The sequence below is a fragment of the Pseudopipra pipra genome, chromosome 3, assembly GCF_036250125.1.
Source record: "Pseudopipra pipra isolate bDixPip1 chromosome 3, bDixPip1.hap1, whole genome shotgun sequence".
Lineage (NCBI taxonomy): Eukaryota > Metazoa > Chordata > Aves > Passeriformes > Pipridae > Pseudopipra > Pseudopipra pipra.
The window spans coordinates 59716299-60004656 of NC_087551.1; the positions used below are offsets into that span (position 1 = coordinate 59716299).

The 288358-nt window shown below is 39.6% G+C and overlaps 8 protein-coding genes, 1 long non-coding RNA gene, 3 other non-coding genes and 1 pseudogene across 20 annotated transcripts; 9 read left to right on the plus strand and 4 right to left on the minus strand.

The window, feature by feature from the left end:
- Nucleotides 1–58921: 58921 nt before the first annotated feature.
- On the minus strand, nucleotides 58922–62844 carry RPS12 (ribosomal protein S12). 2 transcript variants are annotated; one of them, XM_064649456.1, is made up of 6 exons: nucleotides 62751–62832; nucleotides 62560–62611; nucleotides 62057–62173; nucleotides 60290–60392; nucleotides 59768–59869; nucleotides 58922–59008 (listed from the first exon to the last, which is right to left on the minus strand). In XM_064649456.1, exons 2-6 carry the CDS (start codon nucleotides 62571–62573, stop codon nucleotides 58946–58948), a joined length of 399 nt encoding a protein of 132 aa, XP_064505526.1. In that variant the 5' UTR covers nucleotides 62574–62611; nucleotides 62751–62832; the 3' UTR covers nucleotides 58922–58945. The 2 variants fall into 2 exon arrangements, with proteins under 2 accessions (XP_064505526.1, XP_064505527.1); XM_064649457.1 differs by lacking the exon at nucleotides 62560–62611 and having other exon boundaries at nucleotides 62751–62844.
- On the minus strand, nucleotides 59331–59465 carry LOC135412540 (small nucleolar RNA SNORA33). Its single transcript, XR_010429736.1, has one exon. It is a non-coding gene; the product is annotated as a small nucleolar RNA SNORA33 (small nucleolar RNA).
- LOC135412541 (small nucleolar RNA SNORD100) lies at nucleotides 59940–60026 on the minus strand. Its single transcript, XR_010429737.1, has one exon. It is a non-coding gene; the product is annotated as a small nucleolar RNA SNORD100 (small nucleolar RNA).
- Nucleotides 61254–61328, minus strand: LOC135412532 (small nucleolar RNA SNORD101). Its single transcript, XR_010429728.1, has one exon. It is a non-coding gene; the product is annotated as a small nucleolar RNA SNORD101 (small nucleolar RNA).
- Nucleotides 62845–68446: 5602 nt separating the features above from the next.
- SLC18B1 (solute carrier family 18 member B1) lies at nucleotides 68447–87143 on the plus strand. 3 transcript variants are annotated; one of them, XM_064649451.1, is made up of 14 exons: nucleotides 68447–68606; nucleotides 69081–69220; nucleotides 70273–70368; nucleotides 72035–72108; nucleotides 72879–73026; nucleotides 75865–76021; nucleotides 77460–77596; nucleotides 79374–79475; nucleotides 80462–80553; nucleotides 81517–81612; nucleotides 83316–83390; nucleotides 84829–84922; nucleotides 85023–85069; nucleotides 86304–87143. In XM_064649451.1, exons 1-14 carry the CDS (start codon nucleotides 68561–68563, stop codon nucleotides 86368–86370), a joined length of 1371 nt encoding a protein of 456 aa, XP_064505521.1. In that variant the 5' UTR covers nucleotides 68447–68560; the 3' UTR covers nucleotides 86371–87143. The 3 variants fall into 3 exon arrangements, with proteins under 3 accessions (XP_064505521.1, XP_064505522.1, XP_064505523.1); XM_064649453.1 differs by lacking the exon at nucleotides 68447–68606 and adding an exon at nucleotides 70768–70793 and having other exon boundaries at nucleotides 69087–69220; XM_064649452.1 differs by lacking the exon at nucleotides 85023–85069.
- A 131-nt stretch (nucleotides 87144–87274) lies between these two features.
- On the plus strand, nucleotides 87275–92103 carry LOC135411637 (pantetheinase-like; annotated as a pseudogene).
- A 3583-nt stretch (nucleotides 92104–95686) lies between these two features.
- LOC135411633 (pantetheinase-like) lies at nucleotides 95687–107291 on the plus strand. The gene is made up of 8 exons (XM_064649450.1): nucleotides 95687–95903; nucleotides 97537–97778; nucleotides 97883–98013; nucleotides 100208–100400; nucleotides 101844–102135; nucleotides 103307–103680; nucleotides 105925–106095; nucleotides 106353–107291. Exons 2-8 carry the CDS (start codon nucleotides 97566–97568, stop codon nucleotides 106479–106481), a joined length of 1503 nt encoding a protein of 500 aa, XP_064505520.1. The 5' UTR covers nucleotides 95687–95903; nucleotides 97537–97565; the 3' UTR covers nucleotides 106482–107291.
- Nucleotides 107292–107401: 110 nt separating this feature from the next.
- LOC135411636 (pantetheine hydrolase VNN2-like) lies at nucleotides 107402–120520 on the plus strand. Of its 2 annotated transcripts, none has more exons than XM_064649454.1 (8): nucleotides 107402–108071; nucleotides 109997–110228; nucleotides 110333–110463; nucleotides 111533–111725; nucleotides 112317–112608; nucleotides 113489–113862; nucleotides 114016–114186; nucleotides 115380–120515. In XM_064649454.1, exons 2-8 carry the CDS (start codon nucleotides 110016–110018, stop codon nucleotides 115497–115499), a joined length of 1494 nt encoding a protein of 497 aa, XP_064505524.1. In that variant the 5' UTR covers nucleotides 107402–108071; nucleotides 109997–110015; the 3' UTR covers nucleotides 115500–120515. The 2 variants fall into 2 exon arrangements, with proteins under 2 accessions (XP_064505524.1, XP_064505525.1); XM_064649455.1 differs by lacking the exon at nucleotides 107402–108071 and adding an exon at nucleotides 108835–108906 and having other exon boundaries at nucleotides 110073–110228; nucleotides 115380–120520.
- A 9429-nt stretch (nucleotides 120521–129949) lies between these two features.
- On the plus strand, nucleotides 129950–132211 carry LOC135410586 (trace amine-associated receptor 1-like). The gene has a single exon (XM_064647352.1). The coding sequence runs from the start codon at nucleotides 130029–130031 to the stop codon at nucleotides 131028–131030; it is 1002 nt and encodes a 333-aa protein (XP_064503422.1). The 5' UTR covers nucleotides 129950–130028; the 3' UTR covers nucleotides 131031–132211.
- A 1343-nt stretch (nucleotides 132212–133554) lies between these two features.
- LOC135410677 (trace amine-associated receptor 2-like) lies at nucleotides 133555–150558 on the plus strand (the record flags this gene model as incomplete). Its single annotated transcript, XM_064647387.1, is given in 6 exon segments — nucleotides 133555–133681; nucleotides 133684–134127; nucleotides 143642–143834; nucleotides 143836–143878; nucleotides 143881–143934; nucleotides 150310–150558. Coding segments are annotated over 6 exon segments (1110 nt in total), but the record flags the coding sequence as incomplete, so codon positions are not given.
- On the plus strand, nucleotides 150415–186885 carry STX7 (syntaxin 7). Of its 5 annotated transcripts, none has more exons than XM_064649459.1 (10): nucleotides 150415–150554; nucleotides 158520–158660; nucleotides 171134–171203; nucleotides 172478–172568; nucleotides 174177–174314; nucleotides 174968–175020; nucleotides 175808–175898; nucleotides 176694–176766; nucleotides 177737–177819; nucleotides 186730–186885. In XM_064649459.1, the coding sequence occupies exons 2-10, from the start codon at nucleotides 158579–158581 to the stop codon at nucleotides 186868–186870; spliced, it is 822 nt and encodes a 273-aa protein (XP_064505529.1). In that variant the 5' UTR covers nucleotides 150415–150554; nucleotides 158520–158578; the 3' UTR covers nucleotides 186871–186885. The 5 variants fall into 5 exon arrangements, with proteins under 5 accessions (XP_064505529.1, XP_064505532.1, XP_064505531.1 ...); XM_064649462.1 differs by lacking the exon at nucleotides 186730–186885 and adding an exon at nucleotides 180449–181864 and having other exon boundaries at nucleotides 150428–150554; XM_064649461.1 differs by lacking the exon at nucleotides 150415–150554 and adding an exon at nucleotides 150879–151046.
- Nucleotides 186886–201987: 15102 nt separating this feature from the next.
- Nucleotides 201988–252415, plus strand: MOXD1 (monooxygenase DBH like 1). Its single transcript, XM_064649458.1, has 12 exons — nucleotides 201988–202391; nucleotides 213433–213579; nucleotides 215018–215182; nucleotides 215540–215623; nucleotides 233605–233784; nucleotides 236049–236151; nucleotides 239213–239379; nucleotides 240791–240982; nucleotides 243694–243753; nucleotides 245493–245635; nucleotides 249032–249200; nucleotides 251926–252415. The coding sequence occupies exons 1-12, from the start codon at nucleotides 202119–202121 to the stop codon at nucleotides 252088–252090; spliced, it is 1848 nt and encodes a 615-aa protein (XP_064505528.1). The 5' UTR covers nucleotides 201988–202118; the 3' UTR covers nucleotides 252091–252415.
- Nucleotides 252416–266242: 13827 nt separating this feature from the next.
- On the plus strand, nucleotides 266243–270266 carry LOC135410587 (uncharacterized). The gene is made up of 2 exons (XR_010428755.1): nucleotides 266243–266474; nucleotides 269549–270266. It is a non-coding gene; the product is annotated as an uncharacterized LOC135410587 (long non-coding RNA).
- Nucleotides 270267–288358: the final 18092 nt, after the last annotated feature.

The window sequence follows — 288358 nt, forward strand, 5'->3', positions numbered from 1 at the left end:
GTGGAGCACTGAGCCAGCATTGGATGCCAATGTAGTAATAATAATTCAGTTTTAAAAAACCTCTGAATACCAAATATTTACTACAAAACATTATCCAAAGCAAGCAAATACACGACATGTCCCGTTTTATATGGAAATCTATTAAAACTGAATCTGTGTCTCTAGAATATCCAAGGCATTTCTTCATCAGCATAAGTTCAAAAGGTAAAGAGAGAAAAGACATGCTTAATGGCCAAATGTTGAAGTTCATTCAAACCTGTGAGCCATTACGAACTCCAGTAAGACTGGTTATGTGTATGTAACTGCTCACCAATACCAATGTGTGTCCAATAGATCCCAAGTCTTTCAATAAAGCTGCAGTAGAGGCAGTCATTCAGATGTGAAGCTGTAGTGAGTGAGATCAAAATTTGGCTTCGGGCAGTATGTTAGCGAGAGTTGTAACAGAAGTATTGACTGCAGCATGCAGTTGGATATAATGAACAAAGGAAATAAAGCACATCTGATTTCTGCCTAGCATCAGCCAGACAGCTCTGAGATGGGAGGAAATTTAACTTTTTAAAAGGATTGAGGTTTGAAATGTTTCTTCTCTCTTGGGCAGCAAGGACTGATTCAGCTTCCCAGTATTCTTGTGAAAATTGCTTAAATGGTACTTGATGAGGCCTCCCATGCAGGAACTCAGGAAGCTACATAATTCTCTGGTAGTGCTCAGGAACAAGCAACATCACCAAGCAAGGGCAAGGGTTTAAGCAAAGGGGTTTATACAGACATGATTTTGCAGGAGCGAAAGGGGAGGTGGGGGACACAATAAAATAGGAGCTGGGAAGAGGTGAACTCTCAATAGAAGAGACCACCACCTCCTGGGCAGCTCTTGGCTCAGTGCTCTTGTGGCTGGCTGGGGCAGTCACTGTCACAGGCTTTTCTTGCTCCTGTTGATGTCCCAAGCAACGGCAGTGTTGAGTGGCCATGGCTGGGAAAAGAAACCTTGCTCAGATTCTCAGGACAGTAATCAGCAGTCTGCACCAAGGAAGGGGCTTAGTCCTGCCCAAATGCCTCTGAGGTGGCCCAGCCACCACTCTTTATCACCACTGCTCATTTGAGTGTGTTTGGATGCCCAGCCAGGTTGATCATCTCTTGAGAGCTGCCCTGAGTGTGCTTTGGCTTTCTGCAGAGGAATGGGTGACCCTCAGCACTCTCAGAGGACCTTCACATTCCCAAAGGAAGGTCATCCCTCATTGATTCCTTTTTTCCACCTTTCTCCATTTCTTCTATGTCTTCCAGTTCAGATTTGGTACTCCAGTCCCAAAAGCTGCACATCCTGTCTAGAGGCACCATCCATCCCATGCATGGGTGAAACAGATGGTGGACACAGATGGTAATTTCACCCCATTATTTAGCAGCCGTAAAAGGAAAAATTACCTCAGCCAACTGGCTGCATACAAATGGCCCCAGCTTACCCACGCAGTTCCTTCTATTTACTAAAGATATTGGCAAAGAGCCTCTTCCCCAGCAAGTCTCCATCCATCTGGAGGTCTGGGCTGTCTGTACACCTGGTGTCGACAGCAAGCGTCTCAGTCTTTCACTATTTCAGGCCATAAGGAGTCCAAAGAAGTAGAAACTACTTTCAGGGCAGGCTCAGTTGTATCTGTCCAAGAACAACACAAATGAGGTGTGGATCTGATCAGCTACATACATTCCTGCCATGATGGTGTCATACGTAAACAGCCTGTCCAAATCTACTCGCTGACTGCAGTCTTCTTCCGTCATGTTTGTGGAGGAGGCCATGGAGGACTTGGACAAATGTCTTGCAGCAGTGCCTTGTGGAATAGGATAGCTGAGACACCATCCCACTTGGATCCCTGTGTAGAAAGCCTTTTGTCAAGAGCCAACATCTCTCATTTTACTTCAGACTCAAATTTAGCATGCAGACATTAAACTCAGAGGAAACCTTTTAACAACAGCTGGCCATTTCAATTATAGAAAGAATATAAACAATAAATTTCTAATATTAGATACATTTCTCACTGTCCTTGTTTCTGAAAATAATGTCTTAGGACCATATCCAAGCCCCACTGAATTAGTGGAAAGCGTCCCACTGACCTCATTGTGATTGGATCAGGGCCTTAGTTTCTTAAAATAAAATTTTACAAGGTACAGGCTAATTCTATTTCACATATTTTTAGTAAAATGGCTGAAAGGTTTTTTTTCCCTACATTAAGATCCATAGGAAACCAAGACACAGCCACTATCTTGGCACCAAATATTCTGTAAGGAATTTAAATATAAATAAGGCAAGGATTGAGACTGTTTTACATTTGGACTTCAAAATGGTGGGCTGTAGTGGGTTGACCCTGGTCGGATGCCAGGTACCCACTAAAGCCACTCTCTCACTCTCCCTCTGCAATTGGACAGAAGAGAGAAAAAAAAAACAGCTCAGGATTCATGAGTTGAGATAAGAGCTGGGAGAGGTCACTTACTGAACACCATCATGGGCAAAACAGACTCTAAGTGGATATTACTTACATTTATTACTAAGGGGATCAGAGCAAAAGACTGAGAAGTAAAATAATCTTAAAAACACCTTCCCCCCCACCTCTCCTTTCTTCCATGTTCTCCCTCATTCCCCCCAGCGGTGCGGGGGGACAGGAAATGGGGGTTACAGTCAGTTGTTGTTTCTGCCACTGCTCAGAGAGAGGAGTCCTTACCCTGCTCCCGTGGGGTCCCTCCCATGTGAGACAGTCCTTGATGGACCTCTCCAACGTGAGTCCATCCCTCGGGCAGCAGTTCTTCCCAAACTGCTGTCCCGTGGGTCACTCCTCCATGGGGTGCAGTCCTTCATGCATGACCTGTGCCAATGTGGGTCCCCCACAGGGGCCACAAGTCCTACCCGGGAAAAACCTGCTCCAGTGTGGGCTCCTCTCTCCAAGGCTGCAAATCCCTGGCAGGACCCTGCTCCATCTTGGGCCTCCCATGGGGTCACAGCTTCCTTTGGATATCCACCTGCTACAGTATGGGCTCCTGCATGGGCTGCAGGTGGGTCTCTGCACCCCGATGGTCCTCCATGGGCTGCAGGGGCACAGCTGCTCCACCATGGTCTGCACCACGGGCTGCAGGGGCCACAGCTCTGGCGCCTGGAGCACCTCCTGCCCCTCCTTCTGCACTGACCTTGGTGTCTGCATTGTTGTTCCCAGGTTCTCACTCCTCTCTTCCCTGGCTGGAATTCTTTCTGTGCAATATCTTTCTGTCCTTAAACATGTTATCACAGAGGCGTTACCATTACTCCTGATTGGCTTGGCCTTGGCCAGCAGCAGGAAGCCCGTCCTGGAGCTGGCTGGCATTGGCTCCACCTGACAGGGAAGGCTTCTAGCAGCTTCTAAAAGAAGCCACCCCCTTAGCTCTCCCCCACCCTGCTACCAAAACCCAGCCACTGAAACCCACTACATGGGCTCAGAGCACAGGTCCTAGGAGCAGCAACGAGGGCCCATGATGACTGGCAAGGGGTGGTCAGCCTTCTTCCAGAAAAGATTCAGTGACCCAAACACAAAGTTGCAGGCTGTACTCCAGAGCACTTACCAAATTCCACCATTAATTTAATTTATTTATATATCCAGCCTCTAGGTGGCTGTAAGGAGCTAGAGCTACCAAAACACTGTGTGACAAGCTGTGTCTGTGGTATGTCAAGCCTAGAAAACAGTAAAGCACTCCCAAGAACATCTGATTTTGTGACTTTCCAGCCCATAAAGTTTCAGATAAGCTTTAGATAAGCAAATGGGTGTGGGGGGAAGAACTTATCCAAACAAAACTATCAACATGCTCTCTTTATTCTATCCCCAGCCACTGGTCCAAACTGAAAAGGAAATGTCTTGAAAAGAGCAATCACATGCAAACAGAGGGTACCTCTCATGCACCCAGAGGAAGTCCCCATCTTCAGCACTGCAGTAGCAGCCAGGCCAGCAGTCAGAGACCCCCTGCATTAATACCTACAGTATGGCAAAAGGTGTAATTTTTAGAAGATGTAAAAACCATAAAGGAAAAAGGAGAGAAAGCAGACCGAATGAAAGTAAAAGAATATAGGTGATACGAATGGAAAGGTAATGTTCCCAAAACACAGTTATTCCTGGGTTTGCTCTTAGTTTTAACTCTATGAGCTGCATGTTACCTCTTGTGAAGTTTAAGGACCCTGATTCTGGCTTTATGAAAAAATCCTGTACCACTTTCCTGGCCACTCTGGTTAGCCCTTCACACACCAAAGCGGTGTAAAAGCTGAGGCACCAATGTCATCATGCCGCAATCAATGCCATCTTTAGAATGCCTGCTACAAAATCCTATGAAATTCATAGATTTTAATGGGAACTGAATGTGGAGTTCAGATAAAACACATGCAGCTTGGATTGCAATTAAAGTGCACTCACAACCTGACACATTCAAAGAGCACTTTGACACATTGGCGTGCAGATATGAATGCCATGGGTCAGATGAAAGAGAAGGGGCAAGAAAAACACCAGGAAGACAAAATGAATCCATGACAGCACCATTCAATTTCACCACCAGGAATAATGTATTTATTTTATGCCTGAGCCAAGATTTAAATTGCCAACAGCTTTGTCATCATACCCTTTCACCCCTGGCTCACTTTTGCATACAGCATATCACAAGACACAACAATTCATTTTCTCCTGTCTCACTTCCTGTCAAACCCTCCTGCATGTTGCGTGGGGATTTCTTGCCCCATAACTGGGAATTAAACAGCCAAGTGATCCAACAGTGCACTCTAATGCACACTTTGTTTGATATTTCCATCTTGTGTTAGCCTCGTCTTGTTTCCACTCCCTAGGCCCTCTGAGAACATGTTCATATTTTAAAATTAATTTTGAGATTAAAAACTATTTTTCTCTAAGCTGAAGAACATCTGAATGGCTGGTCCTAAGCTGGGGGCCTCTTCAAAAAGTAGGCAATTCTACCTGGGGAGCCCTCCAAGCACGGGATGCTCATGAGCTTTCTCCTCTGCAATATCTGCAGAGTTTCCTAGACCCACTAAGCCTAACAGAGGTGGGAAGAGCCACTTTTGCATCTTGGCCCCCCAGACCCTCTGAGGCAGCACTGAATGAGCCCCTGGACCTCACCCTGAGATCTGCCTCTGCAAAGCAACTTAGGAAAGGAGCCGTATAAACAAGGGCTAAAAAAAATATACTTTAAAATAAGATACACAAAGAACATTAAGGGCGACTCTTGTAAACTGAGCACTGATGTGCCAACATAAGGATTCACGGTATTGAAGATAGAACAGATTTTTAGATGATCTTGCCTGGTAACCCTAAGATTAGCTCAGTTGGTTAGAGCATGGTGCTAATAATTACAAAGTTTGTGGGTTCAATACCCTATACCAGCCATTCACTTAGGAGTTAGACTCAGTGATCCTTGTGGGTCCCTTCCAACTCAGAATATTCTGTGATTTTTCTATGATAATCTCCTGAATTCAGTTACCTCTCAAATTAATCCTGGCTTTGTGTAGATCAAATGTTACTATTTCCAAGCTTATTTGTGTGATTGGTATTGAACAAATTGCCCAACAAATTTAATAAGATTTATTCTTGGCGTATATTCAAAGGTTTATTCAATGATCATGAGTTTCAGCAGACCAACTGGTCTCTCCAGTTCCACTGTGTTGCCCCAGTTCTTGGACTAGATGACTTAACCATTCTCAATCTTTTTTTCCATGTATCTGAAATATTTAGTTGATAAATACATGTCATTATGCATAAGAAACCTGTCTGCTACTCTGTTAGAGCTACTCTCCAAAAGATTTGTGCAACTACAGGTTACATCTGCAGAAAAGTGCACAATAAGCAAATGAAGATGCTTGGAAATGCAGCCATGAGAAAAGGTTTCTAGATGCCATTGAAATGTCTACAAATAGGTTTTCTCACTACTTACCCTAGTGGTTTAGCAATCCAGACTCCGGGTAACATTTTATGTCAGTGTAAACTATACCATTTCCATTGGCTTTCACAGGGAATGTGACACTGAACCCAATGATAAATTTTGCATATTTGTATTTGGAACTTGCAGCCAGGAGAACAGACAGCTATTTGTAGTTGTACTCTAGTCATTTCTAACAATGTGCAGAAAATTAATCCATCTATATTCATCAACAAGAGGAAATGCCTCATAAAATGAAAATGCTACAATAAGGACTCTTTCAGTTTTACTTCTCTCTTTATTTCCTTAAGGTATGCTTTGTTTCCACTGCTGTTTTGTTACCATTCAACTCTGAGAAATACAACCTGTGCACTTCACCAGTCTCTCCACTCCCAGATATGCTTACTGCCAGATATTGCTTCCCTTTCACTTTTCAAAACCAACATTCTCTCACTGATCCTTCTTTGCTACTTGAAAGACCCTACAGAAGCGGGCAGGATACTTTGCAGATATTTGACAGCCAGCACAGCAGCAGAGCAGCAGCATGTTTTTCTCAAAGGAGAAACTACAGAAGGCTGAAATGTGCTTGACACTCAGGCACCTGACAGGATAGGGCCCTCCACCAGTCCCAAAGCTCACCCCTGGAGTAGGGTCTCCTGCAGCCAGAGACCCCAGAGCTCTCTTGAGCCCTCTTCTGACTGGCCATGAGGGGAGCAGCAAGCATTGGGGAAGGACAGTGATTCCCAGGACACTTTGATGCTGTGGCTGGTAGCAGTTTCTGCTGGGAAGGGGTGAGACAAAGAGGACTAACAGACACCAGGCTGTTTGGTTTAGGCCTTTTCCTGGCAGCCAGGTCGAAACTAAGGAAGTACCCATATGCCAATATTCCATTCTATTCTTTATGTAAGCAGAAATATAAATAGAAGGGGGGGAGGAATTTAGAAAGTAGATCTCTTCCAGCAGAGTTGGACAAAGCAAACCCATCTGTGGATGGGTTTCTCATGTGGGAGTGTAGGTCTGTAAGTTTTTGAGAGGCTGTTGCTTCTTCCCGATTTGAGAGGAGTGATCCAGTGCTGTGGACTCTGCTTTCTTAAAGAAAGTATTAAGATTTTTTTTTTTGCTAGTTCTTTATCGGCCGCATATATCTGTTTTTCTGAGGTTTTTTTGGGGGGTGTTGGGGTTCTCTTTCTTATATGTATATAGTTTTTGTAACTGTATATAAGTGTAAATATATATATACTGCTTTGGTTCTGTTATTTCTGTCTTTTAGGGTTTTTTTTCCTTCCCTTTCCTTCCCCTGCGTTCATAAAAAGGGGGGGTGGAAGCCCTTTTGCTGTGGTCTTGGGCTCTTGGTGGGGAGCGAAGTCGAAACTAGCACACTGGGTCACCAGGGTTAGGCTCATGACAAACTCATGACCTTCCTCCCTCCCTTAAAAATAACTTTGTCCTACGCTGTTTACTTTCCATGACCACACAAGCTTCTAGTTCTATGAAATAAGGACTTGACACCCTTTTGTACAGAGCAGCAAGCAAGAGCAGCAGGCAGTCCACTAGTCACATGCTCATCAAAACCATTTCCTTGGGTTTTATGCTTCTTCAGGTATTTCAGGTTTCCACGTAGCAATTGCCATCCATCTTTTACATACCAAGATGCCATTTTTCAGCCCAAGAACTGAGTTGCTCACTTGTCCATTTATTATCAGCCTTAAAAGTGCTTTAAAATGTGAAGACTAAGTATAGAAACAGTAAACATTAAACCAAACTGTGGGTGACCTCTCCATGAGAGGTGAGAAAACCCTGCCTATTGTCAATCCAGGTTCAGCTCCTGAGCTACCCACCAGAAGTGCCCCACACAGAGTGCATTCCTGAAGTCACAAGTTACAATCAAAGGGTACCCAAAGGTCAGCGTTTAGCCAAAACAGGCCACCAGAGCTTATAAAGGCCATACTTTTATTCAAATGATGGGATGTCTACTCTCTGAGGTCTTGTAGCTAAACTTTTCACAAGGACTTCCTTCTCTGAAGTCCCATCTTTGACAACAGCTAAAAAATTGACTGTGAAGATATGCAAGGGGCAAAGCTGTATGAGTACTGAAATTGAAAAAGCAACAGTACAGGCTTGATTATATGGCTTTCGACACAGTCTTGAGCTCCTGAGACTTTGCTCTTGAAAAGGCTATCCAAAAAATTCTTTGTCCTAAATTTCATAACTAAAATACATTTTTCTGTCAGTCCTACAGAGAGAGCTGAGTGGGTTCTCCTTGTCCAGGACACCTAAATCATTCAGTTTGATGGCATCACTGATGTAAGTGTTAAGCTGTTATTTTCTAATTTGCCTCCAGGTTTCCATAACCACCACTCCAGATGACAGGAGGAGCAAGAATGCCAAGCACCTGACACTATTGGAAACCCCCGTACATATCAGATCTCACAGGGCACGGTACCACTTAACAGTGTAAATACAACCATTACCCAGGGTCACACAGCTTAAGAGAAGTGACTAAGTACATGTGATAGCTAGCACTAAATACTCCCTTGTAAATGATGCCTGTTATATGTAAAACTGGATATGTACAGTATTTTTTCTTCCTTTCAAACTAAGCAGAAACCTTTTTCTTCATAAATAGTTATTGAAATACTACTTACAGCTGACACATTCTCTGATCTATCTCTAAAGAATCATAGAATGGTTTGGGTTGGAAGGGACCTAAAGACCATCTAGTTCCAACTCCCCTGCTGTGGGTAGGGACACCTTCCACTAGACCAGGTTGCTCCAAGCCCCATCCAGCCTGGCTTTGAACACTTCCAGTGGGGGGGACCACCATTTCTTTGGGCAACCTATTCCATGTCTCACCACCCTCATAGTGAAGAGAACAGAGCAATTAAAAAGAATTCCCTTAAAAATATGAGAATTTGTTTAGGGAAATACCCACTAGGTCTTTAACAGACTAGCTGATGCCTACCTTAATGAGATTTAGCAGTGCATTTTCAAAAACTGTCTGCACTGATGTTTATAAAATGCATACCCATAAGGAAAATTTAGTCAGAGGTATTCAAAATTTTCAGCAGCAGTCAAATACCAGACATTCACTTGCATCTGCAATTCAAGAGGTTCAAAAAGCAGACCAATGTTTGGCAAATACATAGCACCTCTTCAATAAATTTAGGCTATGATATTGGAGAGGATCCCATTGGATAGGGCATTTTGGGTAGGCTTACAAAATTTGACACCAATTAATGCAATGAAATATTATCTTCGTATCCCATACACTCAATTGAAGATATCCTTTAAGTACAGGTATGATTCCAATTATAATGAGTTTGGGAGACTCATTTTGTTTATTTTTCCTGTCTGATTAGGAACAAGATATTTGTTCCTGGGCTGTTAAATGAAGAGGTACTTTACTTAAGTTTCTCTATCGTTGGCATTTATATTTTCTAAAGTTGATTTAAACTTAAGAATTTTGTTTGGTTTTGCTTTATAACTTGAGAGGATAAGGGATGAACACCACTAATTAGAAGAAACTATCTACCCTGACCTCTTTGCTGACCCCCTCTGACACCAGGAAGCACTGTCCAGGTTAAACACCTGACCTGTGTGTAGCAGACTACCTAGCTACAGGAATGACCCGCAGATCCATAAAACACATAAGTCTTGAGTTTCCTTCCTGGGGAAATTGGTACACAGCCTAATACATTGTGTCCTCTGTAGGGATGCTACAGAGTGTTCACACCCAATCTCTAAGCAAAGAAATTTAGATATCAGCAATAGTCCTTCCACTGAGAAAGTCACACTAGCATAGCCTACAGTGGAGTCCTGTGTCCAGCCATGGGCTCCCAAGTACAAGAAAGACATTGACATACTTTAGCAAGACAGTGGATGGTCAGGGCTGGAGCCCCGGAGGCAGGAGGAAGTCCAGAGAGCTGGGCTTGTTCAGCCTGGAGATGGCCATGGGGCATTTACTGCTGGCTTCAGCTACCTAATGGGAGGGTGCAGAGAGGACAGAGCCAGGCTCTCCTTGGAGTTGCTCAGTAGTAAGGCAGGGGACAAACAGCACTTGTTATAATATGAAAAAAATCTGATTAGATATTAGGAAAATAGTTTTACCATGAGAGCAGTCAGACACTGAAACAGGGACCCAGAGAATGTATGAGATTTCTGATCCTGGAGCTACCATTTCTTGACTGGACAAAGCCCTGAGCAACACGACCTAAACTGGCCCTGCTTTGAGACAAGGGTCTGGACAGGAGATCTCCGGAGGTCCCTTCCAAGCTAAATTATTCGGTGATCCAATAAGAATGAGTCTAAGCTATACCAGCAGAGCTGTGCCTCCTCTCTTAATTGTCAGGAATTTTCACTGTTACATGAGAGTTTGGAATTAACTGGATATATAATCAGCACAGGAAATTAGATTTTCTCCTTTAAATTAAATTGTCATGGTAGGACGAAACATAAGCAGGGATTGATAGTGCTGTGCAGTATGTTGTATAATAGCAATTACTATTGTTGCTTTTTCATTTTTGGGTAGAACTTTACCTTCTCAAGAACAATAAAAAAATTATTTTAAAGCAACATAAAAACAGACAGGTAAGCACTCGCTCTTCTTTCCTTTTATGCCTCATAGTTCTGCCTTCTTCTATACATTATTTTGTTTTGGATCACATGGACATAAGAGCTGTCATCATTGCTCCATGCCCTCAACCTCAACATGCTATATCTTCTCTTTACCTTTTCCTTCACTGCCCTGGTTCTTGCACCTTCCTTTCCAATCTTTTGCAAATGATAATAGCTGCCTTCAGCTGTACCTGATCTACAGATAGCAGAAGAGCCAGAGGCTAGTCTAACTTCCTTCATGTCTAAGGAATTAAACTCATTTTCTATATGAGTAGCTGGAAATAATGGCAGTCTATTTGAGACAAGATCATCAGGACATGTCCAAAACCAAAGCTATATGCAGCTGGAGAGGACTGGGACTTGGACTCAAACTTGGACTCAGACTTGGAATCAAATCAGAATTTGGGAACCAGGAGAATAGTTTTCAGCAAAGTGGCTGTTTTGAGAGGCAGAAAAGCATTTGTGGCAGTCAAATGTTTAGGATCCAGTATCAAGCCAGCCTATGAGCTATTTGCAAGGAAACTGTTGCAATTTATTTTTCTTGTACTCCTCAAAACAGGATTTGCATGCATTCCTTGCTAGTATGCTGAATTGCCACATTAGTTTCTCTTCCTAATGGAAATGTCCTGAGAAGCCCATGGGTGTTAGATAAAACTCTGCAGCAGCATGATGACAGAAAAAATAACCAACACAGTAAGCATGTTTGACCTCTGAGAGACACCTCTCCAGCAGCCAATGATAAAAATAGCAAAACATCACTGTTTATTATTTAGCAGGTGTAAATGGGGTAAATCTGGATCTCAGTGTGATAAATCTATCCTCAGAGTCTTCTCTATATGCTCTTAAACTTCAGCACTGCTCTGGTTCTTAGACAATTACATTAAGCTCAGTGTAAAATTCAAAGAACGTAGGCATACACTGGAATTAAAATTTTCAATTTTTTTTTGTAAAACCAGTAACTACAGCATCGCATTTGGACTCAAAAGGCATCCCTATTTTTAAAGATATGGAAATCATCAAACAACAGAATTAAAAAATGAAAATTCGTCTGTGAGGAACGATTGCATTACCTCTGATAGCCCAGTGAAATCACTTATTATTGACATGACCTAACTGTAATACTAACTAAAACAAGGTCACTAATAACCTCTAGCTAAAACCAGTTTCATGCAAGGTTCACGCATATGTGATTTCACCTGCATGTATAGGTACATTCAGAATAAATCTATGCAGCTTAATTTTTTGAACTATTTGTGTTTAAGTGAAACCAAGATAAATTTTGCATTTCTTAAGGGACTCACTCATTAACCTTAATCAATGAGCTAATCTGAGATTTACCTTTAAAATCTCACATTATTAAATGATGCATACAAAGGAAAAGATTCTGAGCACTAAAGTGAAAAGATTTGTGTACAACATATGAAGGAAAAATTCAAATCAGCTTTCATTGCAGTGTATTTTGCAGCAGTTGTAACAGACCTCAGGTAAGAGTTAAGGTCAAATTGCTTCACAGAGCTTTGCACTACAAACAGGCAATTCTCATTTGATAGCATGTATAGGAATAAGGATTTTTTTAAAGTGGAATTTCTATGATTTCCCATCACAAACATGAAGTTTGTGTTCACCAGAACTTGGGTGGGGGGAAGTTGAAGAAGAGAAAAGTTATCTTTCGCTATTGTAAAGCAGTGGGGTTTATAAGACATACAAAGCTGGCACTCCTCATCTGAGATACTAAATCAGTATTTAAAGCCCCCAAGCTATTGCAATGCCGATTAAACATGTTAGCTGGAGCTGTCAATGCTGGGCAGGCTGATGGGAATGCTCTCTTTCCTTGGAGCTGCAAGGGAGAAGTAGCAGAGTTGTGGGAACTGCAGCACCTCAGCTAGACACAGGACATTTATAAAATGCACTATCATTTGGAGTTGAATGATCGGAGCTTAAATTCAGAAAGCTTTCAAAGAAAAATGAGTGGCAAATAAATCTGAAGCAAAACTTTTCAAGGAAGCTCAATAAGCAAGATATGCTTGCTTCTATAAAACTCACCCTGCATGCACATGTGCCTGCATGCATGCATGTGTGTGGTTCCTGTGGTTATGGTATAGAAGGCCATTGAATTATCAAACCAGTAATTCTGCCACTAGTTTTTCAGTTTGCTTCTTGCATGCATATTCTGTGGTCAAATCCATTAGTAAATTATAGTGATAAACACCTGGAGTCTATCAAAAACAAAGAGAGTCTTATTCTGTACGTACAACCAGTCTGGTGAACATAACAAGCAAAGACTAACTGCACAATATAGAACTCAAACAGGAATATGTTTTTTATGATGTGCCAGCATAAGGGAGATCAAAGACTAAAGCCAAATAAATAGCAAGTGGGTACCAGCAAAAGAAACATATTTAGAACTTAAAGTAATCAGAAACAAACCTAGTATATGCCAACACCCTCTGAATTCAAAAGTAACATTTTCCTCCTTTTCATAAAAAGTTCAAGAGCTGGTAGATTTTCTTTTGGTTTTCAATCTACTGTTGTTATGACTGGGAGGGAAGTTTCATTTCTCACAGACAACAGAATATGAAGAATTATCTCCTCACCCTATCATCCACTTCCTTCTGGTAGTTTTAGGGAGTTATCCCCCTCCCTGCTGACGTCTGATTGAATTTTTCTTGGCTGCTCTGTGGAATTTGTCAGGTTCCATTAAGCATTTATTGAGCTCAACTCACTATCTGGAACACCTGGAACATCACCTGGCAAACTGCAACAATCTGTCTGGCACCTGGGGACTGGCAGAGCAAATTTTTCCAGGTGATACAAGCAGACACCCAGAATTATTTTGCACTCAGTGCTATTTTGTGAGACAGTTTCACCTAAAGGGAAAAGCCCGAATGACTAATGTTCACTGTCCTGTTTAGTACCTGCAATGTATCTACATAAACAATTCTGAATGACTACTGGTAATAAAAAAAACATTTGCAGGATGGGGGGGATAGTGGAGGGATTAGAGGAAGGAGCAGAGAGAAGATACAAGGGTGGCAGTGAATTGACAGGCTGAGCCTAGAGGCAAACAGTTACATCTGTGCTTGATTTGTCAGGGATTTACATTAGTGAAACTTTAACTCTGCAGATGATAAGTAAGATTACACTTACAGAACAAGTTTATGCAAAAAAAGCTTAGTCTACAGAGCGTATGAGCCCAGACACAGTGGATTTGGCAGGTTTCAGTGAGTCTGGTGACTCAGTTTAATAAGTGCATTTACATAAAGGATTAGGACATCTGGAAAAGTAGCATGGTAATTTACTGGGATATAAATAATGTTAATTGGGAGGTCACAGTATGCAAAACACTCCATACATGCAAAAGAAAATGATGAAAAATGAAGGGGCAGAGAGCACCATGCTTTTGGTTACATCAAACTAAGCTGAAACTACTAGCTGCCCATGCCTTTCTAAGGGTCACTTATGATTTTAGTTCCCACTACAGAACTTTACTTCATAACAGGTATGGATATAAGCGGTGTCTTTTTCTTAAAATCCCAAACCAAAATCAGTGGTTCACACAAACTAGCATCAGGAGACATCCAGAATTCAAAGGATCTGTGGGAAATTACTTAAAAGGTGTGACCTAAATAAGCAGTGGGCTAGGTAATTCAGTTTTACCCAATAACCTGCTCCCATGGCAACATCATCAATCTCTTTTCAGCTACAGAAGTAACACTGAAAAGTATGTTTACACCTAATTCCAACTTGCTTTAAAAGTTCTGTAATACATACTAGAATTTTGGCTTTGCAAACATCCTAGTGAACTGGTAAGAATGAGATAACAAACAATTTGCAAGAACTATAGTGTACCTCTGGATTAAATTATAGCTTGGTAAGCAATTTTACTTCCTTTTCATTTTTCTTAAATGTATAAAATGACTGTTTCTCTGCTTATCCAACAGTTCAGTGGAGCACAAGGAGACCTTTTGCAATGTCCATATGTTTATAATTCAAGCTCTTTCCAATAAATATTGTTTTAAAACAATTGAAATGTTGCTTATACAGAGCTAAAAATAGCTTGTTTTGAGGGTTTTTTTCCCAGTTTTTTTTTGATAAGTTTTGCTTAGTTCTGTCCCTTTCCCAAGCTATTGGTTACAGGAAAAGATTTGTCCGCATGCATACTCACTGAGACATAGCAGTGTACATACACTACATTGATATGTACAGGGGAACAACAGTGTAAATTCATCTGTGGCAATGTACTGCTCTCTGATCTGGTTGAGTGAAAGTTCTCTGTGAAGTGACTTGGCTTTAAGTCTTGCCTGATATCTGTTTAGAATTGCTGCCAAATACACTGAAGAAATAAATGTGCACAAAGCAAACTATTTCTACTACCTGGCCTCAAAATGGTCAATTTTGCTCCCGTGCAATCCAATTATATCATTACTATATTCAGACAGAGTGGGAAGCTGTTTGAAATATGGAGCAGGAGCAGCTGGGCTTTTGTAGTCAGAGAGAATGTTGTTGCTGTACGTATTGACCTTATCCAAGCAATTCAATATGTAAAACTAAAGGCCAAGATATATAAGCATGAGGTATGAACATACGAGCAACCATGTTTGAAAGGGATTAGGTTTTGGAAGGGCCAGTTCAGCTGTATGCTGCTGCTGGCATCTGTTAAGAGCATGGGAAAACACTGTTCATGTTTTGGTCCCCGAGCCAGATGTATCACTTCATTCATCCTTGCAGTGGGATGTTGATAACATCTGAAAGCAAACAAAGGTGATGATTTGGAGTGGCTGCTAGTAGGCAGGCAGTTCTCTTTCCACCCATCATGCTCTGTTTTGGTTGGATCATTTCCCCAACAGACAAGATTATAACTTGCCTTAGAAAAGTGGCCATGTTCACTAACAATTACAAATTGTGATCACAGTCCAAGAAATGCAGCATAGCTTGGTTCTGTTTGTGAACTTCTCACCTGAGGAAATACATGCCTAAGCAAATTGTTTTCCTCCAGTGTTTATTATAAGAGAAATGCTAGCAACCTTTAGCTATTCGGTTCTCTCTGTGGCTGGACTAGTTGGTTCCAGCCAATCACTGCCACAATAGCCTGAGGGGAGAGCTTCTATCCTCTGCTGCTCCTCTTTGGCATTCAAGCCATGACCCACTCCTGAGTCAGCTAGCTTTGTAAACTCAATTTCATGATCCTTGACAAACATTATAAAAATAATCTGCAATTTACTGTAAACCTCTGCATGAAATTCCAGTTACTGTCAATGTATTGTATATTTTTAGTCCTTATTGCAGAATGTTTATATCCAAAAAATTATTTAAATAAACTGCACACTAACTACCCAGTAGGTTACAGGTAAAGGTGCCCTAGAACAGCCACAGGTCTGAGCTAGAGAGGTCTTGTTGCAGAGGGCAGAGTATCCTACACCACTGTGATTCATTTTGGTTAGAGCTGCCCGCTGTGCAAACTTTCTCTTTTCAGATCTCATACCGTTTGTTCCTAAGGACACTTGGTGAAAACTGCCTCATTTTCCTTGAAGTGATGATACAGCATTTTTATAACACAGTATAAAATGTACAGAAAAGCAGCTTATTCTTCCCTGTCTCTGACCAAGTTAATTGGATATTAGAATTAGAATCATGTTAAGTAATCTCTGTCAAATCCTATTAGCTCCCTTGCTCTTTTCCAGAGTATCTGCTGAATGATACAAAGCTTGTAGAAAAGCTAATCCCTATATACCTTATTAGTGCAGCTGAAGTATTTTGTTTGTCGAAGTAAATGAGACCTTCAGGCTTCCCATCGCCCACATCACAGGGAGAGTTTACCATTCTCCCATGGCACCCTCTGCAGTAACCAAGAACAGCAAACTAGAGATACTAACCTCTACTGCAACGATAACTTTTACAGTTTTCATGACCTGTGTTGAGAATTTAAATGCAAAAATATACTAAAATCCAAAGCTATAGTTCCCACAGCAGCTATAACTCAGTCACAGTATTTGGACATACGTTGTGGAGTATAGACATAGTAATGCAAAACACTAAAGCTACCTCTGGTTATGGTTGGCTGAGGGAACCATAACTCTGAGTTTCCTGACTTTTGTGTTAAGATCTCAACCATAAATATTGCTCTAATGTAGCTTTGTGCAGTGGGTTTACATTGGCATTGGGAGACGCTCATATGGAAACAGTAGAGAATTAGTATGGTATGCTTATTAAATGAGTAATGCTTTTAGAATAATTGCAGGGGTGAAATTGTGTCTCCAGTGAAGTCAAAAGAGACAGGGTTTTAACTCAGAAACATTTTATTTATTCAGGGAAGAAAACAACAAATCTCCAAGTGGGTTTCCTCTTTATTAAAAAGGAAAGAAATTCATATCAGTTCCCTCTTTCCAAATCAGGACTCTAAAGCAATAATCAGTTTATTCTAAAGGAATGATCAGCACCTTGACTAGTAAATGGTTGGGGGGCACATTGCCTCCACAGAAAAACTTAGATGTTATTTGGTTTGTTCTGTTTTCCTTTGCTCTTTTCCATATTAAATACACCAAAGTGACTATTTTGCACAGTTATTTGCTAACTAAAAGAATTTCTTACTTACTCTAACTTTTCCCTGTTTATCAGTTGATGACAGTAGATTAATGATCTCATAGAGTATGGAGCAACTGGAAAAGGGTCACCATTGAAAAGCTTTCAGCAGAAACGTTTCAGCCAAACTTTGTAATTCAGGTAATTTCTGCATGCTTATTTTGAAGGAGGAAGTGCAATATCATTATTTTGCTTGGAACTTTTCTCCTAGAGGATTGGTTTTTAGCTTTTGATTTAGATTGCACAAACCAGCCTACTTCATTATGAAAAAAAAAAACCCAAAATAAAGAGAGACAGGTTGGTCACAAGAGGAAAAAAATTTGTGTCTTGCAGTGTGTGACCAGCCAGAGGAATGCTCTGTTTGTGCCAATCTGCCTTGTGTTTTCAGCTGGGAAAGACACTGTGCAAACTGATAGCAGATGGTAGAGCTGAAAATAGGTGCTTTATATGTTTGATTCAGAGCCAACATTTTGTCGTTTAGTTGTCTCACGTCTTTACACTGCGTTATGTTGTGTAATCATGTGTGACATACTGAAATCAGCCTCACCAACACAGTATTTTCTGAAACAGGACTCTTGATGCAGTGGGCAAAAACTCGGTGTGTTTACTGTTCTTGGAAAGACTTCCTCTGTCGTAAGCCACCCTTTGAGGAACATTTCAGCTAGCTTATCCTTATGGGAAGGGCCAGTGGTGCCACTTGGAGAAATCTCTGTTCAAAGACTCTTTGGGGAAGAAATCCAGATTCCTTGGCTGGTGCAGGGAGAATGTTTGTGGAGAGAAAAAGAGGGTGGTCTCTGCAGAGTGGTTGTGAGCCATACAAATACAGTGCCACTGGCCTGCCTTGCAAAATGAATACGTTCCAGCTCCCTGCCAAAAAATGTCATATGGCAGCACAGTATTTTTAGCTGCAAAGGGAGCTATGAGCTCAGTTCTTTCTCTCTTTGCTGAAGCAAGGTTCTTAGATTGCTCTGCCATGAGCATGAAATGGTATGTGTTGGTGAAGACCGAAGTCCAATTATTCAGGGGCCAAATCTCAGACTTAGTGCATAATAGCCCTATTTAAAGATGAGTGGTTTTATTCATGAATCTCAGATCTACCCATTTCCATGCTGGTGAGGCAATAGCTCCATTACAATTCCTCATCTGAGCAAGAAAAAGGAGGGAAAAAACTGATAGAAGACAAAGATCACTGCGTGTCAATCTGTGACAATCTTCTTTCATGAGACTGTTTCCACGATGCTGCATTTGCCTCTTTCTAGACTTTTTAGAATGTTCTTAGCATGACAAAAAAAAACTCTAATAAAGCTAAGAAGAGGAAAACAAGCCTCCAAAATTTCCAGATAGAAACTAATTAATACAGGTCATTAGCTTCATGATATTTTCTAGCTTGGGCTTTCTGAGCTGGTCTTGCCTGGTAGACTTTTTCCTTATAGATGGTTTAGCAAAGTGTGATCTTTCCTTGTTCTGCATTCCAAACTTTCTGCAGTCAGTGGAAGCCATTCCCATAATTTCCACATTTAATGGAACTCCCAAACCACATTAAACGTTGTCTCCCTCTTATTGCTGAAATCAGTGTTAGAAATCAAGTATGAAGTTGAGCCTATAACACAAATGAGGATAACAAGCCTGACCACAGTGCTTCAAATGTCTTCCATGAGTTTCTCTTGTAAGTACACTTGCACCCTCTAAAGTAAAAGTCAGTGGAATAAACTTCTATCGCCTCCAAGGGTGTCAGGTGTTGGGAAAACACAACCCAAAAAAGTCAAAAAAATTCTTATATTCAGTCCATCAGACTTAGTAATCAGTGCCACTACTCATGGAACTCCTCACTGAACTCCTTCCTTCCTCCTAGCTGCTTAATACATCTGGAATGAGTTAGAGGAGGAGCTGGCTGTTATGTCTGTTTTGCTGTCCCCTTTACATAAATAAATGTAAATATTTTGTTGTAATTAAGTATTTTCAATGAAATAATTTGACCTCTTTTGACAAAAATATCTCAGGAAATTATGGTAACTCAAAGCAACTAAGGATGTTTCCCCCAAAATGGTCAGTAGGAGCCCATATATACAGGCACACATGCTCATGAGGATAAATAAAGCATATTTGATAGGCTTTGCTTTGAAGAACAAATATATTCATGGCCATTTTACTCCCAAAATAAGGGAGGGTATGCCTGCTGCACTGCATTATAATATTCTCTAGAAACAAAGACTTGCTATGTTTTAACTGTATATTAAAATAGAAAAAAGTCTGTGCAACAAGATACGGTGATTTAAATTTCCCAATTGAAAGTTGTTGAATGCATATCTTTAGTAGATGTTTCAGCTAATTAAAGTAATAGAATCAAATGAACCTTAACATAAACTCTTAAGAATATTACCATTCCAAAAAATGTCAGGAAAAGAAGACACTGCAGTCTTCTGTGAGGCATTTTTAGAGAAGTTTTTACTTTGCATTTGACACGGCTTTACATTTATAATTTGCTACATGGTTTTATTTCTGTTTTTTGTAGTACTTCAGGTATGGGTATGTTTTTTGTTTAATTTTTGAAGTACACTGTTTATTTATTGATCTCTGATAGAACCTAGAAGAAAAATAAAAAAAAGATTAGGGAAGTTCTAAAGACTTGTTTAAAATATTTTTCAGATTTTTAGGTTAGAAAATTAAAAACACATTGCACAAATGTTAAATATAACATACAAATTACCTATGACACAGAAACAGAAATCCTTCTATATAGTTCCAAATGGATTTTCCTCGAGATTTGCATCCACAGAGTCCATCAGCTTCTCCTGCTAGCAATTTCTGCAGGCCATGCTCTCATCTGAGAAGCAGGGCCAGTTCAGCCCCTCATGGCCTCAGCTTACAGGTAGCTCACCCTCCACACTTGGAAGGAAGCTCAGAGTCCCTACTGGAGATGGGGCCTTTTTGACACTCTTCTTCTGAAAGCTTTTCAGGCATAGTCTGTTGGACTCCAAAGACCTTAAATTAAGGGCCAAGAAATGCAAAATTGTTGAATAGGTTAAAAGCTAGGTCTCCCAAGGAGATGTGCAAGCAGACCTTTCTCACAGCTTAAATACTTTTACAGTCACCAGTTCCACTTTAAAGGGAGCATATTTAGCCATTTGCTATTTAATCCTTTTCTATCCTTTTGCAATGACATGTACTAAGAATTTGTCCAATATCTGTAACTCCCATAGGACAAAGAACTGGTACAGGTCTGTGGAAACTACTGAAATCAATAGAGCTACTTCCAAACCTGGACAGGTTTATATGGAAAAGAAATCTTGCCCATACTTCATACAAGGAATCTTTGTTGCTGAAATCTGTGCCATAATTGTGGGTTTGTTTGGTTGTTTCAGCTTTCTTACTGGGGCAAGTGCAGCAGCCTGACCTCGCTCTTTCTTTCTTTTGGAGGCTTTTTGCATAACAGAGAAGTATTTGGCATAAGTCTGCTTGCTTTCTTTTTTTTTTTTTTTTTTTTTAGAGAACAATGATCTTTCTCTAGTGTATATTTGGATGCTGAAGCTGTAATACTGAAAAATAATTCTGTTTTTTTTTTTTTTAAGATAGTCACAGGTTCTATCAAAGACAGGTTTTTAATTAAGAGGATAATTATTTAATGCTGGTCTGAAATGGCAAATGCATTATTTACTAGGAGGTACCCTATTCTGTACAGAAAAGGGAATTTGCTCTCTGTAAAACTGCAGCATAAAACACCATGCTGCTTCAAGCAAAAAACCCCCAATATCATACATCTGAAGAAGAAAAAAATACAGCTTGCATGTTGACAGAGTAGTATTTTTATCTCAGCACAGAGCTAGTGGTATTCACCGACCTGCCTTCTCTCCTGTTTTTCGGTAGTAAAGAATGGGAGATTTCAATAATATTTCGAAGGTCATCCACAATTTGAATGCCAAACCATTGCTGCAAAGGAATGTGAACTATACCATTGTCTTAGTGATGTGGTGGTTGAGCTACATTTGATGATACTGTTCAGCTATACTGTGCATGGAAAAAACCTTTCAAGGAAATTATTTTTATTTCTTTGTCATGCCCACAGTCAGTAAACTCACAAAGTAGAGTCTGAAGAATGAGTGAAAAGGATTCAGACTGCTTCCTACCATGTGCAAATCAGGACAGGTTTTAATCTCTCCAAAATCTGAGGGAATGTTTCAACAGACTCAACCCTCCAGGACAAGTGGTACCTACACTAAGTAGATGAAGCTCATTTTGGAACACACAGTTTCTGGTGGTTGTGATCAAGCTCCCAGGCATGCACAGAAGCACTTCTCAATGGACAACATAGAAAGCCTGGCTTCTGTGCAAGCAACATCACTGTTTGAAACTGTGCAGTCTGGGATCTCAACTCAGCCTTACCCTGGCTATCTGGTAGGTGGCCTTGGGCACAGCTCATGCATTTGAACAGCAAGAAACACGGTACAAAGCAAAGCAGGCGTTGTTCCTTTTGTTCAAAATCACAAAAAAAATATGTCAACAGTGCTAATCCATTCCTGGAATTTTTAAGTATTTTAGAAATTGTCATTTCAAAGCACCTGTAGGTTCCAGTCAGTGCTCAGCATCAGTGGGGAATATCAGGCCAAGATAAACACTGGCAAAAAAAAAAGGGTTCTCGAAACCAGGACACTCAGAGAGAAGAACCAGATCTGCACCTTCTTCTTGTGCCCAGAACAGCCTCAAACAAAAAAGGATTCAGGAGAGAGCAACAGGCAAGTTCCATCTTCCTCATCAGGTGTATGGGGGATATGTAGTCACATCTCACTCCTTGCCCTGGAAGAGTGGAAGTGACCTTCAGCAGCCACCTCCAGTGGTCATAATAGCAGCAAATATGAAGCTGTGACATAAAAATTCAAATAGTTATTTTCTATTATTTGAGATATCTCTTCAAAAAACTCTCATACCCTCTGGTGTGAAATTCTAAAATGAATTTCTGGTGGAGCAGTTCTAAATCCAGGAAGGAGGCTAGGGTGAGCACCAATTCTGACCAAAGCAGACAAAACAACTTGTTTTCACCCAATCATCTTCCTCTGGTATATGTGATTTTCTAACTCACTCATCATATTTACAGTTGTATTCACTTGCCTCCTTCACAGAGTACATCAAGTAATGTATCTGTTTCTCTAAAATGTGAAGAAGATGAGAAAGCAAAGGCATTGATTCAGATTAATATCTACCATTTGACTCATATGTAAAAGGAACATCATTTGCTCCCTGCTAGGTCACATTATCATAACACAGTGACAAATTCTGGAAATGGCACAGAATCAAGCATTCATAATGTAACAGCTTTCTATCACAGTAAGATAAAAAAACTGGCAAAGTAGCAAAACACAGCTTGATGAAGTCTGGTTTGCAACATTCAAACTAGTGTTCATGGCTCTTGGGAATGAAAGAAAACTTTGCTTTTGACATTTTGGAAAGGGAGCAATCTTAAATCAACTCTGCTAGTTTTGTCTGAGAGCTGGCATGGATTTATTCAGATAACTTCATCCAAATTGTTGGTCGGCCAAGGAGATCTTAAAGTTAAAAACCAGATAATCTAGTAAAACAAAATAAAAGGCCTAATTAGTGATGGTAGCTCTGGCCTCATAAGAAAATAATGTGATGGATTTGGAACACAGATGAGAGCACTAGCTCCACAGAAGTGTTATTCCAGCCACAGAAGGTCTTAAATACACCTTTTAAATTGTATAATATAATGCCAGATGGTTGAGCCACATCTGAGATTTTCAGGGCGTTCAGTATGAGATCAAAGTTAAGTAACCACTGAAAGAGAGTAAAATTGCTAAGAACCTACCATTATAGTTAATGTGAGCACTGAAAAATTGATTCTTGATCTTGTTCAGAAAAACTCTTGGTGGGTGGCATTTCTGTGAAATAGGTGTTAACTGGATTAGCTCAGTTTCAGGTCATGTTTTTCAACTGAAAATGTAGTCCTTTCCAGTATTTTAATAAAATAAAATTAGTATAAAACAATAGTTTTTCTAACTAATAGCCAAACTGCTGAATTCTCTTATTATAGTCAAAATGATATTCATCTCTGAATAAAAGTCTGGGTAGTTTCATTCCTGAACATGACCAATCTCTGGCTGGACAGCTTGGCTGCATCTACACTCTCTTTTCAAATCCATCTGTGGGTGGTGGCAAAACTGTTCAAGGTCTCTGATCTAGCACCTATAAATATTGCTGTCTTCAATCAAACTATCATTTACAGGGCGAGATTCAACTTTACATTAAGACACATAATCTTCAGATAATCACATGTAGGTGTTGAAACTGGCCCTGCAGCTAAGGGAAACCTTCTCAATGTCACAAACAGTGTCTGAATGGCAATTCACCTCAGTCCAGACTATACACTTAGGGCATGGTTGATTGTGTTTACGTGTTCATGCTATTTGAGATGCCCTAAGGTATCTGAAACACACCCACAGAGGAGGTAAAGGTGGCACATGCCCCATAGAAGAGCTGTGATTTCCTAAATTGGCAGCTAGGAGGTCAGGCAGGACACCCTGGAGCATCTTAAATGGCATGGTTATACAACACTTGTGTATGGACAGATGAATTCAGTGGCCAGTCAACCAAATCTCTCTTTAGATTCCATAGACCAGACTGGGATTCAGATACCTAGCTCATGTATAGAGAGGTATCTAAATGTAGCAGCTTTGATCCCGTAGAAGCCTTAGTCCTACCCAAGTTATTAGTTTGCAACGTATATAGACACATTCAATTCTGGCTACCTAAAAGCTCATGATCCTCTACAAGGGCTACATGGGTCCTTCATAGGTAGTCTCCTAGGTTGTGTTGTACACTGTATCAGTTCCCCAACAAACAAATCCCACAAACATAGTTTGTGATAAACACAGAGGTAGCAGAGCCAGGTGACAAAGAGCTGTCCATCCCAAGTAAACATCAGGCCTGCACTAGATACAGTATCTAAGCTAAACTATGGGCTAAAATCAAGGCCAAAAGCCCAGATTCTTCCCCTTCCCATGGGCCTTGAAGATAGCCTTAGTCCATGTCTGAACATCAAAGCACACTCATATGGTGTAAAGAGTGTTCACATGGACTCAAGCCCAAGCCTACTCTTATTTCTCAAGTTTATTTATCCTTCTATCCCAGAAAGCCACTGGTTATATGCAACACTGTGGAGCCATGAAAAAGTCATGAAAAACAATCAGGACTATGATGGTATGAGAGTGACCATGGGCCATGTCTTTGTTCACCACATCAGTAGTATAAAGGAGGAAGAGAGAGGAGTTGTCTGGAAGAAAAAAATCACCTAAAGCAGGGACATCATGAAGACCTTACCAAGTGTTTTGATGTTGTCCAAGTTAAAACTGACAAAACAGTTACCCCGGTGTAACACTCATGTAAATAACAGGAAATAGCACCTACATTTTGCAAGTAAGAGTGAAAGGTAACAGGTGTAATAACTACTAGGGACACAGGTATGGATATACCTTTTACAACAGTAGTAGAATTTTCCAACTCACCAACTTAAAACTAAAAAAAGCAGAAGAATGAACTGTTTATCTTCAGGCCTTCATCCTTCCTTGATCATGGATAAGGAAGGAAATAATGAGAAGCCATTATTAGACAAGGAAACATCTTGACAGTAGGTAATTTATTTAGTGTCTCTGCCTCCCCGCTGTTTAGCTTGTAAACAATTGCAAACACAGGCTGATTGGCAGAGCAGGCAACAAATGTCGACTCTGCAGCCCAGAGGCTGGGTAAAAATATTTTTAAAAAAGATGTCCAACTAGATCCTCAGCAGGTGTCCTTTGTAGTAGCTCCATTAAGGGACTCACTAATGCTTAATTAAGCCTTGCTATGTGCCTAATCCCAATGTGGACTTCATTGACATGACACATTGACATGAGATGTTTATACAAGCCCTTAATGATAATTTTCCCCTGACTTCAGGTTTTTAGTGATGTAAATGTGTCAAATATGTCACTAAGACCTTTTATTTATTTATTCCCTGAATACAAAACCTATTTTTCAAGTAAATACTAAGGTACAGTATTCTTAGACTCTATTTTTCCCCCTAAATGGCATTTCAACTTTTCACTAGCAAATAAATAAATAAATAAATAAATATTTTAAAATCATGCTTTCAACATTTGAAAATATCTTTAAACTTTTAGTGAGGAGGAGAGAAAAATAGGATTTCCTCCCACACTTGAATATAAAGCTAAGTTGCTTTATTATTAAAGGCTTGAAGTGGCTATGCTTGCCACTCCCAGCAAGAGGAGGACAGACAGGAACGACCATAACCCTGGATACTATGGAACCTGAGGAGCGTAGAAATTCCCCATCGCTCCCTCTTCTGGCCTCAGCCAGAGCATGGTAATGGCCTGGAGTGCTGGGACCTACCTTGGTGGCAGTTCCTTCAGCAGATTAAATTTAGAACACAGTGATGCTTTCTTGAAACTTATTGAAATGGCTCTCTTTCCTTAAGACCTGTTCAGCAAAATGGAACCCAACTGTGTTTGGGGAGTCCCGGAAAAGGCAATAAACACAGATACAGCACCTGAACCACAACTCCCCAGTAAGTATGGGAGTAATGTAGAGCTGTTTCCTGCTTATCAAACTGAGCGTCTCCACTAGTCCCAAGGAAATTAGCAATACCTTGCCAGTCATCATTTGAGTATCACCTTTACCATGCTACTAAGCTGCAGTATGACTAACAAGATTTTCCAATTGTATTTTAAACTCAACCAAAACAGTAGTCTCAGGGGAAACAAACAAACAAAACTCCACAAACGTTTATCACTTTTCTCAAACATAAACAAAAAAATAATCTTCAGATGACTCAGTTTTACACCTGTGAAACAACTTTAAAATCAGAAGGTACTGGGACACGGCTTACATTAATTTGGGGGTGAAGAAATATACCCCAACCACATTTTGAGAGACAGATAAGATTGGAACTGCAAGGAACATGACACTTACTACTACACTCTAATGAACAACCAGCCAAGCCAATTTAGTTATGCAACAATACTTGGTTTCTCTCCTCTGCAGCACCTCATGTCAAGGAAAGATTATACCAGCACCAATTTGTTTCAGATTTACTCTGTCAGATCAGATACTGATAGCTTCAGACCACCCTAATCTGGGAGAGAAAATGAAGCTCTCTGTTGACAGAAGAGCCACTGGTGATTTTCCTGAGGCACTTCATTGTTTATGTAAAACTATTAAGGAGGCTGGGAGGGATATGAGTTCAAACTTTTTTTCAAAAACATAACCAAAACCACTTCAGTTTTATGACTTTGTCTTGGTTCTTCTCATGAGATATGGCATTCTTCTTAACTTGGACTAAATGCAAATCTAAACACCAGTTGTGGCTACTGAAAAATATTTGGTTTCTTTTCACAGAACACTAACCAGTGGCTTAGCTTTGGGAGCTGTAAATAAATGAACTGCATTTTGAAACAAACTCCAGAGTTTACATCATCTTAACTATAAACTGTAAATTAGGTGCAATGGAAGTATTACATCTTTATATGCTACTTAGAGATAAAGCTTTCAGAGACAGCTAAGGAATTTAAATTTTCTATTTCTATTCATTTTAATAGAAAACTACACTCAGCTCCCTCAGGTAGTTTCAAAAACTTCATCTTAACAGACTGTGTTATAAACCCTAAACCTATTAGATCCTTGGATTCATTCCCACCAAGTTTAGGAGAATTGGATCATGCTCTTGTTGCCTTTCCAAGCCATGGCTCTCCTCCATGGGCAGGCATCAGGGTCTGCAACACAGTGGCAGGGCCCCAAATGCCTCCCTACCTTCAACCCCCTAATCAGTCACTGGAACTTTTTCTCCCTAGAAACAGGGTGAAAAAGGCCACTGTAGTGCACAAAGAAACTAAGGAAGACCACGTGCAACTCCAGCACCGACCTAAGGAGTGGGTTAATTTGCAGATTTTCTTAGTTGAGGAAGCCAGCAGATGCTGTAACTTCTTCACATGAACAGAGAGAGAAAAACAGGAGAATTTGCCAGGTAAGTTCAATGCTGGGAGAGAGACCCAGGGGAAGGTATTACATTATTTTATAGCAAGGTCAGCAAGACTGTCAGACCACTTACATCAACAGCAAAACGCCCACTGCCTGCCGTGGTGCCAGATTGCCCTGGGCCACAGTGTCTGAGCGCTGGAGGGAATTGCAAACCCTCGGGTACCAAAGGTGTTCTCACAGCTCAGACCCACCATAAACTTTGACCAGCACAGGAAGAGCACATCCTCGGGTCTGAGCTGTGCTGACACACTGTAGATGCATCAACTCAGGACCTTCAGCCCAGGACCAAGCCCTGGCTGAGCAGTGTGTCAACTACCTACAGCGTCAACTTGTTAATTCTCCATCTTTAAAGGAGTGGGCTCTTTTTCCATAACACTCATTGGAAGCATAAGTTAAACTGAAGTTTCATTCATACACAAGGTTTAAGTTTGCTTTTTCATCATAGGAACAATGCTGTTTGAGAGTTCAGATGACATAATGCTGAATATTGCAAAAATTATAAAATAACCACAGGTAGATTTAAACCAAACACAAAATTATATTAGTTGCATTTGAATTTAAAGCCAAATTTTTGATCAGGGCTCCATTTATTGGCAATTCTGGGAAAAAGTTTCAGTATAATCCCCAGTTAATGAAACCTTTGCTAGTGAATTTTCTTTGTCAACACTGCATTTAATGTGAGAAGTGCTTATACCTGCTAGATCATCAAAACCTGCAAAGCTAATAGGCTCAACTGGAATGTAAAAAACAGGGAGGATTTTCATAAAACTTTAATAAAAGGGTTTGGCCTAGAATGGTGTACGGTGATTCCTTTAAAAACAACTCTACTATTACTATTCTCCAGTTTCCAAATGCTTTTTTGCCATGAAAATTGACAGGCAGCTATGTAAAAATATATACATATTGTAAAGTATTTCTTGGAAATGTTGTACAAGTTAAACAAAAAAAAAATCAATTGTAAAATCCCTGGAAACCTAACCAAGCTGAGCCTCAGCTTTAGATCCTTTTTGTCTAATTCATCACTTGCAGAGTTGGATGGATGGCAAGACCCAAATAAACTGGCCTGAGAGAAAGGCAGTCTTGACCACTGCTAACAAGCAGCCAGAGGAGAAGCTAGTTTAGTTCACTGAAATGGTAGGCTCCCCTGCTGCAGCACCAGTTTTTTTTTGATGTCAGGACACACAGTGACTGACAGAGAATCGGTCTAATCTGATCTCTGTCCAACACATCCATCCCACTCCACCACAGAGGCAGTTCAGATTTAGCTGGGTGGGGATATCTGTGCTGGAGCCATTTTAGAAAAACTATCTATAATGAAAGAGCTGTAGGGTGGCATTTTCCTGCATATTTTTGTGAGACTTCTGTGCCAAAGGTGAAGTTGTTGTTCCCATTTGCATGTCATTCAGAAGTGCTCAGGGGCTATCTCTTGCTGGTAGCATTATTTATCGTATAGGAAAGGTGTTTCCTCTTTTAGAAATTTGACAACCACTACATTGTTCTTCTTCCCATAACTCAAAAAACTGCAATGTTGTAGTCAGCTCTGACATTGCTCTGGTTCCTCTAGTCCAATGAAATTACTCTTGCACTATTGTGTCATTTCCATAACTGCTTATCCACCTGAACTTTAGGTATTCCCTTCCTCCTTCTCCTACATGAAGCCATCTGCCACAAAGACTGAGGATCCAACAGTGAGGGAGACTTTTAAAGAATTCTTCCCACTGCATGCAGTATGTGCTGAGACAGGACTTTGGAAATTCAGTTAATGCTTCCACGAACACAAGTAATGTGTGAACGTGCCTGTGGCTGTGTACTTCCCTATGAAACCTTAGAACTAGGATTAAAGTGACTTTCAGGTCAAGCTGGATGATTGCACTGAAAAAGAAGCACTTTATTTTTCCTTTAAAATTTAAAACTCTTCATTTCAACCATGTTGACTTTGTGTTCACAGAAACAGGAATGCTCATGGAAACAGTATTAAAAATATTTTTAAATACTCAGGAAAAGCAAATTTTGAAGCTCTACAGAAAATATTTGCAGTGGAAATCTTATTCCCCTCATCCAGTCAGGAAACAGAAATACACCATATACACTGCACAGCCATTACAGCTGTTTGAAGTGTGCCAAGAACTACTCATAAATTAACTACAGACATAGAATACTGTAAATAACTTTGATGAATAGCTAATCAAAATCTTCTCAATGGCAACTCAACTGAAAAAAAAGTGGAAACATTTGTTAGAAAATAAGGTATTACAGACTGCATCTCTAGCTTGACTGTCCAGTTTATTGAACAACTGTATTACATTCTGTCAAATGTACCCAGGCTGATGGGTAAGAAAACCTTTCACTTTATTTTTCTTCCTTTTTGCTTGCCCTATTGCTAGTTGAATTTCTCATGACACTGCTGCCTGAGTGGGATCCATAGGGCTGCACAGTGAAAATCCTAGGAAAACAAGGGAACTGCCCTTCACCAAAGACATGTCCTGGGTACACTCCTACACCAGCACACGGATCTTTTCATGATTTCTTGCAAAATCCCCATCTCATGTTTATGCTTGAACTCTCAGTTTTTAAAAACACCTATGCTCACCTATTTGAAATGTGCCTTAATGTGGTACAGACCTGTGACTGACATTAAGCATGCTGTAAGCTTGCTTTTTCACAGAAATGCTTTCCTGAATTAAAGCTTAAGCACCCAGTTACCAGACAGAAAAATAGATTCACACCCTCTTCTGTTTCTAGTTTATTACAGTTATAATCACCACAGTGCTGTATTGTCTAATACTGTACAACTAATCATATCCTGAAAAAAAATCATATCATTAGGTTGGTATCAAACATTAGGAGAGTAGAAGCCAAAGGCAGGATATCTGCAGTTGGGATTTGACTTGAGCATAACAACACTCTTGCCTTCATGCTTCTAGCCATGGGTAGAAGAAATGCAAGCAAAACTATGGATTTCAGTGACAGATGATGTGCATATCAAACTTCATATGTACTCCTGGAAGTAGGCCCTCCTCCAAATCCATACCAAAGCCTGTTTAATTTCAGTGAATTAAATTAATTCCTTTCCAGAAGTATCACTTTCTTTATTGGTGAGGAGAAAGAACCATACACCTGCTAACAGACAGCAAGCAAGGTTAAAGGACAGTCATTATCTATTTAAAATATTCTGGAATCCCAAAATGCAAAAGTTTTCTCTCTTTCCCATGTAAACAAAGTTTTCTATGATGCAGTAGGGTTATTTTAAAGTTTTTCTACAGGCTGAAAGTTCAGTAATAGTGTAAACCTCAATCTTAAATTCTGTTCTCGTGAATAAAGGTAAATTGGTTACTGAACTAAAAATGGGAAGTTGTCTCACAATCAGATTACATTTCACAAATAGGACTGGTCTATCAGAAAAAATTCGTTTTCAAAAGTAAGGAATGCTGTAAGAAAAATCATAAGGAAAAGATTAGGTGGTAAAACCTGGAAGTGCTTCTTAAAAGTAATTTATTACATTATGAGAAAAAGGCCCAAGAACACTATTGCAGCAATCAAAGGGGACAACAACAAGGCTGCAAATGAATTTTTGATTCAGTAGCAAAGAAGAGGAAAAAACAAGAAATAGAATCACAAGTAATAAATCCAAGACAGAGGTACAGCAAGCAATACACACTACAAAGAGTGGAAAATTGATAGAGAAAACTAAAGATGTTCACCTGATCAGGCTAGCAATAAAAAAAATATCATAATAAGCACAGAAGCAAACATAATGTAGAATAAGATGGCAGAGCTTAGAATATGAAAAGAAAAAGTGCTGAAAAAGCCAAATAAATAATTTACTTCTGTATTTTAAAGACCCAGAAAGATGTGATTCTTTCCAACACAATTGTAACTTTGAACATCTCCTACGGAGGAATGTTTTATATCTAGATGGATTGTATCCCTTTTCTTAAAGGAGAAATTTTGAATAGCCACATGCAAATGGGTACCTCTGGAAATGGGGGGGGGAGGGGGGGAAGAGTGGGTTTCAGACTGAACTGTGGAAGTTGCTGTCCTGGAAGGAATCAATGCTTGTAGGGAAAAAGGGTTCAGTATGGCTGGCTCTGTGTGGCTCGGTGTGGCTCTGTGTGGCTCAGTGACACAGCACAAGCCCTCAGGCTGCTTTTATATCAAAAGGGGTGAATATGGGGGCGAAGTATGACAAGGTAATTAAAAGGAAAAGAGGGTGCGAAGCCACCAAAGCAGGAGGTACAAGGGGATAGAGAGCAGGAAAGAGTCCCAAGCTCTCTCCAAAGGTGACCATGTACCACCAGGATGGTAAGATGATGTGGGCTTATGTGCTGATGTGCCCTCAGCACCTGAAATGTTCATGACATTTTAAAATATTAAGAAATATAATAGTCACAAGTATAATATAAATACATTTAAATATAATAAATTCCTCTTGCTTCCAGCCAACACAAACTCAGGGACTGTCTTCCTGAGGAAAAAGAGACTATAGACACTTAGGTTAACATGGAAGGCAAGGGATTTCCCCATCTGGGAAATGCCTTGAGGCTTAACCCCTTACACCAAGGGGTTAAGAAAAGCTTTTTGTTAGTGGTTCAAAGCAATATTCCTTAGGGCCCTAATTCAGAAGTCCATTGCAGATGACCCAGCTGAAGGAAATCACACCCTTAAGACAACCCAGAAAACTGCTGCACAAAGCTTGGCCCAGGAGGGGCCTCAGTTTTTAAGTCCTGAGGGCTGACCAATATTTCCACTGCTCTTTGGCTATTCCACCCATTAGTGTCTGTCTCACCATTTTGTGCTCTGTCTGCAAAGTCTCCACAGCAGTTATGGCACCTTGGTTTTTGTTGGCATCACGGTAACGCTGCGGGACCATGACCTGTGACCACACTCTCCAAATGGTGTCATCAGACTGGAAAGTAAAGCCTACAAGTGTAGTACTGCTATCACCATGTGTAGGCAAAGAACATAAAGAATAAAATCAGTATAACTTGGATGCTGGCTATTTCAGAGGCAAACATAAATTATAGGTATTTAAAATATCTGCCGTGTCTCCAATAGAGAAAAATTGTACAAAAAGATACACAGCATTGTACCAGTGGATCAGAAAGAGGAACACCGAGCGCTACAATTGAGAAAAAATACTTCTCAAGATGCTGGGATATTAGTGCACAAAACAATTTCCTAGGGATGTAATATTGCCTCAAGTAGATTTGTTTTCTTCTTTGGCAGAGAGAAGAAAAAAATAATTCTTGCATCCCTTTCTACCAGTGCATAAAAGTGTGTAAATAAGTTCTCATCACTTTATTTTGCAGAAGTACAAATGATTCTTCATAGGTGAGTTTCCCATTTATATTCAGAATTGTATAGCAGCCTGTACTGGTTCTGGCCAGGACAACGTTAATTTTTGCAGTAGCCAGGAGAGGGCATGGCTACAACCTGGAGGTCGTTCTCTACCACCTCATGTCATTGCCTGGGGCAGTGGAAGGGCTCTTTTCCAAGTCAGCTGGAGTGCTGGAGGGAGCAGTCAGGTATTGTTGGGGGTTTTCCCTTGTGAATCACTTGCCTCTTTCTTGTAACTGCTGTCATTAGTATTGTTGCTGTTACTGTTCATTTTCTTATCTCATTGCTGTTTCAAGTAAATCATTCTTATTTCAACCTTCAATCTTTAGGTTTTGTGTGTCCAGTTCTCCTCTCCATCCCACTGCAGGAGGAGGGACAACTGAACAAGTGGCACATGATTTGGAGAGCCTCAGAGGGAGCACTCAGTTGGGGAGTACCATTCCTAAACCACAACATGACCCTATTCTATTTCATGCAGCTGTTACAATACCGAATCAAGTCATTGATTTATATTTATCAGTTCAGAAAGACCATGAAGTACTGCCCAGTTCTCCTAAATCAAACTATTTGGTCTGATAAAGGAAAAAAAAAAAAAAAAGAGAAATACTAACAAACCCTGAAAAATATGTTTGTGAAACTTGCAGAATTTCAAGGAGATTGTGAAATTTTTTTCTTTCTCCTACTGCAGATTTTTTTGAAAATAAAAAACTAGGGAGTTTCTGATCTCACATCCTCAACAATGATGATTTCACATTACAATAGATATGTTAAAATATTGATTAAAATTACAGAATGTATTAACAATTGCTACATAAAATTTCATCTCTGTGAAGAAGGGATTTTCAAAAGAAAACAACTTGCATATAAGGTATTTTTACCTAGCTAAAAGGTGAAAATGGAGACATTGCACTACAGGTGCTGTGTTTATTAAGAGCCAGCCTCTCTGCCACTTTGGTCCCATCAGGTAGTATCTGAATTCCTTAAGTAATCCCACTGAATCCAATGGGAAAGGTTACAGAGCGAGGTACAATTTTGTGATTAACAGTGGCAGAATCTGACCTCAAGGTCATTTTAATAAGCATACTGGTGACTCACTATTTCTTAAGGACCCCTCCTCATAATCCATTCCATAAAAATAAGCTCTAGAAAGATATGGTTTCTCCTGCTCCAATATTCCAGACAATTGGAAATCCTGATGAGAACAAAACATTTCCTGTTTGTTCCAGAGATGGAAATGCCCAGCAGAACATCTGTACAGCAAGAGACACATAAATGATAGTGTCAAACTGTCCCTTGTGGGTCAGTCATGGAGCTGCCCTGGCTTTTCTCTACTGACAAACCAAGACCCCAGGTCAGACATTGTCCTCCTGGTCTGCACATCAATTACCTTACTGCGTGGAAAGACACATCTGAGGATGCTGTTGGCTTTGCCAAGGCAAAAAAGTTCCCAAGTCCCTAACTTCAGGACTGCTACAGGTAAAGAACCTTATGATCTGGAGTAACTTCTTCCCTTGCAGCTTCCCATTGATGATGGATGACTCCTGCAGCCAGCAGGCTCTTCTGGATCAGGTACCCACAATGGAGTATGGGACTTGCATTTAACACCTACAGGGAATTAGATACAAGTTCCAAACACAACCACTCCCCTCCAGTATCTTTGCTGATGTGTTTAAGCCTAGATGTTGAAGTTTGAACTTGCTCCCGGTTATCAAGCTACTTGTGTCACGAGTAAGTTTATATTCTGAGATAAACACACAAAAATATCAAACTACTTCTTAAGTACCAGTTTAAAATTCTGCCATATCAACAAATAGCATCTTCCAAAGTGTAGAAATATCTTATGCAAACAGAATTTATTGATAGTATTTGAATGGTAGAAAATAAAAATGCGGTTTATTCTGTATCTCCATTATCTTCTAGCCATTGTCTCTGTGCAATACAAAAATAGCACATGGTTTATGTAGTCACCTGTCCAGCTTAGAAGAAATGGAAAAGATACAAGCCAACTGGTGCTGTCACTGAAAAAGTACTTCAGGTCTTGAGTGCAAACTGTAATATCCTACAGAGATTAATATAAGCATGCCAGGTTTATGGTTATTCATTATTATCCTTCTGGGAAAATAGACCAATATATCTTGATAGTTTTAAATACATATTAGATCCTCTGAATCACTACTGATTATTCAGCCCATATTTCTGTCACTGTATTTCAAATGACCTGAGAGGGAGCATTCTGAATTTGTAGTGTTACTAGAAAAAATGGCAAAAATAACTTTTTTAGCCTTTCAAAGGACACTTAAATGATGACTGAAGCAGATTCCCATCAAGAGACCAGCTAGAAAACAAAAAGCAGGAGCAGGAGACAGTTAACAATAACTTTGAACTGACCCTCAAGCATCAGCTACCAAATGATGCTCTTAGGATCTCGCAGATTGTATTTCCCATAATGGAAATAAAAGTCCATTGTATTCTGCTCAAGTACACAATTTGCTTTGTCACAAGACTCAGAAGCTAAATATTTCTAGCAAAAATAGGTACTCACAAAGTCCTCTTTTAAAGTCTGCTCTTATGTTGGCCTTGGAAGGGCAAGAGCAACTTGGCCCACCCCATTTAAAGTGTAAACAGATCTCTCTCTAGGTAGAAAAGAAAGGGTAAATTAATTAGCCAGCTTTTCTTTTGTCTTACAGAGATAGAGAGGAGGGGAGGGGGCTGGAGAAACAGAACAGCCCTTGCGTAAGATTCTTTAGCAAAACACCTGGGTAAGAAGAGATGCCAGATGAATTCAGAGAAGTAATCCATGCACAAATGCTGAACAGAGTTACAGGGCAATTCATATTAACTGAGATAACTTTTAATGTATTTCAGAGCAGCATGTCACTGCCTGGCTTAGAACAGGGCACTATGCTGCTAGACATGGAAAACACTGTGGAGGAGTTCAGTTTCAGAAGCAAGACAGAGCATGAGGGAAGGAAAGGAGTGTATAAGATGAATTTTGCAATGAAAAAAGAGGATTAGGCAGACCACGGATGAGTGGTCACAGAGGATGATAAGGACACCCTCACTGGCACAGGTGGCTTCCCAGCACACTCTCCTCTTGCACTGTTTGGGCACAATGGGGTCAGCTGGGGTACCCAAGAGTTAGTCCCCTCTACAGACCCTGGTCTTGCCACTGGTGAAATCCTTTGGGCATGTAACCACCTCTGAAAATCTGAGACTGTGCTGTCTGCAGACATGGCTGTGGAGAAAAGTGAGGTACAGCCTGGTAACATAAGCAGTGAAAAGGTAAAAATTTCTTAATCTATTGCCTTCATTTAGAACTCGTCCCAGCTCACCTCTCTTCCCTTCTTCTTGGGGAAGATTCACATGTGATTGTTAAAGACCTAATGATTATTTCATTTACTACATACAGCAGCTCTCATTGCAAGGATATACCAGCAGCCCTTGGCTCCAGTTCTTTGGCATTTTGTGCAGCTTTTGTAGTCCTGAACCTCTCCTCTTTCTGAAAGCAGGACTTCCCAAGAACTGCGTGTTTTATACAAAACATCAACATTGATAAAACAACTGATTTTCTCCTCAATGCATGAAGCTCATTAGCCACAACAGCATTATGTTTATAATTTAGCAATTCTACTGAAAACAAACAAACAAACAAACAAACAAAATCTTCATTAGAAAGTCACACTCTGAACTCAGCTGGTGAAGCATATCCAATTTTACATAGCTGCATCCAGGATCAAGTTTGGATTCCAGCATTACCATGATCTTCAACAAAACCTTGAGGTGGGACCTGCCAATAAGAATGCAGGCTGAGAGGAGTAGACCTCACTGAGAGGTCTGCTGGAAGTCTCCCTGCAGTATGCCCAGCATTCTTGGTAGCTCCTACAGGTAACCCTGTATTCAGACAGGGTTACCTGTAGGTAGGTTCAAACACTCAAATCTTCTGAACTGTTGGTATGTTGCCCCCCCCCCTAAAAAAGAAGAAGAGGAAGAAGAAGAGGAAGAGAAAAAAAAGAGGTAGAGGAAAAGGAGAAGGAGAAGGAGAAGGAGAAGGAGAAGGAGAAGGAGAAGGAGAAGGAGAAGGAGAAGGAGAAGGAGAAGGAGAAGGAGAAGGAGAAGGAGAAGGAGAAGGAGAAGGAGAAGGAGAAGGAGAAGGAGAAGGAGAAGGAGAAGGAGAAGGAGAAGGAGAAGGAGAAGGAGAAGGAGAAGGAGAAGGAGAAGGAGAAGGAGAAGGAGAAGGAGAAGGAGAAGGAGAAGGAGAAGAAAAGCAATACTGGGTTTAAAGTTTCTCAACATTTCAGCCTGGAAATTGCACAGGGGCTAATGAATCAGCCCAGGCCCCCCTCCACCCTCAGCTAGATCTGCATCCAGCATTCCTGTCTATGTTTACAGCTGGGGAGAAATTGAATTACCTACACAGTATTATTTTAGCATAAGTGAACAGGAAGACTGCACCAAAATTGATGACCCAGTGGGTGTTACCCCTCCCTGACTGTACTGTATATGCAGAGCTTCCTAGACTCAAATTTATTGGTTTGTCAGAAACTTTGGTTACTTTCATCAAGTTGAGTTTTACATTAAACATTCCTCCACTTAATTGGAACCATGCGGACACATTTGGGCAGCATCCATATTCCTGCTCAAATAAAAGGGGTACTTTGTTACAAATTCAGCATACTTTGCTGTTAAATTATATTTTGCTAGCAATTACAATTAAATATCAAGTTCACACTTAATAGCAGACCTTGTAATCATGTGGGAGTAGTTCTCCTTCCCTGAACATCATGTGTGGGTGGGAGAAGGGAGAGCCCTGCAGCCTCATTTAAATAATGAAATAAACAGTTCTACTGGTGAGTAATTCAGGGATTTTAAAACAGAGCAGTAGCAGGATGGAAATAGTTTAAGAAGCTTATTTAACCCTCTCACCTGCTACTTCTAGCTCACTCAGGAATTTCCAACACCCAATTGCAGACAGAGAGAAACAGCACCAAGAGATTTGGGATGAGGTCACGGGGTTGTGTCATGCCTGGTTTTTTCTTTTAGTCCCTTTGTGAAAATTGTTGAGGATAGAAAAGCCAAGTTTGCAGAAAGCTTTTGAAATTCTCTTTTTCCACCAACTGAATTCTGAATTTGAATAACAATAATTTTCTAAAACTTTTCTGCTTTTCTGACATTTGCCTGGAAAAACAGGTAATGTTGCTCTGCAAATTGAGATTTCATTTTAAATTTCATTTGTGGTTTTATATTTTTATGCTTGTTTCTGCTCGCCTGTTATGGAAGGGTGCAAAATGGTATCATTAGAAGATGAAGAGGAGAAATATTGCTATGGAAAAACAGATTTGATACAACGGTCAGTATAAAGCAGGCTCTTTCAATTATAAAAACAGAATGTAAAATATTTCAACTATTACATGTTATGGTGGTATTTCTACTATCCTAGAACATGTTTCTATGGACATCTCATGGAATTATAGAATGCAAATGACAATGAAAAATAAAAAATATAAACCTTACAGGAAAATTTTCTTATTCTAATTTTTTTTTTTTTTTGTGAAAACAAAGTTTTAAATTTGTATTTGTACATGAGGAAAACTTATGAAAGTTCTAGAGGTCTAGGCCTGAGGAGATACTGGGATGAAATGTACTTTTACTAAAACAAAGAAAATGCAAGATTAATGTGATAAAAATATTTCTGCTCAGCTCAAGATAATTTCTAAGTCTTTGCTCTTAAGATCTCTTGCTGTCTTGCAAATGAATCTAATTTCCACGCTTGCCCATTTATAAGCAACTGGAGCTTGTCCTTCATGTACATTTGATTCTGCCCAGCTACTGCCATCCAGCATTCAACCCAAGGCATTCCGTGCTTTCCCTCTGCTAAGCCAGGGTCAGTATGTTTGAAAGACATCTGCAGGCATACTCAACTCAGAAGAAAAGCAAATTATGCCGTGTTAACAATTCAAAGAAGCTGCCCTTGCCGATGATGGCAGCTCCTTGCATTTGTGGGCATCACTTCCCTTGGGTGGGGAAATTAAATAACTGTGAGAGCTACAGAAAGCACCATCCTACAGTGCCATCACCCTACTTCTAATATTGCACCAGGGAATTAAACCTACAACAGCACACTGTTCTCACTGCAGAGCCTGCCTTAATGCTTTCCTGAGTGAACTGCTGAATTCTTCCGGTCACGCCCAGAGCTGCCATCTCTCTTTGGGGGTGGTCATCCACAGAGCTAACATCTCTCCTGAGAGTCTTGGGGGATAGCAAACCACTTCCACAGGTTTAGCCTTTTCTGCTTTTACTCTTCTCTTTGCCTGTGCAGCCATTATGCTGGTAAATACTGGAGAGTCCCTCTATTTCAATTACAGGTGAGTGACCCTTGTGGTGTTTGAAGCACTGAACATGCCTTGAAATATTTCGGGGGTTCCAAGTCAGAAAACACTTTTACTTGGTACATGCTGGCCTCATTGCACTACTTTTGACTTGCAATTCCATTTCAATTGGGAAAAATATTTTTTTTATACCGGGACTTTTCTAAAAAGATGACAAATATGATTGCACAATAGCACACTGAACTTCGGAATCTGTGCTGTTTTACTGCTTTTGAAATTTTCAAAATAATGATCCTTAAAACGTTCAAGGACTGCCCCACTCTGTTATGAAGTTCCAATGGGTCCCAAAGGACTTCCAAGGCCAGCACCTCATGGTTTATTTCCCAAAGATTCTCAGTGCCATGGTCAGCTCATGCTTTCTCCAGAGGTGGCCAGATTTCACCAAAGGCAGACAGAACAAGAAAAGTGCATCTGAAAAGACAAAACTAGAAATATTCTATTGAGCCTGAAGCATTATATTTCTTTTAGAGCTTGAACCTAAAGTCCCTGTCATCCTGCAAATATGCCTGAAAAAGTATTGCACAGAAAATGAGGCTTCATTGCAGCAAAAGATGCCTTCTGCTCTTTAAACAAGTCCCCTTCAACAACACATTTTCATCTGTGCATTTTTAATAGAAGCATAATTTTTGTCATATGTTATAATGAATAGCATACAACCTAATGGTGCGTACAAGATTGTAATTCCATCTAGGAGTTTGTTGACATTGATAAACCACTTGGGTTTTGCTTTTGTGGTTCATGCCATTACAGCAGCTCAACAGGATTACAATTCTGTTAGGTGTAGCTGGTTGTTGGCGTTATACCATATGATAATGATTGTATGTTTTATTAAAGAAAATATTTAAAAATGTAATTGAAAATTCCCATCAGTGGTCTGATAGTATAGTATTAAAAATTATCTTTATGTTATTACCTGAGTGGCTTGTTTAGTTTATTTAAGATTCCTCATCTTGGGCAATGAATATACTTTAGTTGGATTTAATTATATCTATGCTGAGGGGCCAAAGCATTTCCCTTGTCATTTTGTGGCATCACTACTTTTATAGGATATGAAAACCAGAACATTGCACTGCCCGTGAAGGAAAGTGAACCAGACAAGTCTAGTAATTTCATAGTCTAAACTGAGTGAAACAGATACAAACAGTGAAAACCGTGGTTTTATTTTTTTTTCTTTAATTTCCAGTCACTAACAGTGATAGCAGTGGCACTGCTAGGAATGGTTTAAAATCTACAGTAACATTTTCCTTTAATTCAATTATAATTAATACATCAGCCAATCCATTTGCATTTCCCTCAAAATGAAGCTTTTGTAAAACACCTTTCTCTCTTGTCTGCAAGTAAAGGTGTGAAATCTGTGTGAACAGGAGTTTTCATTCTTCTGCACTTCACTCCCAGTTTGTCTGGATCACCATAATTTTTAAAAATTTCAGTCATGCAGCTTGTTTCTAGCATGGCCTCACTCTGCTAATTGCCATTTAGTTCACAGTGAAATAACTGCACTAGGGACTTCAGCAAAGCACAAATGTGAACTTTTCTACTTATACAAACTACTGGAAATGGCCAACACTGCCTGACAGATGACTGGAGGCACTAAGTCTGATGTCCCGCTGTTTGGCTCTGCCCATTGTGCTCTGTGGAAAGGTTATTACCTGTAACACTCCCTGTACTAGAGTTCCAGATTTCACTTTTTACATCAAGCACCACTGGCAGGAAAATCACTGGGATGGGTAACAGTAGCCCACAGGCACAGGGCACATGGGACAGAATGAAGCTACATTTATTGGACTAGATAAACTTTAAAGGTCCCTTCCAACCCAAAGTATTCTATGATTCTTCCGCTTCCCTCTGATGGCTTTACCAAGCTGCTGCTCACCCGGCACCCACATACCAGTCTCAGGTGCCTTGCCACTGCTCCAAGATATTTGCTCAGTTCAAATACAGGAACTCTTGAACGCTGTGAGAGAGCAGAGGTAGTCACATCATCTTCAATCAGCAAAATTAGAGAAATAAACTAGAGGGAAAGACTGCCCAAAGAGTCAGTGGAAGCTATACTGCTGAAGCCTACATGCTCTGGATCATTGGTTGGAGCCTCCAGATGAGAAGCTCCAGACAGAGGCAACTTTCACAAATGACACTTTAAGGCATCTGCTTTAAAGGCCAAGCTACTGTTTAAAGTTTTAGGAGATACTGGGGTATATTTGCCTGTTTATCTCAGTTTCATGCAGTTTCAGACTCCACTCTACACTAGAAAAACTGAAATTTCTCTTTCAACATAATGCCACTTCCACCCTGTGGCTAGGACCCTCTCTGCAGTACAAAATCTTTGCAGACGTAGCTTTCACAACAAACTCTCTGAGTGGAGATGTGGTGTATACTGGCAAGAGATTTTTGCTAGCAGTGTTTATACCAGCTACCCACATAACATAAGTTATACCTCTAAATAGAACTTTTTGCTGGTATAAGAACATTTACCAGAACTGACAGTTTAATTAGTGGTATGTTTCTCTTCTTCTCTTCTGATGCTTTTAGCTGACAAAGCTGTATATGCAAAATGTCTTGAATGCAGACAGACCTACTACTTCTGGGGAAGCTGCACAATGGCCAGCCAGTGATTCCAGCATTGATGGGGGAGTGCAGGGGACTGAAGCAACACAGCCACGACATGCAGTGAAGCAGACTTCTCATGGATCCTGGGCAACATCCAACAGTAAAACACAGAAATCTGGGGTGGGATTTAGGGTTGCAGGTTGCTCCTACAGAAGTTCTTTGGAGCCAAGGTGGAAGGAAATAGAAGACAACCAACAATGAAGCTAGTTTTGCAGTGATTTAAGATGCCTAAATCCTTTCACTCAACATGTGTACTAAACTCTCATTAGCCTTAAAATATTGCAAAGATCACAAAACATTCAGTATTGCACCTTCCCACCAGACTATGCCTTTCTCATCCAGATATGCTCCTCATTTGACCAAACAATACACATTTTTTCCTCTCTTAACACCCTACAATTACCAGAATTCCTGAGAGGGCAAGATAGAAAGGCTTGGAGGACCAGGCTCTAAACTCTCTTGCACATCATTAATAACATTACCAGCTAAATAATGAAATCATCCTCATTATAAATGCAACACAAAAAGATCAAGGCTTCATTCAAGGTGGAATCTGTGGGCAACACCATCAGTTTTTAAAAATAATGTTTACAGTAGGCAACTTTGATCTGAATTGTTGAAAGAACAAATTTGGAAGACCACTGGGTCATTTTTACAGAATCATTTTTGTAAATGTAATGGCACTTTGTCCTGGGTTAGTCTGGGATAGAGTTAATTTTCTTCTGAGTATCTGGTACAGTGCTGTGTTTTGGATTTAGGATGAGAACAATGTTGATAATGCACTGATATTTTAGTTGTTGCTGTGCAGTGCTCACTCTAAGTCAAGGACTTTTCAGTTTTCCACGCTCTGACAGTGAGCAGCTGCACGGTACTTAGTTGCTGGCTGGGGTTAAACCACGACACATTGTAATGAAAGTTACAGCACATACACACAGAAAAGAGAAGATTAGCATATATAAGCTATGATAACATTTTCTGGTGAGTATTGAAAAATTCCTGGAAAAACACTTATTAACTATGTAATGTTTTATAATACTGTTAGGTGAGTGATTTCCAGCTCCAAGGGGAAACACATCCCTGAAGTTAATTTCTCTGGGTTGCACTCAGGGATTGTTCCTATGCATACACATGCTCTTAGTAGTTACCTTGTGTGTGATGATGTAAAAGGAGGTACAGCACCTCTGCTCTGTCAAAACCAAGAGACATTACATAGTTTTGGTATTATAGGTAGGTGAGAGAAAAGGTCATAGAGAAGATTTCTGGTGTTTGCTTTTGAAGTTTTAGTTTTATCCAAGGATGAGGGACCCTGAGTGTCTCTACCATAGTTGAACCAGGAATGTTCCAATCTTTATTGACAGCATCATGGTAGTGCAGCAAGGATTTAATGTTGCATTAGATGTTTTCATCCCAAATAATTTTATTTCTAGGGCTAAATAATCTCCAGACTGATTTAAGAGTGTCCATATCGCCCTCCACTGAAGCCAGTGAGAACAAAGTCCCCAACTGCGTACATCTACTTGCTAGTTGCAGTGTGCTTACATTTACTGAGATTTATTTAACTGATTTTCAGCAGAGCTGACTGGTCATGTGGATTTGCAGTCTCATGGATTGCAATTTGAGCTTTGGGATATATCTAGCTTGCACACTGAGACCAAAACTGCAACTTTGTACAGCTTTTAGGTGCTTGTGGTTAGGGTAAAGCAGCCACTTGGTACCATGTACACACTATTTTTAAGCACTGACCTTGCTTTGATTGCTTTCTCATGCCTTCCCCCACATACAGCTCACTAACCCAGCACAATCCACTTCTTTCTCTATGGCAGTTCCTGAGGTTTTGTTGTTGGTTTGTTGTTTTGTGGGTTTTTTTAAGGAGGGAGATTCTCCTTACTCTTAACAAATTTGGAGAACAACAAATACTAGTGGCTGCTAGTCAGGCTCCAGCAGAAAAAAAACATGGAATAAGGAAACTAAAGGTTATTCAACTCAGGCTTTTTCTGTAACATATTGAGTCGGGCCTACTTCAATGACCCAGCACTCATCTGAGTTGTCTTTGCTCACAGTACCACAGGAGCCCATGCATCCGAGGTATGTAGGCATCTGGATCTGCTCTCTTTGCAGTTCTGCAGGAGTAGGTGCTTCATTTCACTCATAATTTTAAATATCTGCTTTGAGATAAGGTTAAGTGACCCCCATTGGTGTTTTCCATTGATCATAAGGAGAGTTAGGGGTGCTAACTGTACCTTGTAGATTCAAAGGTTTGATAAACCAGTCTTGAAGTCATAAATGGAGACACCAAGGCAGAGATGAGGGACCTTACCAGAAGAAACTCAATAGCCTTCCTGCTATTTTGTCCAATGGACTGGTTTTGCATTTTACTTTAGAGAGTTATTGAAGAAAAAAAGAGAACAAAATCCCAAGAAATTTCTTGGACATGAAGGACCAGATTTCTTTCTCCCCATTCCCAGTTCAGGACTGTGACACTGAACTACAGATCAGGCTCTCTTCTGCTTCTTCTCCTTTTTGCTCCAAGACTTTAGCATTTATACTGCACAGGTCCAACTTCAGCAGGGTAAGGGAGTCACTACCTACACAGGCAGACTGAGAAGGCTGGATTAGTTCAGAAGATAAACCAGTAAAAATTGCTATTACAGAAACTTCCTAACACAGTATACAGATAATAAAATGGACATTTGTTTTCTAGAATAAAAATACACCAAATTAAAGTATTGTACATTTAAAAATTCTTAAGGACCTCTTATTTTTAAGCACAAATGAGTGTGAAACTGACATCATTATTATTAAAGTCAAGAAAGAAATGGGTAGAGATAATATACTTGGAGATAGTCATGTTACCTCCTTCAGGGAGGGAAACGTGTATGCACATGTGCACTTGTATGTGTGCAAACATCAAGCAGTGAGGGAGTCAGGAAGGGAAACAATTTTAATTTCCTAGACTCACTAGGAGAAAAGAAATATAGATTATGGTGTATTTTTCCTTAAATAAACAAATTAAAGCTTGCAAAATAACAATGTAGAAATTTCTTCATTGTATCAGCCCAGATTTCTGAAGTAATAGACTATGATATACTTTATAACATGATGAATTTGTAAATGTTTAACGAGTAAAACAAAGCATATTATCTTAATCTAATGGAATAACTTTTTAAAACACACCTGAAAGAAAACATTAACTGCTTGATGCAAATGGTAGCTGCTGTCTTGACTTTAAGCATACAGCAAAGTAGCTCATGTTTAAAGCTTTAAGGATTTGTTTGGGCTTCTTATAGTTTTCCTGTTTGCCTTACTGTTATCCTACCATACTATCTTCTAAGCATGGGAAGTTTACTTGGAAACTTTTATTTATTTTTTTCAGTTGACCACAATTCCTTGAGATAACTGTTTTAACAGTGCCTTTATGGTTGGGCTGTTTCAAGTCAATGTGGAACACCAAAATTATCTTGAGTCAACCAGTTGAATTTCTTTGTGATTCTTCTCTCAGGACTCAGAACTTTAAAAATGCTATTCTTTTCTTCCCTGAGGTCATTTTCCAACAAAAAATCGCTACTGGGCTTATAAGCAATCTATTCAAAGCTTCTTTAAGGCATTTTCTTTTCATTGTGTTCTTGGTTTTATGAGTTTTTTCATGGCTATCCAAATAATTTTCAGCAAGTTGCAGCACAAAGTTTCACTAATGACTCCTCAACAACTATCAGTGAGTGGACTCCAGGTTTTCCAGGCCATTCAGATGCTGCAGACTGCCTTCAGACCCAGGAACCGCTGCAGCCAGAAAAAGCTAGCTCCTCAGAGATGGAGAATGTGAGCAACCACCAGGGCTTCCTACAGGAACCAAGCAGACATTACATGGATAAACTTGGTACGTCTGAAGTAAAATAATTCATGATCCAGTTATAAGCCAGCTCACCACCTACATAAATCTGTTTTAGGAAACGGAAGCCAGAATTGGTACACACTGACACTCTCCCAAACCCAAACATTGCAGTAGTCACATCACAACCATGAATCACTTGCTGGCACATCATATGACTATCAAGTACAGATGATGTATTTTGGGGACTCTATCGAATATTATGTAGAATAAACTTCTGTTCTATTATTACTAGTAGACTGTGACTTTGTGTAGTAAGTTTAAGATCCAAGATACATATATCGAACACAATGTAGTCTATGTCCTAAGCCATGTAGAAGAAACACACAGCAGAAATAAAAAGCCACACTACCCTCACTCTTTGTAGCTGGTGAATTGAGGGACAGATTTGCTCTAGATTTCACAGCAATCACTGGCAAAGCTGAAAAATTACTCAAGACCTGTGTCCTAACCATAAAACCATGCTTACTCTCCTGGCTTATAGAGAAATGGGAACATGCCAGGGATGCAAAGCAAATGCCAAGTTGTAGAATGGGCCTCTGGAGTATTTTGCTCCCTAGAGAGAGATTAAAGTCTTGCAGTACATATAAACACCTGCCTAATGATGACAGAATTGAATTTATTGCTTCTTGCAGCAAAAATGCCTCAGAAATAAGATACTAGATGCCCTATTGAGATCATCCAAAACAGCATGTGTTGCAGTCATCACAAACTTCAGGTGATAGCCTAAAACATCTGCAGCACATGTACTGTGTGAACACCAAGGCGCAGCTCATAGAAACTCCGCCTGGGACCCTCCAGAGATTGTAAAGTAGCTGAGATGTGATAAGACTTGAAAGAACACCTCACTTCATGATCTTCTACCACTACCCTCACACAGCAGCTCCAGTGGAAGCACTGCCAAGTGCCTAAGCTGTGCACCCTCTCCTTCAACTCTTAGGTTAGTGAAAACACATTTCTGAGGCTGGGATAATAAGCTTGAACAGAGACCTTAACACAGAACTGCTGCACCTTTTCCTTTGGGAAGCAACTGTCTTCTATAAGCACTCACACCACAAAGTATTTCTAAAAAGTATTTTCTTCTAAAAGAAGAAAACTGGGCTCAAAAAATGTTAATCAAATGCAACATTTTAAACAAATCTTTTTAATCCTCTTGACGCATTTACATGGTCAAAAAACAAAACTACATCATAACCAGCAGCCATTGGAACAAGTAGTATCATTCCTATACAAAAAGCTTTCCAGCTCTGCTGTGTTTAAAGTTAGTATGGATAAAGGCAATGTCTTTCAACTAAATCTATCAGTGGTGTTAAAGGTGAGGGACTATAATTTATATATTGCTTGTAACATGGTTAAATTATTGGTAGAAATGGCAAAGCAATCTACACTGCAGTTATTTGATATTGTTGGATTTTGTTTATGAAAAAAAGTTTTCATGAGTTTTTATTGATAGAAGATGTAATCAAAATGGTCAGTTTTGGCTGGAGAGAGTTAATCATGCAGGCTAAGGAGGAACCATATTTGCAGATCATAAATTTGGCAAAAAGGATCCATGTTTATTTATTTTCATTTCTTATCCTCTCGACAAAAATCCCTATTTTATTATCTGGAACCACTGGCAAATATTTTAAAATATGGCCCTTAGAAACTACAAATTTAACTTTGTTCCTCAGAGCCCAGGCCAACAACAGCTAAAAGAAAGAAAACAACAAACAAATCCCTGCCCCGGTTCACCCTTTCACCACCTTCATGATTCTGTTAGTCTCAGAAAAACATAAGAACGTTGCAGTGTGCCAGAGAAGCCAGTGTACATGGGTTATTTTAGACCAAAGGGAGAAATGCCTTCTGAAATGCCAAAAGCTTCCATGCTGTTATACCAGAAAAGTGCCAACTCACCTTTTCTGCTGGATCAAATATTATGGAGAGAGAAGAGTTGGTGTCTAATAAGGGCAGACCTTGGTCATTAAAGACATTATGTACTGGACAAATACAACTTTCAACTCCTTTTGGAAACAGTCCATCTTAGTGCACAAAGGCAATATACTTGCAGGACAATAGACAGCATGTGCCAGCTTCAGCTCTGGACTGACTTCAGTTTCTAAGCTGGCTTGGAAAGTAGATCCAAGTGAAGAGGTTCACAGTAATGTAATTCCCAAGATGACAATGGCACAGAAGCTATGTTCACTGCAAAACCAGAGCAACCTCAGAAAGAAAAACTCAAGAGCTTTTTGATAAAATTTCCTACGAGTACCTAGAAAATTAACTGGATTAGGCAGCCATCTGAGCTCTCTTAGCACTCTTGAGAGTATGCCCATCTTTTCCTATCAGAAACGCCCCACATTGTGGCATTAGGGAGAGCATGTGAAATAAGCCACTACCTAAAATCCAATCCTCATGCTCCTTCTGCATCCTGCTATTAGATTTCAGATGTTAGAATATCACTGCCTTCCCAGTAGGATCTGATTTGCACTTTTTATCCATTAATTTGTCTAATCCATTTTGAAATTCTTGATGTGTTCTGACTTCACGCTTTCTTGCAACAGCCAGATGTAGAAGTTTATTACAGGCTTTAAAGAAAGGCACTTTTAAAAACCTGTTTTTAATTAAATCCGATCAGTTTCAATACATGTACTCTGATCTAGTACTGCAGGATTCAGTAAATAAGTTTAGCACTCATCTTAGACCTTCTTGATGCTGGAAATCAGCTTCATAGAATTATAGAATCAGCTGGCTTGGAAGGGACCTCTGAGATCATCAACTCCAACCTTGATCCACTACCACCATGGTTGCTAGACCATGGCACTAAGTGCCGCATCCAGTCTCATCTTAAAAACCTCCAGGGACGGAGAATCCACCACCTCCCTGGGCAGCCCATTCCAATCCTTAATTACCCTCTCTGTAAAGAATTTCTTCCTAATATCTAACCTAAACCTCCCCTGGCACAGCTTAAGACCATGCTCTCTTGTCTTACTGACAGCTACCCGGGAGAAGAGACCAACTCCCACCTGGCTACAACCTCCTTTCAGGTAGTCATAAAGAGTGATGAGGTCTCCCCTGAGCCTCCTCTCCTCCAGGCTAAACAACCCCAGCTCCCTCAGCCTCTCCTCATAGGACTTGTGCTCGAGTTCCTTCGCCAGTCTCGCTGCTCTTCTCTGGACCTGCTCCAGCACCTCAATATCCTTCCTGAACTGAGGGGCCCAGAACTGGACACAGTACTCCAGGTGTGGCCTCACCAGTGCTCAGCACAGGGGAAGAATCACTTTCCTGGTCCTGCTGGCCACACTTTTCCTGATACAGGCCAGGATGCCATTGGCTTTCTTGGCCGCCCGGGCACACTGCTGGCTCATGTTCAGCTTCCTGTCAATCCAAACTCCCAGGTCTCTTTCTGCCTGGCTGCTCTCCAGCCACTCTGTCCCCAGTCTGTAGTGCTGCATGGGGTTGTTGTGGCCAAAGTGGAGAACCTGGGACTTCGAATTCTTGAACCTCATCTCACTGGAATCATCCCAACTCTCCAGCCTGCCCAGGTCCCTCTGCAGAGCCCTCCTGCCTTCCAGCTGATCGACGCTCCCTCCCAACTTAGTGTCATCTGCAAATTTGCTGATGGTGGACTCAATCCCCTCATCTAAATCATTGATAAAGATATTAAACAGAACTGGACCCAACACTGATCCCTGGGGGACACCACTGGTGACCAGCTGCCAACTGGATGCAGCACCGTTCACCAGCACTCTCTGGGCCCGGCCCTCCAGCCAGTTCCTAACCCAGCACAAAGTGCCCCTGTCCAAGCCTTAGGCTGCCAGCTTTTTCATCCCTCCTCAGCTTTCCCTCTAAACTGAAGTAAAATCCTAAGCTGCTATTACTTCCTTGTAACAAATTTAATGTCCTTTTCCATAACTTTTTTTTTTTTAAGAAAAAAAAAATATGCTCTTCTTGAGATGTGGAGTTCAATTGATGCAATACTCAAGATACGGAGGCATGAAGATTTTCTACAGTGGCAAAACATCATTTTTGGTCATGTTCTCAGTACCATTCCTGAAATAGGCAATTTTGGCTGCAGCTGCACCCTGAGTCAATGATGACAAAGAACTACCAACTCAGTGCGGCTTGGACTATTCTAAAGCACCACCGAGTTGTTTTGGAGATGCTTAAATTAACTCTGGACGAGAGACTAGATCGCACAACAGCCAGATAATACCATGCAGAGATGCTTGCTTAAGCCCTAGAAGATTTATGAAGGCAGTATGCAAACTCCTCCTAGATTTGGCAGGAGCTTGTCCGTCTAGGATGCCTTCAGTGACAGTGTATTGGCTAAAGGCAGGCAGGACAACAGTCCTCCTGCGCATTTGAAATGTCTTCAGAACAATAACTCTTTTGGGGAGCCCTTTCCTCTCTCCCCAAGGCATGTGGAGCTCTGTATCCGATGTGAACAGCATCTGCAGCCTATCTACTATAGAATTAAGAATTATCAGAAAAAAATCAGTGACTAACAAATTCTCCACAATTTAAAACTTGTTTTCATTCACTGAGAAAATTTATCAGTACGCCATCTGAAGGGGAAGGCATAGCTGTTACGTGACAGCAGAGGATGGAAAGTATGAACTACTTCCTCTTCACCCAGTGCTGCATGTCTTCTGCCTCCCTAAGTACACCACCGATGCACCTCAGAAAATATTTATGAGTTCTCATTCAAATACTTCAGCTGATAAATTTAATATCACATTCCCTGGGGTAAGCAAAAAATAAAATATTGCATTGCCCTTCGCACATGTGGAGATTATATTACTTTACAATGAAACCCAGCAAGCTGCACATTACAGTTTTTACCACAATCTCCTTGGTAGGAATGTTTCAAATACGTTGCATATGTGTGAATCGAATATAAGAATATCGAAACCCTTTGAACACTGTAATAGATCAGACACTTGAGGCAGCGAGTAAAAGAAAAAAAAAAAAAAGGAAAAAAGAGCCTTCACCTATCTTGGCTCTTATCTGGTCTGTGCTGTCCTTCATACGTTTGACGCTGGTGTTCTCTGGTCTCATGGATGGTGCTAGTTACAGCGTATGAAGAGAATTTCCAAACAACCGGCTCCTTGACCACACCCCCCTAACCTGTTCACTCTTTCATTATATCTGCGAAGGAAAGCAGACAAGAGCATTTGCCCCGTATAGTACAGCTCCCAGAAAGGCAGATTAAAGGCATTGCAGCTGTACAACAAAGTCTATGGGTCTATGCAAACACATTTCCTACACACCGTAAAAGCTCCAACATCTGACGTGCTGGCGTTTTACAAGACTGCAGTACTGGAAAGTGGGCATAGAAACCGACAACATTCAAAGGCACCGAAGAGTCACATTCCACTTTGTTTCCTGCGCTGCCGGCCCGTCGGGATCACCCCGGCACCTGCTCCAGCCGCCATCCCGGTGCCTTGGCCGGGTCTCGGCTGCCATCTCCTGCCTCGCCGGGGAAGCGCCGGCGGGAGCCAACCCCAGCACGGGGCCCCGGGAACGTGCCCGAAACTAGCACGCCAGCCAGCCCCAGCACGGATGCCCGGGGAGCGAGTGAACGACAAGCAGAAGGGGGCTTGTGTTCCCCGTCCTTCCATAGGGCACCATTTCCCCAATTTGCGAAATTATAATTCACAAGCTACAGGCACCCGTCCACATGAACACGGAAACCTGAGATCCTGCTAAACTATTTTTCATGAATAAAGCATGCATGGTAGCTTTCTATGCTTAAACCAAAATGTCCACGTGTGAGCATCCATCATTCCTAAAAAACAAAGCATCAGCAAGTTGGTGCATCCAGGAAATGAAAACACACCATCACCTCCCATGTGAACATTTCCATACCAACCTTCACATGGCAACTTGGTGGCAGAGACAAAGCTTCATCAACATTTTTAACCACAAAACCAGTCTTCTCCTTTTTTGGTGAGTTTATTGCCTTTTTCTTTTTTAATACATTGCAGCCTTTGTCCCAGTAGAGCCCTAGAACTTTCCTAGGATCCGCTGGTTTGCCTTTGAATGTCATAAGAAGACTGTAGAAATAACAGCACATGACTGCATGCTTAAAGAATATTTATATGCCAAGAGACTTGAACGGGATGGCATATGCAGCCTTTTTTTCCTGGCTAATATTATCTTGAGCTTTGTAATCTGCCTTAAAATGGCACATGCATGCATGCATCTTCATTCTTCCACTCAATTCTGTCTCTTGACAGTTCTCCTTATAGTTTGCCAATCATTTTATGGGTGATTATTGGCAAGAAATCAATGGTGAGACAGTGTCATCTCCAGGCTCACTAGCAGATTCTCCTGTGTTTCATTGACTCAGCTTCTTGCTATTCCTTGCTAATTTTGCTCTGTCCCCACATACTATTAACTGTGTTGATCAGTCTGTCTTTTCTTTCTCACATATCCAATCCTCTCCCTTCACCCATCATCTGGAAGTGCTTTTTCTCTCCCACTACCTTCCTATTACATCTCAGTCCACGAATGGAAGTACTCAAACTTCCCCATCAAACACCTTACATTCAAAAGTTTTAGAAATAACTATGTTGCTTTAACTAAATAAAAAAAAAATAAAAAATTGAGACCTTCTATAAGAAACAATTTCAGGTCACAGCAAGTAAGCTTATCAAAATTCTCAACAATGTAATTAGGGTATTATGGGAAGGTCTAGCTAATATTACCTACATTCACAACCATACTAGCTCGGTCAATAATGGTATGATGGATTTTATCATAACATTATGGAGATAGACCTACAAAGGGCACTGCAATTCCATCCCTGTTTCTTGGTTGCAGGTCACTTTGACTAGAAGTTTTTCTTCTCATTATAAGCACTCATATCTCATGTCCAAACAGCAGGTTTAGGGATGTTTTCACACAATTCCAAGTAGAAGAGGCACGTATATTTCAATTAACTTTCATTTAAAAAGGACGTGTAAGTGGGCTTGAGGGTCAGACAGAATGATGTTCCTGTTCACAGGGATCAAAAAAAAAAAAAAAATCAAGATATGATCGTTTTAAGAGAAAATGTTAAAAGCTGTCATGCTGAGCGTAAAACAACTGGTTAGACAGCCATGAGGGAAGAGTCAGAACCAGCTGAGATTTTATTTGGAGGGGTCAGCCTCTTGCAGAAACAGGAGTTGAGTTTATATGATGTTTAAAATACAGTAGCTTGCTAAATCCCATGCATGTAAAGGCATTTCTTGTACATGTACTGACAAACAGTGTATTTCGCTGCTCTGAAAAAAGCAAAGCTGAAGGGTGTTACTTAAATTTTGTCCATTCAAATAAATGGATGAAAAAGAGAATATATACCATAGCACGTACTGACATACAAACACTTTTATATATATGGATATCTGAGGGTGTTTCATTTTTTTGTGGAGGGGTTCTATAGAATATGACCTCCGTCCCCTTAAACACATACTTTTAAAACTAGAAACATTTGGTTTTTTTCCCCACCCATTTGCCTTCCTAAACCTGTCCCAAGCATCTGTATTATGTTATTCAACACACTGGCTGCTAACAATACAATCAATATAAAAGGTTACTTAGGGGTCATGGCTTTTTTCTGTCCTCAAAATATAAAGCTTATTTTAACAGGGACTTGAACTCTTTCACTGTGGAAAATGTCTCAGAACCATTTGGGTGAGAAGAAAAAAAAGCATACCAGAATTACATTTTTTTTGAGTATGAAAATAGGAAATTGCTTTAATAAGCATACTTTGTGCATCCATATAAAATAAGTTTTTTCAGCTTTGTAACTTGGTGGTAGGGTTTTACAGGGCAGGAACTTGGCAGGCCAGGCACTAAGCTAAATGCCTATTATTTCATCACTTTTGACAAATAATATCTGGCTAATTACACATTCTTTTTTTTCTTTTTTAGAACATTGACATAGAAACTCTACCTATCTACTCCAAAGATTAAAACTTACCTTACAGACACTTGCCTTAGTCAGACTATAGCAAAGATGAATGGATTCCTGACACTGACTGAGTTAAAGGACTACTTGAAGGTAAACAAGTAATCAGATAAGCAAAATAATAGCTAGGTTGATTTGTACATAAACATTTTACCCCTTGTAGATATATTTTTTTACATAACTCTGCTTTGTAATAACTCTTTGTACATAACTCTGCCTAATAATCTGTCAGCAATATGAAATATTAAATATCAATAAATGGATTTTTTAAACACAAATCAGATATAAACAAAATTGTATCAGTTTGTAAATTTTTTCAGAAAGAATAGTTGTTACTTCCAGAAAGCACCCACATTTCATGTAATGCTGTGTTGCTCAGAGTTCTCAGTGAAAATATTTTAAATACTTTTGCATACATACTATAAAAAAACCCCAATAGCTTTTGAATTGGAAGAGGGGAAAAAAGCTCCTAAGGACAAAGTGATTTTCAAATTAGTTTCCGTTAGTTCATATAATATATTATAAGTGTCATATATCATAATGACACTTTTAGAATGATGAGGAGGAAGTATGATAACCAATGGCTGAAAGTTCAGATATTTGTATAGTAATTTACTTCCATAAGAGATTATATCATAATTTAGAACAGATCAGAATACATGAAGCAACTGATGTGTGTTTAGGGCTTCTTGTAGGTGGACTTGCATTCAAAATCAATGCCAATGCATCAAAAATTATTCAGGCATGGGGGATCGTTATACACAACAGCATAGCAACCACTCCATCTGCTCAATTTATTGCAGACTCAAAACAAACATTTGCTTGCTGACCAACGGCTGAAAAATTTTCTGTATATTTACTTAATTCTCTAAAATCCCTGAAAAAATAATTTGCCATTACTTCCGTTTTCCTTAAGGCTAAAAAAACAAGCCAGTCACATCTGTGCTCACCTAACATCCACTATCTGGTTCAATGGCACAACATACAAATCCTAGTGAGGCTTCACATCACGAACACATGATCTCCAAAGGAGACAAGGCTGACAACTGGATGTGTGTTCAGAGTTCCTTCACATTACAAGATGAGATACCTTTGCGAGATCTCCAGGGAAGGAAGCAAATTTCAGCGAAAATGTTTGCACCAACTTCAGTAACATGGACACATGAGGAGCAGTGGCTCACAGCTAGGATATCCAGGTTTTCCAAAACAAACAAGGAACAAAACCAGACAGAGGCAATTCTAAATATGAAACATTATTAAATATATTTTTTCTTCATGTGGTATTAGTTCTCACCCTCCATAAGATACTAAATGTGTTAAATAAGACATGAAGATAATACTCTTCTCTTGGTAAAGCAGACAAAATAAACACCCACAGAAGTGCCTGTGTGGTGCAGCTATTTGTTGCTGACAAGCCCCGATTCCCTGATGTTTGTGCAACTGCAAAACATATCAGCATTACAATGGGACCCGGATATGAATGAGCTGTCCTAGTAAGCAATTGCCTTCAAGTGGAGCTTGTTTTCAGAATGTATTTTTTTTAAACATCACATGGTATGTTCTTCCAATGCTCTCTAGAAGTCTGTGCTTGACACCTTCACAATGACTTACCAGCATTTCTTTAAAGCACTTCATTAGCTTTCTACTTCAAGTTGAAATATAATAATTTAGACCTGAAAACAACAACCATTCCATGCAAAACCACCAAAACCTGGTATTTTAGTTCACAAAAAACATTAATTCTGCTGCTTTTGCCAACCAAAAGTCACGAAACATCCATCATTGATCAAACCATTTTGTATTTCCCCTGTTTCACAAGGAAAACCTGCAAGTGACATTAAATATGATCAGCAAGAGAAAAAGTCAGGGCCAGTCTTGGACTCTTAACTCTAATTTCCAGTCACATGTTTAATACTGTCTAATCAGGTCCTTTCAGGGGACGGGTGATGAGTACCTTTAGGATGATGACTACAGATGGCTGTAACTTCAAGTGTAATCCAAAGCCTACTCCTCGAAAAATCCTGCAGGACATACCAATGCATTAATAAAGTAAACTGAGTCTTAATCAGTTCTCCAGTCCTGCATAGGTTCCAAGGTCACTTGCAGGAAACTAAACACTACACGAAAAACTCTTAGCTTGATACCTAAGCATTTTGATTAGAAAATTTGGATCTCAACACAGCAAAAAATATTTAGGAAGTGTTGATTCTATTCCAACAGAATTCAAAAAACTTTGCCATGAAAAGTTGTCATTCCCTGGTATTTTCATTGCTATGTAAAATCATGACATTAAAAAAAACCCCAACCAACCCATAAACATATTCCTGAACTTTTATTAAAGTATCATTCCATTGTAGCAAAAGAAATGCTGCCTAACCAACTTGCTCATGACTACAGCTCTCCTTACTTGAATTCCTTTTCCTAAGGGCTAACTAGTCATACTTCACAGTAATTCAGAGCAAATGCATAACCCAGCTATTGCTAAAGCTGCCAATTCCAACAGTATAAAGGCATTATATAAATCAAGCACAAAAACCATTTTGATAAAGATGTTATTTTTCTCACACCACAAGTTAAAATCCATTAATTATTTTGTAAACTTAAATAGAGTGCTGGACTCTTCTCAACCTGCTTGCAGGTTTAACATGTATGAATTCAATCATGGAATAATTTAGGTTGGAAAAGATCATAGAGTTCAACTGCAAACCAGACACTGCCAAGCCCACCACTAAACCATATCTAAGTATCACATCATGTGTCTTTTAGCTATCTCCAGGACTGGTGATTCCACCACTTCTCTGGGCACTGTTCCAATGCCTGAACATTTTTCCTAATACCCAATCTCTTGATGTCCTAATAATCTCTTCTGCCTCCTTTTCTCCAGGCTTAAGAGTGCCAGCTCCCTTAGTGGCTCCTCCTAAGACTTGTGCTACAGACCTTTCACCAGATTTTGCCATCCCCCTTCTGACACACTCAAATACCTCAATGTCTTCCTTGTGGGGGCCCACAAACTGAACCTTAGTAGGTTGTGAATGCTCACAGAACATCATTTCATTTACCCAGCATACGCTATTTCCTCTAGTGTTATAGTTGGACAGGAAATCTAGTGATGATACAATATTTTTAAACAACTTTCCCCATAAATATTGGGGGAAATGCAAAGGGAAACTACTTCAGGTATTAAATACACTGTATTTACAGCCTTCCACATCCTCCAGGTACTACCAGTCAGACACTTTCAGAATTTTTACTCAAGGTTATCAACTTTTTTTACTCACTCTTTTCAGTGATAGTTCCTTTTCCTTTCACTCCAAGATCATAATCTCAGAACTACATCTAAACATAAACATTTTTTACTTCTTCCATCAATATCCTTCCTATTTTTCCAATAGCAAATCATAAAATAGTCTCCTCTGAAATGTTAATATGTGTTGGTATTAGTGCTTTACATCACAAGACATCATTACTAGATGTGGAAGGAGGTGTCTTCTCCATTCTCCTAGGTCATTTTGTGTCAAAAAATAACAAAATGAAAAGCTGTGTTTTAACCAAAAAGCTAAACATCTGGAAAAGCTGTTTGCTAAGTTACTTCCTCAAATTTGAATGTCTATGAATTTCATCTTTTTAAAAATCTTCACCCACTACCCTGGAGAGGCTTACTGAATTGCACATTTGTTACACTGCATCCAGAGACGAAAGGAATTCAGACTACTCCCAACCGATAAAAAAAAAAGTTCTAGTTCAGTGGCATATTCAGTTAAACAATTTTCAACAACAGCAACACAGAGGCCATTGAACCTAAGTACTGAAATCCACCTTTGTATCCCAATTCCCTTTGTCAATTTAACCCTGATAAACAGCCAGCCAAGGAAAGGCAAACCACAAAGCCAAACCACAAAGCCCGTTAGACTGCCACCATCATCAGTTGCAAACAACTCTTTTCTTTATAATGTAGCTACAAATGTTATAAAAATTAGAACGAAGTTTATAACTATTTTATCCAAAACTCTTGCAAGATGCACCTTAAGATAGGACAAAAGATGAAGCATGTTTTAGTGTGCTTCTGTATGCAAGTCACATACTCAAAATTATTAGCTAAACTCAACTGACAAAGTTTATCAATATTTAAGCCTCTCAACTCCATTCAAGAAATACTCCCTCATTCTCAATATTGAGAAACCTTCAGTAATTTAATGAAATGAGATCTGCAACTAAGGCTCCTATCTACCAATGACCTCTGTAATTTCAACTACATATTGAACAAATCCAAGTGGAAAATTTAACATTTGTATATTTGCGTTAACTTCCCTTAATTTGCAATACTAGCTTGACATTAACTGAAAAACCACTTCATCTCCTTCATGGACAATTTCAGAGAGAAGACTGAAAGTACATCAAGTTCAACAAAAGGATATAGACCTTGCCATGAAGCAGCCTTGAACAGATGACTCCATCATCAAGTACACCTGAAACTATTACTACAGAAACCTCTCAAACAATCAAAAGTCACCCAGATCTAGCTACTAAAAAGCTGTGATGGGGCCAAAACTAAGGGACACATCAAGAGCTTAAATGAGAGCAACAAGCCCATCTGAACAGAGCTGGAGAAGATGCTTGCCTCCACACTACATGAACAACTGGGGATAACAAAAGTGGAGTTACCAACCATAACAAAAATTGAAGTTGAAGAGCCTGAGAATAGGTAAACATTCCTATCTTCTCAGCCTGCAGGTGCCAACCCCACATATTCACATTCATATCTTACAGTTTATCAGCATAATGGAGCAATTCCTTATGACTCCACTTAGACCTCTTCTGCAGGAAAGGTGAGACACATAAAACAACTCACAGCAGAGATAAAAGCAATTAAATTCCAGTCTCAATCCCACACATCTAAAAAAAAACCAACCAACAAAAAACTGGCAACACCACAAGTTCTGTACATCACTGAACTACTAAGGAAACCAAGACTCTGGGCAAGTTGGGAGTGAAACACTGCCTCATCTGAGCAAGTGAGAGCTCTACATGGCTACCTTGCCTACCAAGAACTACAGAATCAGATCAAGAAGTACATGACAGTACTTGCTATAAGATGCCAAAACCCTCAATCTGCCTCCACTGAGGCAGGGGAACCAGTAAAACATCTTGTGCCAACTGAGATCCCTCAATAAATTAAGATAGCATTTATGAAATTCCTGCAACATTGCAGAAGACCTGGGTAACAGTTAAGGCCGCTCTCCTCATGTTTCAGCAGAGGGAGCCAAATTTTCATCACAGATGCAGCTATACTTCAGGTTTTCCTTAACAAATTAATCAGAATCCCTGCAGAAGTACAGACCTAAGCACTACCAACGCAAAGCTAGAAATTAGCTGCCTGCATTTTTACAACTAAAGCTGTGCAAAGTTATCCCAGCTGGTAATCTCTGGGGTAGGAAGAGGAAACAGAAGCACCAGAGAATAGGAACAGAAGGGCTCGCCGTGATCTTTTTAGCCAACTGAGAGTTAACATACTAGTAAACTACACCAACACTCGCAAAGTGCTTTCATCTTCTGATGTTATCCTTTGTAACTCAAAGAACTATTCCACAGACACCCAGCCATTAATCACACATACACTAGTCAGGTTTAAAATTTATTTTTCATTCATTTCTTGCACTTGAAGTACTCTTCAATGACATCTTTGGCCTGAGATTCCTTGCCATAGTCCTGTAACACAAGATAACCCATTATTAACATACAGACCCATTCAAAATTTTACAACCTATTTTCAAAAGGACAAATGGGATTCTGACACTTTTTCTCAAAGCATTCCAAAAATTCCACATAAGTAACCTGAAGCGATCTGTCAGCTGTTTTTCCTTTTTTCTCTAATAAAAAGACTTATTTCATTCAAATGTAACAACCATTGATAGGGAACTAAAAAGTCATCTTATCTGCTTAAAAGAAGTAAAATGTGTGAAACAGTTGCAAGAAAACAGTTGCAAGAAAAAGTACGAAAACATACAGAAGGCATTAGTCCTTATTGTGAAGCTGTAGCCATCTCATGGGACCTCAGAGACAACAAAGTCTTCAAGGCTCGTACTGTGGCTTTACTTTACCAGTGTCATTGTAAAATATGCTCCGCAAAACATTTTTAAGTTGAGCGGACACATTGAACTGGCATTTTTTTCCTTAAGCAAAGCTTCCTGTCTTCTAGTCAGGTCTTTTCTTTTAATGCTTACTGGCAAGTGGGCATAAAGACTTTAAGGACAAAACCATTAACTCACAAAACATATGAGTGTTTTAAATAAAAATGAAAGGGAATATAAAACACGGGAGCAGTTTATGTTCACTATCAACAATATAAAGTAACCATTTATAAAAATTAATATGAGTTCCATTTAACAGTTCCTTATCTAAAGCAACCTTGTGTTTACTGTCTGTTTTCACAAGTCAAGAAATAATCTATAATTAACATAATCTTACTTTGACAACCACACAACTGCAGCCCACTACTTTGCGAGGTTTTCCTTCTCTGTCGATCTTGCAGAGACCTACCCATTCGCCCAGCTTCTTGTTGTCATCAACCTGAGGTGCAGAGCATTGCATCACGTTAGAACTTGCCATTTCTAACATAACTGGGTTCAGCCCAAAAGCTGCTGTACTGTCAGAAGCTTTGGGTAACGGATGGCTGATTTCCTCACAGGCATCAGCAGAGGGAGCCAAAGTATCATCATCGTACAGCTTGTGCCCTCACGGCAGGACTCCTGTGCTCCACCCACTCGCGGCAATAATTCTATGCCTTGTTATACAGGACACAAGAAGTCACTTTTAACTTTGTACTGCTTGTATGCCAATCACACAGAACTAAACAACCTCTGCAAAGAGAAATTTTGCTTAGATAAGCCATACACAGAATTACAGAACAGTGTTTTAAAGATTCAGCTCTCTAAATGCTGAAACAAGAAGCACAACTGTTATAAACTTGTGTCTTAAGTTGACACTTACCTTTATTAAGTTGATCTGATGTTCTGCACAGAGTGCTTCAACTAATTTTACATATGTGGGTTCATCACAATTTGAAGCCAGAACACAGAGATGGGCTTGGCGTCTAAAAAAGAATGAAAACTGACACATGTAACTTCAGACAATACTTGAAAATTCTTTATAATAAAAATCATAAGTGAAAGAATTCAGCACATGCTTTTCTAGAGAATCACTTCCTAAGCTTCATTTTTGGTTATGCTTTTGAAATACTAAATATACTTTTGACATCATGTATCACTTCTGTTTTTAATATACATAACAGGCTATTCATAGTTACCTTTATGATCAGATTCTATTCCAGTTTTCAAAGCTTTTAAAAATCCCACTAAATAAATTCTCAGCCATTGGAAAAATGTCTAATGACTGGATAAACACAAGGTCCCATAAAGAACTGGTGTCATTGTCAGAAAGCAACCAAGTTACAAGTTGCTTTTTCTTGTTTACCACAGATTACAGTAATTTAACATTAGAATTGTAATAACTAAAAGCTTGAATTTCCACATCAAGGTGTTATAAGCTCTTCAGAACAATCTTTTCTACTTACGTTCAAAGAAGCTGTTTTGACAGGGCCCCAATTCTAATTAGGATCTTTGTATACTGTGGTACAATGTTAAGACACCAAAGGGATACCTGACAACAGAGAGAGCTGAGTAGGTCTTCTATGCTTAACCTAGTGCAATGTGACCTCTACAGACAACATCGGTTTTCTCTGTGACCTTCTTCATTATGAGTGTCACCAGAATGTCAGAAACATTTCAAAGCAAGAACCATCACACCCAAACGTGTATAAACATTATCCTTTGAACACACAGCATATGAAGCTGCAGGTGAACTCATAAGAATTCTTACAAACTAGTTGTCAGTCACCTAAATTTTATTTTTCTTCCATTATTTAGCACCTTATCTTAGAGGTTTTTGCATACAGGTTTGTCAGACAGCAGTTATCACTCATAAAATGAGTGAAGGGGTATCCGACAAACTGTGAAGTCATCACCCAAACACTGTAGCATTACCCTAAAGCACCTTCTGTTCTTAGAAGTGTGCTTCTGCATTTAAACACACATAGGTGTGTATGTATGTGTATATATATGCATATATACAGTGCTTCACCCTACAAAAGACCATAACTGATTACCATGGTTCGCACATGAAACAAGTTTATTATTGCTTTGATATTGTACCAAAGCAGTTATCTACAGCTGCAACACACACAAGAAATGAAGACAGCAAAAAAACCCAAACAAGCTATGATTTAAGTTTTTTTCAAATGCTAAACCAACTCTTCTAGGTTAAGTCTGACACATATTTAACCCAATTAAAATCTCAGAAAGTTTCGAGAAGACTTTATCACTTCTGAAAACACAAGGTTCTTGAGCCCCAGGTTTTAACAGCTACATGCTGCAAGCACCATTCCATTTTCTTCACAAAACCCACACACCCACATGAACAGTTGGTGGCACTGGGGTCACAGACAGAACCTAATACACCAGATGATGCTATTCTCAAAATATAGATGCTAAACTCGATAATTCAAGATCACAGTTAAAGACCTCAAAACAGAGATTACAAAAGACAAAGATTACTGGCAGAAAACTGTGGTCTTGTTAAAGTTTTAGACTGAACACCTGGACAAAGTGACCATTGTATGTGTTCAATGTACCTCATCACAACGTACTTCACCCAGTTTTGCTATTCATCACAGAAATAAACTGGTGACACAACACTTACTTGTCCAAGGCTTTGGCTGCTTCACGGATACCGCGAGCAAGGCCATCATGGATAAGTGCGGTCTTCAGCACTTCTTGCAGGGCGGTGTTAACATCCATTACACCTCCAGCAGTAATGCTAAAGAGAAGACAGACAATGTTCTGATCGTGCCAACCTCTTACAGCTATAAGCAAAAACTTCCCGTTCACCAGCAAGCATCCCACAATTAAAAAAACACAGAAGAAACACAAGTTGAAGAACCAAGTCAAAAGGGTAACTGAGAAACGATGAGCTTGAAAGAGACCAAGGCGCTAACTCCTGGCGAGCAGCGAGCCGCGCTCTCTCCCGCAGCAGGGCCGCCACGCGTTACGGGCCCTGTCGGGCGGCTCCGCGTCCATCGCCCGGCCCCGGCCTGCAGGGAACTCGCCGCAGCCCCGCGCCGGGGCCCGCGCAGCCCCGACGCGCCGCAGAGCGAGACCCGGCGAGACGTGGCCCCTCCGCCCGCCGCCCCCGGCCCCGCTCACCCTTCCTCGGCCATGGCGCTCTCGGTGGGTGTGGTCCCCGCCCGGGTTCCTGCTGCAAATACAGACACAGGCCGCCCCGGTGAGCGGCGCCGGCCGCCCCGGGGCCCCCGCCCCGCCCGCTCCCGCCGCGATGCCCCGCGGCCCGGAGGGATCCCGCCCGGACGGGCCCCGGCGCCACCGCGAACACTCACCCGGCACCGCCGCGCGCCGCCGCACAAAGAGAGAGGGACGTTGCCGCAGCACGTTCTTATAGCGCCACAGGACCCCGGCCCGCGCGCGCACGCGTGCGCGCCGGGGCTGTCCATCGCGGTGCCTGATCGGCCGCGCACCACCCACCCCCCCGTACCTGTCCACATGGAGATATGGGGAGGTTTGAAACTAAGGACTGGGGACATGGTTTGAAACAGGAATTAAAGGATGAACGTAAACAGCTATAGGAAACAGCTGCAAATTGGCTTTGTGAATATATTTTATGGGCGATATCTGTACTGTTATCAATACCTGACCCCAGCCTGCAGCCACAGCAAAGGCACCTCTTCACTGAGGATTAAATAAAGTTTCACAAGAAAGTCGGTTGGCTATTTTCTAGGGAAAGAATAGTGCAAATTGAGTCTCTGAAGGCATATTATCACCCAGCAGGTTCCTTAAGAAGGTAAATTGTTCTTTTAATGGAAAAAAAACCACTCGGTGCTTAAAGTATCCATTTGATTTGGGGAAGCAGCTTCCGGGGGAAAGCCAATTGCAGCAGCCGGACAGGGGCGCCTGGGCTGGGTCACATCGGCTGCCTTGGGGCAGCAAGTGCTTCTGGTGCTGCCATAGTGGTCTGGCCTCACCTGGCACTGTCCTTCTATTGCTGGCAGCCAAGAGATGGGGAGCACGGGGAACAGGCCTTAATTCTCTGTCAGCGGGGCACAGCACTGAGCTGCAGCTCAGAAACCTCACAAATGTGACTGTGCATCCCCACTCCTGTCAGGTGATCCAGCTGATGGCAAGCACAGCACGGCCACTGCATTGCAAACGTGTTCCCTGCTCGGGTGCTGTCAGTCTGACACGAGGCTTTGTCCATACCAGCTGCTTCTGACCAGACAACATGACTGTTGGTTGCTCTACCTTTGTGAAAAATACATAGTGGCAAAATAGAAGAGAAATAGATAACGAATATTGACAGCCATGATTTGTGGCTAAAGCAATCAAACACATTTGTCACCATCGTTGTCAGTCACCTTTTCCACAATATGTTCTTCTTTGATATTCCTGGTGTTGCCAAGCAGCAGGATGTAGGCTAAATCCGGGTAGGGAAAAGAGAGTGCAAAGCAATCCACTGGAGCAGGTCAGGGCAGGGGAGGACAGAGATGGAAAATGGAAACTCCTCAGCTGGCTCATACCTGCCCTACATGCCCTCAGCTTGGGCAGCACCACCTTTTGTAGCCTGCCCGGGGGAAAGGCCTTGCTGGGCGCTGCAGCTGCAGCACTCACAGGCTCCAGCTGTGAGATATAGCTAATGTCAACTCTGACGCAGGCACTTACGTACCTTTTATGTTACTGAGATCTGGAAAGGGCAGAGGCTAACCTCTAAAAAAGTAAGGGAGACAGAAGTATAGTGTGGGGGCTCCTATCTCCCTGCACTCTGAGCTACTGAGGAGGAACGGCACTGCCCACTTCTCACACTGATAGCCTCTGAGGTGCGATTGGCACCTCCAACTACTGCCGGATGTTGTTTGAAACTCTGAACTGCAATCCCGGTTGCAACACACTAGTGGGTTTGTAACCACTGGAATCACAACACAGGTATTCTAATTTAGCAGCTCCTGTGGGACATTTGTCCATGACTTCTTCCCTCCTTCCTCCACAAGAAATGGGAATGTGTAGTTTCATTTATAGTGCTTGGAACCATTTTCCCTATATTCACCTATCACTTAATCTTCTTGTGCCCTTGAAAATCCCCGAAGACAGCTAATCTACAGAGTAGTTTTTGTACTGAGTGGAACAATAGACCATTATCTCCCCTAAGGGTCTTCAAAGGATAACAAGAAGTCCATATCCAGCCATAAGACACATCAGTATTGCCAGAAAGTGCAATATACATTCAGTCCAGGAGATGGAAGTATGCACATATGAACAATTTTATGTTACAGCAAAAGTGATAATAACAAAGTATAATCTAATATTCTAGAAGCAGGATATTAAAAACCAGTTTTCCTAAAGCAGTTGCAAGAAAATAAAGCTCTGCTGAGATAAAAGACGGTTAAAAGTGTAGAGAGGAGGTTTGCACTGGCACTGAACTCTGTGTGGAAATGTTGGTATAGCATAGTAGGAGTGTATATTCTGTGTAATAATTAATGGAAGTGTGTGATCTTGATGGAAAAAGTCCACTCTGCTGCACAGTGTGTTAATGTGAGCTCAGCATTCATGTCGGTGCTCTGCACACTATTGGCACTACTCCACCTGCTGCACTTTTCAGTCCATATTCCCACAAGGAATAGCTAGTTCCTTAAGCTCTGCATTTTCCCTTAGAGTTATGTCCATTCATCACCCTGCAGTTTAAATGCTGGCATACAGCCACAGGGAGGGAATGACATGTTTAAGCCAAGGATTGCAGTCCTGTGTTAAAAGTACTTTTAGTCCATTTGAGGGTGAGTGGGGTAACAAGCAGTGTTAGAAAATGAGGAGCTGCCAGATGCAATGCAAGAGCCTGTCTAGGTTCTAGAGGGCTGAGGTGGTGTTGGTGCAGACACTGATCTGCTGTTTCACTGAGCAGCCAGCCCCAGCACAGGAACTCAGTCCCCTCATTATAAACAGCGTCACATGCTGTCTATAAACTTGGATTTGGGGAGAGGAAGACGAGCTGCTGTCACATGACATTCAAGAATTTGGATTCTCTCCAGCCTGCTGTTCCGGGTGATCCATTTGGACTTACCATCTTTCCACATATATTTAAAAATTCTTTGGTTATTGCTACTGCCCTCTGTGTTCTCCATTCAATTCCTTGACTCCCCTTGACTATCCCCCCTATCCAGGCTGGCAGCCTTCCTCTTTTTTTCCACTATGATCAAAATAGGAGCTGAACTTGGGGACTTTTTCGGAAGACCAGTACTGCAGTGAGGATATAATGGTTCACTCTGTCTCAGTCATCCTCTTCCTGCTCCTTTTTCCTTCCTCCATTTCTCTTCTTGTCTCTTGCTGGTAACCTTTACCTTCTCCTAACAACCACAACCCATATTTTAACCTTTACCTTCTCCTAACAACCACAACCCATATTTTAACCTTTACCTTCTCCTAACAACCACAACCCATATTTTAACCTTTACCTTCTCCTAACAACCACAACCCATATTTTCTTCAAAATGTCAGACTTCAGTGATAATTTAAGTCCCATATTGTAAACTGTGGAGACTCAGGAACCGAGTTCCGAGCCATACAGCAGCACAGTACAGTGAGGCAGCCAGGGAGGCAGATGAAAGTATCAGGTATTGCAGACTCCCAAGAGAAGTCTATGACACTGCTAAACTCTAAACATTCTGAATTTCAGTTCAGAACAAACCTTGTGAAACTTACTCCCCTCTGACATCTTTTTCTAGAAATACAAAGCACAGGCATGTGCTATAATGAAATTTCCAATGTCACGGGATAGAATTACCTCATTTTCCTTGCAGAACAAGATGTGATTTCTCAGTCTTGTGGAACATCAAGCTAGAAGCCTTCTTGCAAATAACACCAGTACGCATTTCACCTTACTCTTCTTAAACAATGATCTTACTTATTTCCTGGTATTTCCTGGTCGTACAACAACGACAACAACAAAAGGTTCTGCATTATAAAGCTGGGAGGCCAGGCTATTTTTACCACATTTCTTGCCCTATATCCACAGAAGTTTTGCTAACCAGCCCAGAGGTTTCCAAGTGCCTCCACACATAGAAAAGAACAGGCAACCATCTGCTGTTACTGAGGAGCACAAAAAGATGTCTGTGGTCTGTGTCAAGTTTCAAGCACTTAGAGATTGTCCTGGAGTCTCAGAGAGAGGACAAGCTACGGTATTTCAATACCAATTTGAAATCAAGAAAGATTCATGATAACTGAACAAAACAATTTGTTGATTCCATTGCCTTAGACAGATTTTGCACTAGTGGTTATCATGTCATCACATTAGAGTAATTTTCAACTACTTCCAAATAGCAGTGTGCAGCTGCTGTGATTTCTGAAAAAAAGAAATATTAGCATGATGCAAATACGCACTAAGTATTTTCTTGACTGCAATGCAAAAGACCTCTAATCTAAGATCTCTTCAAGGAATATCTACAAAGAATATGTATTCCCACATTGCTAAGCATTTCAGAATGTCCTGGATGTCCATGAAGGAAGCTACCTTTAAAGCAATTGTTCTTAATATGTTTTTATGTTGTGGACACAAGCAATGGATATGACTCCATGTCTAGTATTTATAGAGAGCTAGTACTCCAAGCCTTGAAGTCTACATATGATTTGGGATCTGAAAGAAAAGATACATTTCATTAAAGTTGCTGCAGATGTGACTCAACCAGTTTCTTGTGGCAATAATGAGTAGTGCATAAGTAAACTCCATGCACACATGGCAAGTTCATAGCCCTGTTTCATTATTGGAGCCATGCTGATCACAGTACATCACAGTAGTCTTCTACTGTACACACTGACTTTGTGGAAATCTGACTCTATAGGCTTTGTTGGATTACTCATACATAATTATTAATGAGAGGACTGAGTTTTGAAAGGAGTTGGAATCTGTGAAGTGAGAGTCTAGACTGGAAAGAGCAAGTAGTTGGAGTGAAAACTATTTCGCCTCCTGAACAGAACTGCCTGTTGATCTCTAGCCACAAAAATTAAGGCTTTATTGCCTTGCCACGATTTTAATATCTCTCTCCAATTTTCTATTATTTGCTTTATTTGTATGCCATACTTTGCATATATCATGCTTTTGTTATTGTCCTTTTGTGAACTCAGGATGACTTGCAAGTGCTCTTCCTTTTTTTTTTTTATTTTTTGAGAGGGGGTAAGGCTGCTCAAGAGGTAATATATATGAGAAGGATTTATGTTTATGCCTTTTTCTGGAGGTAGACAGAAAAAGATGAAGGTAGTTCTTACGGATTTTTCAACTTCACAGCCATTAATATATGCCACACAAAATATATTGTCCAAATAGGCTTCAGCAAAGGAACATGTTGTTGTTGTTCTTTCAGGCTGCTAAATAGCTTTTAGGTTTCCTAATCTTGTGATAAGAAAGTAGTTCTGCTTTTTTCCTGTCATGTGGGGTGTGGGATTCTAAAGTTAGGTACATGGCAACATTTGCTCTGAAATGTCTTTTTTATGCATCTTAATATTATAACTGGTGACTAGATGGAGTACTGGCCTAGTTAAAATAGCACTTTTAAAATGTAATTACTGTTTTTTCTCTTCAAGCAACAGGTGGTCTTTTACCACATTTGGAAGAGATCCTGAGCTCACACCCCATCTCTCTCCTCATTTTCCTGCCCTGTGGATAGAAACTCGGGCCAAGTGCATTGATTATACCACCTCTCCCTCATCTCTAGCTTGAACTTACTCCTGGCCAGTTATAGCTATTAATTCTTGTGACAACTTTGTCGTTATGCTCTTGCACTTCTCTTTTATGGATCCTGTAACTTGCTAGAGGCCGTGTACGTCTCTAGATCGGCGATCTTTCTTGGTCTACCCAGTCTTAAGAACGTATCGTGACTTCCCTGAGCCAGATGTGCAGCGTACCCCGCCAGCCGGCACGTTACTCTCAATCTGCCCAAAGCCCGGCGCTGTCCCGGCCCGGGCGGGCTCTCCCCGCCGGGCTCACGCCGCTGCGGGCGCGCTCTGGGCGGGCCGCTCCCGCGGGCCGGGCATGCTCAGTGCCGGCGGCCGGGCTGGCGCTGGCCCAGGTGCCCGGTCAGCCCGCGGCCGCTGTCAGGCGGGGCGGCGGGAGGTGCCGCACGGTGTGGCTGTGGCAGGCGGCCGCTCCGTCCCCATGGGCAGCCGGGCGGCGGACGGCGCGGGCGGCGAGCGGCCCCCAGGTGGGAGGCGGGGGCGCCCCGCGCTTGTCCGCCCGCACGGCCGGGCCGGGGGCCGCTGCTGCCCCGCGGGCTCCGCACGCTGCGGCCGGGACGGGAAAGGGAACGGGAGCGCAGGGGAGCGGAGCGGGTCCCTGCAGGGGCTGAACGCCGCCGTGCCGCGCTCCGCGGCCGTCCCGGTGGGGCAGAGCGCGCACCGCGTGGGGCCGGGCGCGTCCGGGATGGGCTGACGGGCGGGGGCCGGCCCGCACCGCACGGGATCGCACCGCACCGCACCGCAGCGGGCGGGTCTCGCCCGCACGGCGAAGTCCGCGCTTCCTGCACGAGGGAATTAAGCAGCACGGCTTGATTTAATTCTCAGAGCAGGAAGGGTAGAAGTTTTTTTTGTGCGGCGTTTAATTTTCCAACCCGATTTGTAATTTGTTCCCCTCTATCAGGGAGATGATACTTTGTTGTTGTTTTATTTTATATTTCTAGATGGTGGTGTGTCAGAAGCACTTGGTGAGGAATCAAGAGGGTTTACCAGAGAACAGCTATTTACACTGGCTGCGACAGCTTCTATAAACTTCAGTTCAATGATATGCTACTCAATCCTGGGACCCTTTTTCCCTTCAGAGGTAAACAAACAACTTAGTCAGCTACTCTTTACACTACTTTTTTTCCTTGTCGACACTTTTAGAAGTATCTTGAACTCCATGGGACCTTTATGGTTGGCTGTAAGCTCTGAGTTAAGACTTTTCAATTGGGGGAACTCAGTGATAGCCTGATGCTGGTGTAGTTTGTGTGTGTATGATGGTGACCTGGATCCTGTCCATGGACTAATTTTCCCTGTGACTACAGAGGTGACAGCAAAGTAATGATATGAGATAGAAGGTGGATTCTTGGAGAACTTGAAGTAGTTCTTTGCTCAGTGTTGCGTAGAGCCGAGATTAAATTCTGCCAATGTCCTGACTTGCATTTCGGTGCTCTAACCACTCAATGACTTTATTTATATCTGCCTCTCTGTTAACTCAGGCTGGGCCATCCTTAACTGTGTTAACTTCCTGATCTAGCAACTTTAGGGGAAAAAAAAAATCTCTGCTTATGTGGAGTGAATACAATGTATAAATATAGGATGAAAAAACTGGTCACGGTGCCTTCGCAGCAGAAGTCCATTTCTCTCATGACCAAATTGTTCCCAAGTATTTACAACAAAATGTTTTTTTGGTTTAAATATTCCTATGTACTGCTTGTGCCCAAGTAAATATACTTTGCCAACTGAAGTAAGTAAAGAAATTGGTGCTTGTTATAAGAAGGCATGTTACAGTGAAGGTAACAGATATCTCCGTTTACTGTCCTCTCACCATGCAAAGGATCAAAGTTTTGTAGCTAGCACTGTCGCACACCAGTGCGCACTGTATAAAGTCTCTCCGCTTGTTCAGCAAATAACACATTTTTCCATTCACTGAGGAATGAACATGGTTTTTCTCTTAGTTACATATTAGAAGTGCAATATGTCTTTAAATTGCTGTGTTGTTTTACCTTATGAACCCCTGCTGCCTTTGAAAAAGGAAATTGCTTTCTAACTGCATTAATAGACAATTAAAAAAAATTAAATGTACAAAGCATGAATGTTTTTCACCTCAAGAATTTGACTACATCTTTACGTGGTTGTGATCTTTTTTTCCAGGCAGAAAAAAAAGGTGCCAGTAACACCATTGTTGGCCTGATTTTTGGATGTTTTGCTTTGTTCAATTTCTTGTCTTCTTTAATCTTGGGAAATTATGTAAGTATAATTGGAGCTGTAACTTATTTCTATTCTGACACAGGTTGATACATGAAGGCAGTTCTTTAAGGCTGAGGAAAAAGATGTCTCTTCAGTAGCGTTCCTGCAGACTTATGTATGCACTAATTGGAGTCTGGCCAGTTAGTCTGAATCTGATCTAAGTCTTGTCAGTGCTTCTTCTGTAGTTCTTGAGGTAGCGCAGGGCAATGGACATGTAGCTGTTTTGTTTCTCTGGTTAACTGTTCTGTTTGCTTTGTAATCTGAGTAATTTGGTGGTCAGTTCTGCTTTCTGTTACCTCCTTTCCCCTATCCCCCATTTTATTTGTTGCACTTGTATATTCTGTTTGCCTTTGGAAACATTCTTAAGGTGTTTTGTTTTTGTTTTTTTTTTTTCTTTAGTTAACTACGCCCCTTCTTCTTTTCTGGTATGTTGTCTTTTTTTTTCCTCTGCTGCTTAACTCAGTTTCCCCTTCAACTTCATTATGTAGTAATACAAGATAAATATCTCCAGTTCTTGCAACTTGAGTTTTCCCACAGATTCAGGATTTTTCTCATGTTGGAGAAATTACAAATAAATTATATAACTGTTTGTTTATGTGCTGGAGCACTGCTGTCTATGCATTATTGGCTAGGGCTGCTCAGGATCATACCCTAAGCTGGGGCTGCTGCAGAGTCAAAATCTTTTCTGTCTTTGGCTGGGCTGCCTCTTTGCTGACCCTATGGTGAGTGCTTTTCTCTGGTGGTGAGGTGGCTCATCAAAGTGTCACCCAAGTGCCATTTGTAAGTCCAAGTCTTGGTGCCTGTGACGGCATTCAGCTATGGCACAACCCCTCACTAAGTACTTTACAGGGGAGAGAGCGAGCGTGCCATCCTCACTGCAGACAGCTGAAGTGAGCATCAATAGACATGGACAGTGGAGCAATCAGACATCCTGAGGGTTGTAATGAAACTCAGCAAAATATGGGCTTTAGTAATAACGGCTGAAAGGCAGGGACTTTGTCCAGGTCTGGAAAAAAAAGGAGTCTGAAGTACCTGCTGCCCTTAGGGGAAGTTGCAGCATGTAATTAGAAGTTCAAATGTACTTTGTTATGGAAGTGAGTTAGCTTTATGACATACCTCCCATCGTCCTTCACTCTACTGGATAGAGTGTGAAATGAAGGAAGGTGGGGTCCTTTCCCTGATAGTGAATGGGGAGGCCTGAAGCTACTGTGCTTCCCATGCCAAAGCTTTGTGGTATTAAAAGTAGTGATAAATTTGCTTTAAAATCAGCTTCCATTGACTCCTCAGCTCTATACGTGACAGGTATTGCTGGCCTTCCCTCAGTGATGGTGCTGAAGCAGGAATGTGTTACTTTGTGTTTGTTTACAGTGAGTACTGCTGCTGTAATCTGCTGCTCTGCAGAAGCTGCAGCATGCTGCTGCGACATAGTTAATTGCAGCATTGTCTTACCATTCTGAAAACTGGATTAAGTCACTTAACCCTTCAGAGTACTTTTAGGTTCAGTATTGCATAAAGGTACACCAGCAGAAGCAGTATCTCCAGATCTTTTAGTTACATGTGCTATAAAGTGCCCATAGTGTTTGATTTCTTAATAGTAACTTACGTTGGAAGATTTTTGATCTTTCCTTGAAATACTAATATGTAAAAAATGGTACTTAATTTACAGCTTACACACATTGGAGCAAAATTCATGTTTGTGGCAGGGATATTTGTTTCAGGATGTGTGACCATTCTGTTTGGGTGAGTAATTTTTGTTGCATTTGTCTTCTGATCATTTTCATCCATATGAAAAGATGAACACAAAACCAAACTAGAAAATCTTGGGCATCTTTTGTGTGTTGGTTAGGTCACCTAACTTTTTACATCTTTAGTTTTTATCTTCCCCTTGTAAAGCAGAATGAACACTTCTCCCTTTCAGTAGGTTTCAAAGTCTGTTTACTACTTTGAAAACAGAGGAGGAAGGTTCATATATTTAAATAACTACTGTAGTTCATGAATAGTGAGAAGCCTGTCAAAATGCAGCAAAAAGGGAACTATTTCTACATAACGTTTTAATTTTTTTTCCTGAAAATATTGAGTGCAAATGGGAAGTTTTACCTGGCAAGTGAAGAGGCTAAGTCACTCATTTTAGCAAAATAAATGTTTTATTAGCAAGGTAAGAACCTTTTCTTAGGTAGCTGTAACACATTGCATCAGACTGCTTGCACAGGTGGTTGGAAAAGCTGTGAAATACAACAGAAGATGGCATTGGAGTTTTTCACAAGTTAGGTTTTCCATGTTTTTTCCACTGCCAAAACAAGGGGAAAAGGAGAAAGCTGCCAGAAAGAAGTTGGTAGAGTTTCAATGACTTTAGCAATGCGATTCAAAAATATGTCACAATAGAAAACATTAACTGTCTTGTAGCTGTGACCTTTAATGAGTAAGAAATGATGCTTCAGGGCCCTTAGTAGATGACTCCTTGCATCCTGAGAGAGCTCCCATTTACTGTTGGGAATTTTTTTTTTTTCCAGAATGCTGGACAAGGTGCCAAGTGGACCAATGTTCATTGGTTTTTGCTTTTTAGTAAGATCAATTGATGCAATAAGTTTTGCAGCAGCAATGACAGCATCGTTTTCAATCCTTGCAAAGGCGTTTCCCACTAACATAGCTACTGTCCTGGTAAGTGCAAAAAGCAGTGTTAGAGCTGAGTACCTGCAATATGATAAATTGCCAGTGGGCAGCCTAAAACCAGGAGAAAATCTGTTGTCTCATGTGCAGGTTTATTTGAAGTCACCACGTACTTTGTTTGCAATCTAGAATCACAGTCCTAGAACAAGTATAGACTTTAGCATAACTCCAGTTAGATGTAAATTAGGCGGTATATATTAGTTGCTTGTGCTTTGAAGACAGCTGACCACTGATGTCAGTATTTACCTCTTCAGTTGAAATCAGACTAATAAAATGCTAATACAGCTTTTAGTGACTACTTCTACATGGATAGTAAGGATCCATGTGGATTGATTACAAAAATTGATAAATTCATTCAAATAGTGTTGATTTAAATGCCTGAAAGATGCAAAACTGGAAACAATTTTGGCTTCATTTTTCTAGGCTATTGATAAAAGTTATGTATGAGAAAATGAGAGGTAGAACTTCTTGAACTCCAGAGGGGAGTATTTCTGCTCATCAATGATTCATTTCAACCTGAGATATTACCCTTATTTAGTTAGGTTTTTATGGTGTTAGGAAGAAAAATTTTGTATTTAATAAAATGCTGCTTTCTCTTTTTCAATAAATTCTGGTTTCAGTTCAAATATAGACTGACAGAAATAACTAGATTAAATTTTAATGAGTAAACAAATGTTGAGAATTTACTTAAGAGCATTAAATAAAATTGGAAAAGTTGATGCTTTTATTAAAACTGTTGTTAAGCTGTATAGTTACTTCTATAAGTAAATATCTATAAGAATATGTCCTCCTAACTAAAAAAAACCCTGCTAAATTGTATCAGCAGTAATCAGCTAGCATTTTCTTTGGAAAGCAGTTTGTATATTCTAATCATGTTTTGGATTTATTCAGTCAATAAGGTTAAGGTTTCCTGTTTGCAAATTTTAAGATGTAATTTAAATAGGTAAGTAATGTTGACTTAAAGGGACTTAGCTATTCATCTTATAATCAGAATTAAAAAGTAGTGAAATTCTGTTGTGGCAGCACAGTAACCGTGATATGTGGCTGAAAACAGTATGTGGTGATGAAGGTCATCTCAAGACCCCAATCAGAAATGCTACACAGCTCTCATTTGGCAGCTACCTTTGTTTAAAATCTAGGAAGGGTTCTGTAAGAAGACAGATGACTTCTAAATGTTGGTCTGTTTACTATATTTTGTGGTCCAATGTCTTGTTCTGCATGAGAATGAAATATCTTCAAATTCATTTGTTTAGACGTACTGTCCTTAAATGGACATGATGGAGAGTTCTTGTAACTCTGAGCTCTGAGGCAGGAGGCAGAAGAAAGAGCTAATGGTTTGAAGCAAGACACATCTTAGAGTAAAATTGTAAAGCCTGGGGGAGTGGATGAGATATTTTTAGCCTTGCTTTTCATTGCCCTTCTTGATAGTGGTAGATACTGAAAAGCACTTCCTCTCCTTACTATTTTGGTATCAGTTTTCAGCCTACCTTTACTCCTTTGGTACCCTAGAGAATGTATGGGGAAGTTATTAAATGTAGGCACATCAGCCTTGTTGAAGTGGGAAGTTGAGCATGTGTCAACATGATCCCTCTGTTGGAGGAGGTATGGACTTCAGAACATAAGCAGTCTCACTTTTCTTATGGAATAAGGTTTGTCTTGTCCTCTAATCTGTACTAATGCAATGTCTCAGCTTCCCCTCCATCCCCACCTCATTAATTTAGAATGTCTAAATGATGTACATCCTGATAAGAACTAAAATCTCAAAAATCAAATCAACCATTTTTTATGGTTGATGAGCAACACAAGTGAAAGCATTATTTGGTTACAGTTGTGTTAACTCAACAGCTATTCCACATGTCAGAATTTACCAAAATGTCTCAAATCTATCTGGAAATTTTGAAACTTACTAGTCATAGGTTGTTACTAGTTATTTCCTTTGCTGGGAAAACAAAAGGCTGCAACCCTAGGCTGACCTAGGGTAAAGAGCTTGGCTGTTGCTGACTGTGCCTGGTTTTGGGCCATTTGACCACTCTGACTTGTATCAGTAAAATTAAAGATGAGGATGAGTGCCTATACTATGTTTCTGGGTTCTAGAGGTTATCAAAACTTTAGCTGTAAGCAATTATTACCACTAGCTGTTAGTGGTGGTCTAAGTGTTGATTAATCAAGTGTTGAGGCAGATGTTAACAGTGATGACTTGTAACACGAGGTAAGTATAATTGTATTATTGTCCTTTTACAAATTAGTATCTTAATAAAAGGTACCAGATTATTAAATTATAGCCAAAACAAATCTGAATTTCCCCATTGCAATTTCATTATTATTTCCTACCCCTAAGGAGTGAATCAAAACAATTATGAAGAGAAAGCTTTAACTTGGCACATGCACTTCATCCCATGAGATAATGACCCATCTGAATAGGTTTGTTTGGATCCTTCCCTTCACACTGGAGTGTAATGGCAGGTGGGAGAGATATTTCATTTAGCTTAAGTTTTCCTGCAGATACTCTCTGCCACTAGAGCATTCGCCTTGCCTCAGGACTGGGATCTGTTAGGTAACAGCGGGGTGGTGAATGCTGCAGTTCAGGTGGTTCTCTGTAGTGAACCAAAAGAGGTCATGGCTGTCACACAGATAACTGTGAAATCCCTTTCACTGTTCCACCTTGTGAAGGTCACTACTAGCTGTTGTCCTTAGTGATGTAGTGTCTTTTTACTTTTCACTAGCCTACCTAGGTTGTGCTGCCCCTCAGACAGATGGCTTGCTTTTTATCATTGCATCATATTTGCTCCACATACTGACTGCCTTTTTGCTTGCCTTTTCATCCTTTAGGGCAGCCTTGAAATTTTTTCAGGACTCGGAATGGTGCTGGGCCCACCTTTAGGTGGTTTTTTATATCAATCATTTGGTTATGAGGTCCCTTTCATTACTCTGGGATGTATAGTGTTGGTTTTCGTGCCTATGAATATGTGCATATTGCCAAAATACGGTAAGCATCCTTCTAACCTGCCTCCTTCACTCACCTTTATTTTTCACATATTTAAGTATCTTTAAAGCGTATCAGCTTCTGGAGTCTGATCCAAGTCAGAGGGCGAAGCTCCAGTTGAATTAGCTGATCATCTTCATCAGGCCCATGTTTTAATGCTAACCTAAATGCATGTGTACAGATGGCCTGGAATGAATGCAACTCCTCATCCCTACTTCTGCAAACACTAAGAACTCTATGGAAGTGAACTGAGATATACTTTTGTTTTCTTTTGACTTCTTGGCTTAAGGGCTCATAAAGGACCAATTGTGTCTGCTTCATATAGGTTTGTCATTGGAGCTAGTTGAAGAAAACCTGGAGATAGATTTTGCCTAAAACAAGAGAACTTGACAGTGTGTTTGGGGAAACTAATTACAGGGAGAAAAAAGATGTTATTTGTACCGAATTATACAAGATCTGATTAACATGAAAGACTATTAAAGTTAATAAATGAGGTGTTTAATGAAGTGCTGGAGGTCATATAAATTTGACTAAATTTTATGTGGTCCTGCTCGGACAGAAAACTAACTTAAAGATGTCTTCATACAAGATTGTAATTGCAAGGTTACAGTTCCATTATTCTTTTCTAGAGAAAAGAAAATGTAACTTTAAAATGCTTCTTTAAAAAATTGCGTATATTGGGTTTTAGAAGTAACTTGCAGTGATAAACCATATGCTGCTACTGCTGGCTTTCCCCCTGACCTCCCCAAGCTCTGAAGTTGTCTGGAGTCATGATATTACTGGCCAATTTGAAACGATGTTAAATAAATGTTAGCTCTGAAGTGGTGGATGCCCGTATTTGAACTTTTAGTTCTAATGTTTATTTTGAGACCCCATTCAACTATTAAAGGAGAAACAGCATCAGGAAAGAAGCCTGATGTAGAAGTACCATGTAACGATGACATCTGAAAGAAGTTTCCTGGAGTACAAACTGAACATATAGGAGACCCGAACACCTAGTTGCTTAAAAAGTCTGGCAGATCTCAACTGATAAATAACAATCCTTTTGTCTTACTTTTAAACCATGTTTCTTTGTTTGGATATGAATTGTTCATGTATGTGTGCATGTTGAGACATACCCGTAAGAATTTCATTGTGTAAGTACTAGCAGAGAAGTAACTGTTTTTACACATAATTGGCGTAGTACATGCTTTTGTTCTTTTCAAGTTGGGGATTTGCAGTGTTGGAATCTAAATTGTGCACTTTTCTTCTTCATCTACGAAATTAGGTTTTTTACTATAAAAATAGTATAGTGCATAGTAATCTACTATTGACTTTCATTTGTTATGTAAACAGGAGTAATAGGACTAGAAAAAGAGAAATACTGATTTCTTTTCTATAGCAAGAAGATCAGTCATGAGCTTATGATAATGCAATTTTCCCCCCTTTTCTATTGAAACAGATTCAATCCCTAGCAAGGAATCCTTTTGGAAGCTTATACATCTACCAAAAGTCTTAGTACTCTGTCTCACTATATTTTCTCTAAGTGCATGTTTGAGCTTTTTGGATCCCACAATGTCTCTATTTATTCTAAAGAAGGTAAGTCCTGCTAACATGCAGTGAACTCTCGAGTTGCTAAACAGTAAGTAACTGTTATAAATGTGGCTTAAATATCCAAAACAAAATTGAGCTTTATCCAATTACACTGCTTTAATTAACTGTTAATAGTATGATTTCCAAATAACTTGATTTCCACAGTACTGACAAGTCAATTTCCATTGACAGTATCTCATCCTGCTGGATCTTGGTAACTTTGAGAACAAGGAAATGTAAGGCCTTTAAAAATGTGCTTTTCCCATGTAATTGGCTTTCAACAGCAAAGTACCTTCTCTGAATAGGGCACAGCAGCTGGTTTTGTAAGCAAGGGACTTTTTCTTCCTTCCTGAAATAAAATTCTTGAAAATTGCCACAGTCACTGACAGTGTTACATCTCTTGATGTGAACACTTGTTTTCCACAAAGTGGTGTCGCAGCTCTGCATTCTCTTACAGCAATCCTAAAATTAAACTGTTTACAACTATGTAGTTGCCAGCTGACTTAAATCATTCATTAAAAAGGCAAATGACATTTTATTTATTTATTTATTATTTATTTTAATACTTATTTGTTTCCTACTTGATTTATTTATTTTTCCCTGTGGCGTTTAAGGTAATGGATTTGAAGTAAATAGTTCCTCTGTGAAATTAAGCAATGCTCTTTGAGTGCTTTATTTATTGTTTTTCTAAGGGATAGTGTTTCACAGGTGGTTGTGCTCCTACTTTTTTTCTGTCTAGTACTGTACTTAGAGCACTCGTCTGGGGTGAAGGGGACTTGATGCTAACTGCTAACTGCTAACTGCTTTCATCAGTGGAGATGTGAATGTACATCTTCCATTACCCAGGAGGGGTCTGTAATTATCCCACTGTAGAATACTGTGTGCTTCTGTGGCTCTTCTGCTTTCCTTCTCTACTGTGCTAACAGATACTTGCTGTGAAAGGGCTATAGCCTTCTTGGCAGATGTTCTAACCACGAAATTAGAGTTATTATCATGTAGTTGCATATGGCAAGGAAATAATGAATATTTATTTAGTCAATGCCACATGAAACATCTTGGAATACCTTCTAACTGTTAGTCAAGGCACTCATTTGAGAGACTGGCATGCTTTTGGTTCATTACACATTTTGTTTCAGTACAGAAATGTGTCTCTGCATTAGGAAAATGTAAACCTCAGGGTGTTTGCAAAAGAATTCTTATTCATTCTCATAAAAATCATCCTCTGGTGGAAAAGTTGGAGTTGAGTTTTATAGCACTATTTACTTTTAAGATGCGCTGATTAACAGTGGATGGCTACAGTATTATGCTTTTCTAAATGCAAATCAAACTGAAGATTGGAGAAGTAAAGACTAAATCCATCTAAATTTTAGTGTCTGAAGTGTCTGTTTCAAATGTGTCAGATAGTAATGTTAGAAACCAGCGTGCTGTTGTAGGGGGCATAGCACAGTGTTTCCTCCTGTATATATATAAAGCATTATATTATATATATATATATAATATACATATTTATATATATATATAAAGCATTATTTAGGCTTTATATGAGTACGGTTCTGTCAGGTGTTTCTACCACTCCATGCTTAAAAGTGTTGCTGAAAGCAATGAAACTGAAGCTCTGTTGATGACTTCAAATATTTGAAAAACCTCTGTATGATATCAGTAAAATGCTTAAAATCATGCATTTCAGTATTTTGAACTAAAATATAATTCTTGAATTGTCCTCTAATAAATGTAGCATATATGGTTTGTTTTGGTTTTTTGTTTTATTTATTCCTTTCCATAGTTCAAGCTCCCAGCTGGTTATGTGGGCTTGGTGTTCCTTGGTTTGGCACTCTCATACTCCTTGTCTTCTCCTCTCCTTGGACTTGTAAGCGACAAACTGCCAGTGAGTACTGTTAGGTAAAGATGGAGGACTTCCCATATTGAAGCAATGGATGTAGGTCTGGTCCTGTGAAGGGATCTGCCTTTCAAGATCTTGCACATGGACCATTACTGCCAAGTGGAAGGTCTCTTTTGCAAGGCCCAGGTAATTTAGGAATGTCCAATGCAGTAAAGGACATTGGACAAGCGGTTGAAGTGTGCTGAGCTTTTCTGGTGGACTGAGCACAAACTGTTTCCAGACAATATGGAATAGAGAGTGGGAAAATATGTCGCAGTTACCCCTGCTTTTGACCACATCTAATTGTATTAGCTTTTGAGAAGAGGACTAAAGGTGTTCTGGTTATCTCTATTGATTTTATCTCTTAAAAAGTTTAATATCCAAATTAGATCAGCACACTGGCTGGCTATAGTCCTTTAACTCTTGACAGCACCATAGAAAGAGACTTTGACAGTGATACGCCTAAAACTGCATAGTTGAGAGGCACCGCAAATGGATCAAGAAAACCTACACTTTGAATGCTGTGCGTGAAGCACAGTGACAGTTTTCTGACACTGTGTTTTCCGACACTTTGTTTTCCTGACACAAAGTAATAATGGCCTTTCTACATGAGAATTACACAGAATCATAGAATGTCCTGGGTTGGAAGGAACCTTTAGGAGCAATCCTACATGATATTTCTTGTATTAAAGAAGAGTGAGACCTAAAATACTTTGCTAACAGAGAAGCACTATTGGTCAGTATCATAAAGAAATCTCTGTATTAAGCAGCTGCTGCCAGTGATTGCATTGGCAGTGAGGAAACATGGATTCACTATTTCTTGATGGTGTTCGGAATTGGCAGAGAAACTTGAATTCCCATTTTGTCTGTAGTGGTGGTCTCTACAGGAGTTGTACTTTTCAGGTGAAGATTTAGAACAGGAATATTAGGAAAGACAAAATAGCTACATTAGGAATTCACAAATTTTAAATTGCATACCTCGTCTTTCACAGTACATCAGGAAGTGGCTGCTGATAGCTGGAGGCTTACTGACAGCACTGTCCTTTTTCATGTTAGGACCTGCTCCAGTGTTGCACATTGAAAGGTAATAACTGCCTCTTCTCGAGCCTGCCCCCTTATGTGATGTTTTCAGCCATGTCATGTATGTCCTCAAGTTTATAATTAGCACCTCTGACCATGAAACAGTTTTATTTTAATGTCTAACATAAGACTGAGTGTAAAGCAGTGAAAACATCTGAAAATGGAGATTTTACAGCTTCATAAATAGATCATTTTCCTTTGTTTTTTACTGTTACTGTGCTCATAATGATTTTTTCTCTCTATGTATAGCTTACTGAGGAAAGTGCCAGATTATAGTTTTGTCTTCAGCTAGCTAAGTAAAGACAATGTCCATTGCACCTGAATGCTGTATTGCCATATCTCTCTGAGTTAATTCACAACAAAGCACGCTGCTACATTTACAAAACAACTGTACAGTCTTTTTGTCCTAGGTCAGATACTGTGTTAAAGATGATAGGCTTGTTAATGTGTAGAATTCCTCCTAGGTTTCTAATATTTAAAGAAGATTATATATTGAAACTGGTGAGGTGACATGTTTGAGCTGGTGAGAAAAAGAAATTAGTGATGTCTTCAATATTCTTTAGCTAAGTCTATTTGCTTATAATATACTAGGCTACAAAATTTTAGCTTCAAAATCCTTCACTTCTGCAACAAACCAAGTCTGGAGCTTGGACAGATGCATTATTGCGTTAAGCTCATCTGTCGACCTCTTCTCTATGTGCTTCTCGTTAAATCAACTTAAGATTTTTAACTTATCAACAAAACTCCGTTTGATAAGAAAATATGTAATTTGAGCACAGGTTCTTCACATTCTTTTAAAAAGTCCTTTTTTAAAGTAAAGAACTGTGTTTTTCAAGTCTTAGTATTGGCTTCAAGAAACATAGTTTGCTGATCAATTGTGGAGTGCTGACATAACAACCTTCAGTCAAATGGAGTCCTTTGAAAAGAGTTTTAAGCAGCTAACTTCTTTTAAATGCTTCTTTTTCAGTCAGCTGTGGATGTTTGTGCTAGTGCTGGTTTTGATTGGCTTTTCCATTGGCATGAGTGCTATTCCAGTGTTTCCAGAGATCCTGCAATGTGCATAGTAAGTAACTTGGTCCAACCCATCTTTCATGCTACTGGCAGTAGGAAACTGCAACTATTTTTCAGGGGTGTTACACTCTGGATTTTAAGCCATAAGCTGCCCAGAGTGGCTACATATTATTTAAGACTTTTTAAGCCTTTTGGTTCGTTATAACCTTGAACTTGTGTCTGGAGAAAGAGCCACGCCCACTTGTCTAAGAGAAATTTTTTTTAATTTGGTGAGAAAAATAAGACATTTTGACAAAGGGTTTTACATATAACGGGTAACATATAACTGAAGAAAAACATTTTACTAAAACACCCAGCACAAAGACCCATTCAACAGAAAACACCCCCTATAAATAAGCAATATACCAGCTTTAGTAAACCACAATTCATTTGTTTTAAGTTACCCACAAGAGAAGGAAAAGAGTAAAAGAAGAAGAACGATGAAAAGCATAAAGAAAGAGAGAAGAAAGAAGGAAGGAGAGAGAGGAAAGGAAAAATGGTTACCAACAAGATTCGATGATTCACATGGTGCAGGCAGCAGGAGAGAAGAGAGAGAGAGAGCTCACAAGGAGTCTCATGTATTTATAGAGTTCAGTTTTCTCTCCCAGGTGGGATATCCAGTCAGTGCCTTCCAGGCCAGGGTGAGGTGTGCTATAGCCAGTCACAGGCTCCAGGGGCATGGTGTCAATGGGCTACCGGGCAGGTCTGCCTTGACTGACAGCCCAGCTACAGGGCCTTCGGTGATGCCGTGTGCTCTGCATAGGCTCAGCCATGTTGGCTGCAGCCTTCTGGCTCTGCCATGTGCTCTCAGGGACCTGACCCTCTTAGCTGCAGGCCGTGTGCTCTCAGCAGGCTTTATGTGATAAGACAGGCCTTACCTTGTACCTGCAGGTCTAAGCCCAGCCCTTCCCACAGACACGCACACACACACAGTGAGATGGTTCTGACCCATATCAATAATTCAGTGAGATTTGGATCCTGTATCTCACAAGGGGTGAATATGAAGTGTGGCTTTTTTACCCCTCTTTGAGACAAAGGCAGCTAGTAACACTTAAATGCTTCCACTACTCCCTTATCTTAGTTTTTTCTGAATATCCTAGTCATTATACTCCCAATATAGCTTTGTAAATGTGTACCTCAGTACTAGGAACACACTGAAGTCCATCAGACTTTGGGTCTTACAGCATCTGGTGAACCTGTGTGTGATTTCATATACATTAGATTATTTCATCTTCTGAGGACTACTAATAGCAAGCAGCTTTCACTAGATTTTCAAACTGTATTGGCTCTTACAGCTGCACCTGCAAGAGTCATATGTGCTCAAAGTACAAGGTCCGTGTTGTGGCTTGGCAGTAATGACCTAGAAGGGTCTTGATTTACTCTTATTACTATGTTCCTTTTGGAACAAGGTATTTTCTTCTTAAAAGCCAGCTGTCACTGTTTACACTTGCCGTATGAAACATGGGGAATGAGTGTGATGTGATGTTAGTGATCTTACTTGGAAGAAACTAGAGAGGAGGAGTAGCACTGCAATCCTCCAGAGAGGCAGCAAGGAAGAAAGTACTGGGTAAACAGACATTCTACTATGCACTTTGGATTGTTAACTAGTTATGTAGTGCGCAAATTAAAAGGAGGGGAAAAACTCCATAAGGAAAGGCTATAGACTGAGTCACAGTAATGTGTTGTACTACTCTTAACTGGTCTGTCTTTCTGCAGTGAGAATGGATTTGAAGAAGGTCTTAGTCTGCTGGGACTGGTGTCTGGACTCTTCAATGCCATGTGGTCCCTTGGGTATGTATACACCTTTTTGTAACCTAGGAGAGTTTGGTTGTTCTACACTGTTGCCACACAAAACCTGGCTACATTATAACCGGAAGTCTTGCCTTGTAGCCATTATGTTGACCTTGATTCAAAAGTTTCTTGCTAGACAGGTGCCTAGTGGGCATGTTAAAACAAAGCTTTTTACCCAACAAAGGGTAAAACTGGTTTTGACAAGATCCTGAACTTGTCTTCCTTGAAATGTATTGTCCTGCATATCAAAAAACTGCAGTGATTAAGTGGATGTTTGCTTGCACTCCTGTGTGATCATTTTTCTTGTCATTTAATGCTCAGTACAGAGAGATCTGGACCCTAATTTTTCACAAAGCTATGTCCACCCACATGAGGTGAGCTAGAAGGTCCCTGCTCCTGACTAATTCTGCTTTCCATTTTCCACATTTCCTCCTTTTGTATGTGATAGGGTAGAATCTTCTCTTTTTTTTCAGCCTCAGCAATTATTTAAGGTCTGTGTTTTTGTAACTTAGCAGAATGTGTCGGTATTTATTAGTCAGTGGTCATCAACACAGAAATGAATGAAAGGTGCTGCTGGCTGAGTGACCCTTCAGAGTTGCAACTCAGTGGGAAGTGATAGAGTGCCCCTATTGACAGCCACTTCCAGGATATTTTCATCTGTCCTGGTAGTCCTCAGTGGCTGCGGGTTTGTTTCAGTGGCACAAATTTACACCATTTTTTACAAGCTGTCCAGATGTCATGTTTATTTGGCATAGGATTCAGTACAGACATAGGTACTATAAAGTTACAAAACCTCAGTTTTATGCTGTTATAAAGCCCAGTTTTATAATGTAACTTTCTTCCAGGAAATCTCTCCAGTTTTACACAGTTTTGTCCCTTTTGTAGTGAGAGACCGTATCACTTAAGACCTTTCATAAAGGGACAGCAGCTGCATAACCTTTCATGGCATTTTTAGACAGGCATTAAAGGTGCAGGGCAGTTGAGATACAGCTCAACCTTGCAGTGATCATGTCTGTCACAATGTGCCTCCCCACCTGCCTATATTCACTAGTCCTTTGTCTTGAAGTTTGGAAGCTTTTTGTTTTGAGGGATCAGACTTTTAATTTCTCTTATGATAGAATTGATCAGTGTAGATGTTCTGTTAGAACATGGTCTTCAATGGGTTCTCTCTGCTGAAGAAGGCTGCATTCAACTTTCTGATGTGGATCCTTTTTCCAGGTGAGGAGGTGACTAGACAGATTTACTGGGGCCTTGGAAAACAAAGAATTAATACTTACTGTGGGTAATAGGGAAGTTAGATCTGTGGAAGACAATTTCTTTGTTGACAAAAGTGAGAGAGTCTATAAAGGCCACAAAACACAATAAAACAGTTCTCTGAGAATATGAGATGTTATCTTTTTTGTTTGGGATGCAAATACCTGATTTTTGTTTGTTACAGAGCATTTGCAGGTCCCATTCTGGGAGGATTTCTAAATGAAAAGCTGGGTTTTGAATGGGCCGCAGCCATCCAGGGAGGATGGGCACTGTTAAGTGTAAGTAGTAACACATTTTTTGTTTTATATCTATTGCAGTACAAGCTATTGGATAAGGTTGTTATTATTATTACAATTATAACTGACTGTTTCCTCAAAGGGCCTTGCTACTGGAATATTCTATATCATTGAGGCAAGAAGGAAAAGGTATGCTGAGATATTTATTCTTTATTTTACTTGCAGTCATATAAAACAAACCTTTGAAAGCTGTGCTTCCATTTTTTCCTCACTACCAACCTGATAGTGAATGATGAGTAGTAAAAATACTGCTTAAATTATTTGTCTGTATGGTTTCCTAAATCCCTGCCGACTTAAACAGACACATAAACAGGGCAATGCCTATTCAATACAAGCAGCAGGACCATGACATTAATGAGCAAACCCTACTGATGTTTCCTCCAGAAGGGTGTCTGTGAGCTGGAATTGGTTGGATGGTCATGTGCAGAGAATAGTGGTCAGTGGCTCAGTGTCCTGGTGGAGATCAGTGAAGAGTGGTGTCCCTCAGGGGTCTGCCTTGGGACCAGTGCTATTTAGTATCTTAAACAACAATGTAGATAATAGGATTGAGTGCACCTTTAGCAGATTTTCAGATGACTCCAAGCTGAGTGCTGCAGCTGACATACCTGAAGGATGGGGTGCCATCCAGAGGGACCTGTACAATCACAAGGGTGATTTTTCCCCTCCACCCAGCTTTTCTGAGACCCCAGTTAGAGTACTACATCCAGCTCTGGGGCCCTCAGCATGGGAAAGACATGGACCTGTTGTAGCAGGTCCAGAGGAGAGCCAGAAAAAGGATCAAAGGGCTGGAACATCTCTTCTGTGAGGAAAGGCTGAGGGATTTGGAGTTGTTCAGCCTGCAAAAGAAGGAGCTCTGGGGAGAACATACTGCAGCCTTTCAGTACTTAAAGGGAGCTTACAAGAAAGATGGGGACAAACTTTTTAGTAGGCCTGTAGTGATAGGACAAATGGTTTTAAACTTAAAGTAGATTCAGACTAGGTATGAGGAAAAAATTTTTACAGTGAGGGTAGTAAAACTCTGAACCAGGTTGTCCAGAGAGGTAGTGGATGCCTTATCCCTGGAAACATTCAAGACCAAGTTGGACATGGCTCTGAGCAACCTGATCTAGTTGAAGATATTACTGCCTATAGCAGGATGGTTAGACTAGCTGACCTTTAAAGGTCACTTTCAGTACAAACCATTATATGATAGTATGAATGAATAGTACATGGTTGGGTGCAATAGCAGGGAATCAAATCCAGTGATTCACATAGCTCTTTGCATGTAATATGCTTTTTTGCTTTTAATGCTGATATTGCATAGAAGTGTCTAGAGAATATGCAACCTGTGTTTTCTCTCCTGTTCTTTTCCTTATGCAAACAGTTCCAGCCTGCAAAATTCTCCTGGTAATAATGAAGAAAGAACTCATCTCATGGGCAGTGAAACATAGCCAGACATACTTTTAATTCTCTGTTTACTATTGTGGTTTAACCTAGTATTGAGGTGACTGGACTTAAGAGTGCTTCATTATTCTGGAGCTGTGACATGATCCCTTATTGAACAACCAGTTGTGGTTTAGTTGTAGCTGCATTACTGTTTTGAAACACTAAACACTGACTGCCTTTCTTTTGGAAGTTCTTATAAGTGATGACTAACCCTCAGCTGTCAGCCTGTTTAATTGTGTTCCATGTACAGTGCACCACTGTATGTGAAGAGACATGTTTTCAAATGTCTGGTTTCTATACTTGTGTGTGCTGTGCATTATTCTTCGATAAAGGTCCTATTTTGCTACCATGATTTTCTGTACCTTTTTAAGGGAAGTTCATTATCTTGTAATACTGTGACTGATAACATAAAACATTGAGACAGAATTTGAAATTACAAAGCATTACAAAGCACAATATTATTTTCAATAAAGCAACTTTTTTCCTAAGTTTTGTAAATTTTCTTAGAAAACTAAAGTCCAAAAGACTTTTTGTCTACCAGTATGTGTATTATCTTGAGAGTGCCTGAAGATAGGAGGCAAAAGAAATGAAGAGAAGAGTTGCCATGTCTACACAGAACCAACTGATCTTCAATCCTGGAGGAGATTTGGCATCTTCTGTATATGTGTGTATACACACATGCACAGATATATGTATGTTTGTATTATATATGAAGACTCAGCTTGGTGTGTGTGAGATTTATATTGCTAATAAATCCTGCCTGGAATGTTTGTACTAATTGCTTCTGCAACAGCAAATTTATCAAGAGTCTAGGGCTACTAAGGGAAAAAAAAATCTTCACCTCCTCCAGATGCTTGGCAAAAGAAACTCAAGGGGAACTGAGACAAGGACGTGCCTGGTAAACTCTCACTAGACTTCTTGACTTTGGTTGTGGCAAAAGTCTTTTAATTTGTCCTTGAGCTCATAACTCACTGGAAAGGGTACTGGAAGGGATTCTCTGTGGTACCCTTTTTCCATGAATAAGAAAAGTGGTCTGTCTCACAATCTCCAATCAGTTTCTCTTATAAGTAGTTACTGGATTTTACATGAGAAATAATTCTTTCTCTGCCTGCGCTCTTTGGGACTAGCAAGAACAACTGCTCTAGTAGCCAGCTGTGAAACATCAGGGTATGAAAGGGCAGGCTTCCCCTAGGAACACCCTGTCAATATCTTTCTTTCCTTTTTGTATCAGGTGTTAGACTTTACTGAAATGAGGAGTGTACACCTCAAGTTTTTATGAAATGCTGACCATGCCAGTACTGATGATAAGCCAGGTGAGAAGGAGCTGAGAGAACTAGAGTTAGGCACAAGGGGCACAAGATACAGATCTATAGACATGAGACTTAATTAGCTTGTTTTGTGCAATGACTTGTTCACTTACCTCATGTGTAGTGTTAGGACTTCAGGGTGCCCAGGATTACCAGAAAAAGCACAAATGTCATTGAAAGTAATGAGTTGTCCTGCTGCGTGTGAAAACTTCACCAGAGCACCAGTAGAAACTAGGCAGGCTTAACTAACTCCTCTAACTTCCTGGCAACATATCTTCTCCCTTGTTCATTCTTTCATGAGCACAATGGAGACAAAAGAAACATGAAAGGGAATCCTGATTTCCAAGTTTTTTGCCTTGTGAAATAATTCATAAACATGTTCTCTTACTATGATTACCCAAAGGTCCTGGAACAATAGTTAAAGTAGGGCAGTCGGGTCTTCTATAGGAAGCTAAGCCACTCTCTGACTAGTGCTGTGCTTGTCTCATTCAGTGGCAGGTCTAAATACCCACCTGTCATTACCCACACAGTTGTACAAGCTGTGAAGCTGTGATGAGTGGGAACTGTGCCAGGTATAGCCAAACTACAACCAGCTAGACCAGAGCAGCCCTGAGCAGGAGTGGCACAGGCAGTGCCTATGTGGTGGTGCTGAGCTTGGAGTTATCTGCTTGCCTCTCACAGCCCTGCCTGCCCCCTACGCCCTTCAGTTTCTATAGGAAAGTATGCGTGCTGGTCTCTGCTGAGATTTCCCAAACTGTTTTCCTGCGGTGACCTAGGCTTGCCTTGAGCTGTGTTACTGCAGCAATGCCACACCTGACTCATTCAAAGATGTGGCAGGTGATATTTCTTCGGCTGCCACACAGTGGTGACTTCTCTGTGGTGGTGTAAGGCAGAATTGCTCAATGCTGGTGGCCCTCTTGCCTTTGATGCTGTGAGTTTTTCCAGGCAGGGTGATTGTATCTCCTGGTGTCAGCTTTCTGTCACCCTGGGAAACTTCCAGATATTGTGCAAGACTTCCTCTTTTTAAAGCCCTCTGCTTTTGCCTGCCTGTGGCCTCCTCTTGGATGATTTCCGGGCTCCAGACATGGGGCTTCCTAAAGCCCTTTGGTGCTATCTGCTCTTGAGGCCTGTGCCCTGGGAACCTGTGTTGCAGCAGACTGTGAGCACAACAGAGGACACTGAAGTGCCAGTTTCTCCTGAGGAACCCTTGATACTGATGGACAAAAATATGGCAATTTTGGAAGTGGCCATCAAAGAAGCAGCCAGACAGCTATTATGATCTCATTGAAGACATTTGTTTGAGTAAACACTGACTGTCTTTTCCTATCTTAATGGTGTTTTTGGTGACTCTTGTGACTCTTGAAGATGGCATTTGTGGCTGGGTCTTCACAAGGGAAACAATATACCCTTGTCTTGAGGATATCCCAGATTCACAGGTGGACTGGATTCCATGTGCTGATCCTGGAAGATATTGTCCCTATTGTAAATGGGGGAACAGTGACAAGAAAGATGGCTACCTTTAGGAGCCGTGATTGATAGTTTTAAGTGTCTTGGAGCAACTGCTGTGAAATGAAGCCGGGTTAGTCATCATGTAGTTGCCATAAATAGCTTCAGACAACTTTCTTTGTAGTTTTTCTCTGTCATTTTTCTTCACTGTAACTCTCTTTATTTGTACACCAGAAAGGTTGAGATTTATTTAAAAGAAGAAACTTATAGAATCTACATTTCAGTAAGTTATTCTATGCATGTTGTAGAAAATGTTTACATTATGAGAATATTAGGGATATTTCTGAATGAAATAACATCTACAACTGAAAGAATATACTGCACAATTCCAAACTTACATTTTTGAATCATGATTTGGTAGCCTTTTTATTCTGTTATTTTTCTTAATAAATTGCTCTATTTTTTGAAGCTGCAATAGGCAAGTAACAATACATACCATAGAAGAAACAAATCAGAAGCTACCTCAGCACATCAGCCAAATGGAGAGCTGCATCAGAATGGCTGAGATTAGCCCATGTGTTGGTGTAATATCGATGCTGTGCCACATGCCGGCAGCAGAAGGGAGACTTGAAGGTGCAAAGATTTGCTTTCACTGCAAGGAAACCCTTGTGTTCCTCAGTTAATGTGAGGTGGTGCAAGAGTTTCAGCATGCTACGCTTTGAAGCACAAATCTGCTGCCTTCTGTCAAATAACAGAAAATAACAGTCTCCGATTAGATATGGCTAACCTAGACCTATCACTCTTGTGATCTGTAATCTTAGCGTTAGAATTTTTATGGATCGAATAGTTTTGATCGTTTACTTCTTTCTTCCTTCCCTGCTGATTAGGTTTGCTTCCTCACCCATGCTGGAAAGACCGAGCTGTCTGGCAAGGAATAACTCCATCTGTGTGGTTGCAAATATGGGAGACAGGAAACCATGCAATTCCAGTGGTCCAAGGTGACCAAGTGATGGCCACTATCAGTACAATACCAATATTATCTTTGACTCAGAAGGGAAACCTGATGGCTTGTTATCACAAGGTGAGAGGATTTTACAATGTTCAGGAAGCGATTATGATTCTCAGGTGATTAAAGATGAGAAACAGAAGCTGCTTCCCAGGCTTAAATGTGTTTCTACATAGAGTCGTTATAGAGCAAGTGTCAGAGGGCAGGTGGAAGCCACTGCCTTACAATATCTTTGTTCCTGCTATTCTGAATTTAATAGCAAGTAGTTAAATGAAATTAATTAGAGCTCAATAAGCCCTCTGTTTTTACTGCATCTCAGTAGGAAGTGACACTTAAGATATTTAAACATTAATGTCCTAAATAAACTCTTGCTAACTAAATACAAATCCCCTACACTGGTATAAATCAGAACCACAGTTATTTGTGCTTGACTTCTCTTGCAGTGGTATGATTCTCCTCTTTGAAACTGAGGTATAGCATGTTCACAAAACATGTTCTCCATTACCTGTATTTAAGTGAATGAGTATTCAATGTTTTTTAACTTAAATGGTTGGATTTCTTTTCTAATATTTTATTTCCTCCATTCTCTTTTCCATGAACAGTACAACCTTTTTATGACAGAGAAACAGTTTAATTACCCTGAGGATCCAGGATTTGTGACTTTCAATACATCCTTTGGCTACTTTGGCATTTTCACTTGCACAGGCATACTCTATCATGTGGTAGAGTATGCTCTAGACCACTCCAGCTGGGGTCTTGGCAAGCAGATTTCAGGTTGACACCATTCTGTTCCCAACTGCTTGGATTAGCACTCTTCCACTGTTGTCAGCAGTCCAGTTTCACTCAGCGTGGGCCATGGGAACAGGCATCAACTTTCTTCAGCAAATACGCACAACTCCACTTTAGGTGTGATAGGTAATGTGATATTGCTCTAATTGGTCTTGTTCACATGGGCAACATTTATATCTGTGTAGTGCAGTTGACCTGAGTAGAAATTCCTATCAGCAGGCATACACACATGTCAACAGGATTAGGACAGGAGTACCTGTAAAGATATAAAGGATTTAAAAATGTGCTATGTCAGAACTCAGAAATGCTTAAGTTGACTATAACACTTTTAGTTATTTGTTAAATAATGAGTTCTGAGAGTTTATGAGTGTTATTCTTCATCGTCTGACCCTGGTGTTTATCATTGTTTTGGTCACGTGAAAGCCCAAACTTTGTTTTCTCCACTAGGTGGAAACCTGACTCTGAGAAATGTTCTTGTGAGTCCTGTAAATAGTACCTCTGGGCTGGAGACATTGTGTCACGTTTTCTTTGCAGGCTTTGTTTTCATTATTTTTCCTAAGCAGATGCTAGACTTCAAGCACAAATTTTGTGTGCATGTGCTTGCAGAATTGAGAGAAACTTCCTGCTACAATGTAGCTCTAAACTTTGCCGTCCAAGTAAAAGCAGATCCGGGCCATTCAGTTAATTATGTTGTTGATAACCCAATGTCACACGACTCTTATTCCTTATGGATAGGTTTTCCTCTGGGCATTAAAGATTTCTGTATTTATGTAAAGCACTTGAATAAGGATGTGAATTTTGGTAATATCTTTTACATACAGAACTTTTTAATTTGACAGTGTTACCACTTATTTTAGTCAGAATTAGTGATTTCTAATGCAGTTAAACTCAAGGAAGAATGTATAGCTTCAGCCACTCAATTCGTATATAATCAGCACACTAATTTTGTCACTTAAAATACTTGAAACATCAGAGGTTGGTCTACTTTCTGTTGATTGCAAAAAAACATTAGGTTACAATTGTAGTCTGTGAAGGCTTAATTTAGTTTCAAAACATTCTGGTAAACATTAGAATAAAATTTTGCACGCATATAATTAGTGAATACTGCTTACCTGTCCCATGCACTTGCTTTCAGATTAGAAGCTTTCTGGTGTTATGTGTTTGCAGAGAGTGGTATTTATGCCCCAGACAATCCAAAAGCATATTATTACAATGCTGTAATGGATAATGGTCACCTTTTGGTGACAGAACTGACTTTATGCTCACATCTCTCTCCTGACTATGCTGGTGCTGTTAACTGGAAATTTTATACCAGCAAGATCAAACAGCTTCCATCAAACAGACACTATTTCAGTAGGGTCATTTACCATGATTTCATCTCCTTCATAGAACTCACTGAGTCTGAAGGAAATCATGCCATTTGTCAGCAGGGCCTCTGTTGCTATCTGAGTTACAAGGTGGTAGAGAAGCAGCAAGATGAAATTTATGTTCTGGGTGCCTTTGATGGGCTACATGTCATTGAAGGAGAGTATTATTTGCAGGTAAGAGTTTTCTGCTCTTGTTTCAGCAGTGGGAAGGCTGCAATACTCTCTTTACAGTCCATTTCCATTTGTTCCATTTTTTATTTGAGAGCATTTAAGACAAGGCATTTTTTAGGCCCCCTGGAAAAGGTTTGTTTTCTTCATGATACATTTTGTCTTCATTAAGGGTGTTGATTTTCTATGTTAGAAATGATGGAAGTGAAGACCTTGGGTTGACCATATGCTGCCACACTTCAACAATGTGAGATCACTCAGCAATTTTGTCAAGGACAGAACAAGATAGATACATATCCATGCTGGTTGTAATTTCTGGAACACATCTTGCGTAAGTTACTCTTCAGGTTTTGCAGGTTGTAGGTTTGGGAGGATTTATTGCTGAGGGGAGACCTTTTTGCTCTCTGCAACTACCTGAAAGGAGGTTGTGGCAAGGTGTGGGTTGGTTTCTCCTCCCAAGTGACAAGTGACAAGACAAGAGGAAATGACCTCAAGTTGTGCCAGGGCAAGTTTAGATTGGGTATCAGGAAAAATGTATTCCCTGAAAGGGTTGTCAAGCATTGGAACAGGCTGCCCAGGGACATGGTTGAGTCACCATCCCTGAATGTGTTTAAAGGATATGTAGATGTGATCCTTAGGGGTATGATTTAGTGGTGGGCTTGGCAGTGCTGGGTTAATGATTGGACTTGATCAGTTTAAAGGTCTTTTCCAACCTAAATGACTCTGTGATTCTAAGGAGATTTCTGTATATGTGTAAAAAAGGGAGAGAAGACTGTAGAGTTCTGCCTGTCTTCATAGGGGTGGTCTTGTCACTCTTTCTGCTTAGTAGTTTGTACCATTGTGCTGATGTGATTCTCTACCATGTGGTTATTTAAAAGAATTAAGAAGCTAAATACGGATATAACATTTGTATTTACATTGCCAGTGTATTGATTCTTTAAAATTTTTCTGTTAAGCTTTTTTTAGCATGCTATATATCTTTTCTATATATATAAAAATATATAGAGATATATAGAGTATGGCTTCAGTTTTTTTGGAAACTCAGTAACTCCTCTAGGTCACATCTGTGACTAAATACATACATATTATGCATTAATGCACACACTTATAAACACGTGCAAATAAAGACACAAGGCTTTGCTGCAGTGTTGGCAAAGAACTGTCTTTTTACAAAGTTTCAAGTGCCATCCTTGGATATTCTTGACCTAAATAAATGAGCAGATATGTTGGATCATTTTTTTCTCATAACAGCTTTTCTTGCTGTCAAATCCAGCTCTTGATTGTTGAAAGCTTAATGGTATTTTGCCTTCCTGTATCCTCCTCACTGCAGATATACGCACTGCTCAAGTGCAAGAGCACAAACCTGGACACATGTGGGCAGCCAGTGGAGACAGCTCAGACCAAATTTGAGGTGTTCTCCCTCAGCGGCACATTTGGCACCCACTACACCTTTCCAGAAGAGCGGTACAGTTGGGGTGCAGCTGGCACCTGGGGAGTTCAAGGTAATGGGACACCCTTGTGATATGTCAGACTTGTAACACAAATGGTCAAAAAGCTACTTGTAGTTATCAGTGTCCTCTGTTTCATTAACTGCCTTGAGTTCAAGGCAGTTTTATTTCTGTCTGATTTTCCTGGTTGTATTCATACAGAGGGTCCATCTTGCCAATACCCTTCTTCCCTGCCCCCCCCAAAATCCCCTAGAACAAGATCTCCCTCAAGACAAAGTGTAGTTTTTTTCAAACTTCATGGTAGCTCCATTTGAGATTGGAGCTCTCTCACCTAGATCGACATTATTAAATATTTTTTTGTGTGTTTGCCATGCAATAGTACTGCTGTTATGATGTTCCTGCTTATTTTACTTTTCCATAACTAAGTGCTATCTGATGGATGTCTGATAAGTTGGACTACTACATCTAAGCCAGTGTAACACTCTTTGGGAGGTGGTATGATAAGGACCCTCCACACACACAGCAAGTTTCACCATGATTTCACTACAGATCCTTAAATATTTAATCTCCTTTTTCTGTAATGCTAATTAATCATAATGTTAATTAATGTTAAATAATACTAATACTCATAATTATAATGGCATTCTATTTCTAAAGTTCCTTTATCTAACAGTATAGTCGTTCCACATTGATTTATTGACTTGATTTTGCAGCAAAAATAAATTGCTCTGCTGGTCAGTTGTGTTTGTGTTTTTATGCAGTCGCTTTGGTTGTCATGGGCTTGGGATAGGCACTGGGGACAATAGAAAATAAATTCCTCTGACTTAATTGGTGTAGGATTTAGGCACATAAGAGTGGGTTGTGGCCCAACAAAAACCAATTTTTAATTATTTGAAATTTTTGATGGGGTAACAGAAGCCATTTCTACAATACTGTTCTGCCCCATCTCTGGACATGCACTGTTCTAAAACAGAACATCTAAAGGTTCTCATTTAATTTGAAAAAGAAAACAAGCCTCCAATCACCATTGATTCAAAAAACAATTATTCAAGTCAGCACACGATGTAATGTGTTATCACACCGTGCCCTAACTCACAACTAGAGGAGTCTACTTTGGATCTTTTTTGGCCACATTTTTAGGGTGTGGAAAATTTCCTTTCCACAAAACTTGTTGATAACCTTTTCCAAGCAGGCAAGTGGGTGTGTTTCAAAAATTCTCAAAATGAGCAATTTTTCAAGAGTATATCTGTGTTCCTATTAAATGGTTGCTCATGCTGGTGTGAGAGAGAGTCAAGACTGTGCCAGCAGGTGTTGGTAAGGGGCAGTGAACAGCTTGAACAGATGGAATGCACTGGCATGTGTGAGGGTGCAGGCCCTGAAGACTGTACTTTTTAGGCAAGTGGACTGGATTACTTTGTGTGGTGCTGCTAAGGTTTCTATGTGTGGCTAATTCTGTTGTTTGTTCTGCAGGTTTGTTTGGAATTAAGAACATTGTTTACATTTATTCTGACCAACATAATAAAAAAAACCAGACTTCCAGGGTGCAAGATACATTGTTTTTTTAACAAAATGAATGTTTTAAAAACAAGATTTTTGTCTGTAAAAGTATCAAATTAGAATCTTCCACACTTCATATAGTAGAAATAATGTACTCTACATGTTTGTGGAAGGCAAGTACTGTATCTTTAAGTTTATATCTGTGCCCTAGGATATGGTGTCCTGTTACAGCTAAGTAAAATGACTATGTGCTGTTGCAAAAAATAAACTGCTTCTCATTTCCTCATCCCTGCCCACATGTACTCACTGCTGTGTAGTGATTGCATGGTTGCAGGTCTGACGTTTCACACAGGCTTCTCCACAGCAAGATTAACCCTTCAAATGCACAGTAGTCTTTTATACACTCTGTCTTAGCACAAGAAAAGAAGCAGGACCAGTCTGAAGACAGACTCCCTCTATAGCTATGCCGATTTAGCACCAAATTGTCTCCTGTTTCACAGAAGTTCTCAGGTAACCGTCATCATCAGGCAGTAGCAGAGATGGGGGCGGGTACGGTACAGGAAGAGTGGATTGGGAGGATAGAGGTTTGGAAAGCAGACAGACTTCTAGATAAGTTTCCCCTTACGTTGTCCACAGCAACATATAGCCTGGACTACTGCAGTTTTGTTAAGTTTATTCGGTGTGTTTGTTTGTTAACTTGTGTGAGTTCCTTGTTCCTGGGTGAGCTCCCAGCCCTGCAGGCAGTAGGCAGATAGAGGCTCACTGTACTACGGAAACCCCCTTGTCCCGGCAGTGTGACTTGAACTTTGCAGGGCAGTAAATTTTTCTATTTAGCCCTGCCAGGTCAGTCACTTTTCTGGCTGACGTCCTCTCTACTGCTAAAGAAGGGAGCATTTACTACTTCCTCCTTTAGGCTGGTGTCTAATTGTGGTTAATATGATTCAACACATATTTGATTTGGTAAGAAAAATGGGGTGGAGAGGAGGGGAAGGCTTCCAAGCTACATTAGTTCAAGTATCACCGAAATCTCTATTGCAACCTTTAAAAGGCTCACATTTAGTAATGTGTGGAGAAGTAATTAGGGGTGAATGTTACCAAATAGAAATCAATGTTCCCAATGGTTGAAATCCTCAGTCAGCACTACTCTTGCAGAGAACTTTGTGGTATCTACATTCATCCACAAGTCTGTAATTTCTGACCCAGCTCTACAGTGGCAGTCTGTTGTAGCTGAAAGCAGACAGCCTATTCTGCTTTCCACTGTTCAGACAGCTTTTCTCAAGTGAGAATACTGCAACTACTAGAAAGACAAAAAATTGAAAATGTCATAGCAACAAATGCATTTGAACTGAGTTGAAGATTAAAAGTGAAGGTCTCTCAATACACAGCATGTTCCTGGGGACAAGAAAGGTGTGCAGAGGAGCAGGCATGCTTACTGCTCCTCTGCTTCAGGTTAGTGAGAGCCAGGCAATGAGTTACTTACCTGCCTGATTTCAGAGGAAAACATTCCCTCCAGATTTGTATTTTCTGATGGAATGCTGTTGGAAAGTGATGTACAGCTAAAGTGACTGGGAGAGAAACTTGGATGAACTCAAGGAACAGTTCTGTTGCTGGCATTTGAAGTATATGACATCAAGTACAGTGAGATGCTAATGCAATTACTTTGGTCTGAAGAAACTCACTGCACATACTAACACAACCTAGGAATTGAGGAATATGAAGATACTAGCATAAAGCAGTTTTTAAGACCCTCAGTTTTGCCACTCAGACTTCACAGAACACTAGCTCCATGGGTGACACATCCACCTTTCACCTGGGTGAAGAGCGAGCCAACAGAGATAGCAAAAATCTATTGAATCAGTGACAGAGAAAAGTATACAAAAAAAATTGGACTGTTAGTTCTAGACATGTTTTTAATGACTTACTTTTTTATTGGCACAATTAGTCTTGGCATTGTCCAGTATTTTAGTTATGTTCAGTTGCAACATCCTTAGTGTGTGCTGTTATACCTTCCTGTATGTCATGTCACGCTTGGTTCCAAGATAATGTTTTAACAGACCAGCAGTTCCTCCCTCTTTCAAAGTTGAACTTTGTCCCTCTTTTCTTTTCTATGCATCTTCCTTTTGCACTGTTTTCCATGACTCAGAGTACTCCAGGAGCTGCAAGGCACCAGCCATGCTCCCTTCCCAGCCTCTCCTGCATGCTGGGGTATTCGCACTCGCAGTCCTTCAGGCCCTTGCCTCCAACACCTTCATTGCAGCCGTCTACGAGCACGCAGTCATCCTGCCAGATCCCACTGACAAGCCTGTTTCTCCCGATGATGCTTTGGCCCTGATGAACAAAAACATGGATGTCTTGGAAGGGGCCATAAAGGAAGCTGCCCAGCAGGTACCAGATATATCATGAGGGTTGTCAATTAGTGTTTTCTGCTCTGTCTGACCCCCCTGGTTATATGTTGATGGGTGAGCTTCTAACAGAGCTTGTTGTGACAGGGTGCCCGCATCATTGTGACTCCTGAAGATGGCATCTATGGCTGGCAATTCACAAGAGAATCCATCTACCCGTACCTGGAGGATATCCCTGCTCCAGTGGTGAACTGGATTCCCTGCACTGACCCCTCAAGGTGATTCCTTCTGCAGTGATTTATGTAGTTTCAAACTAATATCTCATGGAGTCATGAGCAGCTCCCACTAAATGCATAGGAACTGCTAATGCTTTTGACATAAGTTTCAATTAAATTTGAGTTTGAAGGTAAGTTACATGATAAAATATATAGTGTGTCCATGACTAATTGGTGAGGGAAACATTAAAAACTTTTTTTTTATTTAATTAGACTCTTCAAGGAGAAATTCAAACAACATACAGAATTTGAGTTATGAAAAGTAGAGGAAATGTCTTTTTTTTTGGAAAAGCTTTGATGCCAGAATATGCTACTTCTCATTCTACTTTCAATTTTTTCACATTATTTTGAATAGAACTGACTGTAAGTTATTAACACCGGGTTTTCTTCGTTTTTTGTTTGTCTTTTACAAATGCCATGTTCAAAAAATGCACACACACCATTTTTCTGGACAGCTAAGAACTAGTTTCTGAGCAGCTAATAATAGAGGTGATGAGATCAGTAGTCAAAGTTCAAACCTTCTAGTCGTAGTTTTCCACAATTAAGGTAAGATAAAGTCTGAATTGCTAGAGTCTCTTGTGATGTAGAACATGATCTGTCATTCAAGCAGCATATTCCAGCAGTGACAAACTAACCTGTAGTTGAGTGCTGGACTTCAGAGTCTTACAGCTTACACTGTAAGTGCTCAGCTGTGGAACTACAACCATGGTCTACCTTCTTCACCACAGCTTTCTGCACCTGCTTAATGAGGAGGAGCTTGTTATTATATCTGTGAGGATATAATTCTTCAATGGTTCTGAGAAGTGTCATAATGGGGAACAGTGCAGGATGTGCAACTTTTTACTGAGATATAAGTAACTAAAATATACAGCCTTTCAGTGAATCACAGAATCACAAAATATGCCAAGTTGGAAGGGACCCACAAAGATCATTAATTTCAACTCCTGGCCCTGCACAGGACCATCCCCAAGAGACACACCGTGTGCCCAAGAGTATTGTCCAAATGCTTCTTGAACTCTGTCAGGCTTAGTGCTGTGATCACTTCCCTGGAGAGCCTGTTCCACCACCCAACCACCCTGTGGGTGAAGAACCTTTTTCTAATATCCAACCTAAACCTCCCCTGACACAACTGCAGACCATTCCCTTGGGTTCTGTCACTGGTCACCAGAGAGGAGATCAGTGTCTTCCCCTCCTCTTCCCCTCACGAGGACGTTGTAGACTGCAATGAGGTTTCCTCTCAGTCTCCTCCAGACTGAACAAGTCAAGTGAGCTCAGCCACTCCTCATACAGCTTCCCCTCAAGGCCTTTTAGCATCTTTGTTGTCCTCCTTTAGATGCTTTCCAAAAGCTTAATGTCTTTGTGGAGTGTGGGGTGGCAGTGTGTCTAAGCAAGTCTTATTCCAGTTCTTCACACAGTTTTTGCAGAGGTGATCTCATTGTTCTAAATCAGGGGTTTCATTAGCAGCTTTTGGTAATATAACACCTACCATCACTGTCTGGCATACCTCATTCCTTGCTGCTATATGTGTATCTTGCATGATGGTCCTCCTTGTGTGGCCCATGCACACCTTGCAAAGCCATGTGCATTGCCACATTGCAGAGGGGGATTGCTGCTCTCTTTATGGCCTGGTATGAGTGTTTCAGATGTGGTGCCAGTTTCTGGCACATGGCCTGTCACATCTTTAAATTAATAGCCCACTGCTCTTCATGCCATGGCTAGAGGTCTAAGTGCTCCTGCCCATGGGAGGAGGTGAATTACCTTGACCCTTTCCTTTGCACTATTCCACAGCTCAACTCTCTTAGTGTGCTAAGGGCCCAGAGCTACGGTCATAGGTGTCACTATGCCAGATGCTAAAATATTTTCCAGTGTGACATCAAGTTAGTGTCTTCCTCTGGAAGAGAGTCCTCTCCTAGCCTTCCCAACCCGAGGATTATCTGCTTGCTGCAGAGCACATTCCAGGTGCTGAAGGTGACTGGCAGGCATGTCCCTGCATATGCCAATGGGAAGGGTCCAGGACCCACCCCAAGGTGCAGGAGGCAATCTGAGGCAGCACTGCAGCAACTCTGTGTATCTGCCTGCCCTGCATGGCTACAGGTTTGAAGGTGCAGCTCATGTGCCCTCAAGCACTCCAGTGATAGACATAACTGATAGCACAGGTTTTGTTAATGTCTTTTTTTCCTTCCCTAAAATACATTAGATTTGGTCCAGCACCAGTGCAGGAACGACTCAGCTGCATGGCCAGGAATAACTCCATCTATGTGGTTGCAAACATTGGGGACAAGAAACCATGTAACTCCAGTGATCCCGGCTGCCCCAGTGACGGTCGCTACCAGTACAATACGGATGTCGTCTTTGATCCAGAGGGGAAACTGGTGGCTCGTTACCATAAGGTAAAGTGGCCTTGGAAAGGCAGGAACTAATTTTCCACTACTTCCAAAATGTCTCATTTGGAAAGAGAATTAGATGCCAGTCATCGTCCCATGTCAGAGTTCTGCTTCTGTTTATAATTTAAAAGAATCTCTCTCTTGCTATGAAGTATTGATGCCAAATTTGCATTTCCTGTCATGTTTCTCAAAACAGACTGGTATGAAAAATAATTGCTCTGGTGCAATTTAGTGGCGTATGATTTTGGTTGACTTCCTCAGATCATTAAATCCCTACTACTGGAAATCCTGCTGCTTAAGCAGCTTCAGTTTTCAGTGCCAGGTTTTCACCAGACTACCCCTTCATGTTCCAGGATTTGAAAACATTCATCTGTATCTCATTATAGATGAGTACTCTGCTTTGAGAAAGACAGGCCCCTTCCTGTAAATTTTTTTCTGATGCTGTTTCAGCACTGTTTTTGTACAATGGGAATTATTTGGACAAAACCATGGACCTAAGATGGGTGTTAAAAGAGATGAGGGCTTTGAAACATTTGCACCCAATGAAAGTTCTTTCAGTATTATGTTCTTTCCTGCAAGTTCCATCAAAGTTGTTTATGAATTGTGTGCCAGATATCATGCCAATGTGGCTAGAGTAAAGTCAGTTGTTTATTTAATGCACTTTGGGCCCAGTGTTTCACCTTGTTGTTCAGAGATGATGCCAAGATATTTATTTGTGAGCAAACTGGGTGATAATGCTAGTCTGGTCCCCCCCTCATTCCAACCTAGCATGACCCAGGTGCTGAATTACAAGTTCAGTAAATTTGGACCTCTTTTCTGGCTTGGTGTCCATGTTTATTTTCCAGGCCACTTGGACAGTAATAAAGAGTTGTTAAAAAACATGTATGTGAAGGAAAAAGGAAAATGTTGGAAACCAAGAATGTTTGCAAACTTGGATTTTTCTGTTGGCTGAGATCATCTGCCTTTCCCCCATCAGCCCATCCTTTGTTTTCTTCTCTGTTCTACAGTCTTCCAGTACTGTCTCATGCTTCATGCTGGTGTTGTGTACTTACAGTACTTCTGGGCATCTCCACACCAAGGTCACCAATTCTGTCTCTTGGCACCAGAACCTCCCTGCTCCTACTAAATTATTATTATTCTTCTGTGGGCGTTTTGGTCACCAGAAGTATGAACCAGGTAGGGAGAGTGGAGAGATTATTTTTATGATGACATCAGCAGACCTGAAGACAGCCAGGTGCTTTCCTAGCTAGATGCCAGGGCAATATGTGTCTCCCCGTATCCATCTTTTGGGTACTACGATCACACAATTTTAGCCTGACTTCCTGCATGTGAGGGGTTCCAACACAGGTCAAAAATTTTCACAAGTCATTCTGAACAGTTTTAGGGAATGACTCCAGAATCTCACAGTAGGTGCCTCTAACTGATTTCTCTTTTTTCCTTCCCCTGCAGTATAATCTTTTTACAACAGAAACTCAGTTTAATTACCCAAAAGAGCCTGAAGCTGTCACCTTTGAGACTCCCTTTGGGAAGTTCGGCATTTTCACTTGCTTTGACATCCTTTTCCATGAGCCTGCAGTGGTCCTGGTGAGCAAGATGCAGGTGGACACTGTGCTCTTCCCGACGGCTTGGATGAATGTCCTGCCATTTCTGACTGCAGTTGAGTTTCACTCTGCCTGGGCTATGGGTATGCGTGTCAACCTGTTAGCTGCCAATACTCACAAAACCAGCTTGGCAATGACAGGTAATTTCACTCTGTCCGAAAAATCTTTATAACCATGAGTCTTGTTCTACAAGGTGATTTTGCAGAGGAATATAATGTGTTTATCTGGAAGTCTAGTCACCATATTTTAAACCTGACAGATTCCATCTGTTGCCATACAAGGCACAGCAAAACTTGTAGTGTTTTCTTTGCCCTAGCTTCTTAGGATTTTCCTTTGTTCTCTAATGTCTCTAAACAATTAGTAAGTTACTTACTACTTACTGTTCCTTATACCTGAATAGAAATTTTGCCACTTAGGCTCTTTTCCTCTCCACTTCTAAGTCTGTGATTGAATGCCAAACTGTAAATATACTTGTAAACCATGTACATGGCTACATTTATTCTGGCCAAATTAAAGACTTATTTGTAGCCGTATTTAACATGGTTATGGAAGAGCTTTAAAAACAAACTTTCAAATCTGTTGCAGTAACACTGCTAAGAAGTCTACATTTTCACTTTACAATGTAGGACTGATTTTTTAGAGCTTAGTTTATGGGCCAGTATATTTCAGTTAGACCAGTATCTTCACTGAGTTGTGAAACCACAGTATTGTCTTTGGGCTTCTCATTTGACATGCCTGAGAGGTTTCTGCTTGTTGTCCGTTTTATGCGGCTCTTTGGCAGTGATGGGTATGACAGATCTACTTTGATTTCCCTCAGTTGCTTGGTACTGGTCAGATGTGAATTCCCCACACTGGGAGGAGTTCTCAGCCAGTTTAAAGGGGGCTGGACAACTGTTTCCTCCTTATGTTTTCACCAGGACCGGCCTGTGATACTTGACTATGTTGTGCTTTGGATTGTCTCAATCATGGGTGGTCCTTTCACTTCAATTAGCTGAGAATAAAGGAATTACCAAGTGACTTAATTGCATACAGGAGAAAAGAGAACTGAGGAGGCTATAAACAGAATCAGAACAGAACAGAACAGAAATAACATCCTCTGCCTTTGGCTACACTGAGCAGACCTCATCCAGGGGAATAAATGCTATTCTTTGCCAAAGCACGAGCTCTATGTACTGAGTTGTTAATGGTCACCTTTAGTGAGACTAAAATTTCTGTAATCTTTATGGAATAGTTGATGAGCTAGCAGTAGGGACACTTAAAAGGACAATATGATTTTTTTAATTCTTGAACTGACTGTTGTGCTCTCCTCAGGGAGTGGTATTTATGCACCAGATGGAGCCAGGACATACTCCTACAATATGAAAACTGAAGATGGTCACCTCCTCATTGCCGAACTAGATGCACACCCTTGTCTTTCTCCTGCCTCCCCACCTGCTGTCAGCTGGAACTCATATGCTTTGAGTGTCAAAAGATTGTCACAAGATGACCGTGATTTCACAGGAATCATCTTTCATGACCAGTTCACTTTCACTGAGCTCACTAAGCCTGGGGGAAATCTCACTGTCTGCCAAAAAGACCTCTGCTGTCACTTGAGCTACAATATGGCAGGGAAACGAGATGATGAAGTTTACGTGCTGGGTGCTTTTGATGGGCTTCATGTTGTTGAAGGACAGTACTATCTGCAGGTAATTCTTTGGAGGGGGTTACTTGCTTTAGGAAGCTTTTTTACAGGGAGAAACTTTCAGCTCCATGGTGGAAAAAGACAATGATTCTCTTGTATGCTGGAGTCCTGGTGTTGTTTTTGTTAGCAATGGAAAGGAGTTGCTAAAACATCCAAGTCTACTTACTTTTAAAACCAACAAAGGCAGTGGAGAGGTGTCTAAGCTTCTTTTAAATTCCCAGAGTGCACTCACTATTTTTTTGGGTGTGCAGTATTGGCTAAATTTAGATCTTCTTCTGTGACTATCTGCAGTAATTATTCTGAATCTCCTCTGCATCACAGAATCACAGAATAGTTAGGATTGAATGGAGTTCTCTGGGGATCATATAGTCCAACACCCTGCCAAGGCAGGGTCACCTAGAGCAGGTTACACGGGAATGCATCTGGGTGGGTTTTGAATGTCTCCAGAGAGGGAGAATCCACGAATATCCTGGGCAGCCTGTTCCAGTGCTCTGCCACCGTGAATGCAAAGAATTTCTTCCTCATGTTGAGGTGAACTTTCTTGTGTTTTAGTTTATGGCCATTGCTCCTCATCCTGTCACTGAGCACCACTGAAGAAAGTCTGGGACCATCCTCTTGGCACTTTGAGATATTTATATGCATTGATAAAATCCCCTCTCAGTCTTTTCTAGACTAAACAGACTCAGCTCCTGCAGTTTCTTCTCATAAAAGAGATGTTCCAGACCCCTAATCATCTTTTTGACCCTCCCCTGGACCCTCTCCAGTATCCCCTTGTCTTTCTTGTACTGAGGAGCCCAGAACTGGACACAGTACTCCAGATGGGGCCTCACTGTATCTTCCTCAAAGAGTTGCTGTTAAAAATCAGTTGATCATAGCTATCTTTATAAGACAGTTTAAAGTCACAGAGATGTTAATTTTTTTTCATTACCCACATCATAGCAATGAAGTTTACTGAAATGGCATATGACTTTTACTGGAAATATCCTGTCTTCCTCTCTTTTAATCAAATGTTTGGGAAGACAGTGAGTTACATCCTGGCTGAATTTGCTTAAAGCCATATCTGAAAATATTCTTTGCCTTCATAATTAAGTTATTGTGCCACCAGACTAGACTTTTTTTTTAGTTACTTCTGTCTGTCAGCACAGCCTCTGCATACCAGCTGGTACAGACTCCAGGATATGAGGGAAGGTCTTAAACAGAAAACAGCTCATCTAATGCATTTATGAAGGTAGCTTGAACAAATTCAGTTCTTGGTGAGCTTGGTTGTAAAATTTATTTCAGTGGTGGTGGAAGCTGCCAGGTAGTCTCTACGAGTACTGAAAGTTCTAGAGAAGACAGGAATTTCTACTCTTCCTTTTTCCCTCAGTATTTTTTCATTTCTTCAGAACATATTCTTTATTTCTCTGCTTATTTGCATTTTAACACAAAACTATATTCATTGAAGAATAATAACTTCTGATTTTTGCAAATATGCTTCTGTTCCTCAATATCTGACAAAATAGAAAAACTCCATGATTATGAGCAAAACCAGCCAACATCTTCGAATCACTCCTGAATAATAGGAGTGCTAGCACCCTATTTCATATTTCCTCTTGAAGACCATAAATATTTATCAGCTGGATAATTAAGGACAATGGGGAAACACTGATTCCTACTTTCCTCTATGTGCTACAATTGCTAACACTAAATTCTAACAGAAGATGCTAACTTCATCACCTTGGCCTGTATTCACCAGGATTTGGATAGGAAATATCAAATTCAGGTTTCCCATGGACTACCAGGCCATCTAATGAGGTGTCATTACCAACATGTACAAATACTAGTAGGCAGACCTGGGTGTATACTTGCACAATGTACCCATGAGAAGGACTTTGTTTCATTTGCCTAAAATTTCCATTCACAAACTTATCTTACATATGGGAAAGGAACCTTCAAATAAGAGAACTGGCAATAGGAAGAATTAGTGGAAGTGACAAGACTGGGCTTCAGAGGTGAAATAAGGTGCTCTGGCAGCACTTACATCAGAGGCAGTCTATTTGTAGCTACTAAGGCAATGCAGGTCTTGAATACTGCCAGTCAGATCAAGGGGTGAAAAATAAGGTACAACTAAAAAGGAGTTGCCTGAAGATTATGAAAAGATCCTGTGACTCTCATCTGCTCTGACACATACCGGCTTTGATGACACAAGACTTTCCTATCAGAGTGTTTCTATCTTGCTAAATACGTTGTTGTCTTCTCCTCCCTGCAGATATGCACACTGCTCAAGTGCAAGAGCACAGACCTGGACACATGTGGGCAGCCAGTGGAGACAGCTCAGACCGAGTTTGAGATGTTCTCCCTCAGCGGCACATTTGGCACCAACTATGTCTTTCCAGAAGTGTTGTACAGTGGGGTGCAACTGGCCCCTGGGGAGTTTGAGGTAATGGAATACCCTGGAGCTGTGTCATGCCAGGTCCTCTGCAGGATAGTCATGGAATTAACTGTGTCAAAGCAGCCAAAGTGAACTTGCTCATAGTGAATAATTGATCTATTAAATACCTTTTAATGAAATCACTAGTTTCAGTAAGAGTTAGGGTCTGACGTTCCTTCTTCCTGTTTGTCACATTTTTCTGAGCTCTTAGTGTGTTCATATAGGTACTTCTCTAATCACATTCTTCTTTTACCTTTTTCAATCAGGTACTGAATGATGGGCGCTTGATAAATAAGACAAAACCGACAAAACCAGTCGTTACTGTGACACTTTTTGGACGGTGGTATGAAAATGATCATCTGAAACAAGACCCACAGCCAGCAGCCTTTCTGTGATTGAAGCTGAACACTGTTTCCAAATGAGATACAGCATCCTCTACTACAACAAAACCTGCCACCACTTCTTGGTCAGAACACAGCATGAATCATCATTTCTTGGAAATCTCCGTTGAACCAAAACCTGGAATCAAAACCTCAAGTTATTCTGCTTATCAGTTCTGAAAAACAGCTTGGCAACACCTCCTGTCTGCACTGGATGCTATTCAGTGATGGAACTGTTTGCAGCCAGTAAACAAGTCACTGAGTTACCTGGTATCACATAGCAGCTCCTCCCTCACATCTTCTCTATGTCTTTCTAGTCGTATAACACCAACATATTTGAAATAAGCCTTGTCCTTTACTCCTTCCTGTTAATGCTGAATAGTGCTGCCCTGTAGATGAATTTGCTCTAGGGATTAGAGGATTTAGAATTCTACTTCAGACCAACTACTCCTGGTGAGAAGGCACTGTTCACATCTTTGGTTCCTCTTCTCCCCCAGTGACCTGTGTTTTGTTGCTGCTGCTGGACCCTAGTGACCTTCTTTCAGCACGTGAGTTTCAGCACATGTGCATGATTTGTGCCTGTGTCCTTAACAGTGGTCAGAGACCTCTATTAATCTTCTTTCTCCTTCCTTTTCTCCACACTGGCACCATTACTTGCCTCACCGTGATGCTCTCAAGGTCCTCAATCCCGTGTATTTCTGTTATGGAGCTGGTGAGACACTGGGAGTGCAAATACTTTCCAAACACCAGCACTGATTACCACTGCTGTGTGCCATATGACCTTTTTTGTTTTCAAATGTAAATAAATACTCACATGTGACATAACATAGTCTCATGTCTAATAAACATAATGACATGTTTATCAAAAACCCCAGACAATGTTCTCTGACTCATGAAAGCTCAGCATCATTGCTGCTAGAGCCACGCTGTCTTAAAACCTAGTTCACTGTTGGAGTCGGTTACTGTCTGACCACAGACTGATCGCAGTCCAGCAAGGGATTTTCCAGTGTGGTCCTCTTCCTGTGGGTACAAATTCACTGCAGATACTGTACTTGTGCCCTGGGAACCTAGTGGGTGATACACAACTTTCTCCCAGGGAAAGGATCTGGATTTACTGGAAGCACCCAGGAAAGTCTCAGCAGGAGTTGTGTGGCCACTATCAGAACTGAGAGGCAGCTTCTTCAGATTTGCTCACTGCTCTTGCCAGTCCTCTGGATAAGGGAACGCGTGCGCTTGTAGTATATAGCTTAACCCTGAATCTGGTGAGTATCTTGAATCCAGGATTTGATTCCAGGCCATTGTTTTTTGGTTAAGGTATATTTGTATGTTGAGTATTTTCCTGTACAAGACTGGCATAAGCCATGATGGCACTAAATTCTTTTTGCTACAAAGATTGCATAACACTTATTATGAAATGTATTATTGTGTAAAATGAGTCAAGCATACAGAAAGTAATCTTATACAAGTCCACCCATTACCCACATACCAACTTACTCTGTATAAAGACAAGGCTGTGTGTAGCCACAGATGGCAATAAACACTTCTTCGAGGGCAGTGCAGAAAAAACCATTTTGGTACCTGACAGCTGAGTCAGAACCAAAGAAGGTAAGAAACTTGGGTAACCAGATACAAGTGATTTTTGTGCACATGCAGCTTTAGCTTCAAGATTTCTTCTGGAGTGATCCGTAGGCATAAGAAAGCAGGTTGCAATAGGCAAAATTTAGAAACTGTGGCTCCTATTCGTGATGCTCTTCAAACAGAGACCTTTGGGCACCAGAGATCTTCAGAGCTCAGTTATTGAGTGGTGGGTGTGCTAATGGATTTGCTCAGACAATCAGCCTGTCTGGCACCACGCTGAGATGTGCAGCAGCCCCCAAAGACCCTGAAACTCTGAGCTGGTGCTGTGCTGAGCTGGGGTGGCACAGGTAGTGCCCATGCTGGGGCCCGGCCACCTGCCTCCTGCAACCATGCCGACACCCCTCACTGCCAGGTTGGGGCAGGAATGTGTCCATGCTTGTCTCTGCCAAGATTTCCTGAACTTATTTTCTTATTGTGACTCAGGTTTGCCTTGAGCTGTGTTACTGCAGCAATGCTATCCCTGAACTTTTTGTAAATCTGTCAAGTGATATGTTTCTTCAGCTGCAGCACAGTGGTGACTTCTCAGTGTCTTCCTGCCGGGGATGTAAGGCAGAATTGCTCAATGCTGGTGGCTCTCTTGCCTTTGATATTGTGAGACTTTCCAGGCGGGGTGATTGCATTTCCCAGTGTCTGTTGGCTTTCTGCCACCCTGGGGAATTCCCAGGTTTCATGCAAGACTTCCTCCTTTAAATCCCAGTCTTTGCTTGCCCACAGCCTCCTCTTGGGTGACTTCCAGGCTCCAGACATGGGGCTTCCTAAAGCTTGTGCCTCTGCCATGTTTTTGTTGCTGTCTGCTCTGGAAGCCTGTCACCTGCAAACCTATGTCAAAGCTGTCTATGAGCACAACATAGTCTTAGAATCACAGAATTACTGAAGTGTTGGTTTCTCCTGAGGAAGCCTTGGTGCTGATGGAGGAAAAATCAGTCTTTTGGGTGACAAAACATAGTGAAGAGGAAGGTTTTTTCAGGATGAAGAATATTTTCTTTGACTTCCTGCTAAGTGGTAAATTATGAACCAGGTTATGTTCTCTCATCCTCACAGATATACCACGAGTTCTAACTAAGGTTTTTTCTAGGCCTCACCTGAAACTATAGTAGTAATATTCTATTTACGAAATACTGTGCTAAAAATTACCTTCCATGAGAAAAAAAAAAAACAAACCTGCTTTCTAAGGGTAATTTCAAATTGCTTTTGGTGCAAAAACTTCCTTTTGAAAGGACAATAGTAAGAAAAAAATCTGTGTTGTTTAATTCTTTCTCACAAAACAAGCAAGTATGTTAGCTCTAGGCAGAGAGGTCAGCATAGTTCAAGGGATAGTTTGCAGTGTGAGCCCAGCAAGGAGGACACTCTCAAGGCACCCACTACAACTATAGTAAGCCACTGGCCAAAAGCAAGAAGTATGGCAGGACTACATGTCTCATAAGCGCCAATAAATCATCTGCACTCTGAAACATGACAGTTGTAGTTCATGCAGGTGGTCTGCCTTCAGCACTGGCTGAAGCTGTAACTAATGGCACCATGTGCAGTAAGGTTATATGTAGTAGTGTGTCCAAACCAAGGGAGTCTGGGCTCGCACCAAGATGGGTTTAAAAGCCTGGATAGGGATGTGCAAATGGAGTGTTCAAGTGCTCCTTCTAATGGAGCCCCTTGTAGATTAGCATTGCTTCTGACAAGCTCTGTTAGCCTTTTGTTCTCCTTTTATTTTAAACATTTCTTATTGGAAACAAGATCCCATTCTTAGAAATGTTCCTTTGACTTTTTATTGTAAATAAATGTCCTGAGTGTTGGCAGAAATATTCTCAGATTACTCAACAGGAGATTATTTCCAAAGCAAATTTATTAGTCTTTACTCCTCCTCTTTCTATCTGCTTTATATTCCCCATATGATCCAGGAGCTGCAAGGCACCAGCCATGCTCCCTTCCCAGCCTCTCCTGCATGCTGGGGTATTCGCACTCGCAGTCCTTCAGGCCCTTGCCTCCGACACCTTCATTGCAGCCGTCTACGAGCACGCAGTCATCCTGCCAGATCCCACTGACAAGCCTGTTTCTCCCGATGACGCTTTGGCCCTGATGAACAAAAACATGGATGTCTTGGAAGGGGCCATAAAGGAAGCTGCCCAGCAGGTACCAGATGTATCATGAGGGTTGTCAATTAGTGTTTTCTGCTCTGTCTGACCTCCCTGGTTATATGTTGATGGGTGAGCTTCTAACAGAGCTTGTTGTGACAGGGTGCCCGCATCATTGTGACTCCTGAAGATGGCATCTATGGCTGGCAATTCACAAGAGAATCCATCTACCCGTACCTGGAGGATATCCCTGCTCCAGTGGTGAACTGGATTCCCTGCACTGACCCCTCAAGGTGATTCCTTCTGCAGTGATTTGTGTGGTTTCAAACTAGTATCTCATGGAGTCATGAGCAGCTCCCACTAAATGCATAGGAACTGCTAATTTTTTAATCTGTTAAAAATCACAAGTACTGTAGACATGAGATACACCAAAAAGAAGTCTTAATTAAATGGTAATTGGAATATGCCAAGTAAAAAGCATTGAGACAGTTTTACTTTAAAACTTACAAAAGGATGAAAATGAGGAAATTTTAGGCAAAATAATTATTTTAAAAACATGTAAAATTTTATCAATTCAGATCACTTGTGAAAATCCTCTAAGTATAAGCTAGTTTATTATCATATCAGATGCATAGATCAGACTAAGTGATAGAGTCCTCAGCTCATGTGGCTGAGCTATTTATAAAGCAAATTGCACAAGATATTTATCTAGATCTGAAAGAAGTGTCTTCTGGAAATCCAGCCACTTCCACAATTTGCTGTGTTACACAGAACTCCTCTGAATCTGTGTCAGCAGGGGACACCAAGAGGACCAAGTTCGTGTCTAAGCTAAGCTTTTATATTCTTTTCTGAGGCTTTACAAAGCTAGATTTCAGGAGTCCTCAGCTCTGTAAATGCTGTGTCCACTTTTTGCTAAAGGCTTACAGACAGCTGCCTAAAACAGAGTGAAGATTATTAAAAAAAGACTAAAATTGTCTTTTGAAATCAAAGCTTAGAGATGCTTGAAAATTTATTTTTAAGTTATTTTACATTTATGTCTGTATATGATTTATTCTCCCCTTTGTTTTTTGAAGCTCTTCATATCTTGTGCATGTTAGCTGGGAATTCTCTCCACACAGAAAATAACATCGTTAAGGGTACAGGAAAGAAGAACACAGGGACACCATTTTTTTTAAAGATGAAAGACACTGTCAATGTAAAATGATGCTACGAACAGAGAAGAAGATGAACAGAAACTATGATTTGATCAATTTCTTTTGCATATGGGAATGTGCAGACAATAAAAATATTTTGAATGCATTTCTTCTACAGATGCACTTAAACTTCTAGAAGTTTTTTCTTCTTTCACTGAAAATACATTAGATTTGGTCCAGCACCAGTGCAGGAACGACTCAGCTGCATGGCCAGGAATAACTCCATCTATGTGGTTGCAAACATTGGGGACAAGAAACCATGTAACTCCAGTGATCCCGGCTGCCCCAGTGACGGTCGCTACCAGTACAATACAGATGTCGTCTTTGATCCAGAGGGGAAACTGGTGGCTCGTTATCACAAGGTAAGGAGGTGCTTCAGCATCATCCTGTAATTTATTATCAATATATTTTTCATCTCTCTATCACCAATTTCAGCTTGTTCTTACAATAATTTAACATTATTATAAATTGTCAACCAACTCAGGATGATTTGATGCAAGGATCTTGTGGCCAGAAGGAAAAATAAGCAAGTGCTTGACCAATCAGACATTATTCCCAGGCGCATCACAAATGCAGAGAGCTTACCAGCTGCCAAATACATAAAGGCTACATTTATGATAGTAAATGGTAAAGAAACAGTGACAGAGTTTTCCATACTCCATAAATGTTAGCTCATCCTTGATACATTCTTAGCCAAGTTAGTCTGCCAAGTCTTGGCAGAGTTTAGCATCTAATATTGGCTGGGCTTTGCTTCCAGGAGGCAGATGGGGCACAGCTACCCCATTTTGTAGGTGGATAGGGTCAGCTGGATGGTTTTAAACCAGCTGTGCAGGCCGGCTCAGGTACCTCAACTCCCAGCTTTGCTTTAAAGCCTATCTCAGATGCAAAATAGGTGTTCATAATCTTCAGGCGTTTTTTTTAAGTTTCTAATATGCCTTTTTTTTCACCTGCAGTACAACCTGTTTAGAGGTGAAACTCAGTTTAATTACCCAAAAGAGCCAGAAGTTGTCACCTTTGAGACTCCCTTTGGGAAGTTCGGCATTTTCACTTGCTTTGACGTCCTTTTCCATGAGCCTGCAGTGGTCCTGGTGAGCAAGATGCAGGTGGACACTGTGCTCTTCCCGACGGCTTGGATGAATGTTCTGCCATTTCTGACTGCAGTTGAGTTTCATTCTGCCTGGGCCATGGGCATGGGTGTCAATTTACTTTCAGCAAATACTCACAACATCAGCTTTGCAATGACAGGTGAGTTACATTCAGGAATTGTCCTCAGATTCAGAAGCAGGCAGAAATGTTTTAGACATAGTGAAGTCTCAGGAAAATAGTGTTTTAATCAGACTAAAGATCTTTGTGGTACCATCCTAAATGTAATAAACACCTTCAGGCATTAAAATGTTGAATGTACTGGAAAAGGTAAAATTAGAAAGCCCATGACATTAAATTTTGATAAGTTGAAAGTGGAATTTTATTTCAAAAACAGCACAAAGTTTCACTTAAATTTTCATTCTTTTGTTTAGAAGCAGCATTTTTTTAAAAAAATTGAATCAACAGTTAAGTAGAGAAAAAATGTTTCAATTGAAACTTAATAATGTAAAACCAAAAGGAGGATTCCTATTGTATATTGAATAAAATATTTTCAGATTTTGGGGCTGCTAAGGAATTAGAGATATATATGTTTTGTTTTGCTCTGAATAGATATTTTCTGTCTTTATTTTCCTGTAAACTGAGAAAATGTTGTTGTAGCTGCATCTGTAACTCTTCTCTGAAGCCTGAGTGAAAACCACAAAGGAACATTTTTGCCTGCCCTAAATAAACTGAATTGAGTTTAAGCCACAACCCTGTGTTTCATCCAGTTAAACATAACTACCCCCATGGTTTCCTTATTTGTCAAATATGCCCCTCTTAGAGCTCTGATCTATATTAACATGAACCTAAGTTTTAACACTATGATGGATATTTTAGCAGTTCTGTGTTTTAAAATTCTTCCAAAACTCTCCATAAGGTATTAACAGAAAATACTGTAACTGACAAACAGTACCAGTGTGGCATGGGGAGCGACTGGTCCCCCTGCCAAGCCATGCTCTGGGGTGCTGGCTAACAGAGGGCTGCTGGTTATCCTTGACAGGCAGTGGGCTGTTCACTCCAGAAGGACCTGCCACCTACCATTATGACACTGGAACTGAGGAGGGATGTCTCCTGCTAGCAGAGTTGAGCGCATACCCCTGTCTTTCCCCCACTTACCCTCCTGCCATCAACTGGAGTTTGTATGCCACAAGTATCAAGAAATTTCCAGGAGAAAATGACACTTTTTCGGGATCTGTCCGGCAGGATATATTCACTTTCACTGAACTCAGGCGCAAAACTGGAAATTACACCATTTGCCAAGGAGACCTCTGCTGTCATCTGGTCTATCAGATGTCAAACAAGAGGAAAACCGAAGTTTATGTCCTGGGTGCATTTGATGGGCTTCACGGTTCTCTCATAAAATACCATTGGCAGGTAATTGTTTTTTTAGGGGTGAATGTGGCTACCCCAACCACCCCAAACCACTTGTCCGCTACTTCATACTGAGAAATTTTCTTGATATCAAATCCAGCTCTTGATTTTGAAAGTTTAGTGATGCTTTACCTTTCTTTATCCTCCTCCCCGCAGATATGCACACTGCTCAAGTGCAAGAGCACAGACCTGGACACATGTGGGCAGCCAGTGGAGACGGCTCAGACCAAGTTTGAGATGTTCTCCCTCAGCGGCACATTTGGCACCAACTACGTCTTTCCAGAAGTGTTGTACAGTGGAGTGCAGCTGGCACCTGGGGAGTTTGAGGTAAGGGGGCACGCTGGAGCTGTTTGATGCAAAGTTTTCCAGGCTGTGGTGCTGAAAACTGGCATGTCAGCAAAGTCCCACTCAAGAACCACTTTTGTTGGTTTTGCAAACTGTAACTCAAAAGGACACATTAAAACAGGTGGATTGAATTATATCCATCATATCAACCTCAATGCTGAGGCTGAGAATCTCTTTAGTGTTTTCTGTAGCAAATACACCTTCCCACTTCAGGTCCCAAATCTATAAACAACAGCATTCAAGGAGCTATTTTCTACAGGTTTCTGCTGATGGGCATTTTAGGAGAAAAAGAAATAAAATACTCTTGAGAAGTTGTCCAAATGAGAAAAATTGCTTAGGAGTATCATGTGTAAGAGCAGAGATCCTACTCAGTTAAAAAGGTTAAAAACAATTTTTTAGGACTCTGTAGTGTTTATTTTTTTATTTGGAACTTAGAAGAGGCAATGAAGACAGTGAAAAAGATCTGAAAAATTTTAGGGGAAACAAGGGTGACTTTTTTACAGGGTAGGGAATTGAAAAGCATTGTTCCCCTTGCATACTTTTTTTTGAATGGGACTTCTGTAAAAATATACACATCAAAGAATTTATTGGTATGCTATGATCATAGTCCAACTTAAAAATTATATGTTGTATTTTTTTAACAAATGCATGCTTATTTTTTGTCACAGAGGCTCTTAAAAAGTTGCCGGTGTTCATAGTCTCTGAACAACAGTGATTTCAAATTGATATGTAAAAAGTAACTAAGAAAAGCTACATATGTCCGGTAGCTTGAAATTTTCTACTTCCATCTGAAAATTGTTTAGGGGTCTACAAATAAAAAAATATTTCAAATCTGTCCTAGATATGTATATAACCTTTATTGCCTTCTATGAGTATAATGAGAACCTAACAAATCAGTTATTCTCACTCTCACCTTCTCTTGAGGTGGAGAAAATGATCTTTTTTTTCCAAAGATGGAGAAATGTTTAAAGACCTCCTGGTCCAAGGAAATGTGGGAAGGCTATAGTGGTAAGGCTATGGCAGAGCCAGAGGGAATTCTGGTTTCTTTCATTCTCATGATTGTTTAAAAGTGTTGCATCAAAATATTCAACATCTAAGTTCTATTCTTTCTGTACTATGCAATATTGCTATTCTGTTAATGGACTGTTAGTGTCAATCTTTCTCTTTTCGATTAGGTTCTACGTGACGGACGTTTGAAAAGTAAACATGGCACATCGAAACCGCTCATAACAGCGACACTTTTTGGAAGGCTTTATGAGAAGGACCTGCCACATCCTCCGCGAACCTCCCAATAATAACATGACTCCTTAGGTGTTACACAATCACATAGACAGGAGGGGAATTTCCTCATGACACGTAGCAGTTATCCTGTATGATTCCTGTTCTGCAATCTTGCACTTCTGCTCAGCGGCTGCGGCAGTTTGGTTTATTTAGGAGAAAGGGAAGTGATCACTCCGTTGTGTGTAACTTTTTAACAGTGCTTGAGCCAGAGCAATTATTTTTTAGTATGAGTGCTCTGTCACATGAAACTTTTAAGTAGAAATTTCATTTCCCCCAAGGTATCATATAGATTACTAGGACAAGAGTGAAAAGAAGACTGTTACCAAAACATATGAAATGTGGTTTGTCATTTTACTGCAGGACAAATTTTCTCCAAAGAAGCTCATGATTTCTGTTATTCCATGTGCTGTGGCTTCTTAGCATGCAATTTTGGAGGCTCTTTCCAGGAATTATTTCATCCTGGAAATAAAACAGCTGAGCTTCTACTTAGGGGAGGGACTCTACCACTTGGGAGCAGTCAGTCAAAACAGGCAGGGATTCAAAGTTGTGCTTGCTGGTGCCTGAGTTGTGGGGGTAGCACAGACTAGTCTTCCATCAAATAGAAGAGGTTTTGGTCAAGCATGGTTATGACTGACCCGTGGCAACCCTAATCCCACATGACTGTTCTGTGTGTAGTGCATATGGGGTCCAGAATCTCAAGACACAGATGGCCATGCTAAGAGTGAGAATTGACCCTGCTCCCAAGCCAGTCTGGTACACTCCAGGAGCCTCTTGTGTTGTCCATAATGGACAACAGTTTGAGAAGGGCAAACAAGATTGACCAGGCTGCTTGTGAAGGTCTGCAGTGTCATCCTGTTTACAGGTTTGCACTGGGGTCAGCACAGTCAGGCACACACCACGTGAAGCATCTCCACAGCAGAGCAGCTGGGAGCTTCTCCCTAGGGGTGCTCCCCTTGGTCATGCTTCCCTGTCTGTCTTCAGTGCTGCTCGCTCAGGCCTCTGCACTTGAAAAGCTCAAGGAACCTCTCTGAGAAAGGCAAGAGTTATCCTGACTTGTAAGCTCTGGTACTGAAATGCATCCTAAACCAGTTTTTGATGCAAAAACGTAACTCTCTCAGCTACCCCTGCACCCTGCTTTTTTGCTCCCTGCCTCTGGTACCTTTCTGTTCTAGGCTTGGTGATTCCTTGAGACAGCTCAGGCCTTGTCTCCAGCAGGTAGGTCTGAAAGAAAGAAGGAGTCCATCTGGGGGGACCTGCTGCATCCCACAGCCCTCTCACCTCACAGGCACTGCCAGACCTGCCCACTCAGTCATGGAGGTGGAGCCACAGCTCCTCCTACTCATGCCCCTGCTGCTCACCTCCATCTCCCCTGAGGCTGCACTTCTGGCGAAATACGCTGTTATTACCTGGCCTAGAGTTGTTCGAGTGGAAAAGAAAACAAAAACCAAAACTGACAAACGGGAACTGCTACTGGAATAGCACGTGAAAGCAATTTGTCTTTTTTTTTTCCACAATCAAAGCAGTTTATTAAAATCTTTTTTCACTGTTTGGCAATCAACAAAAAAAAAAGAAGAATCTGAAACCATTTTAGAAATAAATGCCTCATGGAATCATCAGTGACACTTTTGGAACAAATAAACTAAAGTCAACAGTAGGCAAAAAGCAGATTTACCAGCTCAACTGGTTAGAGCATGGTGTTAAAAACACCAAGGTTATGGGTTCTATCCCTGTATGGGCCATTCACTCAAGAGTTGGACTTGATGATCCTTGTGGGTCCCTTCTAACTCAGAATATTCTGTGATTCTGTGAAATACTTTGCAGGTTGATAGTACTCTAAATACTAAGTATTTCAGGAACTCTAGACATTAAGTTTATTATTACTTGTTTTATCTTTCTTCTATCATATGCAAACTTCCGAAAGTATCTGTAGCGGTGGAATCAGTGAGAGTTCATTAGTGTTAATGAAACTGGGCCCCGGGAAGAAAACTAAATTTTTAAAGAAATTTCTTTTTTTAATTTAATGGCAGATTTTATGCCATGTTCTGCTCCCTTATCCCTATCTAGACTGTGATAATTGAACATAAAAATCTCTCACATATTGCTTGCTGGCATTTCTGAAGTTTTGAGTACTTCCCAGGTACCTACTGACTGTTTACGTTGTCAGAGCTGGACACAGATAGGATACAATTAATATTGCTAGTTAAATAGCTTATAGGATATCAGAAAAGGACTCTTGGATTTCATCCGTTGAGGGTGCAGAAGTCCAGGATTCTTTGAAAATTACACTAAAACTGTGAAGAATGGCAGACCTGCAGTTCAATGTGCTGCACAGCTCTCCCTGAGAGGGTTCCAAAAGTGACATACAATGGACCTCTGAGGAATTTATTAATCCCTTTCCCATTTCTGATGACAAAGCAAGAATTTAGATGAGCAGAGAATTAAGTTGCATGGACTGTTGCAGCAGCCTCGGAATAGCTCCATCATTTTAATACACAAGAACCACAACCCCTGTTTTTGGGTAAGGATTCCCTGGAGGGATTGCAAAAACCAACCAGATCTTCACCTCAGTGACTACAGAAACAAACTACAGAAACATTCAGGATACAGAAGCAGAGAGGTAATAAATGACATATGCAACAAATCACATTTATCTGGAACAGTTTCTGTTAAATTCACAGAAGGTTAACCAGCTATGTAGTTACTTTCCTACCTGCTAGGTGGGAGTTAGAAAACAGAGAATGTTAGCTCATCTTTAGTAAAAAAAAAAAAAATAGAATCCTGTCCTATGCTTTCCTTATGAGACAGAATTTGAGTTTCTGAAAGAACTGGAATATTTACTGACTCTGGGACAGATGTGCCAGAGGAGGAAAATCAAATTAATTTATAAGTAATTCAGGTAAATAACCCCACCTCAAAAGCTACTACAGATGGTATCTTAATGAACCCCATCCTTTTCTGAGCTGGAAAAGCCTGCTCTTCACACGTCAATATTTCTTCCTTCTACCTTGACGCTGGCCAAAGCAAACAAGACCCACTGGTCCACAGTGTTTCTGATCCCACAGAAAGAAAAACAAGTCTGTAATAGATTTTATTGATGCAAGACTTCAGATGAAGGTAGAAAAATACTCCATTAAACCAAATATGATCCAAAACTTGCATCTGACTTAAGTAAAACTGGTAACAATTTTAGAGAAATTTTGACTAAAATCTAATGTACTTTACTATGCATAATGAATTAAAGTAAGCAGGCCTTGAGGAAAAAAAATCTGGGTGTTTTTAAGAGAGCAGGACTCTTCAGCCATGTCCTTGTACATATATTTAAGTCATCGTGACCTCAAGCTATCCATTAAGTAATGTGGAACAGTGAGGTACAATCAGAGATTGTGCAAATACTATACCCAGTAATTCAAAACATCTATACCCAGTAATTCAAAACTAGATGTTAATGAACAACTCATGTTATCATAGGTGAATTACTGGCAGTGTGGGACACTGTTCCCAGGTACAATGAATTAGTGCAGGTATAGTGAGTGACAAATAGAATGGCCATGACCTGAATTTGAGTTGCAGAATTTCTAATTAACCAACAATCAAATTATAAGCCCACTTCATCCAGACAGATGTATTTACAATGTCACTGTCCACCATCAGGATAGGAAAGCTGAAAAAGAGAAATAACTTGAATAGGCCAATAAAGACAGCAGCAATTATCACAAGGCTTACTATAGCTAATACAGAAATGCTTCTCAGTGGCTTGTGATGGACTATGAGACGTCATGGACCCCAACAGAGAAGTAATTCCAGTATGCCTTCTAAAAATGAACCTCTTGACACTGTAGACAAACAACATCTCCTACTGAAGCCACAGATGAGCATGACAGCATTACCAAGTGTTGTCTATCTGTGAATTAGGCACAGATAAAAAGGATCAGTCCTGGTGAAACAGAAACTTTGCATACTGACAACACTGTTATTTTCTCTTTCAGTCTGGAAAAAAAAAGTAAGGATTAGCAGAAGCAGTCGCAGCCACCACTTGTGAAAGTATCAAAATGTTTCTTGTAGCCGCTCATTACCATAAAGTTGCAAGTGAAATGCTCCATTGTCTGTTCAGATATTCTCATGACAAAAGAGAATTTCTACTAAAAATATGTACAATATAAGAAATGCATTGTAACTACATGATTTTAACTTTGTCTATGTATCGTCTTTTGCTGCTTCTGATGTTAGAGTTAATTTTTATGAACTAATAGTTTGATAGCTGTGACAGTGTCGGCATATAAGAGCAGCAAGGAGTGCATAAAGCAGAGATATATTTTAATGTCAAAAATATAGCAAATCTTTAGGAAACGCCTTTTCAGAAAAAAAAAGGGAGAATAATATTTGCATACAGTTGTTTGTCCAGTTTATGTACTGCAAAACGTAATAACATAAAGCTAAAATAAATAAAGTAATTTAACCACCTTAGAAATAGTTCTCAGGAGCAAATGATGATTTTTGTAACAGCAATTTTTGAACATTTACTTCTAAATGAGTGTTAGGAGTGTGAGACATACTTGAATTTGTCAGATGAAAACGTTAAGGTCTGTGCTTATAGGATGATTATTTTTATACTCTTAAATTCACCTTACTGTGTTTTCTAGCCATATGAGACTGTGTTTTGTACACTGAAAAAGGACTATGTAGTTATAGGTTTTGGATTCTCTAAGGAAGGTGCGTTGGGGTTTGTTTCAGATAAAACTTTCTTGTTGAATTTATGGATGATTTTGAAAAAATCTAAATTTTATTCTGTAAAATTTATGAAAATCTTAGAGAAAATATAATAATGACAAGCAGTTTCCATTAAATTGAGCAAAGAAAATACACTGAACTCTAGGCCCATGCCATTGCTATGTTACAGACTCTTTAGGATTCACTCTCCCGTACTTTTTAGAGACCTTTCCAAGTTTTCCATACAGCATTTATTCCTGTGCTGATTAAGTGCTGCTAAATAATACCTAAAGCTCTCCCTTTCATTCATTTTGTCTCCACTAAGAGCCAGAAATCTTGACCTAATGGGTCCAATTGAGGTCCAAATAAAGTCAAATCAGAGCAGTGAGTTTGCTACAGTACCAGTCTAATCAATGGTGGTATGTCAGTTTGCATCTACTGATTGTGCATCTGCAGACACAGAGATGTTCTGCATTTAGCTGTGAATTCAAACAGCCATAATCTGTGAATTCAATCAGCCATGTCCCTCATGGAGGTTCTCACACCACTTGAGTGGGTTTGGTTGTAGATGGAAGTCATCAATTCTGACCAGGAGAGTCCAGAGACGGTGACTAATATAGCTCCCACCTCTGCAAAAGTTGAGTGCACTGACCCTGTAAAATTCCCAGTATCTTAGTTTGTCATCCAGCTGACAAACTGTAGAAAAATTGATCAAAAATATACAAACTTCCCTACTTCATTAGTAGTTGTCTTCTCCAATTTTCTCAGACATGTTTTTAAGCTGAGTTGGCTGCAATAGATAAAATACACAAATAGTGAAAATACACTGTAGTTCATTGGGAACTTATTTTTAAAAAGAAAAATTATTCTTGCCTAAGAAGGCATCAAATATATCTGACAGTGAGATATGAAAAGGAAGAGCAAACTGTGAAAAGAAGGCCATTAATACATAATGATGTACTTCCTGGTAGCTAAGCTGAATGACAGAAAGCCTTTGACAGGTGTGAGTAAAAAAATATGTGTGGTGCCTTTCATAACTGGTGTCAGTTAGCTGTTCCTCAAGAGTATCCGATGTCTGTATGTATAAGCACTGTATAAAAGCTTAAGTTTGATGAGTCATCATTATCTAACAACAGGCTTAAACATTTTTTTTGTTGAAGAGTTTCTGAGTCAATTTTTAATGTTACACTAAGCCTTTTAGATTGTGTATTCATGGTAACATTAACCTCTGTTTGCAGGAACTCTTCCAAATTCAGTATTAGACTAAACAAAAAACAGAAGGGTTGTGCAACACTTAGTGTAATGACTCTTGTGTTTTGCCAAGGGAGTCTTACAATGCTTCTTGTTTTCTACTGAGTCTATTCTTACAGATCATTGTCCCTTCTGTCACCAAGGATGTGACCTGTATTCCTCCTTGACTTTCTAAGGCTCATCATTAGCTAAAATCTAGATTTCTTACAAACACTTGCAATGTGGAAGGGAGAATCAGTAGCAATTGCAGATAAGAACAAAATGGACTATAGAGGATGAAAAAAGGAGGTGGGAGAGGAGGAGAGATACTTTCTCTTCACCAGTCCTCACCTGCGTGAACAAAAAGTTATGCAAGCTGGTAGAGGCACACTTAAACAGCTAAAAGTCCTGTTGCTGCCATCTCTTCCTTCTCAGTGTCATGGGTATTGAACAGGTGACCGCTAGCAAGCAAGAACTTGATAAAAAGTAATAAATCAAATTCAAATTGATTTACCTCTTCTTTGGTGACCTGATATTTAATTGATATACAGCACCTACTGAGAAGATAAATGAAATTTTTCTGGTGAAAAAAATAGGCTGCCCAGGCATGTCTCTGTGAGACTGGGCAGCAGAGGGTAGGCATGAAAAGGTACAGCCTCTGACACTGGGAATTTCTGCACTAGTTGAGTTGCTGTTTCTGCAGAGACATGATACCAGTGATGTTCATGCACAGCATTGCTGCTTCCTGCTGCAGGAAACAACTGTGGAAGCAAAAGATGGCACTGCCAGGTTGCCCCCTTAAAAATGGCCCACAGTACAGTAGCACTGCAATCTGCAGCCTATTGGGCTTGCAAATGGACTATTAGAAGCAGTCAAATTTGTCCAATATTTCTAGGAAAACAGCATGTGTCTGTTGTAGTCAAATTCAGCATCAGAAAGAGAACAGTCCATGAGAATGGAGGCTACAGGAGGTTGCTTACTGACATATAAACCTTTCTTACCAACTTAAGGTTTCAGTGGCTTCCAATGGAGTAGTCACACTTCCTGACCAGAATGTGACATTTCAAGACTTTGATTTCACCAAGAGTTGTCCTTCTTGTTCAGCCTGATGTTCTCTTGTGCCACCTTGCTAGTGCCATACTTTACTAATTCCCAAGCCCACCCCAAACCCCCAGGGAGAAGTTACAAACTGAGCCCCACAAGTCCCACTAAGGGCTCAGAGAAACCTCTGGAGAGCAGAAGCTGAAAGGCCTGGCTTTCTACCAGTACAGCCCACCAATTGATGCACACAAACTGACCTGAAGTGGGTCAATCCTCCTCTCTGGGATAATTTTTTTGAAAGAAGAATGCTCCTTCTTGGGTTCCAGAGCAATACTAAACCTCTTGTTTGAAGATGATGGATGCCGTCAATGAGCTGCAGGTATAGTTCTCTGGTATGGTAAAAGGTATATAAATAGGAAAGCAACACCTCTTAAATCCCTGCTACAAAGCATATAAGCATCAGAGCATCACAAATAACTGACTAGTAGAATTTTTCATTTGAAGGAAACAATATCTTTTTAATCAGTCTTGTTCTCAAATATGGTCAAAGTATTATGCTTAGAGTTTTTTGAAACTGTCCAGTCTGGGATAGACAAATAAAATTTTCAAAGATAACTGAAATTGTTAAAATTTGTTAACATTACAGAAAATTGAAAGGAGGGAGTGAAACATTGGACAATCTTAAAAATAGTTCAGTGCTACTAAGTCCGTCTGTACCTTGACCACAATGAACATTTCTCTTTATTTGGTATGCTTCTTTCCCTGAGCCTGGCTTTAACTTACTTCAAATGGATTAATCTTTGCGTATGCTAGTGGCTTGTGTCAGAATAGATTTATTACAGGCTTATCTTTTCTGAATATTTTAGATTTACGTCATCCTGTTGATGAGATTTTTCCATCAGGCTGTAAACCAGTCAGACCAAGCATGCAACCACTCAGCTGGGAGTTTCACGTGGGATGAGTCACTATTGCGCTGTTGTCCACAGGCTCTGCCAGGTTGTGAGGAGGAAATAACTCCTGAGAAGGTACCGCCTCCGTGTCATGCAGTCTGAAATACTATCAGCTGCTAATATACTAGTCTAGGATATTACTTTGTTTCATAGATGAATCTACTATAGTTAGCACTGAAGGTAAGATTGTTACTCTGCACAAATCACTGTGTTCTTTCTGTAATGAACAGCAGTAGCACCAGCAGCAATGAGATTTTGGTGATAGCTGAGAGAATGATTTTAAAGCCATTCCCAATAGATGAAAGAGAAACATAGCTAGGGGGCAAAACACTTTTCAGGCACAGCTATGAATTCTGAGTAAGGCTCTTTACTTTCTGTGAAGTTATTCGAGGGCCATGAGGACAGAATAGAATCATACCTGTTTACTGCTCAACTCCTCCCTCCTCTGTGTTTGCCTTCTTGTTGGAGGTGGTGTTCAGAGGTCAACAAATATAGACAAAGCAGTCAAAGTCCTAAATTAATTCATGCTAGATTTTGGATGCACAGAAACACTGGAGAGGCATAAGAGACCTGCCCTGCTGTGCATGTGTCTCTGCTCTGGACACACAGAGCAGCCGGGGTGATTCGCCTGCCCTGCCAGGGCGAGAAGCAAGGGCCTGCTTCTGCCCTCTGGAGCCCTGGTGCTGCTCTCTGGCAGAGCAGTTTTGCTACTGAGTGAAGGCAATGAACTACATTACGGCATTACTTAGCAGGGCTACCAAATATGCACCCTGTGCAGAGACAGTTTCTCAACTTCATATGGATGTATTTGCTTTGCTGTTAAAACATTACTTTCTTGGAATCCCTTTTCCTCTGTGCATTTCAGAGATTTGTATTTATATTGGGGTTTGGATTTATAGTCCTCATCCTAAGCATTACACTTTGAGAAAGAGCACAAACATTACATCACTCTGTATAAACAGCTATTTTTATTTGGCAAGGAAAAGTGATGGTTTCCACTGAAAACTAAGTATAGAAACCATGGGAAAAGTTCTAGAGGTCAATCATCTCATCTATTCTCCTTTAAATTCCTCTGGTATAAATCTGGGCTAATTTCAGGCTAGCTTCAGTGGAATTGCATGAGGTTTACAGAAATAACATTCAAATTAGTCATTGGCACATCTTCTTGTTTAACACATATAATGAAATAATTATTTTGAACTAATAGTTTATTGGCAATTTGTGATTTTTCCTAAATTTCAAACATATGAATGGAAACTTAGGAAGAGAAACAGTTTTTAAAATGAACCATATGGAAATGAGCAATGTTCCTCTGTCTGTTGGATACTGTAAAATTATATTTTCTGCCAAATGACCAAACTGTACCCACAGAAATGCAAGCTAAAGTAATTACAGTAGAAATCAATGTTGTCCTGCTTTTTTTTTTTTTTAATGGTAACCATTCATATTTCCATTCCCTTTTCTGTTCCTTGCCATTTACATTGTCTCTTCCACAGTCTTGCACAAGAAGGATAGAATGATTTTTCAACACATTTTTCAAATGGGTTTGATGTCTGGCAAAAGTGCTGTTTTCATTCCCTTCTGTACTGTTTTTCATTTTAATTATTTTATGTATTAAAAACAAACAAATAAGAAGAGTAGAAGGCCCAAGGTATTCTAGACACTATGACAACATCTCTTTTTGTTGGTTTTCCAAAAATCTGAAAACTACTTATTGCAGAAATACAAGTTTTTCAGAATAGAAAGCCACAGCAACAATTTTGTGAAGTCTTTACTTTGAATTTTGATGCTTCTTTATTATGTGATAGATTCAAAAGACTGTTAAACACTGACTATTTTTAAGTGCTTTGAGGTGTCACAAAAATAGAGCTTGACATATTTCTCTTTGATATTATAAATAACAACTCTGTGAATATTTTCATGATCCACATCAGCTCTAAGGCGCAAGAAAATGCCTGTTTGAAGTGTCTGCCCGAACAGCATGAAAGCTTCTTGCTAAAGTGTTCCTTCTTGCTCTAAATTAGCAGACATTTGCTTAACTACTTAATTATCTTGATATCTTAAAAGGTGCTGCTTTACTTTTATTCCAACAAACATACCCTTAAATATCACCCTCCCCATGCTCACAGCTTCCTTTAGAACTGTGGTTCAGTCCTTTCCAATGCGTGTGGGTCTTGCAATACAAGCTGGTACTGAAATACTGAATATCAAACACTATGCCTGTGGGTTTGTGTTCGGTAGAAGAGGGAAGGGCATTTCCCAAAACAGTCTAAACAGAGACTTCATGGTGTGGTCTCCAGCAGTTCCAACTGCAGGCAGCTTCCTGCCTGGAGGAGCACCTGCTGGACCCCATGCCACTCCCATCCCTGCTGAGGGAAGTCGTGCTCACCAACCAGCCCCAGAGCAGTCCCCCTGCTACGTTTTGCAAAGTACATGCTAGGTGTTTTGCAGCCCTTGGCCCCAAGAGGATTTTGGTAGGAGCAGGAAGGCTGACCAGCTCCACAGATGAGGCTTTTCTTCTTTAGAGGTGAAGTCAAGATGAGAGCCCAGTCGCATTGATAGCAGGGACAAAATTGTCCTTTAATGTCACCAGGTCACTTAGTTATTTCAAAGTATATAGGCAATGCTGGTAGTCAACAAGAGAGCAAACATGGCCTGTCCAAGGGACCTGTGCTTAAACTGGCTGCCCTCAGATTTCTTATTTGAACTTCACCGCCACCAGCAAATTCCAGTGTCAAGCACACAGTGCTGGCAGACAAGATACAATTGTCATATGGACAGTATGTCTGATAAACCCTGCAACATTTTGTTTTGCATCATGAGGTTTTGACTCTTCCTCTTCATTTTATTTCATCTCCCTGAGAACTCCTAACACTTCCAAAGTCCTCAGCAGGTTTAAAAAGAAGCAGGTTGTGTCCTGGAGAAATGTCACATGTAAGAGGAAGAACGACAAGTTGTAATTGAATTTTATTGCAAGCCAGGAACTGGAGGGAAACGCTCCTTGACCAGACTTCCTGCCTGGCCCTGAGGAGAGGTAGAGCAAAACCCACACTCCATAGCTGGCTGCTGCCTGCCTGTCTGCAGCAGGGAAGACCTGCTCAGGGCAGGAGAAGGCTCCCTCGACGCAGGGGGACCCCCAGAGTTTTGCTGGTTGTTGTCAGGGAGATGCCTCTGAAACAATCACCTGAAACAGAGTTGCCTTTTCAGATTGTCCCCTTGAGTTTTGGCCACTGCATCACTCAAAGGAGAGGGCATGGAGGGAGAGCAGTGTGTTCATGCATGGATGGCCTTTGACTAAGTTCCCACAATGAGCTGGCCACCAGACTTCTTAATAATGATGAATTCTGCTCAGAGTAAGGCAACATGGATTTGTTCCCCTCAATTTTACCTTCCTATAAAATCTATATGTCAAGACAGTAATTACCAAGCCCTAAACCTTCACTCCTCAAAGAGAAGTACCTGGCTGCAAGGAAGCACACTGCTGTGCGTTTCAGAAGGGTGAAGGCCTCTTTCAGAGTCCAGTATTTGGGTACCTAAAATGTCTTTTTCACATTCCCTCAAATCTGAGAAATCAGACCTGGCTCCTCTCCTCGACATACTCTCTCGATTCTCTTAAGTGGTTTCTCACTCAGCCCTATCATTTTTTCTGCACTTTTTTTCATTGGAACACTCTCTTCCCATAGCAAGGAGAACCTTGCAGTGCAATATGCCAGTCTGTCTATGAGTGCAGGCTCAAAAAAAAAAAAAAAAAAGAACTGAGTTGCTTGCATTAACTTTGATTTTTGAGCACATAACATAACACAGTTAATCCAGGTCATCAGAGTAGTTTGCAAGAAGTGGTATCCTAAGATACCATATTCCATATGCCCCTGAGTCATCCAGTGTAACTGGGTTTTAGCTGATGGTCACCAGTCTTTGATACTCAGCAGTATCACTGTTTTAAAAGGCTGCATGGTCCTTTGTGGAGCAAAAAATCAATGCTTCTTGTCCGTGAGTCTGGTACAGCCAATAATAGGTGTTTACTTAAAACACTTTTTCAGTAGCTGTATCTTGCAAATAGCTGTTAATTGATGAGGCTATTAGATTCAGCCTATTTGTACAGTAATCAGAAATAGGCTGGTAAATACACTCCGTGTCACTCTGTTCACAATATGCCTTTTCAGGAAAATCTTACATACTGCTGTAACCTACCTATACTTATGTATATTACTTAGCTAAGGGGGACTACATGGTGTCTTTTGTTCTTTACTTAGATAATATTAGGCTGCTCACAATGTGATCATAACGTTTAATCAAACAAGTAAACTTACTTCAAATTATTTCAATTTACCTATAAATAAGGCCCATTAAACAAGTGTGAGTGTAACAGCCATGGTTTTGTTCTCTAAGTGGGTGACGAAATAAACAGTTTGAGTTAGTATTCATATCAACAGCTGCTCCTGAGTCAAACAGCCAAGAATATTATTCATCACACCAACACCCTCCAGCAATGAGGGGGGGTTTCTGGAGGCTGCTCCAGCTGTGGTTTAAAAGCCTGTCCTCTCAAAATGTGTGTTACCCAGAACTGTTATGATGGTGAAGATTTTCAGCTGCTTTTTGAGATGGTCTTTAGAAGGAAGGAATGCCAGTCAACAAGAAGAAAACAAATGAGCATCAAGAGCAGAATTCTACCCAGCATAAAGGGAGAAAGGTAGGAGAACAGGCTTTTAAATGTATGTTTCTTCATAATTCCACCTTATTAAATTTTAACCTTTGTAATTGTATATGGAAGGGAAGCATTCTGCTTTCTTTTTGAAAACTTCTTCAGAGGTCAACTCATTTGAACAGTTTGACACAGTTTTCCATTTCATGCAAAGCTACTCACTTGATCTCAGTTTCCTCAATCCTTTGGTTGGAGTTTCGTCTTATTGTTTAAAAAAAAAAATACAAATTTCCCTGAGAATATTACTTTTTTAAAAGAAAAACAATTTTCAGGAGAGATCATATTTCTTTAGGCTAAATAGTTCTTCTATCAGAGAACAACAGAGAAGCTATTAAAATTTTTAATCTTAAAGAAAACTAGAGATAACATGTTAATTCTTTTTAGTTGGCTTCATAGACTCTTTTACCAGATTTGTTTAAATAATTTACTATATAGAACAAATGAAGTTCAAAATCTATGTAACACATTTATAACCTTAATGGGCTTGAAACTTTTGTAATGATGCCCAGTATATACAGCTAAACTGGTGTTTAATTCTTTCTACTGTGAAAATTCAAAATTTGTGTCAATAAGTATCCATCTGGCTGTGTTTTCTTCGCCTTGGTGTAAATGATGAAATAAGGAATGACAGGCAGGACAAGAAACATGAAGAGACTGACAAAAAGTGAAGGAAAAGGTATACAAAGTGATAGTTACAGCAAGGTGAAAAAGAGCTGAGATTGTGTTAAACATTAGTAGGCAGAAAAAGGGGGAAGCCAAACACCCTAATATAAATAAATAAGCAATCAACCAAATAAATAAAAAAATATTTTTAGATTTCACACTTCCTGTAGGTTTGGATGCACCTTGTCCCTGGCACTCAGGTGTCACTGCCTGGCCCTACTTGAAAAATCCCTCTCTGTAACCCAGGGTAGCTGTCAGGGATTTGCAAGCTACCATTTATCATCTATATTCACTTAGCTTTCAGTGGCATGGTGTGCTTGTGATAACATTTGTTTCAATATGGGAAAATTTTTATGGTATTTTGTTGTGTTCTATCTAAAATAACCAGAGGTAGCAAAGTCCCAAAGCATATGGGTTAAATTAGTCCTGGCTGAAGTGCCAGGTCAGTGTTTTTCTGACTTAAACAATCATTCTATACTATAATGTAGTGCTACTGAGTAACATATGCTAATGATCTTTATTTTTCACAATAACACTATCTTTCTGTTAATTAAAAGGAAACCAGATCCTTCAACAATGAATATTGCTTGCCAAGTGCTTAAGTACTTTCATTAAAAGATTTCATAAAGAGAGTTGCAAAAGGGACATGCTACTGCATACACAAGAGGACAGCAATATATGTGTCCTCAGATGCAAACTAAACCTGTGTTCAGAATGTTTCTTTCCATGTTTGTGCTTTGGCTAAAAACAGTATTAACGTAATAAATACTCGTAACAGTGCTAAACTACTAGCACTGAAAACAACGCAGCCCAGCAGAAAAGATATTTGCTCATACAGCAGATAACGCTTCAGATTAGTCAGGTTCTTCCATTATATTTTGGCAGCAAAAGGGTAGAAAAATTCTTTTCTCCTCTTAGATCTTTTACTTACATCTCTATTTACAGCTAGAGCCTGCAAGAATTTTTCAGGAAAACTTGATCTGGTGAGTCAGTGCCATTTACCTAAAAAACAAGGCTCGTGGAAACTTTTTGGTCTCAGCAGGCTGCACAGTGTTCATCCTTCATAAATAATGAAATGTGAATTTCCTACACATTCAGCTAAATGAAGGTGTTTAAAATTGCCATTTCTTTTCCACCCCTGCAGCTCTCCCCACATATAGAAGAGGAAAAAACCATTGTAAATTTACCTCAGCATTAGGAAAAACAGTACTTTTTCTGCATACCCGTGTGGATTTGAGACACCAGTAAGGATGCAACCGTGCTGTGAATCTGTAAATGGCTCTTGCATAAGGAGCAGCTGGTCAAACAGTACCCGTGTTTCCATGTATATCTTCATGGTTTGCATTATTCTAGCCACAGTGGTTGGAAATTTGACAGTTATCATCTCAATATCACATTTCAAGCAGCTCCATACGCCTACTAATTTCCTGATACTTTCAATGGCTACAGTAGACTTCCTGCTGGGATTCTTCATCATGCCTTGCAGTATGGTGCGCTCTGTTGAGAACTGCTGGTATTTTGGGGAGCTCTTCTGCAAGATCCACACGAGCATGGACATTATGCTGAGCACAGCTTCTATTTTCCACCTTTCCTTCATATCCATTGACCGTTACTATGCTGTGTGTGATCCTTTAAGATACAAATCCAAGATAAATACTTTTGTTATTGTGGTCATGGTGTTCATAAGTTGGACAGTCCCTGCTGCTTTTGCTTTTGGGATGATCTTTCTAGACCTGAACTTGAGAGGGGCAGAAAAGATTTATAATCATGTCCATTGTGCAGGAGAATGCCTTCTCATTTTTAGTGAAACTTCAGGTATTGTGGCCTCTGTAGTATCTTTTTACATTCCTGGATTTGTTATGCTGTACATCTATAGGAAAATATACTCTGTAGCCAAGAAGCAGGCAAGATCCATTAATGCAATTAGCAAAAAAAAGGTGCAATTTGAAATGAAGAATCACATTTCATTCTGCAAAGAAGGGAAAGCTGCTAAGACATTAGGCATAATAATGGGAGTGTTTCTCATCTGCTGGACTCCATTCTTCTTCTTTACAGCTACCAATCCATTTATGAATTATGTTATACCTCCTATTCTCATCGATGCTCTGGTTTGGTTTGGCTATTTAAATTCTACATTTAACCCAATTGTTTATGCATTTTTTTACATGTGGTTTCGCAGGGCATTAAAAATTATTCTGTTCGGAAAAATTTTTCAACAGGACTCTTCCAGGTCTCATTTGTTTTTAGATTAACATGTTTTAAATGGTTGCATTCATGGCTTAGAACTTTTTCCTGGAGGCTGAATTCCTGGGTGTAAGATCTGAAAAGGGAGGAAACACCTATTTGTTTACCCATTTACTAAATCCAATTCAAGCAGATAAGCAATTGTGCTTTACATCTTATTTCATTCCAGACTGGGATTTGTATGTGATGTTTTGATTAGATCTATTTATTTTCAATGTGCAGAAGAGCAAGACTTACACTTAAAAAAACTTACCACACTTTACATACCTGATCTTAATCATTAAAAAACTATTCTGATACAACAGATTGATTTCTTGAACAAGGTGATTTATATTACAATATTTGTGTTTATTTGTTGTCCTCTAGAAAGAACGGAAAAACCTTTTCCTTTGAATTTCTTTACATCTTCGAGCAATTATCCAAAGCTTGATAAGTTTTTCCCTCCTATTCAATATTTGTGCAGAGTTCTAAACAGACCAATAACCAGCCATACCAGCACACTCAATGGAGGGAAGATGAGACAGAGAAAAATTGTGCTGTTCTATCTGTTTTCATTTCAACTAGTGCTTGTCACTTATGAGTTTGTCACTTAAAGGCTTTGCTGTTTAATGAGATCAAAAGCATGTTTAATGAGATCAAAGACAAGGAAAAATATGATGTATGAAATGAAAAGCAATTGCAAAAAAGCTGCATTGAACCTGAGAATGCCAGAAAATTATATTTGTCTAATGAATGTTTAGATGTAAAATATTTGCCAATTCTCGTGTCAGGGACCTTTTTTTAGCTTGGAGATATTGTTATTTTGTCTGATGGCAATGCTGTGACAACTTTTGAGGAAAGCATATAGAGAATTGTGAAGAAATCTTGTGGTTGAAATCAGTTGGATTATGAAGGACCAGTAGTGGCAATGGACAGGAAAGGATTAGTATGTGAGAAGCAACCATGGAGAGAAATTGGTGACTGTACTGAAGTAAGAACTACATTCAGCAGTATGCCCTTCATTTATGTTCATTGTATAAGTGCACATCATATGTGTATCTTGTCTTTATTTTCTGTAATTTGTAGAGCACTGAAACACTCTATGCTGTGAAGCATAAAAGTTGAATGATGATACGTTTCTGCAGCGTGAAATATCGGGATCTGAGATTGTCTCTCTTACTGTTTCGTTGCCATCTTGTAAAGTTTGTACTCTCCAAAATGACATAAAAAGGAACAAAAATAAAGTAAGATGAAATAAAAAAAATATATATATTTCTGATAAATAATGGGTAATTCTCTTCTTCATTCATCTCCAGTGAGTCTGGCCTGATGCAGTAATTTTCTCTGTATTTTCCTCATTGTCGGGTGATACCTATTGGAAAAAGATCAGTAGAATTAGCTGCTCCTCATATTCCTTTTAAGTGGGTTAAATTGCTGTGGAGAAAGTATCTCTTTCTGCTCCTATTTCTAAATTTGCTGTTAGTCCAAAACAAATTATCAGGAAAAGAGGTGGAAGAAATTGATCTAGTTCTTCCCAGATAAAGGAAGAGAATTTTTTGCCCCTGAAACTGTTCACTAGTGTATTCATTTATAACTACTGCACCTGGACCGCAGTGCAGTACAGGAGACAAGCCTCAGCCTGCCTCCACACCCTTTTTGCTGGTGGAATTATAATGATAGAAAACAAGTGTATATATAGGGAAAGAAAAGAATATTGCTTATCATACCAGTATTACAACTGATTTCCATGAGATGTGTTCATTGCTAGTACTTTATAATGCACAGCAGGTGAGTTTATCATCATAAATAACTTGGAAAGTGGGGGATTAGCAACTGATTTGTGTCTCTTAAGACGATCATTTAGGTGAGTAGCTCATTAACTGAAATCTTCAAGAAAGCTAAAGTATGACAGTTTGCATAGCATTTCTCCTATAGAAAAAATATCAATATTCTAAGATTAAGGAGACATATAAATGTTACATAATATTTTCAGATTGAAGTGACTTGAGAGGTTTCTTTGTCCATGCACGTTTTTCTTCTATCAATTTAAATTTACTAATATTACGATTTATATAAAATACAAGAACAATATTTTACAAAATGCTCCAGATACAAAATAAGATTTATATTATCATATAATTTATTGATTTAAGAGGTAATTAAGTTTATTTTCAACTGCTTTGTTTTAAATATTACTTGCAATTAATTTTATAATGGCTTCCAGTTACTAGATTTCAGGTACCGTTTCAGAAGAATAATTGGTTGTAGTCAGTCCCTATTTAAGGCGAGAGAAAATTCCCCTCTGAATTACAGCATTTCGCATAGTAATTGAGTTCATAGTCTTGACTTATTTTATCTTGTATTCTCATGTTAGGATTTAGAATCTTTTGGAAACTCATGAGAATTAAATCTGCTGATGGAACTGCATCTCTAAATGAAAAGTTTAATAAAGAATTGATTATGCTTTCTCCGAATATCTCGAGGGATTTGACTGATTGCTCTGAGTTTGGAAACAGATCTTGTCCGGAGAGTTTTAGGTCAGCAGGAGTATGAGAGACACTATATCTGTTCATAACTGCAGTCTTCATTCTCATCATCTTAGGGAATTTGACCATAATAATTTCCATCTCATATTTCAAGCAGCTTCATTCTCCGACCAGTTTCCTCATCTTATCCATGGCCCAGATTTCCTGCTGGGCTTTGCCATTATACCCTACAGCATGGTGAGGTCTATAGAGAAATGCTGGTTTTTTGGAATTATATTCTGCAAAGTTCATTACAGTTTTGACTTGATGCTCTGTTTAGCTTCCATTTTCCATCTTTGTTCCATTGCCATGGATCGGTTTTATCCAGTCTGCCATCCTCTGCATTACACCAGCACCATGACTGTCACAACCATAAAACAAATTGTAGCAGTCTGCTGGTCAGTGCCTGCTGCTTTTGCTTTTGGTGTGGTTTTCTCAGAAGTTTATGCTTCTGAAATTGAGGGCTATGAAAAGCTAGTTAAATGCTTGTGCCCTATTGTGTTCAACAAACTGTGGGGGGCTTTTCTATTTACAGTTGGTTTCTCTGCTCCTGCTTGCATTATGATAGGAATTTATGTTAAAATGTTTACAGTCTCCCAAAGGCACACATGGGAGTTGAGCCAGGCACACAGGCACTCAAAAATTGATAAGAAACATGAGCTTTCTAAGAATAAAGATAGGAAAGCTGCTATGGCCTTGAGTATTGTTATGCTGGGTTTCTTAATATGTTGGTTTCCTCATTTTTTTGTAATCTTAATTGATCCATTTTTAAATTTCTCTGTTCCTGTATCTCTGTTCGATTCTGTAAACTGGCTTGGGTATTTAAATTCTTTCTGCAATCCATTAATATATGGATTTTTCTATCCATGGTTTCGGAAAATGTTTCTTAAAAGGCAAAATATTTAACCAGCATTTTCATACAATAAAACTTTTATCTGAAGATCAGTCACAGTAACAGATTCTATTAGTGACAGTAGCTCTAGAAATGAAGAAACAGTGGCTTACTGGATATTCATGGTTCAGTCAAAGCCTGAAATGTATAACATGAATTTTATGAGTCAGCTCTGTAAAATTCTCTCTAATAAATCATTTATTACCTCTAACCTATCATTTCTGTTGAATTTTCTCTAATAAATCAGACTAATTTTATATGATATTTATTTATCACTTGTTTTCACTCTTAATGCCTTGATAGTGTTTTGGAAGTATGAGTCTTTCTAGAAACCCTTAATGCATTGATTTGGGTTTTTTTAATTTCAGAAATTATTTACATGCAGCCCATAAACTCAGTATTTCACTTCATCTTGTATGCGTGCAGCTAATCTTTCTAGGGTTCACCATTAGTAATCCTAAACTGAATACATCCAGGCTCATATTGGTCTTTGTCACTCCTTTGTAAAGGGGACAGATGTATGGAGTTTACTGTTATTCCCAAGCAAATAGAATGGGAGTGTAATTTTGGCTTGAAGTTGACCTTTTCCTGAAAATAATAGAATCAAGTTTTCAGCCCTTATTTCTTGTGCGCTTCATACTTGGGAAGGAGTACGCAGGAACAAGAGTATGGCTCATACTCAGGTATGTTCTTGTCCTGCCTTTGCTTAGATGTCAGGCTCCAGATGTTATAAAATACACTTGCTGACATCCAACCACACTGTCACACTGAACTGGAACATCTGATTGAGGTCCTTGCCATGCTGAGCTCCCTCTGAAGTCAGAAAGAGGTATTGTTAGCATTCACGTTAGTTACCTGCTTAAAATAAGTTTGGCTGAGTTGTCATTACTGAATGCAGCCACTGCAATCTTTTTATTGCGAATTGTACCTCTGATTTACCTTTTGTGGTATGCATACAGTGTATACTCTACCCTTATCAAACAGTGACTACCACAAAGCTATCCATGTTTATCCACTTCTTGACTTATCACATCTATACTAGCATGCCACACCAGTGATAAGAGCTTGTTTTCTTTGCTGAGAACTTTTTCGTGGATCTGTAACACATACTATTTTGGATTTGGAGAATTCCAGTTGCACACCAACTCTGAAATACTTAAGACGGCAAGGAGCTGGAAAGTCACAGACTTATCTGAGGTGTTGCATAAGGCTCTCACCTTTCACAATAGAAACATAAACCCAAAGGCTTTAAGTTGATACAAGTACTTTCTCTGTGCACGAGTATCATTAGCTGAACGGACGGATCAGGACTGGATGCAACAAAGTCTTTAGGTACCTAGAATTTGGATAATATACTGTCCCATACCACTGCTAAATGCATGCCGAGGGAGACCCCTGGATTAAACAGGAGGGCAGCAGGAGCAGTGCTCAGGGAGAGAAAGAAAATTGAGGAGCAGGTTGCTTGCAGCCAGTGACTCAGCTCTAGAGAGCTGGACCTGTAACACAGCCTAGCCCTGACTTTTAGAGCCTGTACTGTTGCCTCAGGTTTTTCTAGACTTAATCTGCAGTGCTTTCCTGAGGACCAGCTCTCTGGACACTGGTGAAGCAGAAGAGCAACTTTTTGCATACATTTTACATGACAGTGGCCAGGGTACCATCTGGGATGTCACCAGGAATTCTTGATTCTCCTTTTGGAGCAGAGCCATATGAAATACACAGTGTTTGGGGATAGTACAGAGAGCCTGCAGTATGTCCACAAAGGCAGGGAGAGGGGAGCTCCATGATCCCATTTATGCAGCAGAGATGGTGTCCCTGCCAGCTGTGCCAGATCATGTCTGCATGAAGCTCAATGCGGCTTCTTCAAGAGAAACTTGATTGGAATTAGATCTAGTTTAATCTAGATCTAGTTAAAACTGGTCCATGAGGGGTTTTTCTTGAAAGCTAACAAATGATATATGTCCCTGACATCCTTCCAGCAGTGAAACCATGAGTCAAGTGATGGATCACAAAAAATTATATAGACCACTAGTCTTAGAGATAACTATAGATCCTTTTTAAGTGTCATCACAAAGTTTGCTGCCAGCAATTAAATCCCTTCTGTTAGTTACACAAGAATGTGTTGCATTAATGTTAGGTGTCTGAGTCTCTAAATACACATTCAGGTATTTCTGAAAACTCTTCTGAGTATTAGATGTCTAGCTGGTGACACACAATGCAACTGGAGATATTTTAAGTAATAATTAAATTACTTCATTAACATGCAGCATAAATCATTCAGAGTCAACCCAACACATTACATTCTCCTATAAGAACAACATTTCTCTCAGACAGCACATCTTCAGGGAACAATTTTGAGCTATCCGTGAGGCTTCAATGTGTCGTGTCCTTCTGTGTGTTCAGTGTGTGCTCTTGGATGTTAAATGAGTATCTAGTCAGTCTTCCTACCCAATTTGCAGCTTACTAGGAGGTCTTCAGTAGTTCTTCCAGCCAAAGGGTCTTGCAGATGTGTCAGATGGTGTAATTTGGCTACTGAGCAACTTAGTGGCATTCCATGCTGTTCTACCTGCTGTTAAACTTGATGCTGGCGCTAAACTTGGTGCTAAAAAAAACCACTGCTTGGCACAAAACCTAGGGAATCAGAATAAAAGGGAATTCTTTTGTGGACCACACGTGCTGCTGTCAGGAGTACCTGACATTCAGTTCAACGGGGTACACCACTTATGTTCAGTTGCAAGTACTACAGATCTCAATTTCTTCCTCTCCTTTATATCAAGGTAAGTTTGTGTTGGGTTTTTTTTTCTGAAACACATGCCTATGCATTAATCTATTTTTCCACCCTATGCAGTGAAATGTTTTGACAGGAATTCTGGTCTATGTCAAATCCAGATGGTGTTCTTATTCCTCAGGGAAGCAGCCAGAAGAGTTAGGATTTCTTGTATCTTCTATTGCTGTGAATTACTCTAGCAAGAGCTAATGTTGCTCTCAGAGGATATATTTCCAATTCTGGCTTCCACATCCAGGCAAGCCCCTCAGTCTGAGAGCACCTCCACGGCCCTTTTCCTTTCTGAAACATCCCAGATTGAACATGTAGGACAGCAAAATATGCTTTAGAGCATTCCAGCTGGGAAATCCACACTCAGCCTCTCTCTTGCAGCACCTTGAACACCTACATTCAGAGCTGTCTTCAAAGCCAGTGATTTTTATTTTAAAAAGTGTTATATTTTTACTCTTAAATAGTTTGCAGCTCAGGAACTTGCAGGTATATCTACAGTGCCTGCTTGTGGCCAGAATAGTTAAATTCACTATTTTTTTCTTTTAATCTTTTCTGTCACAGCCTAAACATTGAGAAAGGATTTCCTACCCTCTTGTGGAGTCCACAGGCAAAAGCAGCTTTAACAAAAAAGTCAACAATATCTTAAATTAAGACAGGAGTAAAAAAACCCAAAACTTTGGGTTGCAGAAACAACAGCTGAAAACTTTGAGAAATAGATTTTTTTAATTTTGCAAGTTCTCTATTGATTTTTACTTTACACCTTAATACTGTGGAGGACTTAAAAATATTTAACATGAAGTTCCAAAACTAGTCCTTCAAGATCTAAATTAAAAATTTTTGGCTTAAAGGCATTAATTTTTCTATTAAAAATTAAAATATGTCAAAGAACTCAGATAAGTTCAGGCAAATTAATGCTCAATAGCCAGCATACATTTTACAATTATAATGTTTTTTGACAAAAAAAAGACAACATTTTAATCGTCTTCAATTAAAATTAAGTAAATTAAAATAATTGTTACAAGAAACTCCTGGCAAAAGGCTATATACAGTAGTAACAGTAACATATTAAAGTAATCAAATTATCTTCCTTCTGGATGAGCTGCATGTCTGCCTTCATGGCTGCAGCAGCAACAAGCATCAATGAAGCATTACAGAGAACACCGACACAGAAAAGGATGTGCAGTGTCTCAAAAGACAGCCATGAATCTTTTTATCTATATATAAACCAGGAACATTCTAGTTCTTCTTGTAAGAAAGGAGGAATGTTTTCACTTTCATTTTGAATTCCGCATTTCCACCAAAATGCAGAATGGAGAAAAAAGACCACTCAAAGCAGCTTTGGATTTTGATAAAGAAAGGATCCCTAAACACACAGAAAAAAAAGCAATCTGGTAGTGCTTTGGGGTGCAGACTAGACCAAGATGAAGAGGCGGAGGAAGGGAGCCTTCTGAGGCAAGAAGGGATATAAAAACAGGCAAATATTTTTTTTTTCACTCTGATTTGGCACAGCCTTTTCTTGCTCCACACCAGCAAACAGAGGCTGTCACTGCAGCAGGTTGCAGACAATGCCAGTTGGGAGGGAGGCTGCTGGCCTCAGTCACCAGTCCCCATCAGAATTGTCCCCCACCCTGTGCTTGGGATCCTGCCCTCAGACACTTTAATTTCAGAGCCTGTGCTGTGACTGAAGTGCACTGACACTTCAGGTACCTGACATCAGCAGAGCTAAGAGCCAGATTTTGTTCCCTCATCCTTCAGATCAGATGTTGAGTGACAGAATTGACTGTCACAGCACTTGTGACTGTCACATTTGTCTCTAGACCTGATGTAACACTGTGATCATGATGGTTTAAAAGCACTTCTGAAGACATAAAGATATGCTTTAAATAAATCAGAAGAGGCAAGGTTTGACTCAAAGGAAGTATTGTGCACTGAAAGGCATCCTTTTCCCAAGAAAACTCTCCCCAACAGTTCTTGTTCTTCTATGTTTAAGTAATTTTGTTTTACCTGATTTTCTTCCCCAGGACTGACTGTGTTGCAATACTTTCGTGAATATCTCAAGTTGCCAAATCATGACTTCATGCAGCTCTGGAGCTCACAGCTGGTGTAATATTGGCTTGACTTTGTTAAGACTTCAGTGCCTAGAAATGCAAGGCTTGGGCTTTGCCCCTGTGATATGTGCATGGGTAGAACCATTCTGTCCAAAATGGGGGGAAATATGTCTGTGAGTGGTTTCATCCATCATCTCCAGATATCCGCTCTCTCACCAGGTTTCTGGTCTACTTCGTGGTCAAAACTGACTTTTCCTCAGTGTTATGCTATGGTCCACGTCACAGCCAGCTCCATTAAATCATGCTGGTAGCTTGGGGCTCTCCTTCAAACTCTACACATCTTGTCATGCAGTTGTGTGTAGCACCTCACCTTCCTATTGGAGTTTTCTCTCTTGATTGTAATTATACTATCTTTGACCAATTGCATTAGATCCCCAAAATTACATCCCTGTGAAATAAGTAATTTTCTTAGATGGCTCATGAATTTTATTCTTGTTCGAATTTAGCGTGGTTTTCTCAGTGCTAAATACTAACTGGTTTGTTTAATTTTGGTTTGCTTTTTTTTGTTGTTGTTGTTGGTTCTTTGGTTGGTTTTGTTGTTCTTGACTGCTTTTCTCCAATAGTTTATATTTTTACCAGCCTCTCAGCACCTAAGGACTTGTGCAATGCTGCCTTCAGGATGGATTATTTCAGCTCTGCCTGCAGACCTATAATTTATGCTTTGTTTGATTCAAGAAAACCTTTGAAAATGGTCATTGCAGGTGCAATATTCAGACTGCTATTTTCAGGGTACTCTACTGCCTTCCTGTAAGAACTTGGTTATGTAGTCATATTAATAATACCTTAATTAGCAGCTCCTGGAATTACTTTCAGAAAACTTTGCAAATACTTATATAGATTCTTTTATCTTTTCAGTATTTACATATACTGTCACATACAGTAACAGGTAACCTATGAGTGTACTTACATACAGCAAAATATTACAATATCCCAAGAAATGTGCCATATTCTAGGAAATGACAACTGACAACACATACAGGATACATTATCCAGATTCTCTGCTGTGTGTAGAGTCACAAGCTACATGGCCGTGACTGAAGAACCACTGTGTCCAACAGCCAGTGAGAACGCTCATGTTTAAGTTGCATGAGGTAATTATTTAGATATCATTATCTGAAAATTAGCACCCTCGTCATCCCAATCTATTAACCAAACTTTCCAAATGAACCAGGAGATCAGAATGGAGCCAGCTGAAAATATTCCATCATCTTTATCTACTCACAGGGCTCCAGACATGGCACTGGGAAACTAACCTCAGCCTGCTGTTATAAAGGTAATTTTTCACTCTGTAGCTGAAAAATTTTTTAAATGTGAGTTGATTTAGGGTATGATAGTGTGGTCTCTGAACAACTGCTTGTTTCTGCATGTGCTGCACTGCACTGCTTATGAAAATTAGTTATCATCTAGGGAGGTGGGTACATTCCCTCAGAGGAATTAAAAGTTAGATATTTAAAAAGGTAGTAAATCAAATATAAATAAAAACCCTGTCATGTTTGTCAAAGCTTGCATGGTCAAAACTTCAATTCTGTCTTCCCAGTGGTTACTGCACAGTCAGGAAAGTGGTTACTTTCCCAAAGGCAGGACACCAAAGTGATAGTTGGGTGCTGCCAGGCAGCTCCTCTAGTGTGTGAGTATAGAAGGAAGATGATCCTATTTGGTGATGCAGGACATTTCAGTGCATCTGGCTTTTCTAATATTATGGGCTGATAATTTTTTTATCAGCCCATAATAATAGTGATAGTGATTTTTATTTCTTTTTGTGACAATTTAGCAGAAATCAATATCTCATTCAAGTAACAGTACCAGTAGTGAAACATTGTCCAGTCAGGGAGGAAGAAAATGTGTTTTCTACAGAGTTTGAAGGTGATGTTTGATAGCCATGGAGCAGCTGTGGACCAGAGCATCATCTCTAATCTTGCAGACCCCACACTGGACAAGCAAGAAAGGAATTGTGGGCAATTATATTGACCATTTCTGCTTTCTTTGGTGGAAATAGCAGGGACTGAGTAGTATCTGTGCAGCCTGGGATCTGTGGTCTGGCTGAAGGTCAGTGATGCACAGATGCCTGGAACAAGCAGAAGATGTGTTAAATGTAGGTGTTGAGGAGATCTGCTTCAACCTGCCATGCGCTCACCTTGCCCCTTGCCTAGGGCAGTTCAGCCACTTCTGCCCACTTTGTGCCACTAAATAATCGCTGAGTGTAAAAAGGCAGCTTTGCGTGGGCCATTTGATGCTTTCCACAGGTTGAACTACTTGGTGGCTTGTATTTCGGTATTTCTTCATTCATTTTGTTCTGCCAGGGCTGTGAAGCACAACACATTACATCTCCCCCCCCCCCCCTTCTTTTCTACCAGCTTAAAATAACTTAAGTTTCTAGTATTTCTTCTAAGATAGGAATTAACAGGTCCTGTTAACACATTGCTTGTTTTGGTTAGATTATTCCCAGCTGACTTTTGTTTTCCTCACTGCAAACAACAGCAAAGTGGATTGGGAGCTCTGAGGAAGGACTGTATTGGTTGTCACTGCAGAACTCTTTCGCAGTCTTGGGATTACTTTTAACACCCGTTATTATTTAATTCTTCTGCAGGGAACTATTGAACCAGAGGATGTCACATTTGACTATTCAACTTTTTTTCTGTGTGTATTTTGATGTTTTTTGTCACATCTTTTGCAATTCCTCTGCTTCATCAGTAAACACTAAGTTCACTACAAACTGCACTTTGGGGCCAAAGTGTTTCATCAGAAAAAATTTTGGACAGAAAAAAGTGATGAGAGAGAATGTTCTGAAGATGAGGAACTATTGGGATTTTTCACTTTATTATGGGATTAATAATTGCAAATTTTTCATAATAGAAAAAAATGAGACAATAAAAGGATAATAAGATCAATAAATTGAAAGAAAAACATTTCAGTTTCCATTAGGACAATCCTAGATTGAAATAAATATATGAGTTGTTAATTTCAAAGATAACAGAAAAAAATCTGAATTTATTCTTTTTATCAATTTTCTGAACTAAATTATCCTTTTTTAATTCTTCTCTAATCCTTCAGCTGAGTAATTTGGACACAGATGCTACAGATGAGGATGCCAGTGAGTTCTTTTCGCTCCATATTCACTTCCACTTCTAACATGGTTTAAGTTGCCACAGCTAACTTACAGAGGTATTGCTTCTAAAACTGATCATATAGGTGTGTCCTATATAAGTACTTGAATGGACAGAACACAGACCAATGCAATTAAAAGCAGGGAAACATAAAAGCGGAAGTTAAATAAAAGTAGGATGCAGCAGGTAGAAGAATTTCTTGTGAGTGCTTTGGACTAGAATTTTCCATAGTTACAAAGCTTATGGTCAAATGTTGCTTTTTGTGTAAGAAATATGAAGAAAAAATACATACCACACGCTATGGAGACCCCCTGTCTCAAAGGTGGGGTGTGCTACACTTAGCAGAATTTTAAACAGGACGGAGTGAATATTTACTCTCCAAACTTTCCCGCCACTCTTCAGTAATGATAAAACACTCATATACAATACAGTAACTTCTTCAGAGATGATCACTTCTCACTACTACAAGAGAGGGCAAAAGCCTGCCCTATGGGCTATATGGCTGTAATACACGTGATGGAAGATTTGGGATTTGGGCACGCTAGCTCTGTGTAGGTCATTTTAGTAGCCTACAGCCTTCTCGTACTATTATATTCTATTTAAAGATCCCAGTCTGACTCTTTTGGAAGCTGTGAGGAAAAAATGCACAGCAAAGGGGCACTGATGATGGCCCTTTTATAAAATCAATAATCCTTTGAAACTGTCTTGTTCTATTTTAAGGAACTCAGACTCAGAGGTTACTTAGAGATATTTAGATCTTAAAAGTTATGTGCAGGAGTTTTAATAAAAAAGACATTGGCTATGCATGACTTCACTGTAGATTGAACCATATCAGATAGCACTCTTATCCTGTTTTTCTGTATGTTTTCCTGTGGATTACTGGGCTGCATAGTACGTTCAATGAAACTTCAGTTTGAGACTGTATCCACCAGTTTTGTCTGAAGAAGGGAGGGTAAAGACAAGGAACATCTTGAGTATGATGAGCATTTTTTAATTTTGTGGTTGCATTCTTAACTTTATGAGTTAATACATGTTAAAAAGCTCTTCTTGTTCCAAAGCATATGGATGTAAATTGTCCTTAATTGAGCCTTTTCTTAATCATGAACTGATCTCTTTTTTCATGACCAGATGAGAAGAGAGAGGAAAAAATACAAAGTGAATCCAACAAATAATGTGTGCAGAGCTGGAGTCTGGGGTTGGGGGAAGGGGGGGCAGTGGGATCTGGGCAGGCTGACATCAGCAAGTCAGGATGATAAACAACATGAGTAGGAGTATTGCGTCTCAGCTACACATAGAGGCATCCAAGAACAAAAGGAAACCAGCAAAGACTCTTTGGGTAGATGTAAGAGTCCATCTTTTGTGTTGGTTGCCCTTTTCTATTGACACCATCGCAGACAGACTTCTGGATTTCATTACTCCTCCAGCTCTGTTTGGTCCTAATTTGATTTGCTTACTTTAGTTCGGTCTGCACTCCTGCATATTGTGCATCTATGTATTTTCCTACCATTGGTTCAGGAAAGCAGTGAAACTTGTCTTAAAGTGTTGGATCTTTCTTAAAATCTTTGTTCAGCAGCAGCTGCATGGTAAAATTTTGTACTATTTATAAGGGAGTTTTTTTCTACCTCACTATTACGAACATTTTATTAGGAAAAAAAAAATTATAGTAACTCTATACAAAATTAACAACCATACAAATAAAATTCTAATAATTAGACCTTTTTTTTCTGTTAATGTTGTGTAAACCTATCATTAGGTTTTGATGCCTTAAGGTCATTTTAGTTTTTTGATTTTTCTAATTTTTATAAGTTTTATAAGTAGTTATATAGTAGAAGTAGATTTAGAAGCAGCAGCATTTCATTCCTTTACCCTTAACACAGAAGCTACATAGATTACCAACCTTGTAATCCTATTCTATGCTCCCCATATCAATTCTACCCCTGAATTCCATCAGGACATGTTTAGTCTCACTCTAAGATAGGCCTGTTCTGTTTGGAGAATGCTTGTATTTTAGCCTAAACCGCAGAACACAGTCAGAAACTGGGTAACTGTGTACCCTTTGTGCTCTGAAGAAGATGAAGATTGATAAAGAGGTGATCTCAAAAGACCCCAGCCCCAATTCCCAAGAGGCAGATCGAGGGTGGTCCAGGGCAAAAGTCAGAGGGTGGAAAAATCTCATATTGGACAGGCAGTATTATAAATTGTAACATCTGTAACAGCGTGGGGTGTGCATCTTGTAACTTTATGCCTAGGCACAAATTAAATCCTTTCCTTATCTTACCTTAAAAACTAAATTGTCTCAGAGTTTTTTTCTCCCTGAATTTTCTTTTTAGGCAACAGTTTGAAAGTTGTTAAAATCTTTAATGCCTCTTAAAAAAAGTAATTCTGTTGCATAGTCATCTTTATATTTTCTGAGTGACAAACACAAGAAAAACAAACAGCTATAGGAAGCATGCAGCTAAGAGCAAGAGACTAGCAGATGCCCTACAGCTTACTAAAAAGAGTGGTCAGTTTTTCACTACATGCAGCAGGCAATTGGATCAGGCTCTACATGTGTAAGAAGCAGACAAAGCAATTGCACAGTAGATATTCTGTAGGAAATCATTGCAATACAGTGATTGTTGTAGAAGCTATATATTTTAATATATGCAATAAACTAATGGTAGAACTCTTTTTCCTCTGTTTTATCTTATCGTTATGTTTTTGTACAGCAAGAACAGTTTCTTTTGCTAGTACAAAATTAGCTACATCTGTGGGACATTGTAACTTGTTCAGACACGGGCTTATTTCAAATCCTTTGTGGTTTTGTCCTTAATGTTAAGACCCTGGTCAGAGAAAATATTAGTATTCAAAATAATTAAAGCTAAAACATATAACTGGAGGAAGGAGAAGAGAAGGAGAGCTTAAATTATATTTTTGGGGATGTCCTGAATACATAGTGATCATAAAATGTTGGTCATCTTAAACTGTGACATTTATGAAGTCTTATGCCTGGAGTTGGAATGTAATTCAATCTCACTTCATTCTCCCACTGGCTGATGTACCCCCAATTTGCTATATTCATTGTTTCTTTGAACATAAGACAAAGCTGCTTCTACTGTTCCTCTGTCTATTCATGTTGTAGCGTGAAGGTAAAAATCCGATTCCCCTACTGCATGCAGCTGTAGATTTTCTGTAATAAGGTTACCAAACCCAAGGCATCAGGCTAAGGACTGAACAGCAGAATAGGATTCTTATAAAAGTTCAGGTGCCAAATTACCACAGAAACATATAGGAAAGCTGTGGTACATGCTGGAAGACCTAGACTGTGGGATGAGTTTTGAGATTAAGACTCTTAAATTTAATATGTACAGGTAGGTGTTTATAATTATGGTAATTGTCTAAGTCCTGATTACAACTACAGCTGGAATGGCTGTTTAAGCTCAGGTTGTAGTCAGTGGGTATTCAAAGGATATGAATCATTTGCTTAATGCCACCTAAGGTGTCGTAGGGAACTTGAGATATCTACACAGAGAGCACCAATGAAGCAGTAGCTGAGAGCAAGGTGGGACCCATCTGGGCATCTTAAATGGTACTAGATGCTTATCTGTGGGGTACATAACAGAATTTTTGACATTTAGCCATGTAGAAATCTCCAAGTCTCAAACTGAGTCTATCCTAGTGACATCTTAACATCTTCCATTGACACCTTCTGCTCTGAACTCACTGCAGCCAAATCCATAGAGAAAGGGAACATCCACTGAGTTTCTACTTGTTTTTTGAGATATTTTCTACTAGTCCTCTACTGATCACAGAGGGTATATGCCATGAACGCATTCAATTGCCCCCCTTTTTTTTTTGGGTCCCACTGCATAATCTGTCTTTACTGTTTTCTTTTCTTCAATGGAGGTGGACGAACCTTGTTCCTGTAATGGGTGACCACTGTCTATGCTGATATATAAGAACTATGCTATAACATCTTGTGACTGTTTCTAGATCTCCTTTTTGGCTAAATAACAGGGCAAATAATGGAGAGGGAAAAGCAGAACCCCGAGTACTGATGTGTACAGTCACAATGGGAGAGCATACAAGTGAGAAGGAAAAGCTGCTAAAATTCTGGCAGTAGCCAAGTTTGCTTTCCTAATTTTCTGACACTACATTTTGCAAATATGCTTAAACAATGTTTACCTCATCTTTGTAACTCCCCTTGTCCCCTTATCTTTGATGTCTGTTTCATTTACCTAGACAAATTCTGTCAAGATTCCTTTGTGTGTTTTTTTGTGGTTTTTTTTTTTTTTAATTCTACATTGTTTCAAAAAGCAATGAAGGTAACTATGAGTTGAAAATTAGGAGTAGGAGAAAAATTATGAGGAGCTGTAAAGTGAAAAATATTAATTGCTCAACAATGACCTCACTTTCCAAATGAAGATCTATTGGATTCTAACAGAGCTAGGTGCTGACCTTAACGTCAATATATTCTCTTACTTTTAATATTTTTCTTCTCTAGATTAGTATTTCTTTATCTGCATAAAATATTGCCATTTAATTTTATACACTTTATAAATGTTTATTATTTCAAAATGATCTGTCTGAAGTTAGAGGGATTATGTATTTGCAGATACTACTTAAAAACTGGGCTTTGAAATAATAATGTCAGCTCATTTCACTAATGCCTATAAAAGTATAATATGTCTTTGAAAATTAAACAGAAAAGCAAAGAAATATTTGAAAATAAGTTGCTAGTAAACATTTTTTTTTTGAGGGAGGAAACATTATCAATATCAGGAACAGAATGTTTCTCTGTTTATTTAAAACATGCTACTATGTTAATTACTGCTACTGGAGAGCAAGTACCAGCCTAAATAACATGCAAATTGTCATTCCTTTTTTTTTTTTTTTTTTTTTTTAACAAATAGGTTTTACAGGCCATTCTGCAATATAATGAACCCATAAAATTGTTCAGGCTAGAAAACCATCATCCATCATAATTACGTACAGTATTAGGTGTATTAGGAAGCTAATCTCATTTCAGAGTCTGGAGTGGATGCTTTTATTAAATTACCAAACAGAGATGATGACAATAAGAGGAATTGTTGCTGATGGTGGAATGCATCAGTAACAACCACCAGGGAAGCTCTGCCAGACGGTTTGACATCAGTACCAAATACTGGCAACATTGTTTTTCCTATCTAAAGCTAAAAGTGTGCAAGTGAAATGTGATGGCAGAGAATGAAATTGGCCCATAAGGTAAATTACAAATGACTTGCGCACTTGCTCACACCTTGAAAAGAGGACACTCATCAGGAATATGAGGCCAGGGTTGGGCTGCTTCCCCTTCATTTCATCACACATCATGCAGGCATGGAAATGAGTGCCTTATTTCTGCGTCACTGGTGGCCCCAATGCTTGTGCCACCCACGCTGCTGGGCCTGTGCGTCTGCTGGTTTGGGGCCAGGGCAGGAGAAGGAGGTGGGAGGCAGGAATACAGTCAGGAAGGTGGGGCAGATCTGGGTACTGGGCTAGGAGGAAGGTGTGCTCTTTCAAAATCACACCATGCTGGTGTGGCTTAACTTCTAGCTCTTTCAGACATTATATACCATACTGTGCATGGATTCTCAAACAGCACATGGTTGAAGTGACATGCCTTTCTTTTCAGTTTTACACACAATTACTAGAATATAATTGGCAGATACTCTGCCCTTCAGTCATTAAATATCCAGAGCATCCTCCATGGTGACTAGGCATAGTAAGGTCTCAACATTTTCCCCTTTTTTTCCCCAGAGCTTTCCCCATTTCATTTAATTGTTTGAAATTTGATCATGCTCCATAAGAAACAGGAAACATAAATGGACACATGATTCTGAACTCAATCCCCAGGTAATGCTTGTGTGGGAAGTCTAGAGAGAAGCCAATGAAATGCATTTAGAGACAAAATGGTGTAGCAGCACTCCCTTTCAGGAACTCTGATAGTAACACTTAGAGACAGCTTCTTCACAGGGCCTGTCAATACACTATTGCTAGCAGAAGAAATTGAAAGAATTTTCCTGTTTTATTTAGAAGTGTGAAACAGGGCATGTTCTCCCAGTCAATGGCTTTCCTATAAGAGTTAACAAAAATCTTCTGAGGGCGTAACATGTTCTTAGCAGTATCTGATCAATGGTCTAGTAACTTTCATAATTATTTTATTATTATATTAAAAAGCTATTTAAGTATTTTTACAGTACAAATAACATTTCAATGAAAAGTTTGTTTTATAGTCCATCTTTCCCTCCCAGGTTGTAACATCATTGCTGTAACTGGTTGCTTTAAATAATCATATCACAAAGATTTTTACTTATTTAATAATAAAAGGTGGATGCTGATGATAAGTGAGCTAACTGCAGGTGAGGACCAGCATTTTCTTCATAAAACACCCAGGAAAGGATTTGGATACCTCCTTTCTATAGAATGAGAATGAACATTGATCAGTAATGATTGTGTATTACTTCCAAGCCTAAAAAAAAGTACCCAAGTGGTGATCTGTAGATAAAGTATTCTCACTGATGAGGGGTCACTTCTAGAATAGGACATACGTTTTTGAAATCATATATAAAAGATGTACTATTCTCTGGAAAAAAGTTGACAGTGATCTCAGCTGAAGTTTTATAAAACAAGAGTGATTGGGCTCAATCAATGAAGTTTTATGACAAACATTTAGGATAATAATCAAGATGAGGCCTTAATTTGGAAGGGAGTTGCATTATACTCTCATTAGTGCACCATCTAGTGGGATCATCTTGGATCAGCTTCGGTATGTCAACAGCATGGGGAAAACACCTGTCCAGATAGTAATGCTAAAATCATTGCTAATAACCTATTAAAAGTAGATTGACCATGTATACAGCACTCCTGCAACAAAAAGGCATATCAGAATGTTTTTTTCCCTAGTAACTTTAATTCATGAAAGTGAGAAAATGACATTTCCAAGCATCAGTTAACATAAGAACTATTTGTAGGCATCCGAGTCTTGCAGGTTAGGTTGTCTCTCCTTTCAGCACTTGCAGACCCATTGAGAACCTTGTAAAGGGTAGTCTTGTTTTTTCAGATCTTTAACTTCACTCCATTGTGTTGGTAGTTTAATGGACTTTTCTATTTTTATTTGATTAGGATGCCTATTAAGTTTTCACTGCTCCAGCTATTTCTAAATCTTAGCAATCACCAAGATCTATGATGAAGCAGAAACAAACTTGCACTTCTCAAATTCTGCAGCTCTTCCCTAGGTGAGGCTAGGCTTTGCAGAGGCGGCAGCATTCCCAGCAACCGGGTGCTGTGGGATGTTTGCTGTGGATTTAATGTGCACGGGGATATCCTCCAGATGAAGCAGCCCAGCCCCGGGGCTCTAGGAAGCATTTGGCCCTGACATTTTCGCTTTGAAGAAGTGGGGAGCATGAGGAAGCGCCTCAGCTGCCGTGCAGGCTGAGGTGAGCCTCGGGGCTCACCTGCCTCTCCTGCTCAGGCGGCTGGGTCAGGAGGAGCCCTGGTGCCGGGGCTACTGCCCTCACAGCCACCCGCGGCCTCCTCCTCCTCCTCCTCTTCCTCCTCCCGAGCCCAGTCCTGGCAGGCGTGTGAACGCGCCCTTCTTTCCTCGTGTTCCTGGCATCACTTGCCCCCTCTCTCAGCTGTATATCATGTACCTCTGCATTTAAAGGCACCTTTAAATAGATCTACAGTTTCCCACTCACTTTCTTTGAAGTGTCCATTCCCATTTGGAGAAGAAATGATCCAAGCTGAAGGCGGAGCTGCAAAGCAGGGTCTTAACGTAGCAACTTCGTATTTTTCTCTGCAATATCGTTTCCTTGTTCATGTTTACCCCTGCTTCCGGATGCAACAGTATCTATTCCCTACATTACACTCTCCCCACTCCCTATCCCCATTTTTTCCACTCGCACAGGGCTGCCCCTCTCCCCCCGGACGCCCCCGGGCCCTGCAGCAGCGGGGTCCCCTCGGAGGCCCGAGCGGCGCCACGCCCGCTCCTGCCCCGGCCCGCCCTGCTCTGGCACCGGCCGGGCAGGGCCGTACCTCCCTTCGCCGTCACGGCGGGGCGGGCCGGGCCGGGCCGGGTCCTTCCCGCCCCTCCACGCCCTGCAGCCGCCACCGCCCCCGCCGCGCCCCTGCGAGCGGGTTCGCCGGGGCCGGGTAAGAGCAGCCGGAGCCCCTCAGGGGTGTGGGGGGGTGTTCGCTGTCCCCCCTCCCGCCGGGGAAAGGGGTGACCGGGGCGGTGTCCAGCCAACCGGGAAGGGGCTACCAGGCACGGGGAGCCCGTGAGAGGGCGGCGGGAAGGGCCGCAGCGCCCGTCGGGCCCTCACTGGGTTCGGGGCCGCCCCCCTGTGCCCGGCCCTGGGGCGAGCGGGGCGGCTGCGGGTGGGACTGGGGTGACGGGGGTGGCGGGGCCGGGGCCTCGGCGGGGGCAGTGTTGGAGCGCAGTGGGTCGTGACAGCACCAGCCCCTTTCCCCTGCACCCTCCCGGGACGCCCCCGGTACCGAGGCTTTGGACTGGGCGCTGGCCGCGATGCTCTGAGAAGGGAGTTGGGGCCTACAGCGGGTGTTTTACAGCAGCTTGTGTGGAACTGTAGGGTAGGACGCGCCTCCGCCGTGTGGAAGCGCTCCCCGTGCTGTTCCAGGTCCGAGGTGAGCATGTCAGCGGGAGGAAGGGAGATTATAAAAGTCACCGATGTAAATACCGACCCCGGGCCTGGCGCGCCGGGCCCCTGGGCCGATGTTATCGCTACTTTCCTGGTGAATCACTCTCCGCTGCATCAGGGATGGGCACTTCTGCAAACTCTGCAATTAAATGGAAGGTTTCGCTCCACTTTCCGTGCAATGCAAGGCACTGCATCTTAAATTGAAGAAGCCCAGTGATACAATCGCAGGAATACTTTGCCAGAAGCAAGGTGCTCATGTGCTGTGACCCCCTCCACTGACGAACAAGCCTTGCAAAGGCAGAGGGCTGTGCCACGGGGCGAGGGGAGCGCTCCTGACGCGTTGTTATCCAATCTTGTGCTTTGCCAGCAGTGCAGCCCTTCTGCTCAGAGCTTGCAGTTTGTGCAAATACTGTTAACAGAAAAGAAAGGTGACCAAAAAAAAGTTAAAATATCTTAAAATTAGAAGAAAGTGATGCTAAATGGTGGCGTTGTTATAAACTGTGTTTGTGTTCCCTTCATGAAGATGTCTTTTGTAGTCTTATGGCAGAATATTAAGTGGCACTCTTCTTGGTGACTTACACTGAAGTGAAACTCTTGGGGGAGGAGAAAAAAAGAGACCATGAGCTATATGTAGTTATTAGCATCCTGGTGGGCCTCAGAGAGACTCGACATCCATTGCAGTGAGATTTTGTGCAAAGGTAACTTCTCCCTTGGTGTGCTTGATCTGAGCACTTGGTTCAATGTGAACCAACTACCATTAGGGAGATTTGGGTTAGACTATCTAGCATGCCAGGTGTGCTGTGCTTCTAACCCATCTTCATTTTCACATGAAATGATGTTTGTCTGTCAGTAGCACAAGAAACTAGGCACTCTGAAACGGTCATTTCAGGTCCATTTTCAGACCTCCTGTTCCCTATCTTCCCCAATAGTTCTAGACCCTAGTGTTCATTTTCCTATTCCTGCTTCATCATCAGGCCTTTAAACACTTTGTGCACTCCTAGGAAACATAATTCTCTTAAGGCATTTTACCAAGAACTAAAATGTTCTTTTAGGCTTGTGAAAGCATGTGATTCTTACCTACTTCATTATAAATATCAATGTGGATGAATCAGACAATTACAAACATTTTATTTTTTTTATCTGTGTATGCTAAGCATTGGTGATGCATTAGGCCTAGTAGTATTTTAGGCTTCTGTAATTTAGTTTTTCATGCTGGGCAGTTTAAACGCCACTGCTTTAAATTGCATCTTTGTTCAATGGAATCTTTTCTAGGAAAAATGACTAAAACACTGACCAGTGGCACAATCTAATAATTCTTTCCAGGAAAAAAAAAAAAAAGAAAGAAAAAAAAGGAAAAAAAAAGTACTTATAGCTGTTAGACAGTGTAAACTTGGTTTTGTTAGGTTCCAGCATCACTAGTGTTGCAAGGCTGAGGGAATTGGGCAGAGTGGATAGAAAATTATCTTTTGACATCTTTTGTGTTAGTGTTGCTGCAGGAGAAATAAAGTTTTAAATGAACTTTTTCCTTCCCTATATGGATTTAAGTTTGACTTCACCCAAAACTAGATCACAAAAAAAAAATAAATCTGAAAACTTTTCTTTTAAGAAGACCGGAAGGATTTAATTTTGTTTACATGTTTGTTATGCTCCACAGTTATTTTTTTTATTATGGGAGCCTACAGCCTGCCTTTGTGGACCAAGATTTCAGTACATTAAGAGCTGTAAAAACACATAGTGGAAAATATGATATCTGTCTCGTAAATATTTTAGCTTAAGTTTAAAGAAAAAAGAGATAAGTCCAGAAAAAAACTCCGACCTCCCTCATCCCCACTAGAGAAAATAGTGACAGATTTAATACTCACCTGTATCTCACTAAGTCAGTTGCTATGAGTGAGTTATGAGAATCCCTGAGGTGCTGTAGCAGGACATCCTTATATTTTCTGTAACTAACATTGTGACTGGCTGAAATTTTTGCTGAAGTCTTTCAACAGTTTATCACTTTTACTTGTGTTTTCACCCTGCTTGAAGGATTTTAAACTTTTTTTTTTTTTTTGTGAGGGGGAAGCAGTTTACAAGGGAAGTCTTATTGTTGGCAAGAAGCTTTGTTACTGTGACCTTTATTTAGGAAAAAAAAAAAATCACATAAAGAAAGCCCCATGACTTGTCTCTGGATAATTAAGGGCATAAAATCAGATGTAAATTCAGATCAGATTTAAATTTCCAAGTGTTCTATTTTTTTTTTTTGCTTTCTGAAAGTTAAGGTTCCATGTAATCATTTCTAGGTCCTGATGCTGAAACATTCCTCAAACAGTAAAGCTATTGCTTAAGGGTTCTTATCCTAATGTGTATGGTCTAGATTTATGGGAGAAGGAAGACTTTTAGAATATCTAAATGAGAAAATACAAGATAAATTACGTACTTAACTGTAGCTGACTGGAGCCTTGAAGATATTTAGGTGACTGCTGTGAGATCTGACACATCATGTCCTTTTGTCCTGATGGAGCTTGCAAGAATGACACCGGGGAGCTGCTTGGTTTTGGAGTTCCCAGTTTCTTGTCTCTACATTCATAACCTATGGAAAATTGGATCTTTTCCCATACCTGACAAACACCTTTCTAGAAAATATGTTGATACTAAGGTTCATTTTTGCTCTGGTATAGAGTGACAGTGGAGGAACCAGTTAGTGCAAAATTTATGAAAAATATGTAGAAGTCCTTTGAATTCTTTAAACCTCAAATATGTGCAGCGAGGTCCTGCTTCAGGGACTGTTGATGAAATGTCCTGATTTTTCATTTCATTTGTGACAGTGGACTCGGTTCCTTTGACTTTCTTCAGTAGCTTGGCAAGCTGAGTTGCCACTAGGTATACTCCCAAAGACAGAGATACTGAGTGGAACATAAAAGGTACAATCAGAAGCTCACACCTGACTGAAACTTTTAGGGGAACTGAAGACTACCATAGATGGAGCTCTGTTCCAGTTTGAACACAAACTGTAATTTCCTCAGCTGCAGCAGATTTTTAACTTCCCCAATTTATAAGTTATGCAGCCAGTAATGCCAAAATATATCACAACAGAGCAGTTAAATGCTGTGGAAGTGAAAAGGAGTAATTTCTATGGAAATTCAGAATCTTGATGAATGCTTCTATCCCCTTGGATGGAAGGAAATGCTTGGTACATGCCTGGTTTGTTTCCTGGTGGTTGAAACCCTGACTTTGTCTGGGTCAAAGACATAAGCAAAAACACCAGTTGACTTCCCAAGGACCTATCTATCTGTGTTTTCAGAGGAGTTTGAGTAACTTAACACTAACAGGTGAAGGGTGTGTGGGTTGAAATAGGGTGTTTTTTCAGTTCAGATGCCCATGTTGCTGTGAAAACTAGAAGGCTAAAGTGTGGTGAAGACTGAGAGGTGATGAGAGCTGATGGCTGACCCCTTACATCTCTTTCTGTCTGTTCCCCAGGCCAGTAGCTTACTCTGTCACCAACCTGTGTTATTAGAATACTCATCAATAGCATTGCTAGTGCAAGAATCTGCATGGAGTAAACCAGCTGTGAATTTACATTGCTATCCTACAAGTTTACTATAAATCTCAGTTCAGGTATGTGAGCTGATACAAAGAATTGTATCAACAATCAGAGAGATCTACATTTGCAGATGAAAAGCTGAACTGTATCCTGTGGACTTTGCAATCTATCATCTGAACATCCTCTCATTATGTGTTGTGTTTGGCTGCCTATGTAGCTAGAAAGTTGAAAAATTCAAAGTCTTATGTATTGTACAATCTGTACATTTGTCAGTATAGTGCAGTGTAACTTGTTTAAAGATACATATGGTTAGCTGTAGAAGTTTGCAAGACAATGAAAAGCAGTCACTGCTTTTGTCAAGAATTGGATGAAATAGTCAGTGTATATCTCTTGATTGTAATGATGCTCCTGAGAACAGTGTTACAGGAGCTGTTCGTGAATACAAATATGAAAGAAGAAAAAACAATCATGAAAGACTATGTTAGTTCTACAGAAGGTAATTTGGTCTTTTGCGGCATTTTAACTTCAAACATATGTTTAACTTTTAACATTGACTTTTGACATTAACTGTAATATTTAACTAAAAAGTATTTTTAGTCAGTGCTAGCCTTGTAGCTAGCATGCTACTAAGGTGTCTAGGAATAGTCATAACTTCAAAAAAACCCCAATCTGTCAGCAGTTCTGAGAAATCTTTTTCAAACTAAGTGTTTAGGAAGTTTCTTTGGATGTTATGGCTATGATTGTATTTTCCACTAAATTGGTAGATTTCTTTACTTAGTCAGTACAGCAGGGTATAGAGCTGTTTATTCACTTTAAAGTTTGCATGGCTTTGGCCTTACAATCCAAATTCAGTGCAGTGTTGCCTAGGGTTTCCAGAAAGATCAAGGGTTGTTACGCCAGCCTTGGTCCAGATAAGTGGTATTTAGGCTGTCTGGCTGACTGACTTCAGTCAAAATAACTTGAATCTGCATGTGGTACAGACAAAGTCAGGAAATGATACTGCAGAGAGCTGGCATGACTAGAGGGCAATTGTGCAGCAAGTAAGTAGAAGAGTGCAAATACACTCCCTGTCACCTCATCTGCAATCAGGTTGTTCATTTCTAGGGGATACCTCAGGGCCTAAAGACTCCAGGCAGGGTTTGGGACCCTAGTGGAGCATTCATTTCAAAGTCATGCAGGGTTTGTCTCCAGAGTAGCAGCAGCTTGTTCATCTGGCAGAGGTGGTGTCTCCTGCAGGGCAGCAGGGGTGGGCCTGACCTTTGTAGTTACGTCCCTGGTGAAGTTTTGGGCATAACAATGACGGGACCCATACAGTGTCCTGGCTTCACTAAAGGTCATTTCATATCATAGAGATACAAAAACAACCAGGGCGTTGCTGCCTGTATTAATACGGGCATTTCCAAATAATATTTGGCAACAGGGAGTGTTAATTGTTTGTACTAAAAAAAAAGTTTGTAAGGACTTGGGTTTGCAAATTGTAGCACAGCTGTTATCATACTTGACAAATCAGCTGGCCTTTTCATTTCCTTCTTTTTACATATTTAATGTACTTTCTTTTTCTCTCCCCTTGAAACTGAGTTTTAGCAGTGTCTGTTAACCAGAAGCTGATAGACCAGGAGAACAGGACATTGCTTGGAAGGCACATGGTTTGGGTTGAACACTGGAAATGTGGGAAAGTGGTGAAGTTAAAATGTTGAACCCACGAAGCTGATGTGCAGGAGAGTACAGCCTGGATGAAATTGTGGGATTGTGTTGGATGCATTTATGCTTGATTAGTCTGCATTCTCACTGCAGAACAGATAAACTGCCAGTTTTGATTTGCATGGGTATTGTAATCCATGTATTGTTGATTTAGATTTAGGATATGAGCATATGAGCTTGTGCTGAACTTTGGTCTGTATGGAGGAAAAAGCACCTCTAAAAATGCATTTGAATACCCAAGTTGTTGAAAAATGAATTCATATTGAGAAACACATCAGATGAAACAGGATAAAGTGGTAATTCATAAGATTTAGGTGACACTAGGTTACAACTAAAGCTGAAGTTGATACAAATTATTGATCTTTAGAGGAAATAAAGTGCCTTCTTCATTCTGATACCTTGTGTGATATCTGATGGGTTTTTTTCCTAGTAGTTATATAGGCTGGATTGTATTGATGGGATAGGTGATCATCATCATCATGGCTAGGCTTCGAGAATGAAGATTTGGGAAGGGCACTACCCACGTTTGTTACAATGTGGAGTGGAAAGCGTAGGGAGATAATGCAGTCAGAAAGACCTGTTGGCAGATTTTCGAGTTTAGGAACAATAGAGTTTTTGATCATGAAGCCAACTCCTGAGAGATGCCCAGAGTTGGTTCTGGGCTTACCTGACCAAAAGAGTGTGTAACCGGCACCCTGTTCTCTAAGGCTGCCTTCCTCATGAAGGCGAACTTCACTGAGAGCAGCAATGTCGATGCTGAGACGTGACAGTTTATGGGCAGTTAGGGCAGAACGACGCTCAGGACGTCCACTATCCGCAGAATCGAGTATGGTTCTGATGTTCCAACATGCTAGAGTTAATTTGGGTACACCTTTGGAGGCAGGTGCGTGCCTTTGTCTTTTGATCTTTGTGTGACCACATTGGAAGAAGACGCCCGTTGGCCTGCGGTTAACCAACCGGGTGAAGGTGGAGATGAGCTTTGTTTAGGCCACCTTTTCTAGGCCCCTCTCCAAGTGGAGCAAGCAGTGCTGTCCTTGAAAAGGCTGCTTGGTCATTCAGGGTACTGCCCCAAGAGACTGTCATCTCCGGTCAGTCTCAAATGACCAATGTCCTGAACCGCCTGCATGCAGGGTTGGGTCTGCGGCTTCCAGTGCACCTTTCACCTGCCATTTCGACCCTCGCCCATTGCTGTAGGGCTTTGCAAATGTGGGTAAGGCCTTCGAGCCTGTGCAATGGATTTTTTGGGTGAGATGCAGTATGCGTGGAACTCACCCTTTAATCCTAAGGTTCATCTGCCAGGGCTGAGTGAACTTGGATGGTGGCAGCAAGGTCCTCAGGACGTAGGTTTAATTGGAGTGACCTTCTCTTAGATGGATGGCCTTACAGGGCTAAGTAAGCTCCATCTGCCCGGGTTTGGAAATTAGAGTTGTCTTTCTCCTAGGAGGGTTGCCAGAAGGCTAGTGAGCCCATCCTGCCCATGGACATATTGTTTCTGACTCTTTGGTTTTAACCTGTCGGGCATGGGAGACCCTACCGACGGCATGTACCATCGCCAACATAGCTTGCAACCTCATAGGGGTACACAGGCTTCCACCCCACTGAGACCCCACGGCCCGGTAGACCCCCTCCCCCTCCCATAAATTGGACTGGCAAACCTCTGTGTGCTCCAAAGTTCCTCCTCTCTACTCTCCTCCTCCGAGGCGGCCACCGGGAGCCTGCCCGGCGTGGCCGGCGGCTGCTGGAGCTGGGGGCCTGCCACCTGCCCTGCATGGCTGGGATGGGTGATACAGGGTATGGAAATAACAATATGATTAGTTTGGGACATAATTCTTTAGAGGATTTGGCATTTTCAGATTAAACATCAGTTTTCTTCTGGAATGGCAACAAATGAAAATGTATACTCTTTCTTTGATTACAGTGGGGAAAATATGTAAGAAGTCTGACAAAGGATGTAGCTTCTGTGATGTGGCTCTTGTAGAGTAATTGCAGATCTTAAGCTGTGTGTATTATTAAGAATCTCAGTAGTAAGAGCTATTGTAGGAAATTCAAAAAGGACGTCATATTCCTATTTGATACTTTTTAAAGTGTTCCCTTAAATTCTGTCCTTGAAGTACTGTGTTTTTGGAGAGAGTAAGCATTAGTATATAGAGTTTTCTTTAATCTTTTCCTATGTATTCTTCTTTAAGATGGTGAAGACCTTTATAAGCCAATGATCAAAATTATTGTTTTTTATAGGTAGAGACTGTCTGACTGTTTCCCATTGTGGATGATCTTTACAGCAACTCTACTCAGCCATGTCGTACGGACCGGGTTTTGGGGATCCTAATCAACTAGCCCAACGCATAACTTCTAACATCCAGAAGATCACGCAGTGCTGTAAGTTGCATTTATGCATTTTTTTATAAAACTTCAGTAGTGCCCCCATTCAGGGTGAGTTTCTCAGATTCATTCATGGGAGTTCACTCTGACTCTGCCCACTCATTTGGCACGTTTGTGTCACCCTACACAGCATGTTCAGTCCTTCGTATATGTGGTTAAGAGTGATCTGCCATGGGGAAGTATAGTGTCACTCTATATTCACCAGTTTTGTCCTGGCCAGTTATATGGCACCTAAAGATTGGTTGACATGTTTGCTGAGCAAGGACTGCATCAAGTATTTGCTGAAGCTTTAATTGTTTAGCAGGGACAGAAGCTGTGGCCTTGCAGTTTCCTCTTGTGTGTGTGTGTGTGTGTGTGTGTGTGAGGCAAATACAACTTGATTCACAAATTATGCAAAGTATACTGTTCATCAGAAGGGAGGTATCCATGAACAGCACGTGCCTAGTTTTGGCACGTATGTGTTTTATGGTGTTCGGAATGCAGAGTGCATGCAGAAAGAAGTGTTTTATTATTAAAACTTCAAATGAATAATGATCAGTTGGGTATGTCAGTTTTTATTAAAATGTTGATCTTTGTTTTGCACGACAAGTTCAAGGAGTTGGTATTTTTAGCACAGGTTAGTGGCACAGTTAGTTTAGCACAGATTAGGGTTTTGCCCATTTTTTCAGCTACATTTTTTATATTCTTCCAGATAGAATTTCTTAAGATCTCGATAGACAGGAACAAAAATTGCAATTTTGCTTTATTGAAAAGTTTCTGTAGATCAGGGTTGTATTTCCTCAATATAAGATTAAGAAGTTGGCTCTCTAAAAGTCCTTATGCTTGATTTCTTAAAGTCTGCTCAGTGAATTCTTTCAGTCTCTTGGCATCTAAGTTGGTCCTCCAGAGGCAACTGCCAACCTGTGACAGACACTGAGGCTCCAAGATGCAAAAAGTTTTGTTTGTCAGGTGAAAACATAAAGTCAAATCAGTGATTGAAACTGGAGCATTGTGAAGACAGTTGCTGAACATAATTAACCATTGTATACTGGATGCAGCAATTCCTTAATCTCATCCTTTCTTTTCCATATCTTCTCTTCCTTCTACTGTGTGTCTTCTCCCCTTGTGACAAACAAGGCATACTAAAAGCAAGCTGCTCAGGCTTAGATAGAAGGAGAAATGCCAGAAAGACGTGCAATCCTGCTGTCTTTTGCATTTTGAAATTTAGACAGCTAAAGTCTGAGCAATAGGCAGATGCGTCTGCCATTCCAAGTCCAAATGTCTCTTAGCCCCACTGCTACCTGGCTTCAGAAACAGGAGATTTGCCTTCAAAAGCTCCAGCCAAGCACTTTTATGGTTCTGGTAGCTACACAGCTGGATTCCATCCCTTACTTTTCTGTAGACCTGATTGAACTGTAACCACTCAGTTACTCTTGTAGTCCATTCTCTGTTAGATTTTATGAGGATCTGGATCCTATGAACATCGAGAACATGTTTCCCGGACTGAGTTCTCTAAGGGCTTATGTACACTTTTCTAGCTCTTTTGTTCCCATGTGTAATACCTGTCCAGCTTTCTGTTGGAAAGTGTGAGCTGCAGGAAGTTCCAGGTCAAACAGGAAGAAACTTGCAGGCTTAGAGACCTGTGACTCTGAGAAGTGCTGTAACACATGGGAAGCCTGAATCACATGTGCTTGAATGAGCTGCAGCATTGTGTGCTGAATGTCGGAGAGGTCAGCGATGCCGCCAAGTCATGTCTCACTGGTTTGGTTTCAGGTTCGTGTTAACAGTGATGAGAAACAGATCTACAAACAGCTAGGGAAATTTCAGATTTAAGTAATAAAACCAAAGAAGCATATGATGAACTAGACTTGGGCAGCTCCTAAATTTGTCTTAGAGAACACAACTGATAATTAAGGTTTCAAAGTCTATCTGTCTGGAATTGAGTCCAAAGTAACTGTAATTCTCATTCCAGGCCTATCTTATATCTGGTTATAAAATCTAGATGACCTACATTTCATATTTCAGAAGTCCAGTGCATTTAAAGGTGGTTGAGGTTTTTCCCCAACTTTCTGGATATGAAGAACAGGAGTATGGAGAAGAGTATATATGGAAGAATACCTATGGGGTGTAAAGCTCCAACGTGTCTGGGCTTTGCAGATGGAGAACCTATTATCAAGGTGGTTTAATCAGTGTTTACTGAAGGAGCAGTAGTTCTAGAACTGGGTTTCCTAGATTGCAGTCTCACTTATGTGGCAGCTTAATGGCAGCTGCTCTTGAGATAAATCTCAATGCCTTCTTTCAGTATTTCCTTGAAATATTTCATATTGATCACTCATTTACAGCAACTGGATAGACAAGGAATAAGTGTGATGCACAGATACAAGGTGAGATAGTAAGATATATTTCTTTGTGACAAAACAAGTCCTGCCTGCTTACAAATCTGTATTTCTACCAGGCATACTGGGATATGCCTAGGAGAATGAGAGCATTGAATACATATGTGATTGGGGTTTTTTTCTTTTTTTTTTACCTCCTCTTCTTGAAGGGCATACAATTGTATAAATGTGATCTCTTTCAACAAGTGGAAAGGTGAAAGTGGATTAAGCAAAACAAACAAAAAGTATAATTTAAAGTCTTTAAAATATGTTGCTTTCAGACTTCTTACAACTGAAGATGAAGGGGAGCATTTCCTTGAAATTGACTGTTTTCTGCATTTAAAAAAATTGATTCTCTGTGTGTGGCAAAAAGAGGGAAAGCATTTTATTTAAAAAGATGTTCCCAAGAGGGAGCAAAATGGGAGTTGCATTCCTCTACAGGGAGAAGAACTCCACAGTTATAAATGTAGGAAGGATATGGTTAGAGGAATAGGTGCCTCTTCTGCTCAACTGGAAAGATTTGACTCATGTCTCTGACAGGAACTGTGCAAGTAGTAGCCAGACATGCTTTTTCCTCCCCCCGCATAATTCTTAAATCATTCTCCCATCTGAGGAAGCAGATTAGTATGCCTTTGGTTTGCTTAGCTTCTAATATTTTATTTGTAGCTACCAAATATGTCACTCAGCGCAACCCCCAAAGAAAAGCAAGAAGGATGCAGCCTAGATATATAACTGTCAAGTCTTCACTGGCATCTTAAGCTGGGCTCTGGGAGCTGTTGCTTTAGAAGCAGTTTAGAATGCTGCCTTTTGCTTGGGAACACAGAACAAAGACTAGGATTGGTAAAATACACTCAGTATTTGAGTTCTAAAGCATTTCCGGTTTGCAAAGAGTAATCAAACAGTTGGAGAAGCTATGCTAGCTGAAGTGATGCATTCATATTCCTTTGCTTCACTTCCCAACTCTTCCAGGTCATGTCAGGATTTTGTGCAGAGGTAGGTGCAAAGCAAGTAAGAATGGTATAATCTACCCTTGCTCAGTATTGGCAAGGTCAGTGATAGAATATTTGACTTGTTCATGCACACTGAAAATCAGCCCAGCTGGAGAAACATGTTCTGAATACTGTAAGATAATAAAAATTAAATAAAATTCAATAGCCATGATCCACATATGGCCAGAGGGAGTCTGACTTTGAGAGATTCTTTCTTATAAGAACTTTTGCTTTCTGCTGACTTTCTTTGCTGTTTGTTGAGGTAGCACAAACACCAATTCATATAGAGCACATTCCCAGAAGGCCAGCTTAAGCCAGCAGCATGTGATAATTGTCCTGTGACAACAATTTTGTTCAATTTCTGTTGCATCTCAAGTTTTGTATAAGCCAGTGTTTTCACTGAATGTTGTTAAAATTGAAGTAGAATTAGATCAATCATATGACTTTCCCATTCACTGTATTATATTTTATATAACTGTAGAAAATCCTAAACATAGATTAAACCGTGGAAGAAATTAAGAATTTTGAGAGATGCCTTTTTGCTGTCGTTTAAGTCCAGTAAGTAGCTAAAACGTTCAGCTAAAACAGGCTGAAACATTAATTAAAAACTCTGTCTGTCACCAACAGGTTCGCATGATTACTCTTAGCTAAAGAACACAGAGAGGCACATGGAAAATGAATGAAATCACTGAGGTGTTAAAGTCAGAGCCTGTATGAAAACAGAATTCTGTTATATAAAATGTGGTTTTGTACAGGTGTGGTTTTAAAGCAAATAGGCTTAAAGTAGAGCTGGTTGAGATTTCTAATGATGATATTGTTAGAAATTTCCAATTCGCTGCAGTTAATCAGATTTAACTTTATGGAACAAATTTTGTATTATTGTTGCTTTTGTCAGAAAGGTTTCTTGGATTTGAAATGAAGTTTCTGTAAAACCTGGAAAAGGCTGGTTATTTAGGGATTTTAAGCTTCCATTATGGTCCTCCATTTTGTGGACTTTTTCAAGGCAGAAGAATTGAGGAGAAATTCATCTATTTTGGGTCTTTGTAAATGCTTGTCTTTCTGCAATGAGGTGAAGTTATGAAGTCCGTAGTTCTTTTAGAAATAAAAAATTTCTGAAACCTTCAAGCCTGAATCATTTGCATGCAGTTACTAAAGGCTTTCTTCTATGTAAAGTAGCACATATATATATTTAAGGTAGTTTGCCTCACCGATTTGTTTGTGAATCTGGAGTTTGTTAATATTTTTCTGTGGTTTGTCCTGTTTGTTAAAATATTTTGATTCTATGGAAAATTACATATGAAACAGTGTCTGATTTGGATGATATTCCACAAGAGGGACAGGGATTTATTTATGCTAGCAGGAGAATAGAGTGAAAAATGGATCTTCCATGTACACCCCAGCATACTTCTTGTGTTATTATGTGCAGAAAAGGTAGATTTTTTCCTTGACCTACACTGTATTGCATTACCTTAGTTAACTAGTCTGGGCAGGGTGGGGAAGAAAGACCTTTGTAAATTAAGCCATCTTAGTTTGGGAGCAGTTTAAATAACAATTGTAAAACCACAATTTACAAATAACAAGGTGTCCAGGGAAGACATCCACAATTTTTACTGCAACTCTTACTTTTGCTGATGGAGCAAGTATAAATGGACTCACCTTGACAAGATTACTTTTGCAAAACAGCCTGCATTTTTTCAGCAGGGGAGAAGGGATATGGCCAGGGTCCTCATGCTCCTTCCTATCTCTAGAGAGTTATATTTCAGAGTCTCTCTAGGGTACTTAAAGTACCTGTTCCTGCTCAGTTCTGCTGGATCTTTTCTCCTTGCGGACAGGAGAGGAGGAGATTGCATAGCAGTCTGACTATACAGAGAGCCCTCTATCAAATCTGTAAAACTGCTGTGCTGTGCTGGAGGCTGCACTCTGGTTAGGGCTCAGAATAAGCCCAGGTCGGTGGTTGATTGTGAGTAACCCCCGGAGTATCAGCAACTTGTTTGTGTTGACTAGTCAGTGATGTGTTGTGTGCATTGCTTCCATGTTAGCTTCTGAGTTAGCTTCCTGTAGTAATGACCTGTCCTCTTAAAAAAACCCAAACTTTCTTCATGTAAGTGGGTTGGGTTTATGGTGTTTGTGTAGCTGCATTTTACTGCAGAACTGTGCCTCATTTTCATAACTTAATAAGTGACTGGTATTCTTTAGAGGAACATTCAACCTTTGGGGTTTCAGGGAGTTACCAGGGACACTTTAGGATATAAATATAAAGTGATTGTAGCTTGATTTAATGACTTCGCCTTGGCTGAGCTGTAATACTTGACCACATGATCAGTTATTGTGCACTTAACCAATGTGTATTTAGTGTGTTCTATGCCCGCATTAGAAGAACAGGCATTATTTCAATTCTACTTCACAGTGTTCTTGAAAGACCATTTTAGATGGGAGTACATTAGCATGAAATAATTCCAAAAGCACTGAAAAAAATGAAGGCAGATCCTGAACTCCAGACATTGTTGCTGATGTTCCTGGTCACTTTGGGGCATGATTCTATTTAGAAATGCTAGAAGCTGTAATAAAATCTAGAGAAAAGGTTACAAGACTGGATGTTTTCCCACTCTTCTATGCTCAAAGAGTCTTTAGTCTTTAGAGCTCTGAGGACAATCTTCACCCCCCCATCCTCATTTTGTTTTCTCCTTCCCACAGTAGTTCAATTACTCTTTTTCTCTGCTAATGTATTATCCTGCTTCAGAATAATCAGTGTTATACATTAAGACAGAATAAAGCAAATAACTTAAAACCAAATTACTGATGTTTTTAGATATTTGATTCCAGTTAGGTGAGCTCTTGGACACAGGAATGCTTTTTAGTAAGCTGGTATCATTTGGCCGGTCTGGTACTTGATTCCTCTAATAAACTGTCACTCTTGGTTAAAGTAGGGCTAGCAAGGTGTGCAGACAGCATTGTGGCATTGTGGTTTATGTTAAATTTTAGTGAGCGTGAACTACACTAATAGCATTAAAGAAACACACTCACACAGAAGACTTTCATCTGATGAATTTATTGCAACTACATCTAGTTTCAACCCCCTTGCCATGGACAGGGGTAGCACCCACTATATCAGGTTGTTCAAAGGCCTATCCAACCCAGTTGTGAACATTTCTGGAGATGGGACGTCCACAGCTCCTCTGGGCAATCTGTTCCAGTGCCTCACCACCGTCACAGTAAAGAATTTCTTCCTAACATCTAATCTAAACCCACCATCTTTTAGTTTAAAACTATTCCCCTTTGTCCTATCACACTGCCCATATAAAAAGTCACTCTTTCTCTTTTTTTATAAGCCCCCTTTAAGTACTGGAAGGCCACAATGAGATTTCTCTGGGGCCTTCTCTTCTCCAGGCTAAACAACCCCAACTCTCCGACTGTATCCATAAGAGAGGTGCTTCAGCTCTCTGATCATCTTTGTGGATCTCTTCTGGACTTGCTCTAACAGGTCCATGTCTTTCTTGTGGTGAGGACCCCAGAATCAGATGCAGGACTCTAGGTGGGGTCTCACAAAGGCAGAGTAGAGGGGCAGAATCACCTCCCTTGAACTGCTGGCCACACTTCCATTGATACAGCCCAGGATGCGGTTGGCCTTCTGGGTTGCTAGCATACTTTGTAGGCTCATGTCCAGCTTTTTATCCTCAGGAACCCCAAAGTCCATCTTGGCAGGGCTGTTCTCAATGAGTTAATCACCCAGTTTGTGCTCATGTCTGGGATTGTCCCAACCCCAGTGCAGCACCTTGCTCTTGGACTTCTTGAACTTTATGAAGTTCTCATGGGCCCACTTCTCAAGCTTGTCTAGATGGATGGCATCTCTTTCTTCTGTTGTGTCAAGTGCACTGCTCAGCTTTGTGTATCTGCAAGCTGCTGAGGGTGCACTTGGTCTCACTGTCTGTGTCATTGATAAAGATATTAAATAGCATCGGTCCCAAGGCAGAGCCCTGAAACACCTCTCGTCACCATCCTCCAGGCAGGTGTAACCATTAGGTTGCTGTGTGTAACAGCTTTTATAAAAGATTGATCCAGGAATGTTTTCTGCAGCATCTGTTCGTCAAGTACCCTCAATTGAAGTGCAGAAGGAAAACACATTGAATTGGATTTGAATAAATTGAGGAAGTCTGTTGTCCCCAGGCAGAAGCAGCTTGAACTGGTGTAATTTTAACAAGTAATTCTTTTGTTCCAATAACCTACTCTGAAGAGACTGTGCAGTTTATTAGATTCCATACAACTTAATCTATAATTGGATGTGCTATTTGTTGACTCACTTGTTCAGCTGGACACTTCTCAGCCCTGCAATCTGCTCTTCATTTCCATCCTCTTAGTTGGTTCATTGCCTTTCAAACATTAGGATTTTACTGAAGGATTTTGGTGGGTTTTTTTCACCTTTTCTTCTGTAGCAATGCTGTGGTGTTACACCCTGTACAATGATTACTTATTCTCAAATGGAGATAACATTATTTGCACTTATGATCTTACAGGCAAGAAGTTATTTATATTTTGATCTTCATTGTATTAAATTATTTGTGTCTTTATTTTAAGTTTAAAACTTCCTGTGTGATCTTAAACATTCTCATGTTCAAGGACCAGAACCAGCAGTTACATCAACTTGTGGTAATGAAACAGCTTTCCAGAGCTGGCTTAAAAACAGGGCAAGATGAGGAGGAAGGAGATGAAACTTTCTTCTTTTCCTAGCCAGCTGTTAAGCAAGGGTAGTGTGTGATTCAGTATGTCAAATATGGTTTTATCTATGAAAAAAAATATGTATTACAGATCTGTCAGGAACATGCTTCTCAAATACTCCTACCTGTTAAAAAATGTAAATATTTCCCTTGTAACTATGACTACTTCTGTAACTCCTGTGGAGAAAAGGAAGCCTTTTATCTGAGACACTGTTACTTTTTCTTTCCTGTGCCTTTTTTTTTTTTTTTTGGTCTCTTTAACTAGAGGGAGAGCTTCCACTAGCTAGAAATGGAAGCACAGTTTGGCTTAGTAAAAGAAAATGTAAGCTAACTCTGGAATAATTTTCTCCTTAGGAATTCAGGTTAGGTCTTAATTGTTTCTCTGGCTCATCATTAACCATGTCTGACCTGTTCCTGAGCATGTGACCAGCCTGAGAGTAGCTAAGTAGCTTTCATCCGCTAATAGCTGTGTATTATGAGATCTAGATCAGGAATGCTGCAATTACAAGTGAAAAGTCTTCTTACTAATATAGTATTTCTTCTTTCTAAGACAAGATTAATTTTGGGATGAAAAAAGATTCTTTTCTTTTGTGTGCAAGACAGCAGTTGCTTGGAAAAACATGCATTTTGCTTGCATGGTATTGTGTACCCTGCTTTCTGTGCTGCCCAGTTCCCAAAGGGGACTTTCTTTCTGCAGTGGTTTATTGCCAGCTGCACCTGGCAAGATGCTGCTCCTGCAGGATTGTAGTCTGAGCCCTAAAAGAGCTGTTGATTTTCATTATATGCAAACGTGTACCCTGATCTTCAGTGTGAAGTGATCTCAGGAGTTCGCACACTTCTGATGCAAACTGTTCCCACGTCCTGGTGACTTTGGTGAAGAACGCCTGTGTGCACGTGGTGTGTGCCCTTGTGCAGCTCCTGAGCAAAGTCCAGCAGCCAGCTGTATACATCCAAGGAGCCTAAGTGCTAAAGTGAGCCAAAGTGTCAGACTTTGCACTGAAATGGATTAAAATAATGTACAAGATCCAGTCAGTCTCTGTTACAGGATTGGTAATGTCCAGGACAGGAGGGACATCTGGTAATCAGATTACTCCTGTCTTTCAGAACTCCTTGGAAAGTTTGAAGGATTGGGAACTGGGGAAGGGAAACCCATAAAGGGTGAGGTAACCTAGGAACCTGTCAAAACCGTGCTCTGATCTTTGGTCCCTGACTGTTACCAGTAGGTTTACAGTGCAGAGCTAGGCCTTTGTAAGCTGGGCGTAAGCCTTTGGGTCTCCGGGACATTTGAGTGTCACTGGTGATTTGAGAGGTACCAGAGCAGATGCCATGAGCCTTGATGTGACAGCCTGAACTCCCTGCACAGGGCCGAAAAGCTGGTTAAATGAGCGGCTCAGTACCCTTGTAAATACCACCATCACCTGTGAGGCCAGGACTTTAGGGACCTCTGTTTTATGAAGAGTAATCCCAGGCTTCCAGCAGTTTTGCTCTTCAGTGCCAAGACATTCTCCCTGCTTATTTCACAAGTAGGGCAGTAGAAGGAGCAACTAGAGGTTGCTAACCTTTAGGAAGAGAGGCTAAGGCTGCCCTGCTTTTTCCTTGAGGAAAGGAAGGGATACTAACTTGATTTAAGAAGTTTCGAAGGTAGTTCTTGCTTTGAATCAAATTCTGTGAGATCTCTGTGTGTACATGTGAGGGAACAAGACACCTTCTCTGTGTGATTCAGGTGGTAGTGTCTTAAAGCCTGTTTTAAATCTTGCTTTTATCAATAAAGCTGTATGAGTGCATGAGTCTGAACAAATGTCTATAGTTTAGGTGTTTTTGTGATTATGTGTATATTATAATATCAAATATTTGAATGAGAAGTAGCTACAGTAAGAAATCAGTAAACAATCCAAACCAAAACAATTATAGGACTATAAAGAAATATATGTTTTAGTCTCTATACACTCCGGTGTGTTTATATTAACATGAAAGAGTACAAAGGATGGATTTCTTTAACTCATTAACCTGCAAGCATACACTGTAAATCAAGATTTCAGGAAGGTCACCTTCTCTACTACCCATATTATACTGGTCCTATCAACTTGCTTTTGGCTTTTTTATGAAGCAGCTTTGGGAATAGTGCTGAAGACTTTTGGACAAAATTTACTTTTAATGCTCTGCCTTTTTTTCTGCTTGCTTACTTGAATAAGCCATGTTTCACTTTTCTATGCAATATACTTCATATGAAAAAAAATTGATATGAGAAATGCTGGGTTTTTTCTGAATAGTATTCTGATTATGAAAGGTTAAGGTGGAAAATGCTAAATTACAGGAAGCACAGAAAAATGGTGTTGGTTCAGTCCTTGGGGTTTTTTTTCTTTATTTTATTTTTTTCCCTCGTGACTTGAAAGCCCGTTAGCACTTTACTATTTTGATGCATGCTACAGACTTTCTGGTAAAATGTATTTTAATTTTATGCTGAATTCCTGAGTTGTAAGACTTGCACTGAAGTGAACTTCCCTCTGCATCTGGAATTGTACAGCTGACCAGTTATGCAGTGCTGGCTTTTTATTTTCCCTCAATTATCTACTAGTGTTCAGCTTTAGAAGTAGGATAAATATGTAATTAACTTGGGATGCAAATATTTTAAATATAGGCCTTGTTTCAGGGAATTTTTATTTAAAACGCAAACCTACATTTTCTGTACTTGCGGTTAAATAACGCACCTCTAGGTGGCGGTAGGACACAGCGGAACTTTTTCTGCCTCTGTTTTGGTTTTCCTTTTACTCTCACTTTTAAAGGTACATACGGAATCACTGAGCTCCTTGGCTCTTGAATCAGAAGGGAGAGTGCCTTGGAACAAATAAAGGATAGCTAGTGTTCAGTTTTATAGATATTAAAACTCTATACTATTGAAGATAACACTAGCCAGTTATCCTTTTGTTTGTTTGTTTTAAATAATGCATTACCGTGACCACAAAAAAGAAGCTTAATTGACCTGAACCTGTGTTTATCAGTACGTGTGACCAGCTGCAGGTGCCCAGGAGAAGCATGGGCAGCTGGACAGTGCCTCAGCCCAGCAGTCAGGAGGCCCCACTGGACAGGAAAGGGCTGGCTCTCAGTGACTGGTAGTCAAACTGTAGGCAGAAGTCAAAGATTTTCACTTCGGTTTTGCTGCTTTTCAGCTCAATTAAAATATAAGCTGAAACCCATGATGAAACCCATCTTACAGTGCTATTCTCCCTCAGAAATTCTGTAAGTAGTTTATGCTCCTCAAACATCTGCCTCGAAGTATTTTATTTTTTTACCTTGTGCAAAACTAGGTACTAACTTTCTCCTGTTTTGATATTTTCATTACATGAGTGTGCACAGAAAGAATTGGCTATAGCAGCTATTGGCATTGGACGATATGTAAAGCAGTGTAGAAAATCCAGTATCACTAATTCACTGGAGACTTGCTATGAAAGAAAGATTAGAATTAATATTATTACTAAAACTGCTTTAAGGAATTCCAGTTTTATCTAACTGGTTAACATAAGTCATAGGTTATTTTCTTCTTTTATATGAAGTTCTGTCTCTTACAAGTCTCTTTATGGCATATGGAAAAGTACTCTTTTTGGTTTTTTTTTTAGTATGGTTTTCTTCATTACATAGAGTTGTCACTTACTGCATTTTTAACTGTGTTAGGGATAAAAAAAAGATAGTGTGCTAGTAAAGTGAGGATCCCACAAAGTATGATACCAACATATTTTCTACTGACTATGCAGTATACCAGTCTGCCTGGGGAAGGCCACAGAAATACAGGGAAGACAAGTCTACGCCTAGCTGAGGGTCAAGCAAAATAAATTATTCTGGATATATATTCTTTTGTTTCAGAACATGAGGATGTTAAGCTGAGATAAAGCATCTTGAGGATATAAGTCTTGCAGTGTGAAAAACTACGTATCCTTGAAGTTTCTGTGTGTTTTTCTCCTTGCTTTCTCATGTGACAGTAATATATACCAGGCTGAAAATAAGGCTCAGATGATATATGACATTTTGCTGTTCAAAACTAATATATTTTATGAAATACATTTAAAAATCACTGGCAGTTTGTATCCCACATTTAAAAACATAAGACTATCAAAATATTAGAAGTCTTGATTTAGACTTATTATAATGAAACTATCAACTAATCTTTAAATTACCTGTTTCTACCTAAAGACTTGTATACGTTCTCATCCTTTGTAAGAAACCCTGGGCTTTGTCCTTGGCAAAAACCATTTAGTAGTTGTTTTGAGACTTAAAAGTAGAGTCTTTGTAGGAGGTTGAAAAAGTCTTGAGTTTCAGTTTCTGTCAGCTTATATTGCTTTAGAATTATCAAGCAAAAATGCATAAAACTATGCAGGAATTGTCTTTGCCCCATTAAAATTTCTCTTCTTCTTCTCAAACAGCTGCTGAAATACAAAGAATACTACATCAGCTTGGAACACCACAAGACACGCCTGAGTTGAGGCAACAGCTGTGAGTACTTCACACAAAAATGTTTAGTTTTGTCGCATTGTAAACAATCTCCTGGTAGGTGATGCGGTCATTTTTTGTTAGGTAGAGTTCTTGATTTCACTGAGAAAGGTGAATATAGGGATGTATTTGAAACTTAAATGTTGAGATGTGCTTTCTAAAATTAGTTTTGGATAGTCTGTAAACTAGAGTCATCTGGTTTGCCCATGCATGTTGCCTGAAGTATCAGCATTCTGTAAAACCTGTGCTCTATGTCAGGGAAGGGAAAGTGGCACAACCACAAAGCAATAGCACTGTTTAAAAACATACACCTGTACCCCTCCACTCCAGTCAACACTTCTAATCTGTCTGTATAAGTTTCACTAGGTAATGAATATATTGGGGTGGGTTTTTTGTGAGATGGGGTGCTGAGAGAGAAAGGGGAATGTCATTTTTAGTGATGAAAGCTGCAGTAAGGGATGACATTATAGGATAAACATGTATCAGAAATAGTAATCTAACAGCAGTGAAATCAGACTCCAGGGCAGATGCTCTGCTGTAGTTCTGTCACCTAAAGGTTGTCTTTCATTAATATGCCTCTGGCAGAGACAGTCAGCTGCTTTTTCCACTTCTCTGTGTGGTCTAATGAACCAGTATGATTTTTTTCATTAAACTCCTTTACCACATTAATCTCAGCATCATAAATGCACATAAGTGACATGTTGAGCTCACCCTGTAGGTGAGAAGGTTGGCGTTTTCGGTGCGGTTAATGCTGCGCTGTGGCCGTTGAGAAGTAGGAGGATGTGTGTATTGAACCAAAGTCATCGTGTTCATTTTGTGTGAACAGCCAAATTGCTTTATAATACCCTGAGTTCAGGGCCCATAAGATTAGCTAGGTACAATCCACAGTGGGTATTCTACTGGTGACTGGGAATAGGTGAAGATATAGTTTATGCAATAACCTGACATATCTAGGCAAAAATTCACAACTAAACAGGATAGAAACTGTTGTGAAGGACATGTTTCAGTCCCTTTATGGATGCAATATATACATCAAGTTTCCTTGAGCTTTCATCTGTCCATTTTTCACTTGTCTGAACATTTGGCCTTTTCAAGAGTTATTTGATTATTTTAAATATTGATGCTGATGGTTTGATAATAGCTTTGCAGAGTAAAGAACAGAGTAAAGATGGCTTTGTGTGCTTTAGAGACATTTAGTGCTGCTGCTTTTCTGAGAATCAGTAAAATTCAGCAAAGTAACCCAATGGTCTCTAATGAAAATTTGCATTTGATTTTAGGCAACAGAAGCAGCAATACACCAACCAGCTTGCCAAAGAAACTGACAAGTACATTAAGGAGTTTGGAACTTTGGCTGCAACAAGTGAACAGGTATAAAACAAAAGAGCATGGCTTGTTTGACTATCATGTTGGCTCATGTAGAGTATTTGAGTCACTTCAGTTCTTTCCTGTTTTCAAAGCACTGTTTAGTTAGTCAACACACTTGCACAGTGGGGATACTTATAAGAATATTTTGTTGCAGTCCAGACTTGTCCCAAAGTTGGTTTTATGTATCAGGAATGAGGTAGTTTGACTGAAATGGTGGGAAGCAAGGCAGTGCACTGTGCCTGCCTGTGATTTCAGGTAACTGGACACTTTGTAATCCATTGCAGTGATACTAAATCTGACTCCACTGGCACTCTGACTGCTTCCAAGGTCAACGTATCTTATACAGTGTGTTAGTTCCACATCACTCAGATCATCATATGTGCTATATCTTTTCCACAGGTTTTTCCTTTCTTAAGAGGAGTAGACAGGAGCTGTTACTAAAACAACTTGTACAGTCTTTAAACTGCTTCTTTCCCAGGTCTGTGTAAAATCTTGTCAGGACACAACATGTGAAGTGGCTGTTGTGATTAGCACACTCCTGTCTGCCATCCTATGGTTTCTTGTCCTAGCAAAATCTGTCACTTATATAAGACAAAACCAACAGGATCCCAGAAAACATGGATTTGGGTTATTGTCACTCAACTTGCCTGGTCGGTATAGGTTACTAAGGAGCCCTTGGGAAAATGAACGGTCTTGAAACACTGAATTCAAATGGCAGGCCATGATCCATGTGTGCTCATCCTGTCAAGCTGTAAACTTCTAATAGCAGTGTTAAAACTTGGTCTTAATACACAACCAGGCAAAGTATATTTAGTTTGTTGTCTTTTTTATGGTTTCTCTGTTTCCTTATCTTGGGGCTGAAAAGTTGGCAATGAAACACTTTACTGTTTAATTTTACTCCTTTTATCAAAGCTACATCTCAACAAAAGGCATAAATAACAGATTCATGAATGGCAAATTACAGCCTTTTAGACATTAGGAAGGAAGGTTGATATATTGTATATATTTAGGGAAATCTGGTAGAGGCTTTCCTGAGTGTCCAATATTACTCTTCACTACATCTTAAGGAAAACAAACAAACAAAAAAAGCCTGAAAAGTTAGAATATGTATTTTAGTACCAGTTCTAAAGCACTTAAGTGGGTATGTGAACCTACTTCTGGATGCAGCTCAATATGTATTTCCAACATTTACGTAAAATACGTAAGAAGTGCCATGTTCTTTCCTTTCTGCACTTTTCCTCTCTATTCAGTTACCTTTGCATATTTTAGCATTCTTGGTATCAAAATATTTTACACTGTAACAGTAGGTTTTATAATCAGCAGATGATAAGGAAGGTAAAAGCTTTCTTGTCCCTGCCCATTTCTCATTTCCAGCTGTTAAATGAAAATGAATACGTCAGCTTCCTCTTTAAATGCATTAATTTGTGCAGTTTTATTATTCCAGAAGGAAAGAAGGTTTGTCCATGCAATTGCAGATGGTTTTGTAGACAGTCTTCCCTTATACCTATTTAGAAGAAAAAGAGTATATACCTTAGCATTGAGCAGACTGGAAATAGCAGAGCCTTGGAAAGCCTGAGCTCATTTGACTTGGTAAAACTTTTTCTCCTATAGCGTCAAAGAAAAATACAGAAAGACCGTCTTGTGGGGGAGTTCACCACAGCACTTACAAATTTCCAAAGACTCCAAAGGCAAGCTGCTGAGAAAGAAAAAGACTTTGTAGCCAGAGTAAGAGCCAGCTCAAGGGTGTCTGTAAGTATCAGAAAAATGTGCCATTATACTCTTTACAGTGGTGTTTGATATCAAACTGGCTTCCATAATGCTACTTAAGAAAGCTCATATCTGATCCTAAATACTGCAGACCGTGTGTTATATGACTTTATAGTAGAGGCTGCATTAAGCTGTAGTAATCTCCCAAGAGAACAGTTACTTTTCCCTTGCTTTTGTCACAAACTGCCTCCGTTTTCTTGCTGTAGTCTTGCAAAAACAACTTATAGTAGATTTGGAAATGCTTTTGCTGTAGCTTTAAGATATCAACAGGTTTTTTCCTACAGGGAAAAATGACTTGCCAGATTTCTGTAGAGTATGAAAGTGAAGAAGTGCTAAGGAGCTTCAGATGTTGAGCTTTTTTGTGTTAATATATCAATTTTACCTTTTCACTCTGCCAAATACTTGTTACTGTACTTACAAATTTTAGCAGGCAGTTACTGAGCTGAATGCTTTTGCTTGTATTTCATCTTTGTGCATGCACAAAGCAAAATCAGAATAAGAGCATGTTAAATCATGTTTCAGTTTGAAATTGACTTTCTAAAAACCTTCTAATATTGACTCGTTATAGAAATGCTGACAGTGCTCCTTTCAGGGCCGTAATGTTATATTTGTATTTTTAATCTCCCATCATGTAGGGTGGTGCTCCAGAAGATAGCTACAAAGAAGGAACACTTGTGTCTTGGGACAGGTAGGTTGACTTAGTTCACAACCTTAACCAAGCTCAGAATAATAAATGACCTGCAGGGAAGACAGCTACCCATGGTTTTTTGGATTGGGTTTTTTCTTTTGTTTTCACTTGGGTTTTTTTTTTTTTTTGTTTTGCTTTGTTTTGTTTTTTTTTCTGATCAATTGCCTTTTTCTGGAGGGATTTGGGAGAGGTTGTTCAGTAAGGCTTTCTTCTATAATGCTAGCATAGAGAAGAGATTTCGATGGCATAGGTGGGAAGAAAAAAGGAAGAGTTCTCCTGATGCTTCAGCTGTAGCCATCACCTTAAGCTCCCCTAATCTGCCTTTGGGTTTTCTGAGACCCAAACTTAGGGAAGAAGAGTCCAACCTGTGAATAGAGTAAATCTGCTGTGATAAGGGCACAGTGTTTACTGGGGTGTCTCATTGCTTCCATATGCTCCAAGAACTGCTTCTTGGTCTCAGATTATTTTTTGTTGGGTAGCTTGCTTTTGTCTCTGATAGATATCAACTCTGCAGTTTATAATTCGGAAGGAACTTTGCCCTTGTATTCATACTTGGAATTTCCAGTCAGCTCTCTTCTAGCTAGCTACTAGCTTTGCTACAGCAGCAGCTTCCTACACCTAAGGTGTGACGGTTATGCTGTCCCTGTTAGCTAAACAGGCAAAGGTAAAAACATGCATTTTGTTAACCAGTAATGTAAAATGTGCTATGTAGTTAACTGTCATTTTATTATTTCTCATTGTGCCTGTTCAATTCTGTGTGAGTTTTGAGGGTTTTTTTGTTTGATAGTCAACCACAAGCACAAGTGCAAGATGAAGAAATTACAGAGGATGATCTCCGTCTTATCGAGGAGAGGGAATCTTCCATTAGGCAGCTTGAAGTAAGTACAAGTAGTTTTACAGCAGAATATGCTTTTGATGTTTCCATGGTATGAGCATTAATTGCAGAAGTGAATCTTGAGGAGATTTGTTTGTTGGTGTGGTTTTTTTCCTTTAAAACTGAAAATACTGCCTTTAGATGTAAAATGTGCTTTTGAAATAATAGAATCATCAAGTTTGGAAGAGACCTTTAAGATCATCAAGTCCAACCTTCAACCCAGCATTACCACTGTAACCCCTAAACCAAATCACCCAGGGCCAGATCCAGATGCCTCTTAAACACTTCCAGGCCTGGTAACTCCACCACCTCCTCAGGCAATCTATTCCAATGCCTGACCACCTAACAGTGAAAAAAAATTTTCTGATATCTAATCTGAACCACCCTAGTGCTAAAACTAATGCAAAATATGTCCTACACCAGCTTTTATTGATTTGGCTTAGATACATCTTAAGCAATGTTGTCATGAATTTTTCTCTGCAGTTAAACTTATAATACAAGCATGTGTCTAGATGAGCCCTCAGCAATGAGAGATCCTGTTTGTGATGTGTTGGGAAGTGTACTTTGTGCACATGCTTATCCTCAGTTTGATTTGATGGTTAACTTGATTATGATAAACTTGGTCTCATAGTACCAAAAAACCCCTTCCAGATAAGTACATTAAGTTGAGTTTTTTTATCCTGTAGTATAAAGAGTCAGGGATATGCACTCGGGAGGAGAAGGAACACTATTTATATCTAAATGTGCAGAGATGCTTGAATATGTGATGCCACTTGATGCTATGATTGGTTCTTTACAGGCTGATATTATGGACATCAATGAAATTTTCAAAGATCTAGGAATGATGATTCATGAACAAGGTGATGTCATAGGTAAGTTCAATTCATATACTATCTGAAAAAATTTTATTCGGTTTCGCTGGAGAGCTGCAACGTAGAACTTCCTTTTGCTGGAAAAATTCCTCTAATGAGAATAACAATGCTAAAGCAAATGCGGTGCAGCCTAATAATGAGTAGACTGGTTGAGGTGACTGGGAATACATAAACTGTGTTTAAAATGTAGTTTAAAACATTATGTAGTTTTTCATGTGTATAAAATGTCTTTAAAAGTAGTTTTTTGAACTGTTTATACATAAAATTGGAATTTATGTGGGAAGTTTTACTGTATTTGCTAATGATATGTGTGCAGATTCAGCAAAGGCTCATGCTTTGCCTTCCTTACAAATAGGTTTAATGTTTTAATAAAATGTGATTGGAGAATACATTTTCTGAGTCTGTTGCCATGTCATGCTGTTGTCTATGTCCAGCATATATTTTCAGGGCTTTTTCTGTCACCTTAGCCCATAATCTATTAATATTTTTCCAGGGGAAAAAATAAATCTTTGTCAATATGATAGAATACCAAACTAGCTTTTGGGGATGGATTTTTTTGTGTCTGTTTCCTCTGTTTTCACAAGCCTTAGGAATTTTTTAGTCTGAGCAGAGAGTAGTCAGTAGCAAGTTGGAGTGCAAGTAAAAGGTTATTAAAAAAAAATAAAATAGAAGTATTGTAAGTTTTTACTCTAGTTAGTACCAAAGTTTCAGTCCTGCATCTAGAACAGTGGAGTTGTTACCTGACATGAATTCAGCCACTCATTGCCTGGGCACTTCTAAAATGAGTTCTGGCATAAGTATGGGGTGAGTCAAGCTTTCACAGTACAAGGTATAAAACTTCGGATATTGATGAAGACACCAGCAATTGGGGGCAGCTATTACATATGCTCTCAAGAGTATTTCAGCATGCCAAACCTTTTTCCAAGTTACAATTAATAAAAATTTGAAATCTTTTCTTTTTAAAATAAAGACAGCATAGAAGCCAACGTGGAAAATGCAGATGTACACGTGCAGCAAGCAAATCAGCAGCTGGCAAGAGCAGCAAACTATCAGGTAATGCCAATGCCTACTGCCAGTTGTGCGTAACTGTCTTTTCTCAGTAGTCCTGACTTCCACTGTTTTAGGCAGTTCAGATTTTGCATAGCAAGTTTCTCAAGGCTTGAAGACTTAGTTATAGGTTTATGTTAGACTACCATGGTGTTTCTAGGTCACTATAAAACAAAAATCAGTGATCTCTGAAAGCTTTGGGTTTCCTGTAAAGCTGTTTCCAGATAGGCTGTTGCAGAGCTTTCTATGATTCTATTAGAGCACCTGGAGTTACATCTTTATTTAAAACCAACCAAACAAAAACCTCCAAACCAACAAAAAATTGCAAACAGACCAACCCCTTATTTTATAGTTCAAGAAGTAAAAGGTTGCTTTAAATGGAGAGCAAGCCTCTAAAGATCACTGAAGGAGTAGGGAAGATAGGCAGGAAAGTCTTCTGAAGACATTGCCAGTTAGCACCAATTTTTGCTGTCTACAATATTCTCAAAGCTCATATTTGAAACTGTCAAACTTTTTTGAAAAGCCTTTTAAGTACCTTTAAATGCCACTTCTTTATAACATTTTTGGAACTTATTAGAAATAATCGTATTAGTGATTAATCTGCTCTTTTAAGTTAGAGTTAGTCCTTAGATTTTTTTTTTAAATCCTCTTATGTGTGTTAGCAGTAACCAGGACAGTAAATGAATGATGGAATGTCTGAAGCATTGCTTACTGATTTCAGAAGTGGGAGAGGGTGCATCCTTGAATTGTATTATGGGTGGCACTGACTGGCACATTAACTATAGTTGATGGCTCCTATTTTGATAATGACAAAGTTCAGGGGAAAAAAAAAGTAGTAGCAGCCAAAATTTTTGGTGGAAGGTGTTAGTTTTCTAGTTGAAATTTAAAATTAAAAACTTCCATGTTTTATTTTGAAGAGGAAGGGATAAATATCTTCTGATGTCAAAGGAAGTTTATCAATACTTTTGATGTGCTTCTGTTCAGTGGGTCTTGCAGCAGAGACCAAACACTGTGCAGAGCTGTCCTGTGTTTGTTTGAAAGGATTGTGTAGTTTGCTTTGGCTTTGAACTTTCCTTTGCTTGCACTCATCCTTGTTCTAAGGCACTGAAAAATCATTTCCACTTTCAGCAAACTTATTTTAATTTCAGCAACTATTGGTCTGACCTGCTCAAGGAAGTGTTAGAGGCCTGGGTGTGCTGGTAGGGACAGGGCTGTTGGTACCCTCACAGCATCTTGTTTGTGGTTGGATGAGGTTTGCATCACTCATCTGCTGTATGGGGTGCATTCACACAGCAGAGCAGTTTGGCCAAAGCCAGGCTTCTCTCCTTTCTTTCCCCCTTTCCCAGTGCTGCTTCAGCACTTGTATAAATGATGATGAATTGCATGAGAAAATAAGATTGCCGTGTCTTTAGTCTACTCCCTTGCTTAAGTAGTATTACAGTGGAAATGTTTGACTTGAATGCATTGCTGTCGAGAGGTGGTCTGCGGGATGCAGAAGGAAGAGACCTGTGTGTAAAGAGAGAACTGGCTGCAGGGTCTAAAAAAGGAAGATATCCTAGCAAACAGATTGAGTTCTAGCAAGTAAAATGATGAAATGAAATATTAGCCAACAGTGGGAGAGGTGGCAATGAGACAGTAGAACTGGGAGGGGAGAATTGTTAGGAAACTTGGTAGCCTGGGTGGTACTCGGCAGAGAACTGACAGCTCCAATGAAGAACTGACACAGATGTTGTTCTTCAGAGGGGAAGAGAAAGAAAAAAACACAACAAAACCACCCAGGCAGAAGAACTTCTGCCAAGTAGAGCACAGCCTGGCTTTACTTCTGGGGCTGTGGCCTAGAATCCCAAGATTTGAGTGTTATTATTCCTTGGCTATCAGCAAAAGCCTGAGAAATGCATTGCTAATTTTCTTTCCTCTTGTGAAGGAAACCTTCTGATTCCATATCTTTCAGATAAAGGATGACAGATGGCTTCTAGTCTTAAGTGCTCTGGTATCTCAAGTTACAGATCTGTATGGGAAATGCAGAAGTTCTGAACATGCTTATATTTACGCTTTACTGTAGTAATGTCTGTATATCTGTGTCTCTAGTCAGGTCTTTTTTGTTTGGTTTGGGGTTTTTTTGTTGTTGTTGTTTGTTTTCTTTAAGAGCAAGTTGTACCTAAGAAAGTTGACAAAAACAGCTTTAAAATAACTGTGAATGGATGCAGAGAAGTCTAAAATTGTAGTCTGTTTTGACCTTCTGTATATCCACTAATAGTCTTTGAATGTTTTTTTTCCTAGCAGACCGTTTCTATCTCCTCTACTGTGCAGACTGATTGTCCATTTTCCTCTATAAGCTGTCATCTGCACTCTCACATTTACTTTCCCAAGTGTTGTATTACATTCATTCATTACATTACTGCATTCTCTTTCATTAGTTTATTAGGTATGCCAGAAAATACCACTAAAATCTTTCCATTGAATAATAATGTGGATAACTTTGCTTTTTTTTTTTCCTTGAACATCTTCATATGACTTGTTAGTAAGGACACAATTTGGTTAGATTGCACAAGCAGTAGGACCATAAAAGCATCTGAGTAGTCCTCTGTTGTGGTGGTAGAGTTTTCAATCAACTTGTTTTTTTCTCTCTTGGCAGCAAAGATCCCGAAAGAAGATGTGCATACTCATTGTTATACTTGTTGTTGGATTATTGCTTCTTGGACTCATCATATGGTTATCTAACAAATAAGTCTCTGGAGAAAGCTTTGTAATTGGTATTTAAATTAGGAAAGGAAATTCCTAGTCATGGTTTGCTCATTGTGAAGCTGAGTAAAATAGTAATTCTGTACTTCATCTCACTTTTTTTTTATAAGACTTTTTGTTTTGACCTGAGAAATAATGTTCTCAGTACTACCATCAGTATAACTGCCTGCCCTCTTGGATGTGGGTGCTGTCTTACAAGAAAAAAAGCAGTCAAGGTCATAAACTGTTTCGTTAACTTAAACATAAAACCTCTGAAGGTTTAGGGAGCTAATCAAAGTCATGGTAATTTGTTTTGACAGAGAGGGTAATTATCTTTTGGGATATTGCTAAGTGTTGCTGCCAAAACAAACTCCTGAATTGTTGCTTGAGGCAACAAATTCACATCTCAGAATTTATTTTTAAGTTAGAAATGTATTTCTTGTCTGTTTCCCTTCCATCCAACTCACCTGCCCATTTGATATGGGTGGTTCAAAAATAAAACTTAGGTTGCTGAAGTTGGTGTGATCTCTCTTTTATACTTGAAGCCTGTGAATTAAGCCTTCTAAGTTTTCTTGAAACATTTTAGATGCTCTTGTTTCTCTGTATCTGGCATTGGATATGGTTATGTCTGGAGCCTCCTGCAAAGGTAGGTAGGGTGGATGGTGTAATTATGTCAATTTTTTGTTTCAGTTCTTGCATTAAGAAATACTATGTTTTATGTGCACACATCTGGTATCTTTGCATCTGAAGTGTGGATCAATAAGTTTGGCTAAATGAAAATAAGGTCTAGTCTGTGAATTCTTAGAGTTACTGGGAAAAATAGAAATTCCCAACTTCCTAGCTGCACTTGAATGTCACTGTTCTGAAACTGCTGTGATTTAGTTTCCCTGAACAGGTCCAACCTCGTATGTAAGGTCTTTGAAGAGAAGAAGATTACAATTTCAATTTCAAGTTCAACACTGGAATTTGAAATTAAGTTAAAATCGGTTGAACTGATTGAAACTATTTAAGGCATTTGATGCTTATGGCCTTTAAAATGACCTTCTTCCTTTTGTGCCATTTTGTACTAATATATTAAAAATATAACAACACTTTTTTGCCAATTAATCTATTTGCCTTTTTAATTGATCTTGGTGAACTAATCTGAAAGTCTATAGATGAAAAAGTAATTTCATCTGTATTTTATAATGTTCTTATACACCAGACTGATAGATAATGCACTGTTTACATGATGAGCTATGAAATATTATTTGGGAACAATCTAACTGTAAGCATAAATGGACATTAGAATTGTAACTGTGCAACCAAAATAAAGGTCTTTTAAAGAGTACATTTTTCTAATAGTTGGTTTGGTTTTTTTTGGAATCCATCTTTAAGAACACAGCTGTTGTCTTTGCCTTTATGTAAATGATTGAAACTTCTCTGAACAATTCCAGAAGATTTCAGCTCTGCTGGTGGGGCAGCCCAGGGGAACCTCTGTTCCTGTGCTGCACTTCACAGGGTTAATGAAAACGCTCCTGGATCTTGCATTCCCATCTGCGTGAGCCCAGCCATGGGAGGAGAGGCTGCTTTCGCTGGGTGGCTGCTGACAATGGGTGCTAAGGGTAGATGTTTACTAGCTCACCTTCAGCATAGCATGTAACTTGAGGAATTGGCATCCACGGTTTGGGAAAGAGGCTTGTTCTTCTGCGTTTGGATTTCAAAAGCAATGGAGTAAAAATAAGTCCTGAAACTGCATGATTATGTTTTATGTAACATCTCTGAGACTGAAAAGGGAATTCAAATTGCAGTATGGACTCTTTTATGTGTTGAGATCCCAGCTCCCATGTTCCTGTGGCTGACTGTGCTGAGCACGACGATGGGAGTCCGTTTAAGTAGCCATCAGGTACACTTTGGGCCACTACCAGCTATGTTAAGGCTGGCACTAGCAACGCTAATGCCTTGGATCTTTTGTTTTCAGACTACACTAGTCTAAAATAGAACAGCAGTCAGCATTGTGGCTGAGTAGCTTTCTCACCAGTGAACTGTCTAAAACTGACTTGGAAATTTCCTGACTTTAATATTTAACAAACTCTTTATACTATTGCAAACAGGCACAGAGACATGGCCTGATTCTGCTTGCCCAGGAGATCCTTTTTGCTGCTGCAATACCTCTGTCAGTGACTGACTGATTCCACTGACATGCTGAGGAAGGAAAAGCAATGCTTTGGCAGCAGCTGACTCCTTCCTGACAGATCAGAAATTTTGTCTATGCTTGATAGTTGTCACATTGCATATGCATTGTGATTTGTCTGCTTGTTTGGTTTTCTACTAGGAGGATTCTCTACTAAAACACAACTTGAAGAATATTGCTCATCTTGGGAAGAATGGTGTATTTACTCATGGTCTGTTTACCTTATAAAGGAATGAATACAGTCTTTACTGAGTTTGTCCCATAGTGGCTGCAAAGCAGAATAGCCAGTATATAAAACTTCATCCATTAGGAGCTGGTGAGAATCAGGCTTGGGCAACAACATCAGATGACTTGGAAATTCTGTGAGTTGTGCCACATTGCTTTTCCCTAACCCCTACTGCAACCTGCTGCCTCTGTTCTTGTTCTTCTGTGTCTGATGTCTGCATGTCTTTATTTCCCACATGGAATTGGCTCTTTATTTTCAGTCATGTGCCTGTTCAGCTGCTCTCTGGTGGTAGTGGCTGGGGCACTGTCAGGGAGAAGAGCACTGCTGAGAGCTCGCATGTGTGCTTTGCTGCTTTCATTCATGATTTACTAAAAAAAGCAGCTTCTGGTGTGTGGGGGTGCCTTTCCCACGTGCTCTCAGATGAAAGTATTCTTCCTTTCTTAAATCCCAGTGGAGGTGGGATGCTGGACCCCTTTACCTATGGAAGAGATGAAGGGCCAACTGCCAGAAATAACAGGGATGTCCCTCCCTGGGCAGCCAGGTGGGGCTGGCTGGCTCCAGCAGGCTGGGTGGTTGCTGCTGCTGCCCTGTCTCTGAGGCAGGGAGTGGTGGGGAAGTCAGCACTAGAGTGTTTACATACAAGCTCCTGTACCTTTTGGAGAGACCAGCCTGCAAGGCCCTAATTGCTCATTAAGAATCTTGGTTCTGTTAATTTTCAAACTTGATTAGACAGAAACAAAGTGCTGGGAGTGGTTGTATTTAGTGCATTGAAGGGCATAAAAATTCTTTTTTAAGCTGTTCTTAGTGGAACTTCTCTCTATCATTTCCCTCCCCTGCATGCATACACTCTTAAATGTATAAAATGCAACTTACAAGTGTTTAAAGGAAACTTTGATATCTACTAAGAAACCAGTAAAACATCTGGATGTAACATGTATGAGTCAATGTTTTTTAGAACAAAGATTTTGGCTGTTCCAAATTATCCATCAATATCTGTCAGATTAGCAAGGCCAAAAAATGCAATAAAAGCACCCTTCATTTTACTGAAGGAACCTGCTAAGAATAGTTCCTTTGTAGTTATCTTAACCACACACCAGGGGTGCTTTTCTGTTCTTTCTTACTTTTTCAAAGAGCTGAAAATCAGAGGGGCAGACAGCTTTTTAAAGCTTTTTTTTTTTTTTCTCCCCCTGCACTTCCCCCCTTGGAAATTGTTCTTGATAATCGGCAGGGTATGCAATATCCCCAAGCTAACTTCATACCTAACAGTCTTCTTATGTCACCCACTGTGTGTATAGTCAGCAAATATGTTTGATGTCAGAGGTATGGACTAGATTTTTGACATCAAAAGTAGTTTGAAACCATGAAAAAAATGTTAACATTGGGGAGCAAGGGGTCTAAAGGTGGAGGGAGGGAGAGAATGACATAATCTGTTAGTGAAGTTGGAAAGAACCAATACCCTTATAGTTGATCACTGTATTGGGTTGTTTCAAGGACTGTGTTGTTGAGTATCACATTTGGAAGAGATTACTTGCTTTGCTTTTGTTGAGTTCTGTATGAACCTATTTGATTCTTTTGGGAACATCAGTGAGAGAGGAATGCACAGAGATCTCCTTCCTGCTGGATATCAACAGTTGATGACTTTCTGTTTCTTATGATACCCATGGTGAAAAGTGGTGCTTAAGTGGGTACCATGCAGCTTTCCTTTTCAGATTGCAAGTCCAGATCTCTCACCCAAAGCCATTGTGGAGTGAGGAGTAATTATCCTCTGATGAGGTCCCCACCTGCAGAGCCATTCTAAATGATATTGCAACATAAGAATTGCAAGAATAAATATCTGAAAGCCATCAGCTTCCAGACATCTTTGTCCTTGTATGTGTTTCTGATGGTGTCCCTGACACTGCAGAGGTTTCTGTAGCTTAAAAATGCAAGTAACAAAGCATTTATTTAGTTCTTTATATTTCCTGATATATGATATCCTTCAATGATAAGGGGAGTCATATTTGCGTAATAGTAAAGAATTACACAAACATAGAAATAACCAGAAAAAGCAACAAAATGTTGATCTTTGAAAGGCAGGCTGGAAAGCAACAAATGATGATGTAACTTGCTATTTATACAACTCATTCTCCACTTTTCCCCCATATGGCTATATCAAATGTCTAGGCTTGAACACAGCTGCAGTGATTTGGTTTGCTCTCCTATTCCAAATATCACAGACTATTTCAAATACCTGAAAGGTAGTCAGGATAAGGAAATGCATCACGCTTGTTGATATGGTGTGGGTACAGAGGAAGGCCACAAAAATGATCAGAGGGCTGGAGCACCTCTCTTACAGACAAAGTCTGAGAGAGTTGGGGTTGTTCAGCCTAGAGAAGAGAATGCTCCAGGGACAGTCATCGCAGCCTTCCAGTGCCTAAAGGGGTTCTCCAAGAGAACTGGAGGGGGACTTTTTACAAGGGGTGTAGTGATAGGTCAAGGCAGTGATGCCTTAAGGTCCATCTGTTTTTTTTATTTTTCTAATTTTTATAAGCTTTATAAGTAGTTATATAGTAGAAGTAGATTTAGAAGCAGCAGCACTTATTCCCTTACTCTTAGCATAGAAGCTACACACATTCTCCAACCCTTTTACCCCAACTCCCCATATCAATAACACCTGAATTCCAGTAGAAATGTTTAGTCTCTCTTTAAGATAGGCCTCTTCTGTTTGAGGACATCTAATCCTGGCCTGAGTACAGTCAAAAACTGGGTGAACTAGTCCCCTTTGTGCTCTGAAGAAGATCAAAATTGATGAAGAGAGGGTCTCTGAGACCTCAACCTCAATTCCCAAGGGGTGTGACTGAGGGTGGTCCAGGGCAAAAGCAAGGGGGTGGAAAGATCTCTGATCGGACAGGCAGTATTATAAATTGTAACATCTGTAACAGAGCAGGGGCTCACGTCTTGTAACCCATGCCTAGGCACAAATTAAACCCTTTCCTTATCTCACCTTCAAAACTAAATTGTCTCAGTTTTTTTCTCCCTGAATTTTCTTTAGGCAGCAGCAGAATGGCTTTGAACTGAAAGAGGGTAGGTTTAGACTAGAAAGTGTTTACAATAAGGGTGGTGGAACACTGGCATAGGTTTCCCAGAGAGGTGGTGAACGCCCTAGCCCTGGAAACATTCAAGACCAGGCTGGATGGGGCTCTGAATAACCTGATCTAGTTGAAGATGTCTCTGCACATTGCAGAGATTGGACTAGGTGACTTTTGAAGGTCCATTCCAGCCCAAACTATTCTATGATTCTATATTTGCAAGAATATTCTAAAGGAATATTCACTATAAGTGTCTGCTCTTTTGTAGACGTATCTCTTTCCATGAACACAACACTTCTTTTCTACTGCTGATAAAATATATTTTTCTGATTTAAGACAAAAATAACCTAGATTAAAATGCTTGTTAGCACAAGAAAATTAATCAGTTTGAAGCCTTTTTTTTTTTTTTACTTTTTTTTTACTTTCACATTTTGAAATATGTTTTGCAAAAATTGTGGGGGAAAAGTAAAAATAAAAAAAAAAATTAAAAAAGAAGTTAGAAATTGGTAACAGGATTGTTCACTCCCTCCCTTTCCACCAAGTACTTCAGGATTCATCCTGGACTGAGTTATAATTGTGTTTTTCCTTTGTTTAATGTTTATGCAGAAACATATGGTCTTTGGCAGTAAAGATTGAAGTCTAAAGAGGTAATAAGAGGTGGGAAGGAGTAGGCAAACTGCATAATCCAGGCAGTACAAATTATAATCTACCTTTCCACCTTTACTCAGAAAAGATGCTGGAGTTTACTGTATCTGCCAAGTTTGCAGCTTAGGAGGAAGGACTCAGCTGTGTTCAAGATCCACACTGAATTCCTCAGCAGGAGATTCAGCTGCTCTCAAGCCCTGTTCTCTGGATGGACCTTTATCTGAAGGAGGTAAGTAGGGACAAAGACAGGATCTTTTCTCCTCAAAAGGAGAACAGCAACCAGCAACTTGTGGGGAGAGTGGAGAAATATATTCCCTGCCATCGGCACTGTTTGCTCACTTCCCACCCACCCTTTCTCCCTTCTCATACACCCAGATATTCTTGCTGCAGAGAAAACTGAAGCCCCAAAATGGGGTCCCCAGAGCCTAGCACAAGAGAAGAATTTGGCCTTCGTATCTTGTGCTCTTCAAGATCTCTGGTACAGTGTTACTGAAATAGATGCCTTGCTGTCTGATATGCCATTCCCCAACAGCTTTTCTTCGACCAGATAAAGAATAAATATAGTCTTGGAGACTAGTCACTGTGTTGTCAGGAGAATTAGGGTGAAGAAGTTTGGGGGATTAGAAATGCATATTAAAAAGTAGATTTAAACTGTCTTTGTAAGATGACAAAAAATTGTTGAGGCTTATTCTGTGTCAGCCGCAGTTTCGCTGTCTTCAACTAGTCTTTCTTTAAAATAATAATAAAAAAAACTTTAAACAGAGAATGAAAGTAGACCATTTGCCCCAATTTGTATTGTTTTTGTTAGTTTACAAACTAGTTTGTAGATTCCCAAGCAGGAAACTGCAAGCCTTTGCCACGGTCCAAAGAGGGGATGGGACATGAGGAAGGGTGCAAGTCGAATTCCCTATTCACGCGTGCACACTGTCTCTTGTCAGCTCGAGAGGGGAAAGGGCCAGAACATGGGGTGGAGCATGAGACAGACAAGCAGGGGGACAAACCAGGATAGGGACATGGGCAAAAGGGGGAGGAGCGGGGGAAGCAGGGAGCAGGCAAACTCATGGCAAGCCTGGGCATGTCCAGGCTGTGCACTGTGTAGTGTGAATACAATGAAACCACATAATAACAGTAAAGTCCATATGATAACTGCAAGGTCCATATAATAAAGTCCTGCCAATTGCTGTATGCTTTTCTCCACGCCTGGAACTGTTCCCATCCTGAATCTTGCTCCTTCAAGCCTTGAAGCTCTGAGGGAAGAGGAGCTGTCTCTGCAGCAGTGAGCCACTATCCTTCTACTGTAGCCCCACAGTGACGTCCCTGGAAAAAGGCAATCTGGCGCCTGAGTTGCCAGGCAAAAGCACAGGGCATCGCTAATTTTCAAGTCTTAAGGTAAAAGCAGGTTTTTTATTTAAGGATGAAATACTCTTAAGTACCATCTGATGCCAGAGGAATAGAAGCATATCTCTCTGATGCCTGAGTTTCTAGAGCTGGGGAAAGGGCTTTTCTGCAACCTGGTCACCCATCATGAGCTGAAGCGGGATGTGGTAGTTATTTAAGCTGATCTGTTACAAATAGAAATAGAATCAGGTGTTTGAACACCTGAAGAATTTCAAATTACAGTGAGAAAATACAGCTGGCTTACTGGAAAGAGACACTTGGCTATCTCTCAATAGTTGCTTTGCAGATGAGTGTTGGACTGGTTCTTTTTAAAGTCTATGGTGCCTTGAGATGAGTGAAGAATCTTTGTTATGCATTTTGTGGAAGTTTCTTTCATGGTTTTGGTATCTGGATGTTTCAATGAAGGGTAGAAATCACCTTCTAATCTGTTTTAAGGAGTATGGATTTTGGTAAAAATATTTGGAATATGAAATAGATTTTGAAATACACAAATTTGCTTTAAGTGCTGTATAAACTGAGGGGAGTAGATTGTATGCTATTTGGGATTTATTCAGGTAAAATATCAGTATTATTCTGTAAGATGTGTAAGATATTTGCTTGGTTGCTCATTCTGCTAAACTAAACGAGCAGCTATTGGGAAAGATGGGCTGTTTCAATAGGATTTCCATAACCTTCATTTGGGGCAGATGGGACTGAGACCCTGTCAGCTGTTGCTGAGTCATTCTGCTTAACCCTGTAGTGTCCCCGTCTCTTTGAAACTGCCTCTGTGAAGCACCACTGCGAGTTTGTTCCAGCAGAAACTTAACAGGAGAAGCAACCACTGTTGTTTGCAAGGGAGGTTATATCTGATTCACTAACAGAATGTGGGAGGTGCACAAACCAGAGAGTGAAGGCAACTGGTGCTCTAATCCACCTCTCAGGCTTCACCATCCTGGGAGTGGTGAAACCGAATTCCCTTCCAGGACTGGGACTTGCCTCCTTCAGTATCTTCCCTACGTTCCCTATGTCAAGTCACCCAAACGGGAGGCAATTTTTTTTAAAAGCATCTCTCCACAATTTATCCTGGTCTTGGCTTTCCTATTGGCAGCTTTTCCCTTTGTTCCAGCCTTTGCGTGGCAACCCATATGGGCAGAATCAGCTGTGCTTTAAGGCTCTGCCTACCCCATTGTGATGCCTTTCTTTCTGAAAATAAGGCCACTTAGGTTGGCTACATGATTGCTGTGCAAGTCAGTAGTTCTAGGCTGGGAACAAACATTTTATTCAATCAGTGTCAAAGGCATTCAGTGATGAAGCAATCTGACATCATCAATTTGGAAACTTCAGTGAACTTCTCAACCAATTAGTGGTTTTATCTCAGTGTAGCTCTTCTCAGTAAAGTAGAAATTTCAGATTATTTATTCTAACAGATACTGGAGAGAGCATTTTTTTTATTTAATACCTACAGTTCTAATTCCATGATGGAACTGCACTTGAAAACAGGCACATGCCCAGTAAGCCAAACATTTCCTTGGAAGTCAACCCTTCTGTCATCTCCTCTGCCTGTCCCCAGTCCCCAATTTACATCTGAACCTTGCCAGGACTGTGGAAGTTTGACCTCAAATTTAACTTTGCACCCAGACTTAAGATATCCTTAAACTCTCTACCTAAACTGCAACTCCTCCAAATTTCAGTAGAAATTATTTCTCAAAAAAAAAAAAAAAAGAAATATGAGATTTATGATTCATCCATTTGCAAACACAGCTCTACAAAAAAAGGGCTAAAGGGATACATTGTAAACCATGCACACTAGAAGAGTTTTGAAAACCCAGAAATATTACATAAAGGCCACAAGACTAAATGAAAGCAAGAAAAATATTTGAGGGGAAAGGATGAGGTAGGGGAGACAGAAAAGGATCTTTCTATATCTTATGCTATAGAGAAGGGCAGAAACAAATACAACAACTGTAGGTCTGAGAAACTGGACATGACTGCAGAGGGTTGTACTGAATAACACTATGCAACATTGTTCTGGGCATTAAATGGTGTCTGACTATTACCCTGTACAGATGACTCAAACTTTGGAAATTTGTCTTCCATGAATAGCCTTCTGAAGCTGGCCTTCTTTACAGCCAGAAAACCCATTTTTGCTGTCGTTGTTTCACAGGGAGGGAAAAAACAGAAGCTTCCCTGCATGTTGTGTTTCATTTGATGCCTGAGAATTCAATAGTCTGGTGGAGTCCTTTTGGCTATGACTCTAGGGAAGTGGCCAGTTCCCTGAACTTTTATTGACTTGCCTGTTATTTTCTTGTTTTCTGGGAGGGCTGCAGTTGGAGTAAAAATATAAGGAGGACTGGAGCAAGGATTAAGAAGACAAAAGCATTGGCATCATAGTAATATGAAGAAGTTGAGATATGCAGGCATAATTCAGCTTGGCTATGCATGAGTTGTTATAAGACAAAATATATGCTAGTCTCAAAAACTTAGCAAGTCAAATATTTTATTAAATGATATTCAAAATTTCAGTAAAACATATTTGCCTGAACAACGTCCTTAAGGTTGCAAAAAGTCAGAGGGTGTTGTATTTTAATTACTTTTGTTTCTTAATTACTTTTATGCCTCCTCATCTCTACTGTTCTGTCAGGAAGGTGTTGGTGAAACATGAGCTGTTCTCAATGCGAGTTTGTTCATTTGTGATTTTCAGCATGATTCCTCTGCACCAAAGTCATGTCTGCAACAGTCCTGTGCTATTTTGTTGAGATGTTTGTAGCAAGAACTCTACCCCAAGCTGTGTTGTCTGCTTGTATGCAGCAACCCTGATCCCCAAAGGAATGCAAGGACATGACTCTTCAAGACTGATATTTTTTGAAAAGTGTGTACAAAATACTGTGGCAGGTATGGAAGATGTAAGTAAAATCTTATGCTAATCTGACTTGCTGCTCTTTGATGCCAAGGACACTTTGAATATTTTCATCTGGCAACAAAACCTTTTTTGGTTGGGTTTTTTGGGGGATTTTTCTGAGATAGAAATTTGGGTTGGCCTTCAGTTTGTTTCTAAAGGCAGAAAGGAGGAGGTTTCTTAGCTTGGCCCTCTGTCTTTCCTTGTTAGACTTTGCCATGTAGACAGAGGATCTTTTGATATGGTCCTTAACAAAATCAGACGAAAATAATTTAAAGAAGGCAAAAAGTACAACATTATCAAATGCTTTATCAGGAAACCATTTGACTGATGAAAAATTCCTGAGCCTTAAAAAACCCATGGGGTTTGTAAATCAAAATGAGAAAGGAGAATGCAAATTTTGCATTGTTTAACCCAGCCTCTAACACAAGCTCTTTTTAAGAATTGCTTGTTATTTTGGGTTTTTTTCTACTAGTGCAGGGTTGTAAAATTTTCCACAGGTGTGCATTACAGGATACTTCCCACTGTGCTGAGTAGTGCTTAATGACTATTAGTCATTATGGGACTAATATTACTGATTTGTTTTCAATGGGTGTCAAGGTACCTTGGGTGTTTGTGAAAGATGCTGTGGGCAAGGGGATGAGGAAGATTTAACAGGATGGCACAAGACTGGGACTAGTCTGAGCTGGTGCATGGACATCATCTTGGATGAGAACAAGTGGGGGACAGCGGCACCTCAGAACCATGCTGCTTCTGGAGTAGTGATGGGGAAATAATTTATTAAAAAAACCCATCAAACCAACAAGGCGAATCAACAAACCCTGTCTGCTTGACACTAAGGCAACAGCCTAGCAGTAGAGTCTGAAGCCAGAAATGCTATGGTATTCCTCTTTTCTCTCAAAGAGGATAAGAACAACCTGTACAACCTCCACACCAGTCACCCTACTAGTGACATTTTTTCCACCAGCTGCAAGAGTAAGGTTTAGTGACACACCATGCAAGATCTGCCCAAGACTTGAAGATGCTCTCTTGGAAAACTCTCAATGATGGTTTTTAAAATCATTAGTCCAGATGCAGGTTTGCTAGAAGAACAAGCAGGTGACTGTGGATGTTCCTTGCACTGGCAGTGATATGCTTCACAGAGAAATCTCTGACAAGAGGCTGTGAGCAATAAACTAGCAATTTGCAGGGAAGGTCAGGTTTGGACTGCAACCTCACATCCTACCAGGGGTAATGAGTGTATGGTGTTAAAATAACACAGAAGCTCCGGAAAAATGCTGAGGAGTCAGGCACTGGTCTATACTTAGCACTGTGAAATTATAGTACAGCACCAACAAACCGAAATTCATTACTTGTAGACCTTCTATTTAATAGAAAAATGAGTATTTGACTGTTGCAATGTCAGGCTTGTAAGAATAGAGAGAGATGAATGAAGCTAAATGACCAAAAAAAAATTATGATTTTAAGTCTGTGAAATGCCACTACTTACTGAAAATAACCCATTGTGCATCTGGGTTGGAAAGAAGTGGTCAACAACAATATTGGTATCACATGAGTCTTCTGAGGTTGTGACCACAGATGGATGTGTACTGCTGACTTCTCCAGCTTCCAGAGGGTTTGGGAGAGAGTGCTGAATTCACTGCTTCCTTGAGGAGCTCTTCTTCAAAAATACAACCATTATGGGCAGAGATAGACGAGCTCCAGAACAAACATTGATCTCATTAGAGTTATATTTTTCTCTTACTGATAGAGGGAAAAGGAGAAAAATAAAAAAAAAAAAAACAAACCAGCAACAAACTCCTTTTCCTGCTCTGAGCTGGAGTAGTGTATGAAAACATTACTTGTCTTCAAAATGCTGTATCATAAAGAAATCAGAGACTGTGGAAAAAATTTCTGTTTACAAGGTGCTTCACAGGCTCCATCATCACACAGCATCACCCAAATTAGCTGCTTGAAATCTTGGCACCAGCACAGAACTTTTAAGGCAACCCCTCCAGTCTTTTGCAGAAATGCAGCTTGGGAGGCCTCTGACCTTCCCTGGGAGGGATGTTTGAGAAGAATTTTTTGTGCACATGTATTCCCATATCCAGATTGCACAAAAGTCACTGCTCTGATACTTTCACTGTTAATAGTTTGTGTGTGGAATTGCTGCATAAGTCTGTCTTACACACACCGGAGCTGCTGGCTTTGCAAAAGGAGCACCCCTGTAAATTTACAGCTTGACGACTGTCAGGAATGGAGGTTGGAGCTGTTTTCCCATCTTTATGCTTTTTTCTCACAGAAATCTTCTCTTTGGGAGTGGGGAAAGAACAGCCCTGGCTTTCGTGTTTCTGTAGATGAGCAAGAGTGAGGGGGGGGGGCTCCTAGTACTCTTTGCAACCTCTTCCCTGCTTCCCTCTACCCCAATCACAAGATGATAACACAACCTGAGCTGAAGTAAATTTAGGAATCGTGTAATCAATCTTCATTCTTGTATTCAAAAGTAAAGGTTTTCCTAAATTAAAATAAACATTTAAATTATTTTTCACTTGTCAAGTTTTCATATTAAAGAGCTGCAGCTCCTGGAAGTCCAAAGCAAGTTTGACTACTGAACGAGGTAGTTTCTTTTTCCCACAGCCCAGTGATCTTTTGTCAAAATGGGATTATCTATGTATTTTGTAAATATCATGACTTATGACTAATACAAAAGGAATTAAAGCTTCAGTTAAACCAAAAGCCAGCAAATAGGCAGATGCTTCTGCATGATCTTTGCTCTCCCCTCACACCCACGCAGTTAGCACACCTGGAGTCATCTGATGGCTTATAAAGCAAACAAGAACCCTAATTCATATCACCAGCAGAAAGTGTTAAATGCAGCTCCACCCAGAAGTCCCCAGAAATAGTCTGTGATTATTGAGCTCAGCTGGTACAGTCACATGTCAAAAGGTTGCTTATATAAGTCTGGGTTTGAGGCTACAGTCGCATGGGTATATTAACCAACCTGTCATCACCAAAAATTGAAATAACATGTATTCTTCCTTTGGATTGGTATTGTGTGCTCCAAGCAGTAATTTGTTTAGTTATGTTTGGAATACTCCAGCTTTGATGAAGTGAGCCCTAATTTGAAAACTTTTGTGCCTAGGAACATTAGACAGCTGCAAATCTGTACAGTAGTGCTCATATTAGAACATCAGACAACTGCTTTTCTCCTGATGTTTAGAAGAAACATCTGCAATCTGCTATTGTCTGGACTTTCTCAAAAAGTCTAGAAATCTGTTCATCATACCCACTGTCTCTTCTGCAACACCTGTATCGTGTCTTTGAAAAAAAGTCAGTAATTCATAAAATAATATGTATTGATAACACTGTGTCCTCAACATAGCTGTTTTATAAAATAATAAGAATGTAAAGATATAAATAATTCTATTAGAGTAACTCTTAAATGACCAAACTGAGCATCAAAGAATAACTAGATACAACCTTCTCATATGGTCATAAAACATCTGTCCAGATCCTCTCTAAGCAATCAACTACTGAGAAGGTGAATGGTGGTATTGAAAAGTAATTACCAGACTACCGCATAAATATATGGGGCAGAACTGTATAACAAACCTGGAAAAAAATATTTTTTAAAAAAAGTAGTTTCTTGTCAAAACTATAATGAGCTAGGGTAGTTTAAAAACTTTAAAAGCACAATTTTGGATCAACTTATTTGGAAAACAATGGGTTAGGGGGTGTTTAGGGCAGTAAAGCAAGGAGCAGAAGCAGTGTAGGGAAGGAAAGGAGAGATGGGAGAAAAATGGTGATGGTGAACATTTGGAATTCAGCTGGGAGAGCAATCTGTTTACACAGCTCAGATGCAGTAAAAACATTACATGGGTGACAGCCTGAATGTGCTTCAGATTGTATTACATTGATTAAAATCTCTTACAATGATAACTTGTCATTAAACATTTGAATTTAGCTTTCTGATAAAGCCTTTTTATTTAAAAACTATACCTTTTTAATTAAAAACTATGTCTTGCTATCTCCTGCTAATGTAAAAGCCAGAACAGCTACTGTGACTTTGATGTCAGATCAGCACAGAATCATTTAGGTTGGAAAAGGCCTCTAATTATCAAGTCCAAGCATTAACCCACCACTGCCAAAGCCACCACTAAAACATGTCCCTAAAAATATTGCCCAGAAATTCTCTGTCCCATGAAATGTTACCTAGAAATTTCTGTGCCCAATTCACAGCTCCAGGCTGACCTGGCATGTACCTGTATATTAGGACCATGGATCCTGCCTGGAAGCCTGCAGGGCCTGAGTACCCACCTCATCTTTTGGGAAGCTGGTCAAGAATTTATGGTTACCACGTAACTTTTCTGTACAGTTGTCCTTCTTGTTTTGAATTTGAACAGTTTTTGCTTTCAGTGATGCAGCTGGGACATATCTTTATTTGCAGATCATATTTTTTACTTTAATTTTATCCATAGGTATTTACAAGCCATAATCAACTCATCTCACCTTTGACTCAGAACTAAGAAAAGGAAGGAGATTTTTGAGGGCTTCAGTGAGTCTTTAGGTCATTTTTCTCTATATTCTCAGTTTCTTTTGGAAATCTTACAGTACACTTACCATTGAATCAGCAGTTAAGAATTTAATTTCTCAACCCGTGTACACTTTATATGCACACACTTTATTTGTAAACTCCACATTTCAACAAAATTTTCATTGCTTAAATACAAGCTGTCTTTTGTGTATAAGTGTTTGGTGGGGGAGGGGGGAGGGTATTATATATACAGAGCAAAATGTATTGCATCAGTTCTAAGTAAAAAAAACCTCAGCTCAGCAGAGTGCTTCAAAGTTTTAGAGATGAGTATTTTTTTCCACCAAAGAATGTTTTCCTTCTCAAAGGCAAGGTTACTTCTCTTGTTTGCATTGGGAATTTACCACTGCCTTCAGTGAAAACAGGATTGGGTTCAGTAGTTTGCTGTGTTGAAAAATTCTGGAAACATTTTCATTAGATGGAGCAACTTCAAGCTAATCTTTTTAATTTGTGGGGAAGAAAGATACTAGTGTTGTTGTCCAAAGGATGCAGTACATTTGGCACCCTCTTTCTGCTACATCTTTGTTTCCTGTGTGTATTTATATCTTTGACTGGCTATGCAGGCTGTTTGCACAGAGGGTAAGTAGGTGCACTCTCTCCTTCTGCAGAGCAATACATCCCCCCAAAGGCACCAAGTTCCACCTCCTGCTCTCCTTCTGTTTTGTGTTTGTTCTGCTAATATTAACATTATAAATAAGAGGGGAAAACTAAACCCAGAGGTAAATTATGCTTTCTGAATCCATCTGTCCAATTATGAAAAAAGGAGAGATTGTTCATTTAGATTTAGAAAACTGGATGCCTAATGAACTTTGTGAAAGCTGTACAGGAGGGATAGTCTTCAGCTTCTTACAGAAGTCATACAGGTTAAAAACCTATATCCACCAGCTGGTTTCTGAACTGGATCAAGACAGACAACAAGACAGTGAAGGATAAGGACCAGGAAGTGCCTTCCTCCCCTGCAAGAGCAGCTGTGTTGTCTTCCACACAGTCAAAGAAATATATAAGGTGCAGAACAGCAGTTATGGGCCTGAACTACCTCTTCCAAGATCAGCCACCTAACAGAGCTTTCTAACAGGACGAATGGTGATGAAAGAGAGTTGGTTCTATCCAAAGGCAGAGCAAGAGAGGAGAAAAGAAAAAAATTGAGAGTGATGGACATTGCAATGGGGAGGCTAGACAGATATCTCCTAGGTCTGATACAGGTAAAAGGTGATTCCAGCCCATGAGCCAGTGTTTGGCTTAGGCGGTCTCAGAAAGTTAATTGTCACCTGGGAAGTCCATTACTTAAATAAAGACTTTCACTTTGATTTTAGTCAGCCTGTCTTAAGGAAAAAATTTAAAATCAACATGTCTATTTTCAATATGACAATTATTTGTCAACCTGCATTATTTACTACTTTTTAGTAAAAGACATGTCAATAGTAAATCATTATTAATCCAGTAGCATATACTCTGTCTCTCAGAAATTTAGTATTATGTGGAGATAGCAAATGACAATATTTAATTAACCAATAAAATCTATAGTAATCTCTCTGCAATCTTGTTATAACCAGTAAAAAAAAAATGTTAAATTTGCTATCCAGATTTCTACTCATGTTTGAAATTGCCAAGACACAGCAGAGAGAAGCATCTTGACTCCATTTTTTCAATGGTGTTATTGTGGTGAAAGTCCACCTGGCACCAGGGTTCTTCCAGGGTTGGCTGGCTTCCTGCACTCTGCCTCTGCTCCAAATAAATGGATTCGTCTGGCTATATGTGAGGAAGAATACAGGAGGTACTTTTTAGATGAAGAAATACTGGAAGAGGAATTATTTTACTGTGTTTAATCCAGATGGGTGCTTTTTGTAATTACTAAAATCTTTGAGATGACATTATTAATGAGACTATGAGAAATCAATTTAGAGATGTACCATAGACCTCCAAAGTCAGGAACCTCAGAATCCTCATTTGTTTTGAAAAAGTCATTTTATACAACTCTAAATTTGTTTTTTTATCTATGGTTTTGTGTATTTGAAGTTAGAGTTCTCCACAAACTACATGCTGCTTTCATACTCATTGTATATAATAATTTTCTTATTTGTTCAGGCCTACACTTTACAACCATAACCCCTGTACATAGACTAAATTTGGCAGGTTTTAGTACTGTGGGGTATACCCAGGTTTAGAAATGGTAAGAAGTTCTAAGAAATAAGAGATGCACTTTCCTTCCTGGTGCTACCTTATTGAGCCTGCACTCAGGAGTTGATAGGAGCTGGGGAGCAAACAGAAAAGATTACGGAATCATAGAATGGTTTGGGCAGGAAAGGACCTTAAAGATCATCTAGTTCCAACCCCACTGTCATGGGCAGGGACACTTTCCACTAGACCAGGTTGTTTAGGGCCCCATCCAACCAGGTCTTGAACACTTCCAGGGATGGGGCATCCATCCCTTCTCTGAGCAACCTGTTCCAGTGCTTTAGCACCCTCACAGTAAATAATTTCTTCCTATTATCTAAATATTATATGTCTCTATATACATATCTAATATCTAATGCTAAAAAGCATTTGAACTGTGTATGTCTTGTGTGACAGATGAAGAGACAGGTAAAATTGTGATTATGTGTGTACTAACTTAGCGAACATATATGTGAAGCATAAGTAACCATTTTAAAATAGTACTCATCCTTAAAGGTACATGTGTTAAAAGCTATTTCTCTTCGGGGAACAGCAACACCAGAACAAATACACTCAGGGAAAAGTAAAAAACTTGAGATTAGGTTAAATTCAAATGAAAGGGAATGAATTCTTCCCCACATCTGAGGACATATGACTGTATAAAAATGCCATTGCTGAGGTATCCCCTTGTGGGACTTGCTGTGAATCAGCTCCCAGCATTATCCTGCATGACTGACTACGGCTAAGTGCCTCCTTCTGCAGAGGTACTCGTAAAAGAGGGGAAAAGACAACAACCACAACCAAGAGAAATGAGGAACTCTTTGCTGTAAAGCCTGCTGGCTTTTCCAACTGGTCTAATAAAACTCTTGCCCTCCAATTTTCTCTCCCAAGAGAAGTTTTAAGAAGTTTTTATGAACTTGAGTCAAGGTATTTGGAAATTTCGCAATATCTGCTGAAACCAGCCTGCCGATGAGGAAAAGAAAGCGAAATCATTCTGCTGCTGCCCCAAGCACAGGGCTGGGAAAATATTTTTTTTTCTAACATTGATTTTATTTTTCTGTCCTCAAGCAACTAATTTAAAATATCAACCAGCATGAGTCCAGAATCATCATAAGAATAGCTGAAAGCATACTAGTCTTTATTTATACTAGTTTAAGACTAACAGAACATTTAAAATGTAGGTTGTAGATAGCACAGCAGAGCTCCAAAACTATCCTCACTGGAGCCAATCAGTCTTCTTCAAGAACAGAATGGTTCACCTCTGTATTCACTGTTCCCAAACTTTGCTTCCAGCTTCACTGATTATTGTATATTACTTCATAAGAAGAATTTGCATCTCCTCAGTATGCCTATCTGAAAGGAAAAACAACCGTGTCTTATTCTGTACTACCTCCAGCAATAGAAAAAAAAAATTCAAAAGGACAAAAAATGCATAGAAAGAAAGAGAATTAAAGACTTCTGAAAGCCTTCATACAGTTACTCTGTTTGCAGTGATCAATTAAATTGTGGGCATTTTCCACTTTACAATGTAAAAATAATTTTCAAGTATTTGGGAAAGAGGGGTGGCAGAGAAGAATAAGAGGGGAAAAAAACTTTAAAGACCAATACGCAACTTCTGATACATTTACATGGCTATATTTCTACTCTCCAAAGTGCAGCTTCAATAAACATTAATAAAATAAGCATGGTGCTTTGTTCTCTCACCTTAGTTGAGTAGGTTCAGACAAAACTGTTGTTCCCAATTTGAGTTTTTTTTCTCTAAGATAAATATCAGCCTGACCTTGGTTCCTGACAAGGTTATGGAGCAGATCATCCTAAGTGCAATCACACAGCACCTACAGGATGGACAAGGGATCAGACACAGCCAGCACGGGTTTAGGAAGAGCAGGTCCTGTCTGACCAACCTGATCTCCTTTTATGATCAGGTGACCCACCTGGTGGATGAGGGGAAGGCTTCAGCAAAGTCTTTGACACCATCTCCCACAGCACACTCCTGAAAAAGCTGGCAGCCCACAGCTTGGACAGGGGCACTCTGTGCTGGGTTAGGAACTGGCTGGAGGGCTGGGCCCAGAGAGTGGTGGTGAACGGAGCTGCATCCAGTTGGTGGCCGGTCACTAGTGGTGTCCCCCAGGGATCAGTGTTGGGCCCAGTTCTGTTTAATATCTTTATTGATGATTTAGATGAGGGGATTGAGTCCACCATCAAGAAATTTGCAGATGACACCAAGTTGGGGGGGAGTGTTGGTCTGCTGGAAGGCAGGAGGGCTCTGCAGAGGGACCTGGACAAGCTGGAGAGATGGTCTGATTCCAGTGAGATGAGGTTCAACCAGGCCAAGTGCTGAGTCCTGCACTTTGGCCACAACAACCCCATGCAATACTACAGGCTGGAGACAGAGTGGCTGGAGAGCAGCCAGGCAGACCAGGGAGTTTGGATTGACAGGAAGCTGAACATGAGCCAGCAGTGTGCCCAGGTGGCCAAGAAGGCTACTGTCATCCTGGCCTGTATCAGGAACAGTGTGGCCAACAGGTCCAGGGAAGTGATTCTTCCCCTGTACTCAGTGCTGGTGAGGCCACACCTGGAGTACTGTGTCCAGTTCTGGGCCCCTCAGTTCAGGAAGGACATTGAGCTGCTGGAGCAGGTTCAGAGAAGAGCAACAAGGCTGGCGAAGGGACTTGAGCACAAGTCCTATGAGGAGAGGCTGAGGGAGCTGGGGTTGTTTAGCCTGAAGAAGAGGAGGCTCAGGGGAGACCTCATCACTCTCTACAACTACCTGAAAGGAGGTTGTAGCCAGGTGAGCATCGGTCTCTTCTCCCAGGCAACCAGCAGTAGGACAAGGGGGCACAATCTTAAGCTCTGCTGAGGGAAGTTTAGGTTGGATATTAGGAAGAACTTTTTTACAGAGAGAGTAATCAGACATTGAAATGGGCTGCCCAGGGAAGTGGTGGATTCTCCATCCCTAGAGGTTTTTAAGATGAGACTGGATGTGGCACTTTGTGCCATGGTCTAGCAACCATGGCAGTGTTGGATCAGGAGTTGGACTTGATGGTCTCAGAGGTCTTTTCCAATCTAGTTGATTCTATGATTCTATGAAAATCTCACAATTTTCTGTTTTGTCAGTCATCTGAGGTTGTACATTTGAAGTTCTTGCTATAATTAGAAGACAGGTCAAAATAATCTATTATCTTTAAAGATTGCTTTCATTTCACCAGTATCTAATTATTGTTTTCTCTCATTTCTTGTGATGCTTTAAGTAAAAGTAAGTTTTGGTGCTTATCCTTTTTTAAGCACTTGCTTTTCTAGAAGATGTTTTGTCATTTGATATATCCCTCACATGACAGGAGGTGGTGATATTCTGGAAGCTCAAGCGATTTTGTGAAATATTTTCATGCAAAAGGCAAAAAAAGAAGCATTACTAATTCTCCTTATGTACTAGTCTAATTGGGTTTTATAAAATTAATATTTAATTTTTGTTGAGTACCAGACTCTTACTTTTTCATTTAAGGGTGAAGAAAACACAATTCAAACGGTGTAATTTTCTTTTGAAATTGATTTTGTATTTCTTGGAGCTTTCAAGGCTCATTATGACTTCTTGTCGACTCTTAACTTTCCCGTTTTGGATGTTATGCTACTTTTTGTTTCCATCCAGATTTGTAGAGGGCTGGGAACATTCCTCCAAACCCATCTTTCTGTTCGTTGCTCTCCCCCGGCAATGGCAGTGGTGGTGTGCCGAGAAAAGGGGGGGCAGCATTTGCTGCGGGTGTGTCGGAAATAGCACAGCCGGGCCGGCCGAGTGTTGGTGGCACCGGGGACGGTTGTGGGGGTGTCAAGGGACACGAGTGGGCTTTTGAGCTGTGCTTTTGTAGCCGTCTCAGTGCAAATCACTCGAGGGGTCCTCGTTTTCCACTCATGAAGCGAAAAGAACTCTCCCGACGGGAGACCTCCTGCATCGCTCCATCCGTCTGCCGCCCTGTGCGCTCGCACTGAGTGAAGAAGCGGCCGAGAGAGGGAAAGCGCCCGTTTGCCTCCGGGCTTTCTCCCTCAGAATTCTTCCACCGGAGTTAGAGCTGCCGGGGGACAGGCGGGGGTCTCCCGTCCGCCGCCTTCTCTCCACTTCTCCGGTCAGGAGAAGGATTTTCGCTCGCTAATGCCGACTCCGAGCATCTCCCCGGGAAGCCCCCGCGGAGAGCGCACGGCAGGTGCTCCGAACGCGGCGGGTTCCGTCCCGTCCCCGACGGGGACGAGGGGGAGCCGGGGGCGGCCGCAGTGCCGGGCCGGGGCGGAGAGCGAACAAAGCAGCTGCCGAGGGCGCGCTGCCCCGACGGGGCCGGCGCGGTGCCGCCCGCAGCGGGGGCGGAGTGACCGGGGCACCCGGCCCCTTCTCTGAGCTCACACACACACACACCGCACACACAGACACCGCACACCGAACACGCCCTCCCGGACACACGCAGAGGCCGCTGGTGCGAGGCGAGAGGATGCGGCGGCTGCGCCCCTGGGCGCTGGTGCTGTGCGGGCTGCTGTGTGCCAGTGCCGGTGCCGGGCCGTCGCTGCGGAGCTACCCGCACAGCGCGGTGCTGGACGGCGCGGGCGCCTACCGCCTCCACTGGGGCCGCCGCGGCAGCGCCCTCGCCTTCTGTCTGGAGGTGCGCACCCACGGCTACGTGGGCTTCGGGCTCTCGGCCAGCGGCAGCATGGCCTCAGCCGACATCGTGGTGGGGGGCGTGGAGAGGGGCCAGCCCTACCTGCAGGTAAGGTCCGGCTCCTTTATCTCGACCGCCGGCCCGGGACCAGCGCTGCTGGCACCCCGCTCCCACTCCGCTTGCCGGGTCCTCTTTGTTCGCCCACCTTCCCCCTCGCTGCTTCTCTCTCTGGATGCCCCTCTTTCCCTGCTCCTCTTTTATTTCTCAACTTCCTCGCCCCGCATCTCCATACCTCTTTACTTCTTCCCTCAAGCTTTTTGGTCACCCCTGTTGTTCGGCGTTCATTTCCCCTGGAGGAGATACTCCTTTTCGATCCCCTCCCTGCCAACCTTCCCTCTAAACTTCTACAATGTTTTTATTTAAAGGTGTCAGGTTTCTTTCCTTTTTATCCAGAAAATGCAACAACCCTTTTCTCCCTCCTTGGGCGCTCTCCCTGCCTGCCCGCTAAGCCTAGACCCGCGGAGGAGAGGGGAGGGATGGCAGTCTCTCCCAAGGAGGTACGCCACCTTTCCCCTCACCCTGCCAACAACTGACGGAGCTTGGCCGTCCTGATGCCGACTGAGCTTGATCCTTCTAATTCTATTGGCATGAGAGCACGGTCCCACCAGCTTCCAAGCCTGATGATGTCCCCGTCTGCTGGGGCAGAGCCGATGATGCTCCTTTCTCTGCTGTTCCTCCTCTCCTCACCTGGAGGTGTTTTGACTAAGATATCTGAAGGAACTTGCAGAGTAACCACAAGGACTTCTGATACATGTCCTTGGTCTGGTAAAGCAACCTCAGAAGGGCCCAGCTGTATTGGCATAATTTGCTTGGTATGTTTCTGTAGTAGTCTAGATGTTGTCAGGGCTGCATTTGGAAACAAGAGTGTGAAACAGACGCTCTTCTGGTGCTTCCAATGAATCATCCCTTCTAAAAGGCGCTGGTGGGTGGTGGGGTAGAAGCCATGAGAGAGGAAGGGACCCACACCTCTGGTCCCCTCTCATCAACTTGAGATACCACCGGCTGGAGGAGATGCCCTGGGGCCGGGGGAGCAGGGACAGCTCGTCCCATAGGTCAGTGAAAGGGGAATCAGGCCTGGAATGACATCTTTGCCCCCCATTGCTTAAATAAAAACTTTACAGGCAATTTAAGAGCAGAGGTTTTAGAACTCAGTTGTTAGACTATGGTCTAGAAGTTGCCTGTCTTTATTTCATTGTGTCAGAGTTTTTTGATCTTTGAAGCTGCTGCTTAAATTTTAGGAGCTTTTACTCTAAGATTATGGATTTTTATTAGCATTGTACCATAAAAAAGCTAAATGCATAATATGCTTTCCCTACTATTTTTCAAGATTTTATAAAATCTATACTTTTCCAGAAAAAGGGAGCCTTTATTTTTTTTTTCCCTCTTAGTTTACTGTATAAAGTTTAGGCAAAATATTGTCTTCTCTAAGTTCAGATCAATGATTTTCAGAATGTTTTTTCTCCATATTTCAAAATGAAGATAATTTTTCTGAAAACCTCGGCCTAAATAAAACACTAATAGTAATAAAAATAAAACCTATTTTGTTCATTAAAGATTGAACTCTTCGCTCACAGGATGTAAGGCTCTCTGGAGCCTTACACTTCAGAAGATACACCTATTAACAATTAAAAGAACCCCAAACTTCTTGCTTGGTTAGTTCACAGATCCAGTTAGAATAAAGCAAACCTTTTAGAAAGGCATTCAAAACTAGAGTAGACATATCCAATAGTAGAGGATCCATCGCTTCACTTGATAGTCTGTGTTGTTCCTGATTTCCAGTATTAGTTTGTCTGAGTTTAGGTTTCAGCTGTGTATCTTCTCTGCTATATTAAGAAATGTACTTCCCCTGCATCCCACCTCCATAAAGTTATTTATATGCTGCAATCAAGGCAGTCAAGTCACTGCTCAATTTTCTTTTTCATAAAATAAATAGATTGAGCTCTTTATCATCACAGGACATTTTCCCCAGCAATCAAAGCACTTTTGTGGCTCTTTCCAGCACTCTTCACAGGTTTTTGTCATCCTTTAGGAGTGGCCCCATACAAACTCCATTCTTCCACAGATTTTATTCACTGACATTCCATGACAAATAGAAATGGACTGTAGTGCCTGCTGATACAGAACTACTGATATTTTTCCTGAAACACTAATTTAGCACATAAACTGCTATGCTAAGTGCTATATTATTTTGTTGCACTTTTGAGATGCAACTCAAGTATTTCTTCTGTGAAATATTCCTGTTATGCTTGCTTGCAACATGAGGCCTTTTCCATCCTTGTTCCTTCTCCAGTTCCGGTCAGCACAGTTTCCTTTTAAACTAGACTGAGGCTTTTTAAAAAGTTGCTCAGTTAAAATATTTCCATATATTTCCATACTTGCATCAACAAGGAAATGCCGGAAACAAAGATGGCCCCAAGATGGCCCCCCAAATTTGTCCAAAGGCTTTTTCTGATCAGGCAGCAGGGATTGCTGTAAAACAAATAACTTGTTCTAGGATGCCATTTCAATAATATCTAATTCTTGCCTTTACTGGACACACAAATACAGTTGTTATTTTAAAAATACATTCTGTGTTAATTGTATATCATCATAATTTACATTATTTACTACTGAAAAAGATTTTTTCATAGATAGCACCCTTGAAAGTATGTGGTTTTATGCCTAGCTGCACTCCATGAAATATGTACGCCCTATAATGAATGAACTTACTTTTCTTTTTGGTTTTAGAAATATGTTTTTATTCCATGACCATCAGTTGGAAAATGTGCATCGTGGTCTAAACTCTTAGAAGGGTCATTTTTTGGTTTCTTTGAAAGTTTTGAGATGCTTGTTAGTGGCCTGACATTCAGATGATGTTCTGAAACACCTTTATAGCCTTTCAAGTGGGCATTGAAATTGCTAGTCTCTTGGGTCAATTTTGCCTCTTTCTCCCCCTTAAATTCTCTCTCCTTCCTAAAAATAGAAAGTGTTCTCAGAGGTAAGAGTTCTCTTCTGGGAATAAACATGTAAATGTAGTTAGACTACAGCTGTCAGTAAGGGTAAAAGCAGATACTCCTTAGTCTGTGGAACATCCAGCTATTGAGGTAGAGGAAAACTTTCAGATAGTTTTCAGAGAAGAAAAGAGAATGCTATTTTCTCTGGCATTTATTCATTGGCCTCATAGAGCAAGGAAATGCTATTCCCACCATCAGCAGGCAGTGTTTGCCTTGAAAAAATGGGGTCCTGGATATCCAAGATTAGGTTTTACTTTCTCATTTTTCAGGTGTATCCTGAACGTGAATATAATGAGCTATTTGTTTTGATTTGCTTTTCTGTGTTTGAGCTGTATTTAATCTGAAAGTGTGCCTGACATAAGGAAAGGCTAAAATTATCTGGAAATCTGAGGTTTAGTTTTCTTTAATTATATCAAGATGAAAAGTGTTACAATGTCATAAGAGAAGAAGAACAAACCTTCATGGTGTACCAGAGTAGTTTTTTGAAAAGCGTTTGAATGGTCAGAGAATTATACATTTACTTTAATAACGTTTCAAAAGGTATTTGAAATGGGAAGCTAAGCATATTTTGGGAGGATTTAGAAGGCATAGCATGGATATATGTATGCATACATGCATAACTTTAGTGTATCGTTGTGAGAGACGCACCTCCACCAAGCAGAAGAAGAAAAAGAAGGAGATCAAATTATTCTCACACATTACTGAGAGCCCTGTGGTGCCAGATTGTGTGAGGTTTCGGTGAGCATGTTTGAGAACAAGATACCAATGGGGGTTGATATTGGAAAGCTGTCTTTGTTTAGGAAGGAGGTGGACTTAGGAGAGTTCATACTTAGCAAAATATTACCTTGAAATATTGCCACAGTCACTTGCATCATGTGTTACTCTTCGTACAAGTTACAAGTTCTTGGGGCAGCCTCAGCTTTTGCATCTAATTTTCTTTCATCTTTTTTTTTTCTTCTTTTTTTTCTCTTTCTTTTTTTCCCCTTTCTTTTTTTTCCCTAATACATCTCTTTGTGCTTCTGAATTGACACAGCATGCATTTTCAGGCTAGACCCATGCTTTTTCCTTGGTCTCCACCCCTGTCTGGAATTGTGCATCCCCACCCACAGCACGTAGCTGCTGAGAGCCCCATTTTGGGGAGAGTAATCCTCCTTGATGAATGCCTATTTTGTGCAAGTTATACAAGAGGGTTGCATTGTTAGAATCTTCTGTTGAACTTGCACAAAAATAGTCCCTACTCAGGGTGAATAGGGACTGTGTGTCACTAAAAAGTACTTTATTATTCATTAGAGCCTTGCTTGTTAACTGTCACCCAAACTAAAGAATATCTGTTATCAAATGTATCCCATAGAGTTAGCTTAATTGCTCACAGGGAAGTACTTGGAAGAGATTTTGAAGGACAGAAAACAGTGAGCATTTTCAGTACTTAACGATATGCTGCTTTTAAGTGCACTCATGCCAACAGCAACAAAAGAAGTGTTTAGAAAACAACTTGAAAGGCACCAAGAGATGCAAAGCAAGTGCCACACTGACATATCTCAGTCGGTGTTTTGTTGGAGGTATTTCATGCCTTTGGGCATTGGGGCAAAATCTCCAGATGACTAATGTCTCCCTCTTGGCTTCAATGTGGGGCATAAAGAGACACTCCAGTGTACATCTCCTCTGGCTGGATGCTTTGTAGTTCCCTTTCAGAGGTACAATAGTTAGGACAAGGAAGAAACAGTTGGTGAACAAAAGATGAGAAGAATTCTGAAGCTGTTTGCAGGCTTTGGAGAGGACATTTTTGCAAGTATTTTTAATTTGTTTGGTTTTGGGGGGTTTTGGTGGGTTTGTTTGTTTTTGGTTTTGTTTAGTTTTGTTTTGTTGGTTTTTTTCTTTTATTGTTTTTTCCCTCTCTTTTGGATTTTGGAAACACCAAGAAAATGAAATCTTCCTACAGCTCCCCAAAAATATGGAATTGTAGCCACCATGAGTGATGTAAAGGCTTAAAATAATGGAAGAATGATTTGATTCCCAATACAAACAAGGATCACAGAAGTAGGAGGGGGAAGAGGGGAGATTTTCTAAGGCATATACAGAAATTTTGGGTACAAGTATCACTAATAGTTGTGCTTGAAAATCCCCTAAGTGTTTTTAATCTTCTTCATAATTGAAGTAATTGAAGTAATTAAAGTAATTAAACCAAGAAAACTTGTACTGGTTAAATGTGGCTCCTGTGTAAGGAATATTCCTTGTGATAAAGTGCAGTTGTAAGATTGTATCTTGCAGTATCTCCTACTTACTGATTTTCTTTCCCTTAAAACACTTTGATATATGTTTTGTCTAGTCTATTTGTGTTAGGACAGCCTTTAATCTAGTTTAGTATCTTCTGATATAACTGGAATATAAACTCTTAAACTAACATTTATTCTCCATGTAAAGACTAGGATAGGCCCTTGGGACTCCACTGCAAAGTCAAATTACCCATGCCAATGTGTGATGTTGTATTTCAACCTCTAACTGCTTGTGCTTCTTACACCTTTGTGTGGTTAGACAGGTCTCCACACTCCAGTGTTTTCATTTGTGTGCGGCATAAGCGATATTTTTTTATCTCTCAGGAATGTCACATAAACAAAAGGGTGCCACTGCCAGCTATAGGCTACTGGGAGGCCACCCTGGGCAGCATTTAACTAGATATAAGAAATACCCTGAAGTGTATTCAAGTGACACAGTTTGAAAGAGTAAAGACATATTTCTAAATAAATGATTGTGTTTAATGTGTAAAAAATACAAGCCCTCTTTTTATAAAGAAAATGTATGTACATACACAGGCATTTTCTGTTTCTGTAAATACTCAAGTGGAAAATGTGTTGTTGTTGTGTATATCTGTATGTCTGCATTTGAAATACAGACACATCCACAATTATTTGTTAGAGGTAAAAATTTTCTGTCCCTATCAAAGTTAGTAGTGCACAGGAAGTAAACAACCCACATTTACTCTAGCGTATTTCATCCAGTTTAATTGGAATTGTACCACGAATTGTGCACAGCTTCTCAGAACTGCCCGCATGAGCAAGATCCAGGCTTCCTAGCAAGGACTGAATCACTTTTTGCTAATTTGAACTTACTTATCCCAGTTACTTTAGGAACATACTGCAACTGCTTGATTGCTGTTACTCTACCTTTTCTATGGTTATTTTTTCATTTGTGTCCAATCCCAAGATCGGCTCAGTCAACTGGAATGCTCTCAAGGTGTTCTTGCACTAAGCAGTGATGCTTTCAAACTCCTGTGTTAGGTTTCTGTAGGTGGGCTCTGCTTTTCCCTAGCATAAGAGCATAGTAAGATCTTTGCCTGAAACTCAAGCTGAAATTCATTTGAGGTTGCAAAAAAATTTTGGTTTGCTTATTTGTAAACTTGTGTTCTGTTTGCTTCTTGCCAAATACGATGTAAAAGCAGCTTCTTTTTGGTGGTAATATCTAGTATGTACTGGAACCTTGAGCAGCAGGATTCCATTTAAATTGAATGCAACAATAAAAAAGAGAAATGTTAACCACAGTTATTTTTTTTTGAAACCCAGAAGGGCATAGCTTGGTGTTTATTTCAAACAACTGTTTCATTAAGTTCTTTTCTGTACCGTAGTAAGCTATCCACCCTATTTATACTAAGATCCTCTCCTGCACCAACTTTCATCTTTGTTCCATCTTCATGATTCCTTTTGCTAAACTTGTCGTTGGTCCTGGTCATAGACATCAGTTTGGTAATTTGGGTTGGCTACAGAACATCGGTGGGGATGAGTTGCAACACAGCTTGTTTTTCTGTCATTTCGCATTCTTGGCTTGTCACTTTTTTAACTTCTAGGTGTTAAATTGCTGATGAAACAGCAGCAATCTTCCAGTTAGAGAAGGGCAGCATACATAAATTGGGGTGGCCGAGTTGCTCACAAGCCAAGCCCACAAGACAATTGCTGGATGGGGCCACAGTCTGAGAATTATTTTATGGTCCCTGAGGTTGAAAGGAGATATATGTAATTTAGTACAGGAAATGGATATTGTAAACAAAACAATCTTGTACATTGTAAAGATGTGGGGAGGTAGTCCCATAAACACCTGTTTCAGTCCGTGATGACAGCTGGTAGGGCTTTTGGGGTCAGCCTTCCCTCTGCAGCTGTGCTTGCATTCTTGAAGGAGGAACCAACTTTTTTTCACATCCTTAAGAAATTACTCTCCCTAACTGTTTGTGAAGGAGAATCAGAAACCATATATATCATAAAACATTTTTTTTAAGAAGGAGAGAGGCTGATGGGATTTGAAAAACATATAACATGATCGGCCTCACATCTGGAAAGGAACATAAAATAACTTATACTGTCAGGAAGATTTTTCATTTTTCATATGTTTTTTCAACTCCCAGGTTCTATGAGGAAGGAGATACTTAATTATGTGATGGATTGCACAACTTAGTCCAGAGTTTAATATGGTATTTTATGCAATACTACTAAAAGGAGTACAAAAACTTTAAATGTTTCATGTGTAAACAATTTACATAAGAATATTCTGAAATAAACATCCTTGTTATCATGTAGTATGACCAATAACACTTTTGCAACTTAGTCTTAAACACTCTTTAAATAACCAAAGATATTCATACTAGAACAATATAGTTGCTTCACCCTTTTCTTTCTGTAATTCTTATACTTTTGTAAAGGTGATTTGTAATTTGTAAACTTTATCTTCATTAAACATATGATATATGCTTTTTAGTGTGTATAAGAAACTGAAGAATCTGGGTGTATTGGTGTAATCTATCCTACAAAAGACACAGGTTTTCCAGCTAACTGTATAGGGTAGCAAAACCAGATCTGTGTAAAAAAAAGGTCACCATTTTAGAGCCTTTTCCTACTTGGTAGGAAGAATAAACGGTTCCAATATGAAGCATGTTTCAGACCACTTGTGATAGATATCAAATCACTGTAACGCTGTTGATGAAAACGTCACACTCCTTTCTCTAAAGAATTAAATAAGTGAAACCTATGAATTTAAATGACTTCTGTGTTACAGAAGTCTGGACCTGAGAGAGTTTCAAACCATACTTAGATATCCTCAGTTCAGCTGAAACACAGATACCCAACTTACCCTCTCTGGCCTTTTGTGAATCCATTCTCTATGCTGTCGCTTTTCAAAGGCCTTCAGAAGTACCCAACTTTCTCTTTTGACAAGACACAAGGACTTAAATGGAGTGTAGGAAGTCCAAATATGGTGATTTTGATTGCATTTGCAGCATAGGAGCAGGACTTTAATTTATTTTTATTTTTCTACTCTGAAAGGAAGCATAAGATACATGTGAAGATACAGACATATATCTACGTAGGTATATCTACAACTAACATTTTCTCACTTCTCCAAGTTGTGACTGAAAAAGATGTGGCATCATATCTTTTCAGTGTGTCTTCATTTTTGAAAACCTCCTTTTGTTCATTCTATTTTGTATATAAACACAAATCTTAAAGGCTTTTAAGCTCTGATGAGTAAATTGAGCAAAATCTTCACAGTTTGACTTAAAATCTCTGCAAACAGAAAGAGATATGTATAGTTCCTGGGCACTATGGCATTATTTTGTTTTAAAACTGGTAAACAAACAATTTTCACGTGAGATGTTGAGCAATCAAAGTCTGAGTTGTTTAGATTTTTTTTGGTTATATTATTTGGTTTTATTTTTGTGATGAACAGCTGGATAATTTTCAACAAAGGAAGTAAAAATAGTAATAGGAGCAGTTCGCTTACTCCTAAATAGGTCTTGGCAAGTGTACTTGCAGTTGATTCCTCTTGGGTGTTTCTACTGCACACAGTGGAATTGTAAGAACTGGGGAATAAACACTGTCTTCCCAGCTATTCTCAGCACCTTGATATTCAAGACCTGTTTGAACATAGCGTGTATCAGGCAGAGAAAGTAAGTAGAGACAAGGAATTAATTCTTTCACAGAAATTTTCACATGAGAAAGATTACTGTTAGTTTGTCAGATTAGCATCTAGCCACACAATAATTTCAGGTGTGCCACTGAAATCAGTGAGGTGCTGTTCATTGTGGACAGCAGGGGTGGGCAGCGAGCACCCGGGCAGGCAGGAATGTGAGTGCCCAACACAGCTCTTGTCCCATGGGGAGGATCCTGGTCCTCTCCTGTGGCCTGGGCTTTGGGACCACCTTCCCCAAAGCATTCGCCAGCAGCCACAAAATGAGCCCCTCGTGGTGAGCCAGAGTTGTGACCTGGTTTTGACTGTCATGCAGGTAAGTGAAATAATTACAGTGACAGTCACATTATCAAGGCACATCTGAGCTGTGTCTTCTAGACTTGTGAAGAAATGGTGAAGTTCACCAACAAAACATTTAAGTGTGAATACCTAGCTTTGCTTCACATTTCTCAGCTTTCCTTCTCACAGGGTTCAGGCAAAGACTTTGAATTTGTTCACATGAGGAAAAGTTGTTCTTGAATTTGTATTCCTCAGTATTTCAATGTGTGGGTGCTCTTTCTAATATGAGTGCCTTCCTCCAATTTAAGGTAACATTTCAGCAAAGATATCACACTTCAATAAAAGCTGATGTTCACAAGGTTACATTTCTCGTCCAGACAAGCCCTTACTATTTTCAAGCAGAAGCAGAGATTCCACAGAGGAGTGTTTTCAGAGCTGGAATGATATTGTGTACAGACATGCACTGCCTCTTTCCAAGTTCTGATGCAGGGCTAAAGTGGAGTGTTTTGATCCCATTAATTACCCATCTTCAAAGAACCATCCCAGAACAAGTCTATTATTTCCATCTGGAAAAGCACAAATCCAAAATTATTTCTCTAAATAAACACAACTCATCAGTTCCCTTTCTTTCAGATCCCAGGTCCTTCTTTTGCTCTTTTTGGTGATTATTTTTTCCATATGTCTATTCTTTGACATATGTACTTATTCATTTGTATTTGTAAGAAGTGTTGATAGGAAAAGAAGGACTCTGTGGTCTCTTGCACACACACAGGTTTCTAGGGTGGGGTTAAGTTTAAGATTACAGCTCCTAAATGATCCCTTAGTGAATTAATAAGGCTTCAGTTGTTGTTTATTAGTATCAAAATGCTTGGACATAATATTTTGCAATTTTTCATCTTTGTTATCTCAACTTAAACAAAAGGGGAAAGATAGAAATCTCTCCAAGTGAATAGAGGTCCAGACAGCTACAAAAGTAAATGCCTGCCAGAATCACCAGTGCTGCATTATTTTGCAAGGGACACCACACAATTAATGGTGTCTGCCTGTCTGGTGTGAGAAATACATTGATTAGTTAGAAGCCCCCTTCCCTACCCCAAATCAGGCAGAAACAGCCTAAAACTCAAAGGAGGGCAACCAGAGAAGGTGCGTCTGAGGCAGTGGCCAGCCCTTTTCAGGTGGCTGGTGTAGGAGGAGAGGGAAGGCTGGGTCCCAGCTGCACTGGGATGCAGGAATTTGGGGTGAGGAGGTTAATGACCTGACATTGCTGCCCTGCTACTCCATTGTACCAGGCCTTTGCTGAACCCTTGATGGAGAGCGTCTTTCTTATAAACAGTTCCCTAGCCTCTTCCAAAACCTCAGTCTAATCCCAGCCCATCAGCTTTTGAATGAACTGAGCACTTTCTGTCCTAGTTAAGCCATAGGGTTTCTAGTTCCAGTCGATGTTCACTCAAAGTTTTTTTTTGTGGGGAAATAAAAAACATAGGAAAAGTTGTGAAAGGAGGGAATGACTATTGTTGTTACAAGTATTAAGTGAAATTAGTTATCTCTGTAATTTCTTCTGAGGTTCATGGCATCCCAGTTATGATAAATAAGGTTTCTTGGTTGTTGGGTACAACCTTTATTTCTGCAGTCATGTCAGACGACCTGTTGCTAAAGTTACTCAAGATGTCCTTTAAGCTGCTTATCGAGGAGACTTGCTTTCTTGGAGATTTTGTGTGAAAAAATAGTTCAGTGCCACCTCACATTTATCATTTGCTTCAAAACTGATACTTCAGAACTTTACATGTTTCAAGGGGCTTCAGTATTAGACATAGAGTTTCATTTTTAATATTAAATTTTAATAATAATGGGTCACCTTTTCTTTAAAATAGGATTATTTTACAGATGAAAACAGAGTACTAAAAAAGGACCCTCAACAGGATTACCATCTGGAATATGCCATGGAAAACAGTACACATACAATATTGGCTTTTAGCAGAGATCTGCACACTTGTGACACAAACGACAAGAGCATAACGGTAAGAGAGTCTGACTATATGTAGACAGATGAAGTAATTTATACAGGTTAATTGTATATATAGTTATTAAACTGGTTATTAAAATCTCTTTTTAGTAAAAAGACAGAATTAGAGAAATTCACTTTCCAAAATATCTGTTTGCTCAACTTAAATTAACCAAGCAAAATTCGTGTGCTAGTTTTATTAAGCTGTTATATTTTCATTTCTGCTTTCTTTGTCCTTTGTACTTTAATACATTATGTTCTTTAATTTCTAACAAAAGTACAGAGGATTGAAACAGATATCTCTGGACCATCAAGTCCCAGATGCCACAGTTCCAATCATTCAAGATGCCAAATTAAGAAACAGTTTTTAGATATTACACTAACTTGTAATTGATCTTAGAAACAGATTTTTCAAAAAGTTTGGAGAAGACATATTTAAAGTATCTATTTATTTCTTTATTCAAAATTAAGAAGTTAAAGAATTTTATAGTAAAAATTTCCACGGTAAAATATTTTTCATGTTAAATTCTTGTGTTGCCCTAGAGACTGCTGTGCCATTTCCTAAGTGTAATTTTAAATTACATGAAATTGATGACTTCTGTATTGGAAATGGCAGATAAGTTAGACAAATTTGCAAGGCGTTCTATGCTTTGGCTTGTTTAGTACTTATTTTGGAAGCTGCAGTGTAAGAGTAAAACAGTATTTGCTTTATCTATGTTTTCATAACATATGCAATAATAGCAACATGAGAGGCTGAAAGATGCAGGAAGCAAAGGAAGCAAACCACAGCTGTATAAACCACCAGTTTTCCAGGCAGTCAATGGATCTCTGTTTTTCACACCTGCTCCAAATTCTGAGCATAATTTAACATTCTGGGACACTTCAGGATTTATTAGAGCACTTTGACTCAAGGGTGATTATTGCAACCTGAGAATAGTTTGCAGAGAACTGATCTGTGCAGTGACTCTAGAATGATTTTTAAGATGTAAATCTGTCCTGTAATTGAATGTCTATCTTCCCTAGTATGTAAAGACAGCATTTCACTGAAGGTATTCACATCTTCACAGATCTGAGCCTGGAAAAAATTTGGCAGGTAATCTCATTGCTGGCCAAATAAGTAATATCTCTAGAAAAATATTTGTCATGCATTTAGTTGGATACCTCTTTATGAATCTGTTCTGCCATTTGCAGATAGGATTTCAACTCACAACATTAGGGAAAGAATTTCTCAGAGAAGGATTTAACTTCTGTGTATCTCCAGTGAACCCTATACATTATTAATTTTAAAGGCAAAATTGTGTAAGTAGATGACTGCTCCTCTGGTATACATTGTCATTGTTCAAATACAGCTACATCTATGTCATACAATTTTAGGAACTATGTGAACTATGTAAGGAAGATGTTGCTTCTATTCCTTATGGGCTTTTTGTTTGGTTTGGTTTTGTTTTTTTCAGGAGAGCACAGTGCGGGTAATCTGGGCCTACCACCACAAAGACATGGGAGAAGCGGGTCAAAATTACCATGGATCTAATCGTGGCACAAAGAGTCTACGTTTGCTAAATCCTGAGAAAGAAGTCTTATCTGCCTCTCTGCCATACTTTGACTTGACAAACAAAGACGTAAGTTACTCCATGTTTTGAGTTTATGTGGAGGTGGGAATAAAGTGGTAGCCAAAGCTTTGGGCTTACACTACAGGTAGTGTGACTTCTATATATAGATTAAATATAAGGAAGGAATTCTCCACTATGAGGTTGATGTAACAGGTTGCTCAGAGAAGCTGTGCATGTCTCATCCCTGCAAGTGTTCAAAGTCAGGCTGGATGGGACTTTGAGCAGCCTGGTTTAGTGGAAGGTGTCCCTGCCCATGGTGAGGGGATTGACATAGGGTGGGATAGATGTTCTTTAAGGTCCCTTCCAAGCCAGACCATTCTGTGATTCTATGATAATATTGTGTTCTTGCCCTTTTTATTAAGACAGGTGCCTGTGCCAGACAAGGATACAACATATTGGTGCCAAATGTTTAAGATTCCCATACAACATGAAAAGCATCACGTGACAAAGGTGAGTGATTCAGACTGACCAACTTCAGAGGAACTCAGATAATAATTACACTTCAATTCTTGCACTTCGAAATTTTTTTACTGCTTACTGGAGGGAAAAATAAGACCTCTTCTCTGTCTTCACAAACATGGGTCAAGCGTATGTGTATGTGTGCCCAGGACTTGATTCAGGTGTGCCCCAACAACTGCATGCACAAGGACAGAGCCCCTTTCTTTCTGTTGTTTTCTCTTCTCCTTTGTCCTCTCTCCTTTAAGAAAATGAGGTTGAAAATTATTTCTGTCTGTAAATATTTCCGGGAAAGACTAAGTAAAAAACCATGTTACATTAGGTTTCTACTTTTTATAGGAATTTAATGAATTGCTTTTAACAGATAGTAATTTTAGATTAAAAAATAATTAAATGGTGATGTTTGTTCAAATAAAGGGCCGGGTTCTTATTTGATTCCAGTCACCTCTCTTGCGATGGCCATTGTGGAGTTATGCCACGTTATGTCACATAGGCAAAGACACCGTTATCTTCAGCCATGTAAAAGCCAAATATTATGAAAAAAGAGGTGATGTTGTAGTTTATTTAAAAATTAGTGAAAATGTGTGTGTAAACATTCACACAAGACTCAGAAGAATCCTAGGTGATTTTAAAACGGGCATGCATAAACATGTTTTCATATAACACATTTCCTAACTTTTCTTTCAGTTTGAAATTGAAAGCTTAGGAGTGCTGAGCAAAAGATAGTGCTCACAATTCTTCCCAAGAGCAATGTACTGAAGACAAAAGAATAACTTCTTACTGTTCTAAAAGTCATAAGATAGCACAGTGATGTAGTTCTGGCCCTCGGTTTTATGTTCTTTAAACTCTTAAATACTTTAAGTATACAATTCTATTCCATTTTTTTATTATTGTCAGTCATATTTTTCCAGTGCTTTCAGTAAGACTGAAACTTTAACTCAGACAACATATGATCCCCAGTGTAAGTCTGATAAATACCTATAATGATTCTGAAATTTTGGGGGTTTCTGCACTTATCAGAATGAACAGTTGCAAGGCCCAAATTTCTGCTTTCAGGCACTTGATCTTCAATCACATTTGAAATTTATGACAGCTACTTTCACAGATCTTTATGAAAAGCAGACTTTGCTTGTATTATGGTGTATATGTGAAGATTCCCAATTTTCTGCTTTCAAGTGAGACTTTTAAATGGTAGGATTAGAATTCAAGCTTTCCATGTTAAATTTGGTGGAAGGTGTAGATACACGTTCTGCTAAAAGGTTCTCTGGAATATATTTTCTAAATGTTTTGCCTGACTGCACATACAGTTGCTCAGTTTTTAAAAAATTGTGATTGGTTGAAACTAAAACAAGATTTTAGCTCAGAAATACGTTGACTAATTTTTCAGAATAGTTTTATTTTTTTTATTTTTAAAATGTATGAAGAATATTAAAATTTTAGAGATAGTATTTTCAGAAATGCATTTTTTTAAAATAAAATTGAAAATTAGAGTATAATCCTTAGTGATTTTCCATCTTCAAAAAACAAGAAAATTTCATGTTACTGCTTAAAAAATGTTTAGAGAGAGAAAAACTAATACAGAAAGACAGTAGAACTATGTAGGAACACTCCCCTAACCTTTCTTTTCAGGGACACAACTTATATTTTCATATAGTGACTTTTTTTAGATGACACATAGAGGGTTGCTGTGGAATTGTATCTATGTTCTCTCGCAAACTGATTAAACATTTCCTAAAGCCTACTGATACACAAAGGATGGGGCTTATGGCTACTCAGGAAGACATTAGCTATGCAAACAAAGATTGAATTTCACAAAGGGGAGAACAGATGAACTATTTGGCCTGATCAAACTGTCTGTGTTAGTTAAATACTTTTGTAGATGTTGATTCTGGATTCATTCTGTAACACAGTTTTCACACAAATCTACACATCTCATTTTTACAGACAGAAAAAAAAAAGGTTTAGAAATGGTACAAATATGTCCCTGGTATGATTTATTCTACTTCAGCAGTGTACATGTGAACTGACTTTTGCCATTTCTGTCCTCTTGTATGATTTTGTGGAGCACTGAAATGCACAGCTCAGTGCTTGCTGGACAACCTGTGCCACCAAAAATGTGTGCTTAGCTGTGCTGATGTGTAAATCTGCTGATAATCTGGAGTCTCAAGTGGGTGCAACAGCCACAATAGGAATTTTTTTTTTTCATATGTTCAGCTCTTCTCTGTCATTCTTTCCTTCTTGAAAATTGCTCTGAGCATTTTATAGTAAAGTATTTTTTTTTTTAAAAATCAGTTTCATCAGGAAAGCATGATGTTTTAATGAAGGAAACTGAAAAAAATCAGACCTGTCATTAAAGGTAGAGGACAAGACTTTTAATTGTTTCTGGTTAACAAATGCCAGGTTCTGAATTCAGATTCTGAATGTAAAAGGATTGTTTAATTTCTATTGACTGCATTGTTTTTAAAAAGAGTGACTATATGCTCTTAGCCAGAATATATTTAAGGTATTTACAAATATATTTTGTAGATACAATCTGATGGTGTAAGAGATGGGTGACATAACACTTGGATTTAGGCTTCATCTACTCTAGTGTTTTAGCTTCTTCTGTTAGCACAAGACAAAGAAATAACTAGCATAAGAGATCTCAAATTTAGTCAAAAGTAAATTATGTAGGACCTTAAGTCTTTTCTTTCTCTTTACATAATAGTCATGTTGCTTTCCGGGAATCCCAGGTAATGGGAAAGAGCATATTTTCACTGATCAAGCATGCACCATGATATGTAAATCGTGAAAGAGATAAGACTGTAATCTCGTGTTTGTCTCGTAGGTAGAATAAGGACATGAATAAGTGATTCAGTAATTTCTCCTTGTGCTGCATTTACCAATGGAGAACAGAGCTTCACTGCAATAAGGGGGCACCCAGCCAGGGTTAGGACTTCTCTGTTAAATCTTCCTTTGCTTCACATCTCTTGCAACTTTTTCCCTAGGGAAGAGATTGTGTCTTCCTACATGTCCCTACAAAGCCTTCCATTACAAGATCTTTTGTAATGCCTCCAGGAACTTCTGGAGAGATAACTCATAATAACATTATGCCTGCTAAGAAATAAAACAGAATAAGAAATTTCTCAATAGCTGGGCATAACAGTGATAATAATTACCCAGATCACAACCAAAACCAGGCACCGAGCTGGTTTTGTGACTAATGGTGTACATCACTCCTCAGTTCAAGCTGCCTACCCGGTTGAATTGTGACTGTTTGAAAATTTGTTAAACTTCTACAGATTTTCCCTCTCGTGTGTTTTCTGATAGCAGAACCAATTACAAGGGAAATAGATAAATTTTGAAAACAATAATATGCAAAACAGATGAAAGGTAATAGCAGGCAACCATCTTTCTTCAAAACACCTATTTGCAGGATGGCTCTGCAGTGGTCCTGGAGTGGTGGACCTTGGTTGCTATTCACATGGGAGAACACGTGGCTGCCTGCCTGCAAACTCTTCCTGCAGCGATGTGTGCATTGGCCTGTTGTGCTGCTTTGAGCTTCAGGCTGTGGTATGTGCCTCAGGCTTACTACCCAAGGGATTTTTACTTTCTTCACGTACCGAAATTAGCCGAGAGCCTTCTCAGAAGTAGCTTTCTTAGAAAAAAGCATTCCATTTCTTGGCCCAGACTTTCCAGAGATGGGTTTAAGACTATGTCTTGCTAGGATTTTTGCAGTTCTCTGTAAATATAATTATTCTGACTGGTCCTGAATATGCCTCTTAATCGCATCCCTAAAAGAAAGTTCTCTGGTTTCACTGATTGCACCTTAGGAAGGACCTCTGCTCCAGCAGGACCTGTCAGAGGGAGAGAGAGAGAGACCCACTGGTAGAGCAGACACACAGGCATGTCCATGCACCCACCTTTGCATGAAAATGCCATGCTGAGGACAGCTCCTTGGGTGTGGAGAGCCCACACAGGCAGAGACACTGAATGCCGGCGTTGGGAGAGGGGCTGGCAGAGACAGCTAACCCTGGGGAGCACACCCTGAAAAGGGGAGTCTCTGCAGCACCCTCCCTCTTGTAAATTACCTGTTTTTAAAGTCTCTTTCTTATTACTTTTTCAGGTTAAAAAAAAAAGTTATTCAGTGGTAGCACACTGGAAAACTTCCAAAATCCTGTCATGTTTGTACTGTTAGGATGTCTGATTTTCATGATTTTCAGTGTGTGTGGATATGTGTGTGCTGACACATCTCTTTCTATTTTGATAAGCTGTAAGTCTATTTGCTCACAATTGGGTTTTTTTCTGTCTATTTGCTGAATTTATTTTTGCTCGTTGTGAGGTGGCATCATGCAGATATTTACCATTAGAAAGAAAGAGAAAATTTGCTTTACATCCGTGAGAAATACTTCTCAGTGTTCCAGTAAATACTGTTTTTGCTTTATGTTCAGAGCTTGTTCTTACTGCTTTTTCTACTCATGTTTCTACAGATTCTTCTTTATTACCGTCTTTAGCTTAGGTTTCAATACTCCATGTCTTTTGTTACTTAATGTAATTGTACTGCTTATTAAAATAACTGCATCTGCTAAAGATTCATTACTCTGGCTTCACATTAACCACAGATCTCCCATGTGCTTGATTATTTTTTCCACTGCAATTAAGAAACTTTTAAGATAGCGTTTCCTCTATTGTCTCTAGATTTTCTGTGAATCCTCTAGACCTGTGGTCTCCCACTCCACCTGACAAATTGTTTAATTCTGTGTGTAAACCGAAAATTTACAGCATATACTAGTGAAGGAATAGTACGTTTATCCTACATGCCAGACATGCCATCATGAGTTTGTGAGAAGCTTTTCAGCTTCAGTGCATAGCAAGTCTGTGCTAGTTTCAACATTGTAAATTTTCGCTCCATGTTTTCTTAATTCCTTTGAAATACGCTGTGTTTTCCTTAGAAAAAGTAGTTCCCCAGGCTTCATTAGTAATAATCCTGTAGTGAAAAATATGTCAAATATTGAATTTCACTTTAAGAGTAGGAAAAATAATTTATGTAAAATAAAAACTATAATTGGATAGCAGGGTCACTTAGCTGTATCTACATGTCTTTTTTCTAAGAACTACTCATTTTCTTTCAGTCTTAAACTTTCTAGGTTTTTTCCAAAACTAGTATAGTCAGAGAAATATCAGCAAAAAGGCTGTGATGTGGCCATGCTCACAAGCATAAAATACTTCTGATTCTGTAAGAGAGCTTTTTTAATGGGATGTCCACTTTTAGAGGACCTTTGGCATCGGAAAGGAGGATGGTAGGTTGCTTTTTGTAAGGTCTTAAACATTTGGATTCTTGTAGAAAGTAGTCCTTCTATATGCCTTATTTGAACCAGCTTATGAAAATGGAATGAGCAGGTTTAACACTGCTGAAATGGGGAATAAACCCCATCCTAGGGATGAGGCTATGTGGTCAAAATTCAATATCTCTTAAGTACAACTCATGAATACTCAGGAAACATATTAAAGACAGTCAATTTTTAACCATGGAGATGTGCTTCCTCTTATCTGACTTGACTTACCCAAGGGTCTGAGTCAGCTGCTTAATTGACCTTTATAGTGACAAAACTAGCTGTATATCATCCTGAGAAGGTGTCTGAAATGTACGAGCTCAAGCACCCCCTGCATGGTTCAATCTCTCTCTCTCTCCGTTGACGGATGAGAGAACCCAGACAACCAGTCTGTGCTAGATAACTAACTCTTAGATGAATGAATCAGGAAGACATATCCCACCAGAAAGGTCAAGGGAGAGAAGAGATTATGTTAGAAGCAAATATTGCAAATTAATACTTTTTAAAAAAAATTTGCTTTTGGGAAAGATGGACTTTTCTTAACCACAACCCTATGTGATTTTTTTTGGCACTAAACTTACAATGTGACTAGTGAAACAGGCTAAGCACATAATCAGAAAAAACTTAATTATTTAGCATTAGCTGAGAAGCATTACATTGGGCATATTTTTATATAAGCACCAAAGCTTTCCACTACTGATCTCCTTAGAATATGGAGCTTCTTTTCAATTAAAGAGAGGCCTGTGTTATAACACACCAGCAGCTGCTAGTTAATCTTCATGTTCTGTTTCGGGGCAAACTCTGATAAGGAAGTAAAAACTCAAAAAAACTTGTTGCCAAGGGTAACTTTGCTTTTTGACAGTGGAATGCTTTAGTAATACCAAAGACCTCAGTGTGAAAACACAAAGGGACTCCAGTTTAAGAGACTGATTGATTGGAAGCCAGAAGGCAAGCTTGTATCTTGCCGTACCTAAATGAGGGCACTGATTTTTAACTTGAGTGATACCAGACAGTAACTGCTTGTTATTCTCTTGGGCTTGAACTTTTACATTTTGCTAAATGTGATAACTCTAGCAAATTGCACTATGTAGCCTGACATAATATAATGTTCTATATTTTCCCATACGTTCCCCTACAAAGCAATTGCAGCCTCAGTAAACTAGATTGGCAACCAAACAATCATCTTAGGTTGCAAAGCTTGTAAGCTATCTGCCCTTTGATCTGGAGGGCTGGCTCTTCAGTGCAAGCCTGAATTGGCCCATTAGGTTTAGCAGTGCTAAAGATTTATGTAACCGAACAGGCTGGAAATTAAAAGTTTCCCAAGCACTGTCTCAGGAAATAACAGAAATACATTATTCTCTCATATTCTACTAAATTATTTAATATGTAAAACTGTTTGAGATAGTATTGCTTTCTGTGATAAAAGGTTAAATTACGCATGACCACAGATTTTACTATCACACCAAACAATATTTCTTACAGAACATATTCTTATTTTGTGGTAGTCTTTCGTTTCACTTTTATGTGTTAATGATAAGAATGCTTATGTTAGGCAGTTATTTCTGCATTATTTATTCCATACTTGGTATGCGAAAATAACCTACTCATTTTTGTTATCAGCAAAGTTGAACATCTAGTTAATTTAGCCCATTTTCTTTTAGTTTTTGCTTTTTAAATAAAAACATCTATCCATAAAGGCAATGTATTTACTGTGCCAGCATGTGGTTGGAAAATACGTGTGCTATGTGATTTTCTGGTTAAATAAAAATCAAAAGGTGTGTAATTTCTAATTACATTCAGGGTTTAATGTCAGGGGCTTTAACTTAAGATGTGGTCAAAGGTGAGAATGGAAAAGAGAAATGAACTCTTTTAGTGAAGATGTCTGAGTTTCACCTCCCAATTCTGAGATGATATGTAGTGTGATCTTCAGGAGAGGATTCTTAATGATTACCCCATTTTGTCTTGTGCTACATCTTTATTTTTTCTTCCTCATCCTTAGATTTGTTTTACTGTAAGCCTGTGACTTCTTGTCTGAAAAGATAAGAAAATTTTATCTAGAAATTGTCTGCAACCAAACAATCAACGCTTCTTATCACAGCAGGCAATAAAATACTTTAGAGTAGGATTGGGCCTAAGATCAGCAATTATGAAGCATATTTTGTGCCAGTATCAGAATAGCAGGCTCATAGGTAGCAGGCTCATCTGTCTTGATGGGGGTTGTGTGGATGGATCACACAACAAATCTAACTTGGTCCTACTAGCATCTTGGCATTGCTTCTTAAGATCAAATTTCTAATTCAGACAAATCACACAGTAGCAGCATCTTAAGCAAATTTTCTATAGGGCTGATATAATTGCCCTATATATGATGTTATGATACCCCCTCCATCTCTGCTTCCCCTTGCAGTGCACAGTAGTTGCAGCTATGTCTAGAGCATAGATTCATTGACTTTTTTTTAGTAACAGTGGGAAAATAGACAGACAATGGGCAGACAATGCTACTGTGCTGTGTCCACACATAGCATACTGCATTGGGTTTGCACAGCCAGGTTTTGGTAGCGGGGCGGCTACAGGGGTGAGTTCTGTGAAAAGCTGCTAAAAACTTCCTCTATGCCCAACATAGCCAATGCCAGGCAGGTTCAAGACAGGCTTGCAGCTGGCTAAGACTGAGCCAATCAGGAATGATGGTAACACATCTGTGATAACATATTTAATAAGAGAAAAAAAAGTTATTGCATGGAAGTAATTGTGGCCAGTGAATTGAGGAGTGAGAATATGTGAGGAACAACTCTGGAGACACGAAAGTCAGTGGAGAAGGAGGGGGAGGAGTTACTCTGGGCACTGGAGCTGAGATTATCTTACAGCCTGTGGTGAAGACCATGGTGAAGTAGCTGTGCCCCTGCAGCCTATGGAGGACCACGGGGATGCAGAGATCCACCTGCAGCCTGTGGAGGAGACCCACGCCAGAGCAGGTGGATGCCCAAAAGAGGGCTGTGGATCCATGGGAAACGTGTGCTGGAGCAGGCACCTGGCAGGGAACTGCAGACCCATGGAGAGAGAAGCCCACACTGGAGCAGGTTTTTCTGGTAGGACTTGTGGCCCTGTGGGAGACTCACACTGGAGATGCCTATGCCTGAAAGACTGCACCCCATGGAAGAGTGACCCAGGTTGCAGCAGTTCACAGAGAACTGTTGCCCATGGGACGGACTCCTGTTGGACAACTTGGCAGAGGACTATCTCCCATGGGAGGGACCCCATGGTGGAGCAGAAGAAGGACTCTTCTCCCTTAGCAGTGGCAGAAACAAGTCATGATGAACTGACCATAACCCCCATTCCCCATCTCCCTGTGCCACTGGTGAGAAGGAGGAGGTAGAGCTTGGGAAGGAGGGAGGGATGTGGGAAAGGTGTTTTTAAGACTTATTTTACTTCTCATTATCTTGAACTGATTTTGTCAGCAATAAATTCAATTAACATCCCAAAGTTGAGCCTGTTTTGCCCATGATAGCATTCAATGAGTGATCTCTCCTGGTCCTTATCTCAACTCATGAGTTTTCACTATATTTTCTCTCCCCTGTCAACTTGTGGAGGGGAGTGATTGAGCGGCTTTGGTGTGTGCCTGGCATCCAGCCAGGGTCAAACCACTACACATATATGACATCCAAATCCATACATATGACAAATGAACCACTGGTAGATGGTGAATAGTTTCTCATTACACCAAGACTGATGTTATACCTGCATGGAAATAATTTACATCTTGTATCTAACTGAAATGCACAAAAAATCCACCCAAACACAAAACACCTAATCCTGAGAAAAACTAAATATCTAAGCAAATTATTATAAACTACAATTTAATGCTCTTCAGTCTCCTTTTTCAATCCCCTCACTTTCATTGCTATGGCTTAAGTTGCTAGAACTGAAGCTGTGTCTTTCTGTTTTGAGAAGTGCCAATCACAGATTTGGTTTCTAGAGAATTGCTATGGTATAATTTTAATATAGACTTTAAAAGAACCATGTAATCTGAAAACAGCCCATGTTGTGTGATTTCATGCTTGTGTTGAGGTGTGCTAAATCCTGCAGAAGGGTACCAGGACCTGACTTTGGGTGAGAAAATTTGGAAATAATAGTGTTAATATGAGCATTACTTAACCTCACTTATTTTGTAAACCATCTTATGTTTGTATATTAACCCTGCAAATATACATTTTTAGAGGGTTATGAGCAATAGTTCCTTAGAACTGTTCTTCTGACACAGGAGGCTGTGTCATGTCAAAATCATAAACCCTGTGCTTATTTAATCCCATGTTTTCCCTTCAGCAAACTATAGGTGCCAGGGTGTGCAGGTTGGTGACTCTTCTAGAGGCTCAGTATTCAAATGCTTAAGGTCTTTCTCACATTTGTTCACTTTCGGTCGTCCTTCACAGAAGTCAGCATGTCCTTCTCAGAAAATTTGTTTCCTAATAGAATACTGTGTGTGTAAAACAAAAAAGGGACAGGTTGTAAATTCTCGCATGCTCTGTCTTTGGGCAAAGCTGTGCGTTCACTCCCAAGCAGGAGGAGAAAAAGTGCAATGTTATTTAACTACGTGATTGAATGAGAATGTTTTGCAGTTGTACAATAGAATTAAAACCTTCTCCATTGCTATCTCAAAAAATAGGTAGACATTGCTGTGCATGAATGGTGATTTCAGGATTTCACAAAGGGAGTAGTACCTTCACTGACTTTATTATTTATACTATTCAAATTGTATGTTCCTCTTAAATATATATAAACTCATTATAGAGTACCCGTTTTGGCTTTAGATCTGAAACATATTTGGTTTCATATTACTTTATTATGATATTGTTTTCACAGGGAAGTAATGATGCTGGTGATTAATTGACGATTAATTGACAAATAATTCTGCTTGGAGTGTGTCAACTGTGCTGAGAGACTATGGTCATACTGAATACCGCAACCACTCTGCCAGTGCTGCTGCTGCTGCTTAGGAGTGCAATGAGTGTGTTGCCAGGAAGTGTAATTAAATGAAACATGTTTTTTCTTGACTTGAGCTTTTTATGAGATTGTTCCTCAGGGTTATACTTTTTAACTGTTACTAAATGAGTTATCTTAAATCTTCAGACATACGTCAGGCAGAAACAATGTTTTATGGGTATTTTTTTAAGCTATACTTCTTTTGGATGTAGTCTAAATTACTGTATGTCTTTAAAGTCTGGAACTCCTTATGAGTGGCAGAGTTCCAGGTGATTAAATAGGAATAAGAACTTAAGAATGGACTTTATGGCAGAGAGAACAAGAAGTCCCAAACCCATCTCTAGTTCTCATTTTTAAATGTTTGGGATTATTGTTTATTGTGGTTTTTATTCCTCTTTCCTAATTAAAATATTTAAGGTATTCTGCACACTGACTTGCAAAATTCTGGATGTAGAGTGTAATCATTAGAAATACTATGTGGGAATAGACAGATCTGTGTAAATTTAGATAAATGGCCTCCTCTTTCAGCTAGCAGCACATCAACAATTACCTTTTACCTGAAAGTACGTATTCTTTTCCAATAAATATTCTACAGCTTTAAACAGAGGTATGTTAATTACTTCTTTATGCCATATACTAATAAAACTTAACTTAAATAAGAACCTTCATTGAACAATGCAGTTACGGAGTTAAAAAATTCTTTCTTTAGATCAAGAACAGGAAATATCTGCTTTGAATAAAGTTTTCTATTTACGTGGTAAGGACTTTTCCTCCACAGTGATGTTAGGATTTTTGTTCTGCGTTTTAAAGTGTACTCAAAACCAGTTGAACAGAAATGCCAGTAATATAACTTAAATCAACCAATCAATCAATCAATTAAGTTAGCACTGTTATTTCAATTTAGGCTTATGTCTGGTATCTGAATCTCACTTTGGAAAAAAACCCAACCCAAATATATTAAGTACAAATCATACAAATTTCAATACCTTAAGTTGCATGGAAGTCTCGGTCTGGAAAATTTCCATCCTCTGAGGAAACCTTATGTAATCACATGATAAGATTAACGTTGGGGGTATCACTGTTGCCTGCGCCTTTTTCTCATCTACATCTCTTTTTTTTTAAAATACAAAAATCAAGAGCTGTCACTAACTACACAGGTTATATTTTCCTCCAGCTGGAAGATGTGAAAAATATGTATGAAAAAAATTCGAGTGAACACTTTTACCTTTGAAGGACAATTCACGTCAAGCAGTGATGCTTCCTGATGTACATCAGCTGTATATCATCTCAGATGACCATGAATCAACAAGAAGCAGTGGCTTTACTCTGCCTCCTAACTCAACAAAATGTACACCTTTCTAAGTAAGGGCCACTTACTTAACTCAGAAGCACTTGGAATGGAGAGGGATTTAAAGGGATTTGTCAGTAGTGATGACTGAATTTAAGACCTGGATTGTACAGGGAGGAAAACAGAAATGGGCACTTAGCTGTGTTCATGCAAATGATACTGCTGATCTCAGGAAACATTACAGCAGTTAGTCCATGCTAAACTGCAACCAGTTGAGCATTGGAACTGTCTCCTTCAGCTCTGTCTATTCTGTGGTAATTATTTAATGCTTTCTGACAGACAGGGTAGGATGGAGGCATGGGGAGGGTGGTCTTTGCTGACCCTGGAATGCCTTAACTCTGGGCTGAAAGTCTCCAGCAGATTAGTGTCCCAGATGTGACACTGGCGTAGACAGGATTTTCTACTGACATGAGCTAGTTGTTGTGTTGTTAGGGTTAAAACCCTGTTCTGCCCTGGAGTCATGGACTTATACATCTCCCCCAGCTGAGAGGCATGTTTCCAGCTCTTGAGTTTTTGCTCAGCACATTTCTGGTTTGTGTGCAAGTGTTAGGCAGCAAATGGCTGGTGGTTTTCTTTCAGAAAATTTATAAGAAAATAAAACCATATTACTGAGGGGTTTTTTTCTGGAATACATGGAGAAGTTTTTTGCTGAAAAAGACCCAACTTTATAAAGCCAACTAAGTATTTGCTTTTCTGAAGAGAAATCTAAAACCTTAAAAGAGGTGTTTTAGATAAATATTTGATCATTTCACAATTACACTTCTGAAAAAAAATCAGAAAAAATCTTGATGAATCCTAATAAGATGAAATTGTGTCAACCTTTGAAGAAATTTTCCAAGTCAGATAATTTTTCAATACATGCACATGGTACAAATTTACAGCAGTACAATGACCAAAGTAATCGGTAAGAATATAATAGTTCTTCCTGAGGAGGAGTATAGAAAGCCTATAACTTAGTTTTCTGCTGCAAAAATTCTCTCAACTAAACTCAGCCAGTATTCAGTTTCACAGCCATCACTTTTTGATCTGAGTTAATCAGAGACATGGAAAGCTCATACACATAAATGAACCAACCACAGGCTAGAAACTCTTCTAGATGCAAAAGTAGCAGGACAAAAATCTGGCAAATTTTTAGTGTCCATTTTGAGACAAACTAATTGCATTTTCTTCCCTGTGTCACCACTGACTACTTACATGAGGTGTGATGTAAGGCTGTGGCCTTATTCAGAGTCATTTATATGGCAATATGCAATCCCATCATGTCTTTAAAATATAAGATTAAGTTGAAGCTACATTTTTGAGCCAGAAAAAAAAATCATGCTTTTCATTGACATTTCAGTGTAGAATCGTCACTTCAAAAAGATCAAAAACCTGTTGTCATTTTCATATCTAAAAATAAATTCAGGTGGGGTTTTTTTCTGACATTCAGTGGGTTATGTTTTCTAAATAGGGATACTACGGTGAGACTATGGATATATTTTGCTAACTTTCATTGTCTGCACAAACAGGTATGAAGAACAAACCACAACTGTTAACATCAGAGAAAACAGAGCAAATAAAAAAGGAGAAAACCAGGAATAAGCAAGAAAGACTTCCAGGTTTCTGGAGATATTTTTTTCCTTTTAGAAAATCTAACTTCTTGGACCACTTGAGGTCTTTTAATTTTCATCCTGTTTAATACATAACACATTAGTATCTTGACCCTGCTTGAGATGCAAGCCACTGTTATATTAAAATTTTGATTTTTTTTTAAGGAAAAAAAACCGGAAACAACATACGACAGGTTCAGTTTGTGCAATAGATAAAGGGATAATAGAATAAAAGGGATAATAGATAAGGAATAATAGTAACCACGGTGGTGTTGGATCAAGGGTTGGACTTGATGATCTTGGAGGTCTTTTCCAACCTGGTTGATTCTGTGATTGATTCTATGAAATAGAGAAGAGAGGAAGAAAAATTGATGAGTAACTTGGCCCTGGAAGATATAAATGTTCTCTTTGTTCATGTGATGTCAGCCTTTGACTAGAATAGGGCTTCTGTTAAAATAACAGGTAGACAGCACACATCTTATCTGGCTTAACATTATAATGACTTGAAAAGTTTTTAATTTATAGTTTTTGAAAGTCAGTGTTTTCAGAAGTATTAAGAGATTCAGTACCATGAAACGAGCTCTGTAAAACTTCTCAACCTGTCCGATGAGCACAGGTCATGTCAACCAAGCACCATAACTGAAACCTCTACTTTTGGTTGCAGAAGGTAGCGTCTTCATTTATATTTGAATATGGTGTATTTTAAATACATCCTTTGAAAGCTCTGTTTTGGAGTGGTGCAGGATTATAGTACCTCTATTATGTTTTGCCTCTGTTAGTGGGAGTCAGATAGGTTCATATATGTGAATGTGCTCAGATAGAAAGACCTTTTTCCCAAGCTTTCAAAAAAAGATAGAGGAAGATGCAGAAAGCAAGTCATCATGAATAATAAACCATGAGCTTCTTACCGCAGGTTTCATGAAAAACAGGAGAGATTGTGTCTTGTTGCATGCACTTATGTTTTGCAATCCCAAACATGTTGGACATTTTAATGTAGCATGAATATGGGGCTTTTGTTCTCCATGCCTCTGGCAGTTAGGAAATGTCAAGCAGAAAATGCACTTTGCCTGCAGGGGAAGAAGTCACCGAGGTGCCCGTTGGTGCAGTATCTCTGCAGGCTTATTCACAACATGGCAAAGAGATGAACCCTGACAGCTGGGTCTTCCTTGCATGTCAGCAACAGGGAAAACACCACAGAGGAGCCTCAAAGAATGAGGTAAAATGGGGAAAATAGGTAGTTCCATGCATATTCCTTTTTAGTCTCCTGTCAGCTTTTTTGTTGGCTGCCTTGGCTAACAAGAGGTGGATAGGAATTCACAAGGACAAGAGAAGGAACTACGTTTCAAAGTCAGATTTCTTCATAATTACTGAAAATGAAAAGTGGATTCCCATTTTCACTGCAACCATCTAAACTACTCAATCACTGATTATCTAGTTACTTGGCTGAAAATGTCATTTGAAAGTCCCTTGTTGTAAGAGAGCAGAGCAAACAAGGCTATGTATAAAGAAAATCCAAATAAAAATTAACTGTTCACTTAAATCTGCAGAGTTTAAGGACTATTATGTACCATACCTATTTTTATCACTATTTTTCTGTAGTTCACTCCTTTGCCCTAATGTGCCATATCAAATTATTATCTTTTCGGAAGTATTCTAAAAGTTGCACAAACTGTAACTGCAAATTGTGTTGTCGTTCACTGAGGCTGCAAGTGCTCTGGAAATCAGGCCACCCTGATCTAGATATTTAATTGTAGATACCTGCTTTAACAACTGATTTTACACCTGGGACTACTTATGTGCACTTCTAAACACAAGTGATTTTCTGAATTTGGCCCCAATTTGACAAACGTCATTGTTGTTCATCACTATTTGTAAGGCTGGCCAGAGAACAAGAATTTTGTTTATTTGAGAAAAAAAATGACATTTTGGAATTTCTTTTCAGCTTGGAGCAAAGTAATCTGTCCAGATGCTCTTTGTGGAAAGTGAGAGAGGAAGTGTGAGGCAGCCTAAATAACCAATTTATTCTATGAGCCAAAATAACAAATAGCTGTGTAAAGAGGCAGCACTCACCTGGGATGTAGAATGGCACATTTAAATCCCTACTCCAGTTAATCACTACAATAGAGTATGAAATCATAATTTTTAGGTTTTTTCTCTGCTGAAGTTATTCTAGTAAATAAATACAGTTAGCTGTTCATCGGATCAGAGAAGGGGAGCTCAACATACCTAAGAGGTCTGGTCCTCTTTCTTCTCTCATTTCAATGAGAAATAATGATGTGAGCCTTAGGAAGCTGGCCATTAAAATATCTCCATACATTTCTGAATAATTCATGATTAATGAGATTTTCCAAAGATGTTTTTTAATAGAATTTTCACCACTCCTAATATTTTCTTTTTAAGAACTTGTTTAAAAACAGAAAGAGAAAGACCTCTTCAACCGAGTTGTAATAAAAACGTGTAAAAAGCATAACTTCACTGCTGCTCTTCATGACTTATTTCTGCATCTGAACAATATGTTATCCTACAAGATGCAATAGAAGTATGTTTAAGGATTTATTTTGTTTTAGCTTCCTTTTTCTTTTCCTCACTTAAGAAAGCTGAACAAAACTGTTTTTTGAAGTGCTGTTATTATTTAGGTAACTGACACTAAAAAATGATGACAGGATGTAAGTTTCTAATTTTGGTGATATCCCATTGTTTTGAGAGGAAGCTGGTTTTGAAGTAGTGATTGCAAGCACAGCATGCAGTGGGATCTTGTAGCAGCAGGCAGAACTGTCACGTGTTGGGACAAAAGTACTCCTTTTTCTTGGTAGATACAGGGATAATATTCCCATGACCATTTCTTTTACTAACCTATACATTATGTGGAACTTCAGAATGCTTGACATATATCCTGCTATGTAATGTATAGGCTGCCATGTTACAAGGGCATTTTTCTTCTGTAGTATTTGAATAAATATGCAAGTATATGATGGGGCAGAGGGAAGAAGAAACATCAAACTGAAATGAATTTCTGAATCTTTGTCATTCGGTCTGATACATTTGGGATTGAATTCTTATTTAATGGGAAAACTGACTCTTATCTCCTTCAAAAATACCTTTTACTTCCATAGTGCAGTACAGTAATGCATGATGATGGGAGGATTACTGAGAACAATGAACAGTTCAGATGATCTCCTATGAAGTGTTTCAATCTTGCCTCCAGAACAAAACTGTGGGGCATCCAATTAAATTGGCATCCTTCCATTAATTTCTAAGCCCAGTGAAGTGGGTTGTGCACTTCTTGGATGGACATGCAGGTACTCAGCATCATTTGGACTCGGTACTTTGTGGATTCATACCTGGTCTTGATACACACAGGCTCTGGCTGCTTCTTATCGCCCTTCCTCTTTTGCAGTTGATTTAGTTTTTTGAATGAAATGCAGAGATAAATTGTGTTGACAATATTTTAATAATGTAATAAACTGTTCCTGCTTACTGTATTCCGGTCCTCTGGTAGCACATGAATGTGCTTACAAAATAAAATGGATGTAAATTTACGATGTATATACATTCCTTTCCTGTTTAAAATAACCTTCTCTCTCCTGATGCTCTAGGTGACCCTGCCTTGGCAGGGGGTTGGACTAGATGACCTCCAAAGGTCCCTTCCTACCGCAACTATTCAGCGATTCATTGGTTCAGTGATATTGAGGCAATACTGCATGGCACCCTGTGTCTTAAGAGTTGCATTGCCAAAGCTTGACTTTTCTTGTAAAAATATTAATCTTTATTTTATTCAGTTTGAAGGTAGATATGATAGAATGTGATGAAATCTTGAAAACAAAGGCAAGGGAAAAAATCCTTTCATTTTAATACTGTCCTCTATATGCTGATATTTTGTGGAATATGATCTTTCTGAAAAGCAAAATAATTTTTTTCAAAAGTATTCATGTTTGCCCTAGGGACATCATCTCTGACAGAGATGATTTAACATCATCCATCCAAATAGAGAGTGAACACTTATACGGGAATTAAATAATTTCAGCCTACCCTGAAGTTTGGTGATCTAATTGTACTGGGGGCACTCGGGCACCACTGAGAGCCCTCCAGCTCATCACTGCTGTAAACAGGCTGAAACACCCAACCTCTCAAGAATGACTTCATGTTAATAAAGTCTTTACAACTGAGCAGATTTTAAAATAATTCTGATTTCTCGTAGATGTCAAAAAAATTGTAAAGTCCATTTTGAGCTGCTGAAGAATGTGGGGTATACCTCTAGGCTCACCCTAGATACACAGAATCTAAGGGCAGCTGTAATTTGAAATACTACAAAAGAGGCAGAAACAGGGGTGAAAAGCTCTGACTCGTTCAGACACCAAACTGGTTCAGACTTTTAGCTGGTTTATATCCCCCTCATGCTGGAATGTTGCTAAACAAGATTGGGCAGGGAGAAAGACAAGTGACAGTGCAAGACTGGGATGAGAGAAGAGAGAACAAGAAAGGTGGTAACAGAGGTTTTGTCAAGATGTAGAATTTTTTTCTGTTCCCCACTAATGCACTTGGGCAAAATGAAATTTTTGGCAACTTCATTTCTTGAGTTTGTAGAGTACTGAAAGTACATCTCAACATAACTACAATATAACATCAAGTCTTCTCTTTTAAAATAAATGTATTACATAATTTTTATATCTGTCTTCATACCTGCATTAAAATAGTCACATTGAGATATGTTTTCTTTTTTTCTTTTCCTTTTCATTTTAACCTGGACAGGTTGAGCCATTGATCCAGAAAGGCCATGAGAATCTGGTGCACCATATCCTGCTTTACCAGTGCAGCAGCAATTTGAATGACAGTGTGCTGGACTATGGGCATGAATGTTACCACCCCAACATGCCAGACTCTTTTCTCACATGTGAGACAGTAATTTTTGCCTGGGCCATTGGAGGAGAGGTAAGATGAATGTCTGTCTAGCATGGTTCATCAATGGGACTTTACAAGGGGGTGTATCATAATGAAGTTTCTTCCTAGTATATTAGAGATTACTTAATCTGTCTGTTTTTAAGGATACACAATCACAATCCCTAAAAGCCTCATCAGTAAGTCCTCAACCTCTTATTGGCCTTTTAAGTATGCAATGCAATGGTGATCCTGAGTGACAAGCCAAAAGTAACAAAAATAGTATAGATGCCGTAGGGGAGCTTTGGAGCATGGAAATCTATCACTGTATCAGCTTGTCCTATCGGGTATGAAAATACACTGCCTCCAGCAATGACCAGCTACCTGTGGAGAATAACAGAAAGGAAAGCAGTGTCTGTAGGTGACTTTGTAAAAGACACAGACACAGGACTTTCCAAATAGATTTAATTAGTTATGTGCCTCACCAGGACCTGGTTTCATTGTTGCTCCATTCAGGCATATCATTCTGAAGTTTCCTACGCAGCCCCAGAAGACATAATTTCAGTGTAGGAGAGACCCTGTGTCAGTGCTGAGCCAGCACAAGGACCACTTTGCTCAGGGCAGAGGGGGCATATCTACTGAAAATACAGGCTCTGATTGCCATGTTCACCCCAGGCTGTGTTTTCAGCTTATTTCATATGTCAATTTAGGCTCCAGTTAATGCTTTCAGCTGACATAATGCAACATTACTGCCAAAAGAATTCCACCCCTTTACCCCCGTGATTCACTGTGTGCCCACACAAATGATGGTGTAGGCACAGAGAGGCACTGGGGTGATGATAGTTTCTGAAGCCTTCATTTGCCAGCCTGCAGTCCAAAACTATCTGCGAGTGCTGCAGTGCAAGGAAGCCATGGCTGTTATGTGGACTCATCAAAAGAAATTTAATCCACTATGAGCATTATCCCTGACATATGCTTTGAGCATTTTTGCCACCAGCTATGCTCTGACCTAGTCTTTGTACTTTCGAGTATCTTAATCTAAGTGAAATTAAAAACTCATATAAATAAGTTATCATTTAACAAGCACTATGGAGGCTTTTGCAAGGATGATCCTGATGTTAAAGATCGGTAGAGAGGAATCTGACAGATCTGGGGTACATTCAGGTTTAACCTAGTACCCACTTCATTAACTTCAGTTTACCCTTACATCGAATGAAGGTGATAATATTTTTTACTATATATTACAATTAATTCATTAATGTCCATCAAGCATCAGAAAGTTGGAATCTCAAATTGCACATTTCAGAAAGTTAGAATCTCAAATTGCATATTAAAATATTAGCTATATACTATAAAATGTTGCAGATTAATTCCTGTTACAGTGAGTTTGGTAAATGAGTTCATTTAGGAGATACTGGCATTTTGGTTTGATTCAGGAGTGAGCTTCTGAAGTAAATCTCCCAGTTATTCCCACTCAGCAAGCTCTTTTTATCATTATGAGTGGTTTGAGAATTTTCACAATCCCCTTTGGAATGAAGTTAAACTGAATGTGCAGGGGTGAACCCAGCACCTTCTAGCAATAAATGAGGTTCAGTGCATGGGGGCTGACCAGAGCTTGTCCAAAGGAGCATCATTTGGGGGCAGTGGGTCCAGCACAAGCTGTTGCAAGGTACGGAAACTACTTCTTTTGCAATATTGACTTGCTAATGTAAATGCAGCCATGAAGATCATCTTTATTGTTCAAATAATTTTACTTAGAATACAGTGATCTGTGCAGGAAAAACAAGTTAATTACATGCAACCTCAGTGTTCCTTGGAAATTGCTGCTCGTAGAAACTGGGAACATTTAAAATGTTGATTCACTTTTTCATAAGGGTTTTATTGTCAGGCTAAGTGTTTGATGATGCAATGTTTATACATTTAAAATGAAATTTTCTTTTTCTTCTCAAACAATAAATACAGAATAAATAATCATAAGATCACAGGATAATGCAGATTGGAAGGCACCTCAGGAAGTCTCTAGTCCAGCCTCCTACTCAAAGCAGTGAGGTCAGACTTGTTTGCTCAGAGCTTTGTCCTCTAGCTATCATGGGATCCACTAATTTACACTGATAGAATTATTTAGTGTACTGAGCATATAATAACTATATTATATCAAATTGTCATGTTCACAAAGCTGTAAAAGAAGTTACCTTTGTAAATTTTATCGTTAATATGATCATATCATTGCAAAAAGAAGTCACTGTATTTATAAAGAGAAATTAACTCTTAACTGTGGCAAAAATACCTGAACTCTGTATGCGTGTATTGATTTCCAGGGCTTCACCTACCCTCCACATGTTGGCTTATCCATTGGCACAGCATCTGACCCTCTGTTCGTTCTTATGGAGGTGCATTATGACAATCCATCATACACAGAAGGTTTGTAGCCTCACACTCTTTAAAACATGCAATACTGGAAAATGTACTAGGCACAAGTGCTCATCACTGCATTGCGTGGTGAACAGAGCAAATACAAAGCCATGGCTTACTTTTTCCTGATCGGTAGTCCCTGATTCACAGTGTTTTTCTCACTGCTCTCAAAAGTTTAAGCCAAAGTCAGTGAGAGATTCAGGTATACAAGAAATTGGGGACCAGGTGAGTAAATCTCCTTTTATCACTACATTCTTCTTATTATCTCTCTCTCCGTTTGCTGGGAAACCCAATCAGAATGAAAACAAGCAGTATAGCACTCAAACTGTGAGGCAGCAACACAGGGAATGATCCTTTTATTAATTTTTTATAGTATTTTTTTTTTAAATCTACCTGAACTGTGGGCAGTCTCTGAAGTTGAAGTACAGACCCATTGCTAGACTATTCACTGGGTAAAAGCAGTTTGTCTTATAAGATAAACTTTAAATTTATAACAGTGTTTTTTAAATGTTCCTCCTGAAAGTAAATTTTATTTAGAAGAAGTAAAAGGAAGAAACCAATGAACTTTAGAAAATCAGGGGAACTTTGAAGCTGTCTTTGGGAAAGATATTTTTTGTTCTGAAGCAGAAGTTTGTTAGCTACTGTACCTGAGAATATTCTGGTGATTTTTATACATGAACTGAGTAAAATCCAATACAGCATAGTGTACTGGCCTTTCTTTACACCCCTGTGTTTTAAAATAAAATCCACTATGTGGGTTATGGTGTTCTGTCTTACTGTCATTTCCCCCCTTCATGTTGTTCTAAATTAACTATCTTTTTTTTTATTTATTTAGTGGCAGACTCTGTCCTTTTAGCATACACATTTGCATGGGATACAATAAACTTTGTTTGCATCCTTGATATTGTATGCTTTTCCATCAAATGTTACCTGCAAGCCTCAGAAGTCGCATGCGGAAAAACTGTGTCTGATTTGGTTGTGTCCCTAAATGTATCATTTTGTTTTAATTGACTGTGCTGTATGACAGCATTCGTTTAGTTCAGGTGGCACATACAAAAGCTGGAAATCAATAATGTTTTGTTTCCTTTTCAAGCAACGTGGACAATTGCAGGGACACTCACAGGTGAACACGGGATCTCACTGAAGACCTGGAAAAATTCAGACATAGTAGGCAGGGAAGGGTGCCTGTAATCCAGGTCCTGCATCTCCTCCTCCCTGGCAAAATACACAGTATAAAGTTGTGCCAGGACTGTGAGAGCGTACACCTGAGTGCTCTATCTACTTCACATGGGGACAAAAGAATTCTCCTGACACAACACCAAACTCACCACGGGGTGACCTTCAGTTTTGTATTCTGTCATCTGTGTTTCCCCAGCCTGGGTCTCAAGGTGAAAGGCTGCACTGTTTCCCTCACTTTGTGACCTGGGGTAACGTTTTCCTGATTGACTCAGATTGGCAGTCACTGTTGGCTCCCAGTCAGGAGCAGTTCAAACATTTTTAATTTAATGTGGATGTTTCTGATTTTGTAGTCCTTAACTTCACCTTTCATTTGAAAGATGGCCTCTTTTCAGATTGTTTATCAGAAACTCTGACAGACCATAAAAGTGTCTGACATTTAGATGTTAGCAAGCAGTTTGAGGGGGAAATTCCACAAAGGAAAAATCCAAGTTGATGAGATTTTATGAATAGCTCCAGGAAGGGAGCGAGTTTGGATTCCCAGATACTAAAGTTGTGATGTTGTGGGATAGGATATATCACCATAAATGTCATGATTCATATATTGCAGAATGGTTGATTACCATTTTTGATTGGCTATACACAGTTCATATTCTTTGTTCCTTAATAATTATATACAGTACTCCATCTTAGATATTTTAGTGACTGGGTAACAGTCTCTGCTGTGTCCCTCTGCTATTTGCTTATCTTAAAATAGACTGTAATATCATATTGGTGTAAAATTTGGCTTCAGGCACTGCTATGTCTATTTTTTAGAAGACTAATATAGGTCACTAGGAAGCCTCTTACCTTCTCTGAGATACTTCATACCCTTTTGCATTTTTAATTTTAAAATTTGAAATTATTTCAGCGATTATTCATAAATACAAAGAAAAAGTGAACTACCAGAATGTAGCAGTTGTGCAAATACAAATTAATCTTTTTTGTGTGTATCTCAATTAATATGAATGACTAATAATTATAAGCATTTAGATGATGAAGGTAACATAATTATTAATAGTTGCACAAACAAACATGTGGCTAAACATATGTAGGTGAACAAAATAGATTATATCTTTTTGACTGTTAAAAACTCATCCTCTTCACAGCAGGCTTTGGTTCTTTAAACTAATTTTTTAAATCAAGAGAAGTTCTTGAGACAGTGCAGCATTAAAATACCCTGTAATTCTCTTGTCTGCCTCACTCAAGGTACTGGTGTTATGTACAAGTTTGGGATTTAGTAAGCAAATGTTCCTGTTTAGTTGATGCTCTCTTAATTTGAGAGATTGTAAAAGGGGTATATTTTGTCATTTGAGGTATGCTGTAATGTAACAGGCAATCCTAAGCAAAGGAAAAGTATAATTAATGCTAGGACTCCAGGCAAAGAAATAGATAAAATTCATAAGCAGAAGATAATTTTTAAGAAAATGAAACACAAAAGTTTTAAGCTTTACTTTAAATATTTAATATGAAAATCATACACGGAACCTTTTGAGGTCTTATTATTTCCTTGTATTGTTTCTTCTGCCTGTGATTTATCTTCTTTTCCCTGAAATCCGTGTTGAATATCTCAGTGGAAGGGACAGGAGGGCTACAGAGAGTACATATTTTTCCTTCACATCTAAACACCAAAGAGAACAAGATACTGTGCTTAAAAACTGTCCTGTGGATTGCCCCTATTTATTACTTCCTGAATACAGTTTGAACTCATTTCCAGGTTATTGAGGTTGATTTCTCGATTTTCATGTAAAAAACTTAGGACATAGCATGAAAAATGTGAAACAATTTGATTTTGGTTTTTTTGTGTTTGAAATACAGATTTATAGCCATGGCTCACTGTGTTCTTTTGTTGCAGGCTTGATAGATAACTCTGGTCTGAGGCTAATTTATACTCCAGTTTTGAGGAAATATGATGCTGGAGTTATTGAAGCTGGTCTTTGGGTCAGCCTCTTCCACAATATCCCACCAGGCATGCCCGAATTTGTGTCAGAGGGTCACTGCACGCTGGAATGTCTGGAAGAGGTATGACCCCTGCCTAAATCCATTGGTTTTCATTCATAGAAATAGTTTTAGAGAGTCACTTTAACTTCTTGGGAAGATTGATGTGAGCAAAGGCATCTGGTACTACATGTTGCCCTCCAAAATGCTGAGTCTTTTTGAATTGGGTCTTAAGACTGCTCGGTGTTCATGCTGCTTTACTTACATGAGTAATACTGGATGACACAGTGCTTGCAATGTTTTAATTTTGTGTTGAATATATAAGCATACACTGCTTTCCATGGCAAAGCTATTAATAACTTGGAATAGCTAGCCAGAAAAAATGTTGAGACTAATTCAGACCTGTGCATGTGCAAAAGGCTCCTAATGATGAGGTAAAGCCTGAAATTAAAGGTATTCTTAGACCAACCACAGAAAATAAAGACCTGACCAGGTTTTGTTGTATGGCCCAAAGTACAATTATGCATTTATTAAATACTTGGTTTCATTAAGATAACTTAAATATCTCTACGGGTAACAGAAGTATTGTCCAAGATCTGTGATTAATGTATCATGGTTGATTCTCATATACTTTGTGCTTTATAAGGAAAGGTTGAATCAAGAACTTAGTTTACTATGAAGGCCAAATTAGATACAGAATTTAGATTTCTTCTTGGAGGTGTTAAATATTGCATATTCTCCTAGCATTTTTCAGCCTTAAAACACTTGAGTAATCTATTTCATGAGGTTTCTGACCCTAGGGCTGTTCTTGAAAGGTACTGCGATAAGAGATTATTTCTACCTTAAGCTCTGAACAAGAACCAAACTTGAGCATACTGGAAGTTTAGATCAGTAGATCTAAATGGGAGTGAGATCAGATTTGTATCAATTTGGAAAAGTTAATTTTCAAATGTTCTTGACCTGGAAAAAATTTCAGATGTGAACTTACAGTATTTCACTACCAGTTCACTTGAAGATGGGAAATAGAGCATATTATAATTACAGCCTCTCAATTTTAAGTGCATCTCTTGGCACGGTATTGATGACAACGTCATTCATAACTACATAGAAATTGTTTTTCACAATAAAAATCCACATTCTCCGGTATCAGCCATTAGCACTAAAATAATGTGCAGGTTTTATAGTATTATTCCCTTGGAAGTCTTAAACTGTTAAGAATTATTTGCAGTCTAGCTGATTTTCATTAAAAAAATGTATGTACTAAGAGTAAAACCATGGGTTTTTTGTAAAAAATAATTACAGAAAAAATCTAGCCTTTTTTTTTGTGTGCATACAACCTTAATTTCACATACAGGTTTGGGTTCAGTCTAGACTACATTTTGCAATAAACTGCGTTAATGCAAAATGCATTAATTAATATATTTTCACTCTGTACATTACATTACATGACATTACCTTGCATTTGGGCACACTAATAGTGGTTTCCCTTGGCCAGGCTCTAGGTGCTGAGAGACCTACTGGGATTCAAGTGTTTGCGGTCCTTCTTCATGCACATCTTGCTGGCAGAGCTATCAGGATGCGCCACTTCCATAATGGCGAGGAGCAGAAGCTGCTTGCTTATGATGATGAGTTTGACTTCAACTTCCAGGAGTTTCAGTATCTGAAAGAAGAAAGAACCATCTTGCCAGTACGACACACTTCATTCTCTCCCTTAAACTCTTTAAGAGATCATGTGCCTAACATTTTCTCACACGTAGGATTAATTTTGCTATGAAATTTCTTACCATTGCGTCATAGAATTTTTGAATGTTTTGTTAGTTTTTCCACTTATTGCAGACTAATGCATTAAAATTTCGTTATCTCAGGAGTGTCCACACAATTCACCACAGAACTGGCTTGGTCCATCAATTCAAGCTATTCTTTGAGTATGTTTGATATCCACAATTACTTGATTTGAACTTTACTATCACAAATGTTTGAACAAAGCAGATTAGCAAATCCCACATGTGCCTGGCTGTGCCATCTTTGTACATCCAGCAAGACGAATAATGGAAATGTCAATGCATGGCTTTACAGAGCTGTTGGAACCAAGTAGCACATCGTCAATTTTTTCACACAGCAAATGTCCAGCCTTGCAAACATGTCTACAAATCAGCCATATCTTCTGTTTGCTTCACATTTTTTGTTGTTGTTGGAAGGAAAGCTCCATGCTTATCTTCCACATGAGGTTTCACTTGTAAACACAACCCTTTTGAAAAAGAAATCATACAACTCTATCTATTATGCTTGTGAAAATAGTGTAACATAACGTATAGAAAATTTCCAGCTACAGTTATCTTATTAAGCAGTAGCTATCCATAGATATCACATGAAAAGAGTCTGGGTTTTTTGTGTGAGTCATTCATTTAAAAATTATTCACTCATCTTTTATTAGTTCCAGCCAGCGTATTTTTTGATGTTTTGGCCTGAAGACAGAAAGTTTAGTGCTGCACACTCTGGGTGCTCCAGATCTGGCCAGCAGAGAAGCTTATCCTGGTGCATGGGAGCAAGCCTGTTACTTAATAGAATTGATCAGACACAAAATGTCAGAAAAGACCAATGAAATCATTGAACTTCAAGTATGGTCAGGAGCCCCATGGTTTTAAACTTCCAGGCTTCTTTTCAAGTTTCTTTGTCTCTTCTGTCTCTTCTCCCACGCTGGGATACTTTGATATTTGTACTTTAAAGGCAAGAAGCTAAAATGCTAAATTTCTAGTTTAATTTCTACAGCAAAACCTGGATGTTCAAGTGCAGCATTTACTCTTTGAAGTCAAACTGCTTGTACTCTACAGGGACTTCAAAGACAAACTGGTGTTACCTCCTTCAGGAAAGAAGTGTTGAAAGGTTTAGGAAGAGGGCTGGCAGAGGATGACAGGTTTGCAGAGAAAGCCTGTAATATTTTTAAGAAAATCCATGCAGATTATAGAGGAAGGCCTCTTACAATTCAAGAACATAAGGGAGTAGACAGCAGAAAGACTAAAAAAGGTATCTGATACTATCAGCAACATGAAAAAAAACCCACCTTGAGCAGAGAGCCTTTTTTCAGGCCTTTCTTTGCTTTTATCTTATGCAAAACTACCAACGCAGTTTTGCACACATCATCTGGTGTAATTCAGATAACAGTCTAATCAATTAACTAATAATAATATAATTTTTCAAGTAAGTTCTACTTATTCTCACTTCCCAGAAGCTCTTCCAAGGGTGTATCCTTCTTTTAGCTTGTGGAGTCCAGTTTATTTGCTTTCTTCACGTGCTCACACACTCTTCTCCATTTAGAAGCAAGAGATCAAATATCATGAAAGGAACACTTTTAGTGAACCTTATACGGTCCGTAATCTATGAAAGCCATAGATCTTTCTGGTGGGAACCAGCATATTCCTGCTGGAAGTAGTGAAGCAATGCCAGTTCATACTGCTTCAGAAACCTCCATCTCCATTTGGCTGACATGAAGCTGATACACCTTCTTCCAGCGGTCTGGAGTACAGACTGCTGGCATTTATCTGGTGATGAGACAGCCTTCAGGAAAGGAGAAAATCTAAGCCTTTAAAGGGTGATCTGATTTTTTTCAGGGAAGTATAATGGGTGATAAGGGAAGATGATGATACAAGAAAAATAAACCAAACCAAACAAATATTTGACATCCTTGTGACATGAAGTTGACAAAAATACCAGGTTTTTGGTGTCTGACTATGTTCTTGAATACTTGAATTTCCACTTGGTTATCGTGGTGATTTTGAGATTTGTAGTTGATTAGGTACAGGGAGTAAAGGTATTAGCAAACAGTTGATCAATTTGTCAAGACACCAAAAGGTAATTGTATGCACTTGAGAAGGTAAGTATTAAGCCTTTCCCATACATATCTGTCAATGCAGTGAAGTCTTTGCCTGCCACTCCTCTACTCCCAGGCTTGGCAGGGAAATAGTTGCCTTTGTGATGTGGAAAACCTTCTTTTCCTCATTTGCCAAATATTTCTGCTGTAGTTGGCAGGATAAACTGGCCTGGGGAAAGTAGCACTGGATGAGCTTTGGAGCAAGAATCATTTGTATGCATCGTCTAGTATATAATTTTCCAGAAATTGGATGATAACTGGGCACCTTCACTGCTATTTAAAAAAAAAATGCAGACAACAGTCTTAATAAGACTCTATTTAAATCCATGGGGTATCCCTGAGAATCTAGGATAATATGAATGCTAAGTGCCAAGGCCTTAGCACATGGCAATTACTTAACCCTTCTCTTTGAAAAAGTCATATCCACTGCTCTGATGTTTATTTCTTAAGTGCTCACTGTCATCTGTGGTTACCTGAAGTTGGTGTTAATAAGCTTCAAAACTGCGAACTTTCTAAATTTTGTGTTCCAGGGAGATAATTTAATCACAGAATGTCACTACAATACTGTGGACCGAATTCGCATGACATGGGTAAGCAATATTTAAGTGGATCAAAATAAGTACACAGACAATATTGGAGATTAAAACCTTTTTCATAAAACACTATTTAAAAAAGTGAACTTACTTGTTAAGGCCTGTGTACATGTAATTATGTATTATCTTTCCTTTCACTGATTCTTAGGTTTTAAAATCTTCTGAATGATGGTGATCATAGTCTTATCTCTAGCATAAGGCATTCATATGACTAGTTTATAACAATAAGCACTTCAGCTCACAAAAAATCTTTAAAAGTCAAACTTTGCTAGTATAAGGAATGCTTTCATCACAACATGTATTTACATGCAAATTCTGCAAATTCTAATGAATTATTTTAATGGACTTACTACATGTTTTTCCCCAACATTGTGATTGCCAGTTCTTATGTATTGATTTTTACTTAATATATGACCAGGATTTACTGGACTGTTAAGTTTTGTGCCTAATGTAGAATCCAGGCAGAATGCAGTTCCTTTGGACTGGGAAGAGGAGCCGAGGACCCTTCCCCCATCAAGGGGGTCCAGCTCAGGTTTGGCACACGTCAGTGCAGTCTCCCAGGTGCAGCTTTAGTGGTTGGCACTGGCCATTGTGATGCAGCCACTTGGTTTTGGAGGTAAAAGAAATTTGGGTGCTGGCACATGAGCTGGACTGTATCAGTTGGCTACAAAAACGTAGAGTGATGCCAGACCCAGTATGCCTATGGGAGGCATATAGCTGCCTTCACCTGGGTCTGATCTTGCTTACTGGGGAGGGACTGGTTCCAAACCTCTAGGAGGTGAGACCTGAGGGGTTTCTGTTCTGCAGGGAAGAACTGTTCCTGGCATCCAGTGAGCTCAGGGATACTTCTCCTTGAATCATGGCTTGCATGTAGGCACATGCAGTAGTTATATTAAGAAACAAAATAGCAAGAATGGAGGGTTTTGAGGTTTTGTCCTGTTTTTCTGTGTGGTGACCACACTAGCTCTTGGCCCCTGGTTCATGTGTTTTGTCTTCTCCATTCCCATTCCTCTGATTCCATGAGATTTGTGGAACCGTACTCACACAGGACTTAGGATTATGTAGCTCATAATCTTCTCCATATTTACCAAGATTAATTTTAAAGTAGTTGTTTGCCCCATGTTACTCAATGGAAGAGTGTTTAAGATTCTATTTCTAGAAATGTTACTCTAATTAATTCTTTTATAATTAGTGCTCATTTTTTCTTGAGTCAACCTTGTCTGTTAGCATAAATAATTGTTTTTTTTCTTACTGTTTAGCTTCATGAGTACTTACAAGCAGAGTCCAGAGAGATACATATTCCATCCCAATCTCCATTTTACTAGGCAATGCTTACTTAATTTCTTATTTAACAGATCAATTATCCTACCAGGCTTTTTCTACCTCTGTTCCACTTTGAAGCCCTTTTCTGAAACATGGTTGATATAAGTACCTTGGAGACAACTGAAAGCAAATCTGAACTTCTCAGATAGTACTCTTCAACATAATATGAGTCTTATTTTATTCATAGTTGTTCTTTCTGTTGTCTTTTTATCTTAGAAGCTATTGCTTGAGCTTGCTAAATATTTTGTAATTAATTGTGTAATAACTTCTTGTTACTTGATAACCTAGCATACAAGATAAACTTGCTGAGTTGGCCGACTGATACACATTTCATTAGTATATAAATGCTAATCAGTGATTTCATTTGTGGGATTCCAATGCTACCTTGATTAAAAGAAAAATCCCATTTTCAGGGTGGTCTGAGCACCAGGAATGAAATGTGCCTGTCATATCTGCTCTATTACCCAAGAATCAACCTCACCCGATGTGCGAGTATTCCAGATATAATGGAACAGCTCCAGTTCATTGGAGTTAAGGAAATCTATAGACCAGTCAGGTATGCAAAATGTTTATGAATATGTGTAGCACCTCTACTTCTGTCTATGAAGTTACAGAATAATTTTTAGACAACTTTTCTTTCTGGTAGTGCAACATGATCACTCATGCTGCTTTCTTTTGATCAATATGCTGTGCTGATAAGTATTTTTCCTGCCAAATTACTCTGCCTTTTTTTTTCTTTTGATAGGAAAGCAGCTTCTCCTTTTAAAAAGATTATATTGTTCACATGAGGGTTTTTTTTTTACCCCAACCATCTATGCTTGTAGACTACATATTAATGTTTTAAATCTATCAATTTATTAAAACATACCAACATTTCATATATAGAGAAATAATTTTGAAAAAGGAGTTTGTGAGCATAAGTATTGAATTACCCTGAGTAGATTTTTGTCAGCAATTCTGCTGACAAAAGTGCACAAAAAGGGAAGAATTTGTAAGGTAGAAAGGAAGGGAAGGGATTGAGAGAATATTACATTGTCCATAGTAAAAGATAAATGGTAGATAAGGACCATGATAGGGACCAGTAAAAGAAGGCTTTGGAAGAATCAGAGGTTGATGTACAAGGTGAGTAGAGAGAAAAACATGAAAGCAGTGTTAGAATTCTAGCCAAGAAGAAGGAAAGAGCTTTTTAGATGAACTGTTGGCTACAGGGGCTTACAATCTTGTGTGAAGACACACTCTCCCAAGCCTTGGACTCCTACTGTTGAGGGAAACAGAACACTGCACATTTTTGAGTAGTAAATCCATGTCAGAAAGAAAAACCCCTAGCTCATTCATCAACATTGGTTCCTAATCAAAATAACCCACAAGATCTAACTATTGGCCTCAAAAGGGGTAATATTATTTTGTTGTAAGATCTGTCAACTTCAGTACTCCACAAATGTTAAATAGCCCTTCTGTGAATGATGGGGTTTGGGGGCCATTACCATTTAGGCAACTCAGGTTCCATAATAATCACCATAAAGGTCCATGCAATTCAGCTGGCAGCTGACTGCTGGAGTAAACGACAGTGAACAATCGGTGAATTTTATATAGAGTGTTGGAGTTTCTCCAGTAAATTCATAGAAGTCTTCTTCTTCACGACAGTTCTTATTGAAAACAAAATGCTTCCCAGTTTGCTGTTGGATCTCCCTTTTCTGTTTTTTAATGTCAATGGGATGAGCTGCACAACAATATCACTCATTAAGAATGATTTCCAGAATCTAACATAAAACTTAAATTTTGCTAGGAGATAGTAGGAAGTCCAGTATAGACAGGTTGAATCTGTTTGAATACATAAAAGTCAATAAAGAGTTTATTTCAAGTTTTAAGTCTCCTTCATAATGCTTAAAATTAAAGCATCTCAACAGCAGATCAAGAGTCGAAGTGATTGTAAACAGTGAGAACAATCAAAAGAGGAAAGTTCCCAAATGAATGAAATGCAGAAAAAAAATTAAACAGTAAAAAGTAAAATGCACTATTAGCAGTGAAAGGTGAATTAAATTTGTATTGTTAGTTGCACTAAATTAAAGTAATAGCAAGATTTTAAAATCAAATGGATAGACTAATAGTGTGTCACCACATTTACATTTTAAAAGTTGTCTTTCCTTACACAGTTTATCTTAACAAAACATATAAAACTATTACTGCAAAATAATTTGATGTACAGGCTTGGTGGTCTTAGTTCTGAAATTTACATTCAAGAAAGAAGAGTTTGAAGGAATGCATGGTGCAATGAATGTCTACTTAATTTTCCACACTATTTCCATTTACGACCTCTTTTAATACAGAGAGAACAGTTTCTAAATTAGTCCTAGCTAAAAGAGTCTCTCTGAGCTTAGAAAGAAAATATTCTAACAAATATATGCTCTCTTGAGTGTTCATTCATGATAACTGTACTTAAGGAAAAAATGCACATTTGGCCTGGGGAAATAAGGATGTTCTGAATAGACTAAGTATGCAGACTGTCTGCCACAAATGGAATAGTAATTAGAAGAGGAGATTATTAATGCCTCTAGTATTTATGACCTAATCCACAGTTCTTGTTTCATTAAGCTCTGTCAGCCTAAGGATATGTGACCTGATACTCATCTCTCTTGTATCAGTCTAACACTAGAATCGCTTCACTGACTCCTCTAAAGTCTCTCTCGATTTACACACGAAGACAAACTGGAAGCAGGAGCAAGGCACCGTAGCTCACTTTAAAATATTTTTGTTCAATGGTTTAAATCATGAGGAGCTCAGATGAAAGTAATTGGGCCACAATAGTGTCAAATAGGTGTTTGATTAAAATTATGTGCTCGATACCTAGAGGTTGAGTGGACATCAAGAACATAGTGGACATAGAACTCTGGCATAGGCAATTTACCCAAAGCAAGTGGGAGACAGCCTACTGCAAGATAAGACAGAGTGTTATCTAAAGTGCTTTGAAAAGACAACTCATGCTCCAACCAAAATATTAATTAGGTTACTTAGATAAAGTTTTGAATACCCTTGTTCTTCTACTAGCTGTATTGGATTTTATGTTTTTAAGAACTTGACCTGTCCACCATATTGTTTTCATTCATCCCAGTAGAGTCATACAAGGAGAAAGCAGGAAGAATGGAAAAGATTTTCTTTAGTTTTGTTTTGGATTTTTTCCTAATTTTCCTTTGTTACTATTTTTTAATTTTCTTTACTAAATGAAAGATAAGAAATCTCATTCCTTCCCTTTCTACACTTTTGGCTGCTGGGGAGTGGGATTGTTGCCATTTGTTCATGGGAGGATTCCCACGTGTGGGCAATAGAGCAGCGCAGCAGGTCTCTCTATACCACCTCTGGCCAAAAACCCCTTTGCAGCCAGCATGTAGGAACATGCCAAAAGGCAATGTCCACGCACCAATTATTCTCTGCTACCAACCAATGCATGTCAGAGCAACTCCTGTGATGTTAGGCTCAGTTTTGACCTATTATCTGAGTTATGATCAGAGCTTGGCAGAACCATCTGGAAGCAGCTTTCTAATGGCAAATGTTTCTTGGCAACCTGGCCTGCCAAGCCTCAGAGAGAGGGTGTGGGGTTTTTTTTGGTTTTGTTTTTTTTCGAGAAGTTACAGCAGAAGATCTGTTTTGTATTGCCTGTTTATTCAGTTTGTAGATCAGAGAACAGCAATGTAACTCTTGAAGTCCTTCATTTCTAAAAGCGTATGGCAGCAAGTCCTTAAGAGTCCTAAGTCTGTTAAAATCAATGAAACTGCTTCACTTTTCAGTAGAATAGAACTTAACTGTGAATGTGAGCTATGCATAATATACACAGTAATAGTACATTTATTTTTCTGAGGAGATTCTCCAAAAGCTTTTCCTCATCAGTTCCAACTTGGTAGTATTTATGTTTTGGGTTTTTTTAAATCTAATTGTAATTATTTTTTTTTTTTTTTAGGACTTGGCCTTTCATTATCAAGAGTCCTAAGCAATATAAAAACCTATCTTTTATGGATGCAATGAACAAATTCAAATGGTCCAGATCAGAGGGTCTCTCCTATAATAAACTTGTTCTTAAACTACCTGTGAACGTGAGGTGTTCAAAAACAGATAATGCAGAATGGTCGGTAAGTCTGTGCGTTGAAAAGGAAGCAACAATGTCGTGAAAAAAATGTGATTTAGTCTCTTTCATTGTATATAAATAAATATCTGGTTATATATCTTTAGAATGTTTACATGGCTATATTACATTTACATACAATAACAAATGATGAGAAAGTTTTATCAATGCTTTCACCTAACTTGAGTTCTAGAAGCATTTAAAGAGAAAAATTGGAGTTTTGATCAGCACTTGGGACCAGTAATAGAAGAATGGAGTCTTTCAGTGTGGTTGGGACTGGTCAGAGAGTAACCACACATGTCCGGATTACGTGACTGAGTCAGGAAGCTGTTTTTCCTTGGCTGCCTTCATGGTCAGGGACTTATTTTAGGGTCTTGAGATGGATGATTCAAACCCATTCAAACCCAAATCGGGTTTTCTCTCTGAGTCACCTTCTAGGGATAAGCTTATTGACTGCATAAGGTAGCCTCAAGAATCTACTTTCTTAACTCAGGCGTCTAGACAACCTAGAGTTATATGTTCTCTTCCAATATCTCTTGCTTTTCTGTTTATCTTGTATCACACATTAGTCTATAGTATTGGGCCAAAGAAAGTACATTTGTATTGTCTGTTTCCCCTGTGCACCTTTGTAAGATTTTATCTTCCATAGGTTTCCCTTCCCTATTCTCTTGATGAAAAAAGCCTGTAAGATAAAAAATAATTGCCCAGTAAGTTATTATTTATTCTAAATGTTTACTGGTATTTTTCTAGGACTGCTGGGAAAAGCTGTCATCATTAGTGTTGATGTGTGCTCATTAAGACGGGCTAGTGCATGTAGTATCATCCCCAAAAGGAATGATGAAAAATATGTATTTTTGTTTGAACTCCTTTACAGACTCCAAGTTCAAGGCTCTTTTACCTTTTTGAGATTTTCTGCTCTGAAGGGGAGATGGTCTGATTTTACTGGCTTATTTCCTATGGTGATTTCAGACCAGTATACCAGAGCGGACAGGAGATACTACTAATGAAATACTTCCTAGGAAAGGACATTTGCCTCATTCTCCTCACCCTGGAAAACAGCCTGTGGTGCCTCATAGCATGTCACGCAGTCTTTTCAGGTGGTGGAGAAATTGCCCCTCCTGCAGTGGTGTTCTCAGATTTTTCCAACATCTATTAGATGGTTCTGCCCATGGCATGTCCAAGAAATACTCTGTACTATAAGTAATCAAAGAGGTTTTGTGTTTTTTCTAGTATTTGTCCCATCATAGCCCTCGTGTGAAAAGTAGTTATTGACAGTACATGTGGTTATTCACCAGTTTTGGTTAAACTTCTTGATCATTACAACTGAGCAGTAGCAGTTGCATATCCGCTCTTTCACTGATTATTTGTGAGAGGACAAGTTAAGATGATGACAGAAATTTTATCAAGCAGGAATAAACTGCTTTTTCTTTTTTTCTAATGGTATACTTTCTGGAAAATGCTGTTCCTCTTTATCTTACAGGATGAAGGAGCAACACTTACAACTTAAAAAACATAATCAAAGAATGAGCTCACTGAACTGGGTATTCTTAGTTCTTCCTTTTAATCATAGTTTCCTATTTCAAATGAATAGGGCGTATTCATCAAAGCTAAGATTAGGACTCCTTCCTTTCCCTTCACTCGTTAGTGATATTACACTAAAATGACCATTCGCATCAAAATCAAGAATAAATTTAACGTGAATGGCCAAACAGTCCGTGAGTTGTTAAAAGACTGAAAAAAAATTGAAGCAGAGGAACTGAGTTGAAAATACCTTCATCCTTCTATAGTAATGGTCCCTTGTTCAATTTTAGTTTCATGCTGTGTTTGCGAAGATTAAGTCAATATTTAGGTGTTTGGGGTTTTTTCTGCAGTGCAGAACAATTGAACATGGAAAAAAACCCAAAGCAAGCACATGCTGTACAGGTGGACATTCAGACTTTCAAAAGTGTTTGTGCCCAGGAGCTTGCTTTTGCAGAGATTATTTTCTTTAATATGTAGGGAGTACATTTAGGAAAAGCAAGCCACGCAGCACATACAAATGTCTCTAATTGCATGTCAAAACCATAACAAACATGTAGTTATGTCCAATCCAATAAAAATTGCACTGACTTCTAAGGGGAAAGTGGAAAACACTCAGTTTATAGAAACATAACACTGCTGTATGTGACCTTGCTTGAGCAGGGACACAGGACCAGAGATCCTCTAGATCCTCCAGACCTCCAGAGATCCCTTCCAACCTCAGTCAGTCTGTGATTCCGTGAAATACTGTGTACACAATTAGCTGCTTTGTACATGGAAGTGTAAGCCTTGTACATAGAAATGAACATATTCAGATATCATCCTATATCCCTGTAGCACTGTGCCACTGTAAACTTCCGATTTTTTCTGCCAGAAGGATGAAAACAACAACCAAACCAACCAAACAACCCTACAAAACAAAAAAAGGTCACTCAAATCAACCAACCATGGCATAACCTTGCTTTACTGGAGAAGATGCCAATGTACACAGCTGCTCTTGAGCTGAAAACATAGGATGTGCACACTGGCTGATCATTTGGCATGTAATATATCAATATTTTTACTGAGCTTGATGTCTCCACAATAAGAGTCATAACCCCAGTACAAAACTAACAATAGATTCTCATGCAAGTTCCAGCTAGCTTAAGAGCAAAATATAGTTTTCTAATCCTATGTGGCAAAACTCTGATCATTTTTTGTTATTTTAATTGCAGATCCAAGGCATGACAGCTTTACCCCCTGAAATAGAGAGACCATACAAGACAGAGCCAGTAATATGCAGCTCATCTTCCTGTTTAAGTTGCAGTTTATCCCTCACCCTGTTGTTTGTGGTACACATCATAGCCAGTAGCATAGGAAACATTGAACTCTTTGTATAATAATTTTTATTCATTTGTGTTCTGTATGCCATGCAAGTTCTGATGTGTTTGCACTGTTGCTATTGTAGATTTATTTTTTTACATATTAATAAATGAAACTTGCCATTTCAAAATAAAATGTGTATATCCTCTGAAAACTGTGGGTTTTTTGGTTTTCAATGTAAAGTATGTATGAAACACAGTAGGTACACTGACACATTGCATATAGAAATCTTTTCCTGTGACATTTTCTTATACTTTATCTTGACTATTTCACATGGTGCTTTCAAAGTCATCTATGTATATGAATGAAATTAATAAACTAAATGCAACCTAGTTAACCACATTCAATCTGATGTGTGCTGTATTATTTTGTCTTAGTTCTTGACATCTGCAGTTAATGAAATTACTGAACAGGTCTTGCAAACATATGTTTGTCTGACTGACATGTGTCGTAAAGCTACAGGGGGAATTCATTCAGGGAGGACATTTCTGGGAGCAACACACTGCAAACCATCTCAGCTCCTAAGAGAAGTGGGAACTATGGGTGTGAAAGGGCTGAAAACACAGGCAGAACCCCAAATTTCCCCATAGTGAATCCTGTACGAGTCTTTTGGCTTGTTTGGCATTTCTTTTTCCTGATCCTTGATAATTCAGTGTTTTTATTCTGTCTTAAGGTAATTGTCCAGTGAGTAAATCTTTAGCAAGAAGTAGGCACTCCTTTTCTAGATTTGATCTGGACAGCAGTAGCAATTAAGATCTATCTCACAGTCAGGCTCTGGCATGCACAGGGAATCAGAGTACGAGCCTGCCAGGAGGTATTGTTAGCACATGCTGAGCATAATAATAGGCCAAACTGCTGATTAAGAGGTTGATTTTCTGTCTCATATGTACAATTTTTTATTTATTTGTTTATATATTTGGAAATCGGCAACTTTTTGACTCAGATGGTGTTGGGTGGGGAAGATTCCCAAAAGAGACCCAATTTATTACTCACCAATGAAATTAGGCAACACAGTAGAAAACGACATTGAACATTTAAAAAAACCCTTCATTTTTGTGGACGTAACAGAGTTATAGTAAGATATAATTTTTTCAGTGTTGCAGAAACATTACTGGAGTGTGACTATAAAAATAAGTTCGTTTGGATGCTAAAAGTGCTTCCCTGATCATTGCAACACCTGCAGTACAACTAACCTCTGTAGACTTAGTAACATACAGACCTTTCTTATGTACATTTTATGTCATTGAGCACTCTTGTGTAGTGTGGTGAGCCCAGACCAGATCAAGAACCTGACTGAGCCAAGGTAAACTGGTTTTCTGCCTGTTTTTGTTCAGTAACTATTAACGACTGATACCACCTATCTGTGCATTTACTCCTCTTAATGAGGCTGTTAGGCTGTTCTGATGCAAAGAAATATCACGTAAGAAAGAAAATAAGGAGAGGATTTGAGAACTGTCTTCTCTGCATTTGAGAAGTGAAAAGGAAAACATCACGGAGCTGGTAAGGCTCCACTGTGGGTAGTCAAAATGACAATACATATGAGACAGGAAAAAGGCACTGAAGCAGCTAATGCTTCAACTAGAGATGAGAGAATTAATCAAGTATAGATTAATTTTCTAACAACCTCGTTACAGAACTTATGCATAAAGGGAGTTTAAAATGAGCCATGAAGGTAGAGGTTCACAGGGCCTACTATATCCTCCTAATGATATATCTGCATTTGGAGTAGGAAAAAGTCCCACCAAATCCTGGGAAATTTCTTTACCGTTGTTGGGCAGCTGCTTGCTCTAAGTATTTCTGGACAGCGATATGTTCTACTGCTCTTCCCTTTGGTCCTGGATAGGTAAGGAAAAGGTGTATGCCAAAGACCATATGGATTTTTTGGTGTTTAGCCCCTGAAGATTCAATAAAGAAATGTAACTATTGACATATCTTCTTCCTGCCAGCAGAAGAACTATGTTCTTCTGTTTTGTGTTCCCAAATAAAACTGATTGAAAACCAAAACCAAAAACTAAACATAGTCTTGGCAAATTATAGGCAGAAAAGTCTTCTGAATGATTACTGATCTGTTCTGAATATAAAAAGCTATGAGCATCCTCAGCTAAGATGTCATGGAGTCTAGGATACCTCTTATTGTAAAAGTAATCAGCGGGAACCTTGGCCTTTCTTATGCTTAGAACATCCCTAAAATGGGAATGTTTGAACAGCTTTCTGTCAGGAAGCAAGGGGAAAAATAACAGGGAATGAAATAAGAAAAGAGCATTTGTGTTGGAGAGGGGAGCCCTTTCACATGCACTGTGGTGTCTCATTTGCTACTGCTGGCATCCATTCTAGGCTAACTTGGTTTGCAACAAAGATAAAACAGATCTAGGACTATTTTCCATTCTGGCTGTTCTCTGATTTAATGTGGTTTCTTATCTACAGGGATTTCCTTTCTATGGGCACCCATCCTAAGAACACGTGAACAGACGGGTGCTTGTTGTTGCCATCCAGTATGCCATGAGATGATGTAAAGCAAAGACAGCTCAAAAAGGATGTCTGTGAGAGATAGCTGGCAGTATATCAGGAAGACCTGTCATACACGTTAAATATTTTTGTTTAACCTACAACTGTTTTATGACTTCTGGAGGAATGGAAAGGAAAATTTTGCTTCACAGGTAAATAAAAAGAGAGACTGGTGATACAGTTCTGGGAGACTTCCAAATAAAAGGATTCAAAACCTGTGAGCACATTACACTATTAAAAAAACTTAAAATAAGAAAAAAAATAAAAAGAAGAATCTGAAATTTTGGAGAATTCAAACAAGGGTAAAAGTGAGAAATGCCACAAGCTAACTCTATGTCACTGAACTAAAAATGTATGCAGCAAAGAGATGCCTAGACACACTGCACATGAAAAGCTCTCAGACACAAATTTCTGTGGTTTTCATTCATTATTGTGCTGTGGTAAAGTATATGTTCTTGTTTTGTATTTCTACTCAAAGCTCTCATAATAGTTACAGTTAAAAGTATATATAGAAAATACTATTATCAAGCAAACCATAGTAGAGGAGAAGATGTGTAAAATCTATGACTTAAGGGATGATGAGCTCAAAATGACTAAGCATGATACTGTATTTTAATGATTACATAATTTCTATATGAAGAAGTGAGAAGCTAAATATATAAGTATTTTAGTGGGATAAGGTGTTGCATTCCAGAATAGGTGCCAAAAATCCCGTTCTGCTTAAATCAGATTCCCCACATAATGGTCCTGCTGCCTGTCATCTGCCGACTGTCTATAGTTATAATATTTATACTATTTAATCTCTTTTAGGTTTATTATTTGTTCATTATGGAGCTTCCATTTAACAAACATATGGCTGTCCTTAAATATGCTTGTTATTTAAATCAGCAACTATTTGGGATTTTGCCTGTGTGCTATACAAAAAGTACACAGGACGTCTGAGAACGGAGCTCCTAAATTTGCCCCTGTAGAGGGGGGTGTCATTCTCTGATCACATACCCCATCCACAAGACCCATCATACAACCCTGTATCAGCCCATCCACGGCTGTGTCGCAGTGACATCCAGCTTGGGTGCAAGTGTGGACCAGCACAAGGGTGAGAGGCAGAGTTGCAGCTGGTGGGAGTGCAACTGTGCTGGGATTAATCCCTTTCATCTGGCTTGGTAACAGGACTGGCTGGTTTAAAAGAGGCCTGTGTGGCCATATTGTTCCAGATGCTGAAGGGGTACAAATTTAATACATAAAACCTAGAAGAAACACTGGCCTCATTCTCCCCTTTCCTCCCTTCCTGCAGAAAGTGTATATTTTTAGACCAATTATTACTATTGGAATGTTTAAGAATTTTCATTTCTTCTGCTCTCTGTGCCTTATTTCTGATTTTTGGTATATCCCTGCCTGGTGTGAGAGAGAGAAAGAGAGAGAGCAAACTTACCCTAAATCTTTTAACAGAGGGAAAAGCTGGGAGAAGAAAATGGCAGCTGTGACACAAAGAGTTCTTCTGTCCTTCTTCCTCCATCACCACAGAGGTTTCCCTAGGTCATAGGTATCACCATTTCCCATCTCCGCACCAGTGTCCTGCAGTTGCACTGAGCCTGGCACAGGGTGAACAAATGGATGAGGGCAACTGTGAATTTTCCCTACTTCAGTCCCTGCAAAGTGCTTGTAGTGCAGGTGCAGTTGGCCTGTATACCAAAACCTAAAGCCTGGTGCTTAGTGTACTCACATAGGAAAAAGGTATGAAAGCAATTTATGTTTTTACATCGAAACTAGCAAAGTAGACTATTTTCCTAGATTGAATTTTTATTTTTGAGATGACTCTAGCTTGCAGGAAAATTGTAAGATATCAGGCAAACATAAGAAAACTTAAGATGACTAAAAATGTGACATAGTCTGCTTCTGAAAGATGAACATTTTAGACGACTAGTTGCATCCTGCTCAAAAGAAGATGCACTAAAATTGAGTTCAAGTTCTTCCAAACTACTGAACAAGAATTGCACATCACCACTTGAACAATTCCACATAATCAGACGTGGCTTTTCCTATTACCCACTTGGTTTGCATTGCATCCATGGGCTTCAATGTCGAAAAGCGTTTTCAAAAGGTATAGTTACACTGCAATTTTTTTACAAGTATAAATGTGTTTTCTTCTAAATTTGTGACTGTTTCTCCTACTCATACTGCTCAGTAGGAAATGAGTACTACCTCTATGAGGTAATGCTCATGGAGGATCTTTCCGTTCTGCACAGTGTATAAATGCCAGTATTAAATGGTGCAAAATGATTTTTAAATACTGTGATTGACATAATTGTTCCAAAATCTACTTTGCCCTGATTTATGTAACTGAAGAAGACAGAGGAGAATAATATTTCCTGCTCCCAGCACCTACACTAAATCTAACTGCCTTCAAGATGACCCATAAAAACTTTCAAGGCTACAGGTACCACACCTGTAAAAATATGTGGAGAACAAGAAGCTTTTCCCAAACAACTTTGCTGAGTGAGCCACTGACTCCAGCAACACTTGTTTGCTCTGTGTCCTGCCTTTCCTACGCTTGTAGCACTGCTGGTGACCTGTCTGATGACTTCAGCAGTGACTTCAGCTCTGGCTGTGCAGCTTCTGCTGCTCTTTGCCCCTTGGCTGTGTTGAGTAGGGCTGGAACTGACTGTGGCCACTGGCTCTGTCATGGCTGCCCTGCAAATTGCCTTGGATCTAAATAAAACTGATAAGGAGTAGGCAAAATATGTTTTTAAAATGTGCTCACAAAGTTGGGTAAAGCTGGATTTCAATATGTAATGGGAACTCTAAACTGAAGAAACTGCATAGTTAGATTGTGTATATACTACGATGATTTTAACCAGTCATAGCTACCAAATGTAAAGGTAAGAAAAAGAAACTTCTTAACAGCTCCAAGGAGCATAGTTACTCTGATATACAGGGAAAATTTTCACTACTCTGATGACCTACCTTAGAAGCAAAATCTGTCTTATAACATATAGCATCATGCACAGTTTGGAAAGTTGATGAGGGTTGATTAAATACTTTTTGAAGTGTCCTTTTAAAATTACTGAAGTTTAAACTGTGTTTTAAGATTTTTAAGAAGGTCTTTTGAATGAAATATCCACCTTTACAGTTAAATGCAAACAAACCCCAAAGATGCAAGTGAATGACTTCACAAAAAAGGAAGGATGGTACACTGGGAGTGTGCAAGTGATAATGGTACAAGCTCAGGTTGCAACACTGTCCTTATCACCATTTGCTGAAAATAAAATCATTGGGTGATTCTTTGCTTGCTCCCTTGACTGAAAGAGGCCTGGGTGGACAGTGCAAGATTTGTGTTAGCTACCACAGGTAAAAACTTTCATCTCCATGACTTACTAGATTAAATTTTTTCTAGATAATTTTACTTGAGTTAAACTCTTTCTATTATGTTTTCACTTATTAAGATCATGTCCGTATCGTAGCTCAGGAATCAACTTTTATTATGTCATAGGCAGCATATGGATACCTAATGACAGATATATATTGCAACAATTCTTGGCTTGCAGAGCATGCTTTTGGGGGAAGGGTTGACCACCTATCTTGAAATGTGCCAACATTTTAACCATTGAAAAATATAGAATATGCAGTAGAACATATTTGTCATTCACCTTATACCTTTGCCTTGTATTTTAAGCTCCAGGTGTTAAAAGCATATGTACGTTGTGGGGTTTTTTTGTACTTACTGTGCAAAAGGCAGCCCTTTTTTCACACTTGCTATACATCCCCACATACTGTTGTTTTTACCTGGTATATGCCAGAGCTCCTTAAATGATGCCAAGTGTTTTTTCCTATACCTAGCCAGATGAGGCTTCTAGTTGCTCTTTCTAGCAGAGAACAGCACAGAATATGGGTTTTCCTGGAGGAACAACTCTTCCCTGACAGTTTTTGATGTGAAGGAATGTTTTGCACCAGGTCGTACTAACAAAATATTTACTTTAAGTGAATGTCTTTTTATGCTTGCTACTCTGCGTGAGACAAATTCATGTAACAGAGAATCTGGGGCTCCACATCTGATCTAAGACAACATATTGCAATTTCATTACCAATGACAACTAACACTGTGGTGTTGAGGTGAGCTCTGAGAGATAGAAAGCATGACCAGATTATGTAAATAATCTCCTGGAGACTCAGAGAGTTATTGGCAAAGTAAACTGCCTTTTGTGAGGCTGTTGTCTCCTTTCCTGTGGATGCCTCCCATGGGTCACATATACATCACCTTGTAAATGCTTCCAGCTTCTTCCAGCCCAGTAAGCAAGAAACCAGCTTGTTGCTGAATGTGGTTCTGTCACTAATTAACCACCAGACAACCATTGCTGGTGGTTTACAATTCTGTTACAAAATAGTGGCAAAGCAAAAAAAAAAAAATTACTCTGTCTTTTAGTTTCATAGGCTTGAGCAACTGTTTCCTTAACACATTGCCATTATTTAATCATTATTTAAACTGTTTATCCCTGTTTGCACTGATTTTTGAGAAACATAACAGTATTTTTTCACTAGAAATTTCTAATCTCTTGAAAGGAAACCTGCCAAATGCTGACTCCTTCCTCTGCTCTAACCTGTGACCTAGAGAATAAAAGGTTCTTGCAGCTAGACACAATACTGTGAAGAGTTCTGCCTTATGAAGGAATAAAAATAATGTGACAATCTCAAATGCCTTTAAGCACACATTATCAGTACAAGAGAAAATATGTTTAAAAATATCTACTTTGTTAAGACAAATAGCATTTCTGTGGTTCTCCTGTTGGTTTCATGACGAATTTATGCTCTTAGGTCTGAAAAAGTATGTTGTGCAGTATATTTTTTTTTTCACTGGTTGTCTTAGGATTGCATGACTAGTTTCTCATCAGAGAATATCTTAAGGTATTTAAGAGGATAAAGTTTGAAAACTTATTTATAACCTGTGCGAACTTTGCAAAGCATTTCTGAGAAATACAGTAAACTTATATATATACCTATGTCTTTTAGACATCAAGTTACAAGTCTGCATTATGGTGTGAAAACCACAAAAGCTGCTCAAGAGTTGGCCATTATTTGTGGCATCATGTAATAAATCTGGGAGAAGCTATTCCCAGATTGTGCCTCTCTGGGGAGGCTCTAAGTGGAATACTGAACCTGGACACATTTTTAGACTTGACAGGTTGGATTTGCTGCTGATGTAAGGTGACACAAATCCATTATAGAGCTATATGAATCTACCTCGTCCTTTAGCAGTAGAGGAGTTGGTCCTTCGAGGTTGGCAAGATATAGAAAAGCAGGTCAGAAAGTTGAGAAAAGCATCTCAGGAACCAGAGAGCAGGGAAAAAATTAAAGGTAAATGTGTCCTACTGAACATATCACCAAAGGTTAGTGCTTTTTAGCTGAGGTGTAGAAGTGAGCTATAGCGAGAAGAGAGATGATCACTGAATACAAAATCTGTAGATATTTTTAAAAAGCATGATGGAAAGAACAATTGGCTTCATACTTAATGCATTGAACTGAGCCTGGGAGTCCCAAGTTCAGTAGTCTATCCATGCCATCACCAGAAGTATGTCTCCAGTCAAACAAATACACACTCCAAACCACTCCTGACAGGGTGATGGTGGATAATTCTGTGAAAATTGATACCACAGAGAGACAGAGGACTGCCAGAAATGTACAGAGAATGTGTTGGTGCAGAAGAGGAGAAGAAATTATTAAAGCTATTTTTTTGACAATTAGGCAAACTAAAATTATGGAAGGCTGGAAAAGACAATTAGCCAAGATTTTCTGATTCTGAAATAATGTTCTACTTCTTGTTCATCTCCTGTTTGAACTCCTGGCAACTTATTCTCTGGGACAGGTAATCTTAGATTCAGCAAAATCTGTCCACTTAGAAGAACATTCCTGTATTGACAGAAGGTAGCCTTCTGTCCAGATAAGGACCTTCCCTTGTAAATAGAAAGATAAAACATGCCTTTTCAAAGGACCTGTTTTCATTCCGTAACAATCTAACTGTGTTAAAGGCTTAATATCTCTTTGCCAAAGTTGATTCTTAGAGATGGTTCTTTTCTGGGTCTTTTTGTTTGGTTGGTTGATTGTTTTTTTTAAACCAGACCCATGGGGTTTTTAGAGTGTGTTTCTCTCTATTTTTTGTTAAGTGCTTGTGTGATATTGCAACAGTTTAGAAATTTTGGAAATTGCAAGTTGAGGAAAAGATTTCATATAAGATAAAAATTCATATTCAATTTGCTAGTTAGCCTCAATCCCAACAGGAACAGTAAAATGGTTCCAACTATGTAGTGTCCTCATCAAAGTTTAATTTTCACTGCAAACTCTCAATTTTCAAATACTGCACTAATAGGAAAAGTAGGGCTGTTCTCTTTCCTTTTTCTTTCCTTTCTTTTCCTGTTTTCTTTCAGTACTTGCTAGGCTAGGTGTTATCTTCATTTATTTGGATTTAGTTCCCAGCTGGTTTACTACTATAATTTGCTTTCTCTGGCTTCCCTCCCTTTATTCCTATTCCAACCCTATCTAGAATTTTCCGATTCTTCTGATACCACAAGATCCCTGCTGATCATGTTCTTTCCACCAAGGTTTTCATTTTTCTTTTGTCTCTTAAGAAGAAAAGCCACATACTTTAATCTGGCTGGCATAAAGAAATAGTTATTCTGCTTGTTTGACCCTGGTGAATATTCGAGGGTGCTGCTTCTGCCTGTAGAGTTAGCAACAGCAGAGGAGGAATTTTAGTGTGTTGAATTCTGGAATTGGTAGCAGGTGATTGCCACCTTCCCCATGCTGTGCTATGGAACTACCCCTCATCTGCCCAGCCACTAGCCTTGAAGCAATGTACATCTGAGATACCTGGGCAGGAGAAATGAACTTGTCAAACTCACAATGAGGTGTAAGGCTCTTCATGTCTATTTTTAGGGTCCCACACCAGCTTGTATTTGGTACACCACTCAATTTGCAGGGGACAGAGGGTTCTTTCCTATTAGCAGAAGGAGTAAAATACTTCTTTCCCCCCCTTTCATGCTTTCCTCTTCAATTTTTCTTTAAAACTTGAAAAAGAGAGAACCAGACTGAAAAAATAACTGATTATTGAATAGCACTCTCTGCTGCCCTCTGAGAGATTTGCATGTGGCATCAGTTCTAAGCTTTTCAATAAGAAGAACACTTCATAACATGGAAGAAATTCTGCCTTCTGAAAAGGCACTAGACAGGATGATGTTAAACAGTCTTTTATGCCAGCCTTATCCCCTGCTGTTTGCTCAGCCAGGCAAGGGGGAGAGCTCACCAGTAATGAAGGACAGGAAGGTGGGAGGCCTTAATGTACACTCATGCATTAAAACCCCATCTTCCGTCCCCATCTGGTTTACTGCCTACTGATGTAGCATCATGTGCAGCTGCAGAGGTCAGAGGGGAAGAGCTGAAATCAGGCAATATTAGTGCACTTCAAAAAAACCCTTTACGACAGCAAAAGCAACACCAACAACACCTCAACATCTGCCTTCTTCAAATAAGTCATTTTACTGAGCTCTTGTTCAGGCACAAAAGTTGAGGCATTTTATGTATAAACTATTACATCTGTAATTTATACCTGAATAAAGATATTTGCAGTGGCCAGTCTACTCGAAGAAGGAAAATTAAATAGATGGTACCAAAATGGAACCAGAAAGGTGCACTTATCTACACCAAGTTATACTGGTAAAGCAGTGTAATTTTTTTGAAGTGTTTAATCCACTCCAGAGCTAAAGCGAAACTGCTAGGCAGACAAAACCTCATCATTAAAAAACCAAAATTTATATTCATTTTCTAAGGTTAACAAATAGCAGTATCTGAGAGTGTCAGGCAGCCCAAAAAAGGAAAAGAAATTTAAAAAAAGGCAATAATAATAAATAAAACAGAAATATGAAAGATTTAAAATTAAGGTCCTGCCATCTTGTGGCATTAAGGGAGAATAACTCAAGTGCTTCAGCTGTCCTGGTCTTGCTTCCCTGGCAACCAGTAGTGCCCCAAACATACACCAATGTTAAAAAAAATGATAGGCCGTGGGAGGGGCAAGGATTCAAATACTGTCATATTTCAGTTCTCACCTAATGGGAACTATTAAAATACTTTTATCGGTTTTATCTGCGTATTTTATTTGTCCATTTCATTCTCCCATCAGCACATAGGGTATTTACTCTACATTTAGAAATACCATAACTATTTGGGTTTGCTGAATGTGACATCACAAAACAGGTGAAGATGCTGCTGCTGCTGCATGTTACCATGTCTAGCCAGTGGCAAGACTGAATGTGTGTCCCCATCTGGCACGCGTGCACAAACGCGTGCACAAACCAAATATACATATGCACGTGACTGACCTCAAAAAGCAACATCAACAGTGACACACATGAACAGACAGCACAAACAGCCTAACTCCATTGCCTTCTCAACCAGTTCATGATGAAGGTCCATCAGAGGGAAATATATGCCTACGCATAACGTGAATCCCTCTGATAGCTGTCCCCTGGACTTACAAGCCACAAAATCCCACTGCCCTGCTCCATTTGCTGGTGTTCAAGTAGACACATGCACACACACACAGACACTCCCCTCAACTCCCAAGCAGGTCCCTTGTCCTTCTCACCAGCTAGCCCAGTGTGATACTGGCGGATGGTTGTACATAGACACCCACACCCCCTCCTGCTCCAGATGCTGGTACCTGGACACATGGCCCTGTGACCTATGGTCCTGCTCCAGCTGCTGAAACTTAGATTTCCCCACATAAACACATGCAGAAGAAAATATTTAGAAATGGAGCTGAATGAGAAGCCAGGACAAGATGCGCTGATGCAGTGCAGGGCATGGCCACGCAAGCACACAGACCAGCACTCTCCTGGCAGTGCCCCATTTCTTTGACAGATTGTTGGGTTCCCCACCACCACACCTCCGTACTCCCCCTGTGCAAAGAGATCAGATACATAAAAATGTACCTTTTCCTATGCTGAATCAGCAGATGTTGTATTGCTTAAAAACTGCCAGCCAGTTCTTAGCACGATTCACTATTTCTCTCTATTTACTCTCTACAACTGATGAGGCAGAGATCTTGTACAAACCACAGCACATGATGAAAAGGCTTCACTTTGCAACCTGAGAGATGTTCTTCAAAAATAGTGGGGTTTTTTTTGCAATTTTGTCTTTAAAAATAATAACGCAAGAAAATCAGAGAGAAGCCACTAGGTGCTGCCCATGGAAATGCTGACTGCTCTTCCCAGGTGTTGACAATTCAGCAGCCAAATGCCTGTAATTCAGCTTCTCCTGGATGAGGAGAAAAGCATCTGCAATTTTTGGTCAGCCAAGGAGCATTGCAAACATGCAGCCCAAAGCTCCCTGGTTCTTGCAGACAGCTGCATAGCATTTGCACAAGAGTGGCAGATGTGGAAGAGAGGAAAAAGACGAATGACCCAACAACAAATTTGTTGGACATCTGCTGGCAGAATCCCAGTGAGGAGAGACTACTGGACTTACTGATTTACTACTTGTACATCAGAGTGTGCTCTAAGCCCACCTGTACTGCCTAAGCACCCCTCTCCTTTTGACCTTCCTGCCAAGCCCAATTCCAGGTTTCAAATGAGAGGAGTACTTCAGTGCCTTCAGGGAAAGGGGACCAGAATATTTTTACTGTGTGAAAAACAATGTATTTTTAAATATCCTCTTACTTGGAAACCGATGAATCATTTTGGCTGATTTTTTCCACAAACAAAGCAGCCTGAAGCAGACACTAGACATGGAAAATTTTGTCCAAATGAAGCATTCAGAAACATTATACACAACTGAAAATAAGACCTTCAAATGGGAAATGATGGAGAGATCTTAGTGGTAACTGATTCTGTTAAGTGGTTTTACAATAATCCTACTGGAAAGATAAATAATTCAACAAAGGCATTTTTTATTCTTTTGCACCTTTTTTTGTCAATGCTGACTTTTACCTGTCTTTTAACTCATCTCCTATGGAGATATATAGCGGTAGCTGAGACAAATTAATGAACATTTCAGAAGCTAATATAAAATATTACCACTCAATATTATTGTAGTGTTCTTCAACATTTTTATCACATGTGGAAGAATTGGCAAGATTTTTCCAAATTGTGATTATTAGAAGTGAGTAGGTTAGGGAACAGTTCCTTGCAAAATACTGCATATTGTTTCTGTTGTATCATCCCTTTCTTGGAAAGGTTCATGCTTGCCCGAATAACAACAAAATAGTGGAAAAGGAAGACTAATTGTGGTGTGCACAATATGCCTAAATCCATCTCCCCACTGGCTGTCCTGGAGTAGGCATTCCCCAGCTCCCCTGACGGCACGGGGCAAGAGCCTCTGGCTGCCAGCCTTCTCCCACAAACCAGAGGCTGGATCACAAAAACAAAGCCAGCTTGTTATTACCTCCAGAGCTGAGACAGCAGGTCCGAAGGTAAGAGGGACCCTTTTATCCAGTTCTGTAGCTTTATTCAGCTCTTTCCCACTGGATTTTTGGACTGTTTTCTATTAATCTTCCTTTTCTGTTTTCAGTCCTGTATCCTGGTGGATAGGTGACTGGACACACAGGCTCCCTCAGCCTCGTGTGTCTGTTTCTGTACTGCTGGCAGTCAGGGAAAAACCGAGTGGGCATTGCATCAAAAGTAAAATCGAGCTCATGACATCAGAGGATCATATGAACAAAATCCCTATTCAGGATGAAAAACAGGGGCAATGTGTAGCCTTGACTTCCACACAGAGTCCAACTGAGAGCTATTTTAACTAAACACAATAAAACTAATAAAGATTTATGCTACAGCTGTCAGTACTGAAAAGACTTCTTTCTCCTTCCTCCCACAACAGGTCTCTGGTAATATCTGTAGCTCACCAATCAGCACCCATAATCAGCACTCCTCTTCCAGGACTTATTTAGCAGAGCTTTAATATTCCCACTCAGACAATTTTGGAAAACATCTAGCCAGCTGTGTCATTAGAAAGAAAAATGCAAGACAAGTAACTCAGTGCAGCGGCAGAGAGCTAGTAAACAGACCAGACAACAGGAGGTAATCATTTTGCTCAGTGTTTTGGATCTCTGATTCTCAGTATTTTCTTTTGGTAAATGTGAGCTTAATGTACCTCCGCCCACCCCAGAGTCTCTGCAGATGAGAAGCATCATTAGAACAGTAATTACCTCTATTACCTGCAGCAGATCTCCCAAGTACCCGTATCAGTCACTGACACTCATCCTTTCTGTAACTGTGGCCTCAATACAAGACATTCTTGCACCTTTAAGACTAAAGCAAAACTGACAAATATGGCAAAAGTTATGTTCAAGGGAATTTGTTAGGAATAAGTTTTAGGTGTTTACTAAGTATTTTTACATGGTCTTTCAGTCTATGTATTTCTCATGCAATTAATCACTCTCCTTGAAGATAATTATGCGCTTTTGGCTGTAATATTTTTCCTTCTTTAAACTCACATCCTTTCCTTTCTTTGGGCAAGCCAAGAAATGTGATTTTCCATTGGAACCACTGAATTAATTAAGCTCTTGTCTGTTAATTCATGCTTTCTTCTGGAAAAGGTTGTTTCCTAGGAGTTGTGAAGGCTCACAGGGCTTGTTTTGGAGACCTGTGTTTTAACACTTCACACTTTCTGACACTGCATCCTTCTCCAGAGCTCTGTAGAGATAGTGACCCTCCAAATCAATAACACAGAGCACCCCATGACAATGGAGTTTGTCAGGAAAAATAGCTGAGTAAGGTCCACTGGCTGCTGCTGATCAGCTGTGTTTATCTAGACTGAGTTAATAAATATGACTGAGTCAAGACGGTGAATCTACTGTCTGTGGCAGCTGGCCAGGAGTTCCTGGGCAAAGAGAGAAGCTCAGTGACACAGGAAGGTAAGAGGTGAATGTTTGCTATTGGTACACAACTGCTAAAACAACTTACGCAGATCACAGTGGGCTGAACAATCAGCAAGGCTGATATGATGACCTAGGAAAAGACTGGCATCCTGGTATGAGATCTGGAAAAATAGAGGGTGTTTTTTTTTCCTATTTTCTTCAGGTTGCAGTTTGGAAAAAAATGTAAAAGCAGTCTGATGGGGAAAATAGTTTCTCTGTTGAGGGGCTGTCCTCGTAGTAAATATTAATCAATAGCCAATGCTATCTTTTCATGCTCTCTCTCTTTGTCTTTTCCTCTTTCTTCATATCACTTACACTCTGTTTTTCACTACGTACATACACATACGCACACTGCTGAGGAATCAATAATCTTCATTATCTGCAGGATGGTTCTCTCACCATGTATCACAACGTAGTATTGGATGACTGGCTTACTGTAAGCAGAACAGCAGCACACAGGTTGAATTGCCAGCTAAGGCTCTAGGCTGGAAGCTGAGAGATGGAGCCTCTGGAGATATCTGACAGCCTCTGACTAGCATTCAGCCTGAATCACTCATTACATCCTTAAGTTTCTTGGATTTGTGCACCTGGATGCAGACTGATTCAAGATGTTCTCTCTGCATCTGAGCTTATCCAGATGGTGTGTGATCTTTAAATTGGTTTAAACCTATATTAAATTAGAGCTTTAACCACTCTCTTCATCTAAATAAGTTTTCCCTTTAATCACAAGAATTGCAATTTATTTTAAAGTATGTGAAAATACATTTCATTTAACCTCATTGAAATTAATTTATGATCACATCTGTAGAAGTCATAGAAGTTTTGAAAAGAACAATCTTAAAACTATACAAGAAACATTTATAGTATCTTGTACTATGTCTCAGGAGTGTATTTAAAAGGTAAATTCTAATCCTCTTCAAGACAGATAATCTGCTGCACCCACAATTAACAACAACAAAAACAATTATTAAAAACAGCAAGAAAATTATCTCATGATTTTGACTTCCTGAAGTTCCATTAGACAGTTTTAGGTGATCTTCCTACTGATGTGCTAATGACATGAGTAACTGATCACTTATTTAATTTCCTTGAAGAAAATTTTCATGCTCTGGACTTCTGACAGGCACGTGTTACTTGTCCCAGACTAGGTGCTTAAAACCACCGGGAAGGAAAAACAATAATGATTTTTGAAAAATTTCTTATACCTTTGTATATATTTAGAAACAACAATTCTGTTTCAGTTTCACAATGTTTACTGACACATGCAACCTTTAAAAAGCAACCTAAAGACTCTAAATATAATTTCTTATTTATATCTATCGTATCTTTCATGGCTTTGTAAATCCCTATCATTCTCTCACTCCACCTATCCAGGGGCATGAAGAGAGACACACATTTTTAAGACATTATCAATGATTATTTCTTGGCAGAGTGATATAACTGCTGGTATGACCCACAGTTCTATACTTAGCTTCAGTGTCTCTAGAGGTCAAAAAGGACTATAATACTCAAAGAGCTGTGCCAGCTTTTCACAACAGAAGATGTCATCCATGGTATTCTGCCACCATCTGTGCTCAGCATCTCCAGAAATACTCTGGAAAATGGCTGGGAAGTGAAGTACCAAAATTTCCTGATAATAACAAGTTATTTAAGGTGGTAAAGATGAGAGTGAACACTGAAGAGCTGCAGAAGCCTGTCAGATTGCTACTATAGTTAATAGGAAGAGGGCATCCAAAAGGTTACTCAAATCTCAGATAATGTTGGACGCTCTTATGAGTTTACTACCTCCCTTTATCACTGGGAGCCTTAAGGAGCCAGGTCCTGACTCATCCTTATATTAATGGGCATTAATCCAAGTTTTAATACTGTTGTCTCATAGATTTTATCTCATTGTGCCATTTCTCTCATCAAGGTACAACATGGGATTCTTTTTACTCCGTTAATCCAAAGGGCCGTAGAGGTGTAAGCAATGGATAGGAGTTTCATTAATTCCTTCTTTGGACTTTGCGCACAATCAAGGTAATAGAGAGCCAAGTTCTTGTCCTGAAGTGAAGTCAATGTCTCTCTGGATGCCTGCATAAACACCAACACTCTTCAATTTCCCTCAAATACTCCCTCTGGTGTTTTCCCACACGCATTATAAAGTTAGTACAACTGTTTTTTTAGTGCCTTATTTTACCTCTCCTGAGGTTCACGGCATGCAACTGAGAAAGGGTGGGTTGTTCCTGGCCAAGTCTAGGTAATAGAAATGTTTAGTATCATGAATTGGAGATTGTAGGTTAGAGAAGCTCATAAATTTGCCCTAATTTGTGCAGTAGGTACCACCACTGCAGCCAAGAATTAGAACATCTAACAAATAGGACTGAGCCAGAGATAGTGATCTGGTGAGCTGCAGCAAACCATGAAAAACTGTAAAATTTGTTCATGGCTGCTTCAGAAGAGGTTAGGGGGACTTGATCTGTGGAAAACAAAATCACAAATAGTTCTTCTGTTATGTTGTATAGTAACTCAAAAAGCCATTTGTAGCTATTCCTGCGCAATAATTTAACACAAAAATTGTCATTTTTTTGGTAGTCGGTTTATGCAATTCATGCCATACGTTTTTGAAAAGTCCAATGTACACTTGGGTTTAGAGTGGGTTGGATAGGATTTTTCTGATACTGAGGGGTATTTTTTTCAGCTTATAAAATAGATAGTTCTTGTGGTCAGAGACTGGCTTTCAGTTACCCAACACTGCAAAGGGATGTTTCAAAAGGTGTCCTGTGAGTGGAGAAGCAGTGCCTGTAATTACTGGAAAAAAACTGAATAAATTAATTAGTGGTAATATGGCATTAGATGAAATTCACTCCAGTGAATCTCAAATGTTTTTAGAGATAGCATTTGGCATTCTCTCCCAGTGTAGAAATATCTCTGGAAACATGCGAGACAACAAATCCCTCATGTTTGCCAGTTGAGACCTCCAGGTGGTGTCTCACAGACTTTTCAGTGGAGAAATGAGTGTGGTCCTTACCAAAGTTCCTGTCTTTTCTTCCATGAAAAACACGTGTGTATGTCTCTTCCTCTGTTGACAGCTTACCACTGACCAGGAGTTACCTCCTCCCAGCAGCAGAAACCTGTCCAATTCTTCTCTGTTCATGAGTACCCACTTGAGTCCTTCCTGTCCCAGCTGTGGAAAAACACCCGCTCCTTGGCCAAGAACACCCAGCTCTCTTGGACAGTCCAGACAGAGCAGATTCCAGGCCTGGCTGTGAATGTAAGGAACAGACCATAAACAGTACAATACCGACAGGCTTGGCCTGCAGTCAAGGTAATCAGGACTCTCTACCAGGCTCCTGGGGGATACACCTATACTTGCATCTGGATTATTGTCGAAATACAAAGCCTTATTATTCCTTGCCTACCCTGGATCTCAGTACAAAGTGCACTCTAAGTTATTGATTTCTGAGAAATGTAACATTGGATCTGTGATAACAAGCTACAGGCTTCATACAAAATGTTTATGTTCCACCACAGAGTCCAAATTTGTGAAATAAATATTTGCTCTCTCATATGTCTGTGGGATCCTGTCATAGAGAACATTATGTGCTATAATATGTTTCAGAGCCGCTCATGGCAGGACTTGGACAGACCTTTCACTGCTTGTTTAGAATGGGATTTTATTCAGACTCTCTTCTCATTTTCTCTGCTTCTTTGGAAAAAAACCCTTTAGAATGTATTTCTGTTAAAGTATCAACTGTCACATAATCTATAAACTGTATATTGAATAAAGTATAATGTATTTTTTTGAAAGGTTGGAGTCCTACTGTGCTGAAATGTACTCAGACACATTAGACAGGATCTCAGCCCAGAACCAATAAAATTCAGCAAAATTTAGGAACTGAAGTGATGGAGAAAAAAGAGATTGGAATACAGATAGGAATGAACCACATGGACTGAGCACTTGCCCATTTAACAAGTTTTAGATAGTTAAGAAAATGTACCATTAGTGTTGTTTGGTTACATATGTAATCTCTATTATGTGTCATTAAAGGTTATCACAGAAGTACATGTCCCCAGATTACCTCGTATCAAATGATCAGGTACGTTCATTTAAAGTTAGAGAGCAAGTGTTCTTGCCAAGAATTCCTTGTATTCTTGTTTAAGAATAATATATTTTTTACTTTTATCAAATTTAGGTTGCTTTGTATGAAATTTTGCTAGAGGATGTTATTAAGAAGAAATTCAGATCATAGGAAATGTACAGAGAGGAAAACAATAACACTAGGAAATATTGGTCCCAGCTTGAATTTTGTATGTACCTTGTCCCTTGAAAATGTCACTTTGCCTTTTGCCTTTCAGACAGCTATACCTTTTCTTTCTGCAACGTATGAAAGAAACATTTTACTAGTAAATGTTTTCTACTTAGAACAAGCATTTTCTCACATAATTTTTCAGATTGTTAATATAAATATAGGGTTTCATATTATTATTTGTTTAAAATGTAACATTTACCATTTTTAATGGTAAATAATAACAGTAAAAATAATCTTTTTTTAAGGGTGAGCAATACATGGGGGCTTGTTTAATTAATGTGTCATCCATTTTTTTTTGTTTTAATGTACTGGCTTCTTTCTGAATTCAATCTATGTATCTTCACCTGTAATATAATGTAATTTTTGTATATTGAAGCTTCTGAACAGTATGACTCTACAGTGAAAGACTAGGAGACAGATCCTCATATCACAAGAATTTTAAATATGGTGTCCTTTAGATTTGGCTTATTTCTCTTTCTAGGACTTCGATCTATCACAGAAAGAGGCAGCAGTAACATCGTCAGACTGAAGACATTAAAAAGGGATAGTAAGAAATCCAGCAACTAGTTCACTACATGCTTAATATTCAGCCCAGAGCAATGGACCTGTAAAAAAATAGTTACAGGGCTCTGTCTTGCCTGTTATTTATTGGTCTGATTTGAGAACACTGTAGTGTTGTGTCCCCAGAGGCACCATCTTTGATCACCTGATAGAGAATTACAGTACGGAGCAAGCAGGAGACATATCTGTTCCTTTGCCACAAGGAAACAAATACTAAGGAGCAGTGAATGAAGTTTTCAGCCATCTTCTGACAAAAAGAAATCTGAAAAGTTTGATTCCCCATGTGTTTCGGATAATCAGATCCCCTCTCCAAACTTATCTGATTCTTCAGTTATGTTGATGCTGCCTTGCGTGTGCTGCTTGCTGCCTACTGATGGTTGGGGTAGGAGGAAAACCTACTTTATACTCCACCACAGGCACCAAAATTACTTGCTTTTGCTCTGCTTCCAATGGGGGTTTCTTTCTCTTCTCTTCTCTCTCCTCTTTTGCACATCTAGATTTTGAGGTGTGACGATGTTTGAGTATCTCATGAATGATGACTTTTTGCTAGAGTAACTAGCTGGAATAGCACTTCAGTCTCATTGACAGTGACGATGACCAAGACCTGCAATTCTCAGAGGTGGTTCTGAAAATTTTTTTTGTCAAATTAGATTTCTGAATAAATTATCCCTCAAATTTTATTCTCTGTCTTTCATTATGCATACATACACATATGTTAAACACATAATTTTAATCCCTGAAATTAGTTACAAACTCTACCTGAGCACAGTTTTTGAATCTATTTGCCAAAACTGCATACTCTTGAACACTTAATAATTATTATCTTTTAGCAACTACTTTACCATTTGAAGTATCTTATTCTTGGCAATTTATTATTATCTAGATTACCATGTTGCTGACTAAATCACAGCAAGTCATGAGGATAATAGGGTATCGAAACAAAATATACAATAAAATTCACAGCTAGTAACAAGGATGTTTTGGAGTCCAATAGCATAGCTTTTGCTGCCTCGTGCAGGCTTGCCAGTAACGCATGCTGAGTTGTCACAACCAGTAGCTCTGCCACACAAAGCTGTTCCACAGCTATGCTGTCAAACCTCTTTTTTAGAATCTCTTGAGTGAACTATGATGGCTTTATTATTGGTGAAAATTCTGGAAAATGCCCGTCTTCCTCAGCATGAGTTTCTGACTAAGCCTGTATGAGCAATGAAAATAGCCATTTACATACTTTCCAAATGAAATTCAGATCAGAAAAGCATGGAAATTCTTGCAACTTCTACCGGGAAACAGTGAAACCACAGCAAATCCTGACCTTGACTTGTGCGATCTGTGTTCTCAGCTGAGCTACATTCATATTTTCCATGTTTTTCAGCAAAAGACATATGCTTAAGTGAATGTGTCTGCTCTGGCCCATCCCCTCTTCACACCCTTAAAGGAAAGGGTTTCACACCCTGTAAAGGGCCAGGGCTGCCATATCAGTTCTTCTCCCCAGGGGCAGAGCTGGGGAGAGGTGACTCCCCTATGACCATCAGCTAGCTACTGAAGTTTCCTTCATCTAAATGTTGGAAAGAGAGAAATTTAGCCACTTATGTGAGCATGGAAGAAAGACAATGAGATCTTTCTCAGGTTTGATATTTTGTTATATTAATAGAAGCACAGACATTAGATTGCATGATATTTTAGCTCAGCACTTGTCAGACCACATGTAGGTGCTGTCTTCAGCTGGGACCTCTGTGGGAAAGACACGGACAGACTGGAACAAGCTCAGTAGGAGCCTCGAAGGTGTTGGGAACAGAGGATTCTTCCTATGCAAGGAGGTGGAGAAACAGGGTTGATTCAGTCTGGGGAAGGGATCAGTACCTGTGAGCACATGACTGAGAAGAGGCATCCAGGGTCTTAACTGTGCTGCATGGTGGGAGGCTGAGGGACAAAGGGGCACAAGTTGAAATGTTCAGGCTGGATGTAAGGAAAAGCTCTTTCATGCTGAGGACAATGGGACCCCTCAGGCATTTGCCACACCTGAGTGGACACAGTCCTGAGCATCCGGATCTGAGCATACATCTGGCCCTGCTGTGAGCAGGAGGCTGGAATAGAGATTTCCTGAGCTTACTGTTCAGCGTCTGGCTCAACCCTGTGATTCTATTATATAGAAATAAATAATTACATAATAAATGAGAATTATTTATTATTCATTTTTTGAAGAAATGAATGCATGTTCTAATGCGTATTTGACTTTTAAAATTGTCAATCTCTCACTCTACTCTCTTCCCTCTACTGGAAAAAACTTTATAAAATAGTGGGTAGTATGTCTGAATATCTTTCTTTCTGGAAAAGAAATTACCAAAATTTACCAGTGGAGGGAGATAGTGATGAATCTTTTGCTCTCAGATGAAGCATAACAGTACATGCAGAAACACAGGAGAAACAAATGCTTCAAGGCCAGATGGCATATACTTCATATATTTAAATTGACAGTAAGTTGCTGATTTCCGTGGCATTCACTATTACTATAAACTCTAGGAACAGATATTGCTCTGCAGCCAGATGAAATAGCTGGTCACTGCCCTGGAGAGACCTAAGGCTGCAGACTTAACTTCTAAAAAGCACCTAGACTGATGTGAATCAATGGGAATTAAACTCCTAGAAGCCTGCTCCCTCAGGATGGGATTTTCAGTGTTATACTGTGGCTTTACTCTTTTAGATGTCTTAATCAACTCCACTGCCTGAAAGGGAAGAATCCTATCCTCCTTTTGCAATATGCAGAGGCCTAAATCCTTACTAGCCGGATCCAAAAAAGCCAATGTGGGCATAAATAAACCAGAGGAAATATTATCTGAAATTCTACCTCTTCCCAATCTTCAAAATGCAGGCAACTGGAGGTTTTTTTAATCAGAATTCACTACTCTGAACTCTCTTCCATCCCTACTTGCCTGTACAATGCTCAATTCACACAGATTATGGCCATTGTGAACTTTCCTCAAATAATACAGAGGTATCAAAAACAGAGCCAGAGGAGAGAAGGATGTGAAATTTAATTCCTTTCCTTTGCCTTTAAGAACTGGATGGAGTATTTCTTGCCTCCTGGATAACCATTAAACCACGTGAGTATTAGATGTTCTGAGACAGTCTGTGGCAAAAAGCAGTATACCCCTCCCAGAGGTAAAACCTCCATGCAACATAGTTAAGCAGTCAAGAACTACAGCAGGTGAGATGCTTTCCCGGCCATGGGAACACCCAACCCAAGAGTCTGTAAAATTGTTCATTCCCTCTCTCTGATGTAATGAACTTGTGGTTATTCACTGTAGTTTATTATTCAAATAATCAAAGCAGTCTATTGCTATTGCATAGCAGTCTATGGTCTTCACCTCTAAACGCTAGGGACATGAAAAGGCCTTTCAGAAGAGGATGGAATTGAGATTGATCCTCTCACATTGAAGTTCAGAGCTTTTCTTGCGCTTCAGTGAGGAGGGTGGATGTGAATATTGTCTGAGGCAAAAAGGTGGAAACACTTCTACTGTAGTGATACTTCATTAGTAGAAGTGCTCTAAGTACACCTACCAGATAAGATGAGAGAAGCAGACCAGTACTAGATTGAGATATGTTGCATAGGGGTTTAGAAATCTATAGAATAGAAGCACTTGCAGGATCTGAAAGTGGTCAAGTAAATGCCAAGAAGGATTGCATTTGGAAATTAGACACTTTCAAAGCAATTAGGCTGTGACCTGCTCTGACCTGCTGCACCTGTGAACCCAGCCTCAATGCTTGAATGATAATGTTTTAAGAAGATGCCAAGAGTCAGCTCATATAGTCACCAGCCAGATATGTATGCCTAGTGCACATACGCAAATATGAAGCAAAATTAGATGTTTTGCCTCACCCTTTGGATAGCATCTTTTTGGCACATTAGGTTGGGACCTGCCATGACCAGTGATTGTGTCTCATCTGAGGAGATCACTTACTGAATCTAGGTCTTAGACTTCAACCTAGCAAGTACTAATACATTTGCTTAACTTAATTCATGCTAACCCTACCAGTTGCTTGAAACAAGCAACTTCCAATTCAAATATAGATGTAAACATTTTAGGCATAGGGTCAAACCACAATATATTTTGATTTAAATTTGTCCATAAATGACTTCCCATTCAGGCCTTAATTGTATTATTCACTGATGCTGAACTGATTTGAGCCAGTTAGTTTGGAAAAGAAAACACTTATATGTGGGAAGGTTTTCCATTCCAGCTCCTCACTCTCTATCTGAACTTCATGGATTCAGCGCAGTCTAGTTGTTTAATTTTCAAACACAGACACTAGAAGGTGGAAAGGCCTCCTATTCATGTAACAACACCTCCTTTTCTAGCAAGGGACAACACTACCAAATGCGCGGTCAGATTCCTCAGCTAGGAAGAGTCCACTTAATTCTGCTCCAAAAGCCTCCACTTTAAACATGGTCTGCAAGGACCTGAGCAGTATTCCAGCACAGTGTTAGTGGGCTAAAACAGGGGATAGCAATGGTGAGTCAAGGTATGAGGAAGAGATGAGGGGGAAGGCTAGTAAGAACATCATGCTGCCCTCATGTATTTCCAGTGGCAAGCAGTCCCTGAGATGACAGGTCCCTGATAACATATTACTTTGGTTGATAGATTATTACTTTGGTTGATAGATTGTTACATTTATATGTGTGTGCATGCAGATGTGTATTAGTACATACATATATACACACAATACATTTTTATATATGTATATACGTATATATACACAAATATATAGATATGTGTACACATACAAAAAACTTGGTGGAATCCAAAGAAATGCATATTTCAAAGAAACGGTTAGATTAAATTCTGGATTGAATAAATATATATTGGGTTGAACAAACTTTCAGGTGAGATTTGATTGCCTGATGACATCATATAACAAGAGGAGAGAAAACAAAAAGTTTGGGCATAGGGGCCAGGCGGACCTACCCAATGTCAGAACACTACCTGTCTGGGTAAGGCACACAACATCTTATTACCTTCCAGATTTCAGCCAGCACAGCTTTCCCCACAAGGCCTCTGCAGGCAACATAAAGGAGGAAAGACAATTTACTGCTCCCTCATTTCTCCAGACACTTTGAGACACTGTCTGGTCTGGAAGTGATAAAAGCTTTTCACAGCTTCCTTTCCCACCTATTATGCTCAGGTGCTTGATATATGAACTTTGTGCGCAGATCTGTTTCTTTACCACTGGCTTCCCTAACATATGGAAAAGAGATTACAAAATGAGGGTTGGAAAATGAGGTACTGTAATATCTAGAATTTGGTCTGTAAAAATGAACGTTCTATGGTATACTGTACATAGTTTTGGTGTAATGAAAAAGACTAAGTATGTGCAGTACATGCAGAGAGTTTACTTATTTATTTTTTTTTTTATATCTTCTATTATTCGGAGCTACACCCTTCCCATTCCCTGTCTCTTTTTCTGTCTGTTCCTTTCAAGGTCAAGACCCCCCACTACACTGAAGCATGCTCTGGTTACACCATACACTCTACACAGTGCTCCACAGTGCTTTACAGTGCTGCCACACCAATTCCACACTGAGCTTGGGCAAGGTAACTGATATGGGTAAACACAGCTGGGTCTCCATTGCCAAGCACATTCAAATCTAGAAACCATGAAGTTGTGAGGGTAGTTTCTCAGCCTCACTCTCTTGAAACTTCTGAGTGTAGAGCACAAAAACACCGTAAAATTTTCCGTCCCTGACAGTGGGGCAGTTTCACCTCTAAAGACACTGTGAAAGATACAGTAAAATTAATGAAGAGGCAAAATGTCATTGTATTATTCAGAGATGGCTGTTGGTTATTTAAGTAATTTCTTTTATGACTAAACATAAAAGCTGTAAGATCTACTTACATGTATCTGAAAGATAACAGCTGCTGGAGTGATTGACACACCTTTTAGATTCGGAAATTAGAGACTAATTTATATTTGATGGGAATAACAGGTTTCTGTTCTGTAGAAAAGTAATTATGTACCAAGAAGAATTTTAACCATCACTATACTAAGATCTTACCACAGTCATCCAAAGCACTGTAGTTGTGCTGCTCTAAGATTCTAGTCTATTTGAATATTCTTACAGCTTTTGTAGTATTTTTAAATAACAGAGGCAATATTTAAAATTTGCCCTTCCAAATGGGCTTTATTTCCTTGCATTCAGTTGCACAGACTGAAAGATTAACACAAACACACTTATAAGTAGATTCCTTGGCCATATTAATGGTTTTATTTTCCCAAAATTTGGGTACCTTATGGTTGCCTTTGGAATTACTAAGTCAAGAGGAGATGCCTGGATTCCCAGTGTTTATGAAATTCAATCTATTTCTTTAGATGCTAAAGTAAGAATTCAGGGCTCTGACACATGATCTAATTATGTGGTTTAGCAAGCTGACACTCATCCTACAATGTGTGATAAACTGTCATTTCACTTAATACATTTCAAGTTGTCCTCAGAACTCAGAATTATTTCTGCCACAGATGTAACTAGCAAAGCTCCTGTTGCCTTGAGTGGAGTAAGTTCACTGCAAGACCAAGATACTTTGCCAGAAACTGCATGCGCATTGACATCCCCATATGGCATTTCTTCTGGCATTTCTTCTCATCTCCTCTCTTGAGGCTGGTGTTTGCTCAAGTCTATGGATGCATGTTCTTTTCCATCTGCAGCTGTGCCAAAAAAAGATGAGTGCCCCAGCCTCCTCCCCACTCTGCTACTGGAAGTTACCATCCCCTCTGATCTGCTGGTCAGACTCTGCATGTGACTTCCCATAACTTGTTTCAATCAAAGTAAGCCTATGGGTAATTTTACTTCTGGTTCCTTCCTGGATGACTTTTTTGTGATGAGTTTCAATGAAAATTCAGTTTGTACCTAGGGTAGTCAAGAGAATGTTTTTCATTTCATGCTCAGTTTCTTCCTTCACTCCCTGTTAGCATGTGAGACAGACTTCTCGGAATTGTAAACTTGGTGAAATTCCTTGTACCAATAAATTGCAGCACCAGCAAGCAACCAGTGTTAATCTGGGATTCACAGCAAGGCATGAAGCAGAAAGTCAACAGGCTACTCTGAACGCCACAGCTCGGTAAGAATAAGACAAAAATAAATATGGAAAACATTCTTCCATATGAAATATCTTTCTTAGGAAGGAGGGGAGGCCCAAAACACCAGATTATGCAGAGGGGGAGGGTGAAGATTTGATCTCCCATGGGACCAGCAGACAAGGGAGTGTCCCATCAGTAAAGGGAATGTTTCTATCATTCTTTTCCACCTAATAACAGCCATCAACAGGGGGGAGTCCACAATCATGCAGAGTGGATAAGGGGTGGAATAAAGAGGTTAGTGTCACAGATCACCGTAAAACAGTATTATATTATGCATACATATTATTACCTATAAATATATTATGTTTATATACATGTAGCTTTTCCACACTTTGAAGCTGGGGATAATCTAAGCCTAGAAAAATGATTCCTCTGTAGATGATAAATTATGCTAATTACAGTTCAGCTAATTCTCAAAACGCAGTTTAGAAGCAGAGGAATGCCAATCAATTTAGCAGTTGTGGTGCAAAGAATGATGGGAAGAAAACTTGAAATGAGGCGGTCTGTGCTGTTGCCCTGGATTATAAAGACATGTTAATATTACACAGCAGAGCTGACAAATCAAAACACCAAAGCAGTTTTTGTTATTGTTCAGATTGAGTCATAATTATGTATTGTACAGTTTCCAGTAAGAGGTTATCTATCAGAGAGCTTACACATGGATTACCATTCGTCAAGGAATTTGTGGTTACTGTGAACAAAGATAAGCAGTTAGTCCTGATAAATACAAAGAAATGGATCAAAATGAATTTTGGAAGTAATTTCCTAGTCAAAGGCTATAATCTCATTCCTGAAAGCGATGTTTCAGGATCCCCTTAGTTCTTGTTCACCAGCTGAAGCAAGGCTAGCAGTGCTGTTTCCCGGCAGGGAAAAGTACGCAGCACCTGACTCAAGATACTGGCCATTCTTGCCTCAGTTGTGCAATTTTCTCAAATCCTATTGTCACAAGGGGACAAAGATGTAGCTGAGCCACTGTGGCTGAACTTTGGCTTCATGTCAGGGAATGGTTGACTTGGGAGAAAAATTTGTCACTGAGTGTTTTGGAGTTTGAGCATTTATTTTGCTCTAAAAATATGTCATAGTGTTGGTTTCTTCTTTTTCTATCCTATAACTTTTTTAGTTCCATCGTGGACTCTTAAGTTAAATTTTCTTTATCTGGAGAGAGGTGTAAACTGAAGCTAACAGCCTAAATGCATCAGCCTCCTTGAGCTTGCCAAAGAGCCACTGGGGAGAGACAGAATCCTCCACGACTTGTTCTGCAGAAGAAGATATCCTAAGGAGATTAACTTTTCTACAAATGCACAAAAATATCTATTAGACTGGGGATCCCCTAGGGCACATCCCTCTCTTCCCATTCTCAATGGTGCCTTTTTTGGACCTAATTTGCTTTATTTTGTCTAATCCTGTTTTGAACCTGGAAGTTTTGTCTAACTCCTCACCATGACTCCTGTGTTGGCATGTTTTATAAGTGTACTGCCTGCTCTGTAAAGTGACTTTTACCTGTTTTAAACTGAGTCCTGTTCTGCTGGTGGAGTATTTGGGTGAACACCCTCTCCCTCACCTTCTCCACTTTCTTCCTCGTTGTACAAACCTTACCTATACCATCACTCTCCCTCTAGGTGAGCTGTCCCAGCCTGGTGCACCTCATAGCCATCTCATCCCCTAAAATGGCCTGCAAATATCCTCATCCAATCCTTTAGGGGTTTAATGCATGAAGAACAAAACTCTTATGTAGTATAAAGCAGAGTTTTTGGAGAAAAAAGCTATGCCACCATAACAGCCAGGAGACCCATCAGTACCTAAGGCTACTGTGCCTGGTTTGTAACACTGAGATAGCTGAAAGTCACCATGAAAAACCACTCCACAGCCTACCACAGCAGTGTATATATGCACATCTTGTTGCCCACTGGAAGTTTTGAGGTATTTTGTTTTGGAAGAATTTAGATCTGATGGTGAAATCAGGCAGGTCATGTCCATGATTCTTCATAGTATTATGTTTCTCCTTTTTCATGAAAAAATGGGCACTCTAACCAGCCAGCTGAAAACAGTCTCCCTCTGCACAGCTAAGTAAACCATCATTGTCAGGAATGTGGGCACACTCTGGTTTGTACCAGGCTGTGTGTGCGCTCCCTGCGAAAGCATTTCCTTTAGCAAAACAAGTAAGCGCCACAACGACAAATACTGCAACAATCAGTCAATTGATGAGCTGAAACACTCCTTTCCCATCATGAAGTGAATCTCTGCATGAAAAAAACAGGGCCTGGAGAATTGCTTTTCCTGCGTCTTATATCGGCACTGTATTTTTTTCCATGATCCAGATCTGACATGCATTGCTTCTTAAAATTCAGAGACCTGAGAGATTATTATGGTAACTCAGTATAATACTATGTTTAAATTTTCTCTCACTTATACTCTTTCACATGACATGAATCAAACACGGCACTCGTTTGTCCTGGTAGAAGCATGGACCTATATGAAGAAGGCAGTCAGGGTATGTGCTCTGATGGTTCTTCTAACATTTTATAGAATAGCAGCAGCTTGAACAGAGCTGGCTGTCTTGGAATAAAACAGATATTTCAGGCCATGAACCATTGCTACATAGTTCCTATCACTCACTTTGAATTTACAGTGAAAAGTGTCACAAAGCACAAGGATATTTTGGCTCTTTTAAAAATAACATATATAGTACTTTTCCTAGGATGGTGTAGAAACACAAGCAAAGGTAGATTTTTCTTTTTTTCCCTCTAAACTAGCAGCATTGACTGTGTGGTCATTTAGTCGTCTTCTGTTTAAAAAATACAGTACATTCCTTGCTCCCAGCCACCTTGACCACTAGCTGCTGTGTTTCCTACGTCAGAGGAGATGAGATCATTAATACCACCAGTAATGATGTCTGCAGAAGTTCCTCTTTTTGCCAGCTCATAGAATGGGTCTGGATGAACTATGAAAAGGATCTATGATCCATTTAAACTCCTCACTGTTTAAACTGGTTATTAGGGATGTGTCGTTACTGTAATTTCCTGTTTTCCTGATAAAAGATTTACTCTGCTGAACTATCTTGATTGAGGAATAGTGCATGAAAGCAGAATTTCTATAAAATGGTTGAAGAGAGAGCAAGGACAGAACTTCTAGTAGAGAAAAAAGAAAGAAAAATGGGAAAAAAATAAAATAGAAATACGAGGGAAGAGGAAGAAAATGGTAGGTCTACAAACATAAGACCAGTGGAACACAGTTGTGGTCAGATTATATCTTATCATGTCTTCAAGGTATTCAACAGAAGCCTGACCATGTCCAAATATTGCTGAACTAAAGGTGAGCGATATGATCATTTTCTGATTTAAATGCTGGAAATTGGTTTTGCCACAAACCTATATACCAATAAATAAGGTTTTTCTTCTTTTGCTGACCTTTATCCATAGGAAACAAAGAAATGAGAGAACACAGACAAACCCACCAATTTATAGATAGCACAAGAAACACCTAGCTCATCCTACTGGGCAGTGCAAGAGCTGTTTATTTTAAAATGAGTAATGACATGGCTGTCTTTGAAAAGCAGCATTCAAGGTTGATATTTAACTCTTCTCCCTGTGAACATATTGAAGAGGCAATTCAGATTGTGGAACAAGAGAACTGGCTGAATCTCAAGGGGATGGCTCTTAGTCGTCCTCTTGGAGGTGGTCTACTGGAGTTTTGTGGGCATGATTCTTCAGATGGCCCACTGTCTCCTGAAAAGAGCTTCTGCATTCTTGCAAGGTAAAAAATAAATACAGGAGACAAAGGATGAATTATTCTTTCACTTGCTGATGTCAGAGTGCAAAGTGTCACAGACAACAAGCTTCTACAAAGTAGAATGCATAATGGGAGATATGATGATATTTTAATTATCCCTGACCTCAGTCCTCATGGGAAGTTCTGAGTGCAGAGTGATAAGTTTTAGTAAATGACCTCTGCTTAATTTCATAAATTCTCTTTTTCATTCTTCTTGAATTAATGACTAATCTTTATTTTCTTTACTTTGGTACCTCAAATCACAGTTGAAAATTATGCCAGCAGATTTCCACAGGTTGTTAAATTGCTTATGGTTTAAAAGTTCATTGTAGTTGAAAGTTTTGCTATCCAAGGTCAAATTGTTGAGGTAATCCTGGCTATCACAAGTTGTTGAATTGTTTGTTATCAAAAGTTTTTCATTGATGAAGTTAATAGTTTAAAAGTACACAGCTTAAAATTGTGAATGGTTATAGTCAAGTTGAAAGCATAGGATATCCTTGAAATTTAAAGAATAGGCCTAATGTTGAATTACCAATTCTAAAAAGCTTTCAGTGGAAGAATTAAGAAGTTTCCTTATTTTACCATACCAATTTATAGTTAAGCAGTTATGTCAGCTGACTGTTATCAATTGTTAAAATGTTCCCTGTTATATAATATTCTCTCACGATTCCTTCCCCTTTCACTTCTCATCTACACAAAAACATTATACTTCATCACCAATAACATGTTAAACCGCTTCATCAAATTCCTTTTTTACATCTCAAACCTGTTCTTCAAATTTAAAAAACAAAAAAGACAATCTATTTCATAAATTCCCTAAAAGACAAATATCCCTGACTAAGGATCTCGAGGAAAGTACTCGAGGTCCATTCTCCAATCAGGCTGCATTAAATGGCATCCAGATGTGGTGCAGGATTGTAGGTCCTTCATATTGAAGGAACTCGCCTGCCCACCTGGGCACTGGTGCTGTGGAATAGAGAGCAGCACTCCAGCAGTCGCCCCCAGCTGAACAGCAGATATCTCACCGCAAGGTGGGCTGATCCTCGCATCTAATATAAGAGATGAGCAGCTGGGGAAGAACCCTGACAAACTGAACTTTGACAATCTGACAGAAGAACCCTGACAACCCTGACAATTTGACAATATCCTATTGACTTTATTTTACAAAATAGATTGTCTTGACATTTAAAAATATTAGTTTGAAAAAAGTTTTCATTAGAATGAGGATAGATAAATAAAAACAAAAAAGAAAGCGTTACACACCAAATCTGAAGCAGAAAATTTGGGGAAACATCTGTACAAATTGTAAGTGAAATATGAAGGTGATGAAGAAAAAATACGTAATAGAAAGCTCCCAGAGTGGTTTACTAAAAATAATGAATACAGAATGTTATTAAATAGAAGGCTTTAAGAGTGGTTTGTAAGGAAAGAAAGTTTAAGTAAGTCGAAAGATGGTACGAGAAGGAAGACAATTGGCAAGCAGTAGTTCTAAGAAAAAAGAATAAGTTATAAGATTGTAGTGGAAAAAGAAGTGAAGATAAAGTAAATTAAATGAAAAATTCTGCTTCTTTAAATCTCTGTTGTCTATAACCAAAACATAATCCCTCAAAGAACTCATCCCAGACAAACTGTGTTACTCCCTTGTGCTTATTTGCCCTTTTATTTACTTACCCTTATTATAACTTGATTTCCTTTCCTTATTGATTGCTTTTGTCATATTGAGGGACCCAAAGACTCGCTAGAGAAAGCTATAACTAATGTTCTCTGTTACCAAAAAACAGTACAATTATTTATATATTTTTATATATACTTTTTTGTATCTTAAGAATCAATTCTTGTTCAAGAAAGTTTTCTTTAAATTTGCTTTTCTATAAAACAAAAAGGGGAGAGATATTGGGATCTGATTTTTGAGAAAATGTGTTTTAGGATTTTTGTTATGTTATTATACTATGTTATTGTATTATTCCTTTTCATTGTACCCCTATTTTCCCTTATTTTCTCTGTGCCTTCAAACCCTGCATTTCTATTGGCCAGTTGCTGATATACTTCTCCCCTTGTTCTCCCTATATGGTTCTATTCCGCCCTTGTTTCTCCCCAGTTACTCCCCTTGTTCCAGCAAGTTCTGCTCCTGCTCTATAAAAGGCAGGAGCCCTGTTAATAGCGTGTTCCATTTTGCACCTAAGTGTCCACACGTCGAAGTGTCCAAACCCTCATTCCTATTGGGCTATCGAGGACGCTGAGAGAGCCTGTTTCCCACACAGTACTAGTTGTATTTCTGCTCAGTTTGCACAATCTCCTCGTGCCCACTTAGAGAGGCCTGACAGTGATCTTGATAGCAATTGAGAGGAACAGTAAAAAAATATGCTGTCAATGAGCACTTACGGGAAACACAGGACTCATAACTGGGAAAAGTGACATATTTCACTGTGCAGGAACACGAGTAACAGAGGAGAAAGAGCTTCTGTGTTTTACCTTCCTCCCAGGGCTAAACAGCATGTTCCCTCAGTAAAGGATATCAAATACAGCTGAAGAATATCTTATTAGAGCTAAATTGCCAAGGAACGTGGGCAGGAGTGACTAGAGAAAGCTGTGGGTTTGGATTCCTGTGGAATAACAAGCTCCCGACTTCCTGTGCTGTTCTTTCTCTTGGTGATGTTTGGGTAACCTACCAGCCCCAGTATGGTAGTAGCTTGAAGGAGGGTGGCCAAGCAAATAGCCCTGATGATGTGAATAATGATTAAAAGGTTAAAGAAACCCCATGTGACTAGCTGGAATCACGGAAGCTTGAATAAACCTGGTACTCTAATAAGCAAACAGTGGCACGTTTACTTCAGTAATTGAAGATATATACCATATATAGACATTTCTCCTATTTACTGCTTCAGCATGCTTATCCCTAGCTGCTGAGACCTTCTTTCATGAACATCATTAAAAACATTATTTGCTTGAGCAGTGTGAAATAAAATAAAACTTGATCCCAGACTAGGAAGTTTTCTCCAGATCATTTCCACCTTTCTTTGCGCCTTTGATGTGTGTCCTTTTCAGCCAGCTCTCCCTGGAATAGCCTCCAAATGAAACTATGGTCCCCAGGACCAAAGAGGAGGCTGTGGTTTCCACAGATGACTGCCCACTGCAGGCACCACTTACTTGTGGTGTTTATTTCAGTCCCTCCTAGCTATGGTGCCTGGAGTTGGAAGGGTCAATCCGCAGTTTAAATTGGCATATTTTTAAGATCCTTTCTATTATGAAATATTTATGAGAGGAAACAAGGTTGGACATTCCTGCAGCCAGTCCAGTGTAGGAACGCTATGTGCCTTCTTCCCCTGAACATGTAAATGCAGTCAGTTATTTAATGGAAGACTCACATACCTTATTCCTTTACATTTCAAGTGAGCTGTCAGAGGAATGTAAACATTTATTTGGAGCAAGCCCTCAGGTAAAGGATTACCATATGCCGCAAAAGGAAATTCCAGCATGCCCACCCAAATTTATGCTGTGGAGAGAGCTATGAATAGAAAGTTTGTACACTGTTATGAATATGGATAAAGTACATCACTCATGGCCAGGCCATGAAAAATTGAAAAACACATATTTTGGATCACACAATATTTTCAAAAATATATTTAAAAGAAAATAAACATGAGATTTTGTGTGTTCATTTACTGTTTGAAGTACCTTCACGGAAGGCAGACATCAACAAATTTTCTTCCAGACCACTTACTTCTCTTGATAACAGGAGGTTCTTTGGGAGAAAGGCAGCAGTCTCATTCCTGGGACCTCTTCGTTTCCTTAGCCAGTACCCATTTGCTAGGATTTTATGTTGTGTTCAGCATTAACAAAAACAAATGCATTTAGAGGGCTACGTTCAGTCTTAGAGGTCAGAATTCCTCATTCTCAGCCACCTTACAGGGTGACCTTTTCATGAGTATTACATGACCCTTGTTCACCTTGCAAATGAGTTTTTATTGTTATTATTCTGCAGCCTGGCAGTAATGACTGATGTTTTGGTGTGGTCAGCATCACTTTCTTTTGAAGTGAAAGGATTTCTGCTAGATGTGTTAAAAAATATATTAAAACTGGTTTCTGGGAGAAGGACAGCCCCACCATGCAAAACAGTGGCCTTCGGACACCTCAGCAATGTCAGGCTGTGCAATGCAAAGGTCCTGTTCATGCTCCAGAGCTTGCTACTATGACCTGAGGCCATGCAGAGCTTCTGCACTGCAATATTCTAAGTTGACTCCCTCTAAGAGAAGTGCTATACATGCTCCTTTAGGTGTAAGGAAATCATGAGGGGTGATCTGCCTGCATTTGGGCCAATTCATTAATTTCTTCTCAGGACCCTCCTGAGAGGGTCCTTTTCCTCTCTGTTTTCTCCCTGCAGCATCTCTTTGCTTTGCAGAGGGGGTTTTTTGCATATGTGTGGAAGAGACAGAAGAACAATACCATACTTACATGAGAACAAGGAAAACAACCTTATTATCAGTGAAAGACGAGTGTAAGACAGTGGAAGAAAACAGTATTTAGCAGCAGGAACCCTTAGAGTGGCATCAGACCCAAGCCAGAGAATGTTAACACAGAGGAAGGGAAGAGTTTGTTGTGGGATAGTGAGCTGCCTTGATTATCTTTCACTGTTATCCCAAAGCCGAGTTTATTTTAACTGGAAAATGCACATCACACTGAATGAGAAACATATGGAAATAAAAAGTTACTGATTTAAAGTCTTAAGATTCATCCTATCTAAGGAATGACAGCCCAAACCTTACTTAGGGGTAGCTGTGGCACCTGGCATCAACATTCAAGGCAAATACGTTCAAGACAAATATCTATGATCTCGCCAGGAACACACATACACTTGTACCCTTTTCTCTAGTCTGTTCATACCCAGGACAACTTGAACCACAAGTTTCCTATGCTCACCTGTCCTTGTGCCTCATCCAGTGTAGTGCCCAATACTTATTGCTGGATGTGGTGCAGCACTCCCCTCATGGGAAGTTCTGAGTGCAGAGTGGTACCTAAAGTTATTGTCACTGAGAGAGAAGAAGGAGATGTGTTTAGTCATGAAACAAAAAGCTACAGTAAAGGTGTAAATTCTCCCCCCCTACATGCTGAGAAAAAACGATAGCTTATTTAGTTAATTTAAAGCCAATTAACACTGATAATTAGAGAAAGAGCCATTGAGTTAGAGCTTTACTACAATGTAGGTGAGTTTCCAGGTAAGGCTGGAAGGGAACAATCAATCTCAGTTTTTTTGCCTTCAGCCAGGTCTTTTAGACAGGGTTAAGAATATGAATTCTGAAACTATGATAATGAAGACATTATTAAGAGTAAATATTTGGAAGCTGGAGGGTGAAAACAATGACCTTTGTGATTTTTGCACAAATATATTGTTTCCTTTGAGCATCAAATGCCTTAGCTGTTAATTCTTAACCTTATGTAGCAGCTATGCACTCTGACCTTACTGTAGAAGAAAAACAAAGTACCACGCACTTCAGGCTAGTAACACTGAGATTAAAAAATTAAAGTTCTGATCTTTGGGTGAAGATAAAATAATGGCTTCAGCACCATGATGCTGTGCATGTCACATTTGATACAGTGAATGATCAAGTTGTTATTGCCTTTTTCTATCTAAGGAAACTTACCTAAGAAGCTTTCAGTGATGAGACACAGAAAGAAATTAAACTATAATGTGCTCACTTGCAGATTCCTTCTTGAAATGCAGATCATTTGAAACCACTTTGAACTTTTCACATCTAATGAATTTTTAAACATGAAGCTCTGCACAAAGTATCTCAGTTGGGCAAACAGGCTACACAGTTTGATCCTAAAGTGCATCAGTCATGTCACTGTAGGTGCTGAAAAGTGCCATCAGAGTCCAGCACCCACATTTGAAAGCTGAGTGTGGGAGTAGAGCAGGGCAGGCAACAAAGAGACTTTTCATCCTTGGGCCCACTTGCACAAACATTGCAGATGGTCTAAACCTCTGCATTCATACTGTGTGCCTCTGTGAGTGTAAATCACATCAAAGAGATTCCTGGAAACTCTATCCTGAGGAAGGCTGCAGCCTGCCCATGGTTCCGGGGTGGTAGGACCCTGGGCAAGACACAATCATTCTAGTTATGTCCCGTTAGG

Excerpts from the sequence above, each read along its gene's own strand:
- RPS12 (XM_064649456.1), bottom strand. Across the intron at positions 60,393-62,056 it reads GCAGCCAAAGCCTTGGACAA|ACGCCAAGCCCATCTCTGTG; the intron begins GTAAGTGTTGTG and ends ATTCTTTTTTAG. Across the intron at positions 59,870-60,289 it reads ATCAGATCAACTTAATAAAG|GTTGATGACAACAAGAAGCT; the intron begins GTAAGTGTCAAC and ends TCTGCACCTCAG.
- SLC18B1 (XM_064649451.1), top strand. The coding sequence starts at position 68,561 with ATGGGCAGCCGGGCGGCGGACGGCGCGGGCGGCGAGCGGCCCCCAG. Across the intron at positions 79,476-80,461 it reads TTGTAAGCGACAAACTGCCA|TACATCAGGAAGTGGCTGCT; the intron begins GTGAGTACTGTT and ends CGTCTTTCACAG. Across the intron at positions 85,070-86,303 it reads ATTGAGGCAAGAAGGAAAAG|TTCCAGCCTGCAAAATTCTC; the intron begins GTATGCTGAGAT and ends TTATGCAAACAG.
- LOC135411633 (XM_064649450.1), top strand. The coding sequence starts at position 97,566 with ATGCTCCCTTCCCAGCCTCTCCTGCATGCTGGGGTATTCGCACTCGCA. Across the intron at positions 98,014-100,207 it reads CCCTGCACTGACCCCTCAAG|ATTTGGTCCAGCACCAGTGC; the intron begins GTGATTCCTTCT and ends AAAATACATTAG. Across the intron at positions 103,681-105,924 it reads AAGGACAGTACTATCTGCAG|ATATGCACACTGCTCAAGTG; the intron begins GTAATTCTTTGG and ends TCCTCCCTGCAG.
- LOC135411636 (XM_064649454.1), top strand. The coding sequence starts at position 110,016 with ATGCTCCCTTCCCAGCCTCTCCTGCATGCTGGGGTATTCGCACTCGCA. Across the intron at positions 110,464-111,532 it reads CCCTGCACTGACCCCTCAAG|ATTTGGTCCAGCACCAGTGC; the intron begins GTGATTCCTTCT and ends AAAATACATTAG. Across the intron at positions 114,187-115,379 it reads TGGCACCTGGGGAGTTTGAG|GTTCTACGTGACGGACGTTT; the intron begins GTAAGGGGGCAC and ends CTTTTCGATTAG.
- LOC135410586 (XM_064647352.1), top strand. The coding sequence starts at position 130,029 with ATGCAACCGTGCTGTGAATCTGTAAATGGCTCTTGCATAAGGAGCAGC.
- STX7 (XM_064649459.1), top strand. The coding sequence starts at position 158,579 with ATGTCGTACGGACCGGGTTTTGGGGATCCTAATCAACTAGCCCAACGC. Across the intron at positions 158,661-171,133 it reads CCAGAAGATCACGCAGTGCT|CTGCTGAAATACAAAGAATA; the intron begins GTAAGTTGCATT and ends CTTCTCAAACAG. Across the intron at positions 172,569-174,176 it reads TGGCTGCAACAAGTGAACAG|CGTCAAAGAAAAATACAGAA; the intron begins GTATAAAACAAA and ends TTTCTCCTATAG.
- MOXD1 (XM_064649458.1), top strand. The coding sequence starts at position 202,119 with ATGCGGCGGCTGCGCCCCTGGGCGCTGGTGCTGTGCGGGCTGCTGTGT. Across the intron at positions 239,380-240,790 it reads CGCTGGAATGTCTGGAAGAG|GCTCTAGGTGCTGAGAGACC; the intron begins GTATGACCCCTG and ends TCCCTTGGCCAG. Across the intron at positions 245,636-249,031 it reads GAAATCTATAGACCAGTCAG|GACTTGGCCTTTCATTATCA; the intron begins GTATGCAAAATG and ends TTTTTTTTTTAG.